Source organism: Neopsephotus bourkii, unplaced genomic scaffold (assembly GCF_033783945.1).
Source record: "Neopsephotus bourkii isolate Nb327-2 ecotype Australia unplaced genomic scaffold, CSIRO-AGI_Nbou_v1 NB_923, whole genome shotgun sequence".
Taxonomy (NCBI): domain Eukaryota; kingdom Metazoa; phylum Chordata; class Aves; order Psittaciformes; family Psittacidae; genus Neopsephotus; species Neopsephotus bourkii.
The window spans coordinates 135930-424287 of record NW_026901417.1 but is presented as its reverse complement, the minus strand read 5'-3'; the positions used below and the strand labels follow the sequence as shown (position 1 = coordinate 424287).

Sequence of the window (288358 nt, the reverse complement as noted above, 5' to 3'; positions counted from 1 at the left end):
CAAGCATCAGGCAGGAAATTATGACAAGAGACCACAAGAAAACAACTAAATGCATAATTCAGGTGAAAGCATAAAGGAAAAAAAGGTCAGTTGCATTCCTACAGTTCACACTTACCAGGATTTATGAATTAAGAATATATCAGATACCAACATCTAGCTGTTTTTTAAATGTTATTTTCATTAAAATCAGCCAGGAATTTGGAGCAAGAACTGACTAAATTAAGTATTTATCTTTATAATTATTTCCAAACCACCATGATTTTCTGCAGAATATAGCACAAAGATCATGGGAATAACAGGAAACCAAAAAAGGAAGAAACAGCAGAAAATAATGTGTTTTAACTGCAAGTAGTTTCAATGACACGACACATGTTCACCTCTTCCCCAATCAAGCTACACATATCTTACAATAGATAGAAAGAGCCTTCTTTTCTTCTGCATTTTTGAATGAGTGATCTGTTTTTCCAAAGAGAGATTATACCAACTGCTATTTTATTTACTTAACCTTGTGCTCTAGTTCGCAAGTACCAGTTTGCATAATGACTTGTTTTTATAGTGACCACAAATGCCAGGTAGTAACATGTACCTTTTAATCTGGGCTTCTTCAGATTGTCTCTGTGGTCACATGAACAGTACTCACTCAGAGAAAATGAATCCCTAGATTTAAAAAGAAAGGAAAAGAAAATAAAAAAATCCTTCTCCAAAACCAAAGGAGACTGCAAATTCATTTCATGGCTAAAATGCAAAGATGCCATGTGTTGGGTCTTTTTTGTCTTGAGTATTTCCACCCAGGTTTCGGTGGTTGTTCTGACAGTGGTCCCAGGGACCCTCTCTGCACTCCCCAATATCTGCTCTGCATAACACTAACCACAGATCCTGACTCAGACTCACGTGAACTTGCAGAGTTCTCATTTTATACTGACTATGCTCAAATTCACAAACAAACAAGTATGATCTACCACATACTATTGTCTTGCTGCTTCATTATATGGCTGCAGACTGATCACATCACCAATCTATTTCCTCTCTTAACCACCAGCTTGAGTCTGTACCGGTCTTCCTACACCGAGTGCAGGGTCCTTTTCATAAGCACAAAATATACTTTTTTTTTTTTTTTCCCCAGATTCAACTAGCAGAACTCAAAGGCTGCATAGCAGGAAAATTTATTGTTAATAGCTATTGGCAATTTCACAAGCTTAGACTAAGTTCTTTTTTTAGTTCCACTGAAATTACACACATTTCCCCCAAGACTAATAATACGTCCCATTCCCACAGACCTCTTTGGCATGTGACTGTGCAGTACAAATGTGACTTAGCGGAGAGAAGGAATAACTCAGCACTATCACTCCTAAGTGTCACCTACAGAAAGCAGATCTTCCATAATTTTTAGGGTTAAGGGTAGAAAATTTTCACTAGAGCAAATCAAACCTTTACAACTGCCAAAAAAGTTTACTGAAATGCATTTGCAAAGAGCTACAGAATGAAAAAGGGGTGATTAAAACTATAGCAGTATCTCTGGGAATACCACTGGACACTTGCAGCCAGAGAGGATACTGACCAGCTTTGCCTGGGGTCCAAACACTGCAGCAATTACAGCCCAAGTGTTATTTAATAATTGCTAAATTAATTAATGTTTCTGATAAAGGCTACCTTATATGCGTGCACTACCGAAGTTCAGCTAGTACAAACCCAAAAGCTAAGGAAATTATCGTGCTTTTTCAAGCCTTGGACTTGTTAAGAGCTGACAACATAGTGTGGTTTATAGCTGTGCTTCAAGTGTCACCTCACTGTGCTTACCCCTGGACAAAAAAATTGTCCCTCCACAGCAAGCTATAGCATCATCTGAGCAATTCATATGATCTTCCCATTGATTGGAAACACTGCAGGTGAAGGTTCAGCATAGCACTGCTTCAGAATAATGCAACAGATCTCTTTTTAGCCTCCATTCACTCTTCTCCTCTTATTGTATAGTCTCATAAGCATAAGAATAAAAGTTACAAATATATCTTTTATGTATCTCATAATCCATTGTTTCTTCCCTTTTCTGTGGACTATGACAACAAAACTTTACATCTCTCTCTAAATAAGCTCTGTAGCCCACTGTACTAAAGAGAGGCAGAGAAAGCCACTAGGACTCAATTCAGATAAGGATTTCCTAGAAAATCTAATTAAATGAATGCTTCCTGTGCCTTGTGAAGACAGTAACCTGCAAGTGCATACTGTGTCAAGGAGGTTTTACGAGACAAAAGTTAATGAGTTCAATACATTCCTGAGTAAAATGTGACCTTTAGCATTAAAAATGGAAGCCTAACATGCTTAATTTGTGTTGAGCAACATCTGATTGTTTTTTGACTGGTCTCTAAAAATGGATTCAGACACCAATTCAATCTGATTTAGTACAAAAATCACTGTGAAGTGAACCCCAAAAGTCAGCTACAGGAAGCCAGTGCAGTTTAATGGTGAGGTAAATATGAATTTCTACCAAATCCTACTGGAGAAACTCCAAAGGACTAAACAGTCCCAGAGGCTCACACAGTTTTAAGGTGGTCACCACAATTCTACACTCATATCCGCTCTGCAGTTATTGTATGTTGGAGAGCTGTGCTCATCTGCTTCGTGGAAAAAGCTGCAGTGACCTTGTACACAGTAAGAGATTTTTATTTGATGTGTCATGGTCCTTAATCCTGAGTCTGCATTTTTGGGCACAACAACTTGGTAGGGTACACTGCAGTCCAAGGGCTCATGTGTAACCTTCTCACTCTTCCAGCTGCAGGACCTGTTGAAGGGAACTGCAGATCCCTCCCTGAAGACAAGGCATGGTCTAGATGTGTGTCTGTGAGACTGGACTAACATCCTAACATCCAATTCCCAAGCACAATGGCTATAAAGTGAAGACAGTCAAGTGCTGATCACCTTCCAGCAGCAGAGGCCTGTTGGTGACTGTAGGTCCAACAGCTCATGCTGTTGCTCTGAGCAACACATCTGGAGTTTCCCTGCACAGGAGCTCCTTATGTAAAAATCCTGATTGGTGTTAAAGGAATCAGTAGCAGTGCTTCTACATCAAAGAGCCTTCACACCTCTTGTAGAAAAACCCATTTATATTTGTCACAGAATCATAGAATCTCAGACTGGTTTGGATTGGAAGGGACCTTAAAACTCATCCAGTTCAAAGCTCCTGCCACAGGCAGAGACACCTTCCACTAGAGCAGGTTACTCTAAGCCTCATCCTACCTGGCCTTGAATTTGATATTATTTATGTTTTTACGTTTATTTATATTCTCTATGTTGGTTTAAATTCTGTAAATAGAATATGCTTTAATACTGTTTGGAGCAAGAAAAGTGATTCCTAATACAGAAGATTCTCAAGGAGTTAATCTGAGGAGCGCGTGTTAGACACCACACAATGGAGCAGGCTTGCTGAACTCAAGAACATTCTCAGAGCAGATGAGCAGTTCATTACCACCCATAAAAGAGATTACATGTGATCACATAAGACACATCTTTTTTATCTATTTTTATATGCTGAACACCGTTAAATGTAAATAATGGAAGGTTTGCTTAATAACTATGTTTTAAAATCGAATTTAAATTATTTTGCTTTGTGTCATACTTTAGGATTACTTCAATGCCCCTGTTGCCAGTAGTGTTGTTTCTGTGCATCTGAGTTTTCCTCTGATGTTCCATCACCATCAAACTTGCATGTTAATTGCATTTATGTGTGTTCTTTGCTGTGGTACAGGTGGCAAAATAAGTCTAGGGAGAAAAAAAGAAAAAAGATAAGGAAGCTGAAAACCTATAACCACTGATGAAAGTCTTAAAATCTTAAAACAAAACACTAGTCTTCAACTTTATTTTTGTCAAGAAGTTTTCTGTAAGGAAATATTTGGGTGCATTACCTGTACCTGCTCACCACAATAGCACAGATTGTAGAACCATGGAATGGTTTGTGTGGAAAGGGGCCTTAAAGCTCCTCCAGCTCCAACCCCTGCCACAGGCAGGGACCCCTTCCACTGGAGCAGCTTGCTCCAAGCCCCTGTGTCCAACCTGGCCTTGAGCACTGCCAGGGATGGGGCAGCCACAGCTTCTCTGGGCACCCTGTGCCAGCGCCTCAGCACCCTCACAGGGAAGAGCTTCTGCCTAAGAGCTCAGCTCAGTCTCCCCTCTGGCAGGTTCAAGCCATTCCCCTTGGCCTGTCCCTGCAGGCCCTTGTCCCAAGCCCCTCTCCAGGTTTCCTGTCGCCCCCCAATACGGCTCCTGACCAACACTGGAAATTCACGGCTCTGACCACCCGCTGGCCGTGCGAGCTCCCGCCCCGGTGCCGAGCTCCCGCCCCGGTGCCCAGCTCCCGCCCCGGTGCCCAGCTCCCGCCCCGGTGCCCAGCTCCCGCCCCGGTGCCCAGCTCCCGCCGGCGCTAAAGAAGCCTCCGCCAATCCTAAGGCCGGCGGGTACAGGCTGCATCACCGGGCGGGCGCTGGCTGCGGTTCGTCTCTGTCCGGGTCTCGGTCCCTTACGGAAACCTCCCCCGCGGAGTGCAGCGTTCCGGGGGCACAGCGTGCTGCGTCCGCCGGGCCGACCTCCCGGGGAGAGCGGGGCAGGCGGGCCCCTGGGCGGCGGGTTTGAGCAGGGGCAGAGCCGCTCCCCTGGAAACTTTCTCCTCAGTGGCCGCTCTCGCTCCCGGCGGCTGGGCCGGGCCTGGCAGGAGCGCGAGGGCTGGGGCCGCACCGGCCTCCTCTGCGGCGCGATGGACTCCGGCAGCGAGACCCACGAGCTGAACGGGCTGGCGGAGGGCGCGGAGCCGGCGCTCGGCGAGCGGGTAGGGCCGGAGGCGCTTTCAGCCGGCTGGGGGGGGAAAGAGAGCGGGAGTGGGCTCGGCTGCCGCGGCGCCCGGGCATGGCGGGCGAGAGCAGGGCAGGAGGAGGCGGTGTATGGGGCACCGGCGGGACAGGCGTGAGGGGTCCGGGGCGGCGCCAGCCCATCTCCGACCCAGCCGACTACGGGAGGTGGCGGGAGCAGCCGGGAAGCTGAGGCGGGAAGAAACGCCGGGAAAGGGCCGGTGTGCTGAATGCTGCCCTGCCAAGTCTGGTAATGGGTACTCACAGAACCACAGAATGGGTTGGGTTGGAAGAGACCTGAAAGCTCTCTCAGCTCCAACCCCTGCCGGGGGCAGGGACACCTTCCACTGGAGCAGCTTGCTCCAAGCCCCTGTGTCCAACCTGGCCTTGAACACTGCCAGGGATGGGGCAGCCACAGCTTCTCTGGGCACCCTGTGCCAGCGCCTCAGCACCCTCACAGGGAAGAGCTTCTGCCTAAGAGCTCAGCTCAGTCTCCCCTCGGGCAGGTTCAAGCCATTCCCCTTGGCCTGTCCCTACAGGCCCTTGTCCCAAGCCCCTCTCCAGGTTTCCTGCAGCCCCTTTAGGCACTGGACCTGCTCTAAGGTCTCCCCTTCAGGAGCCTTCTCTTCTCCAGGCTGACCCAGCCCAGCTCTCTCAGCCTGGCTCCAGAGCAGAGCTGCTCCAGCCCTTGCAGCATCTCCATGGCCTCCTCTGGCCTTGCTCCAACAGCTCCAGGTCCCTCTTGTGCTGCTGCCCCAGAGCTGGATCAGGGCTGCAGGGGGGGTCTCCCCAGAGCACAGCAGAGGGGCAGGATCCCCTCCCTGAGCTGCTGCTCACGCTCTGGGGGTGCAGCCCAGCACACGGGGGGGTTCTGGGCTCAAGCGCACACTGAAGCTGGGTCATGGGGAGCTTCTCATGCACCAGTATCCCCAAGACCTTCTTCTCAGGGCTGTTTTCAATCCAGTCTCTACTCACCCTATACCTCTCAGTTTAATTTTCTTTTCTAACCCGTCTTCCATTAGTTCAGCACTTCTTTTTGTGCACATGCTGCTGCAGGCAACCCACCTTGTCTCATTTCAAAGATAGGCAAGTGCCAGTGGAGGAAAAGATCCTTTTTTGTCCTTGGCAGGATGACCCTTTAGTTCCTACACATGTGAGTTGAAAGGTCATCAGATGTCCTCCCCACCCAGAAATCTCTGCTCAGAGCACACTGACATCTCTCCAAACCTGGGAGGGTGTTTCTACCCAGATTACTTGGGAGAGGATGGAAAAGTTGCTCAGGAATATGTGCACAGGAGAGAAAAGAGCACAAAAGTAGGAGGAATTATTTAAAAGGTTGGGCCTTTATGAGTTGGGTTTTTTTCCATACATGAATCCAAGTAAAAATGAGAAATACCTAACTTTTACTGTTCTTTTACTTCATTGCAGAGCATTTCATCCCATACTCTGTTTATGCATAAAGGATATTTTCCAAGCATGCCAGTTATCTGAAAAGCCAGACTGGTTTAAAAGAGCGTAGAAGATCATCTTTTATGTTGTTTTGGAAAGGAGTAAACTCTAAAAAGCAGCTTTTGTTCCAACCTAAGACTTCCACATAGAACCAGTTGTACTAAACTACCTACGTCACTGGTAAAACTTTCTGGCTACAGGCAGACTGGACTGTTTGTGTAGCAGATCTGTCCTTCCTCCCTCCCTTCCTGACAAACCCTTGTAGCCATGACTATCATACCAAGGAATAAAACAAGCTGGCTTTTATAAATCCTGGAAAGTACATAAAGATAATCAAGGCTGGGGTGCGCAGGTCAGGCTGGTGGCCTGGACGGGTTTCCTGTAAACCACTGACTTTTTAGCCATCTTCCTTTTTTATTAACATAGAGCTGTGATTGCATCACAACTACTAGACATAGAGATTTTTTTAACTTGCTATGTTCTGAGAATTTTTCTGCAACTTTCCCATTTTACGTCATCTTCAGTTGCAAGCAATCATGATTTTGTTACGTCTTCCCCATAGAAACTCCAAGTGCCATATAAAGAATAAGTAGCTAACTGTACTATTATACTGTATTATACAGTGGCACTTCAGAGAACTTTACGGACACTTTTTTCCCATTTTCTAACACACACAAAAAAGTTTATGTGAGGTAAAACAGATGGAGACAGGTTTCTTAAAAAAACAGTCTGTGAATAGGAGATACCTTAAAAGTCTGACCAAGTTCACAACTCACAGCCAGCTAAACCTAGGGAGACCACAAATCTGAATGTGCCTGAATCTTCATTGTTGGAATCAGAAGTGCCTAAGTGTCTGCACAGGCCTTGCAACATGTTCCACCTGGGTTGGCTTACTCCCATCCTAGTGTCTGCTCTCAGAACAGATTTTCTTGCACATCTTCAGCAGCAGACTCTTACAGAAGAGCTGACAGATGCAGATAGAGTTATCCAGCTTTCAAAGCATTCAAAGCACATGAATTAAAAAAAGGCTAGTTAAGCCCACTGTAATTGTGAATGAGTGGTCACACAGTGGGTTGATGTGGTTTATTTTGATTTCATTATTAATTTGGGTAGGGTTTTTTAGCAGCTGTCAAGCTTTTAGAAGTAAGAAATTCCCTGCTTCTAGTGCCGGGTTAGCCTGGTACTTCTCATTGACTCATGTGAGGAATTACACTTGGCAGAAGTATCTGGCTGCTTCTTCCAAAGTATCTGTTCATACAAATACAGATAGTAACTGGTTTTGCACCTTCATTTCCTTGCTTCCCTTGTTCATGGTCCATATTCATACAGTCCTGTCACCCTGTTGTAAAATCTAGTTTAATGTTTCCAAACTACTAGGAAATCCTAGTTGAAAGAGTTAAAGGACTATGACAAAGGTGAACAAGAATTGGATGGTAGAAAAGAACAACAACAACAAAAAAAAATAAAGCTCTGCAATAGCTGCCTTCACGCTTGTATTCATAAGTAGGTTTGGGACATGGCAGTTTCTTGGCATCATGCTGCAAGTAACAAACTTCACATCTGTAGGAACTTGAAATTATATCACTGCATATAGAATGAAATGGAAATTTCTAAAACATTCAAATTGAATTTGAAATATTTTATATACTCTGAATATTGAAACTGTTGATGATAAGGTTTTGTTTGCTTGTTTTTTTTTAAGTAGCTAGAATAAACAAGCAGTGCTTTAACCACACAAAATAGGCAGCCTGCAGACCAGTTGTGAGAAGTAGTAATAGAAGACGTGAATGAGCAGTAGTAATGCAAGACAGAAAAAAGTCATACAGGAGAAAGCTTCTGTCTAAATAGGTGTACAGTGTAGTCTTAATGTAGTCATACTTGCATTTTCTGACTGTATAGAAAGTGGCCCTTCTTAAGAATAGGCTTTTAAAGGTACTCGAAAATTGATGATGTCTGTGAAATATAAACACAGGCTGTGTCCTCCCTGCTTTTTATTTTGATTGCAACCATACGGTCTCAAGATGTGATTGCAGAAGTCTCACAAGCTTGTTAATGTGATGCTGGGTTGGTACTTGAATGAACAGATTCCCCTACCCTCAAATGAAATTCCTACATGAAGTGTAATTGATGAGTCAGTCCAGAGGTAGGTTTTTTTCTCTCTTGAGTCAGTGCTAAGCTGAAGAAGTGATCTAATGTTTTACTGGGGAAAAGAAATAGTTATCTTCTGTGGAGGTGTACAAAGGAGCTAATTGTTCATTACATAACTGATACAGCTTAAAATCATAGAATCGTAGAACAGTTAAGGTTGGAAAGGACCCTAAGATCATCTAGTTCCAACCCTCTGCCATAGACAGGGACTCCTCACGCTAGACCGTATCACCGAAGGCTCTATCTAGCCTGGCCTTGAACATTGTCAGAGATGGAGCATTTGCCATTTCTTTGGGAAACCTGTTCCAGTGCCTCACCACCCTTGCAGGGAAGAACATCTTCCTTATATCTAACCTGATATATTTGTTGGAAGAATATTTCTTGTCTTTGCAGAATATTTTCCCTACTTCTTTAGACCAGCAAGACCTCTGAGGCAGAGGGGAAGTCTGATTTCAGAGCGGCCACATATGGCCCATTGCATCTTCAGTATGTAAGTGATGGAGATATGGATAGAAGTTCCACATCTATGAGGGTTATTAAAGAATTATATGAAGTCACTAGTTCAACTGTGTAACTGTAGGGTTGATCTTAGGAAAAAAAATACAAGTACAGTTCTGAAATTGTCTTCTGTTTTATTCCTGTACTATTTCTTAATGTCTGATCCTTCTCTTTTTTGATATAACTGAAATTTTCCCTGAACATGAAATTACCACTAAAAGATCTGGAAAAGTTTGCTGTGCAGTATTTTTCCTAATGGTCAATATTTCAAGAACTTAGCGAATTACTTTTTAAACAAAAGAGCTCTCTAGCATCTTTTTAACAGTCTTGGCTAGAAAGATTGTTGCAAAACACAGTAGAGAACAGCCACTGTAAGGTCAGTATGACTCGCCTCTGTTTACACAGCCTCATTATTACGTAGCAAGTTTTCATCATTTTAAAATTAGGACTGTCACTAAACACAAGAATTTAAGGAAGTTCCATATAATATAAGCAGTAAAACCCCAGAGGTCGTTTTGGTCAACAAGTTTGCCTGATATCATTTTGAGTCAAGGCTGTTTAGCTATTAGAAGTGACTAAAAGCTGCCAGAAAATTGCAATAATCATTAACCTAAAAGAGAAAGAACACTGTATGCAGAGTTAGAGCAAGCCAAAGACTGTGGGAATTGTATTTCAGAGTAAATGTAACTGAAGGCGAAGAATCTTCTGATAGCTTAAGGAAGGTGTTATCCATCGGTTTGAATATAGAAATTATAATCACCATTATCTTCCCAATTACAAAACTGTAGGTCTTCTGTATTTAATAAAGACATTCTACTGCTTAATGATTGGAATAGTTAGAATGCTTGATGGTTAGAATACCATGAAATTATTTAGTGCTAATACTGTACCAATACTAAAATAAGAATTTGTGTGTTTTCAGAACCCAGATATGAGACTCTGGGCCTCACATGCAAAACATGGTGAGCTGTGGTACAGATTGCAAATCAAAATTGAAGAGACCCAAGCTGTACTTCTGGCATATACTTTGCAGTTTCTGTTTCAAAGTGCTCATCTGGGAAATTGGAAGTTCACCTTGCTAACTGCAAAATACTGTTTTTCTTGTGGGATTTAAGAAGAAAACATTAATAAGTCTTGTGCTAGTGAAAGTACCTGTTAACTTCATTACATGAACAGTAAATTCAGTGTTCATAACGGATTTGACTCAACTTGAAAATTTCAAGATCCTGTTGTTTCAGGCAGTGTTTGCCTTTTGTGGGGCTTTCATTTTGGCCTTTTTTTTTTTTTTTTTTTTTAGATTTTCTTAAAACAATCTCTACATGAGAATATGTGTGGTGCTAGACATTTAAGAAGCTGAGTTGAGCACCTGGGAACATACAAAAAGAGAAGAAATGAATCCTAACATCTTGCTGTCAGAATCTGAACTTTCTTCCTGCATTCGTAGGGCAGAGTGACAGAAACAACCATAACTAAGTTGTAAATACAAATGCAAAGCAGGCATCATTTTCACTAGTGGTTTGTAGGTTTTTTTCTCAGTGGGTTACAGGTGATCGGCATGTCAGAGACCCCTCCTATCTTCTCTGCAGGGACTCACTGATACAGTTTGGGAAACTCAGGTCAAGTTGGACAAGAAAATAAACAACTTTTGGGCTTCCCATTTTTTTGTTTAGACTTCCAGCATGTTGATTTGACTGGTTCAGCAGTGACTAGTGTTTGATAAATACTCAGCTGACCAAATAGCCACATAAATGTTGTCACAAGTACTGATTTCATGCTGTAATAGAAGCAGAAATCCTTACTATAACTAGTTACTGTATTTAGCAAAGATACTTTAGTATTTGTTTTCAGATGTTTCCATTTTCAGTGTTGTTTCCTTCCTGTTGAATCACCAGGTGGGTCTTAGATCTGATTCATGAAACTTGGCATCCAAGGACATTCATCTCAGCGCCACTTCTATTTATTTTTAAATAAATGTAATGAATAAATCCTGTCTGTATTTCAAAGGGACTCGGTTCTTCTGGGTCTACTGTTGAAATGGCGAGTGAAGCAAAGCAGCAGCAAAGTCCATGTCAACACAGTTGAGATTGTGTGCTCAATACTGTTCAATCCTGGTGGGAAGGGTTGGTCTTACAGAAGAAAAAACGTGCCAGCTTCTGATGCAGCATCTTAGCTTTATCCTTGCAAATGGCTCTGCTCTGGGCAATCAAACAGACCTTGCTGCTGTGTGGGGACCAGAGTGGTATTATTGTCCATGGGGACAACATCATTTGACTGTGAAAATCAGCAGTTCCACAGGAGATTGTTCCAGGCACAGACAGAGCAAGAATTTTTTCAACCCTCTACTATACATAATTGTGCAGCAGGCTGTTCTGTTCAGGGTTGGTGCTTTGCTGGCAATTGAGACCTGAGGGCAGGCTGTTACTGACAGGGAAAGGAAGACACAGCAGTTCCACCTACACCTGGCTCTTGTGCACACACATGTGAAAACACGTGCAGTTTTTCCTCAGACTCATTCAGTAATGCCAGCTGAAGGGATCAGCTTGTTTGTACCAGGTAATTTGAATACTGAAAGTGTGTAATGAGGCGTTTTGATTACGTTGAGGCTAGGGCAGGTTGTGTAGAGTACATTTCTCTTGCCAAGTGACACCTGCAGGAAAAGTTTTACTTTACATGCATACTAGAAAGTCTTCAGAAGCTGCACTTTCCGTCTGCAGGTGATAACAGCATGGGAAGTGTCATTGAATGCTGTGGGCTGCATATGTTTGCTACATGCTTGGAATCTCCCTGAAAAAAACATAAAGCCACATAACATAGTTCCCATATAATTTCTGTTGTACATGACTGTAAGTATCCTGAGGTTAAGGCAACAGCTTTTCTTTCTTTCCCTGTCTATATATTGTTGTATGACACATAGTCGGATCTTAAAAATTGCTGCCATAGGACTGACTGCATTTGTTTCAGTGCTTTTGGCAGTTCTCTTCAACTTGCTTCCAGAAAGCATTTTTATTTGTTTGATGGTTTTCTAGCATTATGAGGAGGTACCAGTTCTCAAGCAGGAGATGGGGAATGATTGTTTCTGGGATTTCTGTGATTGCAGTTCTTTTTTCCTGGCAGAAAACAAGACCACAGGCTGTTTACAGTAGAACCAATATTCACTTCTCCATATGCCTAGTTCTGATTCTGAGCTGGTCTGCTTTCAGAAGCGGTAGCTGAAAGTCTCTTAACAGAGCAAAATGCCGTTTTTTAGAATCTAAACGTAGTAAATAGCTGAGTTGTCATGCCAGGAATAAGTTTTGCCTTAGTTTGCTTCAGCAGCACCCTACTTTGAAAAAGTCTTCTCCGTTTACTGGAGTTCAGAAGTGACTCCTTTGCTTTCACCACAATTCAAATGCCATATCCTCCTATTCCCACATGCAACCTGACCATACAGAAAATCAGCAAACAGCAAGGTCCTAAAAGTACCTCTCCAGGAGAAAGAAAAGATCATATTCTGTTTTTTATGTACAAACTGTCTTATATCCTGTAGTCACAGAGGTAACTGAAAGGAAGATTCAGCCCAGGCTATTTACTCTTTTGTGAAGTTAAAATAACCCAACAGACCACCATGTCAAACATCATCACACTCCCACATCAATGAAAACAAAGAAACTACTTGTCCTGTTTTCAGTGCAGTTCCCTCCATCAGGATTAAGAACTGAGTCACAGCTACCCATGTAGTTTTGATGGTGTTGCATGCTGCAGCTTCGTAGCCCCAACAGGTATTTCTATGTCAGTATTTTCGGCAGGAAGGAGTTAATTAGCTAGTCGATTTAGGAAAAAGCTTCCTTTATTATGAACTTGTGATAAAATATTACTTCTGTAGTCTACTAAGAAGGGTTTCTTTTAAATTCATGCCTAGAAATTGCATTCTGCTGTTACACATGAAGTTCCCCATCCCGTTGTACACTGCCAGCATTAAGTAGCCAAGAGCTAAGTGTGTGTGTTTGGCTTTTTACTGTACACTAAACAGTGAAAAATGTTAGTCTGGATCTTTCTAGAGTACTGCCAGCATATATTCCATGCTGCTTTCCATAAGGAAATGAACATATACACCTGGTTTAGTGCTTCTGGTGGATGGTATTCTAGAATTACAGTATTTTTTCAAAGCATCCAAATGCTACAGTGGTTTAATGGGGCACGGAGGTGGGACGAGTAGGCCGTCCTTGGGGAGAGAAAAAGTGGCAAATGTAGGACAGAGCCCCCAGCCAAATTGCATTTTTAGGTGGTGGAATGTAGACAAAATAAATGAGTATTGAGATCCTTCTGAATGAAGTCAGCATTCATTTCAAAGAAAGTTTCTTCAGCAGCTTGGTCTCAATAAAGAAGCCATCTGCGTGAAGCTATGATTACATGGCTTCCTTCTCTTTGTAGGAAAAGTCTGCTACTGTCCCATGCCATTTTTCACTGAGTAAAATATTTAGGCTGTGGTTGATTACAACGTGTTTGGTGAAAATGGGTAAAGTTTGGTATTTGAGTGCCCTGGAAAAGCTGGTAATGTGTTTGCTCTATGCATTAGTATCTGTCCTATTTAAGAGGACACTTTTAGGGCTGTACAGTGGGAAACCTGGCTTTGGAGCTGGAAATCTGATAGTTCTCAGTGCTGCTGGAGAGAGTAATTAGAGGGCAGTTTTCTGCATTTGAGCTAACCTTCCAAGTGAGACTTTCCTCACAGTTATTTTCTGGCAAGCAGGAACATATTTGTGCAATAAAAAAGTTCTGTAAGAAGCAGGTTTAGAGAAATCAGCTAGCATAAGCTTACTTCCAGTATAGTTGTGTATTACTTTGGAATAAAGTCTAGAAGGAAGAGCAGCAATAATTAAATTCTTAACCTGTTCAGAGAATGCAGAAATGAGGGTTACCTGCTCTCCTCATTGCAGAGTTAGGCATCTAAGCCTAAACTAGTTACTCTAAGCTGCATCTAATCCATAGAGAAATAAGCACCTCTGGGAGATGAGCTGTCAAATGCCATGTGAATCGTTATTAGGAGACATTCATTTTGATCATCCTGCCAGGTTAACAAGCTCTGGTTCTACCCTGCAGTTGGGTTTTACTTTCCTGTTTGTTTGAAGGACAATTTAAAAAAATGAAAACCTGTTGGTGTGAAAAATGAAAAGAAAGTTTCCCTTGTGCTTGGGCAGTGCTTGGCACCCACAGATCATAAGCTATTAAAGTGGAAAAACAGTTCACTGTGTATGGGTGGGACTGGACAGGGACATGGCAGAGTAAGCAGCAGGGAGAGGTTAAGCAAAGCTCATACAGTGGCCAACTTCCACATAAATCCTCCAGGTAAGATTCATGAGTAATTAAGGAACTATGTGATAACAAAGGATGAATTTAATAAATATTTGTGGTTTTAAGTATGCCATAGTTACAACAATTTATTGTTTGCTCGGTTGATTTGCAGGGGTTTTTCCCACCCAACTTTTTGCAGTGCAAACTTCTCAGCTCTTTCAATCTTCCCCTTTCCCAGCATCAAAACATCCTGACTCGTCAGACTGATCCTACAAGCTGGAAAAAGTGTATCTGCCAAAGTGCAGTACAGGCAGTATTTACTGCTCTCTTGTCAGATGGAGGACAGTAGTAACAGTGAAAAAGATGCGCTGAAAGTCTCAGTACCACTATTGCTCTTATCAGTATGAATACAGAAATTAGTTGATGTGCCAAGTGATCTCTTACTATACCAATTAAGATAGATGTGAATAATCTTTCTCCTTTCTCCCAATTCTAGCAAAGAACATCACAGTGGTTTCAAAGAAATGGACCTATGAATATCAACCACTACGCAAATAAGAAAAGTGCTGCAGAGAGCATGTTGGACATTGCCCTGCTGATGGCCAATGCATCCCAGCTGAAAGCCGTGATAGAGCAAGGACCTTCTTTTTCCTTCTACATCCCACTTATTATTCTTATCAGCCTGTCACTCACACTGCAAGTTATGGTGGGAGTACTCCTGATATTCCTTGGTATGTAGCAACAAGAAAACCATTGACATGTATTTTTCTTATAGGATGCAACCTATAAGATGGTATATAAAATGGTATATAGACTTAATAATTATTCTTAAAGAACTGTTATATTTGGAAGTCTTTATGTCATAACTGATTGAGGTATTTTCTTAAGACCTTAGAAATATTGCATCCAAAGGAGGAAGGGCAGCTTTATGTGGAATCTTCAGTTTTGATCAACTTCCTCATTTGCCCAGTTTATGAATATTTTTCTTTCCAGAAGGCCTGAGGAGGAAGGAAAATGATGAAATACTGTAAAAGAAACATTAATAGGCCAGATAGAATCATGCAGCCTTCCCAGTTTCATAATAATGTTTCTGGCAAGACCTGTTACTTAATCCTGTTAATTATTATACAGTAATATTTTGAGAATATTTTGTGAACATGAGTAGCAAATTGGAACTAAAACTAGGTTGTATTGAATTCTGCTTATCACTAGGGAAACCTTTTCTACTTTCTACCAAAGAAATATGATGCATTACCTTTAACATATGCTTGAAATAATTTCAAGAGAATGAGTTCAAACAGGAGTTGTATTCATGTGTGCTCTGGACACATTTAATGAGACAGGTGTAGAATTAGTTCCTTGCTCCCTGCCCTCTTTACTCTCCGCTTTCAGACTTATTTGGTGAATGATAAACATTCACATTCAATGTTCAATGCAACATATTTGCTGTTCTCAAAAACAGGTTCCACTAGTTGGTATTAATAGGTACAATGCCATAAGGCACTAGAACCAGTACTTATCACTAACAATAAAGTATTTTAAATCAATATTCTAGTGGGAGGTATCCCTGCCCATGGCAGGGGGTTGGAACTGGATGAGCCTTAAGGTCCCTTCCAACCCAAACCATTCTGTGATTCTACAATTAGTAGCACAGATGTGTCCTGCACCCTCTGCCTTACTCTGTAAAGCAGAATATTGATCTAAGTACCTATAGAACCAGGCTCATTTCCAAAACAATGTCATCACTACGTGGGCATGAATTATCCAAAATCTTCTGGAAATCTGAGATTTCTGTTTTGACCTTAAACAAGTCTTCAGTGTTTCTCTTTGGTATCTTATCCTACTGTGATGTTTTCCCCCATGCTTTTGCAAGGCAAAATGCAAAAAGAGCCCAGTAGCATTTTGCAAAGTTACTGGAAACCTGCAGTGTTCATTGGCAGCACCCAAACCTTAGACCGTAACTTTGGAGAGTCGATCAAAGATACCTGTGGAATCGGAGGAAATATTTAGGTTTCACCATCAGTTGAACACCTAAATGACACCTTCACTGGTAGGAAACAGCTATGTGCCACTTCTCTTGCTAGTAATATATGATCGTTTACTCTCATAACTTTTTTAAAATCTTTCCCATTAAATCAATGGTTACTGGATGGCAGATCTTAAGTCTATCATAAATGCAAAGCCTTGACGATGGCAGTCAGAATTCACACAACATTTATTAAGTTATAGGTGCCACCTTTGGCATCTGTGCTAGTCTTTCAGTGTGTTGGTTTTTAGCACAACTGAAAAAAACCTTGGTGTTCAAGGAGGAAGTTCCTAAGAAACCAGGATACGTAAGGTTTATAATATTGATATGCAGCTGATGTAGCTTTTTTCTTTGTTACAAAAGAGACAGAATACAGCTGTCCCTGCATTGGTAGGGTCAGTACAAGAGCAACATTCAGGCTCAGAGGAAGTTACAGAAAGGGACTGGGAAAGGTGACCTGATGATACCAGGGATGTGTCATGGAGAGTCATGGATGGAGAAATCAGAATACACAAAAATCAGTAGACCTCATCCCTGACAGTGTTCAAGGCTAGCTTGGACGGGACTTAGAGCAACCTGCTCTAGTGGACTGTGTCCCTGCCTGTGGCAGGGTGTTGGAACTGAATAAGCTTTAAGGTCCCTTACAACCCAACCATTCCGTGATTCTATGATTCTGTGTTTCTAGGTTGAAGGCATCTCGCTAGTGGTTGTTTCAGTTGGGCAGTCTTTGAGACTCTAAACAAGTTTCCTGCTTTTTGTTAGGCAATAATTTCTCAGTATATACTGAGACATGGCTTTTTAATGCTTCTGCCAGGCATTGCCGAAGTGGCTTCTATACCTGTCATTTTTATCTTTGTCACACTGAGAACAAAGAGCATACCCAGCAGCCTGTACTTTGAAGCTGGGCTGAGGTAGAGATCACAGACCACTTAGCAAACATTGAGATGCATCTGGAGTTCAGCCTGTGATCTGCAGTCAGCAGCAGCTGGAGAGGTTCAGTGTACCAAGGGTGACAAATCCCTGTGCTGTTGGAGCAATGCTGTCATGCAAAGGTCAGTAGAACTGAAGATAGGAAGTAGAATATGGAGGTACAAATATACAGGCCTCATAGCAAGAATTTGCTTTTCACAGTGTGTATTTGGTAGTTTTGGCCTGCAGGAACAGTTTGCCTTTCTGTCCAGCCACAAAATTCTGCCACTAGCTATCACAAGTACAAACAAAAGTCTGTGCAACCATCCAGTTTCTTTCCTTGAGACAGAGTTTTATCCCAGGTGTTACCAGTTCTTACTGCTCTCTGTGAGTGCTTAAGAGCTTTTCCCCCTTCAAAAGAGCCTTTCACAAAAACAATTTGAAAAATATTCAGCAAACTTGTCCTTGAAAGTGATCTGGTAACCTTAACTTTTTTGGGAAAAAAGCAAAGAATGTCTTGAAATAGTTTAAGTGGCATGAAATCATAGTAATCTAATCCCACTATAATAAAATACTTAAAGAATAACTGTTCTTAAGAACATTTTCACAAACACCCTCATCTTAAGCACTATAATCACTAACATAGGATGACTGCCATTCTACTTCAAAATTTAGAGCACTGCCTAAACTGACCAGCAATATTGTCTTCTCTGACCCTTACTTGGACAAAGGGATGGCTCTGAAAGTGTCAGTTCTCCTTTGAGCATGATTTCTTCTAACTCACAAAATACGTTAGGCCGTTATTACCTTTTCTTTTATAAACTAACTGTCTGAAATGCTTTTCTCCTATCCTTTAGGAGTAATGATTCAATATTCATTTATTTGACACATGACAGTCCAGGAGTCCTTCTATGTATTGTTGGGATACAAACATCCACATAGCTCCAGATACTTTACAGACATATATAAACTAATTTTCAGGGTTAGATACTGCTGAGCTTAAATTATTTCATGCCTACAAAGGTAGTGCTTTGCCTGGCCTGTGATGTTTGACTATAGAGGTTTAGCAAACAGTACCTGAAGAGGTGCCCGGAATTCCTTGAAACCAAAACAGCATTAGACTTCCTAATTAGGGTCCAAGTAAACCTCGCTTTTAATACTTCAGCATCATGAGTTTGTCATACTTCTATATAACTGCTTCAAGAAACAAGCTTGTCATGGTTCTGTGGTTAAGTTCTGCAGTGTTGAGAGGCTCATTGTGTTAAAAAACAAATAACAAAGTTGATCTCTGGCAGTAAGGTCTTAGGCTACACATCTGTGTGTGTGCCTGTCAGAAAGAGCTCAAAGGCTTATGTTGCCATAAAAACTTGTCATGTATAAACTTTCTCTCACATGTCCTGTACATGCAGACTCCAGGAAGAACTAGGATTTTTAATAGGCAAAAAACTATTCTCAAAACAAGCTCCAGAATTCATTGGCACTGATTCCACCAGCATCAAATTTAGCAGAAGGTCTGAGCTGCAGAGCCCTTAATGCAGGAAAGCAGAGACAGAGGAAAATCTTGTGTTTCTGTGTGATGCCAGGCAAGCACCCCAGACTGTCTTACACAGGCACATGCTTTATCATCAAGTCTATTATCAGCCCAGTGTAACTCTTCTATATGTTTGCACAAGGCCTGGAATCAAAGCTTAAACTAAATTAATACTGTATCCCTTGTGTGTTCCTCCCTCACTGCCATTAGCAGTTCAACTGCAAGAAACAGAAGAAAATGTTTACACAGCTGATGCTTTCCATAAAAAGGACTGCAGCTACAGTGCTCTGTTCAGCAGATATAATGCTCTTGCTTTCTAAAAGCAGAATCAATGCAAAAGCGGGGAGTACAGCTGGGGAAGAGCACCAGCATCAAAAAAATAATTAGAACCCTGTTAGAGAGAGATTGGGCTTCCTGTGAAGAACCTGCAGGAAATTTAACTTCATTCTATCCGGTCAGGACTTCAAGCTTCGTGTATTCAAGACTGAAAGAATTTTTAAATGCTTAAGGTCTGCAACAAAACTAGATTTCGGAAGATCAACAACTCAGAACATTTCTAGTGATGTTTGTGTATCCGTTACTTCCAATGTTCATCCACAGAGATTATATGTTAATTACTGAAAGCTAATAGGCTCCTTGCGGTTAAAGATCTTCTGCTTAGCACTTTTACTGACACCGCAGAATTTTACTTCCTTTTAAGTATGACTGATGCAAATAGTGTAAGAGAAATTCTTGAACTGCAAGAGTAGTGAAGACTTTTATTCTGTATTTTGAAATACATAGAATTAAACATGTAATACATATAACTAAAACTTTTTTTTCCCTTTCTCTTTGAAGTAAAATATGATCTTAACAACCCTGCAAAACATGGAAAGCTGAATTTCCTCAACAACCTTGCAACTGGACTAGTATTCATTATAGTAGTTGTGAATATTTTTATCACTGCCTTTGGAGTGCAGAAGCCAGTTGCTGAGTCAGCTTCAAGACAGTAAATAAAAGGTGAGTATGGTCTCTCTGCACCTTCAGGTAGCAGGGCATAGCATACAAGAATGCTTTGCATGCTAAGGCATAGCTTTAAAAATAGCCACCAACTTATCTATACAGTTCTAGCCTTCACAGATAAAGGAGTTTACTTCTGACTGCTGCAAAAGCACAAGCAATTAGGGACTGCTATGTAATTACAGTTGTTTTGTAAATTAGAGTTCAGAAGTTGATGGCAGCATCTTATTTTGTCAGGGTTGCATGTGTCACGCATAGGAAGTGTAAAGGTTGTCCTCCTTTAGCCACTCCTTTTCCTCATTGCTGACTAAGCCAAGAAGGGAAATAATACTGTTTTGCTTCCTCCAAATGCCTGTTCTTCTTTTATGAAAGTTTTGCAGAATACTGCATCGAGTCTGTTAGACTGAAGATTTAATCTTTATCCAAGTAATTAGGGCTATTAAGTCCAACATGCAATACACATCACTGGAGCCCTTCAGTTCCTGTGCAGATAGCGTGGCTTTTCGATCTCCCAAGCTGCAGGGCTTTTGCTCTGTGGGAGATTCATCCCAAAGTGATGTGTGCTATTGCTTTACTTCATACATGTGGTCATTTAGAGCAATACTGTTTGCTTTACCTGCATTTTAAAGTTTGGCATTTACTTGTGCAGAAGAATAAACGTAGGAATTATGGGAATCAAAATGGGTATCTTCCTAGCATCATAGCTATGATGAACAATGGTGTAGGAGATAAACCTAAATTGTAGGCTTGTAGGCCAAGAAATGCTACAGTTTAACATCTGCCTTTAAAATACCACTGCTAAGTCTGTGTGTGCCAACATTGCCCTGGCTCTTTATCTTCTGAATATCCAATATTTCAGAAGACCTGCTGAAGAAGGAATTACTTGACTTCCTTGGCAAGCCATGGTACACTGGCTACTAGGCTGACAGCCCATATGTGTAACATTATTAGTTTGAGTTAACTTCTAAATGAAAGCCTTTCTCCATGAAAATGAAGGTACAAGGCCTTTAAACAGGGCCCTAATCTGAAGATGAATGGTGCAACAGAAATCTGTGCAAGAATCGAAACCAGGTCAGAATTTATCATGACTCTGAACAATATGTGGGCAAGTCAGTGCAAAAAATTACTAGAAAGATGAAGAATGAAAGGTGGTGAAGGTGGAATTGTCTGCTTTAACCAAAATCTGTGAAATTCTGGCACTGAAACAAGATTGCTTTATTGTATTTTCTGGCCATAGTTTCTACAAATAAACTTATAAATATTTAATTTAGTAGCAAAGAGCACACAGATTATCTCAGATATGTTCACAATTATATCTGGAACATCCATCTCAGTAGTACACATTAAAACAATACTGAAATAACCTCAGAATTGCACTGGCAAAGCCAAGAGAACTGAATGAAGGGTTCTTGGAATTGTAGCTGTCTTCACAGGAAAAAACATGCACAATAGCCAGGAACAGAGGCAGAGGCAAGAATCTGAACTAGGCATCGAGAAATTCAAATCATGGACAAGGTGAAATACCAGAATCCCAGCGTATCTCTTTTTGATACAGTGAAAGAAAAACTTACAAGGGAAGAGAGGAGAAGCAGATTTTGCTTATCATATTGGTGTATGCTGGGTGGAGAAGACCATGAGTTGACAGTCCAACCCAGAGCCAGTTAGTGCCTTAATGTAATGGTATACTTAGAAGTCAGCCAAAATGCAGGAGGTAGGTGTGACACACCTTGCCTTATCAGGATACTGGATGCATGAGCTCACCCACGGTTCATCTGCTGTTTCTGTACTAGTAACGCATTCTCAAATGAGGTGCCTTACTGATTCTCCCCAGTAACAGTGCCAACTCTGCTCTCTTTTTGATCTCTTGCTGTATTTCTGTAAAGCACACCTCAATACCAAAGTGGTTTGAAGAACCCTGCAGCTGTAACTGAGGTTGCAGGACATCTATTTTGTGTGTTACAATCCAGGCTGCAGACACCATTAATATGCCAGGGTGACTTCTGAACATTTCTGTTAAAGAATATTAGCTCTTTAAACATGAGAAGTGTATCCCCCTGCAAATTTCTCCCACCCATCCATGAACTTTGTCTACTTTCCCCTAACTTCACACACACGGCTAAGTCTTACGGAAGCGTCAATGGTTTTATGCAATGTCTTACTGCTTACCTGGCACCATCTGGCAAGAAGAGGCTCTTCACAGCATTTGTGTTGGTATTTCTCCTCTACTGTTCCTTCTGTTTTCCATAAACTGTCAACTCCAAGGGCTTTGTGGCTTAATTATAACTAGGATTGTGGAATCCCTAATTAGAAAGCTAGGTCTTATGTGAGAAACCAGTTCTCATGTAACTGAGATCATCATGACAGCATGAAACACAGTTCTGCCTAGAAGATGGTAATAGCTCGTACAGCTCTATATCATATATTGCATATAGCTGTGCACAGCTAGGGTGTTTGTTCACACACATGAACATGATTGGTATCTACTGCTGAAATTGGTTTAATAAACTTGCAGTGCCTCAGTAAAGGAGAACCAGTAGCTGGTTTGTGTAACCTCAGGTAGAGACAAGACCAAAGGATGTTTAAAACAAGTTTACATTTGTACAAAATCAGCAGCTGTGTGATCCTGCCTTCACGCTTCTCACACAGGCAGCTTCCTAATAAAATTGCCAAATGTGGTGTCTGGGACCTTGTCTTTTTGCTCCATATTTGTTAAATGTGGTAGTTCTTTATTGCTTTGGAACATTACATCTGTTTTTCACCCATTTGTACTTACTGCTCTTGCTAAAAACACTCAGTCACCTTAATGCAACTTGAAAAAAAAAGTCTTTTTTCTGTCCACAATCTCCTCAAAGCCCTGAGAGAAATGTGGCCAGCATTTTCTGCATTTTCTGGCTTTACCTTTACTATTACTCATACTTCAAAAAAAACCCCACCTTCATTTCCCCTTTAAGGCAAATTTGTCATTTACTCTAATTCCTGTATCACTAACATCTCAATATCTTTATTTTGTGTTTCAGAGACCTGAAGCATTCATTCTAGATGCCATTTGCACTTGAGCCAGTTACACTTGGACACGATGGGGGGGGAGGGGGGTAATACTCTGAAGAAGCTGGACACACCAGGCAGCTTTCTCTAGTCTCCAAGCAGCAGCATTACTTGTGTACCTGAAATTTTCCCATGTGTTAATATTTAAACTGTTCAGCATCTAAGGAAAGGTTGATTTTGACTCAAGGACATTGGTTTTCTGGAATACTGGCATTTCCACTTCTGCAGAAACTAACTGATTTTCAGAGAGCTCATCGAAGAAGGTATTATCAATTGGTGGCACTTCACAGGACTTCCCATTCTCCATGCCTTTTGTTTTTGTGGCAAGTTATTACTTCCTTGTGGTATGAAACATCAGACCTTCGGTTCTGGTGTGGTCACATTGTCCTTTATTTCACTTGCTTGGCACCAGACCAGTGTACTCCATGGCACAACAGTGGTCTTCCTTTGCAGTGTGCAGAGATAGCTGTGCCTTGTTTTCTTTTTTCTCCTCTCTAGCTAAAGCAAAGGTGAGACAAACAGAAGCTGTAGGCCACCATTTGTCTGGTTTTGGTCACAGGGACTCATTTGTCCTGCTTCTTCATTTCTGGACCTCACTTAAAATTTCCTCTCATTTGTGCACAGACACAAATAACTGCTAATAGTTTCTTACTATTTATTGCTGTACTCCGTATTCTGTGTATTATGTATGCTTCTGGAAACCCTGTTCAAGCACTGCCTTTTCTAGGCCCAGCTGGAAAACCATTTGGAAAACCAGGGGACACAGGATGAACTTTACTTGCCAAACTGGTAGTGAGCGCCTTTCAGCAATTCAGATAGCAAACTGGAAGAAGTTTATCCCTCTGTAACTTACTTTTCCCTCTTCTCTTCCCAAGATTGATTGCTGTAGTTGCTCTTATGCGTTTATGGCTAAAAGCTTAACTAATGTCTTAATTTTTATTTTTAAATATTTTTAGAGATATATAAATATCTTTTAGGTTCTTACCTGCTGGCTCAGGGACTGGCACTTTTTCTAAATACACTATTGCTATAATGGTGTAAGTTACAGAGATTTCTGTAACAAAAAGCATTTCAGTCATTGTATTTCTGAAGTATCACATCTGCAATCACAAAAATCCTAGTTTTCTAGATCGTGCTAACTTGTACATGAAGACTTGTACTAATACTTTTTCTTACTGTTAATTTTTAAATGCTCCCTTGCACATAGTAACAGAAGCTTGACCTCCATGTGTCTCATCTCATTTACAATTCTTATTGATCACATTTCTCTTTTGTTATGTCTTGAGGCCTGTTGGTGCACCATATCTGCATTTGCACCTTCTGTAAAAATTGCTAACCAAAAACAAATCTCAGAAACTTGTGTGATTAATAATGGGACAGAAATTCTTTTTTATTTTTCAATTTGTCTTTCAATGCTTCATTTCCAACTCGACATGTATTTAACCAGTATCTAGTAAGCAATGGTTTTAATGGTGTGTGTGGGGCTAAGTTAAACGCAGCCCAGAACAAGTTCTTAAGGAGGTACTAGGGACAATCTTCCATATTAATTTTTACAAACTAGCAAACTGCCGAAGGAGTATGTATGAACTCATACACACCTGTGCTATCGCACTTCTGGTGCTGTAGTGTAGCGAATCAGACTGGCCAAACAAACAGCTGTGCTGAAAGCCTTAGAAACCTTTCTTTTGGAGAGCAGAGGTGATGTAGGCAGAGCCCTTCCAAGCATGGAATTATTTTATCTGTGCCTTACCACTGGCAGAATTTCAGTAAGATTATTGACTGTACCAGCTTTGTTACCTTGCATTGGAATATTTGCCCGTCAGTACATCTGATTCAGCCTGGGGAGGCTCTCTGGAGGCAGCTGCCTCTCTTCTCTACAGGAAACGTTCTGCCTAAGCTAGGTGTCTGAAGTAGTTGCTTTGTGTTTTCCCAAATACATTATCTGTCCAAAGGATAGTTACTTTTAACTTAGCTGTGAATATTAGATATTTTTCATTGCCAGATTTGTATCTTTCTCTTTTTTTAAGCAAGACATAAAAAGAGGAAGAACTGTGATTGTGGCTAATCCTCTCACTTTTTTGACTTGTCCTTACTACCCTAAAGGCAGACACAAACAGAAGCCCCGGCTGTGTTGATATTTACTGTCTTTATACTTGTGATTTGGCCTAATTTTGAATGTAGCTTTCATATTTGTCTTGCACTGAAACACGTGAAAGCAGTCAGAGGGAGGTGGAGGACAGACATACCAGGTCATTTCACTTTTTATTTCCCTCTTTACTGGACCATAATTTTTCAGGTCACTCAAGTGAACAAGCTGTTAGAGTAGATTTCTCCTGGAAAATATAGCTGTTCTTATATCATCTTTGCTGCTAAACTGTCATCCGACAAAATCTACTAAGCCTTGTATATCCCATCTCCCATGGCTTGTGGAACTAACTGGATACAGAGCAGCAGGGTAGGGAAAAAGCACCAGGAGATGACTTGTCAACTGCATGCTCCAGTGGACTTTGCAGGACAATCTCCTTCCTCCTGAAGAAAAAACACTTCAAACTTGGACACGGTCTGGGGGAGCAAAAGCTGGACATGGAGGTCTGCATTAAGGGGGTAGGTGTCTGTTCACTTGAAGTCTACCAGAGCCAGGCTCAGAACAGCAACAAAAAACCTGCCATGAATCCTTACGCCTCCTGAGTTCAGTGTGACTGAAGCATTACAACAGAGATACAGCTTCAAAGAGCCTCAACTCTGCTTCTAAACACAGGAAAACCTGATCTGCACCTGACTACGAGACTCTACTGGGCAACAGCAGTATTCAACTTGCAACTGAATGTCTTTTTAAATAAAAAGGATGCTGGTTTATTACCATCTCTTTAGTTGTGATTAAATTTTGCAAAACATCTTCAGACATGCAATCTGTACTTTCAGTCTCCAAAGCCCTCAGAGGTCATGTATTTTTTAGAAGATGAAAGCATCTGCAAGTTGGCTTCAAGTATAAATAATTGAATCACCTGATTATTATTCTTTTAAGGCAGGTGCTTGTTTAAAATCCTAGTGCTATCTCCTAGGGGCGGCAAACAGCTGCATCAGTTTAACTAGTTCTTTGGTTTGCTGTGCTGCTGCAGAGTTCTTAGTTGTAGGCAGCCATTTCACTTACAAAGAGGTCAGCAGTAATGAAGCAAGATGAGCTTTTACAGGCTGTCTCAGGACACAGTTCATGCCAGGTCACCCGTTTACTCCTGTTTCATAAGCTGCTGAGCAGAGTAAGCATTACACAGACTGCTCTGGTTGTTCTCATTAGTCCCTTCAGTATCTAGGACTGCTTGGGTTGGAATTCTCTGTGTAGCTGTACTTACTGAAGCAGGTGACAACAACTATATTTACTGGAACTGACCTTTAAGTGTTTGTCTTTTAAACCAGGTCACTGCTGAAGCTTATTCTGCAGCCGAGCATTACATGAAATAGGCTTAACTAGAAAGCACAATCATGGAATCACAGAATGGTTTGGGTTGGAAGGGACCTTAAAGCTCATCAGATTGTATCCCTGCTCATACAAAAGAGCTATCAGAAACAAGTGACAGAATCCAAATGCTAAGTTCTGCTTATTTCCTAGCTTACCAGAACTGTTGCCATTATAAGCTGTATCTGATTCAGGAAATGCTACACATGGTACCAATTTATGCACCATTTTACAGTTTGTTTTCAAACCCCAAGCCAGCCAAAAGCTGATCTCTGTCCTACTGGATAATTTTGTCAACCCACAGGCTCTACTGAAAGTGTATTTACTTACTGCCCGTTAGAGAGAACCAGGGCAACTTAGAAGATGATATATTTTCATACATGTAACATATCTTTGATAACCTGCATGCTTAAACACACCACTCCTTGAAAATAAATCATCAAATCTCCATAAAGTTGGAGGCAGCATATGGCATATAGAAGCACTGACACTGAAAAGAAACAGGCTCTTCTCAGTTGTTTGCACACAAGAAAAATCCCCATTGCTTCTAAATGACAGTAGTTTGCTTTGAAAGAAATTGTTTGCATGTTATATACGTAACAGGAATATCCAAATGTGAGGGCTGGAGCCTCCCACCTTTGCATTGCCCACCCCCAAACCCTACACTTCCATTAGGAAACTAAAATCTAAACCAAGAGCTTCTGAATACCCCCAGCAGTTCTGCCAGGCTGCCTGGAGGGAAGCAATTGGGCAGAGCAGCAGGAGTCCTCCTTGGTTCTTAAGACAACCCATTTGGTATTACCACTGTTCAACCAAGAGCCAGGAAATGATACTGCGAAAGACTAGCTTAGACACCACATTTCCCTTAGATTAAGTCCGGAAACAAGTGGTGCCCCAGATAGCACCAGATGGTAGCTCCTTGTAAATTACTTTCTAGTAGAAAGGAACATGGCTAACATCACTTAACACACACAGATCTGAAGATCTTAAAATGAAGTTCATATATTGTAAAGGCTACACCTTTGGTATGTTCAGATTCAGGTTTTGCCCCAGGGAATTACCCAGAGGACAGTAAGTGTCTCGGACAAAACCTCCCACAGTGAAATGAGATGATGTTCTGCTTTGTGAAATAACGTTTCAGAGCTTCATTTTGATTTTAGAAGCTTTCACAAACAGCACAAGGCACCATGGTCCAAAGTCTTGAGTAGGCACACTCCATCTCACAACTACCACTCAGCTGAAACTAACTGCTCATTTGGAAGCATGCTAGAAGAGAAGGAAGTTTGCTGTGTCCCTAATTCCCACTGCCTTCATCTTGGAAAGTTGCACATCTGAGGAACAGGCTGTCTTTCTCCCCTGGAAAAAAAGGAGAGGTCCCTGCTTTACAGCTGGAATGGATAAGGAGCAGGAGAGGAACCAAGCTCAGCTCCTTGATGGGAAGACTCCATTCACCCTAGTGCCATGTAGGGGTTTTGCTGCAGCTCTTTAAAGTTTGCAGGTGATTGGCAGTGCTGGAGCACAGTCAAAAGCTAAGAAAAGTCATTACTAGAGCAGGAAATAAAATAAATGACAGAAAACATCTGAGGAAGACAGAGTCAACTGCAAAGACACAGCAGGCTCCTAGAGCTGAGTTTTCACCAGAGGCTAGGTTCAGCCCAAGATGCTGCAGGGTGATGTGTTAGCTGTACCCAGAGTTTTACCCTTATCCCCAACATCATTTATTCACATCCTGACATGTGAACACATCCAACAGCCATGGGAGGGCAGAGAGGGCAGGAGCATGGGCAGAGAGCTCTTGGCTGTGTCAAGGAGCACACACTGGCCATGGTAACAAAAGACTGACATGAAAAACATGCATGGTGACAAAAGCAAAAAGACTAACATGAAAAAAATGTGTTTAAAGGCTTCTTCTGCAAGGAGAAATTTCCCATTTTCATACTGATTGATTTATTTACTGTGTATTAAATGCACACACTCATAGAATCATAGGATCCCAGACTGGTTTGTGTTGGAAGTTCATCTGGCTCCAAATCCTGCCTCAGGCAGGGACACCTTCCATTGGAGCAGCGTGGTCCAAGCCCCTGTGTCCAACCTGGCCTTGAGCACTGCCAGGGATGGGGCAGCCACAGCTTCTCTGGACACCCTGGTCCTATGTTCCCTGTTCCATCCTCAGCCCCACCATTCTAACGGCCCTTGGCTGTGCCCAAGGGAGCCTTACCTGCATGTCACTGCAGGATACTTTGTGATAAATAGTGGAAGACGCACAATACAATCTTTCCAGCAATAACATCTAACTAATTATTTGCCAATCTCCTAACGGGATAGTGACAAAAAATTGCCTTCCCTGCTATTGGAGGCAATGGATGATTTTGAACTCACTTTCCTCCTCCTGTTTATTGATGTGAAAGTCTGTTTTTCCCCCTTGGATTATTTCATAACGACAGCTGTTTAATAACCTGGCTGCCTTGCCAAGGAGAACACCACAGCTCCCCAGCTGGGAACAGAGCCTTTCCAATGCCATCTCATCCACCAAGCCGGGCTTTGTCAGAAACAGAGACAGCAGAAACTCTGGTTCTGTTTTCTTCCAGCCTCCTTCATGATGCTCTCTGCTCCTTCGTTTTCCAATCTTCCAGCTCAGAGACAGCCCCAACCCTCTTTTTACATACAGTTTTTAATGTGTTGGGAGGTGAGTGTTAAAGCTGCCACCATGGCAGTGGTGCCACGCCAGGATTCCTGAAACATCGCCAACCATTCTCACTGTGCCAAAAATATTTGAGGAAAAAATTGGTTTCGTCACCACCCAACATTCCCCCAGTTTTCTGGCACGAAGGATGAAAACAATTTAAAACATTGGACCTGAAATAGGATTTAGTTTCACCGGTGTCAGACCATACGATTCATCAGGCACGGCAGGAAAAGCACTGCTTAGGGAAGAAATGACGGCATTTCCTGTGCTCTTCCCATCCCTCTCCACTGCTCATGGAGATTCAAGTTCTGGGAATGTGACTTCTTAACAAATCAAACTGTATGAAGTGCATGAAAAGGGGCAGTGCAAGAGCAAGCCAGGACGGGCCTGTGTGGATCAGGGTTCTCCTTCACACTCTGTAAAAGCTCCTTTTAATCCACGCTCATAAATAAACAGGCTTGAAAGCTCCACATCCCACAGTCATGCTGGTTGGTGTCATCACAAGAGTTCGAAAGGGCCACAGTTCTCAAATAGAGATGCCAGCATCTTTAAACCTGATGTCACTTAGTATTTTGTTTAATGTGTGTGCTCCCTTCACTTGCGGAGACAGGGTGTAATGGAAGAATGAGTCTTCTTGTCCATGTTTCCAGAGGCAGGACCAGCCTATACCCATACAAGGCTGAATTTCATCCAGCTCTGAATGAGGAGTTTCCTTCCTACTTCTTTTCTCTACGACTCAGTGCTAGTCCAGACAAGTTTCACCTATGCTCCACAGTGCTCCCTGCCTGGGAATACCCTGAAAGAAGATGCCTTTACAACTCTTCCATACAAAACTGCTATCTAAATTACTACTACTTCTACTACTATTATTATTATTATCATCATCATTATATCATCATCATTATCACTATCATTATTATTAACAGTTTTCTGCTTTGAATTGGTCCTACCTGCTGTAAACTTTCTTCCCAGCTCCTGGCAGGATGAATTTCTTCCAGAGCCATGAAAAGCAGCAGTGATGAATCAGGGTGATTCTGAGCCAGATCCAAGATACGGCACGTCAGTGTGAAGGATGAGCCTCTACTCACCTCCAGAGGCTCTAACTGCACCTTGCTGCTTAACCATAAACCACACAAAACTAAGGCAAAGCAGTATGGTGGTGTGTCATTTAAGGGTGGAAGAAAAAGCTCCTGTACTTAGAAACCTTCCAGGTGACAGAGTCAGGAGCAGGTCCAGCCCCATGCTTGCAGCAAAGGAAAAAAGCAGGGCCCTCAATCCACCAGGACATGGCTGGTTTCTGAAAGGTGTGAGGCAGGGAGCCAAAGCTACCACCAGCATGTGACAGTGCCCATGGGGGTCTGTACCACATCGAGAGGCATCCAGCCCAGCCTCTTGACTGGTCAGTGCTCATCTGTGCCCAGTTTTCCAATTGAAAGCAGTGATGTATTCTGGATCTCCCTCTCCTGGTGTGCAGGAAGAAGCATGAGTGGAGCTGCTGCAGCAAGGCAGCCTGTCTGCATTGTGCCTCCCTTTAGTCCCCTGAGCAGCACCCCATGCACCAGCCCTCTGTGCCCACCTGCCAGCCCGGCTGGGTGCAGAAAGGGGCAGGAAGCACCAGCTCTGCTCGGGAGCAGCCCTTTGGTTCAGACGCCTGTGAGCTTCAAGGACGTGCTGTCTTTCCAAGCTGGGATTAGTAGGATGAAGAGAGCAGCTTTCTTGCGTCTTCTCCTTCCCCTGAACACCTGGAATCCACCTCGTGCTTGGGATCCTTCCAGCAACTCTTTGCTGACAGGGAAACACACAGACCAGGGGAGAGGTCACCCCCGGACACAGAAGGGACAGGAGAGGGGCCCCTCTCCATAGGCAGCCAGGGGAGCAGGGGAACACCCCTCTTCCCAGGATTTCAGCGCGCTGCCTGGCCCCGGGCACATCTGCAAGCCCACTCTCAGTGTGTGTTTCGTTTCCCTGCACAGCCCAGCTGCGCATGGATGCTGTGGGTCAGGGCTGGCTCGTTTGGGTTCAGCCTCTGCTTCTGGGGGAACTGGAAGTGAATTTGCTCAGAGCAGACAGAAAGAAACCCCTCCTGGATCTCTCCCTCTCTGCTGACGGGAGCTGAGGGAGCAGGCGCAGGGACCAGCAGCACTGCAGGCCGGGGCCAGGGCTGCAGCCGCTGTGGGACAGCAGCGGGATGGCACCGAGCATCCTGCAAGCAGGGGTTGAAGGGCCGGGCCCTGTGAAACCCCCAGGGCAGCTCCAAACTGGGCTGGAAGTTAAAAAACCCCACCTGAGAGACCAGCTGAAGGAGAAGATTCTGCACCTCTGCTCATGTGAGACCCCACCTGCAGCACTGTGTGCAGGCCTGGTGTCCCCAGCACCAGAAGGACCTGGAGCTGTTGGAGCGAGGCCAGAGGAGGCCATGGAGATGCTGCGAGGGCTGGAGCAGCTCTGCTCTGGAGCCAGGCTGAGAGAGCTGGGCTGGGTCAGCCTGGAGAAGAGAAGGCTCCTGAAGGGGAGACCTTAGAGCAGCTCCAGTGCCTAAAGGAAACCTGGAGAGGGGCTTGGGACAAGGGCCTGTAGGGACAGGCCAAGGGGAATGGCTTGAACCTGCCTGGGGGGAGACTGAGCTGAGCTCTTAGGCAGAAGCTCTTCCCTGTGAGGGTGCTGAGGCGCTGGCACAGGGTGCCCAGAGAAGCTGTGGCTGCCCCATCCCTGGCAGTGTTCAAGGCCAGGTTGGACACAGGGGCTTGGAGCAAGCTGCTCCAGTGGAAGGGGTCCCTGCCCGCGGCAGGGGTTGGAGCTGGAGGAGCTTTAAGGCCCCTTTCCAACACAAACCTGTCTGGGATTCTATGACTGTATATTTTGCTACTGAAAAGGAAGGACTACATGTAAGTTGTGCCATGAAGATACATCCTGCCAGTTACTTATTCAGGTGCTGTGGTGCTCCAGCACCTGGCATCTGACTTCCCCTGTCACCAGCTCATGAAGCACAGACCGAGTCTGACAGGTTTTTCTTTACTAGGCACAATGTTATTAAAGATTTACCAACTGCAACATGGCAGAAAGCTTTTCCTTGTGACTGCAGCGTATGGTAGTGTACACTCCAAAATAGAAAGGGTAGGTCAGGATTCACCCGAAATGCTCTTTTCTGACAAAAAAGCTGCACTGAATTAAACAGAGCGATAATGCTGCAGAACTCCCTCATCTCCAGCCACTGGTTCCTTTTGCATTTGGTGTTAATAATGTCCCTATAAATTTGATGAGTTGAAGCTATTATGAAAATTACCCTCTCCCCCAAATCCTGGTTTTGTAGCTTAATCGAGCTGATTTTCCATCCACAACTAAATTCGAATGAAGGATTTCCAACCTTGGTGGCATCTAATGAATTTCACTTACAACTCCCATCAACAAGGCCATAGCTTTGGCCTTAACAACACACAGTGCTTCAGTGTTCACTGTATCCCCAGTCACTGTGTTCGGATTAAATCAGCACTGAACTGTCCTCTAGCCACTAGAGCAGAGAGCACAGGCCCAGTGGAATGGGAACAAATGGCAAACTCTTGATGTTGATGCATGTGTTGTACAGGAACAACGGGGATTTCTTTGTGAGAGCAACACCATTAAGGCCTAAGACATTTGTCCTGACACTGAACAAAATGTCATTTTGAAATACATCCTGATGAAGCACCTGAAACTGCTGTTATGTTAGAAATGGAGAAGAGAAGGCTGCATAGAGACCTCATAGCATCCTTCCAGTATCTGAAGGGGGCTACAAGGATGCTGGAGACGAACTTCATCAGGGACTGTAGTGATAGGACAAGGGGTGATGGGTTCAGACTGAAACAGTGGAAGTTCAGGTTAGACATAAGGAAGAAGTTCTTTCCTGTGAGGGTGCTGAGGCACTGGCACAGAGTGCCCAAAGAAGTAATAAATGCTCCAACCCTGGCAGTGTCCGAGGCCAGGTTGAACGGAGCTTGGGCAACATGGTCTAGGGTGAAGTTTCCGTGCCCATGCCAGGGGGAAACTGGATGATTTTAAGGTCCTTTCCAACCCAAACATTCTATGATGCTATGATTCTATCCTGATGAGAACTCTGAAACTGCTGTATGTTGGAAATGGATGTGTTTGTGTTTCTGTACTTAGACACCATAGATAAAATACCTGTATTTGTAATTTTACCAAAATTATGGGATGCCACTTTAACTACTCAGCTCCTGTCAGAACTCACCCATTTCTTCAGCCGAACTACACGTGGTATCAAGATTTACTGTCCACTCCTACTGGATTGAACCTCACATCGGTGAAAAAACTGCTGCAACACGATGACCTGAATCAACTGCTAAAACAAAGCTGGATTAGGGGCAAAGGACTCCGGTTATCATCCATCATGACACAGAAAGGATACACCATGTCCTAGAAAGAGGGATGGAAAACACGCGAGGGCAACATTCTGAGCGGTCCTTCTGGAAGTAAATGCAAAGCATTAACTATACGAGAAAAACAGCAGCCTTCTTTATCAGTACAGATTTTATTTCAATTTAATAGCCAGCTTCATCCTATAAAAACCCCCTTTGATTAACTTGTACAGAATTCAAGAAGACCTGCAGGAGTCCTTCACAGGGCCCTGAAGTACAGCAAGCTTTTACAGCAAGGCTGATTACACAGCTAAGGCAAGCATCTCTCTCGAGTAACATCTGTGCATAGAGGACAGCAGTGAAAAGCATTCACAACTGCAAATTTTGACCAAATATGTTTTCAATTTACTACAGTATGAGGAGAAAGAAAAACCGCAAGTCGAACAGAAAAGAAAAGATGAGTAGCTTGGCCTTGAAATCTCCAGCCGGCAGCTGTAAAGTAGCCCAGTGCGTCCCAGAGTGAATCATCACTTGACTGCAGCTTGCAGGCACATCACCCTTCACTGAAGTACTTTAAATAGCAGTCTGTCTTTAAATGGAATTGTGCAAATTCATTGTATGATCCGTCACTGTGCTTCCCAGCTCCCTCTGCACGAAGATGAGCCCCTCACACTGCCTGACCCATTGCCATGGCTCGGGCCAGCTGCCTGCACACTCTGCTTGGGGGTATCACAACCACCAGCTCCTGCCCTTGCATCTGGCCAGCCCTGACACTGTCCCCAGGCGCTGGGAGGCAGCTCAGCTTCACGCTACACCAAAAAGCCCGTTGGCAGTTTAAAACCCCAGCACCAGGGAAGGTGGATGCTCAGCGGCAGGAGCTCATCCCCTCCTTCCCCTGGGACTCCTGCACAGGTTGCACAGCAGCGCAGGACGGTCCCTGGTGGGGGCTGCAGCAGGTCCTCGCTCAAGGCACTCTGTGGAGCACGTCGAGGCTGGCAAAGGAGCCAACTGCTTGATAACCCGCACACTCCTAGAGACCTCAGCTCCCCCCTGCTCAGCCCCCTCCTGAGAGCCACATGCAGCCCTCTGGGAGCATTGCTGGCGCAGCAGCCGCTTGGCTCCTTTGCCCATAATGCATCTAAAGACACAGTGTTCTACTTCAGCCAGTGCTGCACAAGGTGAGAACGCCAAAAGCATGGCTGCTTTCTATTAGCTCCTGTGCATCTATAGTCTGCAGCATGAGAACCATCGCATCCACACGGATGGCCTCGAACGTCTGCACACGTAACCACCTAGTGAATTTTACATAGCCAGGGCAACTTCCACGCACATGAAGTAAAGCACTTACCTAAACACCAGTACAGTTTCAGCAGCAAATGCCAAGCTATCCTTGACTTGAGAGGGAATCTGGAATTCTGCAGCTAGACAGGCTCATCCAAGACCCTCCTTGATTTCTTTCCAAGTAAGTAACACTGCTTGCCTCAGAAGACCTGACTCCCATGCAGGAACTGAAGATGGAATTCAAACTTCATGTGCTGCTTGCATGCACTGCACACATGTGTTTGTGGAGAGCTTGGTATTTGCTTCTGGAAGAAACACCTTCCAAGAAAAAGAACATGTTCCAGCCTATGCACTTGCCAATTGCATGACTAACCTGACTTTTACTTTTTAAATTAACAACTAGCACTAGTAAAGGAACAGATTATATTCTACTCTTTGCTGGCAGGTCCTTTAACTAACTAGACTTATTTCATTCTCTCCTCCCAGCCCTAACCCTGAGTTAACCCTGCATAGCTCATCCCAGATCGTTTTTTTCCCTGAGAGGCATCCTTATCTTGAGCAACCTCAGAAAGGGAAGAAACAGCCATAACCTTTAATAAACTATCCTAGTCCATATGGTCTTCAAGGCTCAAAAAAGCCACTTGGTTAAGGAACTGGGAGGACCATGTCCTGCTGCACAGCCAGTGTGCTCCTGAGGCAGGTTCCTCAGTCCAAAGGAGCATCCCTGGACGAGTCAGTACAGCAGATTCTCACCTTCAGATCAAATGAGGCACTGATAACTTCTGTAGGTTTCAGTAACAGCCCACAACAATTTGTAACCTGTTATTCAAAGGGTAGCATCGTGGATAATCTAATCTAAACAGAATCTGCTCAGCAGCAATAAGGCCTTTCTGCTTCAGGATGAGATATGACTGGTGTGACTACTCTGAACACTCATGGTTTTTTGTGTAAAACAGAATACCGTTCTTCTAATGAGGTTTCAAAGTTGGCTTCAAGGCAAAGATTTAAAACCCCATTTACATTTCAGATGTATTTTTTTTCCTAGTCCCTTAAAAAGGAGCTGCTATAGGAGGGAAGCAACAAGCGGGGACAGGATCACTTCATTTCAAACATTATAAATTAGAGCTGCTTTGCTGGAGAAAAACAACCACCTGTTGTCAACTTAAACACAAGGCAAGGCAGGGAATAAACAACAGAATGCAATTAAAGCCCTCCCCAAGATGAGGGCAGCACAACAGCAGCTCGCTGTGTAAGCAGGGAAGCCAAGCCTCACCCTTAGCCAATGCTGTGGGAAATGCACTCGGCTCAATCACTGTTTTCTCCCTACCAAGAGTGCCTGTGGAGATCAGATCGAGCAGACACAAGAGCTGGTGGGGAAGGGGCAAGGGAGAAATCTAAATAAGCTGTTCTGCTGGGTGTCATTGTGTTTACATGGCATTCATCTCACTGCTCTACACTGCAGTGATCAGGCTATTAAGTGTTGATAATATCTCTGGTGCTGATCTTGGGGCACATCTGCAGGTCTGCACCGAAAACTCCTTCGGGAGCAGCTGTAGTTGTGTCAGTAACAGCCAGACCAGCTTTAATGTGCCTGGTGGAGGCACCATCCGCAGTGTAAACCCAGCAACTGGATCAACATCTGACCAGATGGGTCAGCATAAATACTAACCAAAGAGCTTGTGCTGACCTGCAGCATGGCTGCAGTGTTGTCCCTGTAGCCTGTCTGACTTCACTGGGGTGTTTCAAGATGAGCTGCACTCACACCGGTGACGGCCACGAAGACATGTCTGTCCTTGGGATGAGACCTAACATACTGTGGCTGCCTCCTGGGGTTGGCTCATGTCTCAACCAGTGCCATAGGTAAAAACGTTTTATCAGAACAGTAAAATCAGGGTCCCCTGAGCCCTTTTTCATCTCTTAAGACATTTCCCACAAATACTCTTTGGGTATTTTATTTGAAAATTTGTCTGTGTGCCCAATTCTTCCTATGCACTAAATGCTCATTACTGCATTGGGCAAGTGTTGTCCTGGCAAGAAATACACTTATTACAAGACGACCTGCTTTGGAGAAAATCAGAGTAGTTTGGGTTGGAAGGGACCTTCACAGGTCATCTAGTCCAATCCCTCTGCAATAAGCAGGGATATCTTCAAGTAGATCAGGTTGCCCAGAACCACATCCAGCCTCACCTTGAATGACGATATTTTCATAGCATGAATGAAGTTTAAAGCTGGAAGACAATTTTCAGTCTGACCATTTGGAGAAAACCATTTCAAATGACTGCGTTTCACCTGCGATCCTCCAACGCATAATAACTTGTGATGTAGCTGCAAATTCTACTGAGGTGACATTTGATTTGGTCTGGAAATCTCTTTGTTCAGTCAGTGAATGAAAAGCCACAAAGCATCTTTCTCACCAAGTACAGGAACATGGTTTCCCTAAGCTCCTTATGCTCTTGAGCAGGTAACTGAAGAACTATCCACTGAAAAGGGGATTTCTCACAGCCAGTTCAAAACTAGTGCACCTTCCAGCTAGAAGATGAAGGCCATTTGTACTGAGGTAGGCAACAGCAAGCTCAGAAATTCCAAGCTTCTTCGCTTGCAGCCTTGACTCCCTGCCATCTCCCTTCAGAATTTCAGACTTAACAATGGCTTCTGCAAATTCTTCAGGTTTCAACTCACAGAACAAAAACACAACCTCATCAAATGACACTGTGAACAACCTCAGGCTCTTCAAGCAGGCATGTTTCTGGCCACAAAACAGTCCCGTGTCATGGCACTGAATTTCCTGCACAGTATCTTGGATCATTTCAGTTTCTTCAATACAAAGACTACAAAACACTTCACTGGAAAAGCTAAATACATCTGAAAAATCTTCTTGGTACTGCTTCAGATCAGCCATTCCAGTCCCCGGGACCCTATGCGGGCTGGGCACCAGCCTGCAGCAGCTCCAGCACATTCCAACCACAGCCAGCAGTTGAGTGCAAACATGAGCAGTGGAGGCTGGGGTGAGGCATGACAAGGAGAATTAAAAGACACAAGTATGAGGCATACGCAGAGGTGACTGGCACTGATACACTTCGTAGGTGCCAGTGCCCGCCTGAGCTCAGGCAGTGCATCTGCACAAAACAGACAATCCTGAGGTGGAAATCCATTTCTTAGTAAGGCTTTGAGTGCATTTGTTTCTTTTTAAGTGCCTTTTTTAAGTTACTTATCACAAAAGACAGGCTAGCATTCTTTAAACAGTTGTGATCCTTCATTCCAGTATAAAACACATATGCAAACATGGCTTAAGACCCATGATCACTTAGGATGTAATTTTAAAGTCTGTATTAAAAATATTTTTTTATCCCAATGATAAATATTTTAAAATAAGCATTTACAAAAATAAATAGTCCATTCCCATAAGGAAGGACATATATAACTGAAATTCTGAATACATCTTGAGGCAACGCAATTACCAATGAAGCTAGTTAATAAAATCTTTGGTATGAGAGCACAGTACATTAATATTCATGCACCGTTGTCTTCCCTTGGCAGGCATACTGTACAGTCAAGCGAAGAGGCAGCTTTTCCTTAAGTTCTTGATCTGTCTTCCAAATACAACATACAAATATTTCTAACGTGTCTTCCTATGATAATAGGAGAAAAGCCCAAGATTCTCCTGGCTCTTGCTACGACTTTCGTATCTAAAACAGAATGAAGATGGGAGGAAAAAGAGAAAGTGAGCACACGTGAGTTTCATTCCAGCTCATCAGCAGCATCTACAGGAAATAAAAATCAAATTTAAAAAGTACTCTAGAGGAAAGCCCATTTCCTTCAATACTGTACACATCAACTGCAAAGACAGGGTAACGATGAATCTGTTCATCTGTTCATCTGTCTGACCTTGCATCACTGCAAGGTCAGACACACGAAGAGGAGATTGCTGAGCTGGTGAACGGGCAGCTTTACACTGACCATGGCACCAGAGAGCATCACATACAGGTCTGAAGGCCCTGTTACACATGGGGCTTTGAGATACTGCATAGGCACAGGAAAGAACTTCAAAAACTGGACAAAAGGAAGCCTTGGAATAAAACACCTGGAGAGACTGCTCAGTGATTTTAGCTAAAATAAAGAGAGAGCTGACCTGAGGCACAAAGACCTCCACAGGAAGGAAATACGGAACACTAGCTACGAACAAGGGGGTAAGGGGCTCTGCAGCCTGGCAGGGAAAGTCGTATCAAAAGTGGAAGGCTGGAGCTGAAACCATTCAGCCTGAGAAAGAGACACCCACTTCTAACACTATGGACAACTCACTGGGATCAAGGGAAGTGTTCAAAAACCATGCAGATGAGGCCCTCAGTGATAGGGTGTAGAGGTGGTCTTGGCAGTGCTGGGGTAAAGGTTGAACTTGATGGTCTTTTCCAAACCAGCTGATTCTAGGAAGTGATGGTTTCTCATTTTTTGTGGGTTTCGGTTTTTTTTTTTGGTGTGAGTCCCTGACTGGTTTTTGGAAAATGCTCCTATTAAATGCTGGTGACTGAACCTGATGAAGCGAAGTGATGGCAGCTAAGGAAACGCACAGGTTAGCCTCAAAGGTCTAATGGTTCCCTTTTAGCCTTAAACCCTGACTCCATGGACAGTCCAGCTGAGGGACTCTGATCTGTGAATGAAGGGTAACACAGTTCAGTCTCCCACATCACCTGGAAGCTCCAACAAGCTCCCAGTGGATGTGGAAGCCAGAAGGCTTGAGTCTGTCTCATAGGATCACAGAATCATAGAATGGTTTGGGTTTGAAAGCACCTCAACTGGTGCTACTGCAGCCTGCAGCTCTGGGAGAAAACCAGTAAAGAACAATGTCCACCTGTAACTGTTGCGACCTGGGTATGAGGAGCAGAAGGCACCAAAGCAAAATGGAGTTTGGATTCTGCCCCCCACCTACTGTGTGGAGACTGGCACTTCTCCCAGCACCATGCAGAGAAGTGACACCTCTAGAATCAGCTGCTCTCTTCCCCTGGATCCCTCCCACTAGCCTTGACCCATTGCTTCACTGACAGTGATCCATGTGGAAGCATCAACACACTTTCTGCTATGAGCCACCACTCTCACAGCAATGCTGGGTGAGAAGGTAGGACTGTGAGGAGAAGCCCTGCTGCTGTGAGGAGGCAGGTGACTTTCAGCTGACAGGGAGAGCTAATGCCCCAAGCCAGGCACAGAGGCAATGGCTGTAGCTGCTCCAGCTCAGCAAACTGAGCCAGTGTCCTCCAGCCCCGTGAGTGGTCATGCTCCAACCAGCTCCCAGGAGATGTGGAAGCCAGAAAGTTTGGGTCTGTCTCATACAATCACAGAATTATAGAATGGTTTGGGTTTGAAAGGACCTTAAGACCAACCAGTTCTGACCTCCTACCATGGGCAGGGACACCTCACCCTAGACCATGTCACCCAACCTGGCCTTTAACACTGCCAGGGATGGAGCATTTACCACTTACTTAGGCACCCTGTTCCAGCACCTCACCACCCTCACAGTAAAGAAATTCTTCCTTATATCTAACCTGAATTTCCCGTTTCAGTTTGAACTGATCACACTGTCCTATCATTACAGTCCCCGATGAAGAGCCCCTCCCCAGCATCCTTGTAGCTTCCTTCAGACACTGGAAGCTGCTCTGAGGTCTCCACACAGCCTTCTCTTCTCCAGGCTGAACAGCCCCAGTGTTCTCTGCCTGTCTTCATATGGGAGGTGCTGCAGGCCCCTGGTCATCCTTGTGCCCTCCCCTGGACTTGCTCCAACAGCTCCATGTATGCTCATGACAGCTGGGAATCATGACCCACTGCTATAGCAACAGGAGTTCACGTGACTACTGTCTTTAAAAAGAGCCCCTGTTTGTGGCATCCTCAAACTATCCATTATTTATATCTCAGCTTGCCTGAAGCACAATTTGTATCCTAACCTCATTAATGAATGATGACACTTTGACCCACTCTAAGACATGTCAGACCAAGAGGCATCCTGCTCTCCTGGCCCACACTGGAGTAAGGCAATCCCAATGAAAACCACTGGAGCAGGTTACCTGAGTTACAGCAATACCAGAACAACGCAAATCCCGCAGCAACGCTAAAGCAAGCGAGGAAAAATACCGGACCTAAAGGAAACGAAAAAGGAAACACACTGAGACACAAGAGAGCAGTGGAAGTTTAGCTCAGCTCCTAAATCATCAATGGCTATTAATATACACAATTAAGTGTATTCAAATGAAGCTAGCACATTCACCATTATGTATGTTCTGTAGCTAGTGTACTATGAAGCACATTTACTACACTGTAATCAATTTTACTAGTTACTTTGACACCACTCACTGTTTGTTCCACTTCATCTAGCTATATGCTCTGAAATGTAAGTGAAAGCTTCCTTAGAGGTTTTCTCACTCATAAACTTTGTGCAGAAATCTCTTTAAACTCTACAACAAAATACTAACCATACAGCTGGGACCTCACCACACAGTGTAGTGATTCACTCTATGAATAGTCCCCTCCCCGGCAAATGCACTGCCTGTGGGCACAAGCACATCACAGGAGACTGAAGTCCCCTAGAAGCAGGTTCTTAGGGTCTTGGTTTTGTCCTACATATGTATTACAAATTCCACTTTCATGCCAAGAACAAATATTATTGTTCCTGCTTACAGTTCTCTGGCCCCTGAAATGCAGAGCCACACACACACCTAAGACAAATCTCCCACGGGAAATGTTTCCTTCATGTGCTTGCCTGGAATTACATGCAGTTTAACACTGATGTTCATTACTGATGTTTCTAATTTCATAATTCTCCACAGAAAAAAAATCATAAAGACTTATAACTGCTTCTTTATTATTTACTATTCCATTTGTATTTACTTCTTCACTATGAATATAGCTACAACTGAACCGAACCTGACAACTTAAGCGCAAATGTACTGCAGACTGACAAATTAGTGGAGCTGACTATATGGTCAAAGTCACAGAGGAAACCGTAAAGGAGCAAAGATGTAGCTGTTCCTTTGGATGTCATCTCCCAACGAGGGTGGCTACCAGCCAGATGACCTCTTTCATAGGCATAAGTAAAATCAGAAATGATCTCATTTTCTTATTCTCAAGTACTTTCTCTGTTCCTCCTGTAATGTTATGTTGCAGTAAGCAAGAGCAATGTGAAAAATCTGAATAGCAGTTTGGTTCAATATTCAAAGCAGCAACAACACAGGCAAAAAATATAGAATCACAGAATAGTTAGGGTTGGAAAGGACCTCAAGATCATCAAGTTCCAACCCCCCTGCCATGGGCAGGGACACCTCGCACTAAACCATATCTGGTTTTTTGCCCCTTTTTTTCAGTTTTATCTTGGGGAAAACAGAAAAAAAGTGCACAGAAGGTGCTTTTAGTCTCTCATAATTGTATCCAAATTACTAAATAAACACCAATTAAACGTCAATGACAAAATTGTTCACTATACATTTTGACACTTCCTTTCAGAAGTTCAATTCCTTTTCAAAATATTTTTCAGTAAATAAAATATATTCCTCTACAATCTGCGCATTGAACAGAAGAAAGGGGAAAAAATAACGTTTTCCTAAGGAAAATATACTTATGTTCACCCTTGCTCATCTTCCTTTCTATCTTTGTTTTCAAATGATTTTTACTTATACTGAAAGCTTAAAAAAATTAAAAACGTTTAAAGTTACATAAAAAAATTACAGATGGCCTTATGCAAAATGTTAGCAGCAGCAGCAGCTGAATAGACCTTGATGTTCAAGTCTTGAAGGAATCATAGAAAATCATGAGTTCAGCTATAACAGTAAATATTGATTAACCTCTACAGTCTCCTGAATTCCCTGGCATTGGTTTCCACAACTGCAGTTCAGTACATTTTCCTCCATTACTTCCACTTAACGTATAACAGTAAAGACATCATAAAACAAACAGTTACATGAAATGCAAATTACATGATAAAATAAATTGCATCATAATCTGAAAAGCCATTCCATCCGGCGACACTGTTTGCATTTATTTACCCCTGTCATTTAGCATATATTTCTCCTTGTCAGTGTCTATCTCTGTGGAATCTGTGGTTTCTAGAAATAAAAGCAACACATGAAAAGTTAGTACTTGGCTCAAGCAAACAAACATAATCAGTACACGCAAAACAGTGCAAAACAACGCATTTCAGAAAAATACCCAATTTGGACATAAAATGTAAGCCCCTTCAATGGCCGATCATCGCTAAAGTTAAATCTGGATATACGCTGTTCAAAAGACACAGGCATACAGTCATTTGAATACAACTATAAAAAGCTGCAGCAACACCTCGGATCTGGTTAAGCACTAACCACGTAAGTAACATTACACTTGTTTCCCAAATGAGGAAAATAGGAGCCAATCCTTCCAGAATGACAGGCAATTTCACTGTAACAAATACAAATGATTTGTTAATATGTGCTACTCTGAAAACACCCTTGTAATTTAATGCATTGCCATTCTTTGTGTTCTTGAGTAAATCTCTGGGCATTGATGTATCTGGCAGATAAAGCACTTGAAACAAAATGCTTGGTGCAGATTATTGATCTAAATTCTGGGTTTGGCTAAAGACACGTTCAGCATCTTTGAAAGTCTGCAGGCTCTAGGTGCAGATAATCTGGCACAAATGATTTTTGCCTCTATCTTTGTGCAAATTCTAGTAGAAAAGGAGGTTGACCTTAAGGTGTTCAGTAGTTAGCAGCAACGAAGGAGTTTCTGCTTTGGGCAGAAAGACGTGCAGCTCTTTTAGAGGTGCCTTTGCCATATAGATGTGGAAACAACATTACCTGCAGAATGTGTGCAACACAGAAGAACACTGCTGTCCCCATAAATAGTAGAGAATGATTTTCCTTTAATGCATCATGACTCTGCACAACAACTTTTTGAGCCAAGCCTCTTTGTGGTCAATAGGGTTAAAAAAAAAAAAAAAAGGTAGGAAGTGAGAGCTGCAAATCTGGCAGTCAACAGGGCAGAATTTGAGACTGTTTGGTGTCAACTGATCTTCTTCTTTTACACGACAATCTGGAGATAGGAAAGGAGCCTTGGAAAACCACCTTGAACACCAAGTCAGCACAGGTGACCTGCTGCCAGCCAACACTGGTGGTGAACCTCTACCCCCCATGATAAACAAGCTCCCTCAGGGGATGAGAGACATGGTGTTCAAGCAGGACAGAAGCAGCTGAAGCAACTTTGCTGCAGGGGTTGAGACTCACTGAAGGGGAAAGAATTGATGCAAAGCCTCCACAGCACACCTGAGATCAATGGCAAGCCTACACAGCCTACCCGTTTTGAGGGATGGCCTCCCTATGTACTTCAGCTAAGAAATCTTCACACTTCACAGCACAGCCAAATCTCTGCACTTTTGTAGGCTATCGCTGTGAGGCTAACCTTTCTAGTCTATGTCAGCATTGAGAGAAATAAAAACACTTTCTGAGTCACTCAGATGATCCTGTTTGGCTCCAGCAGCGTGGAAGCTGCCCATGCCATGGGCCTTACCCACCCTCTAGTGGAATTCTGAGAGATTACTCAACACTTCACTTGCACTACATTAAACTGAAGGCAAAGAAATTTTGTTCTAGCACAAATTTGAAGGTTGTTTTAAAAAAAGTAAAAATAAATCCAACACCTAAAGGGGCTGCAGGAAGCCTGGAGAGGGGCTTGGGACAAGGGCCTGTAGGGACAGGCCAAGGGGAATGGCTTAAACCTGCCCGAGGGGAGACCTGAGCTGAGCTCTTAGGCAGAAGCTCTTCCCTGTGAAGGTGCTGAGGCGCTGGCACAGGGTACCCAGAGAAGCTGTGGCTGCCCCATCCCTGGCAGTGTTCAAGGCCAGGTTGGACACAGGGGCTTGGAGCAAGCTGCTCCAGTGGAAGGGGTCCCTGCCCGTGGCAGGGGGTTGGAGCTGGAGGAGCTTTAAGGGCCCTTCCAACTCAAACCAGTCTGTGATTCTATGACCTTTAAAAGGATTTTCTCTGAAAGATCTATTTCATATATATACCTGCATGTAACTTATTACAGAACTCTGTCCTGGCCAAAATTGATTCAGAGAAAACTCCAGGAACATCATCAGTGCCCTCACCAATAATTTTCCCAGGTTTCATAAAGCTGCTTATTTCACTTCAATTTGCATTTAGAACAAAGTTCCCATGTTAGGGATTCCCTTTTTTCTTCACACTTGCAAACTCTAGTGTCAATTTTATAGCAATTCTGTGCTACATTTGACTAATAACTGCTCCTACGAAAAACAAAGAAGTGACATAAAAATTGTACATTAGAGGTCTGAGGACAATGCATTCAATATTCAAATTGTTCAAGTTCACTTAAATGAGAAATAGCACCTCATATTAAAATGACAGCTTTTCCTGAAGAATAAAAGTGTTTGTAATCTCAGCTTAAAATGCTGCACATTTATTGACCATTCAACCCAGAATGCAGACATCTGTTTTAGTTACAAACATATTAACACAATCACTTCATGATTTCCTCTCAGGTCAGTATGAGGACACTGCAGAATCTCAGCACGTATTTTCGCTCCGTTATTTAAATAATTCTTATTGTTCTGAGGATGTTGACATAAGGGAGTGTAACAACATGCAGATCCACATGGTCACAGCTGTGCTATTTCTAGTACTCAGCTGAATTCAGACCATCTAATGGGATGTAGTCAGGCATTGGCTACTGCATACCAGTATGTTAATACACATTTTCAGAAATGGCTTGTAGAAGGTATTACTTAATATTTAACACAGCTTAAACTCTTACACAATCAACACACTCCTGAGTTCCAGTCTTAGTGACTACACTGAGATTGCTAAGTTGCTTTTAATTAATAAAGGCTGCCTGCTGCCTTCTAGTCAGGCTGGCAGACAAACTCGTTGCTCTTGAGCTCTACCTGAGTAAAAATAATAGATCCAAGACTATTTTATTTAAGAGCCTGCTCCCTCAAAGGGCATGACTTCTGCAAGGTGAGTATCAGACCAAAGGCATTGTCTCAAAGCTGCTGCAAGACTGAATCAACTGGGATTCATGTTCATTTGGGAGTCTGAGACAGAGATGGGCCCAACTTTCCTAGTTCAAGAAAGTTCACGTATGGATCTGGAGACCTGAGTAACTTTGCAGCTTCCCTGTGCAGGCAGGACAATGGTGCAGTCTTCCACTGGTACGTATCTGTGCTGAGTAGAAACAAACCTCTTCCTTCAAAATGAAAGGCGAAAAGAAGCTAGACAATGTGTATCTTCAAAGGTAAGTACAATTTACATGTCATTTTCACCCCAGAAACAAAAGAGGTCTAACCTATAGACTTCTGGTGTAAAGATTTGAATCTCAATGGAGTTTTTGACCCACATGTCTGAAATAGCCCCTGCACCTAACTGTGAAGTTTCTTACAACTAGAAATCAAGTGATTGGTGAAGTATTACAGCTGTTAGATACCTTATAAGGATTTCTTAAACTGCAGTCCCTTTGCAGCTTTATTAACTGAAATGTGGGAGCTCTCCCTCAAGCTCCTTAAGTCACTTCAGTATGCAAGATGCCTGAAAGCATTTCCCATCCATTTGGAACGTTGTGCTTTTCTCCAGTCCATTAGGCTGGAGTGGTGGGAAGCAAAACCAAACCAACCACGAAACACCAACACATAGCAAGCATTATCCCTGGCACGTCAGGCTTGATACCTTCCATTGAAGAAAAGCTCCTTTGCAGTACAGAATCAAATTTGTTTGAGCCTCAGTCCTCCTGAAGCTCACAGATACATAGATTGTTGGGGGGGGGGGGGTGCTGTTTATGGACATCACTTGGATGTCAGCTGCACAGACCAAATCCTAAATGCCTAACATCACAGTTCATCATGACAAGGGCCTATGACTGTTTGTTCCACTTTAAACTAGATACAACTAGGAGATATATGGATGGAGGGAAAGCCAAGCTTCTGGGCCACCGGAGTTTTGGGCTTAATAAATTTGAGTTTTGTAATCTTCTCATGTCAGAATACACACATAAGAAGTAAACAAGCCATTAAGAAGCAACGGCTATAAAAAGAGAAATTGTGCCTCATCAGAGTTACATTTCTGTCTTACGTGTTGCACTTAAACTCTTTTAAAGACATCTTTCATATTTCAAAACAATCAAAGCATTTGGATCTGCCCACACTAGTCAACAAATAAGAACTATGCAGTCAAATCCCCTTACAGCTTTTGGAAAATTCCAGTCGGAAGAAATTAAGGTATACCCAAAAAAATTCTTAAATAACCTAGATAGGTTCTGACAAAATTCTGACAAAAACCTAGATAGGTTATTTAAATAACCTCAACCTCATCTGAAATGAGGTTTTGTAGTACACCGATGAGGAAATCCACAACTCCATCAACTTATAAATCAACTTACTCAAGATTTTCCTGCTTGGTAGGTCATCATACAGCTGTTCAGCATTGATCTGTAGAGCCCTGTAAAACTCTTGGCAGTGTCTCTCTCCTTTCTTTTGAAGGTGCTTTATGAGATCTGAAAGTCTGGTATGGAGTGATGCCTTTGGATTCCTGAACTGTAAGAGAAAAGCACTCATAAGAAGAGAGATGACAACACATCATTTTACAGTACACCAGGGAGTGCATATAGAGAGTTTATTTTATGTTTTGCTAAAAAAAACGAGTCAAAAAGTGAGGGGAACCTAAAGAGGACATACATGTAGAATCACAGAATCACAGAATAGTTAGGGTTGGAAAGAACCTTAAGATCACCAAGTTCCAACCCCCCTGTCATGGGCAGGGACACCTCTCTCTAAACCATATCACCCAAGGCCTCGTCCAACCTGGTCTTGAACTCGTCCAACCTGGTCTTGCACAGCAGTCTTCAGGACACTGAGGTCCATTTGGTTAGCACTGTCTGATGGAGAGCCTCTGCCCTCCTTCATTCCTTCTTCTGTCCTGATAAAGTGAGTTACTCTCTATTTGAATGTGTTTTCCCTAACTATGCTGCTCGCTATTCCATAGTTTGATTCTGACAGCTGTTGATAGAAAACATTAACAAATCTCACAATAAAGTTTTCTAGTTTCAAATTTTCCCTTATTTGCCTAGTAGTGATCATCTAGAAAGGTAGTTTTATACTGCTTGCATTTGTCCTAATATGTGTACATTATTCCAATATTGTACGTTTCATTGCTTCCAGCACAATAAATGCTGCAACGTCTACAAATTCTCAATACTCAGGCAACATGGCAAGCAGCTGCAGAAGAAAGTACCCTTTTAATGTAGCCCAAAATGTGATATTAGGAGACCTTACAATGAGAAAGAAAACATTTGCCTTACATACATCAAATCAATTTCAGGTTATCTGGAAAATGACCAAAGCCATTCTCAGCAAAGCACTGTATTTCAGACCAGTACAGTAGATAACCTTTGTAGTATATTTATGATCAACTCCTGCTCTATGGGGACAGAAATGCAAGATACCTTATATACAATACTCCTTATCCTGACAAAATTCCAAAACTTCCACAAGGTGTACTGGATACAGCTGAGATTGTAAGCTTCCTAAACACTAAACACAGCTGACAGAAACTTTCCTGGACCTCTGAGAAAGCAATTCATTTCTGTCTGCTAAATGCAGAAGTCCCAAACTGCATGTCACGGATTTATCTGTTTATGCATTATTTTTTTTAAGCTCTCTAGGAAATGAGATGATCTCTCACTGTGCATGTCACATTGTTTATCTTAACTGAGTGGCTAGACTGGCTCAGCTGATGATCTAGCACTGATTTGCACCACCGGAACACTACTCATCCTCGTGGATTTTGATTATGACAAAGCCTGACCTATGTCTCCTAGAGTTACAATACAGTTATGCCAAAACCCTGAGTCTTGTGCAGAGAGTGAAGGGAGGGTGGCCTTTCTCCATACATAGTGGCACCACTGGGAGGTGTTACTAATTCCGTCCATGTCCCACAACTCTCACACTTACAGATGGGACTAATGCCCCTTTTCTCTATCACTACTCAGAGTTATTAATCACACTAATCAGTAACTAAACCAGATTAAGATAATACAGATGATTTTGTGGACACAGCTGGATACAGCACAGATCACCTGACAAGGCTCACACAGACTCATGTGAGGAGGAAGGCATGCAGAGCATTTGGTCACATGATGGGTGCAATCCTACTACAGAGTGATTATGAGATAGTGTGCTTCTGCACACACAGCATCAGTCATCATGGCTGGAACCGTGGCATTAAACTACTGATGAAGAGTGCCCTCTCTCATAACACCCTGGCACAGGGAATATGCCAGCCCCATGACTTGTCTCATATGAGATGCCAGATACAGCTGGTCAGCAAGTAAGAAGTGAGCCAGGCTGGATGGAGTCTTGGGTGACATGCTTTAGTGTGACGTGTCCCTGCCCATGTCAGGGGGGTTGGAACTACGTGATCCTAAGGTCCTTTCCAACTCTAACTATTCTATGATTCTGTAATTCAGTGAGGACAATTGGCTGCATGTGGCACCAAGAGTCAAGTTGGAAAGAGGGCAGCTGAGCTACTGACCCGCAAAAACAATGCAACATTCAGAGATACAGTAAAATCCATCAATTTACCTTTTCTGCTTCTGCATTGGTAAGAATTTGGGGGTAGACTCTGTTAAGCTGAAGAATAATTTTATCAACTACTTGCTCATTCAGTCGGCTATTGCTTGTAAGAAAGTACATGTCGTGCTGGAGCCGATGACAATATGATTGATCTGCAGGTAAAATAATACAAAGAGCAAACCACAGCAGTTAGTTAGCAAGCCATTTTTTCTGTACATTTAATTTTCCTAACACTGGTTAAATAGCTAAAATAAAATTACCACCATCACATAATTTTAGAAAGCTGAAGTATCTGTTAGGGAACCAGAAGATAGCCATGTGCTTTCAAAAACCCATCCACTTCAAATGGCATACATCTGAATTCCTGGCTGGTCACTTATGCTGCTCTCTCTGTCCAGAGAGGGAAGGCTCTGAACTATTTAGGTGTCAAGCACTGATGGGATATTTAATCAAATACAGCCCTAAAGTTGTTAAATCACTGAAGATGAACCTTCTACCATTTATGGAGTCAGATGATGGAGGTTTAAACTGATGTGTCTTACAAATTTTTTGATGTAAATATGAAACCAGACACTGAAACAGAACTGGAAGATCAGGAACAGCATCTCTGCCAAAGAGCCATCAAGCTTTTTAGGGAAGGTCATCTGCCTTAACTTCTTACAGGAGTGGGGAGAAAAGGCAGTCCAAAAGCAGTACATTTTTGCCATGGAAGTACATTCAAATAAACATACAGTTAAAACACATCTTTCTCTATCAACCCAAACCTCTGCAAATACAGAAATCCAGACCTGCTGTTGTTTCAGGCACCCTTTCCAATTCAACAGCAATGGATTTTGCAGCAGCATAGCTTTCCCTATACCTCCTTTTTTATAGTACCTAGATTAAGACAGCGACAGACTGGTTCCACAGGTAACCGTGCCTTTACCAGATTTAGAAAGGGAGTGTCTATGACCCTGTCTGAAGTAAGTGCTAAAATGTCAGTACACCACTTTATAACCGAGCAGCATAGAAAACCAAACCAAACCACACCTGCACCGCACCCCCAGCACATTCCCCAAGTAAAACAACTGCATAGGTTTGTGGTATTTTGGCTACCAGAAAATACACAACCATTAGCCCTTTGTGCCTTGCATTTAGAGAAGGAAAGAATGAAGAAGAGTCAGGAAACTGCCATGATGCACTGCACCTATGCACAGCCCTTGCCCTTTCTGTACAGTGTTTGGGGGTTTTCCGTATTACACTGTCCTTTTTCTGTATCTTTGTAGCAGTAACAGTGTTTACAGGAAAGGGCTCAGGAAAACCTCCGGCTATGACCATGCACTAGTAACTTCTTCAGTGCCAATGTCACCCCTATTCAAACAAGAACACACAGCTATTGAGACTCTAAGAGAGCTGTGATTATATAGGCACAACAGCATTTCAGATAAATTCTTACTTTTTATACAAACATCATATTATTTCCACGTGTTTCTAATGCCTCGCTTTTCAACAGCTCACTGTTAGTGCAACTTTTTTGTGTACTGTTCCTGCCCTGACATACCTGCTGTGCAACCCCCTTTTGTTGCAAGAAGTTCCATGTCATCTGACTCAAGGTTGAGATAAACTTATCCTCTTCAAATCAATGCATTAGCATACACAAGAGGCTGTGTCAAGGACCAGGAAACTGTGAACTTGTGTCTGTTCATGTCCCTGCAGCTTCCTCCTCCTTCTCCATCTGCTACATGACTTGCAGTGATTCTCATCGTCACCAACACTGTACCTTCTGCAAACTTACAAAGAAAGTGCACTAAACCAGGGACTTATAGCTAGCAGAGCAATTAAACTTCAGATAAAGAACCCCAGCAAGTGCTGAAACCATGACAAAATTCTGGCAGGAGTATACAAAATAAAATAAAAGCAGGCTCAAAGTGTCATCTCCTTCCCTGGTTCTTGCTTTGCTGCTGCCTTGTCATTACTGATCCCCACATAGGCAGTGTGCACAAGCGTTAATTACACCAGTGAAATTAACTGTGACAACTGAAGATCACAATTATCCAAGAACATCTTCTGAGCAGTGAGGAGCACTCCATGTCCTCGTGGCACTTTCATTTACACATGCTTATTAAACCACCACCAGTCTTACCGAGGGCTTTGTGCTGCCATCTGAAACCTGGCTCCTGCTGCACGTCTAACGGGGCAGAAGCCTCTCTGGGATTTCAGGACTGGCTGCGTTTTCTTCCCATCTAAGCCAAAAGGCAGGAGAGGAGAATGAGACAATGCTCCTGGCCCCTCTGCCTACTGCTAAACTGTGCCTGCCATGGACAGGTCTTACATCTGGCTCAGGCATTTGCAAGAAGCTTCTCCCATCCTGTGGGATGCTCCATTTTTAAGAAGTATGGTTCTTCCACATTCCCAGAGTCACATTTTGCCTGCCTGCACTTTCACCTCCTCCAAATTACTTAAGTATTTAGGATGGGGTGCAAGGTTTAAAACTGCCAGAAGAGCAGTTCTCAAGCTCAACGCTAGCTCAATAAAACTAGAGCAGAAGAGTCTCACCCTTCAAGTACAGAATCACAGAACCATAGAATAGGTAGGGTTGGAAAGGACTTCAAGATCATGCAGTTCTATGGGCCGTGGGTTTAAACCACGACAACCTCCCACTAAACCGTGCCACCCAAGGCTCTGTCCAACCTGGCCTTGACCACCACCAGGGACGGAGCATTCACAACTTCCCTGGGCAACCCATTCCAGAGCCTCACCACCCTTACATTAAAAAACTTCTTCCTCATATCCAATCTAAACTTCCTCTGTTTAAGTTTTAACCCATTACCCCTTGTCCTATCACTACAATCCCTAGTGAAGAGTCCCTCTCCAGCATCCCTATAGGCCCACTTCAGATACTGGAAGGCTGCTCTGAGGTCTCCACACAGCCTTCTCTTCTCCAGGCTGAACAGCCCCAACTTTCTCAGCCTGTCTTCATACAGGAGGTGCTCCAGTCCCCTGATCATTCTCGTGGCCTCCTCTGGACTTGTTCCAACAGTTCCATGTCTTTTTTATGTTGAGGACACCAGAACGGCACACAATACTCCAGGTGAGGTCTCACGAGAGCAGAGGGGCAGGATCACCTCCTTCGACCTGCTGGTCACGCTCCTTTTGATGCAGCCCAGGATACGGTTGGCTTTCTGGGCTGCGACCCCACACTGCTGGCTCATGTTCATTTTCTCATCAAAATCTCACCTCTCTCTTCTGAAATCTTTTGTCTCTCCTCTGAGAAATCTCTGCTCAAACCACACAAGGGACTGCCTTCTGACAGACCAGAGGAGAGAACCTTCCCATCGACACTGGCGCAAAATTGTGCCTCAGCTACTAAGCTTAAAGAAAACAAGCAAAAAAGCCCCACCAGTCCTGGTGGCTGGATCGTGGACCCTGCTCCAGAGCGATAAGCATATCTGGAAAGCACATGTGCACATTTAAAGTCACCACATGATGATCTCAGGCACAGCCTGCCCCAGGAGCTTCAGCACCTTTGTTACGGCACAGACTTGCTCCAATGCACTGCCAGCCACGGCTTGGTTACAGGCATACAAACATCATGCCATGAGGTTTTATAATCACAGCGGTTTTTTAGTATTGAACATGCCCATCATTTATGTTTTAAAGTAAGAGAAACCCCAAATAAGGCAACTTCACAACCACTGCAAGGTTACTTGATGTGCTGTCACAACTTAAGAATCGAGGGAGTGGCTGTTTAGGATGTTTTGCATATTGACATTTTATCTCACTGCCTCACAGAGACAACAGTTATTGCAAGAAAAATGTGAAATCTTTACATTAAGAAGACTTTGTTTCCAAGCACAAGTCACCCCAGTATTAAAAGGACAGTGGTGCTGGCAGCCAACAGTTACTTAGAAAGTTCAGAACAGCAGTACTGGAAGACGAGGTCGATTAACCACAGCTTACAGTACAGGCATGACACTGGCAGGCACCAGGGCATCAGAGATTACAAAGGCACGCAGTGCTAGGACAAGGGGAATGGCTTTAACCTGCCAGAGGGGAGACTGAGATGAGCTCTTAGGCAGAAGCTCTTCCCTGTGAGGGTGCTGAGGCGCTGGCACAGGGTGCCCAGAGAAGCTGTGGCTGCCCCATCCCTGGCAGTGCTCAAGGCCAGGCTGGACAGGGCTTCTAGCAAGCTGCTCTAGTGGAAGGTGTTGGAAGGGGGTTGGAACTGGATAATGTCCCTTCCAACCTAAACCAGTCTGTGGTTCTGTGATTCTATAATTATTTATACCCCCAGACTGCACATGGGTATTATCTAACTCCAAATTTGTCATTTGATGTTACTGCAGTTGCACACTCTCCTCTGTCAGAACAACAATTTAACAAGGCTTTATCCTGTCCACATGTTTTGGATGCAGCTGCAGGTCTTCTCAAACATGCAGCTGCAGTCAAGGAGTTGGAGGGTTGGGTTGGACTGTGCTCAGTGAAGAGAAGCAGCAAATACAGCTGAGATTGGATACAATGCCACTTAAGCTTAAAAAAAAAAATGTCGGTACTTTCCTTGCTAAGAGGAACTGTGAACTTGTGAAAGAGACAGGAAACTCAAACAGCCTTTGACAGCCACGAGGAAAACATGACTAATAATTCCATGTTATTGACTTACAATTACTACAAGCCCGTTACACATCATAGACAACTGCTTTTTTCTCTCACCCAAAGTACAGAAGGCCTCTGGCATACAGCACATGCACACCGTGCTGACATACACAGCCTGCACGTAGCCACACATGGAAGGAAAGGAAGTACATGTATGATTAAGAGATATTAGAGAAAAGCAAGTGATTACTGGTTATTTGTAGCCAGCTGCTCCTCAGACAGAATAAAAGATATAAAATCAAGGATAATGACACTGCAAGCAGCAAATGACAGTAGCAAAGCAACACACATCATTTTTTACCTTCAGGCAAAAATCACCCTCACTGCAACCCTTCAGATAATGACACATCTCAATTGTTCTTTCCAAACAGGCAATTAGGTTTCTGGCAAGGGCTGCAGAATGACCCAGCCTCTATACTAAGGCTGACGAAATATATTCTGCTCATGGAATTAAGGCTCCCTGTAAAAGCCTCCTTCAATTTGCTGAGCAAACAGACAGGATCATCACAAGCTGATAAATTCAAATACAACAGACACAAACCCCGACACATCTCTCTGACATCTCTCAATTCTCCGTAACACCACACATAATTTGCAAACCTCCATTCCAGAAGCCTTACTGGTATGTGCTCTGCAATGCAAAAACAAGCTTTGGCTTCCTGTAAAGCTCCTAGATGATTTTCATTAACTTTATAAAGGTAAATTGACCTTGAAAGCTGCCATTTGCATGTGTCCATGCAAACTCCTTGCTGACGCCTCTCAGGTAAGAGCTTTAAAAAGTCTCTCTCAACAAAATGTTACCTTAACATAAATTTAATTTTTAGTTTTTCCCTTTCAAGAGCCCAAGAAAGGGAGGCTGAGGATTTAAAAAAGAATCTGCCTGCAAAGAAATGGTCTGAAATGATCAGATTGCACTGATTACCAAATGCACCCTAGATAACAGCAGCTGGTCTGCTCCTCTGGCCTGGAAGCAGTGATACAGAGGTGAAAGACAATGGGTCCCCTCCCTGGCTGCACTCACCCACTGTCACATGCTGGTGCTACCAGCAACTCAGGAACCAGAAGCTAAGTCTCTTACAGCACATTACAGAAACACACAATTGTTTAGATTGGAAAAGACCTTTAAGGCCATCCAGTCCACCTGTTAACCATCAGCTCAGCACTGCCAAAGCCACAACTAAACCATGTCTCAAGCACCACATCTACATGGTTTCTGAACACTTCCAAGATGGTGACTCAACCACTGCCCTGGGCAGCCTGTTCCAATGGCTGACAACTCTTTTGGTGAAGGAATTTTCCCTAATTTCCAGTTCAAACCTTTCCGGTGTAACTTAAAGCCATTTTCCCTCATGCTACAGCTTGTTACTTGGGAGAAGAGACCTACCACCACCTTGCTGCGACCTCCTTTCAGTTAGGTGCAGAGTTCTGTAACTCATCTTTACCTAAAATACGTTCTCAAAATAGAAAAAATAATAAAACAGTGAGCAAAATATTAAAATGTTCTTGATACTAGAATGTGACATTTGCTTACAGGCATTCCCAGTCCTCCGAGCTTTGTACAAAGGCAGCTCTGAGGAGAAGGACTTGGGGGTGCTGGGTGATGAGAAGCTCTCATGACCCAGGTTCATTGTGCGCTTCCGCCCAGATCCCCCCCCTCCTCACCTGCCACGGGTGCGGGGCTGCACCCCCAGAGTGTGAGCAGCAGCTCAGGGAGGGGAACCTGCCCCTCTGCTATGCTCTGGGGAGACCCCCCCTGCAGCCCTGATCCAGCTCTGGGGCAGCAGCACAAGAGGGACCTGGAGCTGTTGGAGTGAGTCCAGAGGAGGCCACAGAGATGCTTGCGAGGGCTGGAGCAGCTCTGCTCTGGAGCCAGGCTGAGAGAGCTGGGCTGGGTCAGCCTGGAGAAGAGAAGGCTCCTGAAGGGGAGACCTTAGAGCAGCTCCAGTGCCTGAAGGGGCTGCAGGAAACCTGGAGAGGGGCTTGGGACAAGGGCCTGTAGGGACAGGCCAAGGGGAATGGCTTGAACCTGCCCGAGGGGAGACTGAGCTGAGCTCTTAGGCAGAAGCTCTTCCCTGTGAGGGTGCTGAGGCGCTGGCACAGGGTGCCCAGAGAAGCTGTGGCTGCCCCATCCCTGGCAGTGTTCAAGGCCAGGTTGGACACAGGGGCTTGGAGCAACCTGCTCTAGTGGAAGGTGTGGTGTGGTATAACCCCCCCGTGGCAGAGGTTGGAGCTGGAGGCGCTTTAAGGCCCCTTCCAAAACAAACCGGGCCGGGATCCTATTAACACCACCCCTTCCATGTTGGGTAACGCTCTCGCTCTGTCACACACACACCCCCCCCCAACCGCGCTCGCTGGCCGCAGCACCCCAGGAGCGGCTCCCGTCCACTGCCGTGGCACCCACCGCCGTCCGGGGCGCCCGGCCAGGACGCCTGACTCCGCGGCGCTGCCCAGAACCGGCGACGACGCCGGGGGCTGCAGGGCCGGGTTCCTCTTCGCTACCGCCCGCTTGGGGCCGCTCCCCCACCCGGGGCCCAGGGGCAGGCCATGAGCACGCGGTGACAGACTCGCCTCGGAGCTGTCGCGCTGCCGGACCGAGCACGGGGCGCTGGCGGCACCAAACCCTGCGCACCACCGCCTCCAGCCGTACCCCCGCGGGGGCAGCGCCGCCGCCTCAGCGACCGACCGGCCCCCTCTCGCCCAGGCGGCCACGCTACCGCCCCCGGCCCTCCCCGCCGCACACTCACCGGCCATGGCGGCCCGGCCCGCCGGCGGGCTGCGGCCTTCCTGTGGGGATGGCGGCGGGGCGGTGTCCGGAGGAGGCGCTGCCGGAGGCTGCGGGAGGAGCGGAGCGCTAGGGGGGACGCCTGGGGCTTGCAGGCCGCGTCGTGGCGGGTCGGGCCTCGCCGTGGCAGCCCCGAGGGGTAAAACACGTTCGTCTGTAGCCATGCAACCACAGAACCACAGACTGGTTTGGGTGGAAGCGACCTTAAAGCTCATCCAGCTCTAGCCCCCTGCACCGAAGAGAAAGCCTGAGCCTTCTGTGCAGTTTGGAAGTATAAATTTACATTTGTGGGGTTTGAAGCAATCCATAGTTAGTGATGCTGCAATTTAATTTCCCACAAGTAATTTAACTGTTCAAAATACCCTGCCTGCATTTTTGCAATATCCCTGTGCAGCTTACAGTTTTATCCTGTGCTGCAGCCCTGTACCCTTCTTCTACGTGCTTGATATGTAAGGTAAATCTGACAGGTAGGTACTCACGTCCACAGAGCAGGGACACCTTCTCTCAGTCAGAGGAAAGCTTGTGGCGAAGCACCTAAATAATGTTATTGATACCAGGAAATGAAGGGTTAACATTGTGCCTGCTTGCTTAAGCAGTCGTTGTGCTTGGTGAAGCAGAACCGTAGGAGCCAAAGTTGCTACAATGGTGAAGCAGAATTGTAGGAGTTACAGCTGCTAGGCAGAACTGTAGTAGACCAGATTCATAGCTTAATATTTAAGACATTCTTGGTCAAATAGTATCCATAGAAAGAAAAGGAACAAAAGACAGCCAGAGTAACAAAATTTACAAACTTGACAAGTTTCTGCTTTAAGATACATAAAACCGGCTTGTACCAAACCTGAGATTTGGACAGGAGCCAAAACCCCATTGAGTCTGTGTGAAAGCAAGAGGTTACTCACGGTACTGAAGAGGAACTACAGGCCTCCATCCTCATGACCACCTAACAACCACCACCAGGAGGTACTGCACAAGCACACCAATGGGACGAATGCCAGAAAACGTAATACAAGGCGAGAATAGGTTTTGCATACATATTAAGCGTGAAGGAACAAACTGAGTGGCAAAGGGGGGAGCACATACTTTTGGAGGAGAAACCCCCATGCGCCTCAGCGCTGAATAAAGCATACCTACTTTACAGCTCTTAACGAGTTGTGGAGTCAATCCACGTATCATTATTACTATATTAACTTAACGAGGGAAGAAGTACAAGGAGATCCATGTGTTTGAAAATCTCCCATCTGCACAGAATTTCATCCACATTTAATTACTCGGTGAGGTATAGAAGATGAAACACCCTCCTGCTGAAGGGCAGCGAAGCTGAACCTTAGCTTTGCAAACTGTGATAAAGAGTCACATTATTTATTACTGCAGATTTTTTACTGCAAAGACTGGTATTTGTATAATGCATTTGGAAAGGCAGATTTCGAGTACAGCAAAGACACAGGGTGATCTATAATCATGGTTTGTCTTGAAGCCATGAAGAAAATGTTTGTGTTGAAGAGGGACAGAAATCTTCTGGAGGGATTAAAATCACAATAGGTAAACTGGTAGCAGACTGGTACGTAAAAGGCTTCAATTGCCCTCACACAGGCACCTCTTATTAAACCAGTTTGCCTGTCTTAGGAAGGAAGCCCCAAGCACAAAGGAAACTCAACCATTGCCTGGATGATCACTCATCCACAAGAGTTTGCCCTGTTTTGCCTCCATGCCAGCTCAAACCCAGCATGTGGAAAAGCTGTACCAGTATCCTGGGACTGGTTAAACGAAAACAAAACATCTGGCCCCTTGGAGTGATGCATGTCTTGCAAACATGTAGCACCAAAGCTGGAGTCAGAAGGTCCTGGCTGACAGGCTGGGACTTCTCAAGCCAGCAGGGAAGGCACCAGTTACCAAATGGAAGGTAAGAAAGGGTTTGGTGAGGGTGTGACTTTGCGCTTGGATACACGCCGCACACTCTCATAGGAGAGACAGGTCCAGCGAGCCTGGGAGTTTAAAACAGTAACACAGACTTTGCTTGCAGTTTGTGAGGGCTAGCACTTGGTGGTCTCACGGAGGGATTTCATACCCAGCACAACCCCAGCGGTGGTGCTTGGGGAGTGGCAGGGTGCTTCTCGCACGCCCCGCCCAGGGCAGTATTTCACTAGCAGGGTTAACCAAGCAGTCCTGAAGCTGTCTTCTGGATAACTTGTCTGATACCTCACCTTTGTTGCTAGTGGGTGCCCCTCCCTGCCAGGGTGAAGCTTCTATCTTGGCATAGCTCTCCAAGGAGAGCTGCATCCCACCCCAGGGCCATGTCACACACCACTGTGCTCTCCATGCAGGGTCTGAGGAGCTCATCGTGGAGACCCTCCGGGTGAGCACAGCCAGCACTACAGTAACACACACCATGATATGCACCTACACCAAGTACTCGCTGCACTTCAATTTCAGTACTTAAAACAGGCCTGTAAGAAAGATGGGGAGAGACTTTTCAGCAGGGCCTGCTGCGACAGGACGAGGGGTAATGGTTTTCAACTAAAAGAGGGGACAGTCAGGCTGGACTTGAGTAGGAAATTGTTTACAATGAAGGTGGTAACACACTGGGACAGGTTGCCCAGGGAGGTGGTGTATGCACCATCCCTGGAGACATTCAGTGCCAGGCTGGATGTGGTTTTGTGCATGATCTAGTTGAAGATGTCCCTACTCACCGCAAAGGAATTGGACTAGATGAGCTTTGAATGTTCCTTCCAACCCAAGCTATTCTATGATTCTATTATTAACAAATGAGATACTTGCATCCCCACGCTTCTTGAAAATGTTGGTTTGTACCTCCATACTACAAATGAAAGCAGTTTCTTTATGTCTAGAAAAGTGTAAGAAAATGGGTAAAAAATGCATAGCAACATTTTTAGTATTGTCAAATGCTGTGACATTTATGGTGTGTGTCCTTGGGAAGATGAATAAACATCCTGAGTTTACCCTCAGGAATCCAGATCTTCCCAACAGCATGAAAATAGATCTTTCAGTTACTTTTATTGCACATGGAAACCTTGATCATGCCTGTATCAGCATGATTTTTGGCAATGTACTGTAGTAACAGAAACAGGCACCTTGTGGAAAGGAAATTGCCATTTTGTAACTCCTTTTATCATACATTTTTAAGACTGTTTCATCTGTATATTAAAACAGTGCAGCAAGAGGTGTTGCCTAGTACTGAGAAGCAGTATGGCATGCTGGGGATTTGTTTTCATGCCATTGTGAATTCACTGCAATTTGTGCTCCTCTGAAAAGTTCACTACCAGAATCTAAACCACAAAACTGAAAAACTGTTTTTTTTTAAAGAAAAATCTTAATGTGACACAGACTGAAATCTCTAATACAGATCTTGAATGTTTTTTAGCAGATGGCATTTCTGAGCACAGCAAGTGAAATGGAAGTGAAAATAAATCATTCCGGAGAGCTGCCGGTGTGCAGCGCCATGCGCCACACTGCCTGGAGATATTTTTGTCCTATGGACTTAGGTAATGACAAGTCAGGGGTTAAATATATCTCCTTGTGCCCACGGCACACAAGACTGTATTGCTGTCTGGTTTGCCTTGGAAAGAGAGATCTTAGGGAAGTCACACGGCCACTGCAGGAGGAACATTCATCTGCATACATGGGGCACGTCCCCAGGGAGACACTTACTTGGCTGAAGGTGGGCCACCAAATGCCTCCCATGGAATGATCCATGACATTCAGTGCACACAGCTGGTTAGAGGGCACACACTTGCTACTGGTAAAAGCAATGAGTGTGTATGCACACAGCACTCCAAAACCCTTACATGGTTTGAGGCGAATGGTGCTGAGTCTGAAACTGCCCACAGACTGAGCGGCACTGTGCGAAGCCCCTGCTTCCTGCTGATGGGAGGCAGAGCTCCATTCTGAACTTGGTGATTCAGTTCAGATTTCTCTCTCCTAATTTAGTGGCTGAGCTGAGTGTCCTCCCTATGGGTATTTTTTTTCTAAAGGACAGCAGTTGTATTTCCTGGTTAGCTGAATTCCAAAGTGCTGTTTCCTCCCTGCTGAACCGGCCATTTGTTTACTTGAGTGAATGATTTGATTTACTAAATATTACCCTTCTACTGGCAGCACAGGCACGTAGTGTTTTCTTGTTCTATCTGTTAGTTGTTAAATCACAATATGGTTTCTTGTTTTCCCACAGCTGAAGAGGACTGGATCTCTTTAGCAACAAATTAAATCCAGATAGTGCATGCAGTTCCTTTAACAAAGTATTTCTTTGTGTCTAAGAAAATACAATGAAATATGGCTTAAAAGCTCCGATTACACACTGAGCTCCCTTCAGCAAGTTTTAGCTAATCGCTTATAAAAACTGACTCTTAGAAGAAAAAAACATAGGGAAGGCAGCGACTGGGTGGGCACTCCCGTCGGAGCCGCTGCCGCTCCTGCCTGCGCACTGCTGTTTCTGCAGATTGGGACCTTTCAGAGCAGTTGTTTCGCCCACGTTCCTCGTTACTAGCACGCACTTACATGTCCGGTAGAACATGGTCCATAGGTCTCACGGGTCCGCGGCGTGCGCGGTGCCCGTGCAGCCGGAGCGCCGTCCGCCGTGCCCGCAGGAGCAGAGGTCACTGCCGCCCGCCGTGGAGAAGCGAAAGTCAAGGGGAGGCAGCGGCTCCGGCTGTGCGGAGGCGGCGGCTGCCGCCCGGCGCGTCCGGGTCACGGCTCCTGCGTGGCGGCTCCTTCCAGCAGCGGTGTGCTGGGGTGTTTAAGGGACGTGTCGTCCCCCTGAAACCCAAGATGCTGGTTTACTCAAAGGCATGGGATGGAGTTGGGGGGGTTGTTTGTTTTTTGGGTTTGGTTGTTTCTTTGTGTTTTTGGTTTGTGGGGGGGTTGTGTGTGTGTGCTAATCATTCTTAGGATTGCTTTGCATAGAGAATAGGCAATTTTCTAGTCTTCTTTATATAGTCATAGTATTACAGTTGGTATTCTAGGACAAGGGGAATGGCTTGAACCTCCCAGAGGGGAGACTGAGATGAGCTCTTAGGCAGAAGCTCTTCCCTGTGAGGGTGCTGAGGTGCTGGCACAGGGTGCTCAGAGAAGCTGTGGCTGCGCCATCCCTGGCAGTGTTCAAGGCCAGGTTGGACACAAGGGCTTGGAGCAAGCTGCTCTAGTGGAAGGTGTCCCTGTTGAACTAGATGAGCTTTAAGGTCCCTTCCAGCCCAAACCAGTCTGAGATTCTGTAGTTCTATGATAATCAGCTTTTATTTCTTTTTTGGTTAGAAAGAGATGAAGAAAAACAATTCTCTGACTCCAAGCACAAAGTCAGAAGCTGTGCCACAAGTTCTCAGCTTTTTATTCCTGACCAGATAAGCCAAACTATTGGATATGAATAGAACTGACTTGTGTGAAATCATAGCATGGAGCATCCTCAGGTCTGAAAATCCCTTGTATTTTTTCCATGACTGAATTATACACACCCTCATTCTGCTGTCTGCCACCCCATCCTTGGAAATTTTGGTAGCACTAGTAAAACAAGTCATTGATGCAAATTATGGAAAAATCGAGTACCTCTTGTTCCTGGCACAACGGAAGTGAGTTTATAGATTAAGCCCTTGTATACTGATCATAAATCACCATGATAAACATTACAGAAGCTACTGTGTTAGGATAATGAAAATCCAGCCTCACATACATGTTCAAAACCACACTGAGCTTAATATCTGATCCCTTGTGAAGCACAAATCAAATTATACACAAGAGAAAAAATACTGAACTTTTTTTTTTTTTTCCCTAAAAAACTCCAAAACATTGAAATCCTTTGAAGGTAGGAAGCAAACAAAGTCATTTGAGCATCCTCCCATTAAAACAGGTCTGCAAAAGAACAGCTGCCAGATTTGGCAAACTCACATTTCACAGAGCTCCAGGGAGAGAACAAAGCCACTTTGTCTACAGTGGCCTCACATGGAAGCCACCTCCCTGCCAGTTCAGTGCCTCACCTGACCACCATGGGCCAGGAAGGACAGAAAGGATGGTGTGCAGCCAGCATACAACCCATGGGCTTCATGAATCCAAGAAGCCACTGCAGACTTGGGGTCATAGATGCAACATGCCTCCTGTGGGAAACACTACTGTGAGTATTCCCATTTAACCTTGACCTTGAAAACAAGAGCAGCCTGAACACACACGTAAGTATAGCATGAGGGATCTTGGGAACGAGCTGCTTCTGCTCTGCATTACACCAGATGAACTTTCACTGCCTCACTGCTGTGCCAGAGGAGTTTCGTATTTCCATCACTGCATGAGCATTAGCTAGGAATGGAGAGTGACTTCTGAAACATCTTTATGTGCAGGGTGCTGGAGACTGTACAGTGTTCCCACCAGCTGATGGGTTCTGGGTGCAGTGACAATAGAAATGGCTATGGTTGTAGGTTAATTATACATGAGCCTTTCAACACTGGCTCTGTCAATCGTCTCTTCATAATAGCTGTTAAAAAATAAGTAGAAAGGAACCCCTGCTCATGTTACTGAAGGGAGAAACAAATGAGGTTCCTTGGATCGCTTTTAGGAGAACAGGGTTGACCAGATTTTACAGTCATGTATTATGAGGTGTAACTTTCAAAAATCTGAAAGGTACTGCTCCACTCCACAGCAAGAGTTTATTAACTTGCCACAGGGGAATCTGGCTTGACTCCTATTGGAGTCCTATAGGCACAGTCAGTGAGTCTAGCCACCTTTCTGAAGCAAGCCAGAGGAGCATGCACGTCTCAGGTCTGTCTGGAGGTCCTCCCACTGCAAGGTACTCATTGTGACGTTGGTTTCTACGCTTTCCTCGGGTGTCTTTTCTGAGCACAAAAACTATTGCACTATGGTAAATAAAGTGTAAATTCTGCAGCCAAAACCTATATTAGATGCCATCAGTTAGCATTTATGTAGCTCTTCCTGAAACTTCAACAGAACACTTAAGAAATCCCTCAACAAAACAAAATATGTATCACAGTTTAATAGCTTCTTGCTGAGCTATCAATGTTATGAATGGATGCAACTGTAAGCCATCCCAAAAGCTACCAGCTGGCATCCAACCAAGTTTTCTTCTTGGTCCTTCCAAGCAGAAAAAATAATTGCATCTGCCATTTAATTAAAGTTGTTACAAAGTTCTGCTGCATGATATTGTTTAAAATAAATGAATAGTTGCAAAAGCCATTTACATCTGACAGTAATTTACTATAGCAGATTCAGTGAGTTACTCCACTTCCAAGGCGTCACTAATGACCGAGATGTTTTGGAAGAAAAATTGTTGAGATCTCTGCCTCTTCTCCATCCCAAACCATCAGTCATTTATATCCCATTCTTATAGCAAATGTCTGGAGTAATTAGAAGGTTCTGCCTTCCCATGCCATACCACCTCAGATAGTGTTGGATATCTCCTGCAGGTTATCATGTTCCGTCAGTTGCAGTCCAACCAGAACTGAGACTGACAGCAGCAGGACATGCTAAGGAAAACATCTTTAGATTTTCAGGATAATACCCAAGGGGCACGTGGCCAGGAGAAGGCTTGCATGGCTAAAAATCCATCTGTAAGGCTTCATGAAAGCAATGTTAACTCTACGGCAGATACTCTGGTGTCCATCCCAAGCTTTATTGTTCTATCCGGATCAAAATGTAGTCTTTCCCTTTCTTTCAACCATAGAAGATGTGTCAAGATCATATAAACATCTCACAGCTTCAAGTATTGGTGAATCACGAGTCAGGCCTCCCCCAAACCATGTCATAGAAGCACAGAATGGTTTGGTTTAGAAAGGACCATAAGATCATCCAGTTCCAAACCCTTACTGTGGGCAGGGACACCTTCCACTAGACCATGTCACCCAAGGCTCTGTCCTACCTGGCCCTGATGTCATTAGCATCAAAGAAACTTAAGAAACTTGTGTGTTTCTTCTGTTGTTTGACACTTCAGGACTGAAACTTCTCCCTTCAAATACAAGTGTGAGACACTTTGTCGTGGTTTAAACCCAGGTTTAAACACTTTTAAATAGAAGGCGTGATTTTCACCTATTCATCCAACCCTACCATTTGTGGCTTAAGAAAATAAGAAATGTCATGAGACTTGTGACAAAACTCCCAGGATCTGGCAACATTATGCTCTGTGATACCACACAGATACATGTAGAGGAATGCAAAATAAGCAATGCCTTTGATAAACACCGTTGCCAGTTTTTAAACCTGTGAAGAATTATCCTGTTACACTGTCACATAATCAATTTAATTATAAGAATCTTTGCAGGGAGGGGGCTGTCATATGTTTCTTTGTGCAGATTGTAGCATTTTAACTTGTTCTTTAAGTGCAACCCACCAGTTCCATAAAATACACAAGGAAATGCAAGTCCTCTGTAGCAGAAATGGGAGCCTGAATCCATTTGAAATTACTGGCTGGCAAACAGTTAAGGGTTAACTTAATAAATACAAGGTTTAAAATGTCTCTTAGATTCTCAGCTGCTTTTATCTCCTTCGTGCACAGCACTTATTTTCCTTCTGACAAGAAGTACTGTTTACATGAGCAGTAAAGCTAGCTCCAGGGGGTGCAGCAGTCATAAACTAAGCACAGACCCAGACGGATATGAGCCACAAATCTGATAAATACAGTATGGGTGTTGTTTCCTTAACTTGTAACTTTGCTGCCTCTTGTGTGAGATGCCTAAATAAATGATAGTAATCTGAGGCTCTAGCACAGAGACAGTAAATTTACCTGCCTTCTCTGTTGCTTTCAATGGCTATCAGTGTGCTTCTCACCTCAAGGTTTTGCTTTCTCCCATCAAACATCACTCAGATTGGCCTCATCAGGATAACTGGTCTCCTTTCTCACACAGTGTGCTGGCCCAGGCATCCCAACAAGTGAATTTCTTTCACTCAGTGACTTGCAATCATATTATTCTATTTTAAAGTCACATACTAAAATCAAAACACCAGCAGCTAAATCATGAAATCTGATTAATGTAACCGCAGAAATGTGGAAGAGGAAGGAAATTCTAAAGAGCTCAGAGAGGCAGGATGAAGCATAACTGGGCCACCCTTCACACTTTTATCTGCTTTTAAAAAGTGAGGCATCATATTACTAGAACAGAGTAGTTCCCTCCCATGCCTACAACTCTTGTTTCATCCTGTGTTGAAATGTGCTTTCTTTGCAAATTGGTTGTTTAATCATTTGTCCTACACTCTTTCTGGGTTTCAGAGAAGCACCTTCATTCTGGTAGCTGAGGTTCTCTCCCTTTGTTAAAGTCAGATTTGCCTTTTCCCATCTTCTAAGACCTCTCTTGTCTCCTCAGTTTCCTGAAGCTGTATAGATGATGGTTCAAGTATTGCTTAGCCAGTTCCTTTAGTGCTTTAGGATGAATTTCATCATGGAATCAACTTTATCTTAATATTTGTGGTGTTCTTGTTTTATTCTAGACTACAATCCTAGCCCCAAGTTAAAATTCATTGCATTAACCAGTGAACTCAGTGATGCCTGATACAAAATAGGCAGTCATCTCTGAGTCCATTTTTGCTTTTTCCAAGAAATACCTTACCTGTAGTTTCACTCTTTATTCCACTGTATTTTTATCTTCTCTCATTTCCCTTGTTTGCTGTAACTGTCACTCTGACCTTTCTGAACAGCTCTACTCACCCCTTTGGTGCTGCTCCTCAACCTTCTGCCATGTTTCCATTTTTTTGAGTTTTTCCACTCTTTCATGTTCTCAGCATTCTTAAGGCAGCTGTATCAGATCTTTGCTGTCCTCTGCATTAGGTCTCTCTGGCATGCCTTTAAACAGCCTCTGCTAGTGACAGCCAGCTCTCCTGCACACCATCTATCAGCTTGTTTCTGCACAAGTCCTTGTTATTCTGGTATGTCAAATTTTGCCTTTTTGAAGTCTATTTTCCTTATTCTACTGCTCTTCCCCCATTTCTTAAAAATGTGATGTCACTTATTTTCACATTCACCCAATGCTGTTTTTGATTTTAACAAGTTTTCCCCTGCTCTAGTCAGAAGCAATTGTGACCCCACTCCCCACCATATTCAGACATAAAGCAGTCACCAAGATGTGTATTTGAACTTCTGATGACTACACTTTTCCAGCAGAGAATTAGACCTGTAACATCACCTAGTATTAAAGACGGCTCTGTTATTTCCCCAAGTAGACTTCTTCCAGCTCTTTCTCCTAACTGCAGGATCCCCCAGCATCCCATGCTCCATGCTCCTTTACCCTTCGTTCTCCAACCACATACATCCATTAATGAGGATTTCCCCTCATGCTGAACTTCAGAGAGTGCACAGACCTTTCTTCTCATGTGTCCTACCTGGAACAAGTTATCCTTTACAATGCCAAGATCCTAGTCCTATAATTTCCTCCACAAGCACTTAGTAATTCTTGAGTTGTACTTTCCATTATGTGGTAAGTCTTTAACTCCTTTGCATTTAATTCTGATGTCCCAGCCATCTGTATAAGAGCAGCTCAGATGTTTGGCTGATTTTCTCAGCCTTTGTTAATCTCTATGCTCCTTTCACACATTTTGTTATTATTTTCACTCACCTGCAGAGTTTCACTACTGCTGCTGTTCAAGCCCTCCTCTCAAACATGACCCAGAAGTGCTTTCCTATGGAGCCCAGCCATTCCCCGACATTCCCAGCTGTCCTGCCAGAGAGCCCGACACCAGCAGTGAGGAAGAGCTGCCACTGTGCAGTAGAAGTGCATTGCTTTATGCAGAGGTTTCATATCCCTGGAGATGCGAGGAAGAAATTGTTTACAGTGAGGGTGGTAGAATCCTGGCACAGGTTGCCCAGAGAGGTGGTGGATGCCCCTTCCCTGGAGACTGGATGTGGTTCTGGACAAGCTGATCTAGTTGAAGATGTCCCTGCTCATTGCAGGGTGATTGGACTAGATGAGCTTTGAAGGTCCCTTCCAACCCAACCAAACTGTGATTCTGTGATTCTGTAATCATCTCAAAAACATTCTGATCCCTCTGCATCCTCCCCAGCATTGGCAGCAACCCTGAGTGTTGGGTGCTGGCAGCTGGGTACAGGCAGTGGAGCTGGTGCCAGCCCTGTGTAGGGAGAAGCAAAGGTTTAACATGGGATGCAGGAACACATCTGGGTAGAGAAGCTTGTTGGGTCTGGCAGGGTTCCGAAACACTGCAAGCAAAAGGCTCACAGAACAAGTATCTCCTGGTAAACATTGGCTAGTATTGATTTAATGAATTGAGAACTTAACTGGAACAAGTGTTGAGAATTATCTCCATGCTCCTTTTCACAGCACATATTGAGAAGTGCATTGCAGGGGTACAACCTGTTGTATAGAAGAACTGAGCTTACAGGAACAGAAAAAGCCTATACCCTTCCTTTGCTGCAGCTTCCACAGAGCTGAATTTCAAGCCTGTGGTTTTGATCTCTGCCAAGCGTGGCTGGGATGGAACAGGGCATTTTTAGGGCTGACAGCAAATTACAATAATTTGAATTTCAAAACTGACATTTCAGAACTGAAGGTCCTAATAGGATACCTGATTCACAATAAAACAGTTACTGGAGCTTGCTATAAGATCGTATTTCCATCATGACAGGAATGTGACAATACCCATTAGACAGATGATGACAGGAGAATAAATAAGGCTTCAACTTGAACAAAAATAACAGTAAACTATGGATAAGATATATGTGTGTGCATACAAACAACAGAATCGGAGCCGTATCAGTTACTTAGCTATTCAAAATGAACAAAACAAGAAAAATACCCACCTTGTTTCCTCACACATCAAACAGATTAATAATTGGAAAAGAAAGCAGGTTTTCCAAAAATTGGATGACCCTTCAGTGCTCTCATAGGGGTGCTGCTTTGATGCCCTCGACCACCTTTCCACCTGCAGGCATGCACTGGCCATCAGTGCCCATGGCAGCACCTCCTCCATCCCACAGGCTGGTGGATCCAGAGCTGTGCCTTGGCTGCGCGCCGTCACAGGTGGTCTTGAAATGCAGAGCACAAGGATCCAACAAAAAGGCCTTCCTGATACCAAACAACAGGGGCTTTTACTTAAAAACAAAGTTTTATTGTAGTTCTATTATACTACTGTGTAAAAATATGAGGGATTTTTCATTCTGAGATGCTTACAAAAACCACTGGTTAAAAGAAGGTTGCAATCTTACAGATGTGTAATTCTTATCAGTAACTTTGTATCAAGCAAATATACAAACTGGCTACCATTTCTCTCTGGATGTACAGAAGAATTTGGTTTTGCCATGATCACAAGGCATAGCACACCATAGAGAATGGACTGTCAGCCTCAACATTCTTTTTTTTTTTCATTTGTATCATAACTTGAAGCATTTCTATTAAATTACCATCTTGGAATATAGAAAACTTTCAAATTCATATGAATAATTCACACTCTATGTTGTCTTTAAGGCACATATTTCTATCCAAATTTCATTTGGGTGCAAAGGGGCAGTTGTGTATCAGACAGCAGCAGGTATCTGACAGCTCAGTTTGTTAAAACTGTCCTTATGTCCATGGACTTCAATGAGAAGTATTGAGTTCACTGTCTGTACCGCAGTGTTGTGTCCCGATACAGCCTGTTTCATCAGTGTACTACCGCTCTTGGTCAACTTAGGCAGGTGATTGTTGTCTTTACAACACCCAGGAGCTATGATGTCCCGAGTCCACTCCTCCTGGAACCTGCAAGCATGAAGGAAAAGTTATTTCTGTTTCATCTGCTCTGGTGAAGATACAGAACTTCCTCATCCACTTCATTTGCACATCAGGCATTTTGCAGACCTTGTGCTGTAATGTAAGGACTCACTTCTCCTAGCATTAAAAACAGTTGGCAGCAATGGAGCAAATGACCGTGTCTCTGTAAAAGCTGATGCAGACCTTGAGAACACTTGTGATGTTGCTGTTATTTGGGGTTGGGGCAGATGCTGTTTGCTTTCCATCAAATGAGTCCCCAGCTTCAATTTAATGCTATGCTATTTGGATTTTTACAAACACTAATTCTGGGACTGGTGTAGAAGGAAAATCTGTGCTTGGTTAGCAGAGCACTGGTGGAATCACAAGAGCCAGTTGTGCTCAGCAGGATTTGAGGTGTTATTTGCAGAGCTGCCAGTGATGCTGATGCAGTGCAGTCACATCGTGCTTTGTGCTAACCCTTGACTGCCCACTCTGGCTACTGCCTGGCCCTCCCAGAAGGGACTGCAGGCAGAGACTCTGCATTTCCAGCAGCTCTGGTGGTCACTAATTCTTCCCACACCAGGAAAGGAGGTCTGCCAGCAATGGGGAGACAGGCTGCAGCCCCAAGCAGCAAACCACCCAGAGGTGGATGGTGTGGGCAGAGCAGTGGCAGCCAGAGACAGCAGAATTCCTGAAGATGCTCAGTAAACTACACACAGGAAAATGGGATGTGGGATCAGCTTGTGCTTGCACGCTGCTGCTGGAGGCATGCTAGATACAGTGGACTTTAAGTACATGGCTCTGTGGACCAGAAACAGGTAAGAACACAGCCCTTTGGGGTTTGTGCCAGATGACTCTGGTCTGACCATGTGGGCTTTTGTAAAACACCATTTACGCCACAGCAGCTGCCTGCACGCAGGGCAGATGCTGAGATTGCCTGCCCCACACTGACACCACTGAGCACAGCAGCCTGCACACCCTGCACAGCCAGGACAGGGTGGTCTTATCCTTTTGTACGTGTAAAGCTGGTCGTGAAACAAGTGACATTCTGCAGTTATCTGCTGCAGAAAGCCAACCAGCAGAAATTCTCATACACAAAAAGTGCACATATATAGAAACCACAGGGGAATAACAGAAGATAAAACCATATAACCAAGCTCTTGCTGTTCTGGTACTGAGTGCAGATACATCTCCTGTAAAGGAGAATGAATCTTGCTCTTCACTGGGAAGCTGTATTATGAAACTATCTGGGGCATAAGCTACAGTCAGATAGTGCAAAGGCATCTTAGAGCACCTCTGCATTTGATGCAAGAAGGCACTGTCATCTCAATATACTTATCGAGGTGGTGCTCAGATGAACAGAATTTACCCACCTGTAATTTGGATAACAACAAACTCATCTATTTCTCAAAACAACCCAGCCTGATCACTTGGCACACTTTGTGCTGACCCGCACTGTTTTAACTGTGCCTTTTATCCTTGGTGCACCAAAGCCCTCAGGTATCTTTGTGCTGGACACTAGAACACCTATCTGAGAACCCCTGTGCCTTGCCGTCAGGGAAAAGAAGCTACATGAGGTTACACTGCAGATCTCACTGCTGAAAGAAAATCTTCTGAGGTGCTTCCTACTGCGAATTTCTTATTTTTTAATAGTACGTTGGAACTCAGTTGCTTCTTCTTGAGGTGGTATCAACAGTTGCAAAACAAAAATCAAAAGAGCTTGTACAGGGAGAAGAACTGGGATGAAGTTTAGCATGGGGTAGCCCCAGCCTTTGCAACTAGCCCTGCTATGATTACAGTTCGAATCTAGGTGTTCTGGTTATGGTGCAATAAATATACCTTACCTGGGCAGAATTCATCCCATTCTGGCTCTCCTATAAAACTCTGGACTGTGAATCCTTGCAATTACCCACAATCCACCAGCAACTCAAAAACTTAGACTGGCTAAAACTGTGCCTGGAGAACAACTATACTCCTGGCTAAGCAACCTTTTCCTCCCGTTTCAGGAACTGTAAGTCTAGGATGAGGTGGCAGTAGGCCCCCTCCATTCACTGCACTATGTTGAGCCCTGTGGATGTCAGAAGGACAGTGAAGTCAGTGGAGTCCCACCCAAGTGGAGGTTGAGAAATGCTATTAAGAGGGCTGAAGTGTCGACAGGGACAGATGAGCACACAATAAGCTCTCCTCTGCCTACAAGGCTATCAGTCAGGCCTGGCCTTCAGTCTGCACTTGCATCCTCAAGAGCTCTGTACTTTGTCCTGCGTAAGTGTGGCTTTTTAACAAGTGCTTCAACTTTCCTGAACTCCAGTTTGCAGGAGTTTCCAGGGGTATTTCAAATGTCATGGTAAGAGGATTAGAAGACCTCCCTGTGCTCTTATCTGGAAATGCAAACTCACCCAAGGATGCTAGGTGCACAGTACATTTGACCAGGACAGACTTTATTTGACAGATAAAGATGGAGCTCCTATCCAGGGAGAGAACAGCCACCAATGGGCGTTGGAGGATTCACAAGAATATTGCTTGGTTACTTGAGAGCTGTTCCTACCTGGAGGCGAAAACACAGTTACTGGGACATCTGAGGACTCACAGCACTGGGGTTACCTACCACAATGCTGCCTGGTGCTGATGCTGGGACCAAGCACAGATTCTTACACTGGAGGATGGGAGGGCATTTTTTTGTTACTGTGTGTCTGGTCACTTTGTACAGGACCCTGGGGGAATCATGGAAGCATTATGAAAATAATAATAGAAGCTTTATGAAAAGCACATGTTGCTGTTCACACCCCCTCTGTGCTCACTGTGATGACAATTCAGATAAGAATTCAGGAATCAGTCTTATCTAGCAGCTTTCTCTTCCACTCTTTGTGACAGGGCCCCGAGATTAAACCACAGCTCACTTCCCCTGACTGACTTCTCTTTGAAACATGCATGTCAAAAGGTGCTGGAAGATGTTAGTGTCTGGAAGATGGCAGTGGGGAACACAGAGCACAGCAGTAACAAACTGGAGGAAGAAAATCCTCCATGAATAGAGAAGCTCAAAGTGGGACAACTCACAGGATGGGACGATCTACGTGAAAGCTTGAAAAGGAAAACTGCCTCTCTCCGGTCCCAAGTGCCACACAATCAATCACCACACATGTGAGGAGCTGTATTAACTACAGTTGTATCAAACGGGTCATTTGCTCTTTGCAGCCATGTCACCAGATGCTTTACATAGAGAAGTATTAAACACCACAGTGACAACGGGTCCTACATCTCCTCCTGCAGCCCAGGGAGCAGACGCCGGTGCCTCTCTGCAACTGAAGCCTTGAAGCTTATCGGGGTAGCCATAGCCAGCCTGCACAGACAAACAGTCCTGCACATGCACCACAGCCTTGGGTACCAGGAGCCCGCGCTGCTGAGCTCTGCACACCTGAGCTTCCAGACCAACAGAAGCAACTTCTGACAGGGAGGCCAATTGTAAAAGCAAATGGGTGGATCTTCCAGAGGGAGTGAAGTATTGAGTTCTCTGTGAGACCGCTGGCCTTCAAAACCAACCAAAGTGGTTTCCCCAGCGCCTCTAACAGCCTTGCACTAAGTCACTGTTGTAGAAGATGTTTTCCCACCTTAATTCTCCCTCTGATGATATTCTAGGTGTCCTAGTGGGTTTTTCTTGCTCTGTTTACATTTTCCATCAAGCTTTGCAGCAGCTTGTCTCTCAACAAAGGTATTTCTTCAAGTGTCCACTTTCGCTGTGGTAAATCAAATCTACATAGAGACATAGAATCACAGGCTGGTTTGGGTTGGAAGCGACCTTAAAGCTCCTCCAGCTCCAGCCCCTGCCATGGGCAGGGACACCTTCCACTGGAGCAGCTTGCTCCAAGCCCCTGTGTCCAACCTGGCCTTGAACACTGCCAGGGATGGGGCAGCCACAGCTTCTCTGGGCACCCTGTGCCAGGGCCTCAGCACCCTCACAGGGAAAAACTGCTGCCTTATGTCTAGGAAAGGCATCAGATCCTTCAGCTTTGAAATCTTTTCTACTTAGGTGTTCAGAGGAAAAAATCAGCTGGGAAAGTGGCCTCAAGGGGGCACAGGACAAGGTAGGAATGCAGCCAAGTGTTCCATCCCATCTTATCCATACTGCTAGACAGTCCTTGGGCTTACAGCCATGCTCCTCAGAAAGCCCGGACAGACATGAACACTTTTCAGAGCAGTATGAGTTTCTGACTTGCACCTTCCTTGCAACTCCTTACACAGGGTAGTGGAAAACTTCAACCATTATAGCCACTAAATCAAAGAAAAAAGGAAAACACATTTCATTTTACTGTGGAGGCCAAAGCTATCAGCTAATTTCACAAACCTTGCATATGGTTTTTTGGACTGACTGCAAATGCTGAGGTGCTCTCCTAAGAGCATCTGGATTTGGAGGTTTTTTTCCAAAACCCTTTCACATGGACATTTTTGTTGTTGGGTTATCCTTACTTGCTTTTTGCCAGGTACACTTGTAAAGCATCTTGTAGTCAGAAAGGGCTCTGGTACAAACATTTCAGGTACTAAAAATATCTCTGTGGGAGAACACACTCTCCTGTTTCTCTGTAGGAGATATTTTTTTTCTTCTTGATAATATGCTCCAGCTGAAAGGAGGGCTTCAAACCTACTGAGACACGGGCTTTTCCATTGCGCTCACTCCTGCAGTCAGATCAGCTACATCATAGAGAATGTTTTATAGCTTGCTCTAGAGCTGTGTAAAATAATTCACCTCAAAACAGTCCAAATTTTGAATGCACAACTTATTCCAGATGCTTTAACACCGGGGTGGCGTGGGGGGGTGGGAATTACCAAATTTCTTTGCTGCCTTCAGATGTATTTTCAAGCTGGACTACTTTCTTTCTGGTGGTCTCTCAGCTGACAGGGGATGAAAAGGATTTAGTCCACAGCTAAACTCAGTTCTCCCTGTGGGTGGAAAATACTGGACCATCAATTCTCCCTTGCAAAATAACAGCACTTCACTGTGTCAAGGGAGTATCTGCTTCAGGACAGGTTACAGGGCTGTTATGCTGAGAAAGTTAAGAAAGCAGAGGCTTCCCTATGTGTGGCTCTTTTTTTACTATAATGAGGAAGCTGATGCAAAGTGAAATGAGCTCTCAGTTTTTTCTTATTACCAGTGATCTGGTTTCTCCTGGGACAGTTATCTTTCTGCACATGCCGCAGATGTATAAATATGCTATGGCTCAAACAGTGGAATGCCCAGTTCTTTCATGCCTTTGCATGCCAAAAAACGCTTTGCTGTTTGCCCTCACAATGGTTACACTAGATTGCGTGTATTTTTATGATTTCTCCTGGAGGCATGGCTAGGACTAAGTGGAAAACAGTAGGCTACTAATTCAGTTTGGGATCCAGGCAAGGCTTACTCCAGGCAGGGGGTTCTGAGGTCAGACTTGCCTCAACTCACCTGCATCAACCATCCACCTGGGGAACAGCTATGGCTGATCCGCAGGGTGATGTACCCCAATGCCTGCATTAAGGTCACCCCACTTTTCAACACCAGTTTCTTTAATGTCATCTCTTACTGTCGTTTCCCTCTCAGACATTACCAAATTACTCAAACATTACTCAAACTGGAACAGAGGAAGGACAGCTACCATTTACCTTCTCTTTATGGATATTTTGCCCTGTGCCTGTCACTGCCTGCTCAGGCACCTGGCCAAGTCGAAGCTCTCCCCAGTGGCTGAAGAAGAGGACCGTCTGCCTTGGATGGTGGTTGCCCAAGCTATTATTCCAGAGGCGGATTACTGCAGGGCCAGGTAAGATTCTTCATCGGAAGATAACTGATCCAAAAATAACATATCCTGCTCTGGAACATGCCCATCTTTAAAAACCCTCCTAAACACAGCACAGCATTTCAAATGTCAGCTCCTGTGCAACACTGGGCAGCCCTGGTGCCCTTCTGACCCCAGGCAGGTGTGGTGCGCTCTGCTGCCGCTTTGAGGTCTCTCACTTTGGAAAAATGATGCCAACAGTCCTGGTTTTATTCCCATGCAGAATTGGGAAATGGTTTAAATCTTAAAATGTTAACGGGAGAAGAACACAATTTCCTGAGTTTAGGCTTTTCTCCTGACACATACTGCAGCCAGGCTGTGCAAGCTGCTCCCGATATACCCCCATGCTGACAAGCCCTGCCTCTGCCCAGCAGTCCTCCCGGGGGCTGTTTTGGAGGTTCATGCACATTGTTTTTCTCTAACTCTGTGGCCCAGAGCTGCAGCTAATCTTCCTCCCATAGCCGGCAGACCCTTCTCTTAGCTAATCTGTGTCAAACCTCTGCATCATACAGCAACCTCCTATCTCTGCTCTATGCTCTCAACTTCTGAGAAGCAACGCTGGGGAAAACACATCCCTCCCAGCAGCCCCATGCCTTGTAACTTGTCTTCCCCTGCTCAACATCAGTTAGTTTTTCAAATATTCTAAAAGAGCAGATATGCTGTAAATGCCTGCAGCGCATGTAAGACTTTCTGCCAAAATCTGATATTTTTATCCTCACTGTGACTCCTTATATCCAAATGAAAGAGGTGCCATGAACAGTGACTGCACTCTGTAGTCAACGATCCCAGGTATGTGTAGACATATTTCTCAGCACTTTTAAGCAATTTGTTCAAGCAGCCAAGAAGACAGAATGGGGCTCATTATAATTACAGTAGCTGCCACTAAAATTCAACATTTCCCTGCAAAACTATATATTTATCACACTTGTTCCATGTTTCAAACACGAGGGGAAAAAGATCTTTTTGTGACAAACAGGTCCAGAGCTTCTTACTGTCCAACAGTTTGGCTTCTACATTAGTTACACTTCTATACATCAGCATTCTGCATCCATGTTATGTCAGCTTGTTTCAAGCCACAATTATCTCATTGGCATACTAAGGCACTGCTTTAACAGATGTCAGGTTTTTAATCCTAAATGACTCTGTAAACCATAACAAATATCTTACCTTCTGAAAAAGCTGGCTTTTCCCTTTATTTTCTATTGGCTTACCTGATCTTAGTATCTTTAATCCTTGAAGTGGTGAATCTAAATGTTAATCTCTAGTTAATTTCTAAATATATTCCAATTAAGTCTGAAAAGCAGCATGACCTACATCCTCTTCTAGTAAAAAACTGGCTAAGATATACTTAAAATGGTCTTCTTCAAAGGTGGAGGAATTCTAACTCTTCCAGATACTTTATATGTTACATGAAGAAGTAGCAAAACAGTTTTCTTTAAGGAAATACTATTGTAAAAACGACTGAAATTGCCAAGCTTCCACCCACTCCCTTCTCAGACAAAAGCACCACTCATCTCCCAGCCTTCCCCTCCTGAGTGGGTTGCACAGCCACTTTCCATGGCTCTTTCACAGAGAACAACATGTACTGAAGCCCTGATAAAGCAGGGAGCAGTCAGCTCCCATGCTTCTTAGGACAGTTCCTCATTAGAAAGACAAAGTAGGCTTTCTGATTTGGTCAGAGGTCTAGCACTGCACTGCACAAAGTCCTCCAAATGTCTGAAACATTAATACAAGAACAGAACAGATCAGAACAGAACAGGATAGGACAGATTTCAGTTGGAAGTGACCTACAACAACCATCTAGCCCAACTGCCTGACCAATTCAGGGATGCCCAAAAGTTACAGCATGTTATTAGGGCATTGAGCCAATGACTCTTCACCACTGACTTCACATTGAGCCAATGACTCTTCATCAACCAGCTCTCCAGAAAGCCTGTGGCAGTGTCTGAACACCCTCTGTAACAAAATGCTTCCTAATGTCAAGTCTAAACATTCCTTGAGGAGCCTTGTTTAAATTATCTGTTGGAATGTTTGCAACCATGGACACACACTTTGGTTCACATGCACACAGCGATATACAGAATCTTTCCTTTGGATTCCCTCAGGTTTGCTGCTTTTTCCCAGCCACATCACATGCCTTTATTTCCTTGGACAATCAATACTATAACAGCTCCACCACTATAGCAACACTCCCACAGTTAGAGATTTCTTCCAAGTACAGGCTGCCAACACATCCACTTCACCTTGAACAGGGAAAGGTACCACAGAAGTAACCCAGGTAGTGGACGTGTGGTTTCCACACTCATCTTCCCAGCATAAGCCAAGGATCTGCCTACACTGTCCTACTGCTCCTAGTAAGCTGGATGAGCGCAGGATGAACAAACTTATCCTAATTTGCTACACACAAACAATAAGCCTTGCAAGTGAAACACAAAGCTGGCAGATCATTTGTTGTCTTCAAGAGTTGGCAAGAAATAGGTTAGCAGCATTCCCACATCATCCTGAGCATATATCCACTTAACAGAATTAAGCAGTAGAAATTCAACATCTTTTACTACCCTTAATTAAGTAAGTCTTATTTGAGTGAAGGAAGAAGGTACAAACTGATGAAGGGTCACCCCCATTCCTGAAGCAATTTCAAGACAATTACATTCAGTCTGCCACAGTTTCAGTGCCATTCTCACTTCTGATTAGAAGCAACACTTGATCTCCACATGTAAGATGGCTCTGGGGTGCAGAGACTAATAATACACCTGCTCTCCCAGTGGAATTTTGCTCTGGGTAGTGATTAGCCGGGACCACATCCCCTGTGCATGGTGGAAATAAAGTAAACCTTGATTAACAGCAGCCCTCACCCATCAGGAGGTGGGTAGGGGCACCAGTATTTAACACATCAGGTGTACTGTTCCCCACTGAAGTTTATACATTCTAAAGAAATAATAAACTTGTTGATTTTGGGCCTGACTGAAGCTACTTATGCAGAGGAACTGCATATTCTCTGCTACTTGCAGTTAAGGAAAGGTGTACAGAAGTTTGTAAACATAACGCAGCAGCTTCAGCTCTGTGGAGCAGTGCAGATAAGAACCACTTGTCTGGTATCTCATTGCAGATCAGAGCTTGAGGCTCCAGCAGAGCACTAACCTCTGTTTATAGCCCTTTATAGCCCTTTTATCTATGTTGTTTTAAAAGCAGATTACACTTACACAAAACATTTTAACATTGTAGCAGATTGAAATTACCCTAAATTAAAAACTGCATCCTGAGTCTTCTAAAAGCTGTTCAGGTTATAAACTGTGTTTAATGAGCTGGACACATCTTTCTGCAATCACCCAAAGCTAGGAATTGATTAAGCAGCCATCAGACTTCTGTGCAAGTGCTCCATTAGAATATAATTTTCAGCTGCACTGTGACATGGAAGTAGATTTAAAATCTGCATAAAATTGTTTTCTGCAGGCAACTGCTAGAAATCACAAATACTGCTGTACTTACATAAAAGCTGTGTCAGTGAGCAGTGAATTAAAAGCAAACAAGGACTGCAAACAAGGATATGGTCATACATGATGGCAAAGTAGAACCCAAGGTATATAGAAGACACAGTGACTGTGTTTATAGGAATGATGATAGCAAAACAGCAATTAGAATTTCACATTTATACAGAGGATTTAGGGGTGTTGGTCAATGAGAAACTTAACAGGAGCCGGCTTCAGTGTGCACTTAAGCCCAGAAAACACCTGTATCCTGGGCTGCATCAAAAGGAGCGTGACCAGCAGGTCGAAGGAGGTGATCCTGCCCCTCTACTCTGCTCTCATGAGACCTCACTTGGAGCATTGTGTGCAGTTCTGGTGTCCTCAACATAAAAAGGACATGGAACTGTTGGAACAAGTCCAGAGGAGGCCACGAGGATGATCAGGGGCTGGAGTACCTCCCATATGAAGACAGACTGAGAACACTGGGACTGGAGAAGAGAAGCTGCAACAGAGACCTCAGAGCAGCTTCCAGTGTCTGAAGGGGGCTACAAAGATGCTGGGGAGGGACTCTTCATCAGGGACTGTAGTGACAGGACAAGGGGTAACTGGTTTAAACTTAAGCAGGGGGAGTTCAGTTAGATATAAGGAAGATGTTCTTTACTATGAGGATGGTGAGGCACTGGCACAGGTTGCCCAAAGAAGTGGTAAATGCTCCATCCCTGGCAGTGTTAAAGGCCAGGTTGGACAGAGCGTTGGGCAACATGGTCTAGGGTAAGGCATCCCAGCCCATGGCAAGGGGGGTGGAAGTGGATGATCTTAGGGTCTTTTCCAACCCTAACCATTCTATGATTTATTCATTTTTCTTGATTTTTTTGTTGGCAACAACACAGCCAGAATAACACATTGGGATACCTTGAGAGGTGATTTTGGACTGATCCAAAAATGCCTGCATCAGCCACCATCAATGCACAGTTCATCTCAGCATGGACATTTCCCTGGAATCCCCCAGGGGCTGGGCTGGTCTCCCTCACTGGGGACACTCACGCTGTCTCAGGGGTGAGGATCCTGCTGTGCTTGCCCTTGACACCGTGGTAACAAAACGGGGCTGCTCAAAGGGAGCTCTCGCGGTCAACGAGGGATAAAGGGTAATACCCAGTGCTCACCTTGAGCCTAGCACAGCCTAAAGTGTCCCGGGCTGCCTCCTCCCCTAAGGCTCTTAGGAGAGCTGGCACTTCGAAACCACTGACCCACACAGAGCGGTGACTTTCCACATGGAGTTTAGCATCAGTTTAACAAAGCCAATTAAAAGCCTCTCTCCATTTAATCTGGTACAACCTTCCCTGCAGAGCAGGCTTCACCAAGCACTACTGGGGATAGATGGAAGAAGCTTTAGGAAGGGAGGTCAGGCTCAGCTTCTCTGTTGTCTCTCCTTTCAGCAACACTTCCCCATAAGACAGGTAAGCTTAAGAACAAGACCTAACAATTCCCTGGTATCAGCTGCTCTCTCAGGACATCCCTTTAAACTACATTTTCAAGGTATCTTCTTTCTAAAATGTGTTCAACAAACTAATTAAAACCCACCTATTTTAATAGCCTTACCTGCAGAAGCCTTGGTTATCATATGCCATTTTAGCCGCATCATCAAATACGGATTTATTCCTGAGTTTCTTATTGTTGTTATTGTTTCTTCCCTTAAACCCAAAGTAAGCAGCTTGCATGTGCTCTAGTTCTTCGGCTCTGAGCTGGTACCACAGCTGCATATCTCTGTGAATAAAGCAAGGGATACAATACATTACTGTGATAAATGGCTGTATCTTTGAGCTTTTATCTGACTACAGCCCTGACTCCCTAGAGTTTAAATCTAAACCCATGTTTACTGAAGGCCGCACTAAAACACATACCTGAACTTCAACTGCAAGACAAATTTCCAGCAACTTACATAGCTGCTTAAATACCTTAAGGTGGCGGTGTGTTCTTAAATAGCATCAATTTTATTCTGTACAATAGTGGTATTTTAAGTATTATCAACCACTCCTCAAAAAAACAAAACAACCCATACAAATAAACCGATAAAAGCACCTGTGGACTGTTCAAGGACAAAACCCCAATAATGATATCAATTTGATTCAGTGGATTTTGAGACTACAGCTAATAGCGGAAGTCACCTGAGGTGTGATGTTGTGTCCTTTTCTCAGGGACCTTCATCGGTGACACTTGTTAGGGCAGATCCTGTGTATGTGAAAAGACCTCAGCCCATCCCCACTTTATGGAACAAACTATTTCAAAATTAAAAAACAAGAAGTCTTTTCTGGGATGTTTTGCAGCTCTGCTGTTGCTGAGGTTCAAATCACCAGGCAGGTTGAAAAAATGAATTGACTTAAAAATGGTAATGTTGCCTTTGTGAAGAGCAGGGCTTATTCGATTTCCCTTTGGAAGCACTCAAGGTGCTTTTCATGCCGCTCTCTGTAACTTGGGGTGAGGGGGGAATCACTATTTCTTTTCTTGTTTGTAAAAGAAGTCTAAGATTCCGGCAATGACAGACACTCTCATGAGCTGATGGGACAAGATTAAAAAATTGTGAGAGCTGGCGATTCTGACTTTGGTGTCCTTTCTGTCCTCTCAGGATGCAGTCCTGCTCCTACTAAAGAAAACAGTGGCTATGCTCATGCAGCAGGACAAGGTCTGTGAGGAGGCTAAATTATGTGAGGATTTTCAGTATCCTTTATCCTTCTCTCCAAATGCAAGGATAAAAGATAAGACAGCACTTTAAAGATCATCAAACAGGTACCTTGAAAGACAGGTTTGTAGGCAAAGGTGATCTCTTCTAGTTAGAGCAACAAAAAAGTAGACAAAGACACAGAGCCAAAGAAGAGTGGACAGGCAGACTTCAAAGGTAAAAGCAAGGTGAGGACATCCTCCCTACTCCATGGGTACAGGCTATCTTTTCTTTCAGAGATGGTCTAAGAGACACTTATTTAACTAATGCCCTACCAAATATTCTCATTTTGCATTAAGTTACCAAACCTGCAGCTTCTCTTCAGATTGATGTTTTGTGCATCCAAAAGTCAATTCATGTTTTCCACCTACATCAACAAAAGAGATGCTACCACCACATCTGGTATGTTGCAGATCGAGCATATTACACACAGGGATGCGTTACTCTTTCTCACATGACATGGACAGTTTTTACATCATCTCAGGTGCTTTCTACATCAACACCAAGCCACACAATGTCTACAGTGCCCAGAGCACCCCTCCAGGAACAGGGCTTGTGGACAGGCTGTGTTGGAGCAGTACCTTCATGGGACAGTGAAGGGAGGACAGAGAGCAGAAGAGAATAGAGAAGCTCCCAGCAAAGGGAACAGCGTTAAGCCTGACGACAGAACCATGTCAAAATGCCTCATGTGAAGGGCTTTTCTTTCATAAGAGAAAAATATCAAGTTATCAACATCATGTGAATGGCTAACAGAGAAAACTTCATTTGAAATAAATGAAAAGCAAGGACTTTGATATGAACAGTCTTACCAAAAAGTGGCAATTCCAAAAATACCAGTCAACCCTTCCATTTCAAGTTATTTCATGCTACCTAATATAATGAATGACACCAAAGACTTTCTTTTTTTTTGTCTCACAAAATCCTTTGGAGGGAAAATCTGTATCTACAGTCAAATTTCAATATGACAGAATTTCCCCCCTAAGCTGGTTCCCTCACAGCTCTAGATAAAACACAGCTCAGAGCAGAGACCTTCACTGTGTCCTCCCTGATCTCCCTCTACTCCACTACTACTTTGTCTTACTCCAAACACTTCTTGGAAGCAAGAAGAGGTAGGGGGCTGGAACTATAGGATCTTAAGGTCCTTTCCAACCCTAACGGTTCTATGAATCTACGAAAATCAGAGTCCAGGTTACTGTGTGCACCACAAGACAGGTGCAGCCATCTCCACGAGCTACATGCAGACATGGGGACAACAAGCAGGAAAAGTGAGAGGAAAATCAAAAAGAGGCGCTCATGGAAAGCATCCTGCAGCAGACACTTTGGATGGATGCTCACATGAGCAACAGTGGCTTGGCTTTAGTGTACAGCCAGATGTGGTCATGCAGCCACAATTCACACTGAGTTTTTATAATGACTGAACTGGTAAAATTTACTTCTTCCTGTGCCTGTTTCTTATCCTGCACTTCAAGCCAGAAGACAAAATCCTATCTCCTTCCAGCACAACGTTGTGACAGCTTTGCAGGCAGTGAAGACTTTGATGGTTTCGACATGGGTAGATTAATTTTCCCAGCAGTGTTCAAGAAAAGCAAAAGAGAAAGAGAGAGAGAAGAAGGGAAAACGCAGCCAAGGTTAAGTAATTCAAGGAGAGAAAGACTGGGCCAGCAAATGAGACTTGTATGTTCGGCTTTTGCATAATCCTGGATAAATCCAGATCTGCCCAGGCCCACTGAGGTTATCTCATATTAACGGACATTAGGTACCTAAATACGCTTGAATTCCAAGTCTTTCTATGCCTAATGCTTGACCTACAAATTAAGGATTTTAAGTAATTAACATCATTGCAGTGTTGTAAGCATCAAGTCCTTTGAAGCTCTCTGCTATCACAGCAGTGGGATCCATCTGATGTACAGTCTTACACTGGCTTTAAAAATCTTTTCTTGACATACCTTTGAGTCTTCCTCCTTTCACTTTTCTTCACACACTTGATAAGACAACAAGTTAAAAAAGCCATGGACATCAGCAGAATGACGGCACAGCTCACGATGGAGGCAATCACTGCAACCTTAAATCCAAAACTCTCATATTTTGATATGGCTGCAGCAAAGCAAACACAGAAGCATGTTTCTAAAGTCAAGCCATGAATTCATCATTCACGTTTTCATTAAACCATCCTGAAACCTACCTGCTTCCTGCTTCTGCTAATAGTAGCTCAGTGAGGACTTTCACGTTAGACTGCGCCAAGATACCAGACTACCTCGGTTTCAGTTTAGAGCTATGCAAGCCTCCAGTTAGGGTATTTAAAAATCTCTATTTTATAAGCTACTAATGAATTGTTCACAAGTATTTAATCACTGTAATTAATTAAACACAATGCCTTGAGTGCTGCAGTAGCTAAAAAGCACAACTTTGTCAGCATCTCAAATGCAGTTGAGCTAGCAGACTTATAAGCAATTGTTAACAAGGACTGGAGTTGCAAAATCAAATACTGAGAAGGGGAAATGGGTTTAAAGAACTGTCCTTTAGAGCAGGGACACTTCCATGTAGTTGCATTCTACCTTGCAGGCAGTGAACAACAGCTCTTCCTCTGTTTGGGGAAGGACGCAGGATGGCAGAAGGGACAACATCTGCAGGGCTGAGTGTTCACAGTGATCTGATGCTGGAAGTGAGTTATCCAGACAAAAGGAGGACTGGGAATGTGGTGTGGCACAGCTAAAGCAGATCTCTGCCAACTCATCTGGAGCACTAAGTGGGTCTTGCTTCGTAACTCCTGTAGCTCTTTCGACACCACAATGATCAGCACCAGAAATGGTTCAGCTGAGCTCCACACAAAGCGTTATATTGCTGCAGCCTCTGGACGGAAGGATTTGTCTCATTTTTCTTTAATGGAATCTCTCAAATAAGATGTAAGAATAGCTGAGTTTGAGAGAAGCACAAAATGTCTATAGGAGCCATCCATCTACTTGTGATTTAAAATATCCAAGGTCTGAGACACAGACTGAGATTCTCAAAGCTCAGAGGTACCATGTTTTGCTTGGGCCTAGTCAAGTTACTAACTAATTAGTAATAACTAAATTATTGTATTAAAGAAGAAGGAACGCAGCATGCCATTCAAACATGGTTTGTCAATGTGGTAACTTTCCCAGGCGGCTGCCCACAGGCAACAACCTGGAATTCTTCACAAAATATCACTGCGTTTCTTTTGCAGCAAAAGTATCCTCAGGAAAGAAAGCCAGGAGATTAGAGGGCTTGCAAACAAGTTTGCACATTAGCTGCTCACAGCTACACATTTTCTAAAGAATGGCACAGCTTGTAGCTACAGAGCCACAGTTACTCTGGGTGCTGCACTGCGGGAGCTGGTGACAAGAGATCAGGCACAAACCTGACTGAGTCTCTTCTGCGTCCTGATAACGAATTATGTCAGCACACTTATGGAGCACATTACAGTCAGTGAGGGCAACTTTGAAGGAAACTGAATTCGTCTTTTTCTTTGCCCAGATGTCTAGAATTAATTCTAATGCAGGAGACAGGCAGGGCAAAATAAACACAATGCAGCCTAAAGGCGTTGCAAATGGTTTGGAAAGAACCTTACGCTGGCAGGAGGGCACTCCGGCTGTCCACTGGGTACCATTCCCTTTCCAAACACAGGTGATGAAGCCAGGTCCCTCCAGCTGGTACTCAGCAGAGCACTGGAATGTTATGACTGTCCCCACAGCTGTGCCGTTGCCATGAAGGATGTTTAGTGTGCCGAGCTGGGGAGGGAAGACGTGGCTGCACTGCCCTGCAGAACAAAACCAAAGTGAGACAATGCAGTGCCAGAGCCACTTCAGTTTTATTGCTATCAGACTGTAAATCTGAGTTAATGGTCAAAACAAATAACAGACCTCGGGGAGGCTGATGCTGAGGGCTCTGCCAAGCACCAGCCCAACGCCAAACCCCCTTCAGTGCCATTCAACAGTTCCCCTACTCTGACCCCTGACACAAAGCGGGGTTTTACTTGTATTGCAACATCATCTGCTTAGGCTGGTACACATTAGACTATTAAAAAGTCATTCTGGGAGTGGCGTGATCTCCTATGGATTCCTGTCTTGTTGGACAGTGTGCTCAATTAAGTACACAGGCTGGCACCTTCCATACTGGAAGTACTCATAACACATATTCCCCCATGCCAACTTTGCAAGCTCTGATGGACTGATCACATATTTCAGGACGTCAATCTACTTGGTAGCACCTTTTCCTGATCCTATGGGAACTTCCTGTCTTTCAAGAGACTTCACCTCTGTTAGTCTTGCCTGAAATGAGCCAGTAGCTTCAAAAGCCACACAGAGGGGACAGAAACATAGACATACAGCAGAACTACATTCGCCTCACCTCCATTTTCAATGACAAACTCTGCTTTATAGTGTATCAGCCATTTTTACTGCATTTTTGTTCATTCAGCTTTTCTCTTTTTTTTTGTTTCTTTGATGTTCATACTGCTGCCCTTTGAGTCATGGAGCTCTTCTCCTCCTGGCCACCTAATGCCAGCCACCAACTTTATACATTGAGTTTGACTGCCACAACATTCCTTGTTTCACACTCATTTTAAACACACATTTGAAGACAACATCCAATATCCAGATAGACTTCAAACCCAACAATAATACAGGGTCTGGTTTTGCACATGTGCAGTGACATATCTGGAAACTCTTCTTTTTTTCTACATTTACTGAATACCAGCACTGCTTCTGCATTAGAGCCCGGGTTCCCTACCTTGCACTGGATTTCCAGATGACTTCAGCAGACTAAGAGGCAGCTGCATTGCAGTTGCATGACCAGAATTGCAAACACTAAGATGACACACAAAAGATTAAAGGGGGAAAAGATGATTCCCACACTTATAAGCAAGAAGAAATGTAAGTTTTTAAGAGCCCTCTTGAGAATATCTTGACAGAATCACATGTTGATAGAAAATGTATTTTATTTTTAATACTAAATCTCCCAGTCTGGTCATTCATTAATATTAAGCTGCTGCAAACAAACCACAGCAGACATGCTGACTGCTCATCTTCAATCTACTCTCTTAAAAACCCAACCCACTGGAAAACAAAGAAATCTCAGCAAAGGAACAAGCAAAACCCACAGTGACAATATCTGGTCTAATCTACTAAGTAAATACGTATTGATGTCTAGCTTTTAAAACCATGCCTGGTTCAATTCCAGGTAGATTATTTCTGTTCGTTTTGCCACTTCTTTCAGTCTCTTCTTATAGCAGCAATTTGCCTCAATGACAGCAAATATTTTCTAGAGGGTCACTTCCCTTCATCTCTTGCCCTTCCCTCCAACATCCTGATACTGGCACACATGGGATGTGCACATGGGACGATCTCCTCCTCACTCCAGATGAGTATTACAAGTTTGAACTTTTCTTTTTACTTTAATGACTCAGAGACTTCCCATGAAAAACCATGATTCTAAGATGCAAAGTATCTACCTTTTTGCGTTTTACACTTTCAAGGCCATTTTTAGATACCAGATCACATACTCAGAGTTCACCTGGGTGACACTTGTAGCTGCACAAGATGCAGAAGGTAAGTCAGGGCTAAATGTGATTCAAAGCCCATCTGCTTAGCTACCATAGTAGCCCTCATTAGACAGTTGCAGTAGACTTGCCAGTTTACCTGGACTTATTATTCAGCCTCTGCTCTCCAAAGAAATGTTCATTTGGAAATGGATCCTTTATTTCAAGACATATTTCATCTAATCTAGCATTGACCATGCTGAGTAATAGGTGCAGCTGTAGTTGGTTCAGGTTCTCTTGACCCTTTCCTGCACAGTCCTTGCCAATGACAGTGTATGCTGAGTGATTAAAATCTCTGAATGTCAGCGCCCTTCTCAGCATTATTCCTCATCTGTGGATTTTAACATATCTTTCTTCACTTCAGCACTACAAAGATTTCCAACAATGTCCCATGAAATCATGGATATTTCCTTGCTTTGACCAAGGCTGTAACAGCACTATGTCATCCCCAGAGGATCATTCCCATAGGAATGTAGTTGGGGCAGGACCCCCAGAGGTTCTCATTAATGACAGCTAATGAGAGCTCAACTTTTGAAAGCTTCTATACCTGGCTCTACACAGATGATAAGATGAAAGTTCATCAACTGCATATTACATACCTGCATTTGGCCAGAGCAGAAATATCATTTCTTCTTCCACTTCACACTATTTTTTGCACTTTACAAATACTTTTATTGCAATGCATAAATGGATGTTTGCTGGTTTGACTTTGTGAATTTCAGCCAAGTTCAGATTTAATATCCCTGGATAAAATTTGCCCTTGTTTTCATCAGTGATAGTCTTCTAATAACTCATTTGTAAAATGTCTCCTGTAACCTCTAAAATCCTTTGCCATTAACTGTCTATAATGTTTTTGTGGTTACTTGCTGCATTCACTTTTCTGCTAGGTTAATTTTACCCTTCCATCTCCAGAAAATCATTGCTTAGGTAAGCTTCTGCCTTCATATTGAAGCAGATGTTCCAGACAGATGTTGCTCAGTAGTGCTTACTCCAACCAAGGGCTTTCTCAGTCTCATGCTCTGTCAGGGAGGATGGGAAGCCAGGAGGAAGCAGAGACAGGACACCTGACCCAAACTAGCCAAAGGGATATTCCATACCACAGCACGTCATGCCCAGTATAGAAACTGGGGGGAGTTACCCAGAAGGCCCAGACTGCTGCTCGGATTGGGCTGGGTAGTGGTCAGAGGATGGTGAGCTCTTCCCTTGTTATTTCCCTTATCATTATTATCACTGGAGGTAGCAGCAGTGGTTTGTGTTATACCTTAGTTACTGCACTGCTCTTATCTCAATATTCTTTCCATTTTCCTCCCCATCCCTCCTGGGGTGGGGGAGAGGAGGGGAGAAGAAAGGGGGAAGCGAGTGAGCGGTTGCACAGTTCTGAGTTACCAGCTGGGCTTAAACCACAACAGTCCTTGCTTAAACCATGACAACTCTTCAGGCATGTTTATCTAACTATATCTGCTACACCCAAGAATTTCACTGTTGGTTTTTTAAATACAGTATGTCTCTATTTTTGGTGTCAGCTGAGGCTGGTGGTGGAGGCTGCATTGCCTCCTGAAGTAAAATACAAACACTGCATTTGTGCTGACCGGATTTACACCTTGATTTATATTTCTCTTCTGAACATCTAGAAAACATCATGTTCGGGTCTTGGTTTGCAGGAACTGTTAGCACCCAGAAATGTAAAACTGAATTAACCCCCTAATTATTGCTCACAGAGCTTTTGCAATAGCTACATCTCAAACTCCACCAATTCATGCCTGACAGCCACCACCTAAAGCTAGGAGGAACACTTGAGGACTTAGCCTACCAGTCATTTCTACGTAGTTTATAATAACCACAAAACCTCGTGATGTGTTGTTCAGTTTTGATTAGCTTCATGGCATTGTTTCTAGACTCGATAGGTGTCTCCAGCACCCAGTTCCCATTACTCCTCACTGTTGTTCTTCACTCCCACGCTCGTGTTCTGCTTATGCTTCCAGATAGTGGCTATTACTCCCAAATACAAGAAGAAAATGTAAAGCATCCACTCTCGTGAACGGAGACAGCCCTCAGCCACCAGCTGCCCAAGTCAGTTCAAGTTCCTGCAGCTACTTCTGCAGCTTCTGGTAAAGCAAGAGGTGATTTATACAAATGCATTTCCTAGCTTGGCTTCACACTGAGATGCTATCCAGCATTCAAAAAGTATCTGAATCTGCTATTACTGTCTGCCAACTGAGAAGAAGGGGATTGGCTATAGCAAATGAACAGATTATTTCATACGAAAAATAACTGTCCTCAAGGTAAAAACACTAAAATGCTGCATACTCCATAAATTCTTAATTCGGCCAATCCTCCAGGTTCAGAAATAGCCACATACATAATTTCCAGGCATTGAAAAATAAAATCGTAATGCAAGAATTAAAGAAAAATAATCTGAAATATCTATTCTCACGTAGAGCCAGGATTATCTGTATTGCAACATCAATTTGTCAGAAAGAGTTACCATATGGTTTCATTGTCAGAAAGCTGTGGATTTGTATTTTACTGATAAGAAAATAGAAATGAAAGAGCAACCGAGACATGCTTGCCCATTAAACATTTCCTGTGCACCTTCCATAGTGAAATATAAACTAAAAAAATCAAATACACCCCATAAGTATATACTAAAATGCTCTAAACCAGAACAATAATTACCTGAAAGCACGTTACCAAGATTGCCACTCACAGGTTTTGCAGAAAGAGAGCAATCCATGACTTTGCCTCATTATTCCCATATACACATGTCGTGGTTTAACCCCAGCCAGACAACTTGTGCACTTACTTCCAGTGAGTCATGCCAGGCTGGAAGCAATCGAGGCCCATGTTAGTCCCCCCCTTCCCCAGGGGCTGCCCCCCCTTCCCCGCTCCCAGAGGGGTGGGGAGGAGAGTCGAAGGAATGCAACTCCCACGGGCTGAGATTAGAACAGTCTAGCAACTAATGTACAATACGAATCACCACCGCTACCACCAACGACAACCATGATAAGAGAAAATAGCAAGGGAAAGGAGTACAATACCATGCGCCGAACAACGAGTCCGACCCGGCAGCCCCCCCTGTCCTTCAGGGTAACTCCCAGTTCCCCCCTGGGCATGACGTGCTGTGGTATGGAATACCTCTTTGGTCAGTTTGGGTCAGGTGTCCTGTCTCTGCTTCCTCCCAGCTTCCCCTCCTCCCCGGCAGAGCATGAGGCTCACAAAGTCCCTGGCCAAACCAAAACATCATTTTTATCAGCTTTGTTCCCAGCCCGAAAGCCAAAACACAGCACTGCACCAGCTACCAAGAAGGAGAAAAAATGACTGCCGCTGCTAAACCCAGGACAACACATAACTCAAGTCTTTGTGTTGCTTCTTGTTGACTATTTAATGCAACTAAAACATGCTGGAATAACCGGATGCCAGGAGGAGACAGAACATCAGGTTCCATAAACCCTGCAGGAAATAAACATGCTGAGATTATTTCTGCAAGTCTCTCTGCCTACAGAAACATGCCTTCAAAATTAGTTTCCCTGAAGTCACAGGCATGATGTTGACCATCAGCAGCAGCCCCACAGAAGGGCTCTTGGAAGAGCTTGCCATGTCAAGCAACCAAAAGTAAAGCAGCTAGAAGTGAAATGTGAACGATGAAAGAAAGCGTAAGTAGTACAGCATCTTGTGTGGGTGAACTCACCAGGCCCTGGCATCAGTCCCCTCGCGACCGTCTCCGCTCCCTTGCAGTGCTGGTTGTGAATTCTGCCAGGGCTGGGCTCTCAAATGCATCAAGCACTGCAACATCAACTGGGTACCAGGAGAAGCGCATCCTCCACTAGAAAATCCAGGCACTGGCATGGCTTCTGAAGAAACTGGTGTTAAATATGACAACAGCCCAGCAGTAAAAGAGGTAGGGGAGGTCCAGGCTCTTGAAGCTGCAGAGCTTGAATAAGGTCCCCAGCTGTGATGCAGCAGCCACTGGGAAGCACTATGGAGACTTCCCACTGCCTGGTGGCACCAGGTAATTGGCTGCTTCAGTCTTTTCTAACAAAATCACACATCAGCAATGGCACAATTTGACTTTTCCTACCTATTTCACTGGTTTCTGAGAATCACTATAAGGCTGAGATGCTGGAAGGCTCTTCTAAACCTGCCTGCCTCTTAACACATGGGTATGGCCCTAGAAAGTTATTCTACCAGGGGAGGTTTTGAAGGTCCACGTGTGGCACAAACCACGTGCCCCAAAACACAGTCCTCTGCACACACATTGCTGCTCAGACACCACTGCCCGAGGGAGCTTCACGCTCCATGGTCTGATGGAGACCTGCAAGAACTGCAAAAGCAGCCATGCAGGTGCCTGTTCCATGGAGGAGCCACCTGGACAGCTGCCGACAGTGAAACCTGAAGGTACCTACAGAACACATGGTCTGAAAAAAACCCCACAGCTTGTTGACCATACGTGGGTCCTGCATCTGCCCCATTTCATCATTTCCAAATGAAAACACTTCCTAGAAACCATTCTGGGTTTCTATTGAAAATTATGAAAGAGAGAATCCAAGTTCTGATCATTCTCACAGGCCACCAGTCATGGAAATACCTTTTCAAAACAGGTTATCCTCCCATTGAGAAGGAATTTCCATGCAATTAAATGAGGAGGGAAAAAACTGGTATTTGTGGTCAGCTTCTTTCTGTGTTGACACAAATGAGCTCTTTGCTCACACCTCTGTTGTAGCAGATACCTTCTACTCACTCCTACTGACTTCCCCATTTTTTTATGCAGCTCGTTTTGTAGATAAACCTGATTTTTCAACGCACTGCTTGCAACGTAATTAACAACATGCAATGGATCTGCAGGAAGGGTGCACATACAGAAAACAGAGAAGCAAATTCATCCAGAGAAAAGAGAGAAACAGCAGTGTGAAATGCCAAGCAGCTCTGGAACACCAGCTCTGGAACTCACTAACACGACTTTTTCAGATTAAGTGAGCAAAACCCCAGACTCAAGCACTGCTGGATGCTGGGGACACTTCCGTGGAACTCTGAATCTCCTGAGCCTCATGCTCTGACTGGGCAAAGTTGATGGGAAGCTGGCGAGAAGTTGTGTGCAAAGCATTAAATCACCCTGTCAACACAGCGGAGGTAGAGCAGGGGATGGTGCAGTCCAGAGCTGCTAAATGGCTGCACCCACAACATGCAGGGCTGCAGGTCACTTGCTCTAAAAAGCTGCAATCCCTACATCCAAATGGAAAAACACAGTGATGTACTGACCACTGCACAGTCCTTGACAACTCAAGGTCAGCAAATTCTTGGCTTCCATCTCCAAAAGAAACCCTTGTGCTACGCTGCTGCGAGATCTCACATCCAAAACTAAAGCAACAAGTTCAGTACATCTCTCTTTACAATACCGAGCCTTTTTGTTTTCTGTCTCCCAGTATTTTCACCTGGCTTTCAAACTGCTCAGTGTAGTGAACAGGATGTAGCAACTCTGAGGAGTCAGCACTAAACACTTCACAACTCTACTCAGAAATACCAGAATGCTGAAAACAATCTTAATGCATGTCAAATCCAAGGTACATATCACCCAAGTGCTAGATTAGCATTTGATTACAATGTGTGCAATGCACTCCTATTTCAAACATAAATAACATGGCAGATCGGTGTAAAAAGATTCTTATTGTATTTTATGTTACTCTTTTATGAGAGGATTTGTTCCAGTGATCCTGCTGCCATCTCCATGGGTGATTTATTTTTTTTTGCTAATTTACATCACAGTCAGGTTATTCTCATCTGTAGATTTTACTCTTGGCTCTAGCAGTGGAGGCAATACTGAGCATTTCTCTTCTTACGGGAACAATTAGATAAGAAATAAGAACAAAACGAAAACTGAGATGTTTGATGCAGTCCCCAGTAAAGCAAGAACAGATGGGTTCTGCTTCATTAGTCTGTTTAGCAACAGAAAAAAAAAGCAGGTTATGAGGCTTCTGAAAAGTTACTAATAGTACAGCTGCCAAGAACAGGAAGGACCTGTTAAACCTAAAGCAAATTAAGGGAGTGAAGCATCTCCCTTATGAGGAAAGACTGAGGGAGCTGGGTCTCTATAGTTTGGAGAAGAGGAGATTGAGGGGTGACCTTATTAGTGTATATAAATATATAAAGGGGGAGTGTCACAAGGATGCTCTTCTCAGTGGCAAACAATGATAGGACAAGGGGCAATGGGTACAAACTGGAACACAAGAGGTTCCACTTAAACTTGAGAAGAAACTTCTTCTCAGTGAGGGTGACGGAACACTGGAACAGGCTGCCCAGGGAGGTTGTGGAGTCTCCTTCTCTGGAGACATTCAAAACCTGCCTGGACACGTTCCTGTGTAACCTTATCTAGGTGTTCCTGCTCTGGCAGGGGGATTGGACTGGATAATCTTTTGACGTCCCTTCCAATCTCTAGCATACTGTGATACTGTGATACAAGTGTCCATCTATTTATCTCTTCACCATTACGTCCCTATTTAAAAAAAAAAAAATTATATCTGTATATATATCTATCTATACATGTATCTCCATTATGAAGCACACCTGACTTATGCTTTAATTCAAACAGTTCCCAATTAAAAATTACCCATGGAAGTGATGCCAACAGTTGCTTTTGTCACTGACTGTTTAGTGGATGGAGCTAATATTGCTGATGGTCTCCCCTTGCTGTCATTCTAAAGCAGATAATAAATAAATTCCGTATTTATATAATGCAGAGTTTGTGGCCTAGTTTGTAAAACAAAGATAAACAAAGAGAATAAAACTGAAAGGAGTGACTTGAAATTAGCTTTTCCCCAGCACTTTAACAGAGACCCTGGCTGTATCAAACGCCCTGCAGTGGACAGACCTGACAGATCACCAGGTAGGGGATCTCACCAGCATGCAGCCAAAATCCACAGCCCTAGAGGGCTGAGTCCTAGCATGCTGACCCCACCAGGCAGTGAGAGATCCAGCCCTTGCTGTGCTTGCCTCCAAAGTCTGTTAGCAGTGCTTCTTGCATAATAAGCATTGGTATTTACAGGAAGGAGGACAGAAGTAACTGGTTACACAATACCAGAGTCTTCTACAGATGGTCCTCAGCCTCCCCCATGCATCTCTACATCCTCAGTTTCCAGAGAGGTTCAAAGCCAAAGCAAGATGCAAGTGTTATCCCAGGACCTGCCACCCCATCTTCAGGTAAAGCCAAGCAGAATAAGGGACATAAGAAACAAAGCAAGACAAATGAATCCATCAGCTCAACTCTGAATTTGAAATTTTCAAATCAGGAGAACAAAGACTAGGAGCATCCCTGCACCTTCCCTCTGCTGTCAGGTTACTCTCTGTCCTCAGCCAGGTTTTGAGGTGTATCTTTGCTGGTGGAAGTGTACTTCATGAAACATCAGGTCAGTGAAGTCTGCAAGTTTATACTTTTGACTTCTTTCATTACTTTTCCCCAGTATTCATGAATAACCTCTCATTTGCTAAACCTGTGAAGCCGATCGTAACGTATCTGCACATGGTACAAAGCTCCACGTGGACTCCATTCAGCAGACCCTGGGTATCATCCATTGGAAACTGTGCTGACCACAAATGCTAAAGTCTTCCATTCTCTGTAGTCAAGATAAGAGATTACCTTGGACCAATGCTCAAAGCATTTGCCATTATCACAATAACTGCAAGAAAACAATCACTGCAAAAAAAGTAAAAATTGACAAATATGTTACAGAAGGCCACTGATTCTAGGAAATCTGGATTTCAGTATCCAATTCCGTATTTAGCACCTGGCTAACACAGAGCAAGTACCAGGAACAAAACAGACAAGTTTACTAGCAGTCTGTCTTTGGTGAGCTCTTCTCCACACTCATATGGGAACCTGATGTGAGAGAGAACCAACAAATGCTTGCGAGAGCAGAAGTATTTGAGCACTCTCCCTTCACACAGAGGTGATGATCAGCATTTCTGGGGGCTGGAGGAGGTTGCAGGCACTTGCCTATAGGAACCTGAATTGGAAAACCTGACCCTATTGTCCCTCTCCAGCATCCTCTTTGGCCCCCTTCAGACACTGGAAGCTGCTCTGAGGTCTCCACACATCTTCCCTTCTCCAGGCTGAACAGCCCCAACTTTCTCAGCCTGTCTTTGTATGGAAGGTGCTCCAGCCCCCTGATCATCCTTGTGGCCTCCTCTGGGCTTGCTCCAACAGCTCCATGTCCTTCTTCAACAGTCTAATTTGCAATAGACGGGACAGAAATTCAGGGCTTCATTGAAAAGTTAGCCACTGGAGAAGCCAAAAGAAAGCTTCACCCCTATTTTCACAGGGAAAGCACATGCCTGTTAGGAGCCACAGACAAAGGCAGGATGAAGGATGCAATCTGACAGGGTGCCTCACAGGATGCCCTGCATTGCCTTTGGGGAGCCCTTCAGTAATGTCCCATACACTGACATGCTCCCACTCCTCACCACTAACCTGGGCACTATGGAGCTCAGCCCTGCTGTGCGTTCAGCCACTGTACAGCCAGTGACAGCTCCGGATTATCTGCCTGCAGCAACTGTTTGGGCTGGCTTGTGTGCAGTAGTATGCAAACACACTGGGTAATGGATGTCACTGATAAGAGCAGATGTCTCCTGATGATGTGGCTGGTGGCCTCTTGCTTCTGTGTGACACTTGCCAGGCTGGGCACAACCTCTATGGTTGGCAGAAATCCCTGCCAGTGAAGGAGACATGGGGTGAGCACTGTACCCATGGTACCTAAACCAAAAAATGCTCGAGTGTCCAGAGCTGGCCAGAAACTGCTTCAGGCATTGGAAAATTCACCTCAATGTGAAATTTTAGCTGGAGCAGTAATACATACTACTTGATGGTTACACGCTCATTTTTGGCCAAAAAGCCCTAAAACATAGAAATTGCATTTGCAGAAAGCACTTATTTGTAAAAAAAAAAAAAAAAAACAGAAACTTTTCAGCCTTTTCTGTTTGAAATTACTTTCTTGTTTTAAAATGGACTACTGAATACAGATTTCTAGAGGAATTCCCAACCATCCCGTTAAGCAAAATCAACCTGAATGCTAGAGACCTTGCTTGTGTTTGACCCCCTGGCTGGCCTGTTTCAGCTTCTGCAAGTCCTTTTTCCTTCCCAACAGCAACCCGAAGCTGCTCTTGTACGTGGTTTGCTGTGTTAAGCTGCTAAATGCACACCACAGAGCTGTGACCTGGCATTCAGAACTGTCAGCAAGAATTTCTGTGAATAACTGATTTTTTTAGACACCAGTCTGAACGAGTTAGCAGTACCCGTGTTTATTATAGTGCTCAAAATCAGCCACGGACTGAGAAACAACAGCCAGATCTAAAAACCTTCTCTGCGGTTATCTCACTTTTATTTTGATTCTCTCCTGGTTTCAGCTGCTGGGTTTGGCTTTCCTGTTCCTGTGCTTCAGCTGTGACAGCAGACAGGCCTGCAATCAGGAGCCTGGCCACAGACACAACAGCAGCCTGCAAAACTGCAGTGTGTGAAAGTCACACAGCATCCTGCCAGAAGCCACCTGAGCAGCAATGATTAACAGTGCTGGTCCATCAGCACATCTGCTTTCAGCCTACTTGGCCACAGGGATTAGTGAAAGATGGCATGAAGACAGACAGGGATGTCAGTGTAAGGACAGGGAACCAAGCCATTGTGTTTAGCTTTTCCCATTTAAAAAAGTCAATGATTGCAGGTCAGTTATATGCAGAAGTAGCTTAAGCGAGTAGATCAAAGGACTGCATGCCCTTTACTTTCTTGTACTGCACATGTCTAAGAAACTAAGATCTGCATCAGATAATTCAGCTAAATCACCGGCATCTTTCAGATGGCCAGAATATGGTGAAGGGATAATCTCTAATTAATATTTAAAATGAGAATAAATCACAAAATCAGGGAATACCAGGCTGGAAGGGACCTCAAGGATCATCTGGTCCAACCTTTTCTGGCAAAGCATGACCTAGACTTGATATCCCAGCACCCTGTCCAGGTAACACCTGACCCCAAGCTCCAGATCACACAGAATCATAGAATCAACCAGGTTGGAAAAGCCCTTTAAGCTCACCCAGTACAACTGTTCCCCATCAGTGCCAAGGCCACCACTGCCCCATGGCACTGAGGCCTCCCCTCCACAGTGTGTGAACACTTGCAGGGACGGTGCCTGCAGCCCTGCCCTGGGCAGCCTGTTCCAATGCCTGAGCACCCTCTGGGGCAGGAATTGTTCCTCAGCTCCACCTAAACCTGCCCTGGTGCAGCTTGAGGCCGTTTCCTCTTGTCCCATCCCTTGTTCCTTGGGAGCAGAGCCCAGCCCCTCCTGGCTCCATCCTCCTGTCAGGCAGCTGGAGGCAGCCATCAGGTCCCCCCTGAGCCTTCTCTTCTCCAGACTGAACCCCCCCAGTCCCTCAGCTGTTCTCCATCACACTTGTGCATATGAAGACACTAGACAGCGTTGGACCCAAAACGGATCTGAGAGGGACCCCACTTGTGTCAGGTCACCAGTTTGAAATTCATCACCACATTCTGGGTGCTGGTCGGCTCCCACTACTGCGCAAACCACTTGTCCAGACCGTAACAAATTCATTTCTCCAGGAGGAGACTGTAGGAAACTGTATTAAAAAGTGAAAAACTTCGTGCCAATCTGTAGTTCTGTGTTTATTGCTGGTAACTGAACAAACACCAGAGTGCTCTCCTTCTTATGCAAAACTGCCAGTGACTTCATGGGGCACCTCTTTTTAGAGGAAAGCAAAACCTACATGTTCAGTCCAGGTGCTTCTTCTGACCCGACCAACTAGCAAAGGTCTTGGAGATTACTGCAGTTCTGAGCAGAAACTCTCCTGGGTGTAATTCTGATGGCACAAATTTCAGCTTTTCTGAACAGGAAGAATCAAACAACCAAACTCGCCCCTAGCACCTCCTCCAGCCACCCCAGCCCAAAATATCTTCCCAAACACTGCTTCCCAGCCTATGCATGCTCTCGGATTTTTGCACACCATCCTTTCCCTTCTCCTAAGTCAGCTTCTGTCCCCACTGAAATCATTCTCAAAGACCCTCTGCTTAGGAGACTTTCACATGTGAGCAGCCAGCACTGTGTTTGGTATTACTTCGTCCCAGAAATAACTTCATAATCACTTGCAAGTCGATTAGAGGAAAAGCAAGCTGCTATTGCATCCTCTTCCCCCACAAGGGTTTCTACCAACCACTACTGCTTCAATTTACAGTGATGCAGTAGCAAGCGCAGCTCCTCCATACAGACCAGGGCTGTGGGGCCAGCATCCCTGTACCTACAGAGAGGCTCTGCTCTAGTGGCAAAAGCTGGTATGTAAACCAGGCACCAGCTCAACCCCACCTCTGAGACACTCAACAGATACAGGAACTGACTGGAGAAGCTCCCTGTAACCTGGCAGCATGTGCTTGAGCCCAGAACCACACCCCAGCGCCCCCCACCCCGTGCTGGGCTGCACCCCCAGAGCGTGAGCAGCAGCTCAGGGAGGGGATCCTGCCCCTCTGCTGTGCTCTGGGGAGACCCCCCCTGCAGCCCTGATCCAGCTCTGGGGCAGCAGCACAAGAGGGACCCGGAGCTGTTGGAGCGAGGCCAGAGGAGGCCATGGAGATGCTGCGAGGGCTGGAGCAGCTCTGCTCTGGAGCCAGGCTGAGAGAGCTGGGCTGGGTCAGCCTGGAGAAGAGAAGGCTCCTGAAGGGGAGACCTTAGAGCAGCTCCAGTGCCTGAAGGGGCTGCAGGAAACCTGGAGAGGGGCTTGGGACAAGGGCCTGTAGGGACAGGGCAAGGGGAATGGCTTGAACCTGCCTGAGGGGAGACTGAGCTGAGCTCTTAGGCAGAAGCTCTTCCCTGTGAGGGTGCTGAGGCGCTGGCACAGGGTGCCCAGAGAAGCTGTGGCTGCCCCATCCCTGGCAGTGTTTAAGGCCAGGTTGGACACAGGGGCTTGGAGCAAGCTGCTCCAGTGGAAGGTGTCCCTGCCCATGGCAGGGGTTGGAACTGGATGAGCTTCAAGGTCTCTTCCAAACCAAACCAGTCTGGGATTCTGGGATTCTATGATTTATTTTGGTGAGCAATTGCTCATTCTGCAAGTTCTGCATTTCTCACTGTCATCTTAAAACAAACCAAAACAAAATGCAAGAAGCAGACTTCCACCAGGACTGCAAAATCATCTCTCTGTCAATCTTTTGATCCACTGAGCTAGTCAAAACTGCTCCTCAGAATAACCTACTTGCTTATCTGTGATTGCATTTGAAAGACAGCATGTCAATAACACACCTAAATGAAAACTAACAACTGTCCTACACGTTGGCTTGTCTCCATCAGATTATTGAAGGCAAAACTCTTAGTGTAGGTATATAAGTCAGTGGCGATCATGACTAAATAAGACGAGTGGTGCTAATTTCAGCACAGCTGAAGTTCTCTGTTGTAGAGCTGCAGACATGTGATGGCAGGCTTCACTTTCTCACAAGAAACATCCAAAGACCTCCTCACTCTGTCACTGCGGAAACAGCAAAATCAGCAGTGTTTTGGCTCTTTAAAATGAACCACATTTCTGGTCACAACTAACCCAGAAAGTGCTGGATTATCTGTTGTCATTTGGGTGGTTTTGGTTTTGTGTTTTAAGGCTGGTTTCTGATTTTTGAAATATCAAATGTTTTGGGTCCAAAACATTCAGCTCTTTTCATTCCCTAGCTGAAATTCTGAAGTCTAGACATAATTCATCTCTATAATCTAGGTAATTTAAGAGTAGCTAGAACACAGTGTTGAAGAAAACCACATGGAACAATCTTGCACTGTGAAAGAATGTGCCAGAAGACCTAATAACTCTTTTCTTTTTCTATTTTGTACTGGTTTAGAGTGCTCATTACAAGCACAAAAATCATTCCCTCAAAGCAGGAATGATGCCTGGTGCAAAGGCCTAACCACTAATATTAGCATCTTGGACTACAGGAGAGAAAACCAATTAGCTGAAATTCTGCAACTGGCACTTCTTTTACTCTAAATATTTAATAAAAATGTTTTTACTTTGATCTCATGGGAGAAGAAGGAAGGAGAAATAACCCTGAAAAAAGTCACGAGTCCATATATTCCAAGATGTGCCATGTCCTACCCTGTGGAACTGAATATTCAGGATCAGTATTTTCTTCCCCAACCTAAAAACTGAGCCATGTCTCAGGATTGCAGGAACAATGTGAGAAACCTCCTTGCAGCGCTTCTGCAGAGCAGCAGTGCTCTTGGGTTTGAAAAACAACTTTGCTTTTGCTTTCCTGGAAGAGAAACTGTAAGCTCTCAGTGTCACAATTTTACTGTTCCTGCACTGGCACGGAAACTGACTCCAGAAAATAAAGATTGCTGGTAACAAAAGAAGAGACACCTCAAGTCATGCCAAGGGTACACCCAGCCTGGTACCTACCTCCCACCACGGCCACTACCGGTCATCCAGAGTATAAGCAAGCAAACATGTAGTGATACCTCTTCCATCCTCAGCAAAATGCAGCTTGTGTCTGTCCTAAGCCAGAGATGATGTCTCTTCCCTTAAATGGTGTCTGCTAGATCATTTCTTCCATGACTTAGTCTTAGGGTAGCATTCACAGGGTCCTGCAGCATGTTCCACCTCGCCTTAGGCAGCCTCTCTTTGTGCCTGGTAGAGGGAGGTAGAGGGACGCAGAAGGAACAAAGCAGAACCACAACTACAAACAACCCAGCACCAGACCTAGGAATTCGCAACCTGGCAAAATGACTTTTTTCTGTCGTGTTCTACATTTATTCCCTATATTCCCTTTGTCTGTGTCTGCAGTGATGTGTGTAGATGCATCTAGATGTTTAAAGAAGTATGTGCGGCCCTGGTCTAAAAGAGCTACAACATTGCTTTAAGGAATGAGGGAGGAATCACAGCAAAACCAGAGGTACCACCCTGGAAAAAGAGTGCCAGAGCCCCCAGCTTCAGCAACACGGAAGCTAAAAATAATGATACATCTCTGTTACTCGTTCCTCTTTTTCCTACTGCACCCACAGACCTCCCAGTATAATATGAGCATCTCGGAGGCAACAGCAACTCAGTGGCAATGCTGGGTTGGCGGCCACAAACCCACTTGATGGCAATTCCCACAGGGCAGGGAAGCATTCTGGCCACCACTGACAAGAGCACTTCAGACCTGCAGAGGCTTTTCCAGATAATAGAATTAGCCTGGCAAGAGATGGTCAATGAGTATCTGTCCATAATAAAGTACAGCAGAAAGGCAATAATACTGTAATGCTGCCATTGACAGCAAAATAACCACAGTACGATATGGAACACATAAAAGCATTTGTATCATTTAAAAATGTAAGAGGCTGAATTGAAGAAGGCTTCTTCTTAGCTTCGATATATAGCTGCACTTTTCCCCTACCCTGTGCACATTTGCCCTTCTAATACACAGAGTATTTGAGCGACATGCTGCTCTTCCCAAGATGTAAGCCAGGCTCCTACAGCTCCTTTTCCAAGTGTGCTGCTGAACCTCCTGGAGCATGGGGTGGAATAGTTCTCCCTGCTCAGGGTGAGATTGTCAGAGAGGGAAACCAGTCATAGAATCATAGAACCATAGAATCAACCAGGTTGGAAAAGACCTTTAAGATCACCAAGTCCAACTGTTCCCCAGCACTACCAATGCCACCAGTAACCCACATCACTGAGGGCCTCATCTATGCAGTTTTTAAACCTCAAAACATAGGAAAAGCAGAGGGTGTTTGAGTTTCACAGCTGTGCTTCAGAAAGCTGCAAGACCCTTTAAGAGCTTACAGGCTGTGCTGGGGAACTTCCTTTAACTTCTCTTTCATTCATGTGTTGATTCAAATGGAAATCTTGCCACGTTTTCTTTTCATTCTCTGCAAAAGGAATGTGTGAGGCCTGAAATTTTACAAAGGGGGGTGCACTCAATCAAAGTAGCATGAAAACTTGCCACCAACAACACCCACCTAACTCAATACATTCATAGTAACAAGTGGATATTCAACGAAGGGGAAATCTGCACAGGTGGTGAAGGCTGTGACAAACCTCCAGAAAGCAGCAGGACAATGAGAGGTGATGAAGGAGCATGACACCCAGCAAAGGTCTAGCAAAGCCCCATGTGCCAGAAGCATCTCTGCTGGTCCTACAGTGGATGCATCAGCCACAGGCAGGCATAAGCCATGCCCACATCCTCCGTACTCACTTCTTACTCCAGCTGAGCACCTCCCTGAGAACAGCTCCACAGCTTTGGTGTATTTGGCATGGAAAAAGTTCTGTTTGTTGCTCTGTTTGGAGACCTGGCTGAGAGAGACCAGGTTTGTAGCAACCAGCAGCATTAACTGGGGGTGGATTTCTAGTCTGAATGACGAATTTATTTTTAATTTTTTTTTTTTAAGTTCATGAATTCCTGGGTGTGCCAGGATCTACATGGTCAAGATTAGCCAAGGCAGGAACAGAAAGGCTGAGCGTAAGATGGGAATGCCACTTCTAACTTCACTTTAATTGTGGGCAAACCCTGCCTGACAAGACAATGAGAAAATAAAAGCAGCCAAATACACATGATTTTACAAAAGAAAAAACATCAAGAACTAGTAACATTAGCATCAAACAGAGCACCAGGGTCCACACCTGTGCTCGAGATGTTAATTCTCTAAGCAGGTTCCCCGGAAGTTGTTTTGCATTTTTAAACTTAACTGCCATATTACATTCAAATTAAATGCACAGTTAAGCACATTCAGTGGCTGCAATTTAAAGCACTGCTACACTTTTAGCTCAAACACGTTTGCTCATTTCTATGAGCACAACAAAATCAGGTCATTGATAAAGTCTGTTAGAATTGCGTAAGCACATTAAGTCAGGGAGCCTGTCGGAAGAAGGGCTCCCTGTACTTCAGGAGCACCCAGACCTACTTGTGCTGAAGCCAGGGAAAAACCCTGTCTACACTGCAATGTGCAGGGAGCCAGGCTGAAAGAGCTGGGCTGGGTCAGCCTGGAGAAGAGAAGGCTCCTGAAGGGGAGACCTTAGAGCAGCTCCAGTGCCTAAAGGGGCTGCAGGAAACCGGGAGAGGAGCTTGGGACAAGGGCCTGTAGGGACAGGCCAAGGGGAATGGCTTGAACCTGCCCGAGGGGAGACTGAGCTGAGCTCTTAGGCAGAAGCTCTTCCCTGTGAGGGTGCTGAGGCGCTGGCACAGGGTGCCCAGAGAAGCTGTGGCTGCCCCATCCCTGGCAGTGTTCAAGGCCAGGTTGGACACAGGGGCTTGGAGCAAGCTGCTCCAGTGGAAGGTGTCCTTGCCCGTGGCAGGGGTTGCAGCTGGAGTTCTAAGGACCTCCCAACCCAAACCATGATTCTATGAAAACTGCTCACCTATAGCTGCCCGGAGCTCCCACTGGCTCCTCATCCACCTGTACTCCTGCTTCAGGCTTGCTGGTAGCCACAGCTCTGCCTCTGCCCAGAGCCAGCTGCCCTGAGGGGCTGCAGCCCCCTTGCAGTGAACACCGCCACCCATGTCAGGGCCAGACCCTCTATGACCTTCTGTCATCAAGTTAATGGGATGAAGTTAATTCGAGTCAAAAAGGTTTTGAAATGATGCTGTGATCTGCAGGATCAAATTTAAAACCAAAGCTAAGTGGGGAAAGAAAAGGAAGCAAAAAGCTTTGACTGGTTTTTCATTCCACTCTTCAGTGTATTGCCCTATTCCATTAAAACACCACTCTCTTAATTTTCTACCCAGTCAATTGACATCTGCCCAGAGTCGGTTTTTCTTTGAGGACCAGCATCTTCAAACAGAACTGCCGTGCTGTACACTTCCCTCCTAGCAGGGATGCTTGCCCAGCCGGCAGCACCCCAAGGGCGCCCCAGTAACCCGAAAAAACCCATCAGTTAGCGGCAGTGCCTCCTATTCACCCGAATTAATTAAACCCCGGCGAGGCTCACGCAGCGAGGGGCTGCCCGGGGACCCCCGGCAGAGCCGCTGCCCCGAACTGCTGCCGGGCTCCAGCAGCCCCCTGCTGAGGCACCGGGGGGGCCGGCCAGGGTGGCTCTGGGCAGGAGCTCCCCTGCTGGGACACCCATCACCGGGGATGGCAGGGCCGGCCTCCGCCCCGCCTGACCCCGCACCTGCGGGGCGGCCACCATAGCCCTTGGCCGCAGGAGCGGCCGTTCCCCGCCCGACACCGGGAACCCAGCCCCGGCAGAGCCGCGCCCGTGCCGCCGGGACCCCGCCGAGCCCCGGGCCGGCTCCGCGACACTCGCCCAGGGCGTTGTGTCCCCGAGAACTCAGAGTGGGGGCGAGAATCCCCCCCTGCCCTCCGGGGCCGCAGGGACCTGCCGCGGAGTCCGCATGGGAAGGGGCAGCGGGTGCCCTGCCTGGGGAGGGGCTCCGCGGCTGCAGGAGCGGGCGGGGAGGTAACGCAAGCCCTGCCCGGGTCCCGCACCTCTCCCTCGAGGACGCGCACCTCGGTCCAGAGATGCCGCATCCCTACGCGGTGGGCGGGAGGCGAAGGTCCCGCACCCTGCCCTGGGCCCAGCGCTGCCCTCGGTGCGGCGCAGGAGGAACTTGTAAGAGGAACGATTGGGGACCGCGCGGGGCCGGGGCCGTTCTGCGCTCGTACCTGTGTATCCGTGCGCGCCGCCGCTGTCCCGCCCGGGCGCGGCAGTCAGCGGCACGTCCAGCCCCGGCGCCGTGCCCGCCGGCATGGCCCCGCCGAGCCGCGCCAGGTGCAGCCGCGACGCCGCCACCCGCCGGGCCGAAGGGGGCGGTACCCCGCGGGAGGTGCTGCCGCGGCCCCGCCACCCCGAGCCGGGACCCCGCCCCGCGGAGCCGGAGGGGGAGGAGGAAGGCGGGAGCCGAGGCGCTGCGGGGCCGCTACCCCCCTCGTTGCGGCCCCGGGGCACCGGGCAGGGCCGTGCTGTGACACACGCACCCGCGGGGGCTGCTGCCACCGGCACCTGGGGCTCGGCCCGGTCACACACGGCTCCCCCGGAGCTGCCTGGCTGGGATGCGGCTGCCTGCTCCCTGCTCCCCCTGCACCCTTCCCGCTGCCTGCACCTCCTGCACCCTTCCCGCTGCCTGCTCCCCCTGCACCCTTCCCGCTGCCTGCTCCCCCTGCACCCTTCCCGCTCCCTGCACCTCCTGCACCCTTCCTGCTCCCTGCACCTCCTGCACCCTTCCCCCTCCCTGCACCTCCTGCACCCTTCCCGCTCCCTGCTCCCCCTGCACCCTTCCTGCTGCCTGCTCCCCCTGCACTCTTCCTTCTCCCTGCACCTCCTGCACCCTTCCTGCTGCCTGCCCTGCCTGCACTCCCCCTCTGCTGCTGGCCCTGCCTGCCCCCTCTCAGTTGCCTCTCCTGCCTGCACCCCACCCCACTGCTTGCCCTGCCTGCACTCACTGCCTGACTTGCCTTCAGACCCCCTCCAATTGCCCTGCCTGCACCACCCCGCTGCCTGCAACACCCCGTGCCTGCCCCTGCCTGCTCCTTGCCTGCACTGCTTGCATCTCCCTGCTGCCTACCCTGCCTGCTTCTTGCCTGTTCTGCCTCACCCCACTGCCTGCCCTGCCTGCTGCCTGCCCATGGCCCCAGTGCAGCCGTGGCCTACTGCTGTCTGTGCAATTATATGCCAGGAGTCACGTCTCTTGCATACCTGCAGCTCACGGTCTTCAAAGCTGCGCTTGTCACCAGAATCTGAAACTAAACTCACTGGGCAGTGCCAAGATCCAGCATCTTCTTACCAAGGACCTGGGTGGCACACACCAACATGCACAGACTATCCAGTGGAATCCCACTGCCTTGTATTCACCTGGGGTGTGTATTGTACCTGTCGCATCCTGGTCTTACCCAGGCAGCATTACCTCCAGCGAGGGAGTTTGGGTCTCAGTAGTGAGTGATCTCAGGGAGACTGTTAAGTTGCTGACACTGGCAGTAGGTTCAGAAAAGTACTTCAGTGGTTTGCACTGTGTGGGGGTTGGACTAGATGATCTTCTGAGGTCCCTTCCAACCCTTGGGATTCTGTGATTCTGTGAAAAGCAAAAGGAGGAACAGCAGGCTCTTCTGAAGGAACACTGCTCTTTGGTGCTGAGCATATGGGCTGGGGCCCACACTGAGCACTGTGGTTATTAACACTCACTCTGCTTGATTTACCCTCTCATTACTTTCTTCACATGGAACTAGAAGAGAAAAATGTCTGCAGGAGCAGACTGGAGAGATGAAATTCCAAGATGCACCAAACCCAAACAGACTAAGAAAAACCTCCGAAGGCTCTTCTGGCAACATCAAATGGAAAGGGATAGTACACATGGGTAGTGGTGATACAGCTACTCTGCTACTTGACATAGCACTCTTGCCTGTGAGCTTATTTGGCAGGGAGTCCATAGAAATATTGCAGACATAAACGACTGCTATTTCCATCTCTACAACAAAAACATATTTTAAAAGTAATACTTGGTCACATTATAGCAAACTAACAATGCTTTTTACAATGCTGCAGCTCATGAATTAGCTCTGCATTTCCAGTCATGCCAAATGCTCATAAGTTTAAAGTCAACAAGAAACTATAGCTTCTGCAATCAAGTCCTTCATGTCGGTGAAGCCAGCAGAATGCCAAAGACAGATAAGTGATTTTTTCCATAAGCTGCTGTTACTACAACTGTTATTATACAATTAGAGTTGAACAAACTGTGTTGCAATTCAAATCTTTCCTTGCAGGCACTCACAGAAGCAAGTTCAGAAGCAGCATCTGAATCCCACTTACCTCATGTCAACATTTAGTTTTCCTTTGTAATGGGAAGCATTACCTGACAGAGGTGGGTTTGCTTAGTGTGCCCTGGAGCATCACAGGCAAAGGGCAGCCCTGGCTCTGGCTGTAGCCTCCCAGAAGGTGATACATCTCAATGCCTGCCATCAGGGCAAGTCCTGCTTATCATGTTAACGAAGTGGCCAATCTCATTGACCCAGTGTTTACAGTCCTTGCTTAAAATCCAGCCACAGTAAAATGGAATTTTGCCTAAGAAAGGCTGCTGTCATCTGCCATCATCAACAACTGTGACATGATTTTGCTTTTAAAGCTGCCCCTCCCACACAAATACATTTTGAATTTAGTAAAAAAAACCCTTCATCGGTGTACTGGGAACAAACACAAGTTAAAAAGGTGAGGGACAGAAGAGGACAAAGAGTGCATTTTGAAAATTAGGCGAGTTTCTATGCTGCAGCCCAGTTTTTCTCTGCTGGACCCCTTATTTCACCATCATCACCAAGGAGGCTGTGCAGCCCCAACCAGACACTCCTTCCCTTTGTGTAGGGATTGTTTAACTGTTGGATTTCACTCAGCTGCCCTAAGGCACTGTCATTCTTCCAATTGCTGTTACTAGGGCTCACTCAAGGCTTGCCAAAGGCAAATCCTGCTGAAGAACCAGTGCGGTTGGATGGGGCCTGCTGAGCCCTTGGCAGCGGGGCCTCGCTGGCTGCAGGCCCAACCATGGCAACTTCCACAGAATCCCAGCCTGGTTTGTGTTGGAAGGGACCTTAAAGCTCATACAGCTCCAAATCCTTCCACAAGGCAGGGACCTCTTCCACTGGAGCAGCTTGCTCCAAGCCCCTGTGTCCAACCTGGCCTTGAACACTGCCAGGGATGGGGCAGCCACAGCTTCTCTGGGCACCCTGTGCCAGCGCCACAGCACCCTCACAGGGAAGAGCTTCTGCCTAAGAGCTCAGCTCAGTCTCCCCTCTGACAGGTTCAAGCCTTTTTTATTATTACTGTTTAAGCATTCTTAAGGCTCTGCAGCCCTCCAGCAGCAGGAAGCTGATCTCTGGCTCTCTCCCCCCTTACCACCCACCAGCCCCACCATCACCACCTCCTCCTTACCCCCTTTCTCTCTCTCTGTCCCCAGCCAAGCACCAGCCCCTCAGCCCTCAGGCACCAAAACTTGTTTTTGCCACCTTTGCTCAGAGTTATTGAATAAGCGTCAGTATTAGTGCTTAAAGTCCTCTGTGGGCTCAGCAATTAGGCTCCTGAAAGGAAAACTAGACCCTTAGAAAGGACAGTGAAATAATCTGTTGGGTGGTAAGAACTGTTCCTGTCCCCAGGGTACTCCTGAATTAATGGTGCACCACTGCCCGGGGGAACTGGTTTCACTCTGCCCCTCAGCTTCTCCTCCTCCTCCCAGCCATAGGTTTCACCCCTGCCCTTCCACTGGCTCTCACAGCACGGTGTGCCAGAAAAAACTGCTAAATCAACAAAACCAGGGGAAGAAAGTGGCCTCTGTCCTCTGACCTTGGCAGGGGTCTGATACCCAGAGCCAGGCTTTGTGAAACTGGGATCTGAAGCCCTTACCTTTTCTTTCAGCTACAAGCTACTGATGGCTTCAGCTACTCTCTGTGTGGCCCACGGTGTGCCTGGGAGAGTGCATTGTAAGATGAAATCAAGGCTGCTGCATGGGGCAGCTCTTTAAGGAGCCTCCCAGAGAAGAAATGAGTCAAAGCACACCTCCATCAGGCTGCCACCTTTGAGCCTCTGTGGCAGACCACAGCACGCTCTAGATCCAACCTCTTTGAAAGAGCAACAGGAGCCAGACAATTCATGATCACTGCATTGACCTCAGGCAGGTGAACTGGGTAAAGGGACCTTCTTAGAAAACTGCCTTTGAGGAAGAGCCAAGAGAGTCAAATCCTCCTAAACAGACCAGAGACTGTTGGTGTCCACTGTGCTGGAGGTGCAGGACAGACCTGCTTGTCAGCAAGGACTTGAGAATGATCAGGAAGGAAAAGCTGGAAGGACTGAGCAGCAGAGAGAAAAACTTGTTAGAATTAAGTAGGTATCCTTTTGAAAAATCTGAAGATGAGCCCAAATGAGGAAAGTAGAAAATCTGGCTGATGAAATGCAAATGGCACAAGAAGCAGGCCAAAAGTGGAAGAACAATGTTCAAAAAGCATCAAAACCAAATCCCAAAGATGTCTTGTGACAGGCAGGAAGTCTGTCTGCCAGAGAGCCAGTGGGGTTGATCAGAATCTGAAAGAAACATCCAGATAAAACAAGGTCATAGCAGAAAGGCTAGATTAATTCTTACCTTACCCCAGAAGAAAGTATGGAGGAAAGCCAGAGCTCCTCTTTGAGAGGTGCACAAGATGGTCTATTGATAAAGGATGTCATGGAACATGCAAAGAACAAGAGCAGGTGGCATTCAGCAAGAGCATAAAAGAAACAATCAAATTCATTTTTAATGATGTTCATAACCTCTCACCTAAAATCTTCTTCATTAACCAAGGTCTGAAATAGAGAAAATGCAACAGCAGCTTTTTTAAGGATTTCTTTCAGAAGAGACCTCAGAAACTACTGGTTTGTAAGCCTGGAATCTGTACCCACCACAATAATAGAAAATGTTTAAGCAAATAACATCAAGGAACACATCAATAGATTTAGTGTACTGAGGACAAGACAGCAAGGGCATTATAAGTAAGTTATATCTCAAAAATCCTCTGGATATGTTTAAAAGAGTCAACAGCCCAGAAGATAGGGAAAATCTAGTTCTTATTTTCTACATGGCTGTTCATAAAAGTGCTTTCGGCAAAATCTCTTCTCAAAGGACATTTAACAACTATGGCACAACAGGAAAGGACCTTGCACAAACAGAAAAAATGATTAAAGGTGGGAATATAAAGGGCTGCCTTTTCCCAGCAGAGAGAAGGGATGATGGCAACTCCTCAGGACAGGGAAAATCAGTCTGGGTTTGGAGTGAGGATTACAGCCTTCAGAGACCTGGAAAGTCGCTTGTGCCAGGGCAAGCTGCGTGCCCATGCCAAACTCTGTTTTATTTCCTCCACTGACTCTCTCGGGCTATCAGTGTCACAGAGTCTGCTGCACTCATTCAGCTTGGGGCTGATAAGTGACCCGCTCACATGTTGCAAGGAACACCCCAATGTATTTTCCTTTTGCTAGTGACCCTACACTTTTTCCACCACAAGAAGTGCAGCCAGATGCTAGGGAGGTACTGGAATCAGCCTGGGGCCATTGCTCAGGAACTGTTTTCTTGTACTACAGCAGTGCCACAGTATAGAAAAATACAGCAGTACACAGCTATGTTTATCCCATCAGAGTCTGAAAGCATTAATCTAATTTGAAGGGGGAACATTTTTGTTCCCTCTGTAATAGACGTGAATAAATAGAGTGCAACAGGCCAAGTGGCATCAATATACACACCATTTCACCAGTTGCTTGGAAAAACATTTTAAGAACAATCATTTATGTCTTCAATGCAAAATAAAATGTTGCTGTGTACATTCACACACAAACTATCTGCTTGTTGGAAGCATAGGAATAGTGAAGGAGATGTAAAAGCTCAAGGTGGTGGTGAGGCCCAGGGTGGCTGCAGCAGGCACGGAGTTGGGTGGAGGTCTGGTGATTGTGTTGCTGCAGCACCAGGGAGGAATGTGGAACGGGGCAGAAGCCACTCATTCTTCTGCTTGATACCAAAGGCTGTTTTGTACAACTGCTACCAAATAGAGCTGCCTCTGGATACACCTGCTACCAAGAAATAAGCTGTACAACATGACCACAAGGAAGAGGTTTGACCAGAGTCCCACCCACCACACTTCGTACAATTGAGGTCTAAAGGTATGTAAGTGGGGGATAAGAACCTGATACCAAATTGCAGGGACAGAGGATGTGTTGATCCTCCTCGCTCTCCCCAGCAGGGATGTATCATGTCCTCAACTATGTGTTTTATGCACTTGCCAAGTGTTTTATGCAGGAAATTAAGCTCATGACTGTGAGCTAACAATTTGTGAGCTAACAATTATGACTAACAATTTCACACTGTTAGTGCTATACAGCTGTCCTGCAGTTAATGCATTTATCACCAGCAAGCCAAAAGAATGCTATATGTTGCATCTAAATAGACCATACTGTTTGTGAACCCTACTGGATCCTTTGAATGCAGCCAGTTTTACAGTTTATTAACTATCAGCTACCATATTTTATTAGCTGTAAGACTTCGTGCATCTAGTGTGAGGCCTTTGGTTGGTTACACTTTCATTTTTGCATGCAGTTTACCTTTTCATTGTTCAGAGCTAATCAGCACCATTACAGTTAAGGAGACATGGCCTTTCAAATCCATGTTTGGTTTGAGATTTTATGCCTGTGATAATCTGGAGTATGTCCCCCTTTCTTCTCCAGCTTAATTTCTTAGCATCATAATGGAAAGCAAATAATGATCATTCTATTTCCCCATTGAAATGGTTTGTGCTGATTATAGGAATAAGAAAACAAAATAAACAGTAAACCTGTGGAAATCCCTGCATTATAAATATGCACACTGTATTGCACTGAGGGCTTTGAGAGACCTGGGCCCTTTAACAGATGTGTGAGAGTGAGTTGCAAAGCAGCCTTGTGTTTGCTGAGCTTTTGCAATTAAGTTCAAATACCAGCTTTTGAGCTGGTAGAGATGTTTTTAAGAGGCACACTATTGTAATTAACACACATAAAGGAACAGGAAATAAATAACGGAGAATGATGGGAGGAACTGGGGAAGGAAAGACAGAGAGCAAGAGGCTGAAAAAATAAAGTGTGCATGTGTGACGCTTCCACAGCTTCCCACAAGACAGAGAAGTCAGAGGACAGTCCATGGAAACGTGTCTAACTGCAGATTGCAAGGGATGAGATGGTGCCTCAGTGAGGGATGAGAAAACAGCAGGGTGCTCATGAGCAGTGGGTTCTGCCTGTTGGGAGTGGATGGCCCTTATCTGAGGAAGATCTAAACTGCAAAGCTGAGGAGCCAACACGTGGAGAACAGATAGGAGCTGCCTGGACACCAAGGCACCAAGACACCAAGGCACCAAGGCACAAGGCCTGGACACAGCAGGGGGAACTTGAAGAAGAAAAGGATAAATTTCAGGTTCACTTCCCCCCCATTCCCTGGAAGGTGGACGTTTCAAAGCACAAAACTCTTTGCATTCCCACAGGATTTGGAACTGAGATGAACTCACATTAGGTATCCTTCATATGAGCACCCCAAAATATGGAACATTCAGATATTGGGATACTGTTCAGACTGAGACTTGTTCAAACAAATAAGGTTTTTACTCCTTATATTTAAGATCTGGATGTGAAAACAGTTCAAAAAATCAGGAGCCACGTTCAAAGAGAAGCTTCTAGGAGGTGTTAAGTACAGAGATTGTATGGCAGAATAGAAATGAGTAAGCAGGGAGATTTTCTTCTCTGCTTAAGACCCAGAGCTCTTTGGAAAGCAGGTTTGCTGTGAAAATCAGAGCACCACTGATTTTGTACAGAAGCAGATTTATGCAGAAGCACATCTCCCAGCAGAATTTGCCTTGTGGGGGAGGGGGATTCATTTCTCAGAGAGGAGAACTCCTTCCCTCCTTGTGGACTACCAAAAAGGAGGCAGAAGAAATCTCAATGACAGTGTTTGATGATACTTTGTACTCAATATTCAGAACTGAGCTTGGATTTCCATTTCCAGCCCCCATCACCCGGGCAGTTCTTCCTCAGAGATGCAAATACAGCCTCAGGGCTGAAAGAACATGAGCAAATGTAGAAAGTTGAAGATGGAGAAGTTATGGGACAAAACATGCAAGGCCAACAGAATATTGAGTCCGATGCCACAGACATGATATATATGTTAATAATACTATCAGCAGTAATGAGGTGGCCTGTTTTAAAGCATGTAAAGAGAAGAATGCTGACAGGTTCACAAATAAACTTGAGGTTCAAGTGATAATTATCCCTGGGAAGATAAGCAAAGTTCATTCCCATTACATGTAATGAAAACATATTCAAGCCGGACAGAGCTTGGATTCCAACTGCAGTTGAGTTTGAGCCTGTACATCCTACCCATGAATGACATTTTAGACTAAGATCTATTCTGAGCAAAGGTATGAAATGTGTTCCTGAATGTACCTATTTTGCTTAAACTGATAATAAATGCCAACTTCTATGTCCTGTTTTTTTCTCTTGGAAACAGAAAGTTGCCAGGGCAGACACAATGTGCTCCTGAAAGTTTAAATTTATGCCAACAAGAGCAAGCACAGCAGTCATTACCTTAGCAAAGGCTTGTTAGAGGAGTTACTTCCCACCCACCCCCTGATTTGTCAATCTGATTTCACAGACAAGGAAAGAATTATTAGGATATTCATGTTAATTTTATTTTCCTACCACAAACTAACCCCCAGAGTTACAGTCATCCAAAACACATTGTGTGATCTGGCAGCACTCCAAACCCAGCAGACTTCCCTCCCATAATTAGTACCTTTTACTTCAGTCTATCCTCTCAGCCTTTGTACCTTAAGCCTCCGTTAACCCTTAGGTGCTTCATTCCTGAGTACAGGAATGAAGAAAGCACATTCCTAACAGGAGTTATGAAGAGACACATTAGCAACTTCTGAAAGTGCAAACTACACATTTGCTGGTGGCTAGAGTAAGTCAAGTTGATCTACTTGCTCTCTGTTTATTACTCACTATAAAATGCAGTTACACTTTATGCAGGCAGTTTTCTGTAATAACCATTCATTACAGCCTCCCCTGTAACAGCATGAACAGAACTATAGCTTAAGTATTTGGCCTGAAGCAAAACCCTGTGCTATGACTAATGTGCATTATTGTTACTTACCTGTATACTGAATTATATTAACAAGGTCTATAAAGCTAGATGTTCTCAAATCCATCTGATTCAAGCAAGAAAAAGACAAGAACAGCAGTCTTTTTGACCCAAGTCTGCCAGGTGTGCAGTTTACAGAAAATATTTATTTCTACAAGCAATATCATGGCTTTCTTGAGCTTACTGAGAATTGCTGGGCTTTGGCTACAGCCCTCCAACAGCCCCATTCTCAAATAAATGTGTGGAAGCACCAACAGGCGATCTAACCTGTTTGTCAGGGGAAAACTCAAGTTATTCAATCAGCAACACTGCAAGACCACTTGCACATGGTCAGCCTTCTGATCACAGCTGATGAAACCGATCCCTACTACCCCAAAAGTCAAATGGGAATGTGCTAATACCAGGGCAATACAAAAAGTGGCTCTGCAGGTGATATGAAAGGTTTGAATGAAACAGTAAAAGCTGAAGAAGGCAAAAATGTTTTCTGGAAAAACTTGCCTACAGCCTCCAGGAGCTTGTTCTTGGGTTTCAAGGGAAACAGCGTTAGAAGCCTCAGCTTCATCTGGTGTGGTCTTCTTGACTGCGGTTCCCTGCCAGACACCTACAAACATTGGAAGGATAGCAGCAGAGAGAGAGGAGTGAACAGAATTACATAACACATAAGAAGTTAAGAAAACCAAATAATAAAATGAAAGCTAAACTCGTTTGCTGAACTTCATTTCACACAGAAGGCAGCCAGGCCATCCTGTTAAACTGGTTAGCCAGAATTAATGACTAATTCCTGCTGGGCACCTCTCAAGGTTCCAGAATGGTTAAGAAATAACACTTCCATTGTCAAAATGACAGAATTGGCAAGAAGGACAAAAAGTTAGGTTTCAGACAACACCAGTAATGAAGAAATGAGTGTGAATGCACAAGTTATTTGGGACAGTGCTCCACAGTAATTAAGGATAATAGGTAATACAGCTATCAAGGGCACAGATGAATAAAACTGCTCCAGCCCCAGTGGAGGCATATATCTAGCAATAGATATATCCTCTAGTGGAGGATCCCAGTCACTGGGGCCACAGAGAGAAAAGGGAACCATTCAATTTCCTACACTGGATTCAGGCCAACCATGCTCTGCTCTAGAGGTCAGTGCCAGCCAGAGCTGGTTGAGTAGAAAAGTACACAAAGAGATATTTTGCTGAATGTGAAGAGCAGAGTTCAGCTGGCCAAAGTGTGCAAAATGCTCCTGCTGGTGAGGGCTTCCCTAGACAGCAGAGCTTTGTGAAGGTACCTCCAAATGGGTGCAGTCTTCTTGAAGTTGTTCCAAAGCTTTTCCAATGAAAATTGTAATCCAGAGTATGCCATTAACAGTCATTGCAGCTTAACTGACAAAAGAAGTATCTTATTAGCGACTAATAATGAGACTAGCTCTAGTAACTATTCAAATAACGGAGAAAGAGAAGGGGAAACACACCCATATACAATTTGCCATCTTCAATGGAAATTACTTAAATCAGTTTAAACTAATTACAAATTGCTTTTACTCTAGGATGTATTAAAATTGCAAGAGAGTTTTCTAAACACAGTGAGATATCTGGTTACTGGCACACATAAGTTCTTGGTTGTTTGTTTTGCTTTAGTATTTAATACCCAGCATCAAGTGAAAAAGCGATAAAACTGTGTCACAACTTTGGAGACTGTTTGCAGCTGAGCAGTGAGTATGTCCTAAAATTACCATGAACTGAGCACATTTCAGTCAAAATTATAAACTTCCAATTTAAAAGCTATGTACAGATGAAGCGGCATATTCATCTTTCTTTTGTTGTACAGACATGTATGGCATGAAAAGCTGAAATTTTGCATACTGAGATCCTGCACTCAGTAAAGGCAATGGCACAGTTCCCATTATAGCCAGAGTTTCTTGTTGTCTATAAACTGGGCCATTGTGTCAGTGTAGTATGTGGAAACACCATCCGTGTTCATACTTAATGACTTAATCATTTAGGTTCACACAAGTGAACCATAAATCATGATTCTCCCAAAACAGGAATCTAGCAATAAGCTGGGGAAAAAAACACCTGTACTCAAGCTTGCGAGAATTCAGAAATCTGAATCAGCAGTGAATGAGAACTCAAATCCAAGAACTACGTCTAAAATTGCTGATGCCAGCATCACAAAACTTTGAGAATCCAAAGCCCACTTTCTTATTTCTGCAGCTGTTTATTAGGTTGAATTGTACTGTGGGCTGTGTTTGGCTAAAAATGACCCCCATGCACACAGATCTGAGTAGGAGTTGGTTTGCCGTGGTGTCCCATGCTAAAGCTATAACCATGAGCACCACAATGGACTAGTTCACGTTCAGTGCAGCTGGAAAGAAAATTCTGTTCTAGCTGCTGGACATATTAAAAAAAATCCATGTATATTCTCTAGCGAACAAAATAGATGGTCCCTAATGCTACCCTACGTTATCTCCTCAGGTGCTGGCCCAATGGAAACTGGACTGGGAAGTAATTACTGACTGGCACAGGGGCTTCATCTTGGGATGGATTATGATTACAGTCTGAGATCCCTAGCTCCTAAATTAGTTTATCTTTAAAACAACTGCATAAAAGGAAATAAACATAACCTGAAAAGAGTTGTGAGAAGTACTTGACTTGTTCTGCCACTGAATTGAGAAGTTAAAGCTGAAAACAGAATTTCCTACAAATCCAAAATTGACCAGAATTGTAGACCTGATGGAGTTTAAAGATGTTTCATTCTTTTAAATTAGCCTTGAAATCTAAAAAAAGAAAAGAGAAATATGCAGAGTGATGAAAGCAAAACATAATCTAACAATAAAAAGGGTACATGCGATCGAATAAAAAACTCAGGGAACATGTCACCAAATGAGAAACTCCACAGAGGATTTCCAGAACATCTCTTCTCTTTGTACTGAAAAAGTGATGGAAGAAACTTTTATTCATTTATCTCTTGGGCAAACATTTCTTTTTTGTTGTCATTGCTTTCTCTGAAAGATGTCTTTCAGCTGTAGCAGCAGTAAACTTCAGCCACCTCCATGTACACAGCCCTTTGTGCAGCAAAGTCCTCAGCTCCTCAATGCTTGTGGGTCAGAGCTGGCAACACTGGGGAGTACAACACCCACAGACAGCTGAGAAAAATCGGCCCAGACCAGTGCAAACCAGAAGTCAGAGGCATCTGCCTTTGCAGCTAACCATAGCTAAACTATATGAGACTGACAGTGTTCCCAAGAAAACACAAGAATATACCCATTTTCTTTTACTGTACAAGTGCGTTTGTCACACATTGCTGTCACCCAAGGATCTGAATGTCTAGATGATTATACAAATGATCAGTGGGTGTAAATGAACACTGGAAATTGATGTGTTACTGGCTGGTGAAGCATTTAACCTTCAAGATGATGCAGCTTCACCACCATCTGAGAACACCTGAATACTGTGCACAAGCAGGAGATTGAATTCCAGCCGTTTCCACGGAACCAACCTATCTTCTTGTGTCTGACAACAGTGACCCTAGGAGTTTCTGCAGTAGTTTTAACTTCTGTATTCAATATTTGGCATGAAATTTAGTACAGAAAAAATGTCCAAATTACAAACCTTAGGGTCATCCTTACAGACAGAAACAGAGTCTCTGCTCACTGTACCAGACTGTCAGCCTGGGCTAGAAATCATGTTGCTTCCATAGCAGCAAAATCAGGGTCCTTATCAGCAAAGACTAGGAGGTTCAATCTACATCCCAAATCTAAGCAGACAGTTTCTTTTTGCAACTTTAGCTTTTATATCAGTTTCAATCCTTTATGCTTGAAATACTAAAATTTTAAATGGATAAGCTTTTATTTTCTATAAAGACAGATGCATGCACATGGGGACGAATGCATATTCATATAGCATCATCATACACAAACCTCACACCTAGATTAAGTGTGTAATTGTGGTGATGGTTTGCGCTTCATAGGTTTTTAAATAGCACAAAAGAAAATTCCCTCTCACTCATGAATGTTCTGTAAGATGCTGTTCTATACCTGTAAGAAACAATAAACTGGAGAGAACTAAGAGATCATTTAATCTTTTATTTTAAACCCAAGTAGAACATAAAATGAGTATTTCCCCCAGAAGAGTTCTTTTGATTTTAACTAGCTTACTACAGTAAAACAGAGGAGAAGTGTGTTAAAATGACTTCTGTAGGAGCTTTTTTTATCTGGCAGGGTTCCTCCAGACCGGATGGCAGGAGAGCACATCTGGAAGATGCAAGAACAAAACAGGATACTTAGAATCATTTTTCTTGCTCATGGGAGGGAACCGCAGGCCCTCTACACACACACCAACGCAGCTCCGCAGCACTTGATTGCTGTATTTACTTGAAACATTAAAAGAAATCTGATGTGAAGGAGACTCCATATGATATTGCTCCAGAGGTTTTTTTGCAGGGAGTTCATTCAGGGCAATATCCCAGAGCATCGTATTCTACACAGATAAGGATTCAGTCCTGCAGCAAACATTCCCTGCCATGTTCCAAAGTCTGAGGATTTTCCAGCAGTATTTAGGTACTATAAACGTGTTCCTCTCTTGACTACAGTCACCTCCAGATTTCATAAGCATAAAATATCTTCTAGATCTGATATCTTAGAATCAAACTTTCACAGATGTAATATTAATGAGGTATGTAGTACAGCGTGTGACAGAACTGATCTGACCTCTAGCTACATGCAGGACCTGCTTTTTATTCCTTATTTAAATCAATGAGAAGGGAAACTTATTTCCCAGTAGGTTTGTTCTTTGAAGATGACTCTTACATGTCTGTTTCTCTGAGTTCATAGGAAAGAGACTCTCACGTGTGGAGAAGATAGAAAATAAAAGGTGAATTCCCAAACTATGGCTGGTTTCTACACGTTGCAGTTCCCAGTGCTGCTGGTGTGGTTCTGTGGGGGTAACCCAAGCCTCCTAGCAAAATGATTGCAAGGTCAGAAGTAGGTCTTCTGTCCAAATTGCTGCAGGTAAACTTTGCCAGCTCCTTTATGCACACTGAGAGATTCAGATAAATTTTACCAAAGCAACTCACTGGACTGACCCTGCTCCTCCCACCATGTGTTACCTTGGTTCTGAATTTGATGTGTTTTCATTTGTATTCAATGTATAATTTTTATTTCTATTATTCTTTTCAAAACAAGACAAATTTGCTTGCACAGTCATTGATGATGTTTCCATCCTGCCATTAGGAAAATAAAGATGACGATTCTGATGTGGAGTTATGGTTTAACCCCAACTAAACACCACACAGCCCCTTGCTCACTCCACTCCACAACAGTTTAATAGTTAAAATAATTTATAATATAATACTACTATAATACAGTACTACTATAATATGCTACTACTAATAATAATAAGGAAAAAAAGGAAAGGAAAGGAAAAGATATAAAGCACAAAAACCCCCAAACCAACAAACACAGGTGCTTCCCAATACAATTGCTCAGCACCCACTGACTGATACCCAGCCCGACCCAAGCAGTAATCTGCCCTCCAGTTTCTATCCTGGGCATGACGTGCTCTGATATGGAACACCCCTTTGGCTACTTTGGGTCAGGTGTCCTGTCTCTGCTTCCTCCCAGCTTCCCATGCCCCTCCTCACTGGCAGAGCATGAGACTGAAAAGTCCTTGATCAGGGTAAGTGCTATTGAGTAACAACTAAAACATCCCTGTGTTATCAGCACTGTTCTCAGACAGAACCCGGAAACCAGCACTGCACGGGCTACTAGAAGGAGAACTAACTCTATCCCAGCTGAAACCAGGACATGTGGGAACATCAGGTAGGCACTCTCCCACATAAGGTTTTTAAAGAAAAGTGGCCTAAGTTGTCTTATTTTGGCAGACTCATAATATTAGAATCAAAACCCAGAAAGAAGTAGCATTTGTCATCCTGTCTTCCCTTCTGCTCTGACCCCAGTCCTAATTAAACTTGAATGATGCTGAACAGAGCCAAGCTTAAATATAAACCATTGTAGAACCAGCAATTCTTCCAGCATTCAAGGAGCCTAGAGGGATATCCAGTTCTCCTGCTCTCAGATTTCAGACCATGACCCTCAGTGCTTTACCCTGGTGGGAGCTGAAGACCTCCAAGGTCAGTGAGGTCTCTGGAGCTCTGCGGGTTTCTGTTCTTGTGATTAATTACACCCTAAATGAAAAATGTTTTCCCATATCTCAGGTCCTTTGCTTCAGTTTATGTTCCCTGCTGTTATTTTTCTGCAGTGCACACCAGTAAAGAGCCTCGCTCTTCCTCATTGCTGGCAGAACGTAGATATCAGGTCTCCTTCAAGCAGGTCCAATTCCCTTGGCTGCCTCCTCTAATTTCCTTACCATCTTGTCTGTCCTCCGGCAGCCTTGCATCTCCCTGCTGTTCATCCACATCTCCCTTATACTCCCCTCATCCAAACCTGGATGAAGTGCTACAGAAAACTAAGAAAAGTGCAAGGACATAGAGTGGCCAAGGAAAACATAACCAATCCAAACCTTAAATATCACATACAACTAGTAAAACCCAGCATCATTAAACCAATACTCCACAGCCAGAGTGCTCACAACTGGTCTAAACAGTCCTACACTTCCTGGTCTCAGGCACCTCATCTCTGCCTTAAAGGCATCCTTATTTTGATTCTGGAAACGAATCTGAAAACACACTAGGGAGGTGGTTATGTGCTCCAGCAGATCCCTGGAAAAGCAACAAAAGAAATTACTTATCATGAAAGCAAGCATTTGACTGCCTCCCAGAGAGAATAATATTGCCAAGAGCATCAAGATACACTCAGCTACTTCCAGCTACATGGGCAGAAGACACTAATGACAAAGTTTCTTCCTAAACATGTTATTTGCCCATATTATTTGCTTAAGATTCATCTTTATTCCTCTACTACCAGTGATAGTTATCCGGGAACTTGTCCACCTCCAGATCAGGAATCTCAACTGAGTCAATTAGGTTGGAAGTGGAGAGAAGTAGTAAAGGAGGACATCTTAATTTTATCTTACAAAAATAACTACCTTTCCTTACACTTGGATGTGTCACTGCTCCAGCGACTGATACATCTGAATTATGGTGGATCCAATTTGTTACATTTCACGCTACTTTTGTCCAGGAGCTCTGGGTAGTCCACCAGCAGATACAGGTTTTCTTTATGCTTAGGCAAGAACTGCTTGTTCTAAGTACTGGGCCACCTCATGAATAGCACTAGTAATTTATGGCAGTCTGCATCAAACACAAATGATAAGGCAAAACAGAGGCAAAGACATGGTTCAGCTAAAGACCAGCCTCACACACCTCAAACAATCCTGCATCTGGGGAGTTTCCATAGAATCCCAGAATCCCAGACTGGTTTGTGTTGGAAGAGTCCTCATCCAGCTCCAACCCCTGCCACCGGCAGGGACACCTTCCACTGGAGCAGCTTGCTCCAAGCCCCTGTGTCCAACCTGCCCTTGAACACTGCCAGGGATGGGGCAGCCACAGCTTCTCTGGGCACCCTGTGCCAGCGCCTCAGCACCCTCACAGGGAAGAGCTTCTGCCTAAGAGCTCAGCTCAGTCTCCCCTCGGGCAGGTTCAAGCCATTCCCCTTGGCCTGTCCCTACAGGCCCTTGTCCCAAGCCCCTCTCCAGATTTCTTTTAGGAAGACTGCTTTAAGATCTCCTTTTTCTTTTAAAAAGGAAAATAAGCTCATGTCATTTCCCTTAAAAAAAAAAAAAGAAAAAAAGATCCCTGTTTATATAAATGTCATGTGTATGAATGTAGTGCTGTGATTTAAATTTTCACTTTCCTCCAGCTCCAGGTTTTTACCTGGGATGGGAGGAAAATGTTCCTCTCAAGTCATGCGACTCAGCCTGAAGCAGCCCCTGTCTAACCCAGAGATGTGCTATAGCCTGAGAGCTGCAAGAAGTAGGATCACTTGGTAAAGTGACAGTCACATGCAGCCAAAGATGCTCCAATGCTTCTCAGGTTTCACGCCCTTGAATAACATGGTAAGAGCAGGGAAATGACAGAGATAGTGACTAAGGTGGCTCCTTTTTCCCTATTTGGCTTCTCATCTGCTACCTTGTCTACGTAGAATGCAAAACCTTCCAGGCACAGGCTTTTCATCCCCATGCAGCATGTAATACAGTGGGACCCTAAGTCATGCCTACAGATGTTTCCCTAATTTTTTTTGTATTATACTACATCATCTTGGGGGTTGTTGACTTCTGCATTTTTCTTTTTTAACACAGGACAGGAATTCAGAAAAGGGCTCATAAATAGTAGAAGTACCCCATAATGCATTTTAATAATATTTTCTGTTTTACAAATCCCCATCCCCCTTGCATGTGAAGAACATAAAGGAGTTCAGCTTCCCTTTCAGGTTCACTTCCCTCCCAACAGACAATGAACAATTTAACTCCCTTATTTTTCTGGATGGCTGCATCTGCTCCGCATGGGGCTGATTTATACAGGACATTAGAGCACCATGCTCAGCAGCTGGATAATCTTTCAAAAAGACTTCAGTGCATCGGCTCTTTCTGGTGTTCAGTGTGTGTGTGTGTTTGTGTGCATGCCTATATATTTTATATAATTTATATATATATTACATATATGCACATAATACATTATATATCATACATAGTATGTATGTACACACAGAGAGCACCAGACACATACATATAGGTGCATATATATTTTTATGTGTGCATATATATGTATATACATTCATATGTCTATGTATATATTTTTTACATATATATATGCACACATACGCACTTTTTTCTTTTCCCTTGTGAGAAGGCAATATTTTTGGCTCAGGATGAAACAATTATTTCAGTTGATGTGGGCAAATGAGTGGACAACATCCATACCAGTACTAAATATTTCACTAAGGCAGAGATCTTTCAAAACAATGTTTAAGATGTATTCAATAGGTCACACAGAAGCACTCAAGGGCACATACATGGTCCAAATATTAAAGGTTTACATTGCAGCTCAAATAAACTTAATCAAGTGGATCTTAATTTAGCTCAAGTGAAGAAGTTAGAAATCAAAGTGTGCCATGCTACAGCAAGTACCCCAGGATGGTAAACTGAGTAGTTCCTAAATTACTCTAAAGCCAGCACGAACATGTGATGCTTCCTGAAGCTTGAGACTCTGTAAAAACCAACATTACATGAAAAAGAAAAAAAGAAACAACCATTCCTTACTCGCTCTAATCTGCTACAGAATGCAGTTCTAGGGCTCATTTTTAAACAGAATTTTTCTGGAAAACGAATCCTTTCAATTCACTGGTTACACAGAAACAAAGGCAAAAGCAAAAGTTTAATCAAGCTCCACCTCCTGCTCAGCAGGCCACCCCACCCCTCCAGGTTTAGTCTCTCTTAGACCCGCTCTACACAGCCCCCCAGAAGGCGATATTTCACAGCAGAGTCAATAGGGACTACAAGTGTCTATAGGGACACTTGGAAAACAAAGAGAAACCCATTAAAGGGAGGAATTTAGTGTGCAGAAAATAGAGCACACTGAATTCTCACGTGACCCCTCTCTTAGAGCAAGCCGCGCTCCTGAATCTCAATCCTCCTTCCACACAGATTAACATGGATTAACGGCTGGCAGATTGACAGGTCCTAAAATGCAGCTGCATCTGGGGATTATGGGTGTCATGTCCCTATTCCTACTGCGTTCCTGCCATGCCAGACTTGGAACCATTTAATGCTTTCATTGATGACAAACAATAACATTGTCAGGGTTTGCTAATGGCACAAGGATAGGAAAGTCATAGAACCGTAGAATCAACCAGGCTGGAAAAGACCTTTGAGATGGTCAAATCCAACCACTCCCCAGCACTGTCAAGGCCACCACTGACCCATGGCATTGAGGCCTTGTCTCCACGGTGTGTGAACACTTGCAGGGACGGTGACTGCAGCCGTCCCCTGGGCAGCCTGTTCCAATGCCTGACATGCTTTAAAACAGCCAAATGTGATGTGTCAGCTCTGTGACCAAAGAGCACTGCAGAATGGGGCCACCACCTCACCTCCCCAGTACTTCATTGGGAGTGATGTGTCTGCCTAAGCACATGATGATAATGCTCCCTTCCAGCCTTCTAAAACTGTGACATCATGCTTCTGTTCTATTCAAAATGCTCTGTATGAATGACATTGTGATGATGGTGCTGGTGCTGAAAGAGCTGGAGACATTGTTTTAAATAACGTCCAGGAGAATCCTTGCACAAAGGGCCACTCAGGTGTTACAAATTTACTGCTAAAATAATCCTTGCTCAGCATTTTATCAGGAATATTAATCCTGCCCTGTGCTAACTGGGCTGGGTGCTCATATCCCAACTGAGATGCTTAGAGCTGCCTGCCTCTGTAGTCCTGCAGTGCCATGACATAGGTCACTTGTACCTTGCTAAACCATATTAGTCATTGTTTTCTTTCCTAGATTACATTTTCTGTGGGTTTTGCGTACTGTTTTAAAAGCATTAATGTCAGTTTTCATATGTTTGCTACTAACATTGAAAGTATTTTTTTGTGTTGCTTTGAATAAGGACTGAAGACACCATGAACTCTCAACAGTAAGGTGATATTCTCCTCTGTAAGTGCAGTTCTTCATAGTATTGTAGGCATCCTTTAAAACACTTCTGTATTCCTAAGGCAAATGCAGATAGTCTCAAGCAATCTCAGTCTTCTACTGAAATTCAGTTGCAGAGTACTTTTGAATGGTAATATATAGGAAAGCTGTCATCTTGTCATTCAAGAGCTGTGGTCCATCACTTTAAACACCATTATGACACTGGCTGAGAAGAAATGTCAATGTTATTATTATTATTTTTGTATTTTTAGAATAGATTAGCTCTCTGGCCTCTTCAACCAGCACAAATGTTGCTTCCAGCCTGAATTTCTACAAATACTAATTTGATGGATTGCCCATAAGAACAAAAAAAAAGGCAACCCCTAAAGTTCAGACAGTGCCATGTTGCCTTCACATGCTGGCATTTCCACTGAGCTCATTCTTGGCCTGGGTCAGTGAAGGACTCCAAGGGTCATACTTCTGGACAAAGCTTCAGACCACCTTACTTCAGAGCGGGACCAGAGCTGAGGCATTAAATGCCTGAGACAATGGTCTGGCTCTTGCAGGCAAAGGCCTGACACTAGCTCTTATTATATTTTGGGTTTACCTATCTAAAACTTGTCCAAATCTAGTCTCTGGCTAAAGTTTCTCCTCCAGGTGAAAACTAGTCTTAATTTTCTCAGAAACTCTTCACTAAATTATTGTTCCAATGTCAGAATATAAAAACTAGATTTTTTTACATCCAGTCTTTCATGTGAGAACCATTATTTTTTTACAAATTTTATTCTCTTTAGGGGAGGTTTTGGGGTGAGCCAAAGTGAAACACGAGCAACTTGCTCCAATACCAAGTAAGTCATCCTGATACCAAAGAAATGCCATTCAGTTTGTGGGACCTACTTCATCTCTGGCCATGTCTGTCCCAACCCATGGTGCAGGGATAACATTAAAGTAACAAAGCTGACACACATGCAACTGCCAAGTCCCTAGGTCAAACAAGTTCTGCGTATTTTGTGCTGTGTAACTCGCATGAGGATTGAAGCCATGTGATACCAGCGTCTGGTTTGGAAGCTTGCACGTGATGTGCATTGGATTTGCTTTATCTTGTCAAAAAAAGCAACAGGAAGCAATCTCTAAGAAATATATTAAATCATTAGTTTACTCTTCCTGAAGGATGGCTCCATTACAGACTTACAGCAATACATTATAATTCTAAGCCTAGTGCCTACTTTGGAAATCAGGGAAGAAGCACCAATATACCACAAATGTGACATAAAACAAGTATCTCGGGGGGGGGGGAATAAAAATAAGAAAAAAGTGGCTATTGCAATAATACAATAATACTGTAGCGTCTGTTGTCTCTGTGCTGCTGAAACGGGAATTTCACCCCACTGAAGAGGAAGGAAATTCAGTAGAGCTATTTGCAGGCAAAGATCAATGGAAATCTGAGAGGACCTGGTCTCCAAAAGCCTCCATGGGGAGTGGGCATCCCCCTGCCTGAGGGGCAGCTGCTGGAAGTCACCTGCCACGCTGAGGAGGACAGGAAGAGTGGGACAACCCCTCCTGCCTGATGGGGGACCTCCATGTCCAGCTCCGGCCTTCTCCTGTTTGGAGATTAAGGCACAACTGATGTGATCCCTTGCGTGCATCTGATGAAAACTCTGTGGGCCACAAGTACATTTTCTTTTCAATAATAATTCCCAATTTCAAACTAAAGCTGTCTGAGAGAAGAACAGTTTGGTCATGACACAGTCCTGTCTTCAGTTCAGTTTAGTCCCAAAATTTCCAATTCCATGGACTCAGGTGGCCAGCTGAATGACATCTTCCTGTGGGTAACCACATCCCTACCACACTTTTATCTCAAATTGGTGACAGACCCTGAAGCTACCTCAGTTTCTTATTCTGAGAGTCCTCAAACTTAACTCGAGAGAAATAATGACTTTTCCTGTCCCAGGTACCAATTTGAATTAAATACCCATTGGCAAGATGTTTTTGTCAGCTTCCTGGACTAAACATGCTGTGAATAGTTCAGCTTCACATGCAACCACAGCAAGGCAGCTCTCTTGGGCCTTCACCAGTATCTAATGAGCTGAAAACTGGAGCATCATTTCTTTTTTAGATACACAGTTCTGGTATGAATGCCACATAACAGGCAGAAGCTCTTCCCTGTGAGGGTGCTGAGGCGCTGGCACAGGGTGCCCAGAGAAGCTGTGGCTGCCCCATCCCTGGCAGTGCTCAAGGCCAGGTTGGACACAGGGGCTTGGAGCAAGCTGCTCCAGTGGAAGGTGTCCCTGCCCGTGGCAGGGGTTGGAGCTGGAGGAACTTTAAGGTCCCTTCCATCACAAATCAGTCTGGGAATCTTTGAAATGCCACAAATCAAACAGTAACCTTTGAAAAAAAAAATGTTTATTGAAGTAATTTCTTTTTAATTAAATTTTTATTCATAGCCAGGTACTATTGCTTCCACCCTCAGCTTCACAGCATACCATCGTACTCAACACAGGAAGGGAAGTGTACGGTCTTCCCTTGCCTTATGCTAATTTGGCAGAGTGACATCAGCTTGAGCAAGAGAAAACCAACATCCATAGAGATTAAAAATATGGAAAACTATCACACCAGCTAGCAATTTCTATTGGATTACATAGGGGGTTTTTCCTGTTGGAAGCCTCCATTCTCTGGTTTCCCACACCAACTGTGCCAGCACAGACAATCACTTCACAGCTACTAATGAATTGGAAAAAATAAAGCTTTGAACCCCAGCCTGGAAGTCTGCAGTGTTGGGAGCTCTATTTGCCAGCGTGGATGTGGGTTTGGGTTTCTTAACAAAGACTACATGCTTCTCCTGGGGGCTGAGGGGATGAACCCAGACAGCGCATCCCACCCCTGCATACTGACTCCAATGACAGGTCCCAGCCAGTGCTCCTGCTCTGTGCTGCTTGTACCAGCTCACCCCCATCCTCTCCCTGCACTAAGCAGGCTGGCCTATAGCCAGAAATGGGGGAGGAGTTTCACATTTGTTTTCAGGGGAAAAAAAATCAAGTCTGAAATGATAGAGCCTCATAAGCTCTGCTGTAAGAGGGAAATGGTGTCATGAAACTGAACAACTGCACAGATCTGTACATATTGGGACAGCAAAAGCTATGAGGTAAATCCCTCATTATCTAAGCCTTGGCAGGAGGCAAAAATTATCTCATTCTTAAAGATCAGACAAAGGTATATGGTCAGATCCTCAGCTAGTTTACCAGACGGGGTTGTAACTACATCCACCTCTTTGCAGCAGCTTTTTTTACAAATCAGGATTATTTTTTTTTTTCATGGCAAATGTTTTCCGCAGTGCTGCATTTCCCCTGTGCAGTTTCAAACAGATTATGGCAATGATTCCTTTTATTAAGCCATTTTTATTCTATCCTTCTGCCCTTTTCACTTCATGCTATGGATTTGTCAGGGTGTATTCCAATATAATTGTGCAGATGCTCTGCAACATCATCAGTTTGTTCATGTAGCAAAAGGCAGTTCTTGAAAGAAATGCAAACATGAGTCTAGCATCAACTTCGAAAATGTCTGAAGCTGATTATCAGTTAATATTTCTTCTGGCTTTTTAAAGGGACCAAACACAGGAAATACAGGTGTCCAACAAAAGTGCTGACATGGCACTACAGCTCAAGACAGTCAAAATGGCATGAGACGCTGAAGAGAAAAAATTCTTTGCCCCAGACACAAGCAGCCTGGGGCAGAAATGTAAAACCAGTAACTTGCCCGGGCCACTGCAGCAGCTAGCCAGCAGGGAAATCCTGAGGGCTTCCAAAGCACTTCCCCCATTGCAAAACATCAAAAGGAGCTCTGTTTTTCTCTCTTTTCTCATATTAACTGCCTGTTGCACTCCTCAAGCTCTCAGCCAGCAGGCTGAGTGCAGTGGTCATGAAGTTATGAACATTTCCCCCTTCATCACCCTGACAAATGCCAGTGCCCACTTTAAATGGAGTAACTGAGATCAGGCTGCAAATGTTAACAGATGTTGGGGAGATTGTGTTTGCATACAGGATACAAGAAATCACCTGGAAAGTGCGAGAGAACCAACCAGAAACAGGCACCACACCATGATATAAACCAGTGATCAGCCACCTGCAAACACATGTACCTACCCCTGCACCGTGTGGCTCCAAAAAGAGCATCGTTGAACTGGGGCAGCTTCAAAGAAAGGAGATCCAAAGAGGGGAAGAAAATGTGACCAGACCTTCCCAGCAAGGGATTAGTAAGCAGGGCAGACTCTTCAGTTCCAGAAACTGGCATCTTTTTGGGAAAAGCATTTTACAGCCTTGGGTGTCTGGGCCATGCTCAGTGATGCTCCCCAGGTGTCCTGGGTTCAGCAGTAGCAGTCATTTTTCTCCTTGTTAGTAGCAGCTGGTGCAGGAGACATAGAAGCTGCCAGTGCAGTGGCCTCAGAACAAGGAAGGTACTTTCTACCTGAAGTGGAATTTAGCTATAGGATTATACACAGGATATCATGGATATAAATTAATACATAATTATACAGTGAAAATACCCCCATCAGCTGAGTTCTAGGACAAAAGTCCTCTAAGGGGCCATTAAAGCCCAGGTACCACCTGTAGCTTGGGATATCTTTGAACATCAAAATGCACCAGAGCACATACCTAGGTGCTCCTTCACAGCTGCTCTTGGCCGTGGCTGGACACAGGCTCCTCAACTGGCTGCTGTTTGTTCTCTGGAACTTGCCTCTCAATCCCACCAGGCTTATCTCCACATCATTGTCAGAGAGGGGGGACTGGCACAAACACAGCACCAATGTGCTCCAGTATAGTAATTACTTTATTCCATCTGTAAAGATGTTTATAATGAGCATAAAGACATATTCCTCATTTTCACTGTTCTACCGTATTTTCTCTCTCTAAGCAGCTCCAGCATCAAACAAGAAATTCAGAGCCTTGTCATTTTTCTCTCTGAAGCATCTGTAAGCATCCATCAGTAACAAGGCAATCCATGAGCACAGGAAAAAAGATTTGGGACTCACATCCCCTCTTAATGCACGCTGCCTGTGTTTTAGTTTTACATACAGGGGCTATTACAGGTATGTGATTGTGTTCACCTCTGGGGCCTTGTGTTGCTCAGGTTTAGCAGAAGCCCTCACTCGCTAACCACAAAGCTCTGAAATGGTGGCACTAGTTCTCCTCAAACCTCAGATTCACTCTTCTCTTTTTGAAAATAAAAAGTTAAATGAACCTCATCTACCCCACAGACAACATGGAGTTGGAGAACGAATAAACCAAATGAGTACAGTGAAAGCTAGACATTTTATAAAAGATTAAGGTGAATACTAATTAATCCATCTGAACGGATGAGTCCAATTTGCCTCTATTAAAACCTGGCCCAGATTACCTGATGGTACCCAGCAGACACAGCAGGCAAGGACCATTCATCCTACTGTTTCCTGTTTCACATCAGACTTGTACCTGCCTGGCAATATATGAGGTAGCATGGATAACATCAAGCAATTTGGGGGCTGAGGTATTAAAAGGTCACATGACATTTAGCAAAAACATATCTTCTACTCTGATCATTTCTCATTCCTTCTTCATCATTTTAACTGGTGAGGGTGACTTGGAAAAAAGCCCTCTTTGGTGCCTGGTTTGGTTTTCTGCAGTCTTGGTGCTGACAGTGGGTCTTGGCCAAACTGCAAAGATCACAGCGTGGGTATAATGAGCTGGGTTATCACTTGCACAGTACCAAAGGCCCAAATGCAGGTGGAGAAGAGATTCCAATTGGAGCTGGCTCATTCCTGGAATGCTGTGACTTTCTGAGCCATGAGTGTGTGCTGCTCCTCACCTGCGTCACCATGCTTCTCATTATGTGCTGAATTAGGCACCCACCAAAGTCCATCCCACATCCAGGAAAGGAAGTAAATAATTCATTGCATTCTGCTTGCATTGTCACTTCCTTTTACCTTTGCACTTGGCAGCTCCCTTGTCTGTGCTTTTGTCTTTGCCAACTCTTCTTTCTGCTGGCATAACACTCCATGTTAGCAGAATGGGAAAATTAATAGGAAAGCACTCAGACTGCAAAATGTGCTGAAATGATATTAATCACATATCAGTGCTTATTACGAGTACAAGTCAGTACACCTAACTGGTGAATGCCTCCTGAAACCACCCTGAGTTCTTCCAACCCCTTCATCTGTAACTCTTTGTTCTTAAAAGAGAAAAAAAATGACAGACTTGAGTTGAATTACGTGCAGAAGAGAGGTGGTGGGCACCTCAGAGTGAAACAGTGCCTACTGAATTAGCAACTAGTCATAGGAGACCCTCACCTAGCCACTGCTGGGAAGGACTGAGGGCGCTGCCGCAAATCCAAGAGGTTGAGCTCCCAGATGCAGCAGCATTTTGGGATCCTGCAGTACTTGAGAGCTCAGAACACCTCAGCTTGGGTTTATTCTACACATGCTCAGAAAAGATATTTTGTGACTGAGGCACGTAGGGCCTGATGGCCTTGATCTGTCAGCTGGTACCACAATGGCCTGATGTATTTGACTTCCCAGTTGCAACCAGCAAAGTGGAAATTGTTGGTGCAGCTCAACAGACCACCCTGTGTGGTTTTCAAACACAAAGTGTTGTTGACTTCTTGTCTGGTTTTGATGTAATTTCGGAAATGTGCTTAACATCAGAATATCTCAGCTATGGCTATAGTACTTGTAATCCCCACTTCATCTAAATTCAGTCCCCTGTTTAAACTTGACTGTTGCTGCCACAACTGTATTTTTTTTTTTAATCTAGTCTTGTCATGGCCAGCATATAAAATTCAGCTCTATGCCGAGACCTAGAAAGGGCCTATTAGCAGCTTAAATCTTATTTACACACTAATGTGAAGGCATCAGTAGGGCTTATGTGATGCTTAATTTATGTGCCAGCTTTCTGCACAGAAACAAGCTGGACTCAGAAGAATAGATTTTAGGACAAAGGGAAGTCTTAAGCTCATAGCTTTTATGACAAATACTGCTTGTGACTCCTGTTTCTTCAGCTTTGGAAGCTCCTGCTTCCTTCCAAATGACAGAAGATGAAGAAAGACGTCCTGAAAAGAGGTCCTGACCCTCCACCCTTTTATATGGACAATATTAGATGCTGCTCTATGACAAGCCTCCAGAGAACTGCAGTGATGTTCTCAGAGAAAGGCAGCACCATGATCTGGGCCCCTTGCAGTGGTTTCTTTGCTACAGGAAACCAGTGCAGACCAAGATAGACTCTACAACAAAAGCATTTTGCAGCATGTGTCCTCTGTCTGAGGGTGTTTTGCTATTGCATTATCTTATGTTGCTTTGTTAATGTATTAACTGTTTAGAATCCCAAAGGATTTATATTAACAAAGTGACAGCAAATTAGATCTAGGTCTCCTGCTGTATTTCTTGGTGCATTTGGTTGCAAGAACAGCAACACTGAGAAAGGAAACCACATACAAAATAGGTTTGGCCCTACTGGCAAGCGACTGGAGCAGTTCACAGTAATATCTAAAGAAAAGCAAAAGAAGCTATAAAAGTTTTCTGTAAAGTAGGTTTTGTCATTTAGATATTTTCAGGGTGAACTGACCTGGTTTCCACAGTTCTTCAGTGAGATTCTCAGCAGACAATTCTCAGCCTTCTTTCTGTAAAGATAGAGGGAAGCTCCACTCTCACCTTTAAACAGTGTAATGTAAAATGTGTAACGTATTACACACCCCATTACATTAGTGACCTAACCTGGATTTGTGGCTAGACTTGAAAGGACACACAATATCACCAAAAGGCTCCAACCAAGATTGTAGACTGTTCACGCCTCACTAAACCATGCCCCAAAAGGCACATCTGCATGTCTTTTCCATACCTCCAGGGATGGTGACTCCATCACTGCTCTGGGCAGACTGTTATCATTCAAATAAACCTGGCCAGCAAGTGTCTACTGTGACTGCTGGCAAGGAGGTGACAAAAGGCCCATTTTACTACTGCAGAATTAGAAATAAAACCTAAAATTCATAACCCCCCCTACACTTACAGGAAAACACTGGAGATGGGCTCTTACTGGTCATTTCATAGAGTTTTAAGTCTAGATTTGCACAGAAGCATCTTTGTAAAACAATGAATCATTCATGTACTCATCAGCAATTTTTCCCCTTTTGATCATCTGCTCCCCCTTAGGCTTGCTTAGCAAAATAAACCCATATTCCACAGGGAAAAAAAAAAGGGGGACTTTCTTCTTTACTGAGCAGCTGAAAAGCACACTTGGCAGGCTGCATGCTGAGACAGGCTGCTGATCCAAACTGAACTGGATGTCTCAGAGCTGTGCAAGATGAAGGCATGGAAGGACATCCCTGATGAAGTACTCTTCATAAGGGACTGTAGCGACAGGACAAGGAGTGATGGGTTCAAACTGAAACAGGGGAAGCTCGGGTTAAATATAAGGAAGAAGTTCTTTAGTGTGAGGCTGGTGAGGTGCTGCAACGGGTTGCCCAAATAAATGCTCCATCCCTAGGAGTGTTCAAGGCCAGGCTGGACAGAGCCTTGGGTGACATGGTTTAGTGTGAGGGATCCCTAAATGAGCTGTAAGGTCCTTTCCAACCCAAACCATTCTACAATTCTACAGTTCTGTGGTTCTATGATTCTATGATCCTATGGTTCTATGATTCTATGACGTGTGCTGTGTCCTACCCTATTTCCTGACTGCAGGATCTGCCCTCACGTTGCTCTGATGCCATAACATTGAGTGAGAAGGCACCTGGATGTCTCTGGAGTGGCTGGTAGACAAGCACCAGAGTGTATCACTGAGATTTGGCTCCTGCATTTCTGTTTGAACTGGAAATGAATTCCTCCCTAAAGGCGGTGTAAATCTGTGGGATGTACAATGCTTAGATCAGGGCTCTTTATACATGAAAGCAACTGGAAAGATAGTTTCTCCAAGGATCTCAGCCTCAGAGTGAATTTCACACATCTCTCAGGTTATTACAGGCACACACAGGATTTGCAGGGTTACGTGGGCTGCTCTTCCTGCAACTGTGAATTTCCCAGAGCTGCAGGCAAGCAGCTGAACGTGTGCTTCTCTTCATGCTCTTCATTCTCTTCAAGCTGAGAAAGTATCTACAAGCTCTTATTGTGTGATTTCCTTTTCCCCAGTGGGGAGGAAAGCCCACCAGGACTTGCTAGTGAGGAAAGTGAGGTGGGAATTTATTATCTTAAAGATTGGCGCTCTCCATGCCAATCCACTGGGCTTGCAAGGAACCAGGTAACTGAAATTTAGTCCAAAGTTGTATAAGGGCTATGTTGCATGAGGGATTGAAAAGGGCAGAGGGAGGTTTGGGGTGTTCCTAAGGCTTGTTCATAGGCAATACTGACACTGACTGCTCCACAGATACTCTGCGTGTCTAACCCTATGCATGTTAGTAATTCTACTGACTAAGAACATTTATCCTTATAGTTAAGTATCCACTTTACTGGGCTGAGGAATTTAAATGCTGCAGTGAATAATATGCAAAAAAAAAAAAACAACAAACCAAACCCAAAATCAAAAAATCAAACCCCAAACCCAAACCCAACTGTATAAATCTAGGGAGGATAAAATTGGATGAAATAGGTCTAAAGAGAGGTCAATAGGAATTTTACCACAGGTTTTCTAAGCAGCCAGGATATGGTTTCTAACTGTGAAAACATAAGTAAGGGAAATACCTCCATTTCCTCCTATTTCAGAGAACAAAACCATTGTTTCAACCTGAACCATGGGGTTCTAAGTAACTGTTTCCTTTCCTAGTCTGGTCTGTTAATACTGTGAGCAGCCTCCATGACTCCCTGCATTCTACATGAACCAAAGTAACATTCATGGATTTCATAATGATGTACAATTGGCTCTATTAGAGATGTTATTAACCATTCTGCAGTACTCTCAGAAAGATAGATTGTTTGCAATTAAAGAAGCCTTCATAGATCTTACTCAGACTTCACTGCAGCTAAATCCACCCAAACCAAAAAACTCTTTGCTACAACGTTGACACACAAGAGAAACTTGAACAGAGATGATGGAGAATTGAATCCATGGACTATGGACAAGATTAGCATGTGCTGTGTGGAAATGCAAAACCACTATATAACTGGTGAGGCTGAACTGCAGTCTGAATGCTAGCTGTGTTCAAAAGTTGGCATTCATTTCTTCTAGTCCACTGAAAATGAAGTAACCCTAAATTGCATTCTCAATCAGTGCTTCATTATGTAGAATGTATACAAAAAAATCTTTCAGAAAGAGAACCCAAAACAAAGTTTAACACTTTTTAATCACTTCCTTTATCCTCCCACTGCCAGCTTCTTTTTCTTTTCCTTTTCAATTTATCTGGTGCTTGTGCAGAACTCTGCTCTCTAAAGAGAAGGGAATGAAAGTGCTAATGGCAGTAATTAAACCTAAAAGTTGTTGACTGTTACTAGAAATCAGTGTTTAGCTTACTGGAGATTTCTGTACTGATAATCATCATAGGCCAGCAACATTCAAGAATGTAGTCTGGTGCAAAATGAAGAAAATACCATGAGCTGTAGCATCTTTATGACTTGTAAATGAGTGATAGGCTGGAAATGCTACACTTTTTCCTTGTTACTCACTTTTTGATGATAGTAGAATAATAGAATCAACATTTAAAGTTGCACTGCCAAGGTCACCACTACCCCATGGCACTGAGGCCTCCTCTCCACGGTGTGTGAACCCTTGCAGGGACGGTGCCTGCAGCCCTGCCCTGGGCAGCCTGTTCCAACGCCTGAGCACCCTCTGGGGCAGGAATTGTTCCTCAGCTCCACCTAAACCTGCCCTGGTGCAGCTTGAGGCCGGTTCCTCTTGTCCCATCCCTTGTTCCTTGGGAGCAGAGCCCAGCCCCTCCTGGCTCCATCCTCCTGTCAGGCAGCTGTAGGCAGCCATCAGGTCCCCCCTGAGCCTTCTCTGCTCCAGACTGAACCCCCCAGGTCCCTCAGCCCTTCCCCATCACACTTGTGCTCCAGGCCCTGCTCCAGCTCCGGTGCCCTTCTCTGGCCCCGCTCCAGTCCCTCAATGTCTCTCTTGTAGTGAGGGGCCCAGAACTGAACACAGGATCCGAGGTGCAGCCTCACCAGTGCCCAGTGCAGGGGCACAATCCCTGCCCTGGTGCTGCTGCTGCACTGGTGCTGATCCAGGCCAGGATGCTGGGGGCTTCCTGGCTGCCTGGGCACAAGCTGCTCATGTTCAGCTCCATCAGTCAGCACCCCCAGCTCCTTTCCCATGAGCAGTTTCCAGCCACTCTTCCCAATCCCAGAGTGTTGCAGGGGGTTGTTGTGGCTTAAGTGAAGGGCCTGGCACTTTACCTTGTTGAACCTCATCCCGTTGGTGACATCCCATGGGTCCAGCCTGTCCGGATCCCCCTGTAGAGCCTCCTGTCCACCAGCAGATCAACACTCCCACCCAACTTGGTGTCGTCTGCAAATTTACTAGGAGAACAGGCTCCATATGAGCACTAGAACACTGCGGTGAGGGAGCGCAGTGGGTCTGGGACCCTCTCTGGTGATGGGACAGAGGTGGTGGCCGAGGGACAAGGCAACAATGCCAGCACAGCACAGCCTCCCTCCGCTCCAGTCTTTATTGGTGGCACCTGTGGTACCCAGCACAGCATCGCAGGCTGCACCACAGGCAGGCTTAGCTAACAGACCAAACTGGGTACAGTTTTAGGATGTGAGCTGAGTGGGTGAATATAGACAGCAACGGGTCTATAGACATATAGAAATGAGTGCATACTTCCAGCATTGCTCTGCAGAAGTGGCATGCCCAGGATGTGTTTTTATAGATGTTGGTGATTGAACCATAAAAATAAAAGGAAGTGAGCTTAAACAGCCTGTCAGTTTGCACAGTGGGATAGTTGTGATTAATATCCAAACAACGTGTTGTTGCTTCTCACTAGATCCAAGTAGGATAAATCCATAAGTTTGAAAAAAGAAATCCACTGTCAAAACACAAACCCCCAAATCCAGCAACTACTCATCTTCAAGGATGACACTGCTGAATAATAAATGACTTACAGGCATCCAGTGGAAATTCTACTGTAATTATGGGTATGAATATCACAGCACTCACTGGGTGTACCAGTTACCACCAGTTAGAACCTGCCAGTTTTGGCCACAGGCACTCAAGTCACGCCACTGTTGAGGTGGCAGCATCAGGTACAAAGTAATCTAGGTTAAAAGAGAAGAAAGTTATTGTTCAGCTTGAAGAATTCCCATTTTACAGCAGGTGCAAGCACTTGTGCTCGCATGAGGTGGGGAGCAGCACCAGATACTCGTCACCAAGATGTTGATTTCAGACCTTTCATGAACAAGAGCTTATTTCTTATTAAAGACACTAAACCAGAGCCACATAACACATTATCATTTGAACCACTCAACCTGAGAAGAAGTCACTGCCTTGTGCAAGGGAGCTTTGGAAGGCCCACGAGAACAGTCACTTGTCAGCAAGCACAAGAGTGTACACCAACAACTCATGGACAGGGACAGGACAAATGACAAGAAAGGAGATCTGGGGATTAAACCATTTGCAGTGACGTAGGAAAGACAAAGCAGACAGAAAACAAAAGCAAAGACAAACAGGAAGCCTGAAGGGGTTGGAAGTGTTCTTTTTCTCTGGGCTCCTGCCCACCCTGAAGATGTTTATTGTTTTGTTGCTAGAATGCCATTTTCTTCCCTACTTGGTAGCCCAGCAAGAATGCTGAATGTTTAGAGACCTCTTGTCATCAGCTCTGTTTCCAGCTTTGTCTCATCAGCACATTTACATTTTTTTCTCTTTGCTTGCATTGTTGTGAATGACTTCTTTTTAAAGGAACCAAGTTTTGCCTAGGGGAGCACCGCAGTTTTATCAGTCCCTGGGCAGAAGATCTTTCCCTCCTGAGAGGGCTCTAGCTCTTAAGCTCAGCAAGGCTCAGTCTTCCTCTTTGTCTTCCTCTTACATTTAGAAAGACTTTTTAAAGTCAGTGTGATGGATGTATCTGTCCCCCTTAACCAAACTGGATAGGTTTGGTACAGGCTTCAAAGGAGAGAAAGGCCCGAGCCATAGCCAGGCCAAGAACTCCTCTAGAAAACACACAAAGCAGCAGTGACCCAGTGAGCATTGTTGCATATGAGCTTGGAACACCAATCATCTGATTAACACTGGATAGCAGGTGGGTTTTCCAAGACTCGTTTATTAAGGAACAAAGAAAGTTGTAGATACAAGGTGTCTCATGTACTTTTCCCATCACATGCAATTTGACTATGAAACAACCACTTTATCCCATGAATAAATGACAGCCTAAGTGGTCCTGCGGAGAGCTGTGGGGATCCGCCTTGAGCTGAGACACCTCGGATGCAGAAACTTTCTACTAATGAAAGATCTTTAGATGAGTCCAATTTGAGCTCTCTCTAAATGGCAACTGGACTGCAGGCCCAGTGACCCTCCTTTGAGTAGGGATCTTTCAAGGCTTGAGATATCTTACTTGAGACCAAGAGATCCTTTCTTGTCCAAGGCAGAGAGACCCTTATTATCCTCACCATGTGACTGATAGCAGGCTAAATTAGTACTCATGAATCTGTGTAGCTAATTCCATTAGACATAAACCATTATCCAAGTCTGAGACTAAGATTGGCCCTAGCTGCACCTAAGATCCATCAGTTTAGAAAACGACCCTGAACCTCGTAACTCAACAGGAGGGTCTCCCTTAGCCTTTTGTGTCTTCGTTCTCTGTGTAAATCACAGAATCATAAACTGGCTTGAGTTGGAAGGGACCTTAAAGATCATCTGGTTCCAGCCCCCAGCCACAGGCAGGGACACCCTCATTCTAAATTGATTCTAAGATGATTTTCCTTTGTGTGTTTTATTCATGTAGTAAGTAATAGAGTAAACCTTGCTATTGAACGTGAAGGCGAACCTTTATAAACCAATATTAAAAGCAGTTTTGCAAATACCTGTAACGGTGATTCTTTGAGCAACCTACATCACCCATCTGCAGCAGCTAGTCACCATCACCACACGTGGTCCCCATTTGAGCAACAATAGCAAGGGACAGCAAAGGACAGAAAAGGCGTATGGGAAAGATTGAAGTAGGAGTAAGAGCAGAGCCTACTTTTGAGGAACCCAATGAGCACCAGTTCCTGAAAGTTGTTCCCCAGCAGAGAAATCAAACAGATGCTAGGACCAGCTGCAAACCCCACCTCAATCAACAGCACCGTATTTAGGAGGTGATTCAAATAATGCTGCTCCACCTGAAGACAGGTTGCATCTCCCTGCAGCATCCTGCAGTCACAGTCTAGGCACACTTCAATGTAATTTTGTGTACCCACTTTGTGAGAAAATGAGTGCTTTAATGCGGTATGATTCTGGAGACTTAAATTCAGCCTCAGAGTAAACACTTCCTGCTCCCACTTCCAGATGGTATTTTTCCCTTCAACCAAAAGTACAAATAAGGCTACACAATGTGGTTCCTTTAAAGGAGAATTTTGAAGGGAAGTGATCCACAGGGGTAGGAAAAAACACAAAAGCCATTTGGTGCATCCAAAGGATGGGACAGGAAAGGTGTCAGAAAAATGGGACTTCTTCAGGAAATGACATATTCTTCTAAATCATTTTGTGTGTCTAATTAACTTTCAGCTGCATTAATCAGTGCCTACCACTGCCTGAAAACACCCAGTACTACACACCTCCCCAGGAGGTTGCTCTGGGATTTACAGCTTGCCTGGGGCCAGACCTACTCAGGGTATGGCTGGGCTGAAGTGGCTCTTCGCAATGGCTGCAGCAAGGGGAAAAGCTTCTGCACAGGTAAGTACATGTTTTTTTTATTTCTCCCCTCTGTCCTCAGGATCTCTTTTGTCCCTGTTTAACTCAGTTCTTCCCCAGCCATTTCTCTCTGTGTGTATTATTTATGACCTTTCTTTCACACCCCTAGGACTTGCTGTTTTAAAACCAAGGCAAGCCTCTAGTAATTGTGGATGATCACCAGGCTACAGGAAACAACATAGTCAGGTCATGGTTTATTACTTTGTGATATATTCCCTAATGTTATGCTAAACATCTGTCTGGGTGCTGGTGCCATGTATTAACACCAGCTCTAACGTCCTCCCTCATCTGACTGCCTTAAGCCTCAACTATGGACACAACAGCCCCATGAGGGCTCTGGTTTTATAAAGTCACCAACTACTGCAACAGCTCTGGAGGCAGCATGACAACTGGACAGGGTAAAGAGAGGAGAAGGAGGGCTGCTACTGCAGTTACCAAAGCAACTCTTCTCCTGCTTGTGAATTGTAGCCATAACCCTGCTCAGGTGTGAATGTGGGGATTCCTCCATCAGCTGTGTGTTACCAAGTTCCACTGCAAGAAAACGACCATGAACTCAGCCTGGTAGGACCGACTGCTACTCCCCTCTCTCAGATTCCCACCTGTAATTTGATAACATACTAGGATGATTCCATTTATTAGCTTTCAGCAGAAATCTTCGCTGTTGCAATTCTCAGAATAACCAAAGTGGGAGCAAGAACATGGTTGTTGGTTGGTTGTTGCTTTTTTTTTAATGAAATTACCTTCCAAGCAAAACCCATTCAACTCTTTTCCCCTTCCTGAAATTACTTGGAAAAGATTACATGGCAAAACACACCACCACCAATGGACACAGCACTGCATCATAAACTACTGACAAACGCAGACAGACATGCCTGTTGTGGGTGATAATCCAATCTCACGCTGTCACTTAGCATGATTTTAAAGAGATCGTTTGTCACACAACTCCAGAATTCGATGCTTCTTGGCACTGGGTAACAGAGGGATTTGGACCTTGGTTACCATAAGGGATTTCCTCACATGAACTGACGAGCACATTAGTCCATACCCTCTCTCTGGGCACTCAAGTTCTGGAATAGGCCTTGCTTCTCCCAGGTGAAGATGTGCACAGACCCCAACATTATTCCAGCAATAAAACAGTCTCTGGCACAGCCTAAGGAATAGGCTTCAGACTTTCTCTCTTCTGTAATACAGTTTTTTTCTCTCACAACTAGTACATTATTGCTCCCCATACCCAGCTGTTGAAACACCACCGCTGAAGTCCTACCCAGTGCTAAGGGTTGTACAAAATGCACAGAGTTTATTTCCCTTTCACATTGCTTTCAGCACAAAGGCTTTCCTATTCTAATTCTGTCGCTAAGTTACTCCCTTTCTCCATGGTGTGGTTGCAACAATATTTATTGTAATTTTAAAAAGGACTTCTAAAAGTCCAATATATGATTTTCCTGGAGTTCCTAAGACACTTTCCTACCCATGGCTACCTGTGAAAACAAGCCAGTGCTTCCAGATTTGCCCAAAGCACTCAGACTACTTCCAACTTAACACCACAGGAACTTCTTAGTGTTGAAAATTAAAACTTCCTGAGATCCCTTTACAGCTTCAGTATAATCTGAGTCAATACTGCATCTGTTGTCAAATCAAAAATGTGCTGTCAAAAGTGGACAGTGAAGTTAATAATGCCTGCACAGGTCTCATAGACAGTATTTAAGTATTCTAACCCAATCCAGAAGTCAGCTGGTACTTGCTGTCACCAGTTTCACACTAAACATGGCTGTATTAGATAGATACGTAGATTTAGATGAGATCTTGGGAAGAAGTTCTTCCCTGTGAGGGCAGTGAACCATGTCCAGGTAACAGTCTTTTACACTGTTGATGCTAGCAGCAGTTCTAAAGAGGACTAAGTTTATTTTTCTGCATTTGAGCGAGTCATCTATGTAAGCTGGTTACAGCTCCTCAAAACCCTCGTTTAGAGATACCTAACAGAATTCTTCCTCTAGTTTAATCTCCTGCTATCACAGATCACACAGCATCTGTGAGGACAGCCAGCAACTGCTTTTTGAAAAGCCCGTTTTATCACTATTTCATTTTACAGCAAAACGCACTCATTCAAATCTGCCAAGTGAAAACCCAGACAAAAGCACAAGCTAGATATAAGCCTTGCCATGCCCCATATGGACCAAAGCACAGAAAAAGAGAAATGGTAGGTAAGTAAAAAGGGAAGGTGCTTGTTTACAGGATATGCAGTCACTTATATTTAGCAGCTAAATGTTCCATGCTGCTGGTGAATGGCAAGGAGGGAAGTGAAGCAGCTGTCAGAGAGGTTAACCACCAACTTTAATCTACAGTTTCAGTATTGCTGGGCAGCTCTTTCTGGGAACTATGTTAGAATGCAAACCAGACATGTAAACACCCTCATCTTTTGTTATGTCACCCCGAAGAACAAGAAACAACTAATGCTGCCTTTCCTGTAAGAGCCACTAAAAATAACATTTATCTCTTCTTAGAATCATAGAATAGTTAGGGTTGGAAAGGACCTTAAGATCATCCAGTTCCAACCCCCCTGCCATGGTGAGGGACACTAAACCATCTCACCCAAAGCTTCATCCAACCTGGCCTTGAACCCTGCCAGGGATGGAGCATTCACAACTTCCCTGGGCAACCCATTCCAGTGCCTCACCACCCTAACAGTAAAGAACTTCTTCCTTATATCCAATCTAAACTTCCCCTGTTTAAGTTTTAACCCATTACCTCTTGTCCTGTCACTATAGTCCCTAATGAAGAGTCCCCCCCCAGCATCCCTATATGGCCCCTTCAGATACTGGAAGGCTGCTATGAGGTCTCCACACAGCCTTCTCTTCTCCCAGCTCACTTGCTTGGAGCTCACTTTGTGTCTGATAAACTGATGACCTGGTATTTCTTTAGGCAAACCAAATACATGAAGAAAGATATTCTCTTAGTTTCAGAGCTGGATCAAAACCAATGTAACATAGTTCTTTCAGAATAAAATAACGCTTTTAGCTTTATAATTTGACATAAGTTCTTTTCCATTAACAGCTGCAACCCTGGAAATCCAGTGTCCTCTGCAAGAAATAGGAGATCTCCTTCTCCTATCTGAAACCATTAGAAAAAATCCTGACCTTTACATCACTCTCCTTTGAGTGACTCAGTTACATACGACTGAGCCATTCAATTCACTGATTTGTAAGAAACTTTATAATTTATGTTTCTCTTGGAGACAAACCTGCCAGACACACCTCTGGGTTCCTGCAAATGCCATTTGTTGGTCTGAATTGACATGTTATTTTCAAATGTTCTGCAAATCCAACAGAACGCCTATGCAATGATCAGAGAAAGTGCTGGGAGGTTTCTGTGCTGTATTTGTCTGCTGTATATGAATACAATAGCTACAACACAATTCCCCCTCTTCTGCATATGCAATTATTTGTGGGAGTGAGTACACATCTAATAGATCTGTGAGATACCACAGACAGAAATCATAGTACAAAAAGTAACGGTTAAAACCAAGAATTAAGCTCATTAGAGCTAAATGCCTGTGAAGTTTATTTGAATCATGTTTTATGCTAGTTCCAATACTGCAGAGGATTTTACCCATGCTTTGCATTGGTCCATGGACAGCAATGGAGATAATCCCACTAAGCTAGTATATGCAAGATCTTTTGCTTTACAACACTGAAGACTGATCACCATCTCCCTCATCCCACTGACCAATACGAGTTTCTCAGTTGCAACTCTTCATTTGACAAGTCATTTAAATAAAATATTCTTGTTTCATCAACAGAGAATAAGAATGAGGCTGACTACAGCTTCATATAATCTGCATCCTGATTCTGACAGTAATCAAACTCGTGTGCAGGGAAGAGCATGCATGAGAAGAAACATTTACCGATGCTTTTCCCAGAGCACTCCTAAGCCCCATCCATTTGCAGCCAGGGACCAACTGAGGTTTATACTTTGCGTGCACAGCTACAGAACTAAATGGGGAGAATGCAGATTTTAGAAGCTCAGGGACCCTGCTTGGCTCAGCTGACTGCAATACCGGCATGACTGTTTGTGTTTGTGTGAATTAGACTGACATCACCTCAGGCCTTGTTTTGTGTTCATAAATTTAGGAAAAAAAAAAAAGGGAAGAAAAAAGCAGATTATTTCCTTAAGACCACAGGATATGTGAAATAACTGGGACTGAAGCAAGTGTGAAGTGATTATTCTTGGTATTCTTAAAACCTGTGCATCCAGATGCTTTGAAAGCTTAATCTCCAGGATGATGTTCTTAACCTTTGTATCACTGAATTTGTTTATGTAAAAGACACACACATGTCCCAAGAACAGGGAAGAATAACCCAAGCCTGAATCGCGCCTCAAAAAGGATGAGAGTCCTCTCAATCCTACACAACGCAGCTGCCACTGTGGTCAGCAGAGGCTTTTTCCTTCAGCTTCACCAGGACCTAAATCAGGCTTTGAAAGAAGGTAATAGTCTCTATCAAAGAAGTGCCACTGAAGCAGACAACAGTCATACTCCTGACCATGACTTAGGGACCCAGATCCCAGTCTGTCACACCATTAACTACTTCAGTTTAGTCTCTAGGCTGAGCATTTTCACACTGTAACTTGTGCTAGTTTTTGACAAGGTTTAAGTTGCTGACTTTAAGCTACAAAGCTCTCGATCAGTCATAAAGCAGAGATTCCCCAGCCAGGTTCCTCTCCATGTCCCCCAAAGTGAAGATGTGCTAGAAACAAAGCGGCTGCAGGAGACCTGCGCCACAAACACCCCTGGGTGCCATCATCATGTGTTAACTCCACAGGTACAATACAAACACTTTTTATTATAAAAGGGTGACCTGAGGAATAGAAAATGGTTAGATGTATTCTGACATCGTTTTTAAAAAACAATAAAATGGAGAAAAATCAAAAAAGGTATTCTAAAGTTGTGGTTAATACAAATAGGAAATGAAAGATGCATTAAGATGCATTCATTTTGTTTTGGTTTAACACCTTCCTTTCCCATTTCTCTCTTGGTAACAAAGAAAAAGGCCCAAGCATGTGGAGTACTAAAGGAAAACCTTTAAAACAACAACAACAAAAAAACCCAACCCAACCCAACCAAAACCCAACCCCAAAACCCTCAACCAAACCCCAAACCAGAAATACTCCAGAACAAGCACATTTTCAGGGCAAGCATTCTACATCACTGTATTTTCAGGGAAGCCTGGGGGAGGAAACAGCATACGCTGAAAAGAATTCCTTTTCATGAACTATATGGTAAAAATTACTCTGCAAGAAACCCCTTTCATGGCAACTGATCAGTGGGCTTCAGACAGGGAGGAAGGGGAAGATGTGAGCCTCAGTAGCTCATTAAATACATGGATTCTCATTTTTAGCCTCATGGACTTCAGGAACAGTATTTATGACACCAGTGTAAAAAAGCCCAACAAACCCCAAACAAGGGAAAAACCAAATCCTTTTCCATGGGTAATAAAAGTACTGGCTGATGCAGATCACCCACTTTCAACACTCCTAACAAACTCTGTCTGTATGGAGCAGCTCTTTGCTCCTACCAATATGAGAACATGTAGAAGGCTGAAGAGGAAACAAAAGTTAAATCAAACCATTTAAAAATACAGTACTGTGACAGATTTTATTTCATTTTTCTCAGTACTACATGCTTACTACCACTAGGAACAGACATGCCTTTTTTTGCTTTTTCCTTCTTTAAACCTATATTAAATGTTGACCTAAAGCTTGCTGTGCCTTGGAAATCTGGCTCAGGAGTTAACTGAATGAATTTTTATTTAAATAGATAAGCACTTAGTTTTGAAAATGAGACAAATACAGGTGAACAGGAAAATTAAATTACAAATTCAGTTCATACAAATATCTCTTATTCTAAGCACTAAATTGTGTTACGCTGAGATCTTAAAAAATTCTTAAAATACTTATGAAACATTATTTACAAATTATATAAATAAATCCTAGGTCACTTTTAAATTAACCAATACAACAAAAAAGTCACCTTTTTTGTACTGCGTGTACTAAAAATGTTCTTGTTTATTGATCATAACCCAGTTTGCAGTATAAAACGTTTGTTCACTTACATGGGTTCAAATGGAACGAAGGAAGGTATTGGGTTCAAAAGAAAACAAAACAATATTATAAATGCTTAAAATCAATGAGTCTTCTTAATGTTCTTTTCTGCACAGTCTGCAGTCATTTTTAGGAGTCCCTTCTACAGTATTCGTCTTGTGAACAGGTCATCTCAAAATAGCAGAGACATAGTTTTAGCAAAGGGAAAATACTCAGGACATTGCTCACACTTCACAAAGACCTTTCACCAGGAGGGAGAGGACAGAGAATGGAATGTCAGTGGCCAGCACAAGCCTTTACAACATTTAACTTAAAAGGCAGCATTTATAGAACTAATCACAGATTATACACATCCTGCACTAAACAGCAATCAAAAGGACTGGAAAATATACATTTAGGAAAACAAGAGACCAATGGTTTTCCTTTACCTTTGATAAAATTAATGCTTTTCTCTTTGTCTTTTGTTTTAAAACCAGCATCAACACCACCAACAACTACGACTACTTTTTCCTTTAACATAATATATGCCATATAATTACCGCATGTGAAAAATGTACAATAAAAGGAGAGAAACCACTGAATTTCCTATGCAGACACATGAAAATATAAAGCCATACAGATTCCAAAGTGCCATGAATACTAAATTCAAGTGATGATGGTTTATAGCATGTAGGAAAGAAACTAAATGAAACTTGCTCTAAGGGTTGCTGAGCCCTTCAGCTGTATCTTCAGTTTCCCCTTTGGCTGCTTTGGTGAGAATTTCCATCCATTTCATCTGCAGTTCTTCATCTTCCGCACTGAAATATAGAGTTTGCTGGGACTGGCAAAGCTTAAAGATATGCTTTACTTCAAACTTCTCACCAGAACCTGGTAAACTGACTTCATATCCAGGCAGAGGAATAGGACGTGGGCTCCGTCCATCCTGAAGAAGAGAACAAATGTAAAAGCTCAGCAACAAACGGTACTTGAAATGGGAGGAGTGGAGGTCTGCTGTGCAGGAATGCAAGATTCCCTTCCAGTGGGATTAATGAAAAGCCTATTTTGAACAGTTCCGAGCTCGCCCTGCAGTAGTAAAATGTGGCTAGAGATGCGTTACACCCGTACCCGGGGTATGGTCATCAGGCACAGCCTCGGACGCAGCAGCTCCACCACAGCTCCCCCGGCACCGGAGCAACCCAGGGTGTGCCGCCAGCTGACACCCCCCCCCCCCAGCCTGTGCCAGCACCTGCAGTGCCAGCACCCACACACCTCAACCAGCACAAGAATGCAGCTCCAGAGCCATGTACGGTCAGCTCCCCAGCCAGGACTGTAGCACACAACACAGGGAAGAGGCTATATTGACTGCTTACCTTCGAACAGCGAAAGGCAAAGAGTTACTGGTGCTGTATTCTTACTTAACAAGTTCCCTTTCACAGCAAGAATATAGATCCAGCAGTGGCATGGCTGGGGCCTTTCCTCATACAATTTCACAGACAACTAATGCACACTGTCTTTTACAAAAAACCCTTTTGCATTAGGTACAGGCAATTGGACCCAGCTTGAGAACAGGTCAGCGTGGTCCCTTTTGAACTTCAAGGGACATTTGTAGGACTGGTTGAAAGGAGACAAATAAGCAGAGTGGGGCACTGAGAGACATAAATACAACCACCAGGGAAGAGACTGAAATAAAATAAAATTTCAGCTTTTAAATGAATTGGTGAATCTTCTCAAAAAGGTCTTGGGTTAATTAATGCTGCTTTTCAGAGCGGTCAGGGGAGTTGGAGCTCAAATTCTTGAACATCCCTTCAAGACCAAATTAACTCAAAGACCTAAGGAGCGATACAGGTACCCAACAGTCAGATCTTGAGCATCAACCAACTCTTCTAAGCTCCCAGGAAAGGTGTACTTCAGCAAGGCAAGTCTATGGCATCACAGAGCAACTCATTTCAACTGATGCCAGCAAAGGTCCCCAAGCTGAGGTATAAACCACACAACCATCAAGTATCTGTAAGAAGCTGTTGCCTCTTATAGCACTACTTCTGCAGCAGCCTCATACCAAAGTTAACAAGGTATCCCACAAAGAGGTGGCAAAGTTGTTCTTTTGTCACCCCATATGGAATGCAGATGACTTTGTAACTCTGGAAGGGGACCACGGCTCTGAGAGTCAATGGCAAACAAAAAAAGAAAAACTTCTTTTTTCTAACTCTAAAACTGAAGTAATTCAAGTTGCAGAACTGCTCCCATCAGTGCAAACACATACATTAATGAAAGAGAAAAAACTGACACAGTAAAACATGTGTCTACACACTATTAAATCAATACAGGCTTCCTTCTTGCTGTTATGCAAAAATGCCAGATCCCATCTCTCGGAGACCAAGCCCTATTCAAGGAAATTCACTGTAGCTTTAGGTCAAATACTGAAGAATTGAGTTCCTATTTGAGCGTAAGCAGTTCTCTTACAAGCAGCATACAATCTCTAGATCCTGACACCACAGCCATCAGTATGAACAGAGAGGTCTGCGCATGCAGGGGTTCAAACAGACCTGCATACGTGGCAGTGCTAAAGCAAAAGAGCATGGGACTCATGAACACAAAATGCACAAGAGCACATGCAAGCTCAACCATGCCTGCTTCACCGAACTTGGTTTAGGAAAACAGGCACTAGGACTTGCCACATGTAAAGCTGGAGGTTGTCCATGACAATGGAAAATGATACTGTTTGTAGCCAAGAAGTGCAGTGTAAGAGCAAATTGATGTTTGTACTGTACATGTTACACCTACCCAACGTGCAGACACAGGCAAATTAAGCAGCCTGCCTTTGGTCTTGCTTCCTCCCTTTTCTTAATATGATGCCTTTGCGACTTTCTGTGTACCTGCCTGATCCAAAAGGAAGGGATTTCAATTATCTCTGCACAGCTGTGCTACTGACAGATAAAGACGAAGCACAGCCCCACACCACACACTCAGACCAGATCTCAGCACCATGAGCATCTCTGGATTCCCTCTATTCCACTGAGTCCTTCCCCTCCTACCTGGAGGCCGGCAAATACAGGGGTTATTCTGCATGCACAAGGAATTCAGGACCTACACTGAGCGCTTCAGTAGGATTTACAAGCCTTACAGAGAAACAAACTCCACATTCCATCTTAAGAGTGTACTGGATTTGGCTGGTTTAATTGTGGTGTTTTGTTACTTTTTTTTTATGTATCTGTGTATGCAATATACTAGGGTTGCACGGTACCAGTATCCTGTCAAAGCAAAACCCCCAGTCCTGAGAAGAGCTTTGCTTTAGTGTTGATTTCATTCCTTTTCCTGAGGTAGTGGGTGACATACAAAAATCTACTGCATGTGGAACACTGTCAGTAATCACAAGCACTGCGCACTCATCATGACTCTAAGCAGTGTCATATAATGGGTTATTTATCTAGATAATCACAGCAGCATTTATTTATTGCTCTATTATAGCCATTACAACACATATAGAGGCAGTTTTATTTCATGACCCTTTGATACAGACATGGCCCCTCTGCGCTGCACAACTCTCTGCAGCATATGAGCTCTCTCACACAAATACACTGAACAAGTTACCCACTGATAGACCATCTTCCCCTCCTACTTTTGAAAAGGCTTAGAAAATCCCTGTTTTTTTTAATCCAAATTCCACTCTCTACACACTTACGGTTTAATTCCAACTTCAGACACAAGTGATACAATGTTCACCTTAGAAAAGATATTTTGGAAGGTCGCTAGTTCCTAGCCTGACATCAAACTCACTGAACAGACCATGAAAAAACACTGGATTTAACAGTTAACAGTGAGGAACCATCAAATTAACAGCACCATGATGGAGAGCCAGATTTCACACTAGTGGTTAGGAGGGCACCAGAGATGCTAGAGACAGGCAGGCTTCAGATATAGCTCAAGGGGAAGCTTTGGGCACTCTTTGGGCAGCAGACCCTCACAAGGCCAGCAGTGCCTAGGTATCAAAAATTCCACAGGTCTAGTTTGCCTAGATACTGGCAATAGCAAAATCAGGTGTGAGTAACCTGGTCTAGTGCAAGGTGTCCATGCCCATGGCAGGGGGTTGGAACTGGTTGAGCTCTAAGGTCCAGCCTGAACCTGTCTGTGCTTTTGTGGTACGATGGTGTGCCAAGATGCAAAGCTCTCAAAAGGGCAAGGCTGAGTTTTGTGCAGGTCCAGTGAAAGCTTCACCTAAACAGGGCAACAGAAAAGCCCAAAAAATACTTCTCTAAACCCCTCAGCTCAACTTTAAACTCAGCTACTCCCATATTTTCTAGGAGTAAATCACATTTACATGATTAACAAAAGGTTTTTCTTCCGAAAGCAGTTTTCTCTTGGATCCAACCTGGTGACTATTACATACACTAGCTCTCACTAGTACAGATTTACTCCCCATATTTCTCCAAAATTCATTGCTTTTCTAGCTACTTGGCATTCCCTAATCCTTCATTTCTCCATCAGGTGTAGGTTAATGCCAGAGCTGTGGTGGCAGCTGCACACTTTACAAGGCCTGTGGGGGCAGAAGCTCCAGGTTCTCTCCAAAGCTCCTTCCAGAGCTCTTGGAAAGACAGACCAATGTCTGTAACAACCCTGATCATTAAGCTTGAGGTGGTCTTTGCTTATAAGCAAACTTTCATAATTCTACTCCAACATTTAAAAACCAGCTGCATAAGCTCTGTTCAGTCTGAGGACAGATAAAATTGGTATGATTTCCATACCTAAATAAGCTGTCAATTTTATCCTTATTGCCTTATGTAAGACTTACTTAAACTGTGAATGCTCAGCAGATTAATTAATTCTGCTGGAATAAGGATCTAAAGCAGAAGAGCAGTTTTCTTGCTATTTTAAAGCCTGTGAGTTGTATTTCCCTCTGCACATCTTCGGTGTGAGGGCTGGGAACGCAGAGGACAAATGCTATCAGGGCTTTTACTGCATCAGAAGATCCAGATTCACTTTGGTTTACTCCTTCCTCCCAAGAAGCAGCTATTCTTTCTGTTGTTTTGAAGAGCAACCCCCAACTTCCCAACTCCTGCAGCCATGCTTCACTTGGCCCGTGTTTGAAGACCTTTAATACCATTTTTGGCAACATTATTCCCAAGAAGCCCCTCTTCTTTAGGCACTGAAACTTTTACGCTTATTTGCAGGCCTGAAGAGGTTTCTGAGATGCTTTGAGGTGATTTTACAAAATAAAACAATGCCTGGGTAAGTAACATTCAAGCATGTGAGTGTTTCCCGCTGACTGCAGACACAGTCACCAGGAAAGAAGCTCTAGAAGAGGTTTTTCTCAGAATTCCAGTGTATACCCTGTAAACATTAACTTGGGTTAATTATTAACTTGGGTTAATACCAAATAATGCGATTTGCTCTGTAATTTTTTCCTTCAGGTGGATGCAAATGGAAAAAAGTATATGAGTGGGAATAGTAAGCCCTTAAAGAAGGAATTCATTTTTGTTCCTTATAGTCTCAAGCCGCAACTGCTGATTCCTGATAGTAAATCTTGTCTTAGTTATTGATAAATCAACCTTGTCCTGTTTGCTTTTTTCCCTGCCTTATTGGGAGATTTATCTCACACCTAAAATAGTTGAGGACACTACCCACTAAATTTGACTGTCATAAAATTAACAATCAGTGTCAAAGGCACCCTTTCCCCACAAAAAATAGGATCTTACTAATAACATCAACAGAGGCTCAAGATCAAATTTGGCAAGACATGGAACAAAGAATGTAGTATCTGAAGCACAGAAGCTCCTACAACTTCCAACCCTGACTTTTCACAACTGTCAGGAGGGGGTCTGGAGAACTTAGCATCATTCCGCTGTGCATTAAATGCAGCTGATGTATATCCCATGGGTTATAATTTGTACTGTCCTGCAACAATTGATTGGGCACTAAGAGAAATTATCTTCCAAGGTCAAACCATGTAAGAGATGTTTCTTCCTCTCATTTCCTCATTCCAGTCATTTCTTAGATGACATGCATTGCTCCTGAGTGAGGAAGGCCAAAAACTTAAGACTTCTTCCCTCTGCTCCCATTCACCTTCCTGAAGCTTGCCACTGTATGAGACACTCTGTCTTGATTTGTATAGGATATATGGCTTCTGCTGGTCTATTGCTGAGACACAGCTTTCACATCACTTGAAAGGTTTTTCAGCAAAGCCATTCTCTTTGCTTTGCTTTTTAAACCTTTTTGCCTTTCTCCAGACTCTGACTCCAGAGAGATCTGAAGATTTGGTTTGATGCATTCATCTCAGCGCTCTGCCTGAAGCCGTTTACTTCTTCAACTGGTTATTTCAGTCATGCATCTTGTGTTTAGTAGGAGAGAAGCCAGGCAGCCCATTGCTCACAGGATGAATTGGAAGCTTACCCAGTGTGGGGTGTGAATCCCAGACGAAGCCAAGTGGGCTCTGTCTGGAGCTCCACATTTAGGCTTTGAGACTCTTCAAGCACTACGCATAAAACATCACACATGCTTATTTAAAACCAGAGGTGCTCTTGCTGACAAGCAGCAAAACCAGTGCACTTTTAAAGATGTGTTCTTGCTGAACATTTGGTACAGGGTAGGCTTTACTCTGAATACCCGTATAAAATTATGAGTAATATTTAGCTCCCAGACTGTTCCTTGCTACAGCCATTCAAACTGATGCTAACAAAAACCCTTCACATCATGACTGCTACAGCAAATTAGGCTGAATTCGGACCCGTTTCTTCTTCCATCCCACCCAGGAGATGAAACAAAGCTCTATATAAAAGTGTCAAACACCAGATACAAACTTGGGTATGGTATTCAGCATTGTCATTCTTTACCTTCAGCACTAAGGAAGCATGGCTTATATTTCTATTTTGGATAGTCTATCTTGGATACAGATACTTCTATCCCTTGACTTTCATCACACACAAATGCTAGTTAGCTTCAACAACACGCTTCAGAAAAACAGAACCCACTAATTACAGTGATTATTTCAAGATAGAATTCCATGATGCTCTGACAAGGAGCTTTACCAAACACAGCCCATTTTTGAGGCTGAACAACATCTACATTTCCAGGAAACCTTCCACCCTCTCAACCTTGAACTAGGTTTAAAAAACCAGAAAAGCTTGAACCAGCAATTGCAATATTCAGGCTGCTTTGCAGCTCTATACATCTTACCAGGATGGGCTTTCCCTAACAAAACCTTTGAACACACCTGTCAGAAACCTCTAAAATGCCCCCAGACACAACCACACTAACCTTATTTTGTCCTTTTTGGTTAAAAACTTGAGAAGAAAAGCAATGAGCTTAAACATTTGCTCATCCATATCATCAGTAACTGAAGACAGTAAAGATCTGAAATCTCTGAGGCTTTGCGCCATATATTCGAAATACCAAGTTCATTTTTGTTGTTGAAACCAAGCCAAACCCTTTGACCTATTTCCCAGCTTGACATATTTAAAGTTAATGCTTTTTCCTTTTTTTCTTTTTGCTCTATGTTATCCACGAATGCCATTTTACCTGACTACTCCCTTGCAGATACAGAACAAGAGGTTCAGTCTTGGGGATGGTCACCCACATTTTGTACCAAGTCTTTCCTTTTTCAAGGAACTGGAGGTAGCTGCTGAAGAGGCTGTTTTCAGCTGCCAAGATGTTTTGCTTCTGGAGGAAAGGGAAAAAAAAGAGAGAAAAAAAAGAGAAGAGAGCTGTTTGTTTCCATTGATGCTTACGTGGGCAAAATGCTTCAAGAATTAAGTATAAAGCATACTTAAGTCGTTCAGAGTCAAATACTAATGTAGGGCAAATGCTGGATAGCATATAAATGAATACAAGCTTAATCATTATTATATACTACTGAGAAACCGCACAATTCCATGTGATAGAGGCAGATGCTGAACTAGGGTACCCAGCGGACATGAAGTCAAATTCCACCTCCACCAAGTACACAGAGAATGGTGATGAAGATGATGCAGCTACTTTCTTGATTAGCAAAGTAGGCTGGGGGATGAATCCAGACTAATGCAAAAGGTGTATTAACAGACACTGGTTGTACTTGGATGCAGAGAGACAGGAGCCACATCAGAGCACTATCAGAGCAAAGAGAGATTGAAAGAGATTTTTGTCTTCTCACAGGAAGAAAAACAAAATTCCTGCTCACATTAGACTTTGCACAGACATCTCCTGGGGATTCCTGGCATCTTATAATAACATCTGTAAAGTGGCAATCTCCTCAGCTGTTGTTAAGAAATTTTAATACAAACAGGAGGGAAAGGAAAAGTCCAGCTCTGATCTTTTTTTTTTATATACTCACTTTCTTAAATTTTATCTGCTCCTTTGAAGATTGAGCAGAAGGCTAGAAGCCTCAGCATATGACCACAAAATTACTCTTTTCCTTGGGTTTTTACAACATTTTGCTATAATCTGCTTTTTAGAGTCAAGCCACAGGTCCTGTTTCCCTGGTTTGCTTTTTGGGTTTTCAGGTTAACAGAGCTCTTGGCTGGGTTAGCTGCAGGTTTTCATTTTTCAGGCAAACAGCTCTGTTGAAACAGTGCTATAAAGTTTATCAGGAGATATCACAGCCTATAGTATGAGCATATTGAGTGCTCATCATCTATAGGCATAGCTTATGTATCTGTATATAATGCAGTATATATCTGAAGTTTTTAATGGATCCAGATCCTCGTCAGTGCTCTGCAGACACGGCAGTTCAGGAAAGGGCAATGTGCATTTATAACTCTACCCCAGCTGGTATTCCTGAGATTCTGGATGTGTTTGAGTACAAAATACCTGAGCAGCAGGATTCACTCTGGTGTAATTTTACCTGCATACGTATATTTAGTAGCCTGGAAAGAAATATGACATGCTGGGAAGCAGTGGGGTAGGGTCTAAGAAGACTATTTGAGAAAGCATTTACAACAGGAGTTCTGGATATGCACTGGCAGGTTTCCATTTCCTGCTCAGTCTAGCCATATTCCATGTAGTTTGGTTCTGCTAAGGAATATCATAGTCTAGGAGCAGTGTAATGGCTCTGAGGGATGGCTTCCAGAAAGATGTTTCTCAAGATAAGATGTTTTTCAGTATAGGCTGCAAATGTTCCTCAGCTCTCCACGCAGCGCTCAAAGCAGGATGGTGCATGTCACCGTATCAGCGGGAATTATGGTTTGCAATGAAGTTAAATTCTCAGTGTGTCAGTGTCTCTTTCAGGAGCCCAATGTCCCTGTGGGTCCACTTCCAATTGAGATGAGTGTCCTGTTTTATACATGCAGTGACTTCTGGCTATATTTCACAGGTAAAATAAAAACCTATTTCTTAAGGTGGCCCATGAAAAGCGTGGCATGTAATGGTACTCACAGCTCTGCTTGTAGTCTAAAATGGGCACTGGTAAGAGAATGTTCAGTTGTGGGTGAGGATAAAACAAAGCAGTTTGCCAACATGTTTCTGTTCTTGTAAAAAATACAGGTAGGATGTGCTGCTACCATGGTATAAAGCTTGGTGACATCTGTGGCAATTGTGAAGCAGTAGTTCACATAGCATATAATTTGTGGAAGTCACATCTTGCAGGAGTCTGCATTATAGCACGTTTGAGAAAGTTTCAGCAAATCCTGATGGTCTTTCAGAAGGATGCCATGCTTTTACATAAGCAACTAAGGCAAAATTCATTTCAATAAGATTCTGACAGGATGTGAAATAAGGAGTGCAAAAGTAGATGGAGTTAAAAGTGAAAAAAACAAGCCTTATTTTGCCAACAGTTACTGAGCACAACTCAGGATTTGAAATGCACCATAAGAAAGAAAAAAAAAAAGGCCAGAAGTTTTTCCTCTTATTTTTTTAACTTTGAAATCTGAAGCTCAGCTGCAGCACCTGTCTGCAACCCCCTGTAATCAGCATCCTCTGATGGACTCTTGCCATTTGCAAACAGCAGTTGGGCTGCGTCACATTCAATGTAAGTTAGAGACTAAAGGGTCAAATACCATGGTGGGGGAAAAAAAATAATCAAACAACTTTATTTCAAACAAGACTCAAGCAGCTGGCACACCCTAAGTTTCTTAGCTAAATTCTGTACCTCTGCAGCTAGTCTTTTCTTGTGTTCTCCCACTGCTTCCACTCCAGAGCTGCAAGGGCTTGCTGGTAACTGCAGAAAACACTCTTTACACACTCGATTATGACGGTTGTTATCTGCAAGTGGTTTAAACTCAGAGCATTTTGCGCAGATCACCTGCATCAGAAAGATGGTTCTCTATTATGAATCATCAAAACACAAAGAAAGTGACTTGCAGAACGGTTGTCATTAAAGCAAAATCCAGAAACCTAACGTAAGCATAAGAGAGACCAATCGAATATTTACTTTATTTACCGCAATTAATAATTGACGGTTTTGTGATCCCATGCTGTGTACCAATATATCTAACTAAAGAAAACACATGCCTTTTGGGAAATACTTTGTGATTAACACCATGCAAGTTTGTTTTTCTTTTCCTATAAGCCTTCAGGAGTCCAAAAGGGCTTAGGCTGACAATGGAATTTGTGCTTTTGAATGCCAATCATCCAATGGTCTAGGAAGGACTGATTCTGAGAGTAAAGATGGCTGACACTTCATAAATTAACTTCTTTAATTTGAATGCCTTTGCCACATCACTAAACATGGCACAACCAACCACTGTTTAACAGCAGATTACTAATAATGCAATTCTTGTTATCTCTCTGGCCATAGGGGAAGCTAATATTTGTAACGCAACATTTTAAACCTCCATAAATGTATTTCATGACTTTAGTAATCATTAATAAAACAAATCGAGGAGGTTGGAAATCCCACCCCCAGTGCAAAAAGTATCTCCTCCACAGCAATTTTATTCCAATTGCTGGAACAGAGGTTTCTTTAAAGATCTTAATTACACACTTAGGTATCTCTCTTCAGCTGAAAATTTTTCTGCAGTTCAAATGAATAATGGTATTTAAGTAACACTATTCTGTACTAGTCACATTAGAAACACTGAACTGTACAACTGAAGTCACAGTAGGCAGGTTTCAAGTCATATCAATCAATCAATCTCATTTTGGCTCTGGTGATCTACAGAGAAAAAACCCCAGGAATTAAGGTGTCAGCAAATGGCACTGGGGAAGGGTGGCCAAGTGCCTTCAGTAACCTGGCTTTGAATCTCCAGGACTGTTTTCTTTATGACTTTTCAATCAGGACAAAACAACTTTGGCACAAGCAATTCTTGACAACTCTGCTTCAGGGGAAGAAGATCCCATCTATCTTTAATATTGTGCGCCCACTGTTCATCCTAGAAAGAGCTGCTTTATGAAGTAAGGCTGTCAGGCGGCCATTCTGTTTCTGCACACGAAGCATAGGAGACAGCTCCCTCCCCAGACACAGACATCCCCAGGGAAGGCACTACCTTTCCTCTTATCCACCGAGGCACTGTGTCTGCTTTTAAACCAGCACAGACTATGCCCCTTGCCCCAGACTTTTGCTCTTTTTTTCCCCTGATTCCAGGGAGTAAAGCAACTGGAAAGATCAGCTGTCAATGACCTGCCACAAACCAGAACATCTTGTAGTTTCTGCACTGGAAAACATTAACAAATCTCTTCAACAATCTCAGCAGAAGAATTTAAAGAGCTTAGTGGATCCTGATACTTACTGCCCCACACTGCTTACAGTGGTGCCGCCTTTTAGTGATGGAGTTGAAGCTTTCACTGCAGCTCTTGCAAGCCTGTTTCTCCTTGTCTCGCTTGGATTTGGAAGATTTTCTACAGGAATCACTCTGAAATGAAAAGTACAATTCTGTGACTTTTTTCTTTTCCTTTTAAAGATTGCAAATCAACTCACAGAGCTCTCCTGCTGACCAGGAGCCCTGTGGGATTCACACCTTTTTAGGAAAGAATTCCCATCAACTCTGCTGACGGTGTGCGGTGGGTGGATGGCCCAGCCACTGGGTGGTTCTGGGGTGGTATTATGTGATCTCAGGTTGCTAAAGCCAACTCCCCACGTCCCTCTCTGCCCACCTCTGCCCTTCCTGCCACTGAGTGACTTCATCTCACAGCCCTTTGGTAAGGAGGAAGAGGAACTGGCAATCTGATCTGGTTGAAGATGTCCCTGCTTATTGCAGGGGCGTTGGACTGGATGAGCTTTGAAGGTCGCTTCCAACCCAAACTATTCTGTGATTCTATGTGGGCTTCTCAGGAGCAGCTTTCCTTCCAGCATTCACCTATTCCCCCCCCTCCACTGCAACATGACTTGGTTAAGCGAGGTAAATGCTGTTGAACTAGTGAGTGTCTTGTAGTCTTCCATTCATGGGGAGGAAATGTGAAGTTTCTGGGGGAAACAGCTTGACTGAAGAAGTGAACGGTGCTGACAGTGGATTCCTGCACCATCCAACTTCAAATGCTGAAATAAGGAGTTTCTTTAGGCTCTCTTCAGGCCCATGATGAAATATAAAGCTACTCAGGACAACATGGACACCCATACCAGGGATCTACTCTCAACTGCTCTGGGCAGCAGACACTTTCTATCATCTTGTCTAGGTAGCCAAGCAAGTTCAGCCTCTTAAGCTAAGCACCTAAGCTAGTATGCAAAGTCACTCAGAGAATCACAGTGTTTTGGGTTGGAAGGGACCTTAAAGCTCTTCCAGCTCCAACCCCTGCCACAGGCAGGGACCCCTTCCACTGGAGCAGCTTGCTCCAAGCCCCTGTGTCCAACCTGGCCTTGAACACTGCCAGGGATGGGGCAGCCACAGCTTCTCTGGGCACCCTGTGCCAGCGCCTCAGCACCCTCACAGGGAAGAGCTTCTGCCTAAGAGCTCAGCTCAGTCTCCCCTCGGGGAGGTTCAAGCCATTCGCCTTGGCCTGTCCCTACATCCCTTGTCCCAAGCCCCTCTCCAGGTTTCCTGCAGCCCCATTAGGCACTGGAGCTGCTCTAAGGTCTCCCCTTCAGGAGCCTTCTCTTCTCCAGGCTGACCCAGCCCAGCTCTCTCAGCCTGGCTCCAAAGCAGAGGTGTAATTAAACTCAATTGTACAATTTTCTGATAAAGTGAAGACCATGAACATCACAATGTGCAGTTTACAAAAATACAGTTTCACAGAAAACTTCAAGCATACTGCCTGCTTTTTCTCTTTTGTTAAATAAATAAGTATCATTCCCCTTCCTAATCAGGATGGCTGTGTGCAAGGGAACAGGCAACCCAGGGCACCCACAGCCAGGCAGTGTCTGCTTGGAGACACATGCCCCCAGGATGTGGCTGCATCATGTTCCTCTGGCACAACTCCTTCATGAGAAGAGGTTTGGTAACTTCATTTTTGATTGCTTGGCATGCTCATTTAACACACTACTGGGAGAAGAAACATTTCTGTAAGTTAGAAGAGAAGAGATATTTCACAGTTTTTCTGAAGATCAACCAGGTGACGACAGGCCCTTTGTTACACAGATTCTGGACTCCTTGACAACCCCCCTTTCACTGTAAAGTACTAGCACATACTAAGTCACAGCTTAAATCCACTTGAGAGAGAACAATTCGCTCAACACATTTCCCCTTCTTCAAAGCTTTTCGTTAACACAGGATGTGGGCATGCGGGGGTGTGAGGGAAAGCAGCAGCAATTAAACTGAGCAGAGGTTGGTGGCACCAGCATTAGGGAAATCTTGCCACTCTAAACTCTCCCCTCAGTGGTTACAACTAACCTGCGGCAGTCACTCAAACAGGCTTTCAGGCCAATTAAGAAAAATAAAGTATCAGTTATAAAAGCTGAGACCTCAATCCTGTCTTTCAGCCTCCCTAGGTACAGAGGAAAGCTCACTGTTTTTCAGCAGAGCTGCTGAAAGCACCTTGGCTTGTAATGTCATTACACACCAAACCCACACTAATTACTTCTAATTGGATTGGCTCTTTTAATTTTCATTATCTTCTCTATAGCTGCAATAGCAATGTTTCAAACCTGTATACAAGTACATAGGATACACTGGAATCCAGCCTGGGAAAGCACAGCCAGAAGGATTTGTTCATTCAGGAAAATCACCACAGCCCCGTACAGCCACATGCTAATTGCTCAGCAAACCAGAATTCCTGTAAATCTGAGCCTTCCCCCCCAAAAAGAAGCTGAGTGCAGAATTTCACTTTTCTTGTGAAGAACCAGATGTAACCAGTCCCACTGGAATTACACTAACCGAACAATGCCTTGGATCAATCACCGGCACAAATGTTCCTCTCAGGAACAGACTCCTCCAAAGCAGGCATGTAATTAAGGCAATTTGAAAAGCTTTTACTGATGAGCAGCAACCTAGAGAGTAACTTTGTTATTTATATCATACATACAGGCTAAAGTCAGCCATCTCTCACTCTGATTTTTATACCAATGCTATTAATTGTTTTAGAAGACTGATTTTCCTTCCAATGGCTAGGGATGGGTTCCTCTTCAGTTCTCAGATCAGAGCATTTCCTCACTGGTCAACCTATTTTTTCTCTCCTTACTAGAATTTGCATATAGCAGAACAAATCATTTGATTCTAATGGTAACATCACCACTAGTCTTGCTGGAATGGCAAGGGAGTAAATGAAGACACCATTTAGCCTTGTGAGATGTGACTGGAAGATAATGCCTGTAAATGCTAAACAAAACTTTTTTTTTTTTTTTTTTGCTTTCAATTGACACCTACATGTGCCTGCACAGGAAAAATACTGAAGTTCCTCTAACATAAACTGAATGTACTGATTCATGTAGAAATTGGTTAATTTTTTGTACTTCAACAGGAATATCCATCATCTCATCACCCACATGCATATTTCTATAACACAGGTAAGACTCCAGTTGAACACTTCCTCTAATGGATCTTGTATTTGACTTCCTTCTCAATGTGAAACAGCCTAGACAGTGTTCACTAGCACAAATCCACAACCGGAATATTTAACAAAGGAAAGATAGCAGAAAGGCCAAGGTTTGTTACGAGTTACACACAAGCTTTTCTTTCAGAGGACTGTATTTTAACTTGTGCTGTAGCATACAATAAGCATTTAATAGTAACTTCATTAATCAAAAAAGGCCCTGTATAAAGAGGCCTTTAGCATTTGATGAATACCAGAAATGTTTCATAACATTTCTCAACATTATGAGAACACAGTGAGAAACAAGAGTTTGAAACACTGCTATTGCAGCTGTAGAAAAGATAATAAAAATGAAAACAGATTTTCTTTATTACTTGGCAAATTCCAATGAGGAATTATGTAAGAATGACTTACTCAGTATTATATTATTTAACTGTTGACACTGGGAAAGAATTAAGCAGTCCTTAGCTTTCCATCCCTATGAAACCATGGGACCCCGCTACACAGGGCCTAATCCCACCCAGCAGTGGCTCAGGTTGACCTTGCCACATACTCTACCTATCAAAGAGAGGCTTTTGTAGAAAACAAGGACATGCATTGTCATTTATAAACCTTGTTCATCAAAGATAAATGTAACAGTCACTTGGCATCTGGGTCCTCTATTACACAAGCTACAGTATTTACTGTTGATGTATGTTAAGAGGGAAGTACAAAGCTGCCTTACCTTCAACTATCTTAATACTAATGCACTCAAATCTTTCTTCCTGTACACAGCTCTGTTTTGAACCTGGTGAACCTGACACGAAAAAACACTTGCGTAAAATCAAGTTCAGAGGCAGGATCTACAATAACTTCTTTCAGACTGGGTTGTTTTGACCACTATTGTGCTTTTACCCTACAGCTGTATTTAACTCTTTAAATCTTAACAGTTTCCTCCAACTTTAAAATTTTGGTGGAAGAAGTGTATAGACCTCAATGAGAGGTACAACTCCTACCTAGACCTAAGTGACTGCAAGGCGAAGGCCTGTGGTTGGCCTGCTTGATGAACCACTGGAGCCTTCATTTGCTTCTGAAAAGGGGAGAGGAAACACCGAAGGGCTGGAAGAAAAAGCAAGAAAACCAGTGGGCTCAGGAGACTGTTTTTCTGTGGCTTATGACTTGCTTTATTTTTCATCCTGTCTGGGACAGGAAGTAAAAATGAGGCCTAGATGCTGCACATGCAATATAGACACACTGAGAGACACTTCTATATGCAGATGCATGAGAAACAAAGACATTTTAAATATTTTTCTTCTCATTATCTTTATACTGCTGTGTAGTTTCCATTTACAAATTACATATTTGGAGACACCTGCAACAGGGCAGAAAATCGACAGAGGCTTCTGGAAATCACAGAATCCCAGACTGGTTTGGGTTGGAAGGGACCTTAAAGCTCTTCCAGCTCCAACCCCTGCCATGGGCAGGGACCCCTTCCACTGGAGCAGCTTGCTCCAAGCCCGTGTCCAACCTGGCCTTGAACACTGCCAGGGATGGGGCAGCCACAGCTTCTCTGGGCACCCTGTGCCAGCGCCTCAGCACCCTCACAGGGAAGAGCTTCTGCCTAAGAGCTCAGCTCAGTCTCCCCTCTGGCAGGTTCAAGCCATTCGCCTTGGCCTGTCCCTACAGGCCCTTGTCCCAAGCCCCTCTCCAGGTTTCCTGCAGCCCCTTTAGGCACTGGAGCTGCTCTAAGGTCTCCCCTTCAGGAGCCTTCTCTTCTCCAGGCTGCCCCAGCCCAGCTCTCTCAGCCTGGCTCCAGAGCAGAGCTGCTCCAGCCCTCGCAGCATCTCCATGGCCTCCTCTGGCCTCGCTCCAACAGCTCCAGGTCCCTCTTGTGCTGCTGCACCAGAGCTGGATCAGGGCTGCACGGGGGGTCTCCCCAAGGCACAGCAGAGTGGCAGGATCCGCTCCCTGAGCTGCTGCTCACACTCCGGGGGTGCATCCCAGCACACGGGGGGGCTCTGGGCTCAAGCGCACACTGAAGCCGGGTCATGGGGAGCTTCTTGGCAATTCAGCTCCCCCAAGTCCTCCTCAGGGCTGCTCTGTCCAGCATGTGTTTGTGCTTGAGGCTGCCCTGACCTAAGGGCAGGACCTTGCACTTGGTCTTGTTGAACTCCATGATGTTCACATGTTGCCACCTCTCCAGCCTGTCCATGCCCGTCTGGATCCCATCCATTCCCTCCCAGGTGTTGACCGCACCACACAGCTTGGTGTCATCAACAGACTTGCTGAGGGTGCTCGATCTCACTTTCCATGTTGAACAGCACCGGTCCCAGTACCAGCCCCTGAGAAACTCCATTCATCAGTGATCTCCACTTGGACATCAAGCTGATGGTAACAGCCCTTTCAGTGTGACCACCTTAAGGGGAACAGAAGGCCCCATTTGCCTGCCTGATAAAACTCACTGCTGCCTTCCTGGCGCCAGAATGAGGAACGTCACCAGAAAACTCACTCATCTGGTACATCCCTGTGGCTACTATCCTTTATTAGCCTTCTAGGTGAGCAATGAAGAAATCTCTTCAAGAGGCATGAGGAGACTCAAGAAGGACTTCAGGGCATTGGGGGGTGACTGGTTCAGGATTCGGGAGCCCAAGTAGTGTTCTTGTCCCTCCTGCCAGTCACAAACAATGATAATAGTTACATCAGAAAAATCACATTCATTCCCAGCTCCGTGACTGCTGTCAACACTAGAATTTGGGGGTTTTTGACCATGGGTCAGTTTATGCAGCACCAGGCCTGCCAGCAGCAGATAGGCTATGCCTGTCCTAAAGGGGAAAAGGATTCTAGCCCAAGAGCTAGCAGGGCTCATAGAGAAGGCTTTAATCTAGGTTTGAAGGGGAAGAGGATAACACCAGTCTCTCTAGAAATGAACCAAGGGTAGCGTGCCGCTGCTGGAGTCCAGATGCACAGGGCAACTTAAATGCATTTATGCCCATGCCCGCAGCATGGACAACAAACGGGAGGAACCAGAAGCCATTGTGCTTCCAGGGAAATCATGACATAATCAGCATCACAGAAACATGGCGGGATGTTTCACATGACTGGAGTGCTGCAATGGATGGCTACAGGATCTTCAGAAGGGACAGACAAGGAAAGAGGTGGTGGGGTTGCGTTGTACAGTAGGGAGCGCATCGACTGCCTTGAACTCAGTGTTGTGAGTGAGAAGGTTGAATGTTTGTGGGTGAAGATCGGGGGAAGGTCAACCAAGCTGGTATCCTGGTAGGAGTCTGTTATAGACCACCCAGCCAGGATGAAGCTGTGGATGAAGCGTTCTTCAAACAGTTGGGGGAAGTTTCACCATTGCTTGCCCTTGTTCTCATGGAGGACTTCAACCTACCAGATGTCTGCTGGAAGCACAACACAGAAGAGAAGAAACAATCCAGGAGGTTGTTGGAGGGTGTGGAAGATAAATTTCTGACCAAGCTGGTAGTGAGACAACTAAGGGAGATGCCTGGCTAGGTTTGGTGTTGGCAAACAGAGAAGGACTGGTGGGTGAAGTGATGGTTGGGGCCATCTTGGGCAAAGTGATCACGAAATGACTGAATTTTCAATCCTTGGAGAAGTCTGGAAGAAGGTCAGCAAAATCTCTACCTTACACTTCTGGAGGGCTGACTTCAGCCCGTTTATGATGTTGGTTTGCAGAATTCCCTCAAAAACATTACTGAATGACAAACGGGTCCAGGAAAGCTGGACGCTTTTCAAGACTGAAATCCTTAAGGCGCAGGAGCAGGCGGTACCCATGTGCTGAAAATCAAACTGGTGGGAAAGACCAGCGGGGCTGACCAGGGAGATTGTTCTGGAACTCAGGAAAAGACAGTTTATCACTTGTGGAAGAAGGGACTGTTACCCCATGAAAAGTATAAGGATGTTGTTAGGTTATGTAGACAGAAAGTTAAAAAGGCAAAGGTACAGATGGAAATAAATATTGCCACTGCCATAAAAGATAATAAAAAGTATTCTTCCAAATCTATTAGCAATAACAGGAGGGCCAAGGAAAACCTTCATCCTCTGCTGGATTCTAGGGAAAGCCTAGTGACTGAGAATGACGAAAAGGCTGAGGTATGTAACACTGCCTTTACCTCAGTCTTTAATAGTCACACCAGCCATCCCCAGGGTACTCAGTACCCTGATTTGGGTGGCAGAGATGGGAAGCTGACTGAAGTCCCCATAATTGAGGAAGAAATGGTTAGCAACCTGCTGCTCCACTTGGATGTGCACAAGTCTATGGGACCTAACAGTTTCCACACAAGATTGCTGAAGGGGCTGGCAGAGGAGTTTTCTAAGCCACCCTCCGTCATCTATCAGCCATCCTAATCTAGTGGGCAGGTCCCAGAGTATCTCCTTCTACAATAAGGTGACCTGCCATTCTGTATTTGGATTTAAGCATCTGACACTGTCTCACACAGTTTGCTCCTGAACAAATGGAGAACATTACCTATGGCCTGGACAGGAGGATTCTTCTCTGGATTGGAAACTGGCTGGATGGCCAAGACCAAAGAGTGGTGATGAATGGTGTCACATCTAGTTGGTGACCAGACACTACTGGTGTCCCTCAGGGCTCAGTGTTAGGGCCAGTGTTTTTTAATATCTTCACTGATGATCTGGATGAGGGGACCAACGGCAACCTCTGTATATTTGGAGACGACACCAAGTTGGGTGGGAGTGTTGATCTGCTGGAGGGTAGGGAGTTCTGCAGAGGGATCTGGACAGGCTGGACACATGGGATGTCACCAATCGGATGACGTTCAACAAGGTAAAGTGCCAGGCCCTGCACTTGGGCCACAACAACCCCATGCAACACTCAAGGCTTGGGAAGAGTGGCTGGAAACTGCTCATGGGAAAGGAGCTGGGGGAGCTGAGCATGAGCAGCTTGTGCCCAGGCAGCCAGGAAACCACCAGCATCCTGGCCTGGATCAGCACCAGTGCGGCAGCTGGGCCAGGGCAGGGATTGTGCTCCTGCACTGGGGACTGGTGAGGGTACACCTCGGATCATGTGTTCAGTTCTGGGCCCCTCACTACAAGAGAGACATTGAGGGGCTGGAGCGGGGCCAGAGAAGTGCACTGGAGCTGGTGCAGGGCCTGGAGCCCTGCAGGCTTCCCCTTCCCAGATGGGGAAGGGCTGACGGACCTGGGGGTTCAGTCTGGAGCAGAGAAGGCTCAGGGGGGACCTGATGGCTGCCTCCAACTGCCTGACAGGAGGATGGAGCCAGGAGGGGCTGGGCTCTGCTCCCAAGGAACAAGGGATGGGACAAGAGGAAACGGCCTCAAGCTGCACCAGGGCAGGTTTAGGTGGAGCTGAGGGTCCAGAGAAGGGCAATGGAGTGGTGAAGGTTCTGGAGAATAAATACGATGAGGAATGGCTGAAGGACCTGGGGAGGTTATTTAGAAGAGAGGGCTCAAGGGGACCTTATCACTCTCCACAGCTACCTGACAGGAGGTTGTAGTTAGATGGGGTCAGTCTCTTCTCCAAAGGAACAATGGACAGGACAGGAGGAAATGGCCTTAAGCTGTGCCATGAAAGGTTTAGACTGGAGATTAGGAACAATTTTTTCACCAAAATGGTGATCAGGCATTGGAACAGGCTGCCCAAGAAAGTGTTACTGTCCCTGGAAGTGTTCAAAACCCATGTAGATGAAGCCCTCAGTGATATGGTTTAGTGGTAGTCCTGGGGTAATGGCTGGACTTGATGATCTTAAAGGTCTTTTCCAACCTGGTTGATACTATGATTTTACCAAGCCAATTCCTTATCCACTGAGTGGCCCTTCTGTTAAAATCTGTGCCTCTCCAGTTTAGAGACAAGGATATTGTAAGGGACAATGTCAAATGCCTTGTACAAGTCCAAGCAGATGACATCAATTGCTCTGCCTTTACCCACCAACGCTGTAGCCACATCATAGAAGGCCACCAAATTTGTCAGGCACTATTTGCCCTTAGTGAAGCCATGTTGGCTGTCACCAACCACCCGATTATTGTCCATGTGCCTTAGCACAGCTTCCAGGAGGATCTGCTTCATGATGTTACCAGGCACTGAGACGAGACTGACCAGCCTGTATTTCCCCACATTTTCCTTTTTTAAGAATGGGGCTTATATTTCCACTTTTCCAGTCAGCAGGAACTTCACCCATCTGCCATGATTTCTCAAATATGATGGAAAATGGCTTGGCAAATACATCTGCGGGTTCTGAGGGCAATGCATCTCATCAGGTCCCAAGCTCTTGTGCATCTTCAGGTTTCTTAAATGTTCTCTCTGATCATCTACAGTGGACAGCTTCTTGCTCTCCCAGTCCCAGCCTTTGCCTTCTACAACTTGCTTGATGATGCTCGAGCTCTTGCTGGTGAAGACTGAGGCAAATTCATTGAGTACCTCGGCCTTCTCCATGTCCCAGGTCTCCCATTTCCTTCCAGAAGGGGCACACATTTTCCCTTGTCTTCCTTTTGTCACTAACGTACCTGATAGAGGCTTTTCTTGTTGCCCTTGATGTCCCTGGCCAGATTTCATTTTATCAGGGCTTTTACTTTCCTAACCTAATCTCTGGCTCCCCAACAATTTCTCTGTATTCCTTCCAGGCTATTTGCACTTGCTTCCACCCTCTATAGGCTTCAGTGAAATGCTGATCATATGTGAGAAATTAAATCATATAGTCTATTTTGTACTTTGTAATGCAGCAAAATTGTTTAGTATGTTTCTCTATTTCCCAATGTCATACATGCAATGTTACATGCAAGACAATCTTCCTCATGCAGGCAGCAGGTTGAGCAAAAGTTGTTCTAGCAGCGCAGTGCAGCAAAGAGGGACCACAATGCAGAAGAGCAAGCAGACTACACTTCCTGCAGCAGGTTTCCACTGTCTGGTTGTGCTAACCTGCAACACTAATGAAACCCCAGCAGACTCTTTACTAGATTCAGCAGAACCACAGGAAGGAGATGTTAGTTTGCTGACCAACACCACCATCAAGTGGTTTGCATGTGGAAGTCATCAAGCACAGAATGTACTTGTTCTCATGCCATCACTGAGATTTTTCTAAAGAGATGTCATCATTAAAGATTAGTTTCTAAAGCTGCAAGTAACATCTGAATCCATTACTCATGCTGATGTTATACATTTGCTACAATACAGCAGAATGAGATCCCAGAATCAACACTACAAAATTTGTGACTTTTTCAGCTGTACGTTTTTTTGATGAACTCCATTTTTAAATCTACCTCCGGAATTCTTTATCAAAAATATGCAACTTATGCAAAATCACTTCCTGTATCAGATACACTGTGCAAATCACTGACAACTGCTTATAATCAACTACAAAGACCTATTTTTTAATTACAACTAGAACTAACATTTCCCTAAGAAACTTGAGACTAAAAAGGATTTTTCTGTTTGTTTTTAAATACTCTCAATCAGTAGCTCACTGGGGCATCTGTAACTCAATGAACAGGGGCACTAATCACAAAACTGACTACAGATAAAGAAAAAAACGCTTAGGGCAAAGATGATGTGTGAACAAACAGTAAACAGCAAGGAGCACACTAATTACAAACACTTATTTTTAATAAGCCAGAGGTCTGGAGGAGTCTGCTGAGTGGCTCCTTTGTTACTAAAAACATCATGCTAATACTATATATCCTGTAGTATGTCTCCACAGATAAGGGGTTTTGGGGTTATTGCTTCTTCTTTTGGGGATTTTTTTTCAGTAAACTTATCTGACCCTAACGCATTTCCTGAAAATCTGTTGTTCTCAGAAGATGTTTTAGAAGGGAGAGATAAGAACACTAAAAGATAGACCTTATCGGGACTCAAAACCTCTGGCTTAACTCAGCAGCAGTCACAGGCGTGTACAGAGCAAAATGAAAGAATACCTTTAAAAGCATATTTAGCTTTTGCAGCAGGCAATCACTTACAGGCCAGAGGTGTATGAAAGTACAATAATCTCCCCCTCTGTATTGGCAGAAACATGAAAAGCACACTATGAAAGAAGTGTTAATCAAAATCCAGTTCTGGAGATGAGATCCCGAGTTACACAATATGACAGCATTAAGCAGGCAGGTTTCCTCGCCTCTCCTTGCCCACCCTCCCGCCAGCATTCCCTGGAGTTCCGTATCAGAACTGAAAACCAAACAAACACAAACCACAACAGAAACCCCCAACACTACAAAAGTACCAACTGGCTTTCCTCCAGCTGGGTACCCTGCAACTAGGCTCACACACCCATGCGGCATTAATCTGCAACAAGAGGATTTCAGTGCACTGATGCTACAAACTGTAGCTGTGGGTGTAACGTAGCCAAGATGTTAAGGACAGCACAGCTGCAGCAACAGACAGCAGAATACACGCCAGCACACTGAGGTAGCTCTGGGCTTTTTTCCTGCTATAAAAGAAAAAGAACCACCCACCCGCCCTACTCTACCCAAAGCATTAGCTTCAGATTACTGACCCCTCCAAATGCACCACCACCATCTGCTCCTGGCATCGATTCCACCGAGCTGGTGCTTGCTATCTGAGGGAAACAGAATGACACAGAACAATTTCAACATGGACATTCCTCCTAAAAGATACTAAACGCTAAAAAAGAAAACATGGCATCATTTGCTTTTAGCCCCTCATCCATTTGCTTGTGAATATACTTTAATTGCACATGTTCATAGCCACCCTCCAGTGCTGGGTTGACTACGAAACAGGTGACTTTGCAGATGGCACTGGATTGCCAAGCCTGCTCTTCCCTGCAGCCTGTGCCTATTCCCCACAAGCACCACAGAACATAAACAGCCACGTTTTGAAATTCATGTCAGCCCTACAAGCCAAAGGAGCAGGTGCTTTGCGTAGTCAATGCATTCTGAGGAGGAAGAGTATTTACTCCATTCAAATGGAGTTAAAAAGTTAAGCTTTTCTTAAATGCAATACAGTCTCTTACTAAACGCAAACTGGCACATATATGTATTCAATACATATAAAGGGCAAAAAACAAGCTTATGTACATCAAAACCATAGGCTACATCCTAGAAGGAAAACCATCTTATCTGTCATTAATTTACAAGGAGTTTTCTAGTTTACAGGTGATCTCAAAGTATTAGACTCTTTATGATCAATTTTCCTGTTATTCCCATAGATCATTCTTACTCTGCTAATCAGAGAACATCTCCTATATCAAGGTTACCCAAATCTCCAGTGCATTTCTGCCCTTTGTTCCATTTGAAAGCAAAAGGGTTTAATCTGTTATTAGAAACAATCTGAACTGTAGCTTTGAGTAAGTGGCCAAATTGAAAAGCTACTCATTCCGACACCTAATTTATCTATTTATATGCCAATACAACCAATTGAATCTGGAGAACAAGCAAATGCATTCCCTAAGACTAGGGCTGTGCCACCCCTGGAGCACTTCCTCAGGAAATGCAACTTAATTAAAGGAAGCATCATGTACTGAACTCTAGCAAATTATTTCTGCCTCCACACAAAACCAGCAACCCGATGGGCTTCACATTATCTATTCTCCAGTCCTGGGGAAAGGGGCTTCCTTCCATGGGAATCCTAATCAATCCAGGTATTTAGACGTCTCTGTCTAGTAATAGGACATGTGTGTGCTGTGACACTGGACTTGGGAAGGGAATGAAAAAGAGGAAAGAAAATGAGGTCTGAAAGAGAGATGAAGAAAACTCCGAGCAGGTTTAGGGGAAAGAGTAAATATTTTTAGTTGCCCATTCAGATCCTCATGCCCTTTTAATATTTATTTGGAATAATGTGCCAAAAATCAGATACCCTCTACTCTTAACCTGGAGGAGATTTCAAAAGGGTTTCTCTGAACTACCCCAGACATAAGTGGAGGAACACAGACAGGGGTGGGAAATCATGATGATTTAACAGGATCTAAAAATCATGATTTAACCAACAGAAGCACACCTACGCCTCAAATCTCTGGGATGGCACTTCCACAGAGCTCAGCTCTCTGTGGCACTTTTCCTTGCCAGCTTTCTAAGAATACACAAACTGGGTCCTTCCCCCACACAAACCTCCAACTCTTCTAATATCAAGCAGTAGTAAAAGAGGTCCTCTTCCTCGAGAACATTTGTAGATGGGTTTAAAAAACCCCTTCACATACCCTCGAAATGCTACAGGTGAAAATGGAAAACAGGGAAATGCGTGCTCTCCTTCTGAAGCAACTAAGCCAGAAAAGGACCCTGAAGATTCCTGACTGGACTTCATTAAATAAAAGGCCACTGTCACAGTCACCCTGCCGGGGCTACCTGGCAATGACACCAAATATTCACCTCTTCACAGGTGGGAGGTTATTAATTGCTATGCATTATTGTATAGGCATAATCTTAAGACTCAAATGTCAGATCCCTGCACCTCCAAGAAACCACGTCTTCTGGAGGCAAATTTCAGGCTGAAGACCAACCCTTAATGCTTGGATGAGCTTATGTAAATCAGCAGGGAAAACAAAAGCATGCTAAGAGTTGCATGCAAAGTCATGCACTGGTCATGCAGCTAAAATAACTCATAAGTACTGTAATGTATCAAATGTGCAGCCAAGGAGAGAAGAGCAATTTGGCTATTTTTCTATGGGCTTATTAGAACCAGAGTCCAATTTCTAGAAGCTGTTACAGATCCAGGCTGGAATCCCTGAGTGCGTATCTATTTCTTGAGTCATGAGAGCAAAAAAGAGAAGATTACTGTCATTGTTTCTCTAAAGCACACTGCCCAATATTCCATAAAGATGACTGAACATCTCTGGTGGATGCTCCCCACTGCAGCATATTGCTACCAAGAGCACTTTCAGTATTTGTTCAGTTTTCATTACAGAACTAGCTTTATCTCTGTTTAAGCGACAGCAATTCTGACAGATTTACCCATGGCATCACTTTTCAAAGCTCATTACCCAGATAAGATAATATCCTAAAAATGCAGCATTCTGGCAGAAGAGAAATTAAGGTGTGCTCTGCATTAATAGCCAGGAGATAAACCAGACTTCTGCTCTACCTGACCATCATGAACCAGTAGAGCATAAACATGTGGCTACACCATTTACACAGAAGCAAAATCGAACAGAATTTACAAAGCAAGATCGAACAGGCACCATGTCTTAACTGGATAGAAAGAAGTGTGCTTACTAGTTTGCTTATTAGCAAGCGGTAACTTTTTGATCAGAGCATCCTGGTTCTGAAGGCAGCCCTGAGTCAAAAGCAGAAGCATGAATTGATTATTTTCCATCTTTTAGCCTATTGTTTTTATCTGATGAGTAGCTGATGATCAAGCTAGGCCATATTCTCAAAAAGACTCATTGCTGGCTGCTATCAGTAACAGGATCGTTTGCTGGTTTGTGACGGAGTTTTGTGATGATCTCCGTTGTCAGTCTGATTAATGCTGGGATGAGAGGAATATCTGACATCTCTCCTGAGCCCCCTGGGAAATCAGCTGGATAAAAATCCAGACTTACTGAGTCACTGAAGGGAGAGGTTTCTAAATGCTTAGCCACCAAAAAAAAAAAAAAATACATGAGGAAGATAAAATGACCCCCAAGTTTAACTCTGCAGGTGGTCCTTCTCTCCCCGCCCTCCAAGATCGACCACGTCTGACCACCAACACACATCACAGTGCAATACACTGCAGATGCAGAGAAACCATTTAAGACTATTCTGCATATTTAGTTGAAGAGTATCCTTCCTGAAATATATTTATTACCTGTAAGACAGGAACTTAGATGATCTTTAAGGTCCCTTCCAACCTTAATCATGCTATGAATCTATGATTTTAAGATCCTTTTAAAAAGCATCAATTTCCTTTCAACTGTTTAAATAATAATAAAAAGAAGCAATCCCAAAATGTGTCTTTGAGGAGATGAGGAAAAGTAATGAACAAAATCTCCCAGGCGTACAAACGTTCTTCCAGACAGCCAATCACTCATAACATGGAAGAATTACATTTGTTATGCTAAATTAGCCAGTAGTCTGGAAAAAATGACCAATAGGTCTCTTGCACTGAATTACCCTGGGTAATTTATTCCATACCTGCATGGCTAAGTAACTATGGCTGATATGTAACTGAGAGCCAGAGAAATGGAGCTGTACTGTAATGTAATATAAAAATCAAGAACAAGACTACACTATTTTAAAATTAACTATGTAAGTCTACTTTAACTGTTGGTAAAACTGATAGCAAAGAAGGAGAATTAAAGCACTTGTACTTACAGAGGAATCTGGAAGATGCTCCTCCTCTTGAGAAAAAGAGCTATTGAAAGCTCTAAATGTCTCACTGTTCTGTTTGTGCTTTTCAATTGTTGCTTGAATGACCTGAAACAAAAATTATAGCAAAGATGAGAAGTGTCATAAATGGAGCCTTAGAAAAATTCTCTCATAGGGAGATGGTTAGGGTTATCATTTTGGTAAAAACCCCTTACACTTGCGTACATTAAATGGAAACTTCAAAACCTTAATAACTATAGTGGTGCTGTTAACGCACTACTGCTCAAGTTCAAAACTAAGAGAGCTATGAGACAATATTCTCTGTAAGTCAGATTGCAAGAATATACAAGGCTAAGCAGATGTCTCAGTCTCATCTCTCACTGGGCTTGAGGATGGCAGGAAATGGGAAGCCATCTGAAGCACCCATACACTGCCTCTAGACAGTGGGTCAGCAGTGGGAGCCTGCCTGGGTCCACATTTCTACATAAGCAGCTTCACCAGACTGGACATCAGCTTCCTCGCACAGCTGCTTTCATGCAGAACCCAAAAAAGGTCATTCTAAAAAAAGCAGGTGCTGATTGCATGGTGATTTCCACCCATTTTGTTACGGTTTTGTATTAACCTGAATCCATTCTCTCTTTTCCTCTTCTGTCCTGTTAAAACAAAAGAAAAATACAGAAAACATCATAATTCTACTTCCAATATTTTCAGTAAATTCAACTCACATCTTCACAGCTTTATATGCATCAAGATTTTAGCTTTGCTATCCACCATTTTATAAACAATATTAATAATTATTGACCTCAACCACCACCAAAAAAATGCCAGAAAGTTTGAATTACTAATACAGTGGAACCTACAAGCACTACTGCTACTGGTAGCATTCAATGAAGCAAACTAACATAGCAATCTAACACACTCTGACTTAGAACCAACATAATCCTTGCATATGGAAGTTATGCATCTCTGGTGCTCATCTCCTGGTTTAAACCTATGTCATACTAGCACAGCCATACCCCTTAGATGGTAAATTTCTACATGAATATTCAGAAACCCTGAAAGACAGAACAAGCACCATACCTGGCCTGTAGTTCCAATGATCTCTTTTTTCCTGTTATTGAAAATGTATGAGCCACGTTTTGCTTTGCAATTTCTTGGACCTGTAAAAAGAACATGTCAGCTTCTTACCAGTCTCCATTGCTTTCAATCAACTTACAAATACAGTCATTCTGTGAAAAACTTGTCAGAAAGGATCACTCAGAATACAGTACAGAGGTACAAAAAACAAAGATTGTTTCCATAATTACTTACTTGTCTTACTACAAAACTTGTGAATCTGTTTCCACAACCCATCCCCTAAAGCCATAGGGGAAAAGGTGGCTCCTGTATTAACTAGGTGACAAGAGCAGGCTTCCAATTAAAGCATGGACAATCACCCTTTTCTAACCCACTTTTTGATATTAACCTCATAATAATCCCCCCCAAGAGATTCAAAGCTGGATTTTAGAATTTTATTATATTTCTGCTTACATATGTTGTTATGTTTTTGATTGAGGGGGAATCTGATGCTGTTGAGTGTGGAAGAATTAAAATACAGGAAAGAAGAGATGCAAACCTGCAGTCCTGCAATGTCCATCTTCTCCCGAACACTGAACTTCTGGCCTATCAGCCTCAGTTTTGGCACACAGTATAGCACCATGCTGTTAAACTGTAACAAGGGAAGATTTTAGATGAAGGGATTTCATGCATTCTGTCCATTTAGGAGTTGTGTGTTTCACTTTGCAGTTCTCAAGAAGAGATTTAAGGAGTAAGCTAGATTCACAGATCACTACTTGAGAGAAGCGGACAGACAGAAACATGTCAGCCAGTCGCTTTTGCCTTCTCCCCTCTCTTTGGTACCAATTTGGCTGCTCTGTAGGCAAATGAGAGCAACTCTGTGAGTCCCAGAAAGAGCTGGTTACCTTACATGGCAAGGTGGTCCTCAGGCAGCAGCCTCTGAGAAGAGAGGTGGGAAAACCCCCTTTGGGGCTGGCAAGCCATCAGCAAAGGCACAAGCATGGAAGAAGGAAGGAAATCCTCAAGGAAATAGCATCCAGAAAACTGCTGCTCAGAGGAAACAGTAGCTGGGCTCAGCTGGTGAATGTTTTTTGTATTCGAGAATAAGGAGATGGAAATGTACCATTTCAGAGCACAACTCTGAAAATAAGAGAGCAACAAGAAAAACTCACCAGGAATAAATATCTATCCTGCGCTGTGCCGTTCTTTGCAGAGAGTTTCTGAATGTGCCCTTCTTTAATGAGCTCATTGGCTGGATTAACAATATCCTCTTCACCACCAAGTCGCTCATAGACTTCCAAAAGCTTGTGCATCTTTTCCTGCAAGTACAAAGTGAAGTTTCGCTTCTTGTACTCCTGCTGATACAATGGCAGTTAGGTCTCCACCAGGAAGCATGGTCATATTCTGCATTTCTAAGTTAAGTCTGAAACCACAGCTATATGAGGAATGCTGCAGTCTTACACAGGGGCCTCCATGGCAAAAAAGTACCTCTGAAACAGGAAAAGCCAAAATGCTTAAATTATAGTTTTAATGTCATTCAGGCATCCTTATGTCTTCATCAAAATTCTCTATGAAGGGATTACATTTTCCTTTTCAGCAAAGCACTGTTTCCACTTATATTAAGTCATCCAAATATTAAAGTCAAAGCAGCTTTCACAAGTCAAAATAAGAAAGGTGTGTAAATCTTGCTACCGAGTTTTGGAAAAGTTTGGTTTTTAGCCACAAGCTGGACTGATGTGCTCCAAATTGCACTGCCAGCAATTGTTCAGAATGTGAAGACAGAGATCCACGCAATTACACCCAAATATATGCCCAAGCCTATTTCTAAATCATACTTCTACCCATCTATAGATTAAGCAGGAATTTCAGGTCTTACACACTCTGTTTATCACCCTTTGCCTTGAGAATTTTCACCTCAAATACACATCACACCAGTTCCTGTCCTAATCACTTCTTCTGACCAATGATTAAAAGAATGAACAACAAAAGAACCCCAACAAAAAACCCGAAACAAAACGTAACCATTAACATAAACTCACTGCAAAACACAACGGATGGTGGGAGGCTCTAGACTAAAAGCATGTAAGGAAATCACCTAAGCCCAAAAGCAGACTTCTTGCACCAGATGGGAGGATGAGCAAGACATCCCATTAATTTAAAGACAAACAAAAACCAGTGAACTTATCGAGCTTTTTTTTCAAGGGGGAACTAGAACACCAAGAGCAGTTCTGTGAAGTCAAACCTGAAATTCTTACTCAGATATTTTTCCTTCGAGTCTCTGCTCAGGTAAAACCTGAACTACAGAAGAATTCAGTGTAATAAGAAGCCCTGATTAGAGGCTTCAAGATCTCATCAGAAATAAACTGGGGGTGCAAAATTATTGTAGCAGCCTTTTCCAATAGATTTTTGTCTACTAACAGAAAAAAAAAAATCCAACACAGAAAGCAACTAGCTGGTGGCTTCATATTCATCCTCTCTGTGGAGATACTGTACATAGTCCCCAGCAAAGCAGTTATTTAGTGCCTCAAACTGGGAAAACTTCCATCAAAATCTATCCTTATCCAGAGAACACGCTAAACCCACATAGACACAGATGGTTTCAAAACCGGTTTTCATTGCAACATACTGAAAACACAGACATCAGATGGTTACTTCCCTATAGCAGCCACAGGATCTGTTTCATGGTGTCCCCACCAGCAACGGGAAGGACATAAGTGCCTGATAAGGAAGGGGACATAAACTAAGACCCACACGTGGTCAGTGAGTGTTAAGCTGGATACGTAGCATTTCAGATCAATTAGATACAAAAGCCCCCAAGGCACCTGGGTGCACAAAAGGGGTAACATCTGTAACTATAAAGTCCATTTACTTTAATAGTAATGCACTTGCTGCTCTGGATACAAAGCACATAAAGCTAACCTTCAGAATCCCCACAGTATCAGACTGCCCAGCTTTACCAAAGCTAACAGAGAGTTTGTGCGTCAGGGTTAAAGGGAAAACAGCGATGGGAGACATTACTGTGGGGATCTGTTATAGACCACCTGATCAAGGAGAACCTCTGGATGAAGCACTCTATAGGCAGATAGGAAAAGCCTCACGCTCACAGGCCCTCGTTCTCATGGGTGACTTCAACCACCCTGACAGCTGTTGGAATGACGGTACGGGCCGGCACAAGCAATCCAGGAGGTTCCTCGATTGTGTGGAAGACAACTTCCTTCTGCAAGTAATAGAGGAGCCGACAAGGAGAGGTGCCATGCTTGACCTCCTGCTCACCAACAGGGAAGGGCTCATTGGAAATGTGACGCTCCAAGGCAGCCTTGGATGCAGCGATTACAAGATGGTCAAATTTAAGATCCTCAGGACAGTGAGGAGACCATGCAGCAAGCTCACTGCCCTGGACTTCAAGAGGGAAGACTTTGGCCTCTTCAGGAACCTGCTTAGTAAGGTTCCATGGGATACAGCCCTAGAGGGCAGGGGTGCCCAAGATTCTTGGTTGGTGTTCAAGGATCACCTGCTACAAGCTCAGGAGTGCTGCATCCCAACTAGAAGGAAGTGCAGAATGAGGGCCAGGAGACCTCCTTGGATGGATAAGGAGCTGCTGAGGAAAGTTCAAATGAAAAAAGAGGCTTATAAAAAGTGGAAGCAAGGACAGGCGGCCTGGGAAGAGTACAGGGATGTTGTCCGGGAAGCGAGGGACCAGGTGAGGAAAGCTAAGGTTCAGTAAGAATTAAACTTGGCTAGGGATATTAAGGATAATAGGAAGGGATTCTACAGGTACATAGCAAATAAAAAACAGATTAGGGAGAACGCAGCCCTCTCAGGAAGCTCTCGGGAGAACTGGCTACACAGGATTTGGAGGAGGCTGAGGTTCTCAGTGACTTCTTTGCCTTGGTCTTCACTGGCAAAGGCTCTGACTGCACCACCCAAGTCTTGGAAGGCAGACGCAGGCACTGTGCCAACGAAGACCTTGGGCCCACTGTAGGAGAGGAACTGATCAGAGACCATCTTAAAAACCTGAATGTGCACAAGTCCATGGGACCTCATGAAATCCATCCAGGGGTCCTGAAGGAGCTGGCGAATGAAGTTGCTAAGCCGCTGGCCATCATATTTGAAAATCATGGAGGTCAGGTGAAGTTCCTGATGACTGGAAAAAGGGAAATATAACCCCCATTTTCAAGAAGGGGAAAATGGATGACCCAGGCAATTACAGACCAGTCAGTCTCACCTCTGTGCCTGGCAAAATCTTGGAGCAGATTCTCCTGGAAGGCATGCTAAGGCACATGAAAAACAACAAGGTGCTTGGTGACAGCCAGCATGGCTTCACCAAGGGGAAATCCTGCCTGACCAATTTGGTGGCCTTCTATGATGGGGCTACAGAACTGATCGACAGGGGTAGAGCAGTTGATGTCATCTACCTGGATTTGTGTAAAGCGTTCGACACTGTCCCACACAACACCCTTGTCTCTAAATTGGAGAGACATCAATTTGATGGATGGACCACTCGGTGGATAAAGAACTGGCTGGATGGCTGCACACAAAGAGCTGTGGTCAATGGCTCAATGTCTTGCTGGAGACCAGTAACGAGTGGTGTCCCTCAGGGATCGGTGTTGGGACCTGTCTTGTTTAACATCTTCATTGCTGACATGGACAGTGGGATTGAGCGCGCCCTCAGCAAGTTTGCCGATGACACCAAGATGTGTGGTTCGGTTGATACGCTGGAGGGAAGGAATGCCATCCAGAGGGACCTTGACACGCTTGTGAGGTGGGCTGATGCCAACCTCATGAAGTTTAACCATGCCAAGTGCAAGGTCCTACACCTGGGTCGGAGCAATCCCAGGCACAGCTACAGGCTGGGCAGAGAAGAGATTCAGAGCAGCCCAAGGAGAAGGACTTGGGGGTGCTGGTCGATGAGAAAATGAACATGAGCCGGCTTCAGTGTGCGCTTGCAGCCCAGAAAGCAACCGTATCCTGGGCTGCATCAAAAGGAGCGTGACCAGCAGGACGAAGGAGGTGATCCTGCCCCTCTACTCTGCTACCTGGAGCATTGTGTGCAGTTCTGGTGTCCTCAACATAAAAAGGACATGGAACTGTTGGAACAAGTCCAGAGGAGGCCACGAGGATGATCAGGGGACTGGAGCACCTCCTGTATGAAGATAGGCTGAGAAAGTTGGGGCTGTTCAGCCTGAAGAAGAGAAGCTGTGTGGAGACCTCAGAGCAGCTTCCAGTGTCTGAAGGGGGCTACAAAGATGCTGGGGAGGGACTCTTCATCAGGGACTGTAGTGACAGGACAAGGAGTAACGAGTTAAAACTGAATCAGGGGAAGTTTAGATCGGATATAAGGAGGAAATTCTTTACTGTTAGGGTGGTGAGGCGCTGGAATAGGTTGCCCAGGGAGGTTGTGAAAGCTCCATTCCTGGCAGTGTTTAAGACCAGATTGGACGAGGCCTTGGGTGACATGGGTTAGTGTGAGGTGTCCCTGCCCATGGCAGGGGGGTTGTATGATCTTAAGGTCTTTTCCAACCCTAACTATTCTACGATTCTATGATTCTATGAAAGCTACTGACACATACTAAATGCACTAAGATGAGGCAAAATCAAACCAAAGCAATCTCCAGTCGGGCGAATTACTGTAGGACCATTAAAATCAGTGAAAATGTGCAAGGACACCTTTTGAAAGGATAGAATTAGAATACTTTCAACATATTTAATTTAAAAGCAAATAATGAGTTTCATAAAGACCTCCATTTTCAACCCACTGGGTCGCTGGGTAGAAGGAAAGTGGCCCAACAACCCATGGTCAATGAAACACGATCATTTATGATAAAGAGAACTCAGATATCCAACTGATGTTTAAAGCCTGTACTGTACTGGAAAATTCAACCCCAGCCTGCTTTATTGAGCCTGTTGCTATGGGGGACCATTGGTCCAACCAATTCTTCCAGTCAGATTACAATTCTATTATGCAATTCCTACTCACCATCTTTCGAATGGCTGCGTTCGAATGGTTTGCTGCTGTAGATATGAGCTCCAGTGACTCTGCAATAAAGGTAGCAACAGTTATGCACTCTCCAAAATATGTCTGTTAACAACAACTTCGGGTTTTTTTCACCTCTCTGATCAGCAATTTTCCTGCAAAATTCCTGTTGCAAAAGCTTCCATGAAGTAAAGGGAACACTTTATATACACAATCACTTCTGCATGTTCAGCTGGACCATGTGCATCTAAGTGTTTAATCTTTCTCTCCTAGAAATCTAAGCAAGCCAAAGCACATAGTGGCAAAAACTGCAAACACCTTCTGGGAATCAATCTACTAAAAGTTACCTTAAGTCTCACTTAAGTCAGGTCTTCACAAACATGTTCCTAAGAGTGTTTTCCCAAAACAGGGCTTCTGTGCTGTAACATGAAGTAACATGAACCCTGTTTTGGCTGAGATCACAGACTCCAAGAAACCAATACAAGTCCATTTTTCAACAGAGTCTAACCTGCTTTGCTGGCAAGCATATGCATTTAAGGCCGTTATTATTTTCTTCCTCTGGGTATTGCAGAGAAGTCCTCCTGTATTTGTCCTTGGCCACACAATGGATTAAATAAAAATGAGATCTATTCTACCATTACAAACTCCAATATTTTGTCACTGTTTATTTGACAAAGCTCCCTTTATTCCTAGAGCTAACATATTAACCCTTTTTATTCTCTAAGGGCATTCAAAATCACTTTATGCTGTATTTGGGAATAAGTTATTCATTCAGATCTCCATTTCAACCATAGCCTTAGTTGAAAGAATCTGAACATGTAAAGAAAAAACTCCGAGATTTTAATTGTGCTTATTAGATGGAGAAGAGTTTACATGTACTTTCAGCATCTTTCCTATCTGGAGATTCTTCTGGAAGTTTCTTTAAATAGTCCTTTAGGAGAAGCTCATAGCGAGGAATTCTTTGAACTGGTTCAAGCATGTGATGTTGTAACGTTAGGTTTCCACACACCTCCTGTTTCTGTAACAGAGAGAAAACAAGCACAGAAGAGTTTGGCTTTGTAAGTAGCTAAAGGAGCATAAAACAGCTTCTCAAGCTATCATAGAATCATCGACTCATTTAGCCTGGAAAAATATCCTTAAGATATCAAGTCCAACCATTAACCTGGCACTGGCAAGTCCTCAACTAAACCATGTCCCCGAGCACCACATCTACACATCTTTTAAATGCTTCCAGGGATGACTTGCATTTACAGAGGCAGCCTGGGCAGCCTGTTCCAACGCCTGAGCACCCTCTGGGGAAGGAATTGTTCCTCAGCTCCACCTAAACCTGCCCTGGTGCAGCTTGAGGCTGTTTCCTCTTGTCCCATCCCTTGTTCCTTGGGAGCAGAGCCCAGCCCCTCCTGGCTCCATCCTCCTGTCAGGCAGTTGGAGGCAGCCATCAGGTCCCCCCTGAGCCTTCCCTGCTCCAGACTGAACCCCCCAGGTCCCTCAGCTCTTCCCCATCACACTTGGGCTCCAGGCCCTGCTCCAGCTCCGGTGCCCTTCTCTGGCCCCGCTCCAGTCCCTCAATGTCTCTCTTGTAGTGAGGGGCCCAGAACTGAACACATGATCCGAGGTGCAGCCTCACCAGTGCCCAGTGCAGGGGCACAATCCCTGCCCTGGTGCTGCTGCTGCACTGGTGCTGATCCAGGCCAGGATGCTGGGGGCTTCCTGGCTGCCTGGGCACAAGCTGCTCATGTTCAGCTCCATCAGTCAGCACCCCCACCTCCTTTCCCATGAGCAGTTTCCAGCCACTCTTCCCAATCCCAGAGTGTTGCAGGGGGTTGTTGTGGCTTAAGTGAAGGGCCCGGCACTTTGTCTTGTTGAACCTCAGCCCATTGGTGACATCCCATGGGTCCAGCCTGTCTGGATCCCCCTGTAGAGCCTCCTGTCCACCAGCAGCTATCAGAGTTGACAGGTTTCATGTGAATCTTAGTCCCATGTCTTGCATTGTCTGCAGATATGCAACAATCCTCTTTCAGATTTTGCGTGCTCCTTCCCAAGCTCAGAAAAGCTCTTTCCCTCCATGGCCCTACACAGCATTTTTCCTCCAAAAGACTACGTAAAGTCAGAAATCCCACAGAACTATAGTGCTTGCTAGAGCTTACAGCACAAGCAGCAGACACACTGCTCAGACATCCCCTCTGGAGAAGGAGTTGCCTTAAATTCTCTTTTTTTTCCTTTCCATATGACTAAGAAGGGGGTAGGTTTGAGACTGACTACTCTAACTACTACCCAATAAGGCACTGATCTGCTCTGCTTGCAATGGTGGAGTATTGCAGTGTACTTATTCTTCCTGGGTTTCTCATTTCTCCTCTCCTCTTTTAAACAGAAATGCCCATTCACTTCATAGAGATCCTATGAAAATAAGTTACTTGCTCTAAAGAACACAGGAAATTTCTGTTAGTGATGTAATCCAACCCCTGAATCCCACATCAGCGTGTTAACCACACACACGCTCTTCTCCATAGCATTCATTTTACGTCAGCACACTAATGCCACGTGTTGGTCTGTTCTACTATGAGCAGCCCCTCAACAACCATATTAATTTCAACATGTTTTTCCTCAAAGAAATGTGCTCACTTCAGGTATTTGCAATTTTCCTCATAAATATTACAGCCATGACATGCTGCTGGCTCACCCGATTCCCAAGGCAAAGACTGCAGTTAGTGAGTGTCTGAGAAAAAAGGAAAAGCTATCTTTCCAGAAATTCAGATGTAAATTTGCTGTTAAAACTCTCTTGTCACAGTGGAGCAGCATGAAGGATATTCCTGTTTATAGGAGATAAAGTGAAATTATTCTCTCTCAGTGTTTTACAGAACCACATTTCCCAGAAAATGCAACTGGAATGGAAAGAATCAGAGATTCCAGGAGGAACTAAAAAGGGCATGGAACTTCACTACTGCATGTTAGTGCTTAGTTTATACTCCCAATCCACTTACTACAACCTTCTCCATTGCCTTTTTACTCCAGCAATAGGATGAATCTTAACTCTGAATGAACAGCAATAAGGAAGCAGAGGAGGAAGTCACATCAAGGCTCACATCAGCTGTATTCACATGCCAAGTGTATCCCTACTGAAAAAGCCAGCAGTGACAGAATAAACTGTTCAAAATAGGAAAAGTTTAATGCCTTGAGATTTTTTTAAAGTTCAGAGTTCACACTGCAATCCACTTCCATTAACAGCTTAGGTGGACAGTGTGTTACTGAAGGACCACAACAAACTGCAACTGTATTCTGAAAAGTAACACTGACTTTTGATAGCACAGAGACAGGCTAGATGAGTGAACTAAGTATTCCTGGTTAAATCCTTGCCTCCTGCAGGTATGGGCATTGACAGAAGCAGAAGGTGCTTTGGTGTTGCCACTAAAATAACCTACAGTGAAATCCTGCTGTCGGTGGGGTTCAGAACGGCACCTTCCACATGCACTGCCTGCACTCACACTGTCTCACAAAGTCTTGCTCAACCAACAGCAGAAATGGTCATGGTCTCAGGCAGCTGGAGACCAGCTCTGCAGAGTGACAGCTAACACACATGGCTTATGTTGGTAACTTGGTGGTGAGAAAAGACAGGGTGGGAAGATGCCAAGCTGGGTTCATACAGAACAAGGTTAAGAAAGGGCCATGCGGAGTGAGAATCTAGTATGAGAGGAACTTCCCCGCTCCCTGCTCCTCCAAGCCCTGACCCTCCATACAGGGCCTCTCTCCCCTATGCTGCTGGGGATTACTTGACTCCTGACAGCTGGCCCAGCCACAATCCTCCCATTGAGGGCAGGCAGCTGGGCTCCCTCCTCAGCTTAACCCACTCCCTGCCAGCTCGCCCTTCCCAAAGGATGGTGTCAGCTTTCCCAGCACAGGCAGAGAGATGCTTGCAAGTGTGCTGGAGCCTGCTTCATCCCTTCAGCTGGCCCTGGGCCTGCGGGTAGAGAGAGGTTTCAAAGATACACCAGCATCAGCAGAGCTCTTCCCCCCTCCCCACACAGCTTTTCATACAATTAAGAGAAAACACATGAAAACCCATGATAAGCATCTTCCTGCAGAGCTGTGAGTGCCAAGAGCTGCATGCCACTTCCTGAGCCTCACAAAAATCAGACCAGCAGCAAATGCTGCTGGTGACACACTTGAACTCAAATACACCCACCTCAGAATGGAAATGTATTTATTAAAAAGCAATTAAAATTAGTGATGAGGAAAAGAAATCAAAAAGCATTTATAAATGGACATGTTCACAGTCAGAACTGTCGGGTCAGAAGCGAGGTTTTGTTCTGCAACTTCTGATACTCCTCTTAAATATATGAGCAGAAAAAAAAGCTACATAGGTGAAAAATATATGTCAGACAGCAAAAAGAGAAGAAACGACTGGCACTAAAAATGATGTAGTCTTAGTATTAGAGCAGTCTTATCTTGTAGCTAAACACTGTGTGTCACATACTGGGAAAAAAAATAACTCACACAAATGAATGGGGATCTCCATATTATGCCAGTTAACCACATACCTGTATGTTCTGAACAACATCTTTGAACGGAGAGGACCTCTGCATACATGTGTTCACCATGTCCATTGCCCTGTCAAAGTTCTTTACATATTCTCCATACATCTTCAGAAAAGGAGCAAGTTTCTGTAGGATATCTCCAAGCCGTGGGTTGACGTTCCTATGGGAAAGAGACAGGTAAAGCACTGAAATCTCTGGAAATCAGTACTATCTTCTGAGAAAAACCACAACTGCAAGACTTTCACAGTTGTCTCCCACATGCACAAGCACTTACACACATATGCAATGAAGATATTTTGAGCTAATTTTAAAGTAGTCTACGCCATATCCTAGATGAAACATCCAACATTAATCTAGACATACAGATGTTCTGCCCCAGTGTCACTCTTGTAAGTGAGGATCAAATTCAAACTGACCGCACATTGTTAAAGAGACTTTTATAGATGTCTGCTCTCCAGTGCAAAATCCTGCAGGAAACTTCTACTTTGTTAAAATCATCTGTTCCACCTCAACCAAACATCGGAAGAGGTTTTAATACAGAGATCACTCGGTGCAGCTGGGTAGTCCCAGAGGCATCTGTCTTCTCCAAATTCACAGCTGGGCAGAGCGACAGCCATTTCTCCCCCAGCTTTCTTCTCCTGCTGAACTCTTCAGCTACTGAACAAGCTTCTGCCCTCTCTGACTTCCAGACTCTAGTTTCCCTCCCTTTATTGCAGCTGTACTTGTAAGTGCCAAGTCAGGTCCAAACGTGCTGATACTCACTAATCCCTTCTGGTCACTGATGAACTGTATGAAGACTGGCCTCAGCCAAGAGAGATGTGAACTCTGATCTTGTCTTCATCAGTCAGGGTACTTGGAAAGGGGCAGCACTATCTGAAACTTCCACTGCAGGTCACTATGCAGTCAACGTGTCATCTCAAATCAAGTTTCCTATGTCTGCCTTACAATTAACATTTCTACCTATTGCTGTGTTTCTGCCTTATCTACAACTTTATGCAGTTGACAAATTTGAGTTGGTATTTGGCCTTTACTACTCAGTGAAAAACAAAAACAAGCGCCAAGTTAAAAAACCAAAAAACCCAAGAAAAACTTCAAACCCCAACAAACAACACCCCCCCAAAAAAACACAAAGAAACAAAACCAAAGCCAACCCAAAAACCAGAACTACACCTGTTCTCTTGAAGAAAGCAGGTGTAATCAATAGTATTTATTATCTCCTAGAACAAAAGGCCAACAAATTCTGCGGTAAAAACTTACACAAAGCTGTGGTGCTCAACAACATAAGTGGTTGTGTAACGACATAAGCAGATTTATAGATACGAAGTCATCCAACTCATCTGCCCAGATTTTCCACTGGTTGACTGCTACAATACTAATTTTAACATTAAATTTTATATAACCACAACAAAACTCAAAAAAACCCCACAAAGTGGTTGTTTCTGGTGACACCTCCAAAATGGCATGTGAAGCCTGGGCTGTGACATGACGATGGATTTTCCTGCATTGAGAACTGAGGCTCTTTAACACCTCAGAGTGGGGCTGAAATACTTTAGCTAGGGAGCCAAAACAAGCAATTTCCTTCCTTCACAATAGTGCAATTTCATAGTACTGCACTAACAGGAGAGTGGCAGTACAGTGAGAAAAACAGCTCTGGCAATACTGAAAAAATTCTCACAATGCACTCCAGACTTTGAGGGCTCAAGTCTATTCCAGAAGTAAGAAATGCTCAGGGGACTCCAGACTAATGTATAGAATAACAAGGGAGCTGCTGCATCAAACAATTAAAAATCTGGAATGAGACGAGGCCTTACGGTTCCTCTGGCTTCTTGAAAATGCATTTTTAAAACAATTGTAATGACAGTTACCCACCATTCTTGTGTAATTCTTGTTTTGAGCTCAGGAAGAAGAAATTGTCCATGGAAACAGTAGATGGAAGAAATATTTGAAAAGATGCCCGTGATCACTTCAGATGAAATACCTGCTTCTGACAACTTAGTGCAAAAAACCTGTGTAAAACAAGACAGCACCAACATATTTACAAAAACCATCCCTGGACACGCTGGCTTTAGATTGCAGTATTACAAAACTGACTGCCTTAGAAGAGAGCTACAACTTCAGACTTCTGGTAGTCATTCCTTGGGGTCTTTCAGGAGGTTCAGAAAACGTAAGCCCACTGCCAAGCAGGGGTAGATTTGTGACTCTAGGCCATAGTGATATGGGTAAATCAAAAAGATTGGAGCTCTTAATAAGATTGGACATCTTGTACTTAGGAGTGCCAGTTGCAAAGAACAAGCAGTCCCTGAAGAGCACTTACTCCTATTTCTGTGAAGCAAAATAAACTATGTGATTATTTTGCTCCTCTGTGTACTGAACAACAGGGAAAGACACCCATGATTTCTAAGGTCCTGAAACAGTCTGTGATTATCCAAAGCAAACATTGCAAAGTCTTCCACAGAGTCCTAGAGTCAGAGGGTAGAGGGCTCTGCAAGTTACAGCTTCTAACAAGATTTCTAACAAGGTGGCAGTTTTCTTCCTGCCCTGGTTTTATCAAGCCCTCTGTTAGCAATGTGACTCACACCCATTTTTACTCCTTTCTTGCACATTCAGATTTGTTTTTTTTTTTTAATTTGAGCTAATTATAGAAATGTCTGAACCCCGCAGACTTGCCTTGGTGTTTATGTGGAAGAAAGTTCAGGCTCATCACATCAGCTTTACCTTATTATCCCCATGTGTAAACACGATGGACAACAATTATGAAACACAGTGGGTAAAAAGAACCCCTAATTTCTGTGAGCCCAGGACTTACCCATGTAGCCTGATTTTAGTAAAACTCAAACCTCTTGCACATTACAGAGCAATCACTGATTTAATAATTTCGCAGTGCCTCCAGTGCCCTGTGATTTCCTCTTCACACACAACCCAGGGAATAACCAAATGTTGATGGTATCTGTATACCACTGGGCTGCTGCTTTCCCATTTTTCTTTCCAACATCCTAATCCTTGGGTTCCAGCTCTGGGATCCCTCTTGCCAAAAGCTCACCTCTGGGACCCAAGACATGCAGCCTGGCAAGCAATCTCCATCTCCCACCTCTAAATGGGGGTTTCACACTATTGGGCTATAGGTTAGGGGATGAACAGGAGACATCCTTGCTGCTCACAGAAAAGAGAGTTTATTCAAAATCAAATTACCTGGTCCAACAGATGGAGTCTTTTAACATATGCTTCTTCCGTATGGAGCAGTTCATTTGCGATATTGAATAGCTTTTGGGGCTCTGTACACTGAAAGAAAAAGTTACAAATAACACAATCTATCCGCACCTCCAAACCTAAGTTTCATCACCTATTCTCTTTTCCGTTTTCTCAATGGCCAGATTCCCTGCCAGCAGAGACACCTGAAGTGAAGGATGGTAACACATTTCAGTCTGCTCCGCACCCCTCATGAAAGGATCAGTTTGCTCCAGAGACACTTTGAAAGCTATTTCCTGAAAGAGCAATTAGTAATGCAGTCAATGGCTGGTCAGCGTATCACTTGAGTTCATTATGATTTTCTGTAAGGAACCAGAAGCATCCTCTAAATCTGAAAATAAGTCTGTATTTGGCAACTAAGGCAGGAGAATATAAATCAACTGTTCTCCTTTTTGGATTCAGGTCCTGTGACTAAAAAGAAAACTCAAAACCAGACCAGTTTGGGCACAGGTCTCTCTCCCTGGCCAGCACAGAATTATTCTCCCTTGGTGTATTTCTGAGATTTTTGCACAGCTTTGAAGACCAGCCAATTCCCTGGAAAGAATTTTCAGGAACAGAACCTGAGTCACTCAGCAAAGTCTTTCATGAAACTCCTTTAAAAAAATTAATGAGAAAGGATTAATTAAAAAACCTGAACGCAGTTATAAAGCACTGACTTTATTCACAATTTAGCCAAAAGCTACACAGACTCCTCGCTCTCCAAGTACTTAAAATACTCAAATTATTAGGACACAGGCTTTAGCTTTCTGACACACTCCAGATAGCTTTTTAAGGGTCCAGGTTTTCAATGCCATGCTTATGTATTACCAAACCAGTCAGAACTAAGGGTTGGCTGTTCTGTGGTCAGGAATACAAACATCTCAAAGGGGCAGCAAGGATGATCAAAGTAGGGGAATTTTACTGGGCTGGATCCACAAAAAAAAAAGGACAACTGCTATGAAGGTAAGAGAGATGTATAAATGATCAATGGAACAGTGAGCAACAACTGGGTGCAATTATTCACTATTTATTCCACAGGAAAACTAAAGGGCATAAAAAAAAAAAAATTACCAAGGTGCTGCTTAAAGACCAAGAGCCACTTCCTCAAGCAGAATGCCACTGCAGACAAGCAGGTTCACAAAAGGACTGAACAAATCCATGGAGCAGAAGTCCACCTGAAGTCTGTTAAAAAAACAGGGCTGTCTCCAGTTCAGGAAGCACCTGGGCCTCTCACCAGGAGCAGAGCTTTCCATCCCAAATGCCCATCTCCATATGCTTGCCAGCACTTGTGTCAGGCACTTCTAGACACAGCCCTGAGAGCCACCACCAGATTGTCAGAAAAGGTCAACTGAATGCTCTCTTTGAGTTTCTTCAACAACACCTTCCTGTGTTTCCAAACACAGCTGACAAGAAAATACTAAAGTAACACCCCCACCCCCTCGCCTCCCTTTAGGCAAACTGCAGTACAACTGGAAAGATATCCAGCACTCTTCAAAGGTAGCCAAGAATTCCAACAAAGCAGACCCATGGTTACCCTACATGAAATGAGACACCACTTTGCATGAACTACCCACAGTTCCATGATGTAAGTATTAATTGTAGAAGGTGAACAGCTTTTCTGGGTTTAAAAGCACATTGGTCTTCTTTTAAAACAATCCCTCCCTTCCTAGGCATAAACCTGGAGATGGGCAACCATGCCAGGAATAAAGCTTTGGCACATACTCTGCTTTACCCCGCTACTCAAATTATTTTAAGCAATTCAAATACTGTCTTAAGATATTCTAACAATGCACAGAACATCCTGCTCCATTCATATATATTAATATTTAGGAGAAAGGAAAAAAAAACAAACCAAAACCCCAACATTACAGCTTAGAATGGAACGCATTGCTGGCCATTCAAATTCAGGGCACAGAAAAGAGCCTGAATGAGACACTGATGGAACAGGCCAGCACGCCAGCCGCCAACAGCATCTTTTGAGCCTTTTCAATTCAGAATCCGAAAAACCATTTCCAAGCAAGCATATTTGTTCTCAGAAGTAAACCTGTACACAGCGCAGCCACTTCCTAGCCTCTGGAGCTTCACTATCTGCAATTAAGTTTGTATTTCCAAAAAATCTTGCTGACATCTGCTTAAATACTAAGTAGCAGCTAAACAGACTCAGCTTGAGCTCAGTTCTAAAGAGCTCTTATCTGCAGTTGCTGTCTTTGCTAAGGGCAGCAAGGCATTTCTCAGCCTAATTTGCAACATATTTGCTTTTCAATGGACAAAACATTTTAAATGAAACAGCAGATAAAGGAAGGTGATGCAGTCCCATTCTTCGTCACTTTGTGCCACGGCAGAACTGCTTCAACAAAGCCCGAGCCACAGTTCAGTTCACGATGAACGTGGTATTTCACGGTCTGTGTTTCTAAATGAAAAGTAAAACAAATTTGCAGACTCAAACGTAATTATATCCTGCTCTGCCCAGTGCATCTGCTGACTGAGCTCTCATCACAGCCACGGCATGTTCTGACTGTCCTCCACAGTTGCACATGTCAACCAGACCTCTACTGCAGAGCCTTGTCAAAATTGTTTCGCTGCTGAATTTGGAGGAAAGATGAGAAAAGGGAAGCAGGAGGTGTTGACATGGATATGACCCAAGCTTCAGTGTGCGCTTGAGCCCAGAACCCCCCTGTGTGCGGGGCTGCACCCCCAGAGCGTGAGCAGCAGCTCAGGGAGGGGATCCTGCCCCTCTGCTGTGCTCTGGGGAGACCCCCCCTGCAGCCCTGATCCAGCTCTGGTGCAGCAGCACAAGAGGGACCTGGAGCTGCTGGAGCGAGGCCAGAGGAGGCCATGGAGATGCTGCGAGGGCTGAAGCAGCTCTGCTCTGGAGCCAGGCTGAGAGAGCTGGGCTGGGTCAGCCTGGAGAAGAGAAGGCTCCTGAAGGGGAGACCTTACTGTGTCCTTTCAGTACTTAAAAGGGGCCTATAAGGAAGATGGGCTCATTGTAACAGGACAAGGGGTGATGGTTTTCAACTAAAACTGGGGAGATTCAGGCTGGACGTGAGGAAAAAATTGTTTACAATGAGGGTGGTAAAATCCTGGCACAGGTTGCTCAGAGAGGTGGTGGATGCCCCATCCCTGGACATATTCAAGGCCACGCTGGATGTGGTTCTGGGCAACGTGCTCTAGTGGAAGATGTCCCTGCCCATGGCAGGGGGCTGGACTGGATGAGCTTTGAGGGTCCCTTTCAACCCACACTGTTCTATGATCCTATTCTATGACTTCACACCACAGAAAGCTCACTCCAGTGCTCAAAGCAACATGATGCTCTTTCACTTCTTTGTGGAAGGTTCAAAAGCTCATTTCCAGCTGTTCCTGTCCAAAAGATATTTTAAAGAAAACGGACCTTGTTTCAAAGGTCAGATACACACCAATGGTGGGAATGTATCTCCACCTCAAATACCCCAGTCGCAGACACAGATTAGGCCATGCCACATGCTGAGTTGACTTGTGTAGTCAAGTGCATCACTGCTTCCTGCAATCCTACTCACCTACCGGAGTGACCCCCCTGAGCACACCCAGGCCACAGAGCACTAGATGCAGAGACTGACCCATCTGTCCCGAAAGCAAACTGGAAATGAACGTTTAAAGTAAAAAACAAAGGTTTGATAGGAGAAAACTTGAACAATACCCTGCAACAACCACTGTTCATACAACTGGTTGTGCACAATCACATTCAGTATTTAGTTTTAGTTAGCACCTCTGTCACAAAGGCCTTCCAAAGAATCCTGCAGGAAAGCTGCTGGGATACAGCTCAGGCTAAAATCACATACAGTTATGCTTCAAAACCCCACCAACCACACCTACAGAGAACACAGAAAGTCCAAGAAAGATGACAGACAACTTCCTACTTGAAAATGCTGACAACAATACAGAAAAGTCGTCCTGTGCTTGGTGATCATCTTTTGCATTGAGATCTCATTTTCCTTAGGATATTTTAAGAAGATGATGAGAACATATCTGATTTTTCTTACCCAGCATTATGACTGGTTAAAACATTGACGTACACAATTTTTTCTCAGCATGGAGATAATCCCACCCAAAGGTCTTACTTGCAGGACTGGAGGCCAACTTTTCCAGCACAAACAGGAGTCGAAGTCCAGCCACATCCAGGCAGAATGCAAGCATGTGTCAGGGACTGTGTAAGCCCCACACGGGACTTCATTACTATTATTTTACATAGCAGGAAGCAGGACAGATGGGGGAAGGCATTTTTTCATAATTACTAATAAGCACATATTATTCTTAGTGCAAAATATCTAAATAAAAAGATCTGAAGAAGTGTTAGCCATCTCCAGAGCATTACTCTGTTGCTCCCAGGCAGTCAGCAGAAGCCTTGGGTATATGACTATAGGGCATGACAGCCCCTCAGTCTCACTTTCATGCCTGTTTTTTTGTTCTTGTAACCACCAAGGTTAACATGCCCCAGTTTCTGGAGCTCCTGACATTTTCTGAGACATCATCAAAACTAATAAGCTCCCTTTGTTAGTTTTTGTTTTGACAACAGATAACTGGGAAGCTCAGTAAGTCACTCCTGAGCTTTTAAACCATATTCCAATAATTTAGAATTATTAGCTAATAGTGAGACCAGTTAAACTGTGCTGCAGACTCCCAAAGGAAGCCACATCACACTGCAAAGTTAAATAAAACGAGTTCTGCATCAGGCAGCATTGCCTCTCCAGCTGCAGGATGTGTGAAAGTTTGGGTGGCGGATGGAGAGAGACCTGAAGCAGAAAATTAGTGAAGAGAGAAGCAAATCTCGTTTTTTCTCTTACTTATGTTTATTCATGAGCTTCCCTAAGCTTGACATACTAGGAGTTACTGAGACATCACTAGATCATTCTGCAGCTGTACTTCTTATACATCTTCCTCCAACTATAACAAAGCTTTCTGGAAACCTGCAGATGTAAGGAGCCCTTGGTTACCCCTGTTGTGCAGTTGCAGAGCCTGGTACTAGGGATAGCACAGGGGACACAGGAAAAAGATGCTGGCTCTTGATACAAAGCTTTCTAGGGGAAGCTGAGGTCTCCCCAGCCCTCAAGCCAGCAGCTGGTGCTGACTGCACTCTTTCTTAAGGCAGGACAGGTACCTTGTTTTCTGGAAAATTCCCAGTTTTGTCAAGGGCTATGTGAACTGCAGCCTAAGAATAACCACAGAACAAGTCAACTTTGAATCACAGTGGCTCTCCTTGCTGGAAGCTATGGCCTTTTACCTTAAGCCTTGGTCCATAGTGCCCCAAATCTGCAGCAGAATTGAAGGCAAGAGCAGGAGGATGATGTGCACATGGGCATTGACTTCACATGCTGCATCCTCAAAAGAGAGCACAACCCTTACACTGCAGAAGAGGCAGCAGGTCTCTAAGCCTTCCCCTTCCACTTGGCTGCAAACCCAAGCTAACAGCATCAAAACTGCCTCTTGGAAGGTGAAATCAACTCCAAATACAAGGGCTAACTTGAGGCACATCATCTAAAAGCACTTTAGGAAGGAAAGAAACACAAGAAAACAAAACAGAAAGATCATCCTCTAGAGATACCTCTTTTATAAATTCACCAAGCATCCTGCAGAGAATTATGACCTCATAACTCTGTGTTTTTATCAGCATTATTTCATACTATACGGATACTTAACCCAAGGAACAAGACTTAAAGAACAGCCATCAAAACTGATGTATCACAAGACACTGGCATTTGTCAGCAAGTCACTCCTTAAACACATGGCAAAGTCTTCTGCTTAGCTTGCCACAGCTGGTTTGATACTGCATTCCTAGTCCAAACAGTAAATTTAATTACCAGGTTAAAGATATTTTTTGTTTAATTCAATGCTTTATTTTCTTGCAGTCATGTTACCACTAAAAACCAATCTTTTAAATAAGATTTCAGTTGCACACATGCACATATATTATGAATATAAAATAATTACGGTATCTCACAGTATGTATGTATAAACACACATATGAGGAAAACTAACAGCAATAGGCAAGAAGCCTTGCACTATGATGGTGATGCTGCCCACCTGAAGATGTAAAGAAGCTTTCACTGCAGACTACTGAAGAGACAGAGGGTGTCAATGGCTGTGTTAGATGTTGTGTTGATAGATCATAGAATCACAGAGTGGTTTGGGATGGAAGTTAAAAGTTCCTCCAGCTCCGATCCCTGCCATGAGCAGGGACACCTTCCACTAGAGCAGCTTGCTCCAAGCCCCTGTGTCCAACCTGGCTTTGAGCACTGCCAGGGATGGGGCAGCCACAGCTTCTCTGGGCACCCTGTGTCAGCGCCTCAGCACCCTCATGTATCCACTACTCCCATAATTTTACAAGTGCAGATGTGGATAATACAAGATACTGTATTAGCAATAAATGCTAAGAGCAAGACATTAATTGGAGTCTTCATCTCTAAGATGCTTCCTGCAGATGCCCACTTTAAACTCCTGCACACAAGATTAAAGACAGAGGTCTCCTTTAGCAGTACAGACCCTGCAGTCCTACTGGATCCCCTAACTCGATGCCATGGATGTACTCCTGTGCAAGTCCAAGGCAACCTGCAGCACAGCCTTCCATGCCCAGGTAGTCCCATCCAGCACAGGCAGTCCCTGGCAAGGGCATGCTCCCTGGCTTTCATGGAGGTGGGACAGGCTGAGGGGTACATCCCCCTGAATTTGCACCAGCTGCCAGGAACTGCAGACTCAGAGAGAGGCAAACGAGATAGCATCCTCCCCATCTACCACATACACGCATGCAACTTTCATCACGTCACTGCCTGATTTGACCCAGCAGCTACTGCATGAGTTTCAACTGCCACGTTTCCAAGGGAACAAGCTCTTGACAGACACAAATCGGGATATACTTGATGATTTCAACAGAGCTACTCAATTGGCCCAAACTTAGGTGTGAATGCTGCAGTGAATTAGTTGCTGGTGCTCACCATATACTTTGAAGAACAAAAATCCATTATACTAACTTTACTGTCATGATGGCTGAGAGGGAAAAAAAGGAAAACATGCAAACATCTCCAAACACAAACTAAAAACCCCGCCAAAAAAAAAAAAAGTGGAATATTTTGCAGACATTTTGCTCAAAGCATCTTCTGTTTTCTTTTTCAGAAAACACCTAACCCATCCTATCATCACTATTTCTAAAAATAACTGTCTTGATAAACAGATAATGAAAGGAATCCGTCATTAATCTTAGGCAGATGAAGCAAATGCACAACAGCCTGGACTACATTAGACTAGACTCAAAGAAAATCTCTTCTAGCTACAGTTTCCTGAAGAGTAATTTGATATATCCACCCTCAGAACAACTTCTTTGAACTCAAAAAGTAATCACACCAATAGAAGTACAGTCTTTGTTTAAAAAAGAAATCACTGTTGGAAGAGATTCCATCATGTACATCCTTGTAGGATGCAAGGCTAGGACCCTGCAAGATGCACTATCCAATTTGCCCTCTGCAGATCATGAAGCCCCATTGAAAACATGACCTAGCAGCTAGAAGCTGCTAGACATAGAATAAGACACAGAAAAGCTCACCTAAAAATCACTGACATTTTAACACCTTACCTCTGGCTGTGATGTATTCTTTTATATGAAACCTTTTAAATCAAGACTAGGAACCTTTCTAAATGGTACTATCTAGGTCAAGAGCAAGCTACGGCCTGCATCAAGCAGGAAATTTTGATGACTGCTACGATCCTTTGACGTAAACCCCAAACAACGTTATGAAAGTGATGCAAGAGATCACTTTACAGCAACGAACCAAATTACCTTACCTTGTTTATATCCAAATACTCTAACTTTGGCACTTCTACCGTCTCTTGCTCCTCACTGCTTCCTTCATCAATGTCACTGTCCTCCTCCTGTGTGGAGTCTCTCTTTTGCTCCGCAGAGGAAGGTTTGGTGCCCTTTGTGTCAGATTCCATCTCCCCTGGGTTCCCAGCCATGCTAGACTTTTTCTGCTCTGGACCTTCTTCACTGGGGAAGGTTTCCCCTGCCACACTACATGACGGACTGTCAATGCCACTGTCTCTGTTGGGAATTTTACCATTACCATTCAATTCTGCAGTTGAGTCTTTATTGCCAAGCTCTGCAGAGGGCTCTTTGCTCAGAGTCACAGCAGTACAGTCTTCGCAGCTTTTGTTATCACCTATGCTTAGCTCTTTAATTTTCATGATGTCTGTGTTGGACCGATCTGCACTGCATGGGACATCTGGCTCGTTTTCATCTGGTTCACTTTTCTCATTTGAAGAACTGCTAGAAGCCATCATGTCATAGTCACAGGAGCTCGGCTGTTTGGGTGAGTCCAGGCCAGGGTCCATCTTAAGAGCTAAATTGAGCTGGTTTCTTTGAAGAATATGTACAGGTTGCCTGCAGGCAAAGAGAAAGCACCACAGCCATTCATAATAACATCCAGAGGTTTCAAGAGTGCCCCAGAAGAGGGAGAGGCTGATTATTATTTGATTCAAGTTGTATTTCTTGCACCCCCGTGACAATCCTAGGAGTCAAGTGTGTGCACATTGCCATAATGATATTCACCCAACAATTCCCAGTACAAATACACCACCCCCAGCTGTGAGTTTTACTGAAATGGTACCACTAGAACCCTGGGCCTTCAATACTCCCAACACTGCCCTGAAGAACAGCCTGCTTTGATTTAGTCTTTGGAGAGTTTTCATGTATTTGTAAACAAGCTGGGTTTACAGCAAAATACATATATTTTACCATTTAATGCCCCTTATATATAGAGTTTCAGAGGAAACCCTGTTCTACAGGATGTTGCTCCACAATACATTGTGTTTTAACTCTCCCCTGCCTCAAAGAAGCAAGCTAACAACAGGTCTGATCTTTACTGAGTCTTAGGCAGAAAACTCAATTACTTTATGTCACAGTGATCAAGTTCCTACGATCAAAACCCAATCCTGACATCAAAGCAACGGACTGAAAGCAGACTCTTGGCCTCTTGTTTCTCTTAGAACACTTACCAAACTCAGCAGGTCTTCAGCTCCTTAAGAACAACTATGTGTTACAAACTGAAAGTTGCTGTAATATATGCTTTTATAAAAACAAACAAATAAACAAAAGCAACTCATTGTGTAGTCAGTCAAGTTTTGTGCTTCCAGTAGAAAACATCTTGAGAGGAGTTTCTACATGATAATTACAATTAATATTTTCTATGATGAGGTTCCAAGTTAAAAACGGAAAAAAGGGAGATTAGAGCAGATCTCCAAAGACATATTTACCTAATACTTTCAAATCTCTCAATGAGCGTGTTGACTCCTGCCGATATGGGTATTTCTTCTTCTCCAGGTGCTACGCTCCTTGATGACTTGGGATCAGCTGGCAAAGGCCGAGAAGGTGCAGGAGGAATTCTTTCCTGCCCAGGTTTGAGATGGACAGGCTTAGGAGGTACTAATAAAAGACAGAGGAAAAAGTGGGAGGATAAATCTCCATCTTCTTCATCTTAAACTGGGAACAAAATCTAAGCACTCAGTATAGATCGAGGCTATCCGTTCCTTCCCCATGCTTTATAAATGGCACAGGTGCAGTCCTGAAGTATTTCTTAGGCCAAAGCAAGCTGCCGTACACTAAAGAGAAACGACAGTCTTCTATTTTGTGTTTCTCCTGTTGTATCCTGATAACAACGCAGCAGCTCACAGAACTTCACCGCTTCCTTGTTATGAAACAGGATGCACAGCTCACCCTTCGGTTTTGCAAATGTGCTCACCATCGAAATCCCCTCCCAGACTTTTCAGAACTCAGGCACTCTGTTGAACCTCTTATACTGGAAAACAATAACCAAAACCAACCCAACCCAAACCAAACCACCAAAACCCATCCCACCATGGATTTCAGTGCCTTGTGTTTGCTTGGTCACAAGCACCACAGGCAGAACATAGCAGTTTTTCTTCCTTTCATTCTCCCTCCCCCATCGTCTGTGGTGCTATCTTCACTTCCTCTTTTGGTTCTACATTCAGTTCTGTATGAAATAAATAAAGCACAGGTTGTATGAGCGTACACATTCTGTTGAAGGATTCAGCAGGAGGTGAGGGTACAACATTTAATGCAGCATTTAAAAAAAATGTCATTTTAAAACATTTATTCAGACCTTGCATTGCTTGTAGCGTACATGGGTTTGAAAATACGCAAGCAGTAACCCCTAGCAACAGGTTCACGTGCTGCTGTAGCTTCACGCAGTGAAAGCAGCCTCACATGGGCAGACCTGACATCACAAGGTAGGAAAACCAACTGCATGACTACTCCCAAAGCACATGCTACATGGGCAGGTAAAGCCAAGGATCCTCTCCAGTCCAGAACATCCACAGTTAATATATTGAAGGAGGAAACTCTAAATATGTGTTTTGTTTCAAGAACAATTTATTTCAGGCATTTCCAATTTTTAAATGGTCCAGATGGCACAACAGCATAATGTGATTAACATTGTAATGGAGTTTTAATTAGCAACTGCTCTGAATATAATTTCAGAGTTACTTTCTGTAAGAGGATAAATGGAGGCATATGCACCCAAAAAGCCAACTGCTGTTGTCGCTACCCTGCAGAAGGCTCTGCATCTGTTCTGAGCTCCGGCACCAGCCCAGATGTCTTCCCTGCTCCAGTGGATCAGGAGCTGCCATGGATGGTCATTGTCTGAGGTCCGTGATAAAGGACTGCTCAAAGAGTGTTTGAGCTCCAAGTAAAGGTCTGCTTTAAACTACCTACATTACTGAATTTATTTCAGTACCAAATGAGACACTTGCTATAAAAAGGACTTATTAACCCCGTCTCCAAAACCAGCCAGAATTCCTGTCTTAAAAGTAAAGGTGTTAATAGTTCAACTTTGAAACCACCACCACAAAACCTTATACAGGAATAACAGGTGAGCAGGAAAAGGAAATGATCTTGTGTATGAATGGGGTGGTGGAGCCCTATGCTTGAGTCACTGGGTTTTCACTCACACACTGCATGAGCAGTGACAGCCCAGCCACATTTCCTTGTAAAAATAAAACCAAACCTAAAAAAAGTATCCATGCAGCCATCTGGCTCATCTAGCCAGCAAAAGCAAGCTCTAGGCTCTTTACAGAAGGGACATAACAGCAGCAGGCAGATAGGACAGAACCTGCCCCACATCTCCTGTCATGCCCTTCATAGTTTCAGATCGGTCCACAACACCCGGAAGTTCACTGCCAAAGCATTTACACTAATGGCAATGGGTGTCACTGCTGTCCAGGAAAACATTTTATGTCTTTCCTGCTAGCGGACTCCACCTGAGTCACCCAAGACAGCACACTGCACACTGGACAAAAAGTAAGGAGGAAAACACTTCTGTTAGCTCTGAATTTTTATTTAATGAAATAATTTTGAGCACTGAGGCAAAGCCTACCAAGCATGACTTATGAAGCAAAATTCTACCACACAAGATGTCTACTGCAGAGCTGGCACAAAAAGCCTACATTCAGAATTTACACATCTCAACACACACTTTTAAACTCAAAACCATTTTAGACTGCTACAAAAGAGTGAATGAAAGACTTGAACACTAAAAGCAAACCACATTAGATGAGCTCATCAGTACAAAATGAGCAGTCAGCCCTGGAAAAAAAGTAGGTGCTGTTTTTTGGTGGGGATCCAGGACTTACTGTGGGAGCCCAGGGAGCCCTCATGCCCATGCTCTGAAGCCACCTTCCACACATCAGCCCATGTAGGAACCAAAGCTACTATTTTCTTGCTGCAGGTTCCAGCGACAAAGCAGCACAACCTTGGATGTGGCTTCCAGTGCCTGTTCTGCACACAGACAAGTAAACTGGTGGAGAAAGGAAGCAAGCCAGCTGTGTGGAAGAGATATTAGTATTACGTAGCACACTTCAGGTGGTGCCTGAAGGCTAAAGCCATGCACTAGAATGGTATTTCCCCAGTCCTTCTTCATTCCTGGAAACAGTGAAGGCCAGGCTGGATGTATTTCTGAACAACCTGATCTAGTTGAAGATGTCCCTGCCCATGGGAGGGGGCTGGACTAGATGAGCTTTGAAGGTTCCCTCCAACCAAAACCATTCTATGATTTTCTGATAGCAGCCTACAGCTATTTGGAGGAGGCAGAAACCAAGACACAAAATCTCTGTTGCAGAAGAAGCAAGCGAAACAATGAGAAGAAGAGGGACAGAATTAAAAAGAGAAAAAGAGAAGGTTAAATATGTGGGAGAAGTTACAGCCTGGGGCTGTAAAACAGCAGGGAATTAGGCCCCTTTCCTCACTGCCAAACCGGCATCTTGACCTTTGCATTACTTCAGCCCCCCTGGCCATGAATTTCTCTCCCAAGTGCCTCTACAGTAATGCGCATTTATCGATGACTCAATGGTGGCATTCCCATCAGTCAATCCAGTGGTGGTGGGTCTGACTCACTGGGAAAGCTGTGAGGACCTAATAAGGAAAAAATCAAGTGGTGTCTTACTTGCAAATTCACTTGCTTCAGTTATGGTTCCTTGACAAGAAAACGCCTTAAAAACATACATGATAAAGCAGATTATGAAGGGTTATTCCCTCACAAGTGAACACACTCATAAGAAGAATAAGCAGCCCAAAGGGACAACCTTGGGTAGGGGTAGAGAGCTGCTCTACCCAGGTGATGCCAGCACAGAAACAAGCCTTAATGAGGCATTCATATAGCTCTAGGGAGAAAGCCCTGAGAAGAAAGGTTCTTGCATAAAAATACCAAAAAAACCCAGGAGAAAGATCTGTGGCAATCCCAGGCACAGCTACAGGTTCGGCAGAGAAGTGCTTCAGAGCAGCCCTGTGGAGAAGGACTTGGGAGTGTTGGTTGATGAGAAAATGAACATGAGCCGGCTTCAGTGTGTGCTTGAGCCCAGAAGCCAACTGTGTCCTGGGCTGCATCAAAAGAAGCATGGCCAGCAGGTCGAAGGAGGTGATCCTGCCCCTCTACTCTGCTCTCGTGAGACCTCACCTGGAGTACTGTGTGCAGTTCTGGTGTCCTCAATGTAAAAAGGACATGGAGCTGTTGGAACAAGTCCAGAGGAGGCCACGAGGATGATCAGGGGACTGGAACACCTCCCATATGAAGATAGGGTGAGAAAGTTGGGCCTGTTCAGCCTGGAGAAGAGAAGGCTGCGTGGAGAACTCATACAAGCCTTCCAGTATCTGAAGGGGGGCTATAATGATACTGGAGAGGGACCTTTATCAGGGACTGTACTGATAGGACAAGAGAGAATGGGTTTAAACTGAAACAGGAGAAGTTCAGGTTAAATACAAGGAAGAAGTTCTTCACTGTGAGTGTGGTGAGGCACTGGAATAGGTTGCCCAGGGAAGTTGTGAATGCTCCATCCCTGGCAGTGTTCAAGGCCAGGCTGGACAAAGCCTTGGGTGACATGGTCTAGAGTGAGGCGTCATTGCCCATGGCAGGGGGGTTGGAACTGGATGATCTTAAGGTCCTTTCCTCATAGAACCCTAATTATTCTATGATTGTATAATTATATTGCTGCAAGGCGATATACAGGGACACTGAGAAGAAGTAAGGATGGTTTACAGGAAAAATGTCAACTTCCATACAGTTAATTCAATAAAAGCCAACTTTTTTATTATTATTATCATTATTATTTTGACAATTTCATTTTTGCGGAGAGGCATTAAGTGTTTTACATATTCTCATTTCTTTACTGGGTATGTAACTCATACAGTAACAGGAGATCAACAAACTCTACAGGGAAGAAAAGCCTTTTCAAAGTCAATAAAAGTCAACAGAAAAAAAAATGGTACCATCTTCCCTTCCTTGCAAAGCATCATATGTCCTGTCCTCTCCTGTCAGATGTAAGCTAACTGCAGATACTTTTAAAAAGTAGCTTTATTATAAAGAATTGAATTGAAAAAAATAAATTATTACTTAGAGTTGATGACAAAGAAGTGTCTTTCAGGAAGATGGCTGGCACATCCATGACCAAGACTAGTAATGTGGATTTGTCACTTTGGTTAACATGGTTCAGTGTCAGATGCAGTATTGGGTACTACACAACAGTCTCTCATGGGAATTTTCACTAGGACTCCTGTTTCTTCTTCCACTACTTTTGCAGCAGTGACCAAAATATCTTTTCTGTTCTTCTCATGTGACAAAGACCAACTATCACAGACATGCTTCTTATATAAAATCTGGTTTATGAACTCGGAACCTCCTTTGGGATCACTCCCCTTTGTTCCAAACACCTCAAACTATATGCTTTCTGCATCTATAATTCCCTTAAGGCAAGCACCCATTTTATACAGTATTTTAACCAATTCTACAGTGTGGTGGCAGGAGAGGCACTTAACCAACTGACATGACAAAGTAAGATCACATGTCATTTCACTGATGGAGAAACACGACAAAAATTTATCCTCTTTCAAGAAATTTACTGCAGTCTTTTTTTTAGCATTCACAAATTTTAGGGAAGAAAAGCTGGGGGAACAGAAGACCTGCCTGCAGACCAGATAGATTATCTTCCTGGTTTCTCTTCTACCATGCTTTGGGATTGCCATCTATCTGACTACGAGTCTGGCAGGTCTGTGCTATCACCACAGCACACGTTACCCTTGCATGTGACTGATTTAGCTTCTACTCCTCATTTTCAAAATGCATTTTTCCATTTAGATATTTCCTGCTGCTATGCACAGTTCTGACAGTAAATGGAAAACAGAGCAGTTTTTAACAATAAGCTATTCTTACCTAAATACTTAAAAAATATAAAAGAATGGAAACAATATTGCTAAATTAAACTTACACTTTACAGTTGCATGAGGTATAACAACACAGGAAACATAAATTGACCAGCTAAGTAATCTGTTACTCCTGAATCAATTTCTTCTTGAAGATTTCCCTAAGAGGTTATCTAACATTGAAAAAAATGAAGGTAATCAAACACTACCAGCTGCACTTGAACCTTCCAACACAAAAATAATGATTTTGCTGTAACCTAAAATTAAACCAATTCATTTTAAAAATACGATACTTCAAGTGCAATAGAAGCTTGTACAGTTGCTAGAAGGACAAAGCCACTTGCCTTGGGGTTTCTGCAGAGGATGCATTTTGGCCAGTGGAGTTTTGGTTTTGGGCTTCCTTCCAGTTTGATGGAGACATTGTGCTGGGCTGATGTGCTGCAGTTCCCCACATGCTTCCAACACCGGATTTGAGTCAATGTGACATTTGATTTGAAAAGGAGAGCAAGGGCAACCTGAAGGAGGGAGGGGGAAACAAGTATTTATTTTGTTCTGTTAATCCTGAAGAAAAATTGTGCTACTTTTAGAAGCATATCAGTCATCTAATCTCCTGAGGAAAGGGAAGGGAGTAGGAGAAGGGTGAGCCATTCGCCTCCAAGCTATTACAACCAATGTGTCCAGCCTTAATGGTCATCTAGCTGATGATAATTAAATTGGCTGACTGATAAGACAGATGGAGTTTTGGTAATCAAATCTCCAATTAATTAATTACTTCTTTAGTAAGGACATCCAAAATAAAAGAGTAAACATAGAATATAAAAAACACTTCAAAAGGATTTCTCCAACCAAACAGAAACACAAGTGCCTCAGCATAGAATATCATGTTATTCAGGAACATACAACTAAGTTATGGTGAATTACAAATGTATCTGCATGGGGAGAATGGTATAATCACCATTCCTTCAGGATATGTAATAATTCAATCTGCATTTTAGTGCTATTGATTATTTCTTCTTTAATAAAATACATTCTTTCAAAAGGCTCTGATTTGGAAGATGCCATTAAGATGTAATGCAGTGGCAAAATAGAGAAAGAAGTGATTAATATGTTTGTTTGTGTTTTAATTTAACATTCTTGATTCATTTATGTGGGGAATGTGGAAATAAACCTATATATCCACTTTCACATAGTGGATGCTGCATTGTTTTATTTGGTTTGGGATTTTTTTGATTTGTGGCAAGCCTACAGCTTTACTAGTATGTCATAAGAAGGTAAAAAAAGAGTGTAAAAAGGACTGTGGTTTAAAACTGCTGCAATGGAGCACAGTAATGAATACGCTTCCAGCAGTATTGAGAAATGCAAAACATATCAAATGTACAAATCTGAATGCTAATTCATGAAAAAATGACAAACATTATTTCCATATTCCCATTTTAAAGCAGACTAGCTGAAATAACCTGCATCCTGTAGAAATAATTCATTTAAATGTGAAACACCAATGTTTGCCCTTCTGTGATGTGTTCAAGAACATGGCATTAGCTTCACAAATGCAACCTACTCTTGGCTAGATTTATATGAAGATCAAAAAAACTGAACTGACAAGCACCTCCAACCACATCAGCTAAATTATCCTGAGTTTATACTAATAGTATTAAATAAGGATGTGACCTTCTGAATAATACCTCTGAGCCATCCAACCAGCCTGGGGAGATGAGCTGAAGGCTTAAAACGCACAAACTCCCACAGAGATAGACATTTTTGGTTTTTTAACAGTACAGTCAATTTTGCTGACAAAAATCAAGTCACTTGACACAAGTGTATTTACTGATCTCTGCCACCCAAATATACAACCCTGTAACCCCTTGGTATGGCTGACAGTTGCTGCTGTTGAAGCTTCATTAGCATTTCTAGCACAAAATCTGCTTTTCAGCAGATTTGAGACCAGCTATTAAAATATCCTTCCAGCTGAAACCAGGAATTTATAAGTATTAGGCTTTATTCAACTATAATCTCACTTATCAGGGAAAGGGAGTGAAAATGCAAGTAGATTATTAGAACAGATTAATAGATTATTGCAAACACATCATCATAGGAAGAGCTTATGCAAATGCTTCAGCTCTGGGTATCAATATATCCCTCTGACAGCAACAGCAAGAGCAGTGCTGCAGCAGGATGACTTTTTAGGGGAAGGACCAAGACTTTCTCCTTATTAACAGTAGCTCAACACAGCAAGAAATTAAAATTGAGCTAAGGGAAAAGCTCTAATTCAAGAAAATGAAAAGGACAGAAAAGAGAGCTCAATGTTTCAGCAGGTATTCACCAGTGCCTGTGTCTGGAAGACAATCCAGGAATGCTGTATATTCCTAAAAATTACTTTAATGATCCAGTTCTTCAGCGAACAAATCTCTGTACCTCCAACAGGTACAGGAGAGTTCAGAAGTCACCTCTAACTATGCTATGTTGTTTGATCACAGAAGCACTGTCTCTGTCCTCGGGTTCCACAACCCAGGGATACCTTCAGCTGGGCATCTTAAGCTGAGCCCAGTTACTCTTATGCTGACTTGGGTTAAGGCAGTGGTTGCCCTAACATTTCCTGTTCCTCTTCAGCCAATGCCACAAAAAAGGGCTATATTGTTGGTACCATTTTGTAAAGTTTCAAAAGGAATTGAAGTCCAATTCTTTTATTTTTCCTACCGAGATTCACTGTTGGGAAAGCAGGAACAACGATCTTTCTTAGTGATAAAAATAAGAGCTTGTGCTCGCTTGCTTGCTTTCAAATGCATGGCACCACCAGACACCTCTTTTATCTCTGGAGTAAAAGCTCTTACAACCTGCTTACACTACTGAAAAGTAGAGCACTTTGATGCGTATTCGATGAATCCACATAGAAGTTTTTCTCTTCTACTGCATAAACTTATCAAACAATCAGGGCATGAAACCCTCCAAATGTACTCAATAAACACGTTCATCTTGCCCAAAACAAGCTCTGAACTTGGTGCCCAATGCTCAAGGACTTGTGGTCAGAGGCATCTGCAGAGTAAATACTTAGCAAAGCCTTATGCTACTTCCCATTAAACAAGACCTGATACTAATGAAAAAAAAAAAACAACAAACCAACCCCCCAAAAACCCCACAAAAAAACCCCAACCAAACACCAACCTAAAAAATAACCAACCAAAAAAACCACCAGCAAAACAAAACATCTAAAACCTCAGTATTTTTGCCTCATTGAACACATTGCATATCCAGGTTACTGTTGAAAATACACCACTGCTCACCTACTGCACACACCCAATCTACACATTTATTGATGCAAAGAATACGTGGGCACAGAGAAGAAAATAAAATTGGTAAGTAGTTGGAAAGTAGAGGAACTTGGAAAGCCACAAGTGCCTTAAACACCAAATGTAGTGTTGGCTCTAAATCAAGACAAATATGCATGGGTGAAGCCACAGAAGTGGCTTTCATTCTTTTTTATTCAGTTGAAGCCAGGATGGTTCTCTCTATTCATCTCTGATGTGGCCCCAAGGGGTGCTTTTTGCACACAAGACAAAAATCCACTTTCCTTACATTTGTTTTCAAGTGCTTTATTATTTGTGAGAGCAAGATTTACTGGATTATTTCACAGGGAATTCTCTGAAAGCAAAACCCACTGTCTGCTGGGCACACTCCAGGGTCACTCCCGTCTTCAAAAAGGGCAAGAAGGAGGACCCGGGTAACTATAGACCGGTTAGCCTCACCTCCATTCCTGGGAAAGTGATGGAACACCTTATCCTTGGTGCCATCTTAAGGCATATCAAGGATAAGAGGGTTATGAGGGGCAGTCAACATGGCTTCACCAAGGGGAAGTCATGCTTGACCAATCTCATAGCCTTTTATGAGGAAATAACACAGTGGATGGATGATGGCAGAGCGGTGGATGTGGTCTACCTTGACTTCAGCAAAGCGTTTGACACAGTCTCCCACAGCATCCTCACAGCTAAATTGAGGAAGTGTGGTCTGGATGATCGGGTAGTGAGGTGAACTGTGAACTGGCTGAAGGAGAGAAGCCAGAGAGTTGTAGTCTATGGGGCGGAGTCTAGTTGGAGGCCTGTATCTAGTGGAGTGCCTCAAGGGTCGGTACTGGGACCAGTATTATTTAATATATTCATCAATGATTTAGATGAGGGAATTGAGTGTACTATCAGCAAGTTTGCTGATGACACTAAGCTGGGAGGGGTGGCCGACACGCCAGAAGGCTGTGCTGCCATTCAGCGAGACCTGGACAGGCTGGAAGGTTGGGCAGGGAGTAACTTGATGAAATATAACAAGGGAAAGTGTAGAGTCCTGCATCTGGGCAGGAACAACCCCAGGTTCCAGTACAGGTTGGGGAACGACCTGTTAGAGAGCAGTGTAGGGGAGAGGGACCTGGGGGTCCTGGTGGACGACAGGGTGACCATGAGCCGACACTGTGCCCTTGTGGCCAAGAAGGCCGATGGCATCCTGGGGTGTATTAAAAGGGGTGTGGTTAGTAGGTCGAGAGAGGTCCTCCTTCCCCTCTACTCTGCCCTGGTGAGACCTCATCTGGAATATTGTGTCCAGTTCTGGGCCCCTCAGTTTAAGAAGGACAGGGACCTGCTGGAGAGAGTCCAGCACAGGGCAACTAAGATGACTAAGGGAGTGGAGCATCTCCCTTATGAGGAAAGACTGAGGGAGCTGGGTCTCTATAGTTTGGAGAAGAGGAGACTGAGAGGTGACCTTATTAGTGTATATAAATATATAAAGGGAGAGTGTCACAAGCACGGAGCCAGGCTCTTCTCAGTGGCAAACAATGATAGGACAAAGGGCAATGGGTACAAACTGGAACACAAGAGGTTCCACTTAAACTTGAGAAGAAACTTCTTCTCAGTGAGGGTGACAGAACACTGGAACAGGCTGCCCAGGGAGGTTGTGGGGTCTCCTTCTCTGGAGACATTCAAAAGCCGCCTGGACACGTTCCTGTGTAACCTTATCTAGGTGCTCCTGCTCCGGCAGGGGGATTGGACTAGATGATCTTTTGAGGTCCCTTCCAATCTCTAACATACTGTGATACTGTGAATGGAGGAGAGGGAAAACATAAAGAAGATCCAGGCATAGCCCACAGAGCCACCCCCAAATGTCTGTGGCTCTCCCAGGCACTTCCAGAGGTGGGAGGAGGTGATGGGACCCCCATCAACTGCCTTCCTTCACTCACCTGCTGGAACCAAGGTAGAAATCACCTTATCTTTGCTGACTGGTCCAGCGCTGGATTGTGAGAACCTTCCCTAGACCAGATTAGCCATAATTGCCATGGAAGCACTTGGATGTGCACTGGCATGGCCAAATTGATAAAAAGTGGTTATTTCTGTCCAAACCTTATAAAAAGCTAGTGCCAATAGACTGTTATTCCCAGAGACCCTGGCTGAGGCTCACTTCACATCTGATCCCTGGTTATCTGTGACAGCTCCAGACAGAAAGTCACCACCTGCGCAGACATGAACATGCCAGCACCTCCAAGCACACACAAGGGGCAGAGCTTTAACAGCCTGAGCAAGCGCTTCCAAAGATCTTACATTTTGCTGTGAAACTCACCTTTGTTAAGCGCAGTCCTTGTGTCTCTAATGTGTTTTAGCATATATACTTCATGACTTGTTTGTAATTCTACTCACATGAATAACACTGCTTACAATTTCTCTGTCCAAAACCAATCCAAGCAGAAAAAGGGAAAGACAGTGTTTTCCAGATATATTTTTTTTGCACTCTATTAATAAAATAGTATGTATTTAAGGCTCTAGTGGAAGGTGTCCCTGCCCATGGCAGGGGTTGGAACCATATGAGCTTTAAGGTCCCTTCCAACCCAAACCACTCTGAGAGTCCATGATATGTTTTTCTATTGGACTAAGATAAAACATAAGGATTTTGGGTGTTCCACTGAGTGTAACAGTAAAGAGACCTGCAGAACCCAAGATGCTGAATGTCAGGCTTTCTCTGGCTTTTTTGCCATGCACAAGCCAGATTCAGACCTTATGCCTGGCACCTAGGCCTCAGTTAGCAGCGTTCAAAAATAATCCCAGTTTAAAATAAAAAATACCTTCAAGGCCTATGACAGCAGCAAGAACCTGTAAAGTTAAGACAAGCTACTGGTATGGCACATCCTGTGTTTGCTGCTCTGACAGAAGGAGCTCTCACTCAGCTCTCTTTTAGAGGAAGAGAGTTCTGCAGTATTCTGCTGGCAAAGGAAGTAAGCCCATACTTCATCTGGCCAGCCCACCTCCTACCCCTCCCTGAGGTATGGAGAATGTGCAAGGAGTAAGGAGTAACAGGGAGGATAAATACTGGACCAACAGACAAAGGCTCTGAAGACTAGACATGCTGGAAAGACAATGATAAACAACACCTACTTGTGAAGTTTGCTTTCACCGAGAATTAGTATCGCTGGGGTATTTCTCCTTCCATCTAGAGTGATGGAGGGAAGGTTTAGATTGGATATTAGGAAGAATTTCTTCACTGAGAAGGTGCTCAGGCATTGGAACAGGCTGCCCAGGGAAGTCATCGCCACCCCTGCAAATCTACACACCCTGTAGACGAGGCCCTCAGTGCCTTGGGGTAGTGGTGGCCTCGGCAGTGCTGGGGAACGGTTGGACTGGATGAGCTTAAAGATCTTTCCAAAATAGTTGATTCTGTGTTTGTATGGATACGACTTTGAATGTCCGCTCAAGGGAGGTTTGTCCAGGGGCAATTCTCAAGCCCTCTGCCATGCCCAAACCTGGACCCCAGGAGAGGGGAGGCTCTGCCCAGGGCTTCCAGCTGCCCCACAGGCAGCGTGACCCTAAGCCATGGAGCCCCTGCTCCTCCTTAGGCAACTTTCCCTGCCATCTGGAGGGAAGAGAAAACACTGAGTGACCAACCAGTGGAAGGGCTTTCCTACTCCTGCCATCACTGCTATCACTCGCTGCTGTCATCCACAGTTCTGGGAGCTTCCAGTTTCCTAATTCTTTGGTGATTTACGCTCTCTGCTCCATCAGTGCTGCAGCTCCAACAGCTCCAAAAGGCTGTGTAATGTGACCCAGGTCCCATTCTAAGCATGGGAAGACATTAGAATTCTCTAAGCATCTGAAAGTGAAACTGGCTGTTGCATCCACAAATGCATCCAGTACTGCTTGTCTCCATTTCTAATGCTGTTCTGTAATATGCATCACACACATTAAAGGGATAAGCAATCATAACCGGTCTGATTAAAAACTTGCCTGCAGAAAAATGCACAAAGACAAATGGACTACAATCTGTGTAATGGTGAAAGATATTTTTGCAGCTAACAGGAATCTGGACAACTAAGCATGTTGACCAGATTTTAAAATAACAACAAACCCCTCAGCTCTTGACAGGTAGAGCTATTTCAAAAGCTGTTCCTTGCCTAACCATCTTAACAGCCATCTTATCAGGAATGTAGCTCTTCCCAAAGTCTGGCTATAAACCAAGCATACACCATGTACCTCTAATCTCTGTCAACAGGCTTCATTATGTCCAGCTCAAGCATTCCTGTCTTTTCAACTGAAACATCCACTTGAGAATTCCCTAATGCTGTCACTGACAGTGAAGTTCTCTCTTCATCTCTTCCTCCTTAGTAAAAGCCTTTCAGGAGGGAGAGCCTGTCCTTGCAGCAGAAACTTACTTTGGTAGAAAAGAAAGGGCTTCAAGGTCACAGCTGATGTCTGTATTCAAAAAAAAAAAAAACAAACTGCTAAGAGGAACTCTGACACAAAATAAAAGGTGCTGATTATGCCTTCCTTGTGCCAGCAGGAATCTGGTGAGTAGTATAATGCTCTGTCCTTCATGCTCAGGCTGTGCTGCACACAGCTGAGTAAGGCCATCTTTCAAGAAGCTGCAGCACTCATTATACTGTGGGGAAAACCAGCGCCCACAGCCTCACCTGCCATATACTGCAATGAAATTATCCCATGGAGCCAGCTCTAGCAATGGCACAAAGCTATCCTGCTTGTTACAGTTATAAACCACTCAACACTATTCCCAGTGGTCCAGGACCAAAAGCTCTGGAACCTGTTTTTCCTCATCTCTCCAATTCCATGATGCCCTGCACTGGACTAGTGCCTAACCCCCTCCTGCTGAGAAAAACAGAGACAAAGCCCTTCCCATCCTGCCACCAGGCATACAGGGTGCCCAGAGAAGCAGCCCATCCCTGGCAGTGCTCAAGGCCAGGTTGGACAGGGGTTGGAGCAGGCTGCTCCAGTGGAAGGTGTCCTTGCCCGTGGCAGGGGTTGGAGCTGGAGGAGCTTTAGAGTCCTTTCCGAGCAAATGAGTCTGTGGTCCCATACCCTTCTTTTCCCCCTTATGCTGCTTTATTAACTTCAGTGTTTTCCTCCAATCTACTTAAAAAACTCACCTCTCCCTCGTGCCCATGGTCTGTAACCCCCCTGAGGGGTGTAAAGCAGCACATGCTGGGGCTGTACACATGCCCTCCTATCAAACCCACCTCAATGACAGTGACAGTGTAACCATGTTACTTCACCTGATAACTATTTTTCTGTAATCCAAAATGTCAACTTCAATAAAAAAGAATGACAGCTTTAAGAAACAAGATAAAACCAGGAAAGCACTTATGTTCAAAAGCAAGTGAGAATCCAGCACAGACTGCAATTCTAGATCAAAAGAGAGATGTATTACTTACTTGTGTTTGAGCAGAGACCCCCACTTTTTTTCTCATTTGCTCAAGCTGTAAGACAACTAAAAATAAGGGTGACCAGCTCACGCTGCAGCTCTCATTTGGTGGCTTAAAATGCCATGCTCACAGGAACTGACCCCCCCATGCCACTTCCGACCATCAGTGCGGTTGGGTGACTCAAAGAACAGAAATGTGGCAAAGGCAGGCGGAGGAGCTTTACTGAGCACAAGTTGCAGGAGACTGCAGCGAGTCTGCAGAAAAACGTTCTCTAGTTTTATGTTTCACAAATGTCTGAAATGCAACATATAGGACGTGGATGGCTTGGAAGCTTGAATCTCTCTGAAGCAGAAGAAAAATGTGGATCTCTTTAAAAAGCTTTCTGCTTGGTTTAGTAGTATATGCAAGAACAGCCAGTAACAGCAGTAACATACCACAGAAAGAAAACAAACCGGAAAACGTCACTTCTCAGCACTCAAACTCTCAGGCTGCTTCCCAGCCCCTCTGGGGAATGAAGGGCCCGGTACAACCACATATAACGTCCCCAGAAGGGTTAGACTGGGTTATCTAAATAGCTTTCTGAAGGTAAAGGCACTAAGTCTCCTATGAAACACCCGCAGAAGTGACAATAAATGCAATTCAGGAGGCTGGTTAAAAGGTTTCCATCAGAAGGCCTGAAAACTTTCCACGCTTCCCTCCTCCTCCTGCTCTCCCAGCAGAATCCAACCATGGGAAACCATCGAGGAAGAAACAAAATGTAGAGTTCTCAATGGAAATGCTTCAGGTCAGGGCCAAGAGCCATTCCTGGGAAGCTGCAGGAGGGCAACTGGTCTGTGTCCTCACGAGAGGTCCACACAGCCTGCAAAGCACCCCAGTGTCCTGGGTTTAGCACTAGCAATCATTTTTTCTCTTTCATGGTAGCTAAACCCAGGACACCCAGGTTGTTTGGTCTGAGGAGGCCTGTGAGGAACCCGGTAAATTCAGTTTAACACACATACACCACCACAGAAGTATCTCCAGAAAGAAAAAAGAAATCTTTCACAGAAAGAACCAAATAGCTAAAATAAACAGATCTGTGCATATAAAGCACTAGGAGCAGCTTCCACAGGGCTGCAGTAGCAGGACTTGGGATCTTGAGATTTACTGTACTTTTATCCTGTTCTACTTTTAAATGCCTTCACTGAGGATGTTTCTTTAAACACACATTTCCATAGCATCCCAAGGGGCACTACTAAACATCACTGCCATAATATCTTCCATAAACTTACATCAAGACTTCACACCTTTAACTTGCTTTTAAAGCAAGTTCCTGCACGCTAATCCAAGGCTACACTTTACAGGCACCAGCACATACCTTATGCCGCTCATCATCTGATTCAGAACTTATGTACTCTCGAGAAACCAGTTTTCAGCTCTTTTTCTGTTCTCAAAACTAGACCAAAGCCCTGTCACACCAATGAGCAGTGCTCCTGGCAGTGAGCTCCCCACATACAGCGACACCGCACTCCCATGTGGGAAAGCAGCAAGTGGAGCTAGCTGCACAGCCTTCACTGAAATTAAGGGTATTTGTCTGAGCACTGACTACTTCACTGTTGCCTTTAGAGGGGAATGAGATCTCACTGTTCATTCAGGTGGAGACTGGACTGAGAGCAGCCCTGAGGAGGACTTGGGGGAGCTGAATTGCCAAGAAGCTCCCCGTGACCCTGCTTCAGTGTGCGCTTGAGCCCAGAACCCCCCCGTGTGCTGGGCTGCACCCCCAGAGTGTGAGCAGCAGCTCAGGGAGGGGATCCTGCCCCTCTGCTGTGCTCTGGGGAGACCCCCCCCTGCAGCCCTGATCCAGCTCTGGTGCAGCAGCACAAGAGGGACCTGGAGCTGCTGGAGCGAGGCCAGAGGAGGCCATGGAGATGCTGCGAGGGCTGGAGCAGCTCTGCTCTGGAGCCAGGCTGAGAGAGCTGGGCTGGGTCAGCCTGGAGAAGAGAAGGCTCCTGAAGGGGAGACCTTAGAGCAGCTCCAGTGCCTAAAGGGGCTGCAGGAAACCTGGAGAGGGGCTTGGGACAAGGGCCTGTAGGGACAGGCCAAGGGGAATGGCTTGAACCTGCCCGAGGGGAGACTGAGCTAAGCTCTTAGGCAGAAGCTCTTCCCTGTGAGGGTGCTGAGGCGCTGGCACAGGGTGCCCAGAGAAGCTGTGGCTGCCCCATCCCTGGCAGTGTTCAAGGCCAGGTTGGACACAGGGGCTTGGAGCAAGCTGCTCCAGTGGAAGGGGTCCCTGCCCGTGGCAGGGGTTGGAGCTGGATGAGCTTTAAGGGCCCTTCCAACTCAAACCAGTCTGGGATTCTGTGATTTATAACTCTTTCTAGTGTTTCTCTGTTTTTACACACTCATTTCAGCGCTGTGTCTGTATCTCTTATTACAATCTCTTTTTTATTGCCCCATCCAGAACAACATCTAACCCAGGTCTTGTGCAATGCCATTCAAACCCTTGTCTGCCTCTGGGACATTTCACACCTGATTGTGCAGCCAGGCATTACTCCACAGCTATTAGAAAGAATTCATCACAGAATTTTAATGATTATTTTAGTCTAATTTTATTTCACTTAAAGAATTAGCTTTTCCACAGACATACATTAGCCTTTTCCTCACAACAGTCAAGCATACTCCTTGTCCCACTCAACGCTGCCTGGACAGGGTACTACAGCACAGTTCTCATTTTCTATCCTGCATGTAAATTAACAAACCTCACTCCCCAGGCCCATTTGTCCAGCAAGAACTGTTAGTTGAACACAGAAGGCAGGACTGCATCTTTCAGCATGAGCTCTCTTGCCTCCCAGGACTGCTGGGTGTAGTTTGGTCACCAGTGTTTCTCCCTTAGGTAGGGGTTAGCTGGCAAACTGCTATTAAAAATGGGCTCTAGAATTTATTTTTAAGTATCTGCTCTAAATTTGTAAGTATGTATGTGTATAAAATTTGTATACGTTTATACAATATAAAACAATCAGGAGAGGATCTCTGAGCCATGGAAATGATGAGCTTCACATCTAAGTATGTATTAGAGCACAACAGATGTGTAAACCAAATTCCTTTATACTTACTATGTGACAAGGTAAAGAAAAGACAAGCATGTCTTAGAAACCCTGCTGCTAGAAAGTCATTGCACACAACCTCACACTTGGGCACGGGGAAAAAAAACCCAGACAATAAACCTGAGCAGCACTTGCTTCTTGTTTTAGGCTTTTCATGGTGCTCTGACTACAGCTGGCCACCACACCACCCACAGCAACACAAAACAAGGATTCTCGAAAGATCCTTCAGATATTCCACTTTCCCACCAGAGTAGGGATGACAGCATTTGCTGAGGTGTGATCAACTCCGCTTGCTGCCAACAGAGAAAATTCAAACTACTTTTCCAGGGGAAAGAGGCAGAATCTAGCATTAACTGCATGGAAGGTCATTTTCCCTAGCCAAAAAAGTGTTTATTATTATTTTCTAGCAGGCTGCCAAGCCAATTGTCACCAGATACAAGGCAAAAGGAAAAGAACAGCAGATGAAAGGGGGGTAGGACCAGCTCCCAACCCCGGTGATGCCAAAGGGGCTACAGAAGCAGAAGTAGCAACCAGAAAAACCATACTGAGAACAGAACGAAAATACACTCACTTAAATGGAAAACGAGAAAGAAACCAAACACCACATAATGCACTCTCCACCAGAATAACACCACGCACACTAAAGCTCAAAACAGGAACATTTTCTTTTTTTGCATGAAACAGGATATGTTGCTGCAGCCAACAGTCACTTACCCGTGTCTCCTCAGGTTATGAGTGACACTAAAAAAGCTGTTCCTTTTAAAGCAAACCAACTCCTCTATACTATCCACATGGACCCTGAGGTCAGGACGGGCTGCACTGCACAGCCCCTAAAAGCCCTTCAGTGGCTTCTAAGTGAATTTAATTCAAACTTTGCTGGAGTTTGGGTGGGGGTTGATGAACTTTATGTTTGTTTGGGGGGCTTTTTCTTTAAGTAGTCATGTGCTCCCTGTTCCTGCTCTCCGAGGTATGATAATGAACTACAGTCAATGACCTGACTGATGCCACTGTTAAAATCTATACTTTGCCACATATCCAAGTGGCAATCCTCAAGCTCCTTCTTTCATTTTGTGACAAACCTGAACCAAAGTAATTCTTTTTTTTTTTGTTTGTTTGGTTTTTTGTTTGTTTGTTTGTTTTTGTTTTGGGTTGGTTTTTTTTTGTTTTGCTTATATTCTGTACCCCTCCAGACAATGTCAGTCTGCCCTTAGCAGTTATTTCCACAGCGACTGACACAGGTGCTCACCAGCAACCTTTGCAGTATAGCAGCATTTCTATCACATCTCAGAACTTGGACACATCTTACTAGATCTGGTGCCAAACGTTGGCAATATAATTTAAAGCCTCCAGTGACATTCATAGGCAGTGGGCAAAGGAAACATTTCCAGTTTCAAAAAAAATATGCTTAATGTCTCATTCTAGTGCTGGAGACTGTTCAGGGGTAAGTAAATCCTTGAATTTAGCTATAGTTTTCTTAGCATTTACATGCAGCCTGCCTCCCATGTAGGCACAGAGTAAACATTGAGGGATACTGAAATCAAGTCTCCATAACTGGAAGGCAGAGTTATGAACTTTCAAGATTTAACAAACTAAAAGGGACAAGCTATGAAGAACTCATTTATTTATTTTTTTCTGGAGGAAGCGTTTAGATGATTTCTCCCCCTGAAATGGCACCATTGAATTACTCTAGCCTAAAATAATAAGCACAGTAACTTTCCATGACACCAGGATCAAAGGTAACGGAAAAAAACTCCAACCCTGAGACTCCACCATCTAGTAAGGAAAGCAGGTTATATGTACAAACACTGTGGCATAAAGCGTGACAAAGCAAAGGAGAAGCAGCCTGGGGCAGATGTCAGCCAGTGCGACACTGTGGGTGATGAGAACCCTGCTCACGGCACACACCAGGAGATCTGGCCATCAAATGGGGCTGCCAAATGATGTTCCTCTACAACAGAAAGGTGGGCGGGAAGAGAAGAGCAGCCAGGCTCATCTCCGTGGTGCACACAGGTCTTATTTTGCCATTCTGAAGTGCAAAGTAACTTGCTGAACTTCAGATTTCAGACTTAATTCCTGCGGTAGGCAAGGCCGCTACCAGAAGTCCAGCTGAAGTTTTTGCAGGTGCCTAATTTAGCAGATGGAGGGAGAGCTGGATGTTCATTCATATATTTCATTACCTTTATAATGAGACCCAGCTTTCAGTAACTCATCAACATTGGTTTGCTTCCATTTTCTCTTTGGCAGAAAGATTCACTGAAGATGCAAGACAATAAACCCTCATTTATTCCTGATTTCTTACTACAAAAAAATTTAGTGGTATTATATAGTATTGGGCAGACAACAGAGGACACTGACTCACAGGCTGAGTCTCTCATACCACCACCGCAGGGTCCTGCAGCAGAGCACCAGTGTTTCAACTTACCTTTCCCTCCCTGTTCCTCTCCACAGTTCAAACTGGCCTCTCATCCCATCCTTTTCTGGTTACTAATTCAGTTTAACTCTGGTCTCTGGATTCAGCCTGAATGTTTCCTGCACAACACTGAGATGCTCACCTAGGGACTACCTCTAGTCCCCCCAGAAAGGAACACCCCACACAAAACTGTCCTTGATTCCTATACAGTGTCCTCAGATAGAAGCTGAAAGCTCACTGAGAGCAAAGTGCAGTATGTGGCTGCAAAGCATAGTTTTTCACCACGGATTTCCCAAGTTAAAGCCACCATTCGTTTATCTGACAACCTCAGAGCCCTCACTGATGCCTGCAGCATGGCCTCTCCTCTGAGAAGAGGCACACGCTGGACCCCTGCTGACAGGAAGCAGGCAGAACCGCCATTCAGTGGTCCTGAGATTTCCCCTTAGATGAGCAGAGTTTGTTTGGGTCTTGGTCTTTATCTCTTGACAGGTAACAGGTTTTTCATTATGATGAAAGTGTCCTGATTTATAATTACAATGATTATGCAAATCAAAGAACATATTTCAAGCTAATAACACTCCAGGGCCTTCACATCTCTGCTTCCTTAACACAGGAATCATGATGCCAGAGCAATCCATTACGGTAAAAATCTAGAGAGTCTATACCAGTTAGACACTAACAAATGATCCCAGCCAAAGCCATTTCATTTGTTCCTTTTGGATTACCTGCATCTGGTGATTTTACTGTCTTGGGGAATCTCTCCCAATCTCTTTGTTCTCAAAGAGGAAGACAGTGGATGTGCAATTCCCAAAATTGTTTATATTGTGGGAAGGGAGGGGGAGAATAAAAAATGAATTAAAAAATGAGGGAAAAGTGTTAAGCTGCCCACCTTCCAGTCGTTTAAAAGACTATCCTGCCCAAAGTTGAGAAACAGACAGATGCTTGTCTTGATAAGCCAGATTCCAGGCTTTATTTAAAACTGTGTCACAAAAATAGGCTTTATGTGCTTCATTTCTCCTTTTACTAGAAGTGTATTGACTGGTTTTGCTAATGACCAAAGCACCCTGCAAGACTCTCACACTCTCAGCTGATGTGCTTGTGGATCTTCTTAATAGCACACATTACTGGAAGTAAACTCTCATTTAACCAGCAAGGAGAGTAAAAATTATCCTTTGCTTAAGATTCAGTGACAATAGATTACCTCCAGCAGTGTCCCAAACGACTGGTTTTCTTTTTTCATCTTGAATCATTTTATTAGTTTTAGTAAAACAGTAGTTAGCCTCTGCTCATTTCAAAGTCTATTTAGGTACTAAATAAAAAGTAGGTAAAACTCAGCTCAGATTTTTTTGCTTTGCAGGAGAGGACCAGCTTTCCTCTGTCACCACAACATGCTGTCACCCGATACTGTAGAAGCCGAATTTTCTTTACTTCATTATTGAAAAGCATAATGAGTATTTTTACACTGATGCACTATTTTGGTAGCAGAGCTGCACATTGCAAAATACAGAACAATTTCACAATAGTGCATTCCCAGTAGTTCACAATAATCATTAAAGGAGAATATATTTAATCTCTTAGTGCTTCTTGGTAACTCCCTACTTGAAAATTGAATTTACAGAAAATGACCAAGCTGCAGAGTCTTTGAGGGTGGAAGGGTTTTCTGGAGATCATTCAGACCAACCCCTCTATGCAAAGTAGAAGGTTAACACAGAGGAGGTTGTTTAGGACCTGGTTTGACTATATCCAAGGATGGATGCAAGGGTTTTAAGCAACCTGGTCTAGTGGAAGGTGTCCCTGCCCGCTGCAAGGGACTGGAACTGGATGAGCTTTAAGGTCCCTTCCAACCCAAACCAGTCTGTGACACTGTGATAATGGTATGACATCTATGAGAATTATTCTATCCTATTTACTACAGCAGCAACCACAGTTTAGAGCAGCTGTGCAGCACTGGGAGGCTAAAAACAAGAGCATCATTAGCGCTGAGCCACTACTTCATGACTGTACTTGTGAAAAAGCAATACCACTTGGCTACTGCAAAGCCATCGCAATGGAAGCCTCAGAGTGGTCTAGTCACCACGAACCTAGACACCACTCCCTAGAGACACTGAGCAGCCTACAACAACGACCAAAGGTCCATGCCACACTGCACTGGCTTCACAGCTAAACAGAAAACACAGTTCCTACCATCATTCATGCAGCCTCAGGCTCTGTAGACTGCATCCTCGCAGCAGATACGAGTCTGCCAGGTTATTCCAGTTGCTTCTGATGTTGAACCCCATGTTGCTTCCAACTCCAAGGGGATATACAAGCATATTCTATACTTTCCAGATGGAGGAACCATGAGCAAAGCATTATTTCCCTCGCACTAACATCTCTTTCACTTAGACCAATGCTTTTTCATTCTGTGATCCACAAATCTCTAAGGGCTGAAGTGAGAGCAAGAAAAAGAACCTGGAAAGGTTAAAGATGGTCCATACAAACAACACCAGATAAATATATTTGAAGAGACTGAAAACCACTGAACTGGCTCCAGTATGTTGGATCCCAGGATGGAGACAGGATGGTATAAAGCACCCTTTATAATTTTTTCAGCCTGGCAAGATCCAGAGAAAGTAACACCATCTCAAAGGCCTGTAACACAGACTACAGAAAACAGCTTCAGTAAAAGGAACTATTATTAGTTTTCCCACCAAAACTCCAGGTAATTCATTCTATCTGTAGCAAGTATTTCATCTCTCCTGTTATCTTAAATGCACTTTCATCAAATCAATAACTACAAGGTGTGAAAACAAGAACATTTTGTAAGCACCCAGGTAATTCTCTGGGACAACAGTTATAAACCACGAACAATAAAATCCTTAGGACTGACAATTATATCTTCATTCTAAAGAAATAAACATATATACTTCATACCAAAAATGCACGACAACTCTGCCAGTAATGATTTTCAAGACATTCTGAAGAAATCTGAAGCTCAGGATGAACAGGTAACAATTTCTGAATTGGATCATTAACACAAAATATGTATTTAAATTAATACCCTGAAAATAGTATAGATTTTCTCTCTCTTAGGTGATAGTTTTCAGTCCTGACATAGGCTAAGAATGAGTTCAGTCCATCATTACATGCAATGCGATTGGCAACCAGCATTTTCAAATATAAATGTACAGCTAAGAAGGATAATAATCAACCATGCTACTTACACAGGACATACCTGAGTATTTGTGTCTAAAATTTTATTGTATAAAATGCATTTACAGCCTGGCAATTGCTGTTTCACTAATTACTGGTTTTCATGAAACTTCAATGTCATTATTTGATACTGTCCTTTTATGGACAGAGAATACTCGATGCATACAAAGTACGCTTGCTGGCAAAGCTCTGTTGTTAAGGATAAGAGATAACTGGAAATAATGGAGGGATTTAAAAATAAACCTGATTACAGAAATTTAGACGCTACTAAGAAAAGTGCAAAGAATTTTCATGATAAGAAAATGAGTAGAAAAGATCATTACTAGATTACTTCAGATAATTAATGATTCTTGTAATGTGTTTATAATTCTGAGCTCTTACAGTCATTGACAATGAAAGTATAATTTATTTATATGATCACAATTGTATCTGTTCCTTAGAATGAGTTACAGATAACTGGGTTTCGTTTGGTTTGAGCTTTTTTACATCTATTATCACATACTGGCTTCAGCTGGCCTGAACTGCTGTCAACCCAGGACAACATCACATCACAAGAAGATGAATAAGACACCTTCTAAAGCAGTATCTTTACATCTAAAGTGAGGACCTGAGTTAGCATCATCAATAAACAATGACATGGTAATACCAGTAGATCTCCAAATTCCTTAGTACACATTCTGCCTCCTTGGGAACACACTGCTTGGTGACACTCAGAGTGATCGACTCTGATCTCCAGGTTCCCTCAGCTGAAGCCCTGCTCTCAAAACGCAACAACTCTGGTCAGGTTTCATTACGGATGACAGCAGAGGAAAAACCTTAACCATCAAGCAGATAACTGTTAAGAGGTGGTTTTCAACTTAAAAGCTCATTTGCACTAATGATCATGAAGAATCCTGTATTTTGTTCACTTCAAGATGCATGCCTGCTGATAAAACAACCAGAATAAAACCACAGACAAATGGAAAAAAATTCTAGTTAATCTCTCCAATTTTCTGGTCATGGATCCAAGCCGATTTCTTCTTTCTCACTGATGCACCTTCTTCACCCAGTTAGATATGGCAATACAACATCTACAGCCTTATCCTCCTAACCAGCTATCTAGGAAAACCATTCCTTGACTGGATGCTTCTTCCTCTCCACAAAGCAGCCAGTTTTGGATTCTTAGATGCACAAAAAGGCAACATCCTTTTTTGCAGGTTTATGTTAAGAGAAAGGCACAGAACGTAAGATCTACAGCTGAGGAATACTACACTAAATCTTCCATTTCCTGAAACAAAGAGATGCATGACAGAAACATGACTGGTTTAAGTGTAACAAACAAAGTGTGCTAATGACTGGTTAGTTTTGCATTGACAAGTTGAACTTAGTGGATACCCAATACATGTACAGAATTCTGAGATTACTAAAACATGTAATATAAAGCATTCAATGATACCTGAATGCCAGAGTGCATAGCATACACAAAGCACATACGGTTTTCAAAGTAAGTGACACAGCCAGAGATGTTCCCCAAACATTCCAGTTCACTGATCTAATCTGTCAATGGAATTACAACAGTTAGATTACAGTTAAATCAAATAATTCTTTACAGCCATGAAAACTCTATAAACTTTTTCATATCAATGAAAAATCAATTTATCACATAGTCTAAACTCTGCTCTGGTGTTCCTCATTCTTCTAAACAGTAAGATATATCTTATTCCAAAACATTCTCAGAATTACATTTTATATTACAATTATAAATCTAGAGCCATAACAATACACTATTTTCTTTGAACACAGAACTAAAATTATAATCATATTTAGCAGCATTAAAATCCAATCCACTCAGCAATCTGTTCAAAATATAGATGATCATGTTAAATTAAATCACTGGGCCTTGGCATTTTAAAAAAATAATAAAAATCAGCACTTGAAAGGCAGATCGCAGGATACGTAATGGCTGCATTTCTAGTGGCAAAGACTACCAAATCACATAGTTTTGGTGCTCAAAGAGGATGCAAACAAGTCTATTAAGAGTCACCACCATCTGGGAATAAGGGACTAGGAATCGTGGAGGAGGAGTCTCTGCTCTCCCCAAGGAAATACACCACATGGCAAGACTGTCATTACAGTTGTTATTTACACCGCACCATAGATGTTCAGTGACATTTTACAGACAGATTAAAGACTAAAAAGCCTTGCCCTCCAGCATCAAATTCTGCTAGGACAGAACAAAGCCATATGAGCAGAACTCGTGTAAGCCTTTCTGAGCAAGCCTGTGCACACTGCACTCCATTCCTCTAGCACATCTGCAGCAGCAAGCGCAGAGGAGACAGTTAGGACACTTATTTCTGCCTTTTGCAATACAGAGAGCTTGGGCTGTGCTGCAGAGGGAAGAACTCCAAAGAGAAAGCATTTGGCCGTGTGGTTCTCCCTGTCATCTGGGGTCAGCAGTAATGGCAGGAAGAATTAGGAGCGAAGAGGTCAAGAAATTTATTTCAGCTTGAATTGAAAGTGAATTTCTCCCCATGTCTAATTTTAACTTGTTTGATGAAGGAAGGTGATCACAAAGTTGAGAATTCTCTGCAATAAGTAGATGATGCACTGGAAACACTTGGATGCTACAATGACAGACGTGATGTCAAACATAATTGAGAGTTATAACAGGCTGTGAAACTGAGGAGAAGGAAGGTCAACCTGTGACTAACAGAGGAGCATGAATAGGTAAGAACCAGCAGCAACATGAAACACTCTGCTCTTGCTTAATCGTCTTTGATGGCCTTCATCTTTTCTTGCAAGATGACTGTAGAAATCAGTGTTAGTTTGCTGATGGGTGGCACTTTGCACCATTTCACAGAGATGCAGTCACCCCAGCATGGTACTAGCTCTCGACCAGTAAAAATAACTTTTTCATTCCCTTTTCGTTAGGTAAAAACTCATATTCTATCCAACATTGCATCGTAAGATAGGTATCAGCAATAAGCACTCCAGAAGTTGGCAAGCAATGGCAAGAAATTAGCACCAAGAAAAACAAACATCTTCCTCTCCCCTCTGCCATCAGCTCCAGGTAGGAGAATGCAGCATGAGCAGAGCTCAGTATAACAGCATCCCCAGTTTCTGCAGCTTAGCAAATGCCTGCCTCCTCCTCCTCAGACCTGCCAGCATTGCCTGTGTGATCACAGAGAACAAGAAACTTCAAACTGACACATTTTATCTCAAAATTGGGGCAGGCAACAGCTTGCACATTAACCACTGAGGGTGTGAGCTGATCAGTGGTAACTTACTATTCCACCAAAATTTGATGGCAAACAGCTACATTCCTGGATTGCCCTAACTGTTTCAAATCCATTAACATTTTCAGGCTACCTGAGAACAGATACAAGGTCTACCAGCACAAAAGGATTCTGTATCTTGCACTGCAGAAGCCACATTTTGTCCTCTTTTCTCAGGTGACTCAGAGGTTAAATTGGGAGCAACGGGAGGAAATAATTCCTGGAGGTTTCTCAAACATTCTGGTTTCCAATAAATTGAGATTTTCTTTGAAGAACTGAACAGAGGTAAGTTTCATTAAGGAAAAGTATAATTCCTTACAGCAGCACTCATCCAGAGTCAAAAAAGACTCAACACTTTGCTACTTCTAAATCCACTTTACTTCATAGGTACTTGAATAAGGGAGCAGATCAGATTAAGCAAGACAACCTGGGTAACAATATGGCTTGAAAGAAAGACATTCCTAAATAATTCAGGCTCTAAACTTTGGCTGTTAGACTATAAAGGGTATGGCGAAATTGGTTTAAAGATCTTGCACGTACCACACAACCATTCATACGCATTTCTTAGATGAACAAACTTTTTAAGTTGTTGCCATGTATGAGAACTCATTCACTGTGAAGCAGTACAACATGGCATTTATGAGGTCAAACCCTGGTTTTGTATGTGCACTATCTCCTTTCTCACAATCAGAATAAATCTGTGTGCTTGCAATTCATTTCTGTTGTGACTGTAGCTTAAATGGTGTGTGCGCATACACAGACAGACAGACACAGCTGTCCCCCTAGTCTGATGCTACAAAACGCCCAGCCTTGTTCCAACACAGGGTTTACTGCCACACAGCTCCGAGAGCCAAGTTCCCACACTGCCAACACTTCTTGTGTAGCACAAAACCATGAACACAAAGACTGAAATCAGTGAATTTTAGGAGGCCTGCAAGATTAAGGCCAGGTTTTAATTTGCCTGGGTTGGTTTGTTTATTTTTACAGAAGCACACGACAATTTTCTTTTATCTTTCAATATGGAGGAAGAAACAGGCTGGTATTCATATTCACTAGGGGTAATCATCTCAGAAAGCTAAGCTCATCTTTCTGCACAGTGCTTTCAAAGGTACGCAGACAAATTGTACCAGATGGTATCCCTGCCATTCACAGTGCCATATTTTGCAGAAGCTATTGATACTTCACTTTGTGCTTAACAACACTTTAAAACAATTGCTGATTTTGTCTGCATAATTAATATCCAAAATCCAGCTCTTCACTGAAGAATCAGAGCAAGTGAGTACCAGAGAATCATAGAATCAGAGACTGGTTTCAGCTGAAAAGGAACTTAAAGCTCATCCAGCTCCAGCCCCTGCAACGGGCAGGGACACCTTCCACTGGAGCAGCTTGCTCCAAGCCCCTGTGTCCAACCTGGCCTTGAGCACTGCCAGGGATGGGGCAGCCACAGCTTCTCTGGGCACCCTGTGCCAGCACCTCAGCACCCTCACAGGGAAGAGCTTCTGCCTAAGAGCTCAGCTCAGTCTCCCCTCAGGCAGGTTCAAGCCATTCCCCTTGGCCTGTCCCTGCAGGCCCTTGTCCCAAGCCCCTCTCCTGGTTTCCTGCAGCCCCTTTAGGCACTGGAGCTGCTCTAACGTCTCCCCTTCAGGAACCTTCTCTTCTCCAGGCTGACCCAGCCCAGCTCTCTGTCCTGGGTTTAGCAGCAGCAGTCATTTTTTTCTCCTTCTTGGTAGCTGGTGCAGTGCTGTGTTTTGACTTTCGGGCTGGGAACAAAGCTGATAAAAATGATGTTTTGGTTTGGCCAAGGACTTTGTGAGCCTCATGCTCTGCCGGGGAGGAGGGGAAGCCGGGAGGAAGCAGAGACAGGACACCTGACCCAAACTGACCAAAGAGGTATTCCATACCACAGCACGTCATGCGCAGGGGGGAACTGGGAGTTACCCGGAAGGACAGGGGGGGCTGCCGGGTCGGACTCGTTGTTCGGCGCATGGTATTGTACTCCTTTCCCTTGCTATTTTCTCTTATCATGGTTGTCGTTGGTGGTAGCGGTGGTGATTCATATTGTACATTAGTTGCTAGACTGTTCTAATCTCAGCCCGTGGGAGTTGCATTCTTTCGATTCTCCTCCCCATCCCTCTGGGAGCGGGGAAGGGGGGGGCAGACCCTGGGGAAGGGGGGGGACTAACGTGGGCCTCGATTGCTTCCAGCCTGGCACCACTCACTGGGAGTGAGTGCACAAGTTGTCTGGCTTGGTTTAAACCACGACACTCTCTCAGCCTGTTTTCATAGCAGATGTGCTCCAGTCCTTGAAGCATTTCCATGGCCCACTGGGGAATGTAGCTATTCATTAGCAGTCCCCACTGGGTCAAGGATGGCTTGAATTTTACCACACACTGAAGATAATGTAATTACCAAGCTTGAAAGCAATGCAATCTATACCACCAAAGAAAGCATTAATAGTCGTACAACCAGTGAAAAATAAACAGTAAAGCAATATTTCACCATTGCATGAAACAACACTGATTTCCAAAACCCAACTGCCTACATTATGCATAGCTGTGCTGAGAAACGACTCACTATGAAGGGAGGACATAGGAGGACAACTCATTATAAAGGGAGCTGAATCATCCAGGGCTTAATGAAACCATATGAAATCTGGTATTGTGAGGTGACTATCATTAGTCCACTCACTTAGACCAGTCTAATTCTTATTATTACATGATAAGTAATAACAAATAGTAATAAGTAAACCTTTGGCAAAGGTATTTTAAATTTGTCTCTCTAAAAGATACATCTGAATTCTTCCCATGTTTTGTTTTGGTTATGACTTACAGTATTATTGCGAGCTACTTTACATGTAGCAATGGATCTGTCCATATCCATCAGAGGAATTATTCTCCCACCATTAGGTGTAATGTCTTCTTTTTGCCTCCACACTGAAGCAATTGATATTATGCTGATAAGTCCATGACATGTCAAACTTGTGTTCTGGGTTCTCATTTTTTTTCTCTGCTTTCCCCGGTGGAGCTCCAAACACGCCATACGAGCACACACCGCAGGTAATGGGAATAGGTTACAATGGTAGCTGCCATTCCTTTCAGCAGAACAACTCTAATTTGCATAGCCCAGTTATCTTCTTGCCCATGGAACTGTGGCCTTTGATCCATACACACAATACAAATTATGTAAGGATGGAAACATTATCCACTTTAAATGTAGGCTCTCAATCAGTTACTCTGACGAATTCATTAAAGCCATGAGCAACACCAGGGAGACAACATGACATAGTAAAAATGGTTGGTTTCTTTAAATGGAGCTGAAGTCTGACAGCACATTATACTGGTTTTCCTCTACTTGCTCCATTTAGTAACTAGGCCAACAGGTAAACCAATGTTTAAGCAGAAAAGTTCCTGACATGCACAGCTCAATTTGCTTAATCATTTTTCTTCTGACCTTTTTCAATTACTTTTTGTCTGTAAGGTCAAAGCAACTTTCTCCCAACCACTCACCTGCCAGCACCCTGATCCAAATTATCCAGCACACCACACTGCTGCCTGACCCACTGAGCTCAGCCCTTCTCTCTGGGCATGCTTCAAACATACACAGCCTGAAAGGCTTGCACATCCCCCTTAATCCCCATCCCCTGCACATCCACTTTATTAAAGGGGCTTAGAAATAAACCCATTTCACAATAATTTAATAAACACATTCCCATACTATTTGAGAGAGGTCTCCAATCAGTTTCCAAATACATAAGGAAGAAGGAAAACCGTGGGATTTTCCCTACTTTGAAATGTTCTCCCAGTTTCACCCAAACTGCTGTGTTCTGGGCACACAACATGGGGCAAGTGTAGGAGTAAGTGAGGATGTATTGGGTAGATAATTTAGCTATCAACTGGACACTTTAGGGTGCCAGATTGTCAGATTCTATTTCAACTTTTTTAATAATAATAATAAAGAGTTAATGACATGTTGCCATTGAAATATGCTGCTCAGAACAGGCACAGGAGGCTGCTGCTCAGCAAATGCACATTCTACAAATTACTTTCTTTCATGTAAATAACAGAACAAGCTTTCAAATCAAGGTTACAGATATTCTCTTAAAGCTACATTTGAATTTTGTGAACATTCTTTCTCAGTGACAAGGATGGCACCATTTAACTGAACCAGCAATGTCTTGATCTATCCATGCTAAAAACCATTGCCAAAGAAAATTATTATGAAAGGAGGAAGCCAGGAGAGTTCTATTTTACATAGCAAAGTATATGCTATCTGTTTTTAACATTAACAATGCATGTATTCCCACTTCCCTGGAAATATAAGAAACCAGGAGAACATACCATATTAATGGGAATGTTTGCCTCTTTTCTTAACATTTTAAGTTACCTTACTAACCACGCATGCAGAAGTGAGGGTGCTCAGCATTTATAAAGGTGCTTTTAATTTTCTATGAATGCTGATGATAATAGTGTAGGTTGAGCAATACTTAACAATGCCAAGCAAAAACCCAATTCATTCCAAAATAAAGACAACCCTCTCCTGAAGCAGACAAGTTTCCAATCAGAAAAAACAAGCCCAGTGACAAGAAAAGAAAAAATTAATTACAGAGGACGTTTTTTCACTGAATGACAGTTTACAAATTCAAGCATCATGACCAAAGGCATGAAATACATATATTTCCAAAACCTATTTCTTCCAGAAACATGTCCACTTTTTTGCTACAGAAGCATGTGTTTCAGAGTCCCTTACTCATTCCCAGTCTACTCCTCCCAGGTAAATACAGACATTAACCATAAAAGAAAAGAAGTCCTATTAACAGCATTTCAGTAAGCTTTACTCAGTGGATTCTTCTCCAAACCATTAACACCTAGCCCTTCTCACAACACTATTATAAATTCCATGCTGATCCAGTTTCTTTACTTCTCCAGCCACATTAGCATGGCTGGGCTTGAATGAAAGTCTGCCTAAGGAGAACTGTTGCATCCGGTACGGTTGCAGGCAAGCATGATCAGATCAAGCTTACAGGGCATGTCTGGCTCAGTGCAGAGAAAGAACATAGCAGACCAGACCTGACTTCTGCAGACCTTACCCAGGATGCTAAATAAAGGTTTTTCAAGCCTGAGTGTGAACATGGCCAGACACGAGTTAGAGGGACTGCTCACAGAACTACAGTTACAACACGTACCATGCAAATGGTCACCCAGCTTTCAAAGCCAGGATTATCCATATAGTTGAGAAGGGGTTTATGGGTCAAAGGCCTGCAGAAAGTCGGTGGAATTTTGTAAGCATTTCTTCAGAAAAAAAAATGCAAATTACCCATATTTAATCTTCAAAACATCCATTGTTACTAGGAAGTCAGCTCCAACTAGGGCTGTAGGAGCTGATGAAAGACACAAGTAATGGTCCTAGAAAGCCCATTTAGAGACCCACTGCACACCTCACTTCTTGCAAAGCAACAGAAATGCAACTAAGAACACAAACTCAACAGAAAGTAAAATTAGAAACTCAAAATCTAATGTTAATACTAGATAGAAGATAGTCTCTAGTCTCTCTTACCAGCACGAAGCCCATCAGCTGCCAGAAACATTCAGTCTTTCTCCAGTCTCAGTCCTCCATGACCTAAATATTCACTGATTCTGTGCATTTAACTCTTGAAAGGTCTGGTCCTGAAGCCCTTTGTATTTCCCCATCCAGGCTGCTCAGGACACAAGAGCACTATGCTTGTGCTCTTTGGAAGGGAAACTCAACACCTCGCGGGATCAGCCCTGGAGCTCCATTAGTCCTCTGCGTGTCATATCTATTTCCATGCTAGTATATTAAGTTAATGGCAACTGCCATTCATTCTGCTACTCATGGCAATATTTCTAAAAAGAGGACATTTTAACAAACCAGACCAAATATTCAATAGCAGAAAGAAATGGTATACCCAGTGCAAAAGGACAGAATTAACACAGGTGCAAGATACGGATAGTGGGACTAATGGTGCAGGTTTTTTACTGTACTTAACCTTCTCCAAATGGATTCCTCCCATTCTGCTCCCTCCACCAGACATCACATGATTCTTGATTAGAAGGGTTTTGTCAGGTCAATAAATAGACCCACCTCTGCATTGATTCAGCTCATCCCATACACAGAGAAGGGGTGTGAAAGCAGACCGTGCCTGGATGGAAGCCAGCAAAACCACAGGCTGCACGAAGTGGAGCTGGGCTCCGTGACACCTCCTACTGTAGGACAACAGGTAAAGCTGCTATTCTGGCAGGACCCTGGGAACTATATGGTCTACAGCAACTCAACTGGCCACTAAGCAGAAGCACCGCATCACAATTAGTTTTACCTAGCAGCATGTAAAAAACAAAACCCCTTGTTCTGCAATAAAAGACTTTCACTGGCCATCAACAGTACTGAAAGAAGTATACAAAAACTGATATTTTTCATCCTCCTTAAAAACAAAGTCACCTTTACAAGCAAAATAACCACAGTTTCATCTTCCCGCCTTCTCAGACTGGGGCATTTTGGCTAGTTGTTCAATAAATCTAACCCAAGATTAACCCAAGTTAAAACCATCTTGTCTTTGACAACCAAAGAGGTTGAAACTTTCAGTCTTTTCAACAAGGTGTTTTCTCCAGACCTCTATCATTCCTGTGGCAAGGGTTTTTTAATGCCACATTTGCATTTAAAGGGGAAATGAAACTTAACTGATCCCACACTTAAATGAAAATGCCCAATTTTGGTTTCCTTTTGGACCTTGCAAATGCAAAAGCTTTTCTGAGGGGAGAAGAGGGGCAAAGAACAACAGCTCTATAAAAGCAGGATCCAGTTTTTAAAATTAATTGTTAATTTATCAACCATGGTGAATCCTTCCCTTTTTTGTAAGAGGGAAACACCCTGTAAGTTGAACAGGATTTTTGGACTTTGAATGCAGTTCTTTATGGTAGTGCATATGCCAACACTCCCCCTGTACTGGGAAAGGCTAAGAAGCCCAGTTACAATGCAACGTAGTGCCAGTCTCTGACACAGAGCAAAACCAGGTTGTTCCTAGTAAAGTACTACAAATGAACATGACCCTATTCCATAGGACTGAAATCAAGTCTTTCCTCACTTACAAATGCAGAAAATTAGCAGGGAAAAAAAAAATAATACAAATGCTTTGATTTCAGGTGAGTGTAGGTGACCTTTTCAATCACTGTTGCTACCATCAGATGAAGTAAAAAACATAATTTCAATCTCCAGGCCTCTTAAGTACCAAGAACGCTGTATTGCCGTCTTTGCTGCCCATGTGTCCTATCCCCATTGCAATTTTATACATCTACAGGGATTTCTTTTGGCTTGGATTTTGTTAGAGCACAAGGCTTGGCTCAAACCTTGGAAATAAGATGGGGGTTTGTTTTGTTGTTTGCAGTTGTCTTTTTCCAAGTTCATGACTTTCAAGTTTTTGACTCTAGCATTTACAGTATGTTTCCTAACTTTAACAATCTTGAAAGCCTTGAAGGTATGTAACCACAAAAAAATGTATAATGTAACTTCATCAGATTCTTACTTCTTGTTCCCAGCACTGATTTAGCCCATTGTTTTGATCCTCTGGCTCAAATGGAATCTCTTCTCCAATACTCAAGATGAATTTCCAAAGGACTGGCTTTTCTGCACAGTTGCTATATTCAAAATGATAGTATCAGGTAACATTAAGGAGAAGGGAACTAGGTTCTGTGATGTAGACATGTGGTTCTTCAAAGGACACAATCCTACCCAGTATAGACAATTCCTGTTAAACGTTACCTGGAACTTCAGCCCCAGCATTAGACAGAACTCAACATTTTTCCAAATTAAAAGAAGTTGTTATACTATTCATGTGACAGCAAGTAAGACATCAAGCTGATAGCAGTGAAAAGAAAAATATCCGGTTCTTCATTTGTCACGTCAAGCAGGGTAATAAGACACAGACAAAAGTCACCATCAATAGTTTGGGTTAGAAAGGACCTTAAAATCATCCAGCCCTTGCATGGGCAGGGACACCTCACCCCAGACCATGTTGCCCAAGGCTCTGTCCAAGCAGGCCTTGAACAGTGCCAGGGATGGAGCACTCACCACTTCTTTGGGCAACCTGTGCCAGCACTTCACCACCCTCACAGTAAATAACTTCTTCCTTACATCTAACCTGAACTTCTCCTGTTTTAGTTTGAACTCATCACCCCTTGTTCTATTGCTACAGTCCCTGATGAAGAGTCCCTCTCTGGCATGTTGTATTTGCTATCCAGGTGCCTCAATACCAAAATGTGCTCACAGTTGCACAAGGGCAACTAAGTCTGTATGTTCTCAGAAAATGCCACAGACACTGCACTTCTCCAGATTTACATAGGCATAAGCGACAACTGCAATGATTTCTACTTCCATTCACCCAAATTACAGTGGCTTTTTCCACCAATTAAGTATGATAGCTTAGAAGTATGTGATTACCCACGTCTGCTGACATTGAAATGTCACCTCCACAGACCATGTACTGCTACTTGTTATTCTATACACATTATAAATTACACAAGTTACTGTTACAAGTAGGAAACACCTTCCCTTCCATACTACAAACCCTGCTCAGAGGAGGCAGAAGGCGGCACTAGGGAGAGATCTCCAGGTAAGGTGTCTACTCCCCAAATCAAATATCTAGAAGATTGCCAAGTTGGGTCGTGCTGAAACACTAACCACAAAGTAGGCATCTATCTAACTCCATTCACATGCCTGCAGCTGTGGGAGTGGAGACCAGAAGCCGGATGCTCTCCCAGCATCACTTCCCAGCACAGCCTCTTAAGTGTGCTGCAGTCTTAAGTGTGTGCAGCCGCTGTCCATCCCACACACCCTAACTCGGTGAGTCTTTCATTCCTTTCTGAACAGTGCCAGTGCTGCAGAAGAGCTTGAAGGGCCCTGTACAGTCCAACCCTTGGCAGGCTGGAAAAAAACTGTGAAATTTGAGTGCCTCAGCCCAAGAGGGGACCTGAGCACCAACCTCACTTTGCTCTCGGCAGCATGTATTTAGTAAGTCCCAACAAGTGGAAGGAAGGTTTAGCCAAACCCTCCATTCCCTTCCTGGTAAGTGCATTCAGGGTCCCTTAGCAAAGAAGTGTGGAAGAACTGATTGTTTCTTCACCACCATCTGACTCTTTCCTTGCTGTCCTCCAGCTTGCCCCGAACTCCAATGAAGATGATCTTACACCTTAGCTCGTACATAACTTTTAGATATCCCCAGGCTCCACATCCCACATGGCAATGCCACAAGAACGTGGGAAGCCCTGGGACCATGCAAGAGCTCAGCAGAAGTTTTCGGGGCTGCAACACCATAATCATGGGAAAACTTCTGCTGGAGGTGCTCATGTCCTTGTTCAGATCCCACCTTAGTTGTACAGCAAATTATATACATTGGACTGTACTTGATCAAAGAAAACCCTGCAAACATATGTTATTTCCAGAGCTGGATAGCATTAAAAGTCCCGTACCAACGCAGGCTGTAAGATACCCCCTCAACTGTCTCAGAGAATGCATTAATAACACAGATTTGAAAAACAAGAGAACAGAAAAAGGGTGGAGAAAAATCTGATCCAGGTCCCTGTGTTGTCATGGTGACTTCACAGCCATTATGTACTTCAGACACATTTAGAAGAAAGCTGCATTTTCACTTCTTCCCAACCAAATAATGCAAGGAAGGAAAACCAGAACTCCTGCCAGCATGTCAGAAGGCAGTTAAATGGCAATCCAACCCTCCGATCAGGCAGCACCCCTGCAATATTTCAATCAATATTATTATTGCACTGTGATTCCTGGACTCAGACAACATGGAAACAGACAGGAGCAGAAAATTAAAAAACACTGATCTGACCACTCAATTTATGGTACCACATGAAACAGTTCTGAGCACGCCTGGATCACACACATTTCTGCTTTCAGAATATTTAAAAAAATAATGACTTTACATCATTTCATTCCTCCCCATTTGCAGAGACTGTTTGCAAGCAATTGGTTTTCTTTAACCAAGTACTACCAGTTCCACATGCTACTCGTATCACACACAGCAATCGAATAGCCTCGGCTTGCTCAAATATAATACAATCCTCTAAACGCCTCCACCCAAACACTGCACAAATACAGATTTTAGGAAGCCCACACTGCAGAGACCATAGAATCATTCCAGCTCATTATGGCAGGAAAAACAGCAAACATTTTACTACCAGCCCCTGAATTGCTCACACAGAGCATGCATTTCCAAATGCCGCTCAACATTCCCACTTAATACACCAATAAAACATAAATGCATCATGTAGTCAAAGAGCAGGAATCTGTTATGACACCATTTTCTAAACGATACCTGAAAAGACATTAAAGACTCCATGAGAAAGCAAGATTCCCAGCAGATCACACATGCGAGCTTACCAGCAGCCCGCCAGCAACGCCTACCCAGCCATCTGCCCCTTCTTTCCCACGAACAGGAAACCACCAGATTCGCTTCACAGGATCCTTCTGATAATCTCCACTCTCCAAGTTAATCAATTAATGAAGCAAGACTGGGTTTGCCTTACTAAGCAACGTACAGACACTAGGTCACTTGAAGGTTGCCCGTTCTTTTCTGTTATAGGGCCTCCCAAATAACAACTGCCTATCCAAATTCAGTTTTTTTTATTCATTCAAAGCTGTAGGAATACACTCAGCCCTTGACAATGCCAGCTTGCATGATGAAAGAGCAAAAGTAGTTTTGAGGCTGCAGAATGCCTTCCTTGGGTTTCCATGGAAATACATGTGGGAAGGGGAGGGGGCTTCACTGATGGCAATGCTGCTGCTTGGTGGAAATGCTTTAACGACAGGCTGCATGGGACTGTGCACCAGGACAAGAAAATGTGTTTTACTACTACCACTATAATTCTGCCTGCACTTACTTTCATTTTCACCAGATTCCATACCGCTGAAAAGCATGAAACTGCTAAGAGATGCTGGGGAAATGCTGTTTGAAACAAGTGTGGTGTAAGAGCCTCCAAGGAGGGGCTGAAGAACTGGAACTTCATTTACATATTAGAATTTGCACAGATGGGAATTAATGCTCAATTCCACTTAAAAATTGGTTGAGAAAGATGAGCCTGTTGCAGAGCTGAGGCTGTAGCAAGGATGACTAGTTTCAGGAAGGCTCAATATGGAGCATCAGCTTATTAAGATGCAGGGCAGCATTTCTGTTACACACAATTATCAGGCAGAGTATGAAAGAGATCACCCCAATGATTTTGCTGCTGTTTGCAGAAATGAGAACAGCCCATCAGCAAAAGCAGGGCAGGCACTGCAACTGCCTGCTCCAGGCTGCTGCCTCAGTGAGATCCCAACTTCATCCACTGCCATGCTCCTCTCCCTGGGTTTGTCAGCATTCCCATTAAACGTCAACTAAACTAAGACATGGTAGGCTGAAGCCTACAACCAATATCGTGGCCAGAATGGCCAATACAATTTCATCAAAGTGATTATATGTGCTACAAATCTAATTTGTATCAATTCAAGAGCTTCTAGGTAGTGACATTAATGTAGTGCTTCTGACCATGTTCACTTATTTCCAGTGGGCTTGCTTAAAAAGCTAAGTCAGGAAGAAGGGAACCGAGTTGTGAGCCACATAAAAGGACAGAGCTGAGGTGAGGACACCACAACAGTCACAAGCCAGCTGGGCACTAGGTAGCAAAAGACTCACTGCAGAAACCCCTGAAGTGACTGCTCCTGTGCCTGCCCCAGACCATGAGCCTTCTCCCTGGAGCTCCCTCCTCATTCCCCCAGAGACACCACTGGGATCCTAGCACCTCTTGAGATGTGCCTGATACCTCCCACCACGTGGGACAGGGAAGAACTGGTGAGAGAAATAGCCTGAGGTGGGTCCCTTTCTGACTAATACAGCTTTTGCAAGAGCATCTTTCCTTTGAGAGAAGGAAAAAAATATTAAAATGAAAAAACGTTTTCCCCAGCATCATCTCACAGCAGGAAGATGAAGTAATATTACATCTATACATATACCATCCCTAGAAGACATACTGCACGTATAGGAGGGGAGAAACCCCAGCAGCAACATAGTCCGCCTTCCTGCAAAGCAAGGAGCAAACAGCCTTATCCACATATTTCTATTTTCCTCTGCAGCCAAACAGGATTTAAACATTTCTTTACCAGGCCACGAATAAAAAAGTTTAATACAAATAAACCAAAATCTTACTATAGCATCACAATAAAAGTAAGTTTTGCTGACAACATGGTACCCAGCTCACATATTGTGATTTTTCTGTGCTCCTGCAGCTGCCTCCACCGTCACAGCTTTATAACCACTAAGTTTCACTTAAAGAGAATTCCAATTCCTATGCAAAATGAAGGAAGAGCAGAGTTAAATCTGCCAGTGCAAACACAGCAAAACACTGTGCTTGCATTGGCAAAAAACTGCTACAAACAAGTGAAGGGGAAGGGTTAAAATGCTGAAAAATCCAGAGAGCCAGACACCAGAGTAGCCCAAGGGCTGCAGGGTGAGCAGAGGAGCAGGGGGGGCTCACCTGGCTGGCCTGTTCCCAGGCACATCCCCTCACCCCAACCAACACCAGCTTCCCACTGTGCATGGGCCAGAGTGGGTGGGGGCCTGATCTGGAGCAGTTCATGAATCCATTGCTCAGTTGGTGGCTGCCAACCTGATGGCTTTGCCCACTTGTCTCCTCCTTCCCAGGAACGTGCCTATTTGGTTAATAACTTTTGGGAAAAAAATGAAAGGAATAATAAAAAAAAAACCAACAAACCCTTCTGGAGCTCTTTGCCCCTTTTATCACCTGCTCGGAAATGAGCCCCCAGCCACCGAGCACTGGGGGAGAGGGAGAAAACTGCATAACCAGCACTCCTGCAGGAAACCATGTTAAAAAGCCACAATGTCGACTACGAAGGAAGTTCAGTGGGATCAGTGGAATCCACACAGGACCAGCTCAGATGTACTGTTCTTTCCTTTAAAAGGTAGCCTGCGAGGGAGAGACAGAGGTAGCAACTGAAGCACAGTATAAGGCCAAGAAATTGCAGGAGTAGCGTATATTGTTTATCAGAAGTAAAGGAATATGTATAGATATGTACCCATTGACACATATATAAAAATCACACATATCCATACGTCTGGAAAGGATAGTCAGCAGGTTTTTTCAGAGACTCCCTGAACAAATAAAAAAGCATTCCTGGTTTAGACTTTCTAACAGCTAAACAGCAATAGACTCTTACCAGCCTACACTCCTGGGATTAAGTGGCTAATACCAACATAGAATCATAGAATAGTTAGGGTTGGAAAGGACCTGAAGATCATCCAGTTTCAACCCCCCTGGCATGGGCAGGGACACCTCACACTAAACCATCTCACTCAAGGCCTCCTCCAGCCTGGCCTTGAATACCGCCAGGGATGGAGCAGTCACAGCATACAGACCATACTTACATCTCCTGGTAACAAGGCAAGATATCAGACGTGCACAGCTGAGGGAAGAAAACCCAACAGATTTTAGTCTTTTATTGAGGAAGACTAAATGGAACAAAAATGACAAGTGAATGGCTATTTATTATTGTGTGAGCCTCCTGTAATCTCCTTGATGCTTTTAATTATAATTGCTCACATGCAAAGAACTGAAGAATTAATCCCTCATTTGCTGGTAGTTTATAGATTTATTGACAACCTCTTGATGGAAGAAGAGGTTATTAAAAAAAAAAGAAAAAAAAGAAAAAAGGAAAAAGAGAAAAAGGCCATTGTTAAACTAACACTTCAAATCGTGCACACAGCAAAACAGAGAACAAGGAGGCACCTGCTGTTTGTTTACTCTTTATTTAATACTGGCAACTACTTTCACCTGCAAATGAAACAAAGGAAAACCCTGTCAGCTTGCCTAACCGCAACGCTGTGTACGTAATGCTGACTCCTGAAGTGCTGTGTATTAGTAGTTATCAGTAGCTGCATGCAGAAAAAGAAAAAATCTCTAACCCCTCAGAAGATGCCACAAAGCACCCATCCAGTAGCACCCATGCAGTAATACCCATTCAGTAACACCCATCCAGTAACACTGTGCAACAGAGGCATTGTTTTAGTGTAATAACAACATCTGAATAACCATCAAAAACTCTCCAATTATTAAGTTGCCTGAGAGCTACACAAGCACACCGGGTAAATAGATCATAGCTTCCCAAGTTGAACAACTATAACTGAAACAGCCAGCTCACGAAAGTGGAGCTATACAGAGGTACACACAGGGACTGTCTGGGGTTTGCAACGTGTATTTTACCATTTCCTCCTATGCAGAGCTGGCTGTGTGGGCAGACGGACACCCCAGGAGGCTTTCTGCGAGCCATGCAGGTTTTCCACACATTCCCACCCAGTCCAAGTCACCAGAAAGGAAGCTGAAGTGATTTTTTTCAGAAGATCACTTTACTTCAGGGGCACCGCAACTTTAAATGATGATTGTTCCAACCCACTTGGAGTTTCCTTGGTGGCATTAAGCCAGAAATGGGTGTTTATCACTGTTCAGTGGCAAGATAAAGTTTTGAAAACCTAGTAGATTCTGAAAAAATTGAACTAGCTTTGCTGTCAGTCACCTGTGCTGTTCCTTTTTGAACATAGCAGCTTGGCTGTTTTAGGCATAAACAACCTAAACAGAAAATTTTGCCCTGGTCATACAGATTTCTGCAACCTATTTGAGATGCTTCCCTTAAGATTCTATAGGGAAAAAAAAAGTGAAAGGTTTAAATCATTTGCAGGGTAAAACTGGTGTCAAAAGACTTAAGTTTCAAATAGCTTCAGCTACTGAAGTTTGCTAATTCTTCTTCTTAAAAAAATACATATATTCTGCAATAAAACTAGGTGAATGGGTCTTTATAAGATATCTTTGCTATAACCATTTCACTCCACATGTTCAATAAAGGTATTAAATTTCATTGTACTAGTAACAGATTATTATTTTCATTAGCATCAACAACAGACAGGCAATGCTGAGCATTACCTGAAGCAGCAAACCCTGAACACAGACTTTAAGCCCAGGGCTGCATGTCACCAGGGTGCTCTACTCTAAAACCATGCCAGGGAGTGTCAGGAGAAAACCAAGACCTGACCAGCGAGAAGTGAGAAAAAGGGGGAACATGGTCAGTCCTGCAAGTCCAATTAAACAAAACCTATGAAAACAAATCTGAAAGGTGTGAAGTACCTTTACCCATTCTCATTTTCTGTCCATGGTCAGCACACGCTTTAAAAGTAGATAAAACTTACTTGTATGAAGTCACTAATTTGAGCTTCTTCATTTCTTCCAAAATACTGAAATCAGAGAAACAAAACTGGAAAGCAGAAACAATAAAATGTGACATGCGTATTTATTCACAGCTGTCTCTGCCATTTCCAATTTGGTTTTTATCAGGACAAAACCCTATGGTCTCACTTCCTACAGCTTCCAGCAAAATTCATTATTAAAACACAGTTTTAAATAAACCATGACTTCACACAAAAAACAAAGATAGCCTTTGTCCAGGGGAACCAGTTGTGTACTTTGAACGGTGCATAACACTAAATAGCTTCAGCAAGAGCAGGAGCCAGGCCAATTTATTTTAAATTTTTGATACATATAATTCTTATTTTTTGTATACATATATACACACATGCGTACATATATTTTATATAAATACACACACACACATTCACCTTGACAATCATTCCCCGTAACTACAAACTCTCAAAGTGCTAGTTTGCTGCTGTTATACTAACTTTGCATAATTTTATGCATCGTCTGTTTAAGAACGACAGGAATGAAAACTTATTCACAAATAATACATCAACGAACAATTTTATTCCCGCCTGACCAATTTGGTGGCCTTCTATGATGGGGCTACAGAACTGATCGACAGGGGTAGAGCAGTTGATGTCATCTACCTGGATTTGTGTAAAGCGTTCGACACTGTCCCACACGACATCCTTGTCTCTAAATTGGAGAGACATCAATTTGATGGATAGACCACTCGGTGGATAAAGAACTGGCTGGATGGCCGCGCACAAAGAGTTGAGGTCAATGGCTCAATGTCCAGCTGGAGATCAGTAACAAGTGGTGTGGATGCTCCATCCCTGGCAGTGTTCAAGGCCAGGTTGGACAAGGCCTTGGGTAATACGGTTTAGAGCGAGGTGTCCCTGCCCATGGCAGGGAGTTGGAACTGGATGATCTTAAGGTCCTTTCCAACCCTAACTATTCTATGATTCAAAAAATTCCCATCTCTGCTGCCACAGCAGGCAGTGCAAGAGAGCAACATACTGTTAGTGCTCAGGTCTGTAAAGGTCTGATATCATCCTGATAACAGAAAAAGTTCAGCAGTAAAGACAGCCAGGAAAATGCCCACATGTACTTATTTTGCCAAATCCTAAGATAGGCATTTAAGGCATGGATCCTTCCCAAAAGGGCAAACTGCAAAGAGACACCTTCATTAGAGGCTTCATTTTCTAAAGCTACTTTTATCCATTCTCCTTCCAAAGCCCAGACACAGTCAGTCCTCCAGAATCTCAAGGCATCTCATCCTCCCCATGAAATAAATAAATGAAGATAAACCCACACCTCCAAAACACAGCAGTTCTCTCCGTTGACCCTCCCCCAAGTGACCATGGTCATGATCTCCTCCATGTAGCTCTAAAGCTGGACACACAGTTTGGAGGTGCTTTGAGGAGTGCAGGAGGAAAGTGGGAAGAGAAAGAGCAGTGAAGGGAATCAGTCTTTGCAATTAGCTGAGGATGTGGATACGTTTGATGCAGGTAACCTCTTTAGAAGATTTGGGATGGGGAACGCCAGCCCTTGCTCTTGGGGAGAGCACTTTAATAGCAGCTTGTTCCAGTGTCTAACTCTAATTTTATAATTACTATAAAAGCACTTAACAATCCCCAAAGAAAGCAGAGCCCAGAGAGACAGGCACTGTACAAATACTTACCAAAATAAGACTTTGTTCACAGTCCAAACAAAGAATGTTTGAAAATGAAAGGAAAAAGAAGAAAAAGGAAATATTGCCAAGGTTTCCCAGCAAGAGCAGCACTGGAGCAGACTCCTGGCCAGTGGTCATCCTGCCCAGCTCCCATGCCAGGGCTGCCTCTCCCCCCTCACAGCTAATGAGTTGCTAGTATTGATTCAGAAGAAAGAAGAAAAAAAGCCTTTGTTTTCTCATTCACCAAAGTAAATGAATGAAGTTCAGGTTTTCTGGATGCATATACCTCCTTCCTGTTCCATGGGAGAGGCAGGGTAATTCTTGTGGGATTCCCCTGCTAACCTACTTGGTGCTGCAGAAACAAATCCATTATACATTATACCAAAATACATTAGCTGTGGCCCAGTGCAAACAGATTATGCAATTCTGTGGGGGGAAGGGAGAGCGGACACCCCACTGCACCCCCCAAAACCCCACCAAAATAAAAATAAAAAAAAAAGAAAAAAGGAACACACAGAGAATAGACACAATGCAAAAGAGTTGTTTTTTTTGCAAGAATTACTAAATAGAACACATTATTCTACCACACAGATTCTCTGCACTGAGCAACAAGTATATTTGCAAAGAAGTTGCTCCCTTAAAAGACTGAAATCAGTGCTTCCAAGCAGAACTTCAAGTCTTTCAAAGAACGTGCTTCCTCTTTGTGCTGTGGTGAAGCAGGGTCATTCCACAGCTGCCATTACAAGGTTTAATGTTTTGTCCTCTATCAAAATTTGTCTTTTTGTTCTCTATCAAAAATTGCTTTTAAAGGTATTGGTTGGCCCATGGTAAAAGGCAGGTAGGCCCATACATAAATTTATATCAAAGTAAATTTATGCAGAACAGAAACTGTATTTCTATAAGGACCTATATGCAAATATGGAATGCTACAAACAGAGACCAACTCTCATCCACATGCCAAAATACAACAGTCTTAGTCAAAGGAATTGACAAGTTTAACTGAATTAATTTAATTGAATCAGCAGCTACTTTTTATGAGTAAAGGTGACAGAACCCAGCATTACAAATGAGGGTAGTAAAATCCTAGCACAGGTTTTCCAGAGATGTGGTGGCCATTCAAGGCCAGGCTACATGCAGTTCTGGGCAGCCTTATCTAGTTGAAGATGTCCCTGCTCAATGCAGGGGGATTGGACTAGATGAGATTTGAAAGCCCCTTCCAACCCAGACCATTCTGTGATTCTATTATAATAGGAGAGTTCTCCTCTACACTGGTTTCCAGCTCAGTACAAGCACCTCCTGCCAGAGCAGTCAGAGCACTGCACTCCCTCCCTCCAGTTAAAACACCCAACTGGACTCAGAACTCTCCTGCTTTCTCTTACTCCGTTTCCAAATCAATTCAGAAACAACAGCAATGGTGTTAGACAATTTACTCTGCAGAAATTTGCACGGCAACAGAGACCATGATTATATTTGCAATTTTAGTATGGACTATCACTCCACTTTCTGATTTATAAAAAAAGGTTTTGCATGTAAAGCTTTATTCTGCAGCTTTTGCAATTATCTGTATGTGTATGCTTTTATATAAAATAAAGCAAAGGTCTTTTTTTTTGTTTGTTTGTTTTTGTTGTTGTTTTTTTAATTTTCCCCTTTATTTTATCCTTGGCTGTAAAGAAAAAGGCTACAATTCACTCAATTGCTCGTTTCTCTACCAGGCTCAAGAGGTACAAATGACCTTGTTTCCTTGCCAGGAACCAGCAGCAGCACACTTGCCTAGCATGGCAATCAGTGCAGCCTGCTCCACCACGGGAGAAGTTAAAACTGTAGGGATAAAAATTAAATAAATAAAAGATAGAAAAAATCTGGCCATTCCTATTAATGTCTGCACTGCCAGCACCTGCACACAGATCTCTAAAATTACACTCAACTCAAGCCTGTCATTTCTAAAGCCTTCATCTTGGATTTCAGAATATGTTCAATCATAATTAATCAGACTTACTGATTTATTATACAAAAGACTTTACAAAAAAAAAAAAAGAAAAAAACAACAACAAAAAAACAAAACCCAAAGCAATTCATTAACTAACATTTCTATTGACATGAAATAATATATCTATTACAGAAATCCAATCACCTCCTGGCTAAGATTTAGCAGGTTTTTGCTTAAGGGAACCAAACAAAGAAATACGAATCAACGGACTGAGTGCTTCTGAGCCAGCTGCCACTCTGCAGCATCCCCACGAGTTGCTGGGCATTGCTCTTCTGAGAACTGTGGCTCCATGACCAGAGTCCCGCCTGAGATGCTTTGGAGCCAACACAAGCTCAGTATTTGCAGGAAAAGGATTTACTTTGTTCTCTTATTTTTCAAATAGCCATGAAATTACATCCTGGCTTGAGGAATAAAGTACCAGGCCCTCTTTGTCTTGTACAAACTTGCCTCTTTTATGGTACCCAGGGCTTCTATTTTGAATGTTGTTCTTTTAAGCACAGTCTCTTGCATAGGTTTAAACCTTTGGCACAAGAGTCAAAAGAGTTCTTTGTTCTAGCTTACTGCCAACAGGTTTGAATTTGTGCTTATTATCATTTGTTTCATCCATACTAATGACACGGTTTAGACAAACATTTGGCAATGCACTCTTGGTTCACGAAACTCATTTTCTCAAGGAAATATCTTTCAATACTGCTAAATGAATATGAAAAAGGTGAAAAGGCGAGAAACTACTATACCAGTTACAGAACACAACACATCTTGGATCTGTTGGAATAAGGGGAAAAAAGAAGTTGGACACACCTGATTGCAGTGAGGAAAGGAAAAACACCATATTCAAGTAATCCCTGGGATCCCCACAGCAGGAAGATGTGCCAGAATCACACAAACCACCCAAGCCCCAGGTGATCTTCACCAGCACTAACCCAAGCTGCACTGAAGCTCCTTAGGATTGCTGCACTCTTCTCCAACCTGTAAAACAGGATTTTCTGCACAAATAAGCTCAAATTCACATTAAGACCAAAGTTTTGTTACCCTTCAGACTTCATAGCCTTCTGTCTGCCTTCAGGATCTGTTCACATCCTCTTTAATCAAAAAGAAAATGAAGTTTTCTGCTCTATCTTCTCTTCCCTTCAGTAGAACACCTTGAGATTCTGGATTATCCTTTTTTTTTTTTTTTTTTTAAGAAACAAGTTGTGTTGATGTTAGGGAGGACAAGGGGCTTTAACTCTTGCAGCAAACTGGGCAGAATGGATGGAGCCCCTAGACTGCTATTACTGGTCCCCCTAACACATCGTGATGGGGCTCCTCCAGAGCCCCACAAACACCATCTCAGGCAGCAATAATCTGCTGTAATTTATTAAATTGAGCTTTAACAGATGTTTAATCAGGGCTGAGGTTGATCATCAATGAATCTTTCATGGTCCCTTAACTTTGCCTCTAATCAGGGATGCATAAATCCCATCACCTAATTTCAAACCTCCTTTGAACACAGTTAAAAGTGCAGCTTGTCTGGGAACTACTGCTTCATCTTTTCAGCATAATTCTTTTGTGGGATTTTGAAACAAAACTGAGGAGTAACAGAAGAGTTGACCATAACAATTCTAAGAAAAGAAAAATAAGATTGAAAATTAAAAACAAAATATTCAGGTAATAGATGGAAAGGGAAGAGGAAGAGCTGCAAGGAACATGACAAATGCATACTATGGCCTGTAAACTATTTCATCCCTCCTTAGCTTTTGTGCTATCAGACATGCAATTCCTCTATTTTAATACACTGCCCAGGTAGGTAGGTGTCCTGGGTTTAGCAGTGGCAGTCATTTTTCTCTTTCTTGGTAGCTGGTGCAGTGCTGTGTTTTGACTTTCAGCTGGGAACAGAGCTGAAAAACAATGATGTTTTGGTTTGGTCAAGGACTTTGTGAGCCTCATGCTCTGCCAGAGAGGAGGGGAGGCCGGGAGGAAGCAGAGACAGGACACCTGACCCAAACTGACCAAAGAGGTATTCCATACCACAGCACGTCATACCCAGGATGTAACTGGGAGTTAGCCGGAAGGACTGGGTGGACTGCAGGGTTGGAGGAGGTATGGGTCGGTGCTTGATCGGGCTGGGGGGGGCGAGTTATCGGTCACCTGGTGATGGGGTGTTGTATTCTCTTCCCTTGTTATTTCCTTTATCATTACTATTATTGGTGGTAGCAGTAGTGATTTGTGTTATACCTTAGTTACTAAACTGTTCTTATCTCAACCCATGGGAGTTGCATTTCTTTCTGATTCTCCTCTCCGTCCCTCCGAGAGTAGGGAGAGGGCAAGAAGTGGGGGGGGGAGGAGTGAGTGAAAGCTGTCTGGGTGGGTTTAAACCACGACAGTTTTTTTTGGCGCCCAACGTGGGGCACGAGGGGTTGAGATAACGACAGATCTGACCGTCGCAATGCTGATTTATTGGATCTCAGAGTCGTTCCCCTTGATCTCAGAGCTTCAGAATGTTGTAACTTACTTAGAGCCGGTATTTGCTGTGTTAGTGTTTATCAAGTGTGGGGCTTGGGCTAAGGTTCTTGTCTCACTGTACTTTATGGCAATGACTTGTAATACGGGCGGGCTCCAGCAGCAGGGCGGGACGGACGTGGCCGTGGACTGGTCCCCGGCCGTCCGGCTTCTCCTCACCGTCCTGGCCCTCGCCCTCGCCTCCGTCTGCGTGAGGCTCTGGGGAGCCGAGGGGGGGCGGCCCCGGGAGCCGGCGGCTGCTGAAGCGGCCTGGGAGAGCGGCCCCGGGGACCAAGCGGGAGCGGGGCTGGAGGCCGGCAGGGAGCGGCTGCCGGTGGAGGAGGTCGGGGCGGTCGAGGAGCGGGAGGAGGCGGCGGAGGAGCCGAGCCCCGCAGAGGAGCCGAGCCCCGCGGCAGAGCCCAGCCCCGCGACGGCCGAGAGCATTCCCCGGAAGCCGCCCGCCGAGCCCCAGGAGGACGCAGGAGACCCCGCAGCATTTCCCAGCAAGGCAGAGGAGGAAGATCTGGACTCAGGAAAAGAGAAGCTGGTGGTGGGAGAGCCGGCAAGCACAGCAGCTACACCAGCCCCAGTGACAAGTACAGCAGCATCGTTTGAGAGTTCTGAAGGTTTTGGATGGCCTTTGGGTACCCTTGGGACCTGCCTGCTGATTGTGATGGTGTTCACTATGTTGGTACACATGCAGAGTGTGTTTTACCCACCACCATTGTGTCTGATCCCAAAATTTAAGCAGAGTCAGGTTTGGGTCTTATCGGGGGTTAGACAACAATATGGGAGGACCAAGAGGTTTTCCCTAAGGCTGGACAGCCATGAGTGGCAGGGAGTGTGGGACAGTATGGGCAAGTATCTAGTCCACTGGGCCCCTCCAGTGCTTTGGAAACATTGGAGATGGAAGGACAACGAATTATTTTGAACCTGATGGGACCATGACCCTTAAGGCCAACAGAGCAGAGATGCAACATCGAGATGGACTCATGATCAAGGGGTGGACCTAACAATGGACACTACTGCCCAGGTTATTCCTGTGTGTGAACACTGCACACAGCCTCTCCTGCTCTGAAAGACTGTTACAAGAGATGGAGCCTGGCATCATGGACCAGATGGACTCAGTAGCTTTATAGGGACTGGTCCATGCACTACGATGAAAGTGCACCTAGATAAGAGTGATGGTATATTGAAAATGTGGGATCTGAGCATGACGTGAATGGTATGGAATAAGGGGTGGATAATGTCCTGGGTTTAGCAGTGGCAGTCATTTTTCTCTTTCTTGGTAGCTGGTGCAGTGCTGTGTTTTGACTTTCAGCTGGGAACAGAGCTGAAAAACAATGATGTTTTGGTTTGGTCAAGGACTCTGTGAGCCTCATGCTCTGCCAGAGAGGAGGGGAGGCCGGGAGGAAGCAGAGACAGGACACCTGACCCAAACTGACCAAAGAGGTATTCCATACCACAGCACGTCATACCCAGGATGTAACTGGGAGTTAGCCGGAAGGACTGGGTGGACTGCAGGGTTGGAGGAGGTATGGGTTGGTGCTTGATCGGGCTGGGGGGGGGCAAGTTATCGGTCACCTGGTGATGGGGTGTTGTATTCTCTTCCCTTGTTATTTCCTTTATCATTACTATTATTGGTGGTAGCAGTAGTGATTTGTGTTATACCTTAGTTACTAAACTGTTCTTATCTCAACCCATGGGAGTTGCATTTCTTTCTGATTCTCCTCTCCGTCCCTCCGAGAGTAGGGAGAGGGCAAGAAGGGGGGGGAGTGAGTGAAAGCTGTCTGGGTGGGTTTAAACCACGACAGTAGGGTGAAGGAAGCAAAAATGAAAAGAGGCAAGGATGTGTTTTTAGTCTATGCACATGGTAAAAGACAAAGGGAAACTGAGATTTAAATTAGAAAGGAATTATGTAATTCAATTTTGCCAACCCTCCAAACAAACTTCGGTGTTTCTCCTGACATTTAACAGCTTTCCAAGCTGCATTTGGCACTGTCCACCTCTCATCTAAATGGAGGTAACCTGACAGCCAGGTCTTGTAGCATCTCATGCAGACAGAGCACAGACTTTACAAGTAACCCATTCTTAACTTTATTTCCAAACTGATCCCAGACTGACCCTCTGACCAAACTGGACAACATCTGACCTTCTGTCTGGGCTAAAGACAATGCACATCACCTGAAAAATGTAGAATTGTGTACTTGCAAAAGTCAGCTTAAATACTACAACCAGAAATAAAATATTGTTCATTTACATTGAACTCTACAAACCTGAACCTTAACTAAAAGAATTGCTAGGCTGACAGCCAACACTGCCACCCATGGACACTTCCCTTCAGCTCCAGCAGCTCTTAATCCAGGGCTGAGAAACAGCTCTCCAGAAGACATCCATCCTGCTGCTCCAGCCTGCTCTCAGGAGGAGCCTACAGCTCCACATGTCCAGTATTTCTCCTCCTCTTTTTCTTCTCTACAGTTATTTAGAAAGAAACTTATTGCTAGGCCAGGTCAATATCCAGGGGCAATTCTACAAGCCTCCTCTCTATTCCCTTCAATTTAAGGAGGTGGAAACCTACAGGGTGGTCCACATAGCATCAATCTGCAGCTCCTTAAACCCCACAGCTGTGACCAGACAGACAAAGCAATCTTTCCAGCCCTGAGCCTCAAAGAAATTCCTGATCAAAGGTCCACTAATGAAAATGACCCATCCCTGTTTTTCCCCAGATTAACGTTAGGACAGATTTCAAACACAGGTGGAATTGCCAGCATCTAAACTGCAATGTCACTAACTAACTGATTATGGATTTTACCAGGGGAATTCAGTTGTCATATCAAGAATGTGCATAAGTCTGTAAGCTACACACATTTATAAACAGAATTATTTCAAGACTTATTTTTAAACATCTGCTAAGCAGATGATCCCCAGATTTTCAGCAAGAAACATCATTCCCCTTCACTTCTGTTCTGCAGAGTTTTTGTCATTTACCAGTTGTCCAGAAAGAGCACAATAGCTTACATTGCGTTAAAAAGGACAAAGTAGACTAGGTTTAACAGGTGGGAGGAGGGGGGATTGATTAATATTTGCTAAAAATTAAAACAACAAAAATACTGGCACTGAACCTGGTATTTCAAATTTTCCCCATAAAACCGTAAATTCTTCACACAGCTCATTGGAAAAGGTAATTTCAAAGAACAAAATACAGCAGCAAGTGCTCCGGACTGTGAGGACATCCCTGCATATGCAATCCCCCAGCTCCAGCGGTGAAGCCAGCAGCCAGAGCACAACTTGGGTCCCCGAGACCTCCATGGGTACTGCCACATTCCCTGAACCTGGGGTGCTGAGTATGGTTAAGTGTAAAGCATTTTAGAGGAATTACATCAGGTGTCACCATCTGGTATTTCTCAATCAGGCAAAAAATGACTAATTTTCTACTTCAGTCAATCCTCTACATTTCCCAGATCCTGGGACTATACCCCGATGTGTCAGATTGGAAATGCCACTGTGGCTCCTTTAATCATCACAAGCAGCATCAAGAGCAACAAGAATGTCAAGTGTCCCCAAGAAAGTTGCTTGAACCACTAATGCCAAGTCATAGCCACATAAAGCAAAAGTGCTTCCCTGGACCAGGGGCCTCAAAGCAGTCCCTTTGCTGAGCAATGCAAACCAGCTACTCAAAAAATTAAAAAAGAAATACAAAGAAGTTACTTGGAAAGCAAGTAAGGCACAGCCACAGGTTGATGTTTTTCACTGGAAGAATACAGTTTGTGTGCTAGGTGCTCAAGTTGTGTTATTTTGAAGACAGTATCAGTAAGATGTTAGGTTAATCTTAAAGGTTTTGATTAAAACATCAATGAGGTACATTGTTTCCAAAAATTGCAGTGCAACTGATCACACTGCTTAGGCACAGCACCTTAGTAATATCTTCAGCAGAGGGTAAAGAAAAAGACACGAAGAGTTGCAACAAAACAAGTTATTTGGCGGGAGGGAGATCATACACATTTACGCATTCTACCCATGAACCACCCACTAGCCCTTTTTACACATCTATAAGCTTCTTAGATACTACAAGGTTGGAACCGGAACAGCCACGTACAGTGCATCTCTATTTATGAGCTGCTTCTCAGGATGAGCAGCAGCAAGACAGTTACACATTACAAAGCTCTTGCTGAAGTAACTACAGTTTGAGCATGTACATGTGGATGTGCACCTGTCCAGGACGTGTCCAAAGGGACTGAGCCCCACTTCTCCCAGCACTTGTTCACCCCAAGCTCGATATCTGATGGCATGAGTCCAGGCTGACAAAAAAACATCCCCCAAGACCCTTTGCAACATACTATTTTATTAACTAAAAAAAATAAATACCGCTACAGCAAAATTCTCTGGCTCATTTGTCTACTCTGTTTTCTATATACACAAAAATACACACAGAAGATGCATGCTAACACAAGAGTTTTAATCCTGACTTGTCACATAAGTGTTGTAAAGGGAGTTCAGCTCTGCACTGATACAGAAAAGAACCTTCCCTTGGCTTTACAGTACAGCTTGGCTTGCATGGACAGGTCTGTGCTCAAGAACATCCTGCATTGTCAAAGCTGGGTCTGAACCATTTACCCATTTGCAATTACTGTCAATATTGTGGTGGAGCTTGCAAAGACACCAGAATTCCATCACACAAAAGGATGACAAAAACACTTCCTTCCAGTAAACTTAACAGTGTAAGAATACACCCTTAAGAATGTCTTTCCTCCCACCATTAAACTCTCTTGAAGAAGAGTACATGTCTAGTAACAGTGCATCAGAACATGATGTGGGTTTATCTGCAGTTTTGTTCAAAACCTTTATTTAAAAAAAAAAAAAAAGTCTCCCTTCAATTTTTGTTTTCTTTTGAGCGCATTGGAGAAGGCCAAGTACAGCATATGAACAGTTCTAATACACACAGCTGAAAACTTACATTTTGGAAATAAAATGTTCTGAATTTTACAATTTTTCTGAATCAACAATGGAATTTTAAATGCAAGAGCATTCATCTTTTCATCTTTAAGCATCAAGTGTCATCCTGTGGATTGACACAGAATTGCACTGAAAGCAACCTTTCCTCTGAGCAAATCTTACTAGAAAAGTAAAACTAAACAAACAAAGCAGAGATAATATTTATGCAGGATCTCAGAAATGCAAAGAGCAGAAGTACAAACCTCCATCAGGTGTATGGGTTTAGAAGAGGATCAACTCTAAGCCTCTCATAACACACCTAGAGATCTGATGGCCTCACCTCACTGAAATTTGAGAAACTTAAGTTACTTGTGACTTACTGGCCAAAAGCCACCAAAAAGCATTCAGAAAGCTACTAAAAAGCTGTATGTTTTCAGCACAGACATCAAGAAAACCTTAGTCAAATTACTTTTGCCCTAATCAATGCCAACAAGCATCCTGCAATGCTTTAAATAAAAGAGCAAATATTAAACTAGAAAACAAACTTCCTATTTTTCTTCTGTGCCTTCTCAACACACATTCTGTTCTCTTCTCTTTAAGCCAAGATTCACTACCTCTTACAAAATCAACAAAAATACATCACTGAAGAGAAGTAGGAGACCGAGCCAGAAAAAGAAGAGAGACTACAACCTCCTAATGGAGCTAAAGAGAAAGAAAAAATAAGAAAGAAAAGTAAAAGCCTTTGCCAGGATCACCACCAAAGGATTACCTTCTATCAGCTTTAATGCTTCAACTATGAAAAGTAACTACCCCCTTCCCCCCACAAATGTATTAAGATAAAGACACTGATTTTAAAATATGTAATTTAGCAAACCTGGTAAGTAAATGGGGCAGATGCCTTTGGGAAACACCCAAAGATTTTAGACAGAAGAATGTTAATCAAGTTTTAAGGTAGAAAATCAACAGTATCTTCCTGAACTTTTAAACAATTTCAGCTGTGGAAGATTACAGCTCTCAATGGAACCGAAATTACTTTTAACTGTTTGAAACCACTGAAAATCTGATTGCTGGGGAAGGCAAACCAGGCACCACAACTTGGCTCTGCTTCTCAAGGTCTATGCAAGTTAGACTTCATTAAGTCCAAGTATTAATCCAAAATAACTTGATGAGCAAAGTACACTTTTTGCATACAGAATCAATATGCTCTTGATGCTACCTTCCTGTGTTGGATCAAAGGTTTGGGTAAAAAATACTGAAGACTCAACCCGAGAACAGCCCCACCAAGCTGGCTGTGCAACCCTGCTGTGCAGCGTTGCTGTGGGGCTGATGATGGATATGTCACCGACCCCACTTCAGTCCTGACCAGAGAGATCATTTAAAGCCAGTCTCCCTGTATGCCTTACCCTGCTGAGTTCTGGCTTGTAGCTCTGCAGCCTGGGAGCATACGACCAGGTCAGCATTCAGAAGAAACATTTAGTGGTGAATCTAGCACCCAACAGCAGCTAACAGGCATTCAACCCACAGGGCCTACCTAGAGCTGGCCTAATTAATGTAAAAGACCGTCAAACACACACAGGACAGATGTAGGGTCCTCAGCACTGTCTTCCTTCTGTACACCCACTTTTCTAGGCCACATTTATTGCTGATGCAGACAGAGCTGACTTAAGCTATTTTTTCCTTTCTTTGATACTTTTAACCTAAATAAAACCTACTACTAAACATTAAAAACTAAGAATACATCTTAATATGGACTATACCAACTGGAACTGCTTCCCACTCCTGAACCAGGAACAGAAATACTCCAAACGTTTATATGCCTCACCTACTAACCAGACCAAGTATTTCCCCAAACCTGACAAAAGAGAGAAGCCAACCACTGCAGCATTTTTTAAAATAAAGCCCAGGCTGTTCAGGAGGAGGCAAGAGCAAGCTTCTCAGCAGGGATTTCTAACAGGCAGTACCCACTGGAAAAATATTTGTGAGGGACTGCCCACCTCTGCATCCCAAGTCACAGCTGCCACTGACAGATGCCAATGCCACAGAGAACCAGCTGGTCCATCTGGCTGCAAGGGAGACCATGTGTTCACACACTCCAAGTTGGAACCTCAAAGGTTACCCAAAACACCAACAGACCAGTTCATGGAAAGAGCTGCCCGGCTGGTAATAAGCTAGCCTAGATCTGAAGCAAGCTTTTGGGCAGCCTTAAATAACCTAATCCTCTGTTTTTTTTCTTCCCATACTCCAAATGAAGTCCTCAACTGCCCCAGATGAGGTAAAGAAGAGACAAAAAGCTTCAACAGATTAGAGCTAACAAAGCAACAGATTAGAGGAAACAATCTTCTCAACTTCCTCAACAGCTGCCAGAAGTCCAGCAGAGCTGACAAAGACCAAAAAGCATTACCTCAATGCTCAATTCAAATGTAGTTGATTCGCATTCAGATTATATTGCAGGTACTGTATACTAACATCTAAAGGTTCAGTTGTTTAAATTATACGGTGTAAATCAGTATCGGAAACAGGGTAAGTTTCTGGTTCTCCTGATTAAAGACTTTCAAGCAATTGAGTGTAAACATGGTCTGCCTAATTTCAGAACAGCTGAAACAAGTCACTTACGCAGCACCTCACCTTCCAGTAACCTCCCAGTTCCATGCCCAGTTGCTTCTGCATGACATCTAAAAATACTAAGGCAACTAAGGAGACTAAAATAACAAAACAAACAAAAAATTAATAATAGGTATACTACCCATGCATGTACCCCTGGTGCTCCAAGGTCCTTGCTATTAGTCCTAGGAGGATAAAACCCTCTTAACTCTGCATGTATAAGAGGAGCCCTCCTCCACGAACTGCAGTGCAGCAATGATGCCAGAATCAAGTTGTGTTACGGCTCAAGGCACCAACATGTCTTAACACAGTGTCAGTTAAAGCCACATCAATGCAGTGCCTCCATACCCCATTAGGGATTGCAAACCCTATGTTTAGGGGCATGGAAAGAAACTGAGAGATTTACAAGAATTAGCATGGCTATATCTAGAGTTTCCTACAACACCCACTTTTTCCAGGGGAGATCTGTGGTCTTCTGAGGACTCAATTAAATGCCAGTTTATTCACCACAAACAGACATAACTCTGCCACTGCACCAGCTGCCAGCTAAAGAAATCTTCTCCTGACATACATCTTACAGATTCTTTAAATATACATCTTTATAGTGTTGCCTTGAATGTTGGTGCCAAGTATGCTGTCTGCCAGCACAGTAGTAACTCAGGCTTGCAACGGTGGGGAGTGAGAGGGTGAAGCATTACTAAAAATATTAACAATTAGGAGTTTCCTGCAACACCAGCAGAGCACTGGTGAACTGCTGCAGAAATGCAGAAGACGCTTTTCCTTTCTTCGCCATGCTTGTCTTCTTGGTTAGGCAAGACAAGCTCTGCTACCACTGTGACTCCCTGTAAGACACCAAGAATTGCTGCAGAGCCAGAAGTTTAGAGTATTCCCCACAGAAAAAGATCATTGCAAAGCTCTTTTCTTTGACAGAACCAAAACCCTCTCACTTTTCAGCATCCAGGGTCTGACTTTTCCCACTGCACTCATTAGGTATATATGCAACCCTCCGCCACTGATCCTAAAACATCTCATATTCACCACAGGAATGACAGATACTTTTGACTGCTGCAAACTGCCCTCATCTCCCAAGTGCAAAACAATCTAGCCTTTCTAGATGTACCCATGTTCTCCATAAGCAGAACTGCAAATGGAGTCTCATTGACTCATTTCTATCAGAATGAACCATCACTTATCTCACAAATGGGAAAATGAAGGGTAAAAATAAAAAAATTTTGTTCCTACTTTTATTTTCCCATTGGAACAAAGGGGTGTAACAGACAGCAAACATTTGCCCCTGTCATTTCTGCTCTTATTGACCAAAGTCTGTCATGCCATCATCATGGCTTGACTTTGCGAACGAAGATTTGGGAAGGGCTTTACCCACGCTTACTACAAGCGTGCTGATGACTAAGGAGGCCAATGTGGGATAGGCAAGTCCGGTTACAAAAAGCACAGCAGAAGGTCTCCTTGGGTGGAACAGGTGGGGCGCAATTCTTCCTGCGTTGTCTTTTCTCCTCGAGACTAGTTCTTCGTGAACTCTCAAAGGAGTCAGCGGCATTATGTATGGTGTGCCTCCAAGTCTCCCGATTGGAGGCCAAGGTAGACCACTGATGGTAGTCAATATGGCCAAGGCTAAGGTATTGTTTCAGGGAGTCCTTATATCTCTTCTTTAGGGCACCTCTCTTGCGGCTACCGGTGGCAAGTTCACCGTAAAACACGATCTTGGGGAGGCAGTGATCCTTCATCCTAGAGACATACCCTGCCCGGTGCAGCTGCAATTTCAGCAATATGGCCTCGATGCTGGTGACCCCTGCCTGTTCGAGGACAGTGACATTAGACACATAGTCAGTCCAATGGATGTTTAGAATTGTACGGAGGCAGCGCTGATGAAAGCGTTCCAGGAGTCGCAGGTGATGACGATAGATGACCCATGATTCAGACCCATATAAAAGAGTAGACAATACAATGGCTCTGTAGACACTGATCTTTGTACTTTTCTTCAGGTGTTTATTACACCACTCTTTTATGGAGTTTTCCGAAGGCTCTGTATGCCTTTGCTATTCTGTTGTCTATCTCTTTGTTGATCGTGGCATCCGAGGAAATGATGCTTCCCAGGTAGCTGAACTGCTGAACTGTCTTAAGGTCTGACTCACCAACGGTAATATGGGGATGGCGATAATCTTCTTGCGGTGCAGGTTGGTAGAGGACTACTGTCTTCTTCAAGCTGACTTCCAGCCCAAAAACCTCAGCCGCCTCCGCAAAGCAAGATGTTAAATGCTGCAGAGCTGATTCTGTGTGGGCAACAAGGGCGGCATCATCAGCAAAGAGCAGTTCATGGACAAGATGGTTTAGGGTCTTAGTGTGGGCCTTCGGTCGCCTTAGATTGAATAGGCTACCATCGGTACGATATCGAATATAAATGCCGTCTTGTTCGTCGAGGTCTGCTGTAGCCCTTTGGAGCATCATGCTGAAGAAGATTGTGAATAAGGTCGGTGCGAGAACGCAACCTTGTTTCACACCACTGGTTATTGGGAAAGGCTCAGAGAGTGCATCACCATACCTGACTTGCTGATCCTCATGTAACAGAATAATCATTTTGAGGAACTTGGGGGGACAACCTAATCGTTCTAAGATCAGCCACAAGCCTTTCCTGCTCACAGTGTCAAAAGCTTTGGTGAGGTCAACGAAAGTTACGTATAACCCCTTGTTCTGCTCTCTACACTTTTCTTGCAATTGTCTGAGAACAAATATCATGTCTGTGGTACTTCTATTAGCCCTGAAACCACACTGACTTTCAGGTAGAAGTTCTTCTGCGATAGCAGGTACTAGTCTGTTCAATAGTATTCTTGCAAGAATTTTACCAGCAATGGAGAGCAGAGTTATACCACGGTAGTTTGAGCAGTCTGACTTGACACCTTTTTTCTTATACAGAGTGACGATGATTGTGTCACGAAAGTCTGACGGTATTTTGCCTTGTTCCCAACAGCACACAACTAGCTCATGAAATTTAGTGTGAAGTGCTTGGCCTCCATGCCTCCATATTTCAGGTGGGACTCTGTCAACCCCAGCTGCCTTGCCAGTTTTCACCTGCTGTATGGCCTTAAGAGTCTCTCCCATGGTAGGGGCTAAATCCAATTCGTTTTTCACCGGATGTTGCAGAATGTGCTGGATTCCTACGCCTTGGACTACACGATTAGCACTAAAGAGGGTTTGAAAATGTTCAGACCAATGATTCAGGATGGAGATTTTATCTGTAAGAAGCGTTTGGCCATCTGCACCAAGTAAGGGGCTTTGAACCTGGAATGTGGGTCCATACACTGCCTTCAGAGCCTCATAGAAGCCTCTATGGTCACCCAAATCCGCACATAGTTGAGTCTTTTCTGCTTGGTTGAGCCACCACTTGTTCTGGATGTCTCTAAGTTTCTGTTGGAGTTTGCTACATGCAAGACGAAAAACTGCTTTTCTTACATGGCAAAGTGGCTGAGCGAGGTGTGCTTGATGAGCAGATCTCTTTTTTGTCAGCAATTCCTGAACCTCCTGGTTGCTATCATCAAACCAGTCTTTGTTTTTCTTTGAGGAGAACCCAATGGATTCTACGGAGGACTGCAGGATGCTATTTTTGATATGTTGCCAAAGCACTTCAGGAGAAGAATCTATACGTTGGTCTTCAAGCCTAGTTTGAAGGTTAGCCTGAAAGCTGTCCCTCACTGCAGCTATTTGAAGATTATCAACATTGAGCCTCCTCCTCGGAATGCCGCCCCTCTTAGGTTTGGGCTTGAAGTGGAAATTAAGTTTGCAACGCACAAGGCGGTGGTCTGTTTGGCATTCTGCACTAGGCATCACTCTGGTCTGGCAGACATCACGAATATTTCTCTGGCGCACTAAAACATAATCAATAAGGTGCCAATGTTTAGATTGAGGATGCATCCAGGTTGTCTTCCAGCTGTCTTTCTGCTGGAAGATAGTGTTGGTGAGACCTCACCTGGAGTATTGTGTGCAGTTCTGATGTCCTCAACATAAAAAGGACATGGAACTGTTCGAACAAGTCCAGAAGAAGGCCACAAGGATGATCAGGGGACTGGAGCACCTCCTGTATGAAGACAGGCTGAGAAAGTTGGGGCTGTTCAGCCTGGAGAAGAGAAGGCTGTGTGGAGACCTCATAGCAGCCTTCCAGTATCTGAAGGGGGCCTATAGGGATGCTTGGGAGGGACTCTTCATTAGGGACTGTAGTGATAGAAGAAGGGCTAACAGGTTAAAACTTAAACAGGGGAAGCTTTGATTGGATATAAGGAGGAAATTCTTTACTGTGAGGGTGGTGAGGCACTGGAATGGGTTGCCAAGGGAGGTTGCGAATGCTCCATCCCTGGCAGTGTTCAAGGCAAGGCTGGACGAGGCCTTGGGTGGCATGGTTTAGTGTGAGGTGTCCCTGCCCATGGCAGGGGGGTTGGAACTGGATGATCTTAATGTCCTTTCCAACCCTAACTATGCTATGATTCTATGGTTCTATGATTGTGCTGTACAGCGTCTGCTTAGTATTGCAGGCTGCCTAAGCACTAAAAATCGAGTATCAGTGCTTGATTTTGAAGTGTCATCCCATTAAGCACGACTCTGCAGAGAGTAGAAAGCATTTCACTGTTAAGAACAATATCGGCTACATGACATAAGAGTATGGTGCACCATAGCTAACAAACACTGCAAGCCCGCTTTTAACAGTGCATTAGCCAACCAGAATGCAGAAGATAACATACCTTTCCTAGTGGCAAATCCATCCAGTGATCTGGCAACATATAATGCAAACTAAAATTGAGCTCATATTGCCAAGGATCTGCTGTTTGCCTCAGCTGGGACAGAGGCACTTAATCATGTGTACAACAGATGATGTTCTTTTCAGAGGCCTTCTTAAAAAAAAGCCAATGCCCCCCCCCCTAAAAAAACAGTACTCGTACTACAGATTTTGCTATCTTCCAAGTCAGCAGACCCTTAACTACTCTGACCATATCTCAGCCTACTTCACACATTCAGCCCCAAAGAGCCAGGTCCTGAATACCTCCAAGCTGGCTTAGCAAAAGACAGTTTATGGAGCACGGCTGGAGACTAGCAAACAGAAACTATTCAAATTTAATCAGAAACAGTTATTTTTACATGGTCAGTATGACAGAAGTTGAGGGTAGGAAGAAATTGTGTTTGCATTAACTTTCTGTAATAGTTACAGTGCTGGAAATGGATTCAGAAGCAGGTCTGACTGATGGAGCACGAACCTGCTGGTTTCGACCAAATATGTAGAAGACAATTGTCAGCACTGAAAAACACCCCAGAAGGAAGTCATATTGCTGATTGCTCACAAGAAGGGATTGTGCTGCAAATAATATAGCAAAGAAAAAATAAAATAAAACCAAAACCAAACTACAAAACGAAGCCCAAACCAAAAACCACTCGAGATTTCAATAGTCAACAAAAACTGTAAATGTATTTAACTGGATTTTAGCCCTTAAATTCAGACTATGTAGAGACGGACCTGTACAGGGTGGGCCTGAAGAGAACAGCAACACCACCCTGTTTAGACAAGCTCCAGATACAAGATCAGGTATGTCAGTATCTTTATCTAACATGCTGTATCTCAGCCAGGGCACAGCACCAAATCTGTCATTATCTGACTTCTACAAACACTTCTAAGCACTCTAAAATTCTACTTGTAAAAATCCACAGCTGAGTCTATGCTACAAACCATACATAAATCAGACTTTATCATGACTGCCATTAAATAGACGCAAAAATAACAATGCAAAAAAAAAATGCAGACTTCCAGTTTTTGTTGGGTTTTGTGTTGGGTTTTTTGTTTAAGCAAACTAGCTCAAATCCTGCGATAGTGAATCCAGCAGGGAGCTCTGAAAAATGCATTTAACAGATTTTAAAAGGAGAAAAAAAACCCCACACACTACAGTTTCAATCAAAGCAGCAAGTTTAAATGAAGACCCTTCACACCATTTTGAACAGGGCACCTGGGTACAGGCAGTGGAGACAAATTCAGGGTCAGTTAAGACTCAGATACAGGCATGGAATGCTTCTTCATCACTGAAAACCAAATTCAGTAACAGTCAGAGCCAAAGCAGGAAGTAGTAACAATCTACATCCAGATTTCTGCATGTTCCTAACATGAAAAAAAAAAACTTTTTCCTAATGCAGTCCTTATGAAGAAAGATCTTGCAAATTACGTTTTTTTTTATTCTGCACATAATATTCAGCACTAATTATACGTTCCTTCAACAGACACATTTCCATAAGTCTATTAACCAGCCATAACACTACCTAAAAAAGCATATAATAAAGAAGCATCATTTTAAGGAGAACTCTGCACATAATTTTAACATCAACTTGAACATCACCATCAGTATTTCCAGGCCAGGCTCCCCTTTTGGATAAGCATTTTCCAAACAGATTCTCTCTCTAGGCATCTCCCGGCATGCACTATGGCTGATTGACTCTAGTCCTGTACTGCTTATCCACTGACATTATAAGACATCCAAGAAGAATCAATATCCATGAAAAGCGCTTCCTGCTCCGGCTGTTCCAACACAGCTTTATCTTGCTCCATCTTCTGTTAATCACTTTAAGTATGACCTCCCCTCAAGATGTCGCAGCAGAATTGTCAGGGATAAAAATGTAAAATTCCTTTGGGTCATGTCTTTTAACATCAAAGTTGATAAAAAAATAAAAACCAAAGCACTCTGCATACTCAGCTTCTAAGCAAAATAAATGACAGTATTCTCTTCCATCATTATGGCAGACTGAAAAGTATTAACCTTGATTTTAAGGTCTGCCATATGCCTTCTCAGCAAGGGGACACCACTGCAATCCTGCACATTAACTTAAAAAGACCTAAAACCATCAGGAGACTTTCAAGTCTTCAAAAAAAAAAACCCAAACAAAACTTAAATGGAAGTTACAGAATCAAGCTCCACTTTAACTGTGCTCCCTTTGAAAATCCTACCCAAAATCTTAAAAAAGAGAAACTTCAATTATATACCACAAAAAAAAAAAAAAAAAAAAAGAGGTTTTCACTGCAAATGATGATTTTGCAGTACTCTTAGAAACTAGGCACGTGATGTTTAGACATTTTTACTATATTTCAAAAGGGGGATTGATATGAGCTATAAATCGAGGCTGTTCAGCCTGGAGAAGAGAAGGATGTGTGAAGACATCAGAGCAGCCTTCCAGCATCTGAAGGGGGCCTACAAGGATGCTGGGGAGGGACTCTTCACTAGGGACTGTAGCAATAGGGCAAGGGGTGATGGGTTCAAACTGAAACAGGGGAAGTTTAGGTTAGATATAAGGAAGAAGTTCTTCACTGTGAGGGTGAGGCACTGGCACAAGGTGCCCAAGGAAGTTGTGAATGCTCCATCCCTGGCAATGTTCAAGGCCAGGCTGGACAGAGTCTTTGGTGAGATGGTTTAGTGGGAGGTTACCCGGCCCATGGCTGGGGGGTTGGAACTGGATGATCTTAAGGCCCTTTCCAACCCTAACTATTTTATTGAGTCTATGATTGTATGAATTTACTAATCAAACAAACATTAGATGAAGACTCATCTTCCTTACCCCCCACTACATAGTAAAATAAAACAAAAAGACAGTGTGTAACTCCTCACAGGCAGGGCACCTGAGGGATTTCCTACAGGGATGCACAGTCCTACGGAATGACAACAATGATCAATCTTGGTATTTGTCATACCACACCCAGAATTCTGCAAACTACACCCAGAGTACACTGTCTCAAAAGTCTGATTTAATACACAAGATCACTTTTTTTTACCATCACAAGATAGAGAAACATAAATTTGGGGGGGGGGAGTGGGGGACAGGGAGACAGCAGCACAGTATCAAAACTGCATGGACATGATCTAGCTAAACCTCAAGGTTTTGGATTTAAAATCTAAAAACCATCTTGGAAAGAGATGTCATCAGGAATATCCTAAAGGTACCAGAGATTTCAGTCGAGGTAAAATATCAAGAACACTGAGAAATGGATAAAAGCAAGTGGAAGGCCAATGCTGACCCTCCTCCATAGCACCCAAGGGTTCCACAGTCATCTTGAAGCAGGATAAACAGGTAACGGGACTCAGCAGGAGTCTGAGGCTTATCCAATGAAGCTAACAGAATAAATCAGGAAACAGAAGACACGGTAATCTAATGCATTTGGCAGATCTGGAATACAGTCTTAGCAGCTAATACCTGTGTGGCTCTGAGACTCAAGGAATGTAGATGCAAAAGTAGATACAGTGGAAACCAAATGTCCAGTTTAAGGCATTTAAGAGCATTTCATCAAGCCAGTCCCAAATTAGACACCCTTATGGGTCCTGGGTTTCCAACCCTCCACTAAACAGAACACAAGACATCACCCTATGGAGGCTCTGCTGCCATAATAATCATAAAGCAAGATCGTCGTTGATTTTCAACAGTGGTCTTGCTTGAAACCTAATTCAACAAGGATGGAGGAGAGAAAAGGGAATATCAAAATAGTGCACACTGTACCCCAAATGGAGCAACTTATCTGCAGGTTTCTTACTGTTTTCGGAGTGTCAGCTTAAATGCAAAATGCAACATTTGGAACTAGATAATCTTAAGGACCTTTCCAACCCTAACTATTCTATGATTCTGTTTGCCGATGTTCACAGTAGCAAGGATGAACAGCACCTATCTCCCCAACTAAGTTGTCAAAATCCAGTGGTTTAACACTTCGAACATACAAGTAAAACAATGACATCACTCTGTATATATTTTCTTAACAACTATAAATGAAGAACTTTTTTTTTTTTTTAATAAGATGTACTAAATCCCCTAAAGAAAATGTCTGTTTCAGTGGAGGCCACAAGTTCTGACAGTTTATGAACCCTCCTGTCTTATGACACAATCCTGTTTTTAAACAGTTGGGGGAAAAAGAGGGAAGAAAACTGAAAATAAAATTACCTCTTGCTGCCAGCTATTCTATAACCATTTACTACAAAGACTGTCATAGCTGAAGCAGTGGCTGTGGGCAGGGGCAGAGCTTGAACCCTGCACTAGGTGAACACAGCAGCTCCTTTACCCTCAAATTTCACTTCCACAGTTTCTTTGTCCTAAAAAGAGGATTAGCAATTTTTAAAATAACTTTGGGGACTTTCATGTTCTGGGAAATAAATAAAAGAATAAAATAAAAAAAAATAAATTAGACTTTCAAGTGAATAAGAAGAGCATCTGTTCTGCATTCCCAGTGAAGCAACTTTTTCGACTGCACAACCATTAAAGTCAAGGAGCTGTAAGTCAGACCAACAACCCAATTGCAGAAACTCCAGACAGTACGGATGAGAGAGGCTTTTTCAAGAGCTTAATTTCTTGACTGCGTAATAATACCGGGGGTGTTCTTCTCCTCAACCTTGATATTTGGCTCTGCATTTTTACAGCCGAAAAACAGGCTGCAAGAATTTCAATAGTCATTAGTGGAACAGATCCAGGAGAGCTCAGCAGGCAGCCGCTGTGCATTTCTTCATGGGAAGCTTCACTCCCAGCACACACCTCCCGCAGCTGGTGGGAGCAATGCAGGAGGTGGCACACCTGGCTGCAGCAGGAAACTGGAACCTCTGAGATCTCCCTGCAGGCAAATTCACCCACCCCCAATCCAGCCTTTGCAGCTATCCAACAAACCGGGGGGGGGGGGAGAACAGAAAAACCGTATCTGCTACTCCAGTGCAAGGGGTAATAGTTCCAACATGTAGCTATACACTGTTAACAGCCTGGGGGCTAGACCTTTAATCAGTGTAAGTTATTATAGATTCAGCCATGGCTCCAGCAGAATCATGTCAACTAGCAGTACAAATTTAGCTGCAGGGGCATAATCCTTTCATCTCAGGAACTTAAGAGGAAATACAATGCCCAGTTCGCTTATGTGGCCAGCTCTCCTATACAAGCACATACGCTCCTGTGCTCCTGCCATCAGCTGCAGCATTCAGCCCAAGGGCCAGACCACTGCCACAGGGCTCCCTGCACAGCCTCAAGCCAAGATGGGAGAGATGAGCTAGGGAGATGATGCTGCATCAGTGGCCACATCTTTCTGCTAAGATCCCCCATGAGAAACCCCCTACAAAAAGTGTAAGAACTGAGTTCAGGGTCATCTTCCCCTTTCTCAGAGCACAGCCAGCACACGGCATGCTGCTGGACAACAGCAGTAAAGTCTAGAGAAAAAACTAACACACATGAGGGTAAAAACTGGTGGTATTTTCACCCACCGGTTTCAGGGGACATAACTCCCTCCTCTGCCTTACTGAGTCAGCTCTCTGTTGCTCTGTACCTCGGAGAACCCTTCATTTATTTCTGCAGCGTCCACAGGTTAATTTCAAACTGTGCTTTGTATGTGTTTCCTCTTTTACAACTTCAGATTTCTTAACCAATTTTTACTTTAAACCCCTTTTCTTTCAAAATGTCTTCCTACACCCCTTGCAATGTTTATTGCACTGTACTCTCCACTTTTTCCTTCCTTTCCATCTTAGTCTTTCCTTCTACTGATTCAATCACTTCAGTTTTTACACAAACATTTTTTTTCAGCATTTTGAAGACATAGGTGAAATTCAAAGCACAAGCATAGGGCCAGTGGCAGGATATCTCTGCAGTATCTCTGCAAATCTCATTCTGAAATACATCAATGTTTGTGGAGTGAAAACCAATACACACTGAACAGGTAAAATCCTGTTTGGAGGCTTCTTCAGGCTTCTTATCCCCACTCCTTCCCCAGCTCCAGTGTTGGTACAGTAACTTTCACCCTGTACCAAGCTCAAGGCCCAAAACGATTACTAAAGTAGAAGAATCACATGAATGTAAATATTTGCTCAGGGCAGAGTTACCAAGAGAGAATTTCTGCTCAAGAGGCTGCAAGCTGAAAAAGAAAGAATAAAAAGGGGCCAAAAGTTTAAGAAAACAGAAGCCCACATTTAAATATGTTCATTCTAGTCAGACACCTGCCTGCTTTTCAAAAGTCTAAAGCAAACAGAAGAAAACTCTAACATTCAAGCAATATTTAGATGTCCCCCTGCCTTCAAAAAAATACTGGGCTCTTTGGACTTTTAGAAATCACATTCTTTAACATGAAGGCTGGTAGCCTCCCAGAATTTTCAACCAGACAGCCACGATGATGTGTACAGCTGTGTATGCTCATGCATACACTTTACCCAAAGGCTCTATTCAAAGGACAGAGGTTGGACTTCCAAAAATAGGCTAACAACTAACCAGACTCCAAAATCTGGTTAATTCACCAGCTCAATGAAACACAGAATCATAGCATAGTTAGGGTTGGAAAGGACCTTAAGATCATCCAGTTCCAACCCCCCTGCCATGGGCACGGATGCCTCACACTAAACCATGTCACCCAAGGCCTCGTCGAACCTGGCCTTGAACACTGCCAGGGACAGGGCATTCACAACTTCCTTGAGCAACCCATTCCACTGCCTCACCACCCTCACAGTAAAGAAATTCCTCCTTACATCCAATCTAAACTTCCCCTGTTTAAGTTTTAACCTGTTACCCCTTGTCCTATCACTACAGTCCCTAATGAAGAGTCCCTCCCCAGCATCCCTATAGGCCCCCTTCAGATACTGGAAGGCTGCTATGAGGTCTCCACGCAGCCTTCTCTTCTCCAGGCTGAACAGCCCCAACTTTCTCAGCCTGTCTTCATACAGGAGGTGCTCCAGTCCCCTGATCATCCTCGTGGCCTCCTCTGGACTTGTTCCAACAGTTCCATGTCCTTTTTATGTTGAGGACACCAGAACTGCACACAATACTCCAGGTGAGGTCTCACGAGAGCAGAGTAGAGGGGCAGGATCACCTCCTTCGACCTGCTGGTCACGCTCCTTTTGATGCAGCCCAGGATACGGTTGCTTTCTGGGCTGCAAGCGCACACTGAAGCCGGCTCATGTTCATTTTCTCATCGACCAGCACCCCCAAGTCCTTCTCCTTGGGCTGCTCTGAATCTCTTCTCTGCCCAGCCTGTAGCTGTGCCTGGGATTGCTCCGACCCAGGTGTAGGACCTTGCACTTGGCATGGTTAAACTTCATGAGGTTGGCATCAGCCCACCTCACAAGCGTGTCAAGGTCCCTCTGGATGGCATTCCTTCCCTCCAGCGTATCAACCGAACCACACAGCTTGGTGTCATCGGCAAACTTGCTGAGGGCGCGCTCAATCCCACTGTCCATGTCAGCGACAAAGATGTTAAACAAGACCGGTCCCAACACCGATCCCTGAGGGACACCACTTGTTACTGGTCTCCAGCCGGGCATTGAGCCATTGACCACAACTCTTTGTGTGCAGCCATCCAGCCAGTTCTTTATCCACCGAGTGGTCCATCCATCAAACCGATGTCTCTCCAATTTAGAGACAAGGATGTCATGGGGGACAGTGTTGAATGCTTTGCACAAGTCCGGGTAGATGATTTCAACTGCTCTACCCGTCCATCAGTTCTGTAGCCCCATCATAGAAGGCCACCAGATTGGTCAGGCAGGATTCCCCTTTGGTGAAGCCATGCTGGCTGTCACCAAGCACCTTGTTGTTTTTCCTGTGCTTTAGCATGCCTTCCAGGAGAATCTGCTCCAAGATTTTGCCAGGCACAGAGGTGAGACTGACTGGTCTGTAATTCCCCAGGTCATCCATTTTCCTGTTCTCGAAAATGGGGGTTATATTTCCCTTTTTCCAGGCGTCAGGAACTTCACCTGACTGCCATGATTTTTCAAATATGATGGACAGTGGCTTAGCAGCTTCATTTGCCAGCTCCTTCAGGACCCATGAATGGATTCCATCAGGTCCCACGGACTTGTGCACGTTCAGGTTCTTAAGATGGTCTTGAACCTGATCCTCTTCTACAGTGGGCCTAAGGTCTTCATTCTCACAGTCCCTGCGTCTGCTTTCCAAGGCTTGGGTGGTGTGGTCAGAGCATGTGCCAGTAAAGACTGAGGCAAAGAAGTCATTGAGAACCTCAGCCTTCTCTGTAAATTGACTTCAACCATAAATTACCATAAATTAAGACGTAGCTTTATGTAAAGCAGTGGCTCTTTATACTTCAGCAACAGAATATTCAAAATGCTGAAAGAGAGAAAAATGTCAAATATAATGCAAAACTGACTCATTCAGCAGTCCAGCATAAAAATATTCTCTCCTGGAATCTTCATTAAGCTAAAGAATTTCCAGGAAGTGGCATCAAATCAACCTCTGACAAAATTCAAGAACTAGAATTATCTTTCAATAGGTACCACTTCAGCATTTGAAAATATAATTTCACTGATATAACTATTCATTGCCACACTGAAATTCATGAGGACCTACAACATTCCACAGTTCCTTCTCTTATAGCAGTTGCCAGTGGTCTGCTCCATCTTTCCCTGTTAACACCTTATTCTGTCATCACAAGTGATGCTTTTTCCTACTACTAACAATAGATTTGAAGACCATGAATTGCACATTACTCTGTTCACTGCCTGGTGAAAACTTCTTACCCAACATCAATAGCTTGCTTCAGAACATCAATCTATCCTTCCACATTTAAACATACCATAGAAACCTCTGCCATTTAAAAACTTCAAAATGGTTATTCTAGCTTTTAATAATATTAAGCTCTCTAAAAAGGCACAAGCATTTAAGAAAGATGCAAAAGTTGGTGATGCTTAACACATTTCTTCATGATGAAAAGCTCCTTCTCTAGCCTATTACTGCCCAGCACAAGTTCAGTGTGGCACCCACAAAGAGCCTTCTGACCAGTCTGTCAGGGATGCCACACAACAGTAAGCCCAGATGTCCCAGTCCCACCACAATGCACATTACAATATCGAGGCTGTACCAAGTGTCTTAACATAGAAGGGAAATCGCATTTTAGCACTTCTGCAACTTTTTTATGCTGACACTTGACTGTCAAAGAGCCATGGGTTTTTAGAGTTCAGAACTGTGATGGTTTAAGCCCAGCTGGTAACTCAGAATCACAAAGCCACTCGCTTACTCTCTCTTTTGCTCGCCCACCACTCATGGAAGGATGGGGAGGAGAACTGAAAGAATGTAAATCCCACATGTTGAGATAAGAACAGTCCAGTAACTAAGGTATAATACAAAACCACTACTATTATCACCAAGAATAATAATGATAAGCAAAATAACAAGGGGAGAGAATACAGAACCAAAAGGGGGAAAGAAAACAATAAAACAGTGATTTGGGTCTTCCGGATAACTCCCCCCAGTTTCTATCCTGGGCATGACGTGCTGTGGTATGGAACATCCCTTTGGCTAGTTTGGGTCAGGTGTCCTGTCTCTGCTTCCTCCCAGCTTCCGGTGCCCCTCCTCACTGGCAGAGCATGAGACTGAAAAGTCCTTGATCAGGGTAAGCGCTACTGAGTAACAACTAAAACATCCCTGTGTTATCAGCACTGTTCTCAGACTAAAGTTGAGAACACAGCATTGCACCAGCTACTAAGGAGAAAAGTAACTGTTACAGTTGAACTCAGAACAGTTATCTACCCCTTACTCTGTAGCATTCAGGTCATACTCAGACCCCACATTTTTCAATATACCATTGCCTTTTGTATCATATATATATACATATATATATATGTATACACATACACAAAGTGAGATGTATCATTCCTTAGTCCATGGACCATCCCTATAACATTCACTTAATTCATTCAGTCCATGTTGCCAGGCTCCACCTGTTGTAGCAGTCTCTCAAGGCATGAGAGACAGTGTGTAGTGTTGGACTGCTGCCTGCTGATGATACCGCTCGGTCTTGTTGCTGCTGAGCTCATCTGGTGTCATCAAAGTTCTGTGGTGGGGTGATGACCTGAGGGAAGTCAGGGTCAGTCGATGGTGACCTGAGGACAGTTCTGTTGCTGCTGGCTTTCCCATGATTTTATTCTCTACTGATGATCATGACAGCATGTATCTTGTTTTCAAAACGCAGAGTGGCAGAGATAGGCATCGAGTTAAGGGGCTACAGAAGTGTTACATAGCAAGCAACAGCATATAATTGCATTCATTAGCTGTTTTCCCCCAAAATTAAATCCCCTTGAGGTACACACCAGAATTCCCCATCTTCCCACATTACCCACCAAGTATATTCAAGCCCCTGAGCAAAAGCAATCCCACGAGTAAGTTTGCCTTTACCTGAAGCAGGAATAACTGAGACTGTTTTCCCCAACAAATTCTTTATGTGCACCACAGGAACTTTATCCTCTTCTATGGTATGTAAAAGTTGTGACTGGACTGGGCCAGCCCTGTTGGCAGATCCCCTCGTGTTGTCCAACCAAGTGGCTTTTGGTAAATGTGTATACCAACGTTTGAAAGTCCCATCACCCATTGCTCTCAGTGTAGTTTTTAACAGCTCATTGTATTGTTCAATTTTCCCAGAGGCTGGTGCATGGTAGGAGATGTGATATACCCACTCAATACCATGCTCTTTGGCCCAAGTGTCTGTAAGGTTGTTCCAGAAATGAGTCTCATTCTCCGACACAGTTCTTTATGGGGTGCCATGTTGCCACAAGACTTGTTTCTCAAGACCCAGGGTAGGATTCAGAGTAGTGGCATGGGGCACAGTGTGTATTACCAGCCGTCCGGTGCTTGCTTCCATCACAGTAAGCACATGGCACTTGCCTTGGTGGGTCAGTGAGAATGTGATATAGTCAATCTGCCAGACCTCCCCACATTTGTACTTCAGCCATCGTCCTCCACGCCAGAGAGGTTTCAACCGTTCGGCTTGGTTAACTGCAGCACGTTTCACGTTCGTGAATAACCTGGGCAGTAGTGTCCATTCTTAAGTTCACCCCTCGATCACGAGCTCATCTGTATGTTGCGTCTCTGTGTTGATGGCCTGAAGTGTCATGGCCACCCCAGGCTAAAAATAATTCACCCTTATATTGCCAATCTAAATCCATCTGAGGCACTTCAGTCTTAGAAGCTTGATCCACATGTTGGTGGTTCTGATGTTCCTTGGTGTCCCAACTCTTGGGTACATGAGCATCTCCATGGCATACCTTCAGCACCAGGTTCTGCACCCAGGCAGTGATATCTTGCCACAGTGCAGAAGCCCAGATGGGTTTACCTGTGCATTGCCATTTGCTCTGCTTCCATTGATGCAACCACCCCCACAGGGCATTTGGATCATCCATGAGTCAGTATAGAGATAAAGTACTGGCCATTTTTCTCATTCAGCAATGTTCAAAGCCAGCTGGATGGCTTTCACCTTGGCAAACTGACTCAATTCACCCTCTCCTTCAGCAGTTTCTGCAGCTTGTTGTAGGGGACTCCCTACAGCCACCTTCCATCACCAGTGCTTTGCCATATCACGGCAGGACCCACCAATAAACAAGGCATATTGCTTTTCACTGTCTGGGATTTTGCTGTACAGTGGGGCCTCCTCAGCATGTTACCTTCCCCTTTGGTGACATTTTAAGTCTTTGCCTTCAGATCAGTCCATGATCACTTCCGAGATTCCCAGATGACTGGGATTTCCTACTCAAGCTCATAGTATGATCAGTGCGGCCCACTTACTCCATGTAGCATCAGCTGCATGATCACAGAATCATAGAACAGTTAGGGTTGGAATGGACCTTAAGATCATCTTGTTCCAACCCCCCTGCCATGGGCAGGGACCTCTCACACTAAACCATGACAATTGAGGCTTAGTCCAACCTGGCCTTGAATACCGCCAGGGATGGAGCATTCACAGTTTCCTTCAGCAACCCATTCCAGTGCCTCACCACCTCACAGTAAAGAACTTCTTATATCCAATCTTCCCCAAAAACTTCCCCTGTTTAAGTTTGAACCCATTACCCCTTGTTCTGTCACTAGAGTCCCTAATGAAGAGTCTCTCCCAAGCATCCCTATAGCCCCCTTCAGATACTGGAAGGCTGTTATGAGGTCTCCACACAGCCTTCTCTTCTCCAGGCTGAACAGCCCCAACTTTCTCAGCCTGTCTTCATATGGGAGGTGCTCCAGCCCCTGATCATCCTCATGGTCTCCTCTGGACTTGTTCCAACAGTTCCATGTCCTTTTTATGTTGAGGACACCAGAACTGCACACAATACTCCAGGTGAGGTCTCACGAGAGCAGAGTAGAGGGGCAGGATCACCTCCTTCGACCTGCTGGTCACGCTCCTTTTGATGCAGCACAGGATACGGGCTGGTATCATCAATGTCAGTGATATCATCGACAGTTGTTTTCAAGTCACGCACCCATTCATCCAGAATTGAGGTGGGTTTTCCATCCCACTTTTTCCTGCCTTCTCCATGATCCCTCAAGTAAAACCACAGCATGGCCCATGGTGTGTACCTCTTATATCTTCGGGTCAGGTGTCCTGTCTCTGCTTCCTCCCGGCTTCTTCTGCCTCTCTTCACTGGCAGAGCATGAGAGACTGAGAAGTCCTTGGTCAGGGTAAGCACTACTGAACAACAACTAAACCATCAGTGTGTTATCAGCACTGTTCTCATACTGAAGTTGAAAACACAGCACTGCACCAGATACTAAGAAGGAGGAAAATAACTATTGCAGCCAAACCCTGGACAAGAACCAAAACACTAATCATATTAAGAAGAGAACACAGACAAAGGGAGAAAAGTATCTTGATGATATCTGAAGGGTTATTCAGGTAGCCCAGCTCTGAGGTAGAAACCTTGACCCTCTGTTATTGGAGCTTCTGAAGATGGCTGATGAAATCACCTCTCTGAACCCTCCAAGGACCCTGCAGGAAATCCTGCAAGAGAGGACTGAGGTTATACTATGTAAACAACCTCCTCTCCCCAGCCTTCCTGCCCAGCTCCCCACCAAGCCCTCCCACAGCAGTCACATCACTTTCTGTCCCACACAAGGGTCTTAAGCCTGACTAAACAATAAGAGAAGTGCAACCCAGAAAACAAGGAAGTGGGCAATACCAATAAACTCTGAAATACAATTGCATTTCACAAAAAGGTGAAAATAGCAAAGAAAGTCAGCAACACCAGAGGAAAGAGCAGGGAGAACAGCATTCTGAGAACAGCACTAACGCAACACAAAATAGCACCATTTAAACTCATAACCCTGAGAATACAGATCACAACTGCACAACCTGGTATTGCTCATTGACATACATGGTGACTACTGCCAGAAAAGGCAGTGGCCATATCAGTGAAGAAACAGAGGTGGACGTCAGGCTGTCATTCCATTTAGCACTGCAGGAGAAGACACCATGAGCTAGCACTTCTCTGTGCTGGCCAGGACAGTATTTGCCCGGTATCAAGGTAAAGCAAGCATGCAGTACTTCAGTACCAAAAAATCTTAATGATAGCTAAAACAGATACAGTGAAAAGCTACAAAGTGTGAAATCAAATTCAAAGACCCATAAAACTTTAAGATAGTGCCAAGCGTTAAATGTAAATATAGTTACACTAAATGTCGCTTTTAGGAGCTGGCTGGGGAACAGGAGGGGGGAGATAGTGGGAGGGGCAAAAAGTTCCACTGGAAGCACTTTCCAGTGTACCTCCACTATTGTTCCACCAACAAAGGCTTTCTCAAATTTCACTAGTCATAACCTCCAAACCAGCCAAAGTGCCGTGCTGTGACTGACTGCCTTCCAATTAGTGTATGCTCCACTGAACACAACACTGATCTGCGAACATCTATTCCCAATTTCACGTAGATTTTCACGGTGGAGGTCCGGGGTCCTGTGCCTCGGGAACTGGGCTCCATACTCAGTGAGTTCATAGGAGTTGGTAGAGGACAAGAAAATTAGAGACCTGAGAGCTGGTGGTGGGCACACAGCGCGACCTGAGAGCTGCCGCACTGTGGAAGGAACTAGCTCAGGACCTCAGTGATACTCCCTCATATTTTTTCTCTCCTCTCTCTCGTTTGTACCTTAGTCCACCTCATCTCAGGCTATCCTAAATTCTCTGTTTCCGCATCCAAAAAATACACAAAGCTGTTGGTTTTGGTTGGGTTTTTTGGGGGATTTTTTTAACTTGAAAGGAACTTCCAATTAGTTCAAAGAATTTGGAACAAGAGACTTTTTACCAATGGTATCAATATTCATCATTATGTAAAAATGATAAATCAACGGCTGTCAGGAAACACTCATTTTCACATCAAACTTTGGTAGCACCAACACAAATACCACAGTAGTTACTGTTACTTTTAATCTGCCACAGTATTTACTCAAACAAGTTAATATCTACACAGGCAGCGCAGATCTCTCACACAGTATCTGTCCCCAATCCTGAGAGGTACTTTGTTTTTACCACTCATCTTTTTTAAATGGTTTTGAATTCTGCAAGTTTTCAGTATTTAGTAAATGAAAAATATTTTAAATGGTTACAAAATAGCTTGAAGAAGAAAATTAATCTTACTCAGAAGCATCTTATAAGTGTATACCTTTAGTAGAAACCAGCAGATAGTCATAGCAGAAACAAAGCATTAACTACATCATTGTTGCATTTGCGCTCTCTGAGCTTTCAATCCTCACACAGCCCACTTGGTCCCACTCACTAACCACAGCAGGATCATCTGCACCAATATTACTGATGTCTGCTAACCTCAACAAGACCCCTAGAGCAAAAAAAGATAGAAACAATTTGGAAAAAAAAACATATATTCATTATTATTGAGCTGGGTCAGCAGGAAAGCTCCACTCAGGAACATCCAGTGCTCATTGAGGCAGACGCTTTACAGACACACGAGAAGTCAAAGCTGTTCCAAAGACCTCCTACAGAAGTTAGTTCATTTTTAATTTGAAATCAGTGGGAAGCATACAGCTTTTACATAGCATGTCAGAGGGCAGCAGTCCCCAAATCATCCCATCTTACACAGTTTGTCTGAGAACAAGGCTTCCCCACAACTAAACCCACAGCAACCTAATCAGGGAGCTCAGAGCAGAAAACCCTTGGGATGCTTTGAAAACCTCAACCACAAAGCCTGTCCTGAAAACATGCAACGCAAATGATGCACAAATAAAAATTACCACCTTGGATTCTGACTTCTGAAGTCTTTCCCTCACAGTGGCCCAGGGTTTTGACAACCTGCTTCCACTGCTACTGACCCAAGACAGTCTTCCTCATTCTGGATCACACTATGGAAGCCCATCCCACACAGAAAGAAAGCCATGAGGAGCATCACCACTCCATTTACGATTCCACTCTTTTTATTGGTTTGAACATACCATCCTCTCTTGCATCCCTGAGACATTTCAAATAAGCTTCCAAAATAAGCTTTATTGGTTTGAACATACCATCCTCTCTTGCATCCCTGAGAAATTTCAAATAAGCTTCCAAATCCCAGTCTCCTTGTACATTACCACCTCAAATCGATGTTTGGAGCTTCAGAGGTATCCATAGGAACTCTGCAGGTCGGTATTTGCCATGGCATACTACACTTGACTAGATTTCCTTGATGAAAGGCAACTTTTTCTTCCCTGTCTCTGTGGAAGATACCTGTAACAGCTTGCATCTGCACATTTGGGTAGAGGCACAGCTCCTTTGGAAAGATAGAGTCCTGGCTTCATTTTCATCAAGAGTTTTAGACATAATTTAAATGCAAAGAGCTGCACCAAAAAGGGACTGGACAATGGCAATTCCATCTCCATTCAAGAACTGAGTCAGCACTACACAAGCAGAACACATCTGATCGAAGTCACCGGGGCAAGCAAGCTTAAGCCTCTACAGCATTCCATTAGATCATCAGAGTTCAGGTGCTGTAACTCTGAGAACAGAAATAACTCACTGAAGACAACCACAATCAACAAAACTACAAATTCACACATACTGTGGAATATCTATAGCACCTATCCACAAGGATCTGACGTGAGAGTCCCGGCTCCTTTTAACAGAGATTGCTAACACAGGTATTTCAGCAGCATCCAATCCATGCGGGAGGATCCATCTCCAAATTTAATGTACTGAAGATTGGTACCTGTAGTTCAGGAGGTGCCAGAAGTTAGACTGGCTGAATATTCCTGGACCCAGTGCAAATGGGGAATTTTAACAGCTCTGCAGCTCGCTGGAATCTTTCTCAGGCTGATCTGCCTTTACCTGCCAGAAGTGGGCCAAAAACTTACATTTTTTTGAGTATTTATTTCTTCAAAGGAAGGAATTCCTTTAAACTTAACTTCATTGTTATCATTTTCCTCTAGCTTTACTAAGGTGTAATGGCTTAAACATTGTAAAGAACTAGGTCATAAATGCACTAAATCAAGAACAAACCCAGCTTGCTTGTTTCAGGTATGATTATATAGACACAGCTCTGCTGCTTTGTATAACTAAAATATTGTAATAGCACTGTGAAAATCAGATTTATATTAAATATATATTTGTTATAAAACATACATGAATAATTTTATCAATATCCCATTTACATTCTGCACACTTCTCTGTTTGGGCAACAAACCCGATTCTGGTCATTAACAATTGCCAGCAGTCTCTTCACTGCTTGCTGCTGCTGCAGATCAGGCACTGCAAGAAGCGGTTAGTCCCAGATTCTTGTAAACTGTAGAGCCATTTTCCTTTGTGTTAAAATTCCCTAAAGCTTGCAAGGGAGCTAAGGTAGAGTATATCCCTTTAACACAGTTTAACCACTCAGTATTTGGAATGGAAAATGTGACTTAGGTACTGGGGTTTAAAAAACAGCTACAATGAATGCAGCCAATTTTCTAAACATGAATCTCATAAGGGTTTTTAGGGTGGTTTTTTTTTCCCTTTCCATTTTTTTTTTTTTTTCAGGAGAACGTAAGGCTTACAAGAGGCAGCCAGCTAAATGCAAAAGACCATTATGGCTCAGAGGTTTCCAATTTGCAACTAGAAATGGTTTACATTACAAGTACTAACAGCTCCAAAAGATATTTTAAAAAGGCAAGAGTAGAGAAAAACTCTGCATAAGTGCCTAAATATGGATTGGCAGAAAATAAATTCAACCTATGCAGTTAATGCTAGTCTCACTAAAGTAAGCACTTAAAAAAACTGGTTTTATGTGGATTTAGGAGAACTAAAATTAAATTTACACATACAACACTACATTTGCACATATAGTACTATTACACATATAGTACTATATTTACTCAAACATGCAACCTCTGAGCACTGTCAGCCGTGCAGGGACAAGGCTGCTCGGTGCCTGCAGACATTCACCAGGTTTGAAGGGAAACACTGCAGGGGTGCTTCACCTCCACTGAGCAGGACCGGGGCAGCAGCACTTGCCAGTCCCAGCTTCAAAGCTCGGGCCTAAAGAGGGGCTGGTCGGGCCCCCACGGACAATGGGTTCGCCTCAGACACACAGTAGCCCCCTGCGGAGGGCGGCGGGATGGGCAGGGGAGAACAAAATCAACACCAGGAAAAGTTGAGCGTGCCTCCGGACCTGTCCAGGCTGCTCCGCTGCAGGCCGGACCTCCGGCCCGGGGGCACTCCGACCCCCACGTTCCCGGGTGCCGCCGCTCCGGTCGAGGCTCAGCACCCGGCGGGGAGAGCGGGCAGAGGAAGGCCCTACCGCCGAGGCAGCGCCCGCCGACCGGGCAGGGCAGGGGAGCGAGCGTTGTGGGCGCAATGCCCGGCAGGGCAGCGCTGCCCCCCCAGGCCTTACACACCTGGAGCGGAGCCGGCCCAGGGGGCGGCCTCCTCCGCGCCCACCAGGGTGACCCCGCGGATCGATCCCCACCGAGACCCCAGCTCGCCCCACTCCCCAGCCCGGGCTCCCAGCGGCCCCTGCCCGCCCCAGTCTCCGCTGAGGAAAAGACCTGGCGGGCAAGCGTGGGGCGCCGACGGAAACCTCTCCCCAAGGGTGCTGGGGCAGATCCCCGGGCGGGCAGCGGGGCCCGGCGCGGAGGGCGCAGCCTTACCCTCCGGCTCCATCTGCTCCTGCCGCCGCGCTCCGGCGCTCCCTAAGCTGCTGCGAGTCGGGCCGGGCAGCGAGCCGGGCCGAGCGGTTACAAAGGCGGCCGCCGGGAGAGGGGGGTGGGCTTCCTCTCCCTCCCACTGCAGCTGCAAAGCGCCATGAGGCGCCGCGAGCGGGACAAGGCGCCCCCAAAGGCGGTGGAGGCGGGAGCCGCCCCAGTGAGACCGGCTGCGGGGGCCACGCTGGCTGCCGGGATACCAGGTGCCGCTCCCGGGCCGGGAGGAGAAGCCCTTCCGGCCCTGTGGCTCGGTACGGCCGGGAGGCGGGGGCCGCGCTGCAGGCCGCGGTGGCGCGGAAGACCCCCCAGCCCCAGCGCCCGCCTCCTTCCCGCCCAGGGCACCGGGCGGCTGCGGTGCGAGGGGCGCCCACCCGCCTGCGTGGGCCCCGCGGGCAGCGCTGCTGGAAGTTCACGCTGAAGCGAGCTAATCCCGAACGGGAGGAGGCCGCGTCCCGCTCCCTTCAGGAGAACCGTTTGGGCTCTGCCGGAGCCCGGGCCGCAGCCCTCACGCACATCGGAGCTCTGAGGCTCCCTGGTTCCTCGCTCAATTTGTCCCCAGGGCAAAGCCCAGAATAGTGGCAAAGGCAAAAGAAGGGGAGGCCTCCGGGGGCTACGGGCTCCCCCAGCAGCTGCTGCCTTTGGAGCCGAAAGCTCGGTGCAGCTGCTGGACCCGGCTGGGAACGGCGTGTCCTGCAGGCACTGTCCGAGCAACGTCAGACACGAGCCCCAGTATTTCGTCCCCTCAGACAGAGACAACCTCTGCCCTCACCCAGAAACCCACCCCAACACACAGGGCGTCTTGGGCAGCCGCAGCCGAGGAGGTGCCCCCCGGCTCCCTGCTCTCTGGCCGGGAGTTAGGAGGGCGATGCTCGCCTTGGCGGGCAGCAGGCCATCAGGGAGCTGGTGAAGTGCTCCTGCTGCAGGCGGAGTAAACCCGATCTCTTACGAGAGGTCCATGTCAAAGGAGAGCTCAAGGGTTCGTCTCCTCATTGCAAGGAGTGAATAATACTGAGCAAAACAAATACATTAAGCTTGAAAGTATATATCAAGCACTCTGAAAGAATGAAACAGTGTGAAACTGCCTTCACAAAGGCACTTACCTTCAGGAAAAAAGAAAACCCCAAACCCCAGTAAATTAAGAAGTTAACTACATTGGACTTCAGTCTACTTTTTATTACCCAGTAATTGGTCATTGCAGGTTATCTTTCCCCTGAAACGTCCAACTTTGATGTAGGCCCTGTTATGGAAATACACTTCTGAGTCATTTCAGAAGCGTGGTGAAATGGAAAAATAGTTCTGTAGTGAAGTTCCTAAAATTTATTTATTTGAACTAATTATTCCAGGATAAAAAAGGAGTAGCTGTTCTAGAGTAACTCTGCTTTATCATGAATAAACCAACCTGGGTTTCTTTAGGTTACTTTTGAAATGTACCTGTTATTTCAAAAATCTACTCAAAGCATTAATATACAGATATTAATGATTTTAGTGATTAGACTCCCCACATTTATTGCTGTATGAAGTAGTTCTAGCTCCCTGGAATCAGTCCTGTCCTTCAGGATAATGAGGTCAACCATCTCTAAAGTAATTTCACCAGAGCAGATCTTATCTTCCCAGCTAGTGTTACACGGTTATCAGATACAAGGAGTGTTCAGTGAAAGATACAAACTCCAAGACAGCATTGTTGAGGCTATAAAGTATAAAGCTGATACAAAACAACTTTAAGCATATTTGATATAGAACCAGAGCACCAAATAATCCGCATTCTTTAAAAGGACTTTTTTATTTCCTGACCAATTCTTTTCCCCACACAAGCCAGCATTTTGGTTTGATCCACCCCCTCACCCCCCCATGGAAACAGAGCATTATATTCATTGTAGGTGCTTTTTTCAACTCTCATAGTCTGGTATTTACAGTGTCTCATTTGTATCTGACCAGAATCAGTGGAATAATTCGGGAGGGAGTTTGCAATTGAAGAAAACATTAAATTGCGGCCATTCCTTTTGTCCAGCTAAGATTGCAACAAAGGCCTGTTTTAAGTTTTTTCAGATCTAAGAATCAGCCATTTCTTCAACCAAAGTAAGTAGTGCAGAGTCTCAGGGAGCAGTTGCAGCAGATAAGCTGTGAAGAAAAGAAGGCCTACTTTTTGCAGCTCTGTCAGAGAGTTGGAGGAATAGTAGAAGCTGACACTACCAGCAAAACCGAAAACTTGTACAGATCTGGTTTTAGAACAGGAAGGGGTTTGCTGGGACACTTCCTCTGAATATTGTAACTTGTTTTCAGTCTGAATCAAGAGGCATCCAGTCTTTTAAAAGCTTGAGGAACAAAACCTGGGATTGTACTTTGAAGCACAGTTTATGACTCCTGATCAAAAGCACAGGAGTCAACCTTTTATCGAGTGGCAGGCTGTAGATTGATATCCAAAAAGTATACAGTCTTCCTGACTGTGCTATCTCAGGTACTCAAGCTTCTTCTCTTCAGTGTCTCATGCAGGAAGTCCTAATAGGAACAAGTCTGTCCCCCTTGTCAACATCTCTTTCACTTCTGTCATTCCTAGGCTTAATCTCAAAAAATCGAAGCTTCTATTAAATAGAATAGAAACTGAATAGGCAATCTTCTGCATTGAAATGGATCTTGCTGAGCACCTTAAGGTCTTAGTTTTATTAAATCTTATTTGCAAATGCAAATAGCACTTTGTATCCAGTACATTGTACTTCTTTCCTTTAAGCTCTGAAGCATTAGACAATGTCAAAGAATCATAGAATAAGTAGGGTTGGAAAGGACCTTAAAATCATCTAGTTCTAACCCCATGCCATGGGCAGGGACACCTTGCACTAAACCATGTCATCCAAGACTACATCCAGCCTGGCCTTGAACACTGCCAGAAACGGAGCATTCACAACTTCCTTGGGCAACCCATTCCAGTGTCTCACCACCCTCACAGCAAAGAACTCCTTCCTTATATCTAACCTAAACTTCCACTGTTTCAGTTTGAACCCGTTACCCCTTGTCCTATCACTACAGTCCCTGATGAAGAGTCCCTCTCCAGCATACTTGTAGGCCCCCTTCAGATACTGGAAGGCTGCTATGAGGTCTCCACGCAGCCTTCTCTTCTCCAGGCTGAGCAGCCCCAACTTTCTCTGCCTATCTTCATATGGGAGGTGCTCCAGTCCCCTGATCATCGTGGCCTCCTCTGGACTTGCTCCAACAGCTCCATTGAATGTGGTGTTTATCATGGAATATTTGTTACTGTTTTCAAACCCTTGATGTCTATTGCATGCGGATGCAAAGGTAAGAGAAGAAGGTCAATGAATAAGGGTAAGCAGTTGGTAAAGTTCACAGAAATATTCATAGTTTCTCCCCCAAAAAGAAAAAAAAATTGCCTGTCATATCACATTAAAATCCTTTTACAGGAAGAGCTCTCTCAACACAAATTAATTCTCCCTTATGGTAGGCTTTGCAGTTAAATAAGGATTACCATTTCATGCCCAGGGAGGATAAACCCCAAGAGGGTAAAAATAACCTCTTATAGATTTAATGAGACACTGGAGACCAAGAATCTAAGGCTTTGCAAATACACAGGGTTTATCTGACATGCTTTTCATGTAAGAGGTACATGTTGTGTTCTCTTCTGGATGATGTAATCCTCAGGGTGACCCTCATGTGCTTTTGCCATCATATGACACTCTACTGAGTATACAAAGTTCTTTTGTGTACAGAGTCCTTATTTATGACTCCCAGAATTTTGATCATAGTTCTTTTTTTTGTTTTCCCTTTCTAAAGAGACTACTTTTGAAGATGACGATTTGAAGATTACTGTAATATGTCTTTTGAGTATTTATGCAATCTCATTTTTGTGAATTTAAATCTTTTCAATTGCAGAGAGAGAAGCTCTGCTTTATTTCTCATTGACAATGAGATTAAACCACCAATTGCAACAAAAAAAGGAATTGAAATTGATGGCAGCACTGAAACTGATTTGGTTGCTTTCATTTTAAGTTTGCAAAGAAAGTGGAAAAAAATGATTCATCAAAGGTAGCATTCTAGGGAAATATTTTGAAGCTGAAACCCTTCTGAGGCAGGGTTTCAGTTTTCTTTTTTAATGATACCTTAGGCAAAAGGAAGTTTATTCCACATTCACCAACAGCAGTTACCAGAGCAGCCAGGAATCCAGAGGGGAAAAAACCCACAGAAAAAACAGAAATGCAAAACCAAGAAATTGCAGATAGAAGTACAGCAGTCTTCTATTCAGAACACATGTCCTGTAGCAGCTTTTATGCTCTAGCATTAGACTTTTATAGCAGAGTGGAATAGGTTGTATTTTATCTCCACTACTTAAAGGAGTTGAATTTAAATATTTACTAGGGCTTGTATTTTGACTCAGTGTTAATGATGTATGCCTTCACACTAAGGCGTTTCAAATCCTGGACTTTCTAATTTCACTGGTATTCTTTATACACCAGCTTAACAGTTGTTTTCCATATAAACTTATTCAGAATTTTTAAAGGTAATATACATCAGAATTGCTATCTGGGCTCTCTGAAAGTAGAAAAAGGTTCATATTGCAGATGATGCATCATCAGTGTGTCACCTCTCTCCAGAGTTTGATCTTCACAACTAAAAATGTTCTTTTTGGAGTCCCCAAGGAGGGTAACAGAGCCATTCTTCATCTTGTAAATACTGGGCTGGAGAAAACGATAATCCCGTTGCCCTTACTTGACAAATAACAATGAGCTACAGGGGTGGTGGATCCACTTGCGTTCTTGTGTGTCTCTGGTACCCTGGGTCATTAGGGGACTCCTAATATCCTGACCAAAAAAGCTACATTTAACGTGTGACTATCTACACTCACAGGAAAGGATGATGCAAATGAGGTGGTGTTTGTGACCTCTTTAGCTAAAAACCAACATGTGTGGCAGCCACCAGACTCTTGGTCTCATAGCAAGAGCCTCTCTAGCTCAGCATTCAGAATACTGAGGTTAAACTTACACTGGAATGCAGCAGTGCTGCAGACACCTCCATGCATACGTTAGTGTGTTTACTTTGGGTTTGCATTTTTATTTTTAGATTTCTGAAAGCTGTAGGCTTGTCAAATGTGTGTGTTCCACTGCAGAACGGGATGAATTCAGTGACCCAGACGCTCCTTTCAACTCTCATATTTAAAATCTATTTTGTATCACATTATAAAGTAAATGAAGTTACAACTTGTCACCAACCAATTGAACATTTCCAAACAACACTGACTTTCATACTGCCCTCAAAACCAAAATATGCTGTATGAATTGAGTCATCTGACATGCCACAAATGCATTGAAGGTGATATTTTTCAAAAGCAGTGTCCTTCAGGAACATTAACTCCATTATTCAAGGGGAGGGAGAGAGCTGCCTAATTGCCTCTTAGATTGAACAGAATTTAGGTTAAGCTGTTTCAGAAATTATTACTTTAATATTTAAGTAATCTAAAGGGCATTGTAGATTTTATCCCAAAGTTTTCAGTAGTCTAAAATTGGCCAAACTGAGGTTCTGTCAGTTGGTTGCTTTAATGAGAGAGTTACTAAACCTGTGATTCCTGACAATCAAGACAGATGGAAAAACGTGATCTTGATCTACTGAATTACGTAGTAGACATAATTTTTACCTTGCGCATGTATTTTGTATAAACATAACAGACAAGATATATACAAGAGATTGGACTATCTGGTTTTCTTTATACCTGTATTTCATAAACGTCACTTTAATGAGGACAGGGAGGCTCTAGGTAACATGGTCTTAACCAGGGATCGGTTTGTGAAGTTTCAATGCACCAACTATTCTACCACATGGCTTTACTTGTAAGATTAAAAATAGAATCAGAGAATGGTTTGTGTTGGAAAGGACCTTAAGATCAAGTTCCAACTCCTGCCACACACTAGACCATGTCACCCAAGACTGTCCAACCTGGCCTTGAACACTGTCAGGGATGGAGCATGTACGACTTCTCTGGGTACCCTGTGTCAACACCTCACCACCCTCACAGTAAAGAACTTCCTATATCTAACCTGAACTTCCCCTATTTCACTTTAAACCCATTACCCCTCGGTCCTATCACTACAGTCCCTGATGAAGAGTCCCTCCCCAGCATCCTTATAGCCCCCCTTCAGATACTGGAAGGCTGCTATGAGGTCTCCACACAGCCTTCTCTTCTCCAGGCTGAACAGCCCCAACTTTCTCAGTCGATCTTCATATGGGAGGTGCTCCAGTCCCCTGATCATCCTTGTGGCCCTCTTCTGGATTTGCTCCAACAGCTCCACATCCCTCTTGAGTCACCAGAACTGCACGCAATACTCCAGGTGACTTCTCACAAGAGCAGAGTAGATGGGCAGAATCACCTCCTTCGGCTGCTGCTCATGCTTCTTTTGATGCAGCTCAGGATACAGTTGGCTTCTGGGCTGCAAGCGCACACTGAAGCCGGCTCATGTTCATTTTCTCATCAACCAGCACCCCCAAGTCCTTCTCCTTGGGCTGCTCTGAATCTCTTCTCTGCCCAGCCTGTAGCTGTGCCTGGGGTTGCTCCGACCCAGGTGTAGGACCTTGCACTTGGCATGGTTAAACTTCATGAGGTTGGCATCAGCCCACCTCACAAGCGTGTCAAGGTCCCTCTGGATGGCATTCCTTCCCTCCAGCGGATCAACCGAACCACACAGCTTGGTGTCATCGGCAAACTTGCTGAGGGCGCACTCAATCCCACTGTCCATGTCAGTGACAAAGATGTTAAACAAGACCGGTCCCAACACCGATCCCTGAGGGACACCACTCGTTACTAGTCTCCAGCCGGACATTGAGCCATTGACCACAACTCTTTGTGTGCAGCCATCCAGCCAGTTCTTTATCCACCGAGTGGTCCATCCATCAAATTGACGTCTCTTCAATTTAGAGACAAGGATGTCGTGTGGGACAGTGTCGAATGCTTTGCACAAGTCCAGGTAGGTGATGTCAACTGCTTTGCCCCTGTCTATCAGATCTGTAGCCTCATCATAGAATATAACTGAAGATGAATTACAGACCCAAGAGTACAGTTTCCGGTTTAGTTTGTTTAAAACTCTGAGAGAAATCAAGACCTTCCTAAAGCACTATTAGCCTTTAATTTTTAAATAATAGATTTATGATTTTTGATGTAGCAGGTTTAACTATTGAGAAACTACACCGATTTTAGCAGGTAAGTCATTGGAATTAATTACTGTAGTTTCTACATTAGCAGTAGGCAGCAAAACTTCATAAACTAATGAAACCTGGCTTTTCATTTTGGTGCTTAGAAATTGGTCACCTAGACCTCAACTTGCTCAGTGTTGTAATCCATCTCAGGCTGTTCTCCACCAGCATCCAGAAAGGAATAAAACATCTGCTTGTAAATCCATTCTGCAAAAGAGAGGAAGTCCCCACTTCTGTGAAGACTGAGTCATTAAAGAAGAAGAAAGTGGCAGCATCAGTGCAAGCCATTAAAGTCAGGTAATTTCTGTGTAAGTATCAAATTCCCTTGAAACATTCTTGGTCCAATTTTTTCCCACATCTCTACAGACATCCACATCTTACCATGATTCAGTAGCAATGTTCCATCCTCTTTTTCTTGCCTTCGTACTTGAGCTCACCACTGAAGGCAAGGTTTTCATTCAGTCTTATCGCAGAGACAGGCTGTTAGGCACTGGGGTTTGTTTTTTACCAGGTGGTAAAAGCATCTACAGCATTACTTCTCTTCTGTGAAGAGCAATAGTAACCAAAAAAGTACATCATGAGTTCAGGTCCACTGCAGAAGACAGTAACCAGATAGACACATCTTTCTTCATAACTTTTCAGACTAGTTCATCATGTTGTGACGAGGCACTGGATTTTCCTGCAGTGACTGAAGAAAATTGCCATTGAAGGCATACTGAGTAGGGGACACAGAAATCCCCAAGCACATAACATTCCATGAGCAAACCTATCCTGTCTCTGAGTGATTCAGTGCATGGCAGAGCCCTGAACTGACAAGTTCACCTTTCCCAAAATATATGTCGAAGCAAGTTAGAACAGAAACCATCAAGAAACAACCAATGAGGAAACCAGAGATGAAGGAATTAAACATCCCCCCTTAATGGAAAGTAGATTGGGATGGCAGGAAGCCCAGTGTACTTTGCCCATCAGTTCTAAATCTTTTCCTGATCATTTGCAAAGCAAGAGCAGATTCCTGATTCTCTGACTTCTAAAAACAGTGTGAGATCCCAAACAGTGATGGCATGACAGTGAAGAAAGCCAAAGCACAACAGCTTTTATAAAATGCCATATAGAAGTTTCTTGGCAATGCATGTGTGGATGTGCTATCCATTGGCTAATGGGATTTATGATCTATTTCAACAGTTTTAGCTTTGTTTCTCTCTGTACAATGGGACTCAATGTCTATAGCGCTTGCCTAGCTGCTTACCTTTCACAAAGACCCTGCACTGACTGGTAATGCCACTAAGTGGTGAGCTGAGACTACAAAGAAGTATTCATTTATTTGCAACCACCTCCCCAGGACCAGCCACAGGCTGCTGTGGTCACCCGTGATGGCAGTTTGAAACAGTACTCTCAAGTTCTGTATTAGGACAGGCAAAATGGAAGATACAGGCTGTGCTCTTCTTGGTTGACAATCACTCTCAAGCCAATTGACCTAATGTGCAGCTGGAAACACAGCTTTTGCTGACTCACAAATTGTTCCTAATAGGCATTAAATTTAGCAGGCAGGTTTGTGGTCATGGCAGGTACAGTGCAAGCCCAAAAGAGTTGACGATGTGGCACACTGACAAATGGCATATGCTGGTGAGCCAAGCCAAGTTACTGGAGGGTGCTGAGGCGCTGGCACAGGGTGCCCAGAGAAGCTGTGGCTGCCCCATCCCTGGCAGTGTTCAAGGCCAGGTTGGATACAGGGTCTTGGAGCAAACTGCTCTAGTGGAAGGTGTCCCTGCCCATGGTAGGGGTTGGAACTGGGTGAGCTTTAAGGTTCTTTCGAACCCAAACCAGTCTGGGATTCTGTGATGATTCTGTGAAAATGTCTTCACACTTGTGGTTCCATTTAGTGCCTATCCCATGGTTCAAAAGGTAATCAGCTGCAGTAATGGTAACTGTTCATAAAACTGTTCCAGACCTGCCAAGCCAGCAACTTGTCAGAAGAGCGAGAAATACACTCAACATGAGCTGCGAAAAGCCGTGGGGAAAACTGGCAAAGCTAAACAGAGGAAGAAGGGGGCGGGGAAGAAGAATTCTTGGGACAGAAGTCAAGTCTTTCAGCGTGGAAGAAACATGACAACGTCAGCTCTGCTCTCAGCTCCTCTTCTCTAACCGGGGATGCTGAGTGCAGGCTGTATGAGGATCTGCTCTGCAGTGCGCTGCCATCTCGTGCTTGCCGGGCAGAACTGCTCCAAATCCCACAGCCAAGGAGTTGGCAGGCTGGATTCCAGCATAATGCACACATCCCTTTGACATTTTTTTACCATTTAGTTATGAATGAAAGAGCTGAGAACTGGATACGACTTTACAGTGCTCCTTGCAGGAACCTACCCTTAGCTGGAATCAAAGAGGGAACAAGGATGAAACAACCCTATCCAAGACTGTGGGAACACAGAGAAAGAAGGAACTGCCAGGACATCCTGTCTTTTTCCAGCAAGCTTCAGTGAACTTATTCATAGGGTTTGCCTTTCAAAATATCTTAACATTCTATAGGCAAGACCTCAAAACCAGCCACTAGCACTGTGTTTAAACGTTGGCATTTGGCCTTCTATAGGCTGTTTTATTTTCTTTGGTGGTAATGTTCGGGGGTTTTGTTTGTTTTGTTGGATTTTTTTTTTCTGTATCCTGATATCTGGAAAAAGAGTTTTCGGAAAGATGGGAAGATTTATCTCCATTCTGGATTCTCCAGCCTTCTCCTAGGCCACAGTCAACCTTATTTCACAGAGCTGAGATTACAAAGAGCAGTTCCAAACTATAAGTTCTGTAATTGAAAGAGCAGGAGGGGGCTGAGTGGAAAATCTGGCACTTTCATCACAAATGCCATGGTAGAACTGGATCTTCAGTGATGGCTAGACTTGTAAAGAATAGGACTTAATAGTCACCTTCACACACTGGCCAGATACTGCAGCCACACTGCATAAACTGATCTGCTAAAGTACAAATTTTAATTCCTCTGTCCAAATCTATGCCTTGATTTACTGGGCACCAAGAATAAAACCCACAGTCAGCAAGGTCAAAGACCTGTCCCGCCATTGGTGCTGGCATTGTGCCCTGCCGGGATGTGCACTCTTGCCTCCCCTCTAGTCACAAAGGTCATTTGGAAAAATGTCCACATTACTTAAACCAGTTTTAGACCACCCAGTCTAACACCTACACATGAGAACAGTTGTATTCTGTGTCAGGAGCCCTGGTAGTCTGTAACTGCAGAAACCCTGCAGCCCTTTTTCAGGAACAAACCACAGCAGCAGACTTAAAAACAGCATCTGCACTTCCACATTTTGGCTGTGTGCACCAAATGCAGGCTAACAGAGGGACTTCTAGTAAGAATGTTGCAGAGCTGCAGGCTCTAAATGAGTAAGGGAGAGCTGGACACTGGTTATCACAACAATACCACAGCTGTGAATACTAAGTTCTAAACCAGTCAGTGGCTGGCCACCACATTACCCATGCCAATCTCATTACTCCCCCTCTGTGGACCTGTCCTGCTGTCCTGCCTCTGCCCAGTCACCCTTTAGTTTCTCTCTGACTGTTACTTTCTGCACAGTTTTCAGAGGGCCCTGGGGGTCACGGATCCCCCAGCTCTCCCAGGACCGTGTCCATCACTAGGATGAGGTATCACAGCATTTGGCCTGCTTTAGCTTTGGAAGCTGGGACTGACATAGACTTGGCTCACAGCTTTCCACAGGCACCTGGGGCAGCAAACTTAGCTCTCAATATAACACCACAGAACCGGATCTAGTTAAAATCAGGTTTAAAAGCAACCTAACCTAAGGCTAGTCAAATGCATCTGCTTACACTTGACAGTCAGATAAGCATAGCTTCATTTAGACTGACTCAGAGTAATTAGAAGATCTATACTTTGATAAGAAATCAAAGAACTGAAGTTTAAAGAAAGAGGATTGCTGCAACCCAGAAGACTTGCAGGAGACATTGCAAAACCACGCATAAAGCATTCAAACATGACTGGGAACACACTCCTCTTCCATGTTCTCCTCATTTTCTTGCACTGTTTCTTCTTTCTGTGGTCTCATGTGCCTCTTCATAGCCCCTGATGGCTAGGAAATAATACATGTGCTGGCTGATCCCTTTCAGATGGAGAAGTGCACACTAGGCAGTCTGTACTACCAGGCTACATGAAAATGCCAGCTGCCTTTTTGGAATTGAGCTGTTCCTGGGCTTTATGCCAAACAATCCCTGCCCACAGCAGATCCAGCTGCTCCATGTTGCTCAACAGTCCATCCTAATCCATTACTGCAATTTTTTCCTTTGCTGCCTCTTCCGTGTTCTTACGTACTTTCCTTTTAGATCTGCCTCATGCTTACACCCCTGCCCCCCACTTTCTCATTTCTCCTCCTGACACTTCCCTCCTCCTCACCACACAGCCCCCCCCTCCTCCCCCCCAAAACACATCAGATTTTACACAAATAGATATTTGGGATTGGACCAGTGGCTGCTTTTGGTAGAAAAAGTGTTCTGAAACAGGACACTGGTGAAAACTGGCTTCCAAGGAATGGGAGGAGCAACAATGACAATTTTGCCTCCTACAAATGGCACAGAGACAGAGGAAGATCTATTTATTGCCCCTTTGCTAGCAGATGTTCTTTTAGGTTTCTTAGAAGAGCCCTGAGCTCCATAGGTACGAAGAAGCAGCAAAAGTGATGGTCTCACTTTTACATCTCTGGGAAGAGACTTCCAGATGAGAAAGAAGAGGCTAACTCAAGTCAGACAAGGAATCAGGACAGCTTATGATACCTATGACTTTACGAGTAATAAGAAACAAAGGGGAGGAATGGCATGTCTTCTTACCATACCTTCCACTGCCCAACCAGCAACTAGATCAGAAAGGCAGAACACGAACATCATCTTTAGCTCTCAGCCCTTCTCTGGGCTGTAATTCCAGTTCTGCTGTAGACTGTTGTTAACTTAGGGAGGTGTGAAAATCACTGAGAGCCTACCTGCACTGAGCTGATGAAAGACACTTCAGCCTCTGCAGGACAGCTCTTGGGAGGAGCATTCTCAGCTATTCCCTGCCCTCATTGTTCCAACTGAAAGCTGAACTAGCTTTTAGCAACTTTATTTTATTTTATTCTATTTTTTTTACAGAAAATCAAGATCCAGTCAGGACATGGAGGGAAGGGCTGGGGGGAGGGACAGGTTCCCATTTGTCGTGGTTTAACACACAGCCAGACAGCTTGTTCACCCACTCCCCCCCCCCCACTTCTTGCCCTCCCCCTACTCCTGGAGGGACGGAGAGGAGAATCAGAAAGAATGCAACTCCCATGGGTTGAGATAAGAACAGTTTAGTAACTAAGGTATAACACAAATCACTACTGCTACCACCAATAATAGTAATGATAAAGGAAATAACAAGGGAAGAGAATACAACACCTCATCACCAGGCGACCGATAACTTGCCCCCCCAGCCCGACCAAGCACCGACCGATGCCTCCTCCAACCCTGCTGTCCTTAGCCCTTCCGGGTAACTCCCCGTTACATCCTGGACATGACGTGCTGTGGTATGGAATACCTCTTTGGTCAGTTTGGGTCAGGTGTCCTGTCTCTGCTTCCTCCTGGCTTCCCCTCCTCCCTGGTACAGCATGAGGCTCACAAAGTCCTTGGCCAAACCAAAACATCATTTTTATCAGCTCTGCTCCCAGGCTGAAAGTCAAAACACAGCACTGCACCAGCTACCAAGAAGGAGAAAAATGACTGCCACTGCTAAACCCAGTACACCGTTATTCAAAGAAGGGAAAGAACCCAAACAACCACCCAGGCTTTTATCCATAGAGCACAAAAGGGAAAAGGTAAAAGGCCAAGATGAGGAGCATGCTGTTTCTCTTCGCCTCCCATTCTACTATCATACCTAAAAGCAGCAACTTCAAAAAACCACAAACCCTAAAACCCACTAGCAGTGGTGCAACATCAGCATGTAATTTCATTGGCAGCCTACAGAAAGGTGCAATTTAGAGACATTTACAAGGTGTCACCGTTCTGACGAATTACCAGCAGCAGAATGGAAGGTGCCAGCCACAATGAACAGCCCTGTAAAAGAGCCAGTAGGTCTTACAGAGCAAGATGGCTTTGCTCCTGCAACTAAAAAACAAAGTACATGGTGCCTGAGAATTGGATTCGTTCTTGTTCTAGCTTGTTCTGAAGTAATGTCAGCAAAGACCAAAACTGGTACCTAACAGTTGCTCACACAGACACAACAGCAGGACACAAACATGCAAGAGAAAAGCACTGCTTGGTGTGATGCTTCACAACAGTGGCACAGTGCGGTCAGCTTTCTTTTGTCCCAGCTCTTAGAGCATGGTCAGATGCGCTACTTCACCACCAGCTCCGCTGGGTAAGTGCTTCATCCTCCAATATGATAACATCTTCACAGGCTGACTATGGCACACTATTCTGAATCAGTTACATGATTTGTTATTGAGATTAAAGCATTGGAGTGAGGGAAGAGCAAACTCTAACTTTTTGCCAACAGATGTGAAGCACATCAGACCTCGGGCACATCAGGCTGTAGTGGTGAGTACCCGAGATAAACCAACTAGCAGTACCTGCACCTAAAACCACGTAGGTGACTCCCTGCCAGCAGGGTCCTGGCCCTGTACTCAAGTACTTGCACTGGCCACCCTAAGTAGGAAGAGCATACTTATGCGATATATACTGGTGATGTCTGATAGCTAGGAATTCTGTCCCTATGGAGAAAGACAAACACACAAACACACAAGGAACTTCTTTGTACAAATCAGATCTTGGGTTTGACAGCTGTTACTAACCGCATGACTACCAGCTAAAAAGAATTTACGCTTTCCCCATCCTAATAAAGCCCAAGTTTAGGCTATTCTTTAGACCCAGGTAAGCTCACACTTAAAATCCTTCTGCCCAAAGATGTCAATAGGCATGGGTACAACAGTCTTCGCCCCGACAGAGACATCAGTCTTCTAAACAGAGAGATGTTAATTCCTGTTCTCCAAGACTTCGATGATTGGCTTAATAAAGCCTTATTGTTCATTTGGCAACAACAGGAAGGTAACGTTCTACTGCTGGATCAAATACTTTAATCTTTATCCCTTGATAAAGCCTTGAGCTGCATTAAGTCGAAATCCAGGGTAGAAGCACTACAGGAAAAACTAAGTAACATTGGAGATTATTGACAATAACCAACTATACATGTGCTAGCAAGTATTTATTTTATAAAAGCCTGCTCAATATGTGTGATCTCTTTTAAAGCCATGTACTACATTGTCAGTTTTGAAGTTTCTCCTGCCTGTTAAAACATGTGGCAGTGTTTTTAGCACAGGACAGTGACAATTCACATATCCACCTGCTGATAATTTTGCAAGTAAAACTGCAGAATTATGTTAAAAATACAAAAGTTGCTCAAAATTCTTGCGAGGTGAATTGGGCAGGTACAGGT

At 43.9% G+C, this 288358-nt stretch overlaps 4 protein-coding genes across 21 annotated transcripts; 1 reads left to right on the top strand and 3 right to left on the bottom strand.

The window, feature by feature from the left end:
• The first annotated feature begins 4715 nt into the window (after nucleotides 1-4715).
• Nucleotides 4716-25570, top strand: NINJ1 (ninjurin 1). Of its 2 annotated transcripts, XM_061357765.1 has the most exons (4): nucleotides 4716-4813; nucleotides 14695-14929; nucleotides 19502-19663; nucleotides 22681-25570. In XM_061357765.1, the coding sequence occupies exons 1-3, from the start codon at nucleotides 4742-4744 to the stop codon at nucleotides 19654-19656; spliced, it is 462 nt and encodes a 153-aa protein (XP_061213749.1). In that variant the 5' UTR covers nucleotides 4716-4741; the 3' UTR covers nucleotides 19657-19663; nucleotides 22681-25570. The 2 variants fall into 2 exon arrangements, with proteins under 2 accessions (XP_061213749.1, XP_061213750.1); XM_061357766.1 differs by lacking the exon at nucleotides 19502-19663.
• Nucleotides 25571-37793: 12223 nt separating this feature from the next.
• CARD19 (caspase recruitment domain family member 19) lies at nucleotides 37794-61203 on the bottom strand. 6 transcript variants are annotated; one of them, XM_061357802.1, is made up of 7 exons: nucleotides 56442-56511; nucleotides 53761-53818; nucleotides 49081-49223; nucleotides 46881-47034; nucleotides 42503-42562; nucleotides 40532-40603; nucleotides 37794-38167 (listed from the first exon to the last, which is right to left on the bottom strand). In XM_061357802.1, exons 2-7 carry the CDS (start codon nucleotides 53792-53794, stop codon nucleotides 38055-38057), a joined length of 576 nt encoding a protein of 191 aa, XP_061213786.1. In that variant the 5' UTR covers nucleotides 53795-53818; nucleotides 56442-56511; the 3' UTR covers nucleotides 37794-38054. The 6 variants fall into 6 exon arrangements, with proteins under 6 accessions (XP_061213786.1, XP_061213787.1, XP_061213781.1 ...); XM_061357803.1 differs by lacking the exons at nucleotides 53761-53818; nucleotides 56442-56511 and adding an exon at nucleotides 60995-61203; XM_061357797.1 differs by lacking the exon at nucleotides 53761-53818 and having other exon boundaries at nucleotides 56448-56664.
• A 6327-nt stretch (nucleotides 61204-67530) lies between these two features.
• On the bottom strand, nucleotides 67531-104420 carry SUSD3 (sushi domain containing 3). Of its 4 annotated transcripts, XM_061357793.1 has the most exons (7): nucleotides 104295-104419; nucleotides 103048-103279; nucleotides 84727-84915; nucleotides 83084-83231; nucleotides 80021-80185; nucleotides 68232-68522; nucleotides 67531-67785 (listed from the first exon to the last, which is right to left on the bottom strand). In XM_061357793.1, exons 2-7 carry the CDS (start codon nucleotides 103220-103222, stop codon nucleotides 67647-67649), a joined length of 1107 nt encoding a protein of 368 aa, XP_061213777.1. In that variant the 5' UTR covers nucleotides 103223-103279; nucleotides 104295-104419; the 3' UTR covers nucleotides 67531-67646. The 4 variants fall into 4 exon arrangements, with proteins under 4 accessions (XP_061213777.1, XP_061213778.1, XP_061213779.1 ...); XM_061357794.1 differs by lacking the exon at nucleotides 103048-103279 and having other exon boundaries at nucleotides 67533-67785; nucleotides 104295-104420; XM_061357795.1 differs by lacking the exons at nucleotides 67531-67785; nucleotides 68232-68522 and adding an exon at nucleotides 68625-69165.
• A 39895-nt stretch (nucleotides 104421-144315) lies between these two features.
• On the bottom strand, nucleotides 144316-273934 carry FGD3 (FYVE, RhoGEF and PH domain containing 3). 9 transcript variants are annotated; one of them, XM_061357778.1, is made up of 19 exons: nucleotides 273670-273934; nucleotides 201628-201798; nucleotides 195832-196000; nucleotides 194365-194959; nucleotides 186520-186609; nucleotides 185200-185336; nucleotides 183334-183490; nucleotides 179678-179816; nucleotides 178802-178860; nucleotides 173997-174143; nucleotides 173384-173476; nucleotides 172849-172928; nucleotides 172391-172421; nucleotides 171775-171876; nucleotides 168027-168089; nucleotides 156390-156512; nucleotides 154811-154963; nucleotides 152269-152409; nucleotides 144316-145702 (listed from the first exon to the last, which is right to left on the bottom strand). In XM_061357778.1, exons 1-19 carry the CDS (start codon nucleotides 273680-273682, stop codon nucleotides 145478-145480), a joined length of 2688 nt encoding a protein of 895 aa, XP_061213762.1. In that variant the 5' UTR covers nucleotides 273683-273934; the 3' UTR covers nucleotides 144316-145477. The 9 variants fall into 9 exon arrangements, with proteins under 9 accessions (XP_061213762.1, XP_061213761.1, XP_061213767.1 ...); XM_061357777.1 differs by lacking the exon at nucleotides 273670-273934 and adding an exon at nucleotides 232236-232622; XM_061357783.1 differs by lacking the exon at nucleotides 273670-273934 and adding an exon at nucleotides 232301-232403.
• Between the last annotated feature and the right edge of the window lie 14424 nt (nucleotides 273935-288358).

Excerpts from the sequence above, each read along its gene's own strand:
- SUSD3 (XM_061357793.1), bottom strand. The coding sequence starts at position 103,222 with ATGACAGAAGGTCATAGAGGGTCTGGCCCTGACATGGGTGGCGGTGTT. Across the intron at positions 80,186-83,083 it reads GAAAGGAGGAAGACTCAAAG|AGATATGCAGCTGTGGTACC; the intron begins GTATGTCAAGAA and ends CTTTATTCACAG. Across the intron at positions 67,786-68,231 it reads TTGATGTGTGAGGAAACAAG|GTTGTACCCCTGCAATGCAC; the intron begins GTGGGTATTTTT and ends TCTATACAACAG.
- NINJ1 (XM_061357765.1), top strand. The coding sequence starts at position 4,742 with ATGGACTCCGGCAGCGAGACCCACGAGCTGAACGGGCTGGCGGAGGGC. Across the intron at positions 4,814-14,694 it reads AGCCGGCGCTCGGCGAGCGG|CAAAGAACATCACAGTGGTT; the intron begins GTAGGGCCGGAG and ends TCCCAATTCTAG. Across the intron at positions 14,930-19,501 it reads AGTACTCCTGATATTCCTTG|TAAAATATGATCTTAACAAC; the intron begins GTATGTAGCAAC and ends TTCTCTTTGAAG.
- CARD19 (XM_061357797.1), bottom strand. The coding sequence starts at position 56,649 with ATGGCTACAGACGAACGTGTTTTACCCCTCGGGGCTGCCACGGCGAGG. Across the intron at positions 47,035-49,080 it reads CCAATGCAGAAGCAGAAAAG|TTCAGGAATCCAAAGGCATC; the intron begins GTAAATTGATGG and ends TTTCTCTTACAG. Across the intron at positions 38,168-40,531 it reads CTGGTATTGCTGTAACTCAG|ATACGAAAGTCGTAGCAAGA; the intron begins GTAACCTGCTCC and ends ATTCTGTTTTAG.
- FGD3 (XM_061357776.1), bottom strand. The coding sequence starts at position 232,187 with ATGATGCATTTATGTTTTATTGGTGTATTAAGTGGGAATGTTGAGCGG. Across the intron at positions 201,799-232,117 it reads TTTGGAAATGCATGCTCTGT|GTTGCCCTTGCTCTCCTTTT; the intron begins GTGAGCAATTCA and ends TCCCTCCTTCAG. Across the intron at positions 145,703-152,268 it reads ATCTGCAAGGGAGTAGTCAG|GATGGACGGAGCCCACGTCC; the intron begins GTAAAATGGCAT and ends TCTCTTCTTCAG.